We start from the raw sequence: 225,121 nt of genomic DNA on the forward strand, positions 1-225,121 counted from the left end.
GCCTAACTACACCCACACTGCATTCAGAAAACTCGCAGAGCCCTACTAGCTTATTCTTTATAGCTTATTATTTGAATTATGTTATGGCCTGAGCTGAGTCTTCAAGTTAATATAGCTAGAATTAGGATATTCAATAAATCATCAGCAGATTTTGACTGGTTGTGGGTAAGGATGTGTAAAATTGAAGTGTGGGTCCACGGTGCTATAGCTTCAAATACTAACATTTTTCAATGGAAATTGGGCCTAGTATAAAACATTCAATAGTAAAGTTTAAGAATTTATATTACCCACCTATTTATATCCACCTTCTCTGTTCTTTTCTCATGTGGAGTAACCAGTGCAGTCCCAGTCTTATCACATTTCAAATGGCCTTGCAGCTCTGACAGTGCAACCTGATAGTGCCGGTTAAGAGCCCAGAAGAGATTGTGATTGTGGGAAGTGGTTCAGAGACACTACCTGTGTTGTGGTGTCAACTGTGCAAATATAGATTATTGTAAATAGTAGTGGATGGGAAGAATGGTCCACATTGACATCAACTGAAACTAAGGGTTTAAAATGTGGTTTGGCACAGTGCACTGGACTCTCAGGTGAGGTCATTCGGGGTCTCAGCCCCTTCAGACTGACAGCTAAGGTGTACAAACATTCAGTCACCACTGGCAAACAACCAGAAAACAGCTTTATCTGGCTCGGGTCATCTGAGGATTAAAATGCTCCCTTGAATTCTTTGTAGGTCATATTATAGTAGGCTATAGGTGGCTCGTTTCCTCTGCCATCAGACTTATGAACACTTAATACCTACCATTCATTGCACTGTTCACTTTTTGCACTATTTTCGAACATCTGTATATTTTTGTGTAAATAGTTAGAAGTTTATTTTTATTTTATCAGTATTTCAGTAGTAATTCTTAATTTATGCATGCTCTATTTGCTCTACATGCTCTACCTTTTATTATTATTATTATATTAGTTTATATTTTTCTGTTTGCAACTTTTGTTCAATGACAATGGCAATAAATGTTTTCTGATTCAACTGCTATTCTTCATTCAAATTGTGGATTACTGTACAATTGACATAAATGTGCAAAAACTGTTCATCCTATGCCACAATAAAATGCCACAGATTTAATGCATGCCTATAGGCTATTCTGTAATTTCGGCCTTCATCTTTCCTACAGTTGGGTCTAATGTCACAGACAACAGGTCTATTGATAGACTGTGTGAAGACCAGAAGACTTAGGCTACATACGTCAGGATACAGTTTGATCATGTGCATTCCCCATGTTATGCAATCGCGTGCATGGTTTCAATTGCCATTCAATTTGCGTAAATTGATGAAAATAGTTTTAGTAAAAAAAAAAAAAAAAACATCTGAATAACCACTGCATGTATAGTGTGCAGTGTGCAGTGTGCAGTGTGCAGTGTGCAGTGTGCAGTGTGTAGTGTGCAGTGTGCAGTGTGTAGTGTATAGTGTATAGTGTGCAGTGTGCAGTGTATAGTGTGTAGTGTATAGTGTGTAGTGCATAGTGTGCAGTGTGTAGTGTGTAATATGTAGTGTGTAGTGTGCAGTGTGCAGTGTGTAGTGTGTAATATGTAGTGTGTAGTGTATAGTGTGCAGTGTGTAGTGTGTAATATGTAGTGTGTAGTGTATAGTTTGCAGTGTGTAGTGTGCAGTATGTAGTGTGTAGTGTATAGTGTATAGTGTATAGTATATAGTGTGTAGTGTGTAGTGTGTAGTGTGTAGTGTGTAGTGTGTATTGTGTAGTGTGCAGTGTGCAGTGTGTAGTGTGTAGTGTGCAGTGTGTAGTGTGTAGTGTATAGTATAGTGTATAGTGTGCAGTGTATAGTGTATAGTGTGTAGTGTGCAGTGTGTAGTGTATAGTGTGTAGTGTATAGTGTGCAGTGTGTAGTGTGTAGTGTGTAGTGTATAGTTTGCAGTGTGTAGTGTGCAGTGTGTAGTGTGTAGTGTATAGTGTGCAGTGTGTAGTGTATAGTATAGTGTATAGTGTATAGTGTGCAGTGTGTAGTGTGCAGTGTGTAGTGTGTAGTGTATAGTGTATAGTGTGTAGTGTGTAGTGTGTAGTGTATAGTGTGCAGTGTGTAGTGTGTAGTGTATAGTTTGCAGTGTGTAGTGTGTAGTGTGCAGTGTGTAGTGTGTAGTGTATAGTATAGTGTATAGTGTGCAGTGTGTAGTGTGAAGTGTGTAGTGTATAGTATAGTGTATAGTGTATAGTGTGCAGTGTGTAGTGTGTAGTGTGTAGTGTGTAGTGTGCAGTGTATAATGTGTAGTGTGTAGTGTGCAGTGTATAGTGTGTAGTGTGTAGTGTGCAGTGTATACTGTGTAGTGTGTAGTGTGCAGTGTATAATGTGTAGTGTGTAGTGTGCAGTGTATAGTGTATAGTGTGCAGTGTGTAGTGTATAGTATAGTGTATAGTGTGCAATGTGCAGTGTGTAGTGTGTAGTGTATAGTGTGCAGTGTGTAGTGTATAGTATAGTGTATAGTGTGCAATGTGCAGTGTGTAGTGTGTAGTGTATAGTGTGCAGTGTGTAGTGTATAGTATAGTGTATAGTGTGTAGTGTGCAGTGTATAGTGTGTAGTGTGTAGTGTATAGTGTGTAGTGTATAGTGTGCAGTGTGCAGTGTGCAGTGTATAGTATAGTGTATAGTGTATAGTGTATAGTGTATAGTGTGCAGTGTGCAGTGTGCAGTGTGCAGTGTGCAGTGTGCAGTGTGCAGTCAGAGTACAATAAGATAAGATCATATAGTTGGGGCTCTGGCAGGAGGGCGCGCGGTCGCCATCCCCGGTGCGTGCGTGCGTAACGGTGCGTAATTGTGACCGTATCGTATCGCGCAGCTGATATTGTGGAGCAGCAGTGGTACAGTAGCGGGAGCAGCAGAAGGCGGGGGCTTTGCCTGCAACAGCCACAGCGGACACACACAGCTCGTACGCGGGAATGACGCTTTGTTTGCCTCCTGCTCCTCACTCTCGGACTGACATCTCAAATGTTGGACGCGCTGTGGCCGATCCGTGTCACTCAGATTTCTTGTTGTTTGTAAGCTCCAAGGAAATGGGACCGTCCGCTTCGACTAAAATGGGATTTTAATGGTGCAAACCACGGACGCTGTGTACGTGTGCGCAGCCAGGGGACCGTACTGGTGATGTTCAAACACGGTGTGTAGCCGAAGGTGCAGACCCTCTCGTTTCCATGGACAACACGTCCATAATAACACAGGTTGCAAATCCGAAAGAGGAGGAGAGCAATTCTTCCAGCCCAGATAAAGGTAAGACATGCCAAAGCGACGCGTTTCCATCCAGATGTTTGTGGCTGGGGCTTGTTTGTGCTGCACAGTTGGCTCTGAGCTCAGAGGATCTGATACGGTTTTAGTGGGAAGACCTCCATTGTTCACATAAAGTACAAGCACAGGCTGTCTGTCTACGTTACGTACAAAATCATTTTTTATTTGATCCTCATTACTATAATTGGTTCTAGGGTCCATACAAGGCAACACCACACAGCTACCTCCATTTATAATGATGTTATTACTCATCCGCGGAGAATGGAATTTGTCATCCGTGGACTGCACGGGGTTTACTACAGGGGGCGGGAGCAGCCCCTTCTTCTGGCGACATCCCCATCACCATTTACACCAGTGACTCTTTAAATATGCTCCTGATATGTGCCACAACAGGCACATATCAGAGCTGTACTCAACAGCCTCACTGTAATGGAAGACCATACTCATTTTGGAGAACATAGGTCAGGACTGGAGGATTACTCTGATATAATACATGGATGCAGGATTCTGTTGGTTTGGGTTCATCTCAGTGTTTATCATACCAGACTAAATGTGTTGTACGTTTTAAACAAGCTAAATACAGACGTGTTAGATGTGATTGACTTGAATAGTTTTTAGCTTGTTTGCTGGTACCATGTCATTGATTAACCTATACTAAATCAATACGTGTATTGGGAATCATCAACTGTGACTCAATATATCAATAATGATTCAGTATACCAATATTGTGCAACTCCAATACTCCACTGCTGCCTGTAATAGGTGCCATTTCTCACACACTGAAACAGCAGCTGTTACTCAGATTAGGGCCTGACTGAGAGCACATTTTCAGTGTTTTTCAAAGCGTTACCACTTCACCTTTGCTGACACTAGTGACAGATCCTCTCCATGTGTCGGGGCTTTTCAGTCCTGATTAACACTGAGTGGACCTCCAGTGCCTGTGACGAGTTGGCCACTGTCCAGGATGTACCCCGCCTAAGGCCCGAAGTCACTGGGATAGGCTCCAGTCACCCGCGACCCCGAAAGGGAACAAGCGGTAGAAAATGGATGGATGGATGGATGGACCTCCAGTGCACAAACTGTACTGTGAGCTCCCGCTCAGCAAGGCTTCCCTTGCACTGCCAGAGGGTCCTTGAAGGCCACACAGACAGCACTCCCACAGACTGTGTCGTGTTAAAGGTCACCTTGGTGCATCACCCTCTGTTGGGCATCCCGACTCCCATTGACACTGAGTCTTCCAGTGACCTGTTGAGATATGGCATTATGGTTAGAAGTAATGGAGTGTCTTAGGAACTTCACTCTCAATTTATGGGTTTTTTAAATAATGACTGAACTGACAGCTGCCTTGGGATGAAAACAAACAATAGAAGTAACTCACTTTCCAACACATCAGATCTAGATTAGGTGTTGGACAAGACAACAATATCACAACACATTTACATTTTTTGAAGTTTAACATGTATATTTACATATTGCACTGAAAAAAGAAGTCAATCAATGTTTATTCAATCATGTTCTTTCTGTTCATGCCAAAATAGATACTTGACTTTTAGCATGTTTAGCATGTTTTAGACCTTTCAAGTATGTTTTGATCTTCAGATATTGAGTACAGTGGCTTGTAAAATGTCTACGCTTGTTGGTAGACCTTGTCTACTCAAATATTGTATTCAGCATAGTCTTGAATGCACTATAAACATCTGCACACTAAAGAGAAAAAACCTTTATTACGTTATATAAAGACTTAATCAAGTCTTTACATAATGTAAAGATCAATCCCCTCAGCATCAAGATTGTTATTATTGCAATGCAGAATTACAGGATCAAGCTGTTGTGGGTTCCTCTTATTCTATTCTTGAAAATGTCTACCACTTTATTTTCTATCACATATTTTAAATCCCTGTTGAGTAAAATGTGAAATCTGACATTTAATCTCTTTAAAGGTGCACTGTGCACCTGCTTAGAGATAGGATGTTCCACAATGTGGCATTAAATCTAACTATTTAGCATTTATTAATAGTAATAATAATTAAAAAAAGAAGAAATACCTTGCTGTGAGGGGTGACGCCTCTCCACAGATCAGACCTGTAACGTGGCCTGGTCGTGTCATCTGCTTGTCTCCGCCAAAATGATAGTTTAGTATAGTTGAAAGCTATTCTGTGGAACATTGCAAGCAAACAAGTAACATCTCCATGGAGACCAGCAGGTGTGTTGCTTTAAGATCAAACACAACTCACACATTGTCTCGAACATAACCGGGCTGACCACACACTGCATTTAGTTTAGTATAGAAAGTATAACAAAGTCGTAGTTCACTAGCTGTCTGATGTTTCATCTTTGTACAGAGCCTTATGCTAAATGGATAACTTCAAAGGAGAACAGGCTCGTGGTTAGTATTATTGATTTTTATTGACACATCATAAGCTTAACATTATGAACCATGAAAATACAAATATTTGTTTTGCTGTTGTGTGGGGTTTGTTAGACAACTGGGCATGTGGTCTGGATATTTTGAACCATCATGAAAGGGGAATAATATTGGCAAAGAATTACGATAGTCTCTCAAAAGCGACTAATCCAAGGAAGCAACTGGTGAAGCAGTCATGTTAAACAGACAGTATCTCAAAAAAAAAGAGTTTAAATACTCTTATATGTTTCTGTGAAGAGCAGACATTGCACTCTTTTCATTTGGCTGTGTTTATCTTTTGTATACGCGCAGATCTGATGAAATGCGTTGTAAGAAGAAAGGTTAAGAGCGTTTTGAAGAGCACTTCTTTGATATACTACATTACACGTCTTTAACCTTTAGACAGGTGTCAATGGAGAAGCCCGTCATTGTAATCGGATTAGTCATAATACAGATTTCTCTTGCCTCGCGCTGTGGCTGGAGTCAAACACAAATCAAAGCATCATAAACAATATAATAAAATAGACAATTACATGTGTAACACCAGCATTGAGAAGTGATTAGTTTCAACAAACCTCTCCAGAATTTATTAGTCCTCTTTAAGCCATGAACTCTGCTACTTTGTCTTGTCATTTAAATTAAGTTTGAATAATCACAGCAATTCATTATTTATTCATCTATTTGCGCCGGTTCCAAGGTCATAAACATGTTCTAAGAGACCAATTTGTTGCGGCTCTAAATTGGCCAATATTATTTGACATTATTGGCAACATTTTGTGGAGCAACATAAAATATGCATAAGCCTTTTGTCTTGTCCTTGGGTTTTCAAAGGGAATGTTTTAACTCAATGTTAAAGAGCTGAGGCATTTTAGGAATGTAAATACACTTTAGTTTCTCCATATTTCAAGGGATTTATCCAGTCATTCCTGACAGTGGGCATTAATAATAAAGTCTTATTATGGTTTGTTTGCTCTGGGGCGAGTGTGAGCTTCTTATTCTGCAGGTGGCCTCAGCACGGCCTCTGTCCCCACACTTTGGGGCTGCGCAGAGGAGCGTCTGGTCAGGCTGCAGGCAGAGAGGGGTGGAAAATACTGTAGGTAGGACAATTTAATTTATAAAAATACTTAAGAGTCAATAAAATGTATAAAGTTTGTTTTAATTGCATATTTGTGTCATTAGCCTTGTGTTTCCCTGCTTATGTTTTGCTGGCAAATGAACTTGTACACTAGCAAAGCACTTTTTTATTTCTAGTTTTAATCAGCTCTTTAGGTAGCATTGTTATTACTGTACACAAAATACAGTAATAATACCGTTATGCATAAGTGTGTTTTACCCCATATTTAAGTCACTCGGAAATAGACTATTAACGTTTTCCACTTGTCTTATTTCCTCAGCCCTAATGAAGATTTTTCCTATGACACAGAACCATTTTGTATTTCTGGGCTCCTCTTATTATTAAACTAGTTGCAATCCAAAAGGGGATCTCTCATTAACGAGGCGGGCTGTGCTCCTGTGGTTTGTGTTCCACTCTGAGTGAGATGTAACTGTATTGCAATCCATCCTCCCAAATGTGTGGGCTACTCCTTTCTTCCCTCCTCAGTGTCTCTCCGGGACAACTCCTGCTATCACTCAAGACGCCGTTTTAGAGAAAAGAGGAAGTTGTTTCTGCAGTTACAGGCCAAGTCACACTAGTTATGCGCAAGCTGTGCCCCACGGCTCACCCAGGAATTAAGCGTCTCTCTGTGCGGACTGAAGCCTTTTGTCAGTCTGCTCCAGGGTCCACAGCCCTGGCCTTTTCTCAAGCCTGTTAGGTGGGGGCAGGACAGGGTTGTGGGAACTTGTGCCCCTATGTGCTGACTATAGTTTTAAAATAACAACTTAAACACAGAACAAAATTAGGCAATTCATTGGATTTCAGTTGATATTCAGCTGATCCTCTGTCAGTAAAAGCATGTGGGTTGGAGCAGAGTTCAGACTTTGGATCAAGAAATTTGTCTATTTTTTTTTTTTTTTTTCAAGTTCATATATAATAGTGCTCTGTAATATTGACAAAAATTCATTAGGAGTATCCCAAAAACAATATGTTTTGGTTTCAATCCTTTAAATGGGTTGATTATCAGACAAAAATGAAATCTTTCACAAACAAAATGGCAGAAATATATCGATTGTTGATTGTCCTACACTAGGATTGGCAAACCACTGCTGCTGTTCTAAGGATAACTGAAAAGTCAGGGAGGGCATCTGATGTTCAACTGTTTGTGGTGGTCACCTTTTAATCCACATATTCCTCCTGTGCATACTTTATATTTTGTTTTCTTTCTATTTCTTAGTCTCCAAAAGCCGCTGTCCCATGAGATTAAGGCACCGCATGCTTCACAGCTGAGAACAAAAAGAGAACAAAAAGAAGAACAGAAAGAACTCAAAACACACACATTCTAGCTTTGGCCCAGGATAAGATTAATTGAACATCCGTTAAGCCATATCTCACCACAGCGTCAAAACAGATCAATCTTCCAGAGACACAGAGAGCAGAGGGTCAAGGTCGGTGCTTGGTGCTAAAAATGCGGACTATACTTTACCTGTCGTACCACATGTGGCATGATCATTCTGCTCTGTTATCTGTCTGGTGTTTGTCACAGGTATGCCCCATCTACTGAGGAGATCGTGTGGCGTCCGTAATGATTTTCTGTCTGCTCGATCTGAATAATGCCTTTTTAAAGACAAGAGCGGAATAGGCAAACAGTAGCGGGACACAAAGAGGCTTTCAGGGGCTCTCTGGAGTAAAGGTGAATTCTGTTTAACTGTGAATCTCCTGGGGTCAGGAAGTAGGACGTGATGTGTTCAGGAGTCATGGGAAACTGCAGCAGCAAGGCAGAACATTATACATCCATAAACAAATTGTATGTGACCTACATCCTGTCTCTGTTGTAGCAGGCACTGTTGGGATTTTGCTTTAGGAATTGCCATTGTCTGAGCTTGAAGTGCGGTTTTATGCCTGATGCCCATCCTGACTGACCACTCCTCTTCAAAAAAAAACAAAAAACATCAGCTTTCAATTATCTAATGAAATAGTAAGATACAACTGAAATGTGAGATCACTTAAAATATTCCTTAATCGATCTAGATTTTCTTTTTCTTTGTTAAGACCAAAATTTAAGCATGTTTTTTCATTTCGGTTGTTTTTATTGCTCTGAAAAACATGCGTCCTCAGTGTGAGCACGCTTGCACCTTCACAAACTTGACTCCTGCATGTTTCCATGGGAATGTCTCTAATATTCTAACAAAATAGATGTTTAGACGCTTCCATGAACTCTACATGGAGTATACATACTCTTACTTTAAAATTCATGTTCTTTCAAATGAATTTAAATGTATATAGACAGTATAGAATGGCAAATATGTTTTATCTTATCATTTCCTCACTATATTGTAGCGGAGTCCTTCTGAACATAGGGTCATAGGGTGTAATTCTTCAATTCCCTCTCTGGAGACGCCTTGAATAAAAGACCCCTGGATTTCCCATCTCATTCTGATCCTCCGGGCTTGAGCCTGTCAGCGCTGATCAGAATAGAGGAGGAGATATAAATACTTCTGTGCCACAGCACCAAACAACGTGGGCTATATTGCTGGCAGTTGCGTAACTCCTCAGCCAGATCTCCCTCATTATTTCTGTAGCCGAGCTCTCCGTTGGTTAATTCCCTCATGCTTGTCATCTTCTTCAGAGCATATCGAGAAGCAGCAGCAGCAGCAGCGAATTGATGAGAGTCATTCCCTGCAGCCTGACACCATCAAGACCACCCACGCCAATCAGGGGAAGGTGTTGGGAATATAAGGAACTGCAATTATACAACATGTGAAGCATCAATGCTGTTTGAATCTGGCATAAGTTCAAACGTGTTCACACAACAAATCCAGAAGTTGGAGTAGAACTTGCTGTTTAACTTTGCATAATGGAGGAAAATAGTTGGAACGTTTATTTAAGCTTCAAAACTACAATGAATGTATGAATTGTAAAATAATGATGTAAAATACTTTAGAAAGATGAGCATTTGAGAAACATATTAGATTTAATTCCAGTGTTTTGTCAGTCAAAGTGAAAAAGCAACTCTGTAAGGTAAACATGACTTTTTACTTTAAAACAGTATATTATGGAAAACAAGCAGTACAGTATCTATTCACATATGGAAATTCATTTTCTAGGATCATTTAAGGTTACTGCTCCTGGAAGTACCTTTGGAATTTGAAACATAGATTGGCTGGAGCAGAGTAAAGTTGTACGTGACAAGCATAGATATTTATGATTGCAGCACAATGATGAAGTCTCCTCACACGCTGCACGGCCAGAGCACACTACTTTGGACTGAAAGTACGTTTGAAATATCAATGGATGGCATCAGATAATAGAATACTTCAGTCTTTCTACTATTATTTGTGGAGTTACAGGAAATATGAGGAAAAAAGATAGAGCATATACCAATTCAAATTATACCATTTAGTTCACTTATTGTAAAACTTAAATGCTTTCTAGTAAAACTGAGTCCAAATCAAAAGATTCAAAATTTAACCAAGACCAGGACAGAAACAAAAAGTGACTAAAATTAGGATTAAAACTTGAAACTAATATTTGAAGATTCCACAAATGTGTTTATGTAATACAAATAAGAGCCCTCTCCTCTTCTTGTGATAGGAATATTACATCATCACTAATATTGCGATGATATAATTTGCGACAGATTGTGCCTCCACAGCAACAAGCAGGGTGTTACAACAAGATTTATTTTGGGTTTGGTGCGAAGGGGCATAGCTGTAAATATCAGCTGAAATGCTTGCTGATTATGCGGAAAAATAAAAGGCACAATTTAAAAAAAGATATAAATGGAACCACAAAGCTAAAGCACGTCTTGGCTGGCTGTGACCTGTGCGCGCTGGCGGTCTCTTACATAAGCTCGCTCATCACATTTATGATGTGTGTGCTAATGGTGTCAGGGTGGTGCAACAATAAAGGCACAAGGGCAGATGGGGGTCAGAGACATTATTTGGCAGAACTGAGTGCACCACCGTCCTTAATCGTCAAAAACCTGATCTGATCCATCCATCCATTCATTTTCTTCCGCTTATCCGGGGCTGGGTCGCGGGGGCAGCAGTCTAAGGGACTCCCAGACTTCCCTCTCCCCAGACACTTCTTCCAACTCGTCAGGGGGGATCCTGAGGCGTCCGCTGATCTGATATTCCTACTAATAGTCAAGTAAAATCCCAACGAGAGCTTTATAAATCAACAAAGTCAGTGCTGTTCTCTTCTCACATCCAGTGATTGCCATCCATGTGCTAAAATGTGTCATTATCCGAATGTGAAATGACTGTAAAATGACACTCATCAGTGCAGAAATATCACTTTACACCCTGTTTTGCAGGTTTACAACTTTGTCATTTTCATTTTGAATCAGCAGGATTATTTATAACTAACACATTTTGCATAACTTCAAAACAACATTCATGATATTGCCTAGCTCAATTTTGGGAACAGTGTTTGCTCAAGTTTATTTACACGTATCTGCCTACATTACGTTTTAACATAACCCAAAATGGAGCAGCAGCAGTAATTTGAATTGATAAAGTACTGCAGTACAGTAAAGTAGTGCCCTATTAATGGGTTTCAAAGTAATGAACAATTTGCACCGTTGCCAAAGAAATGAGCTTTTCAATACTTGAGCTGCAGCAAGTTAAATCAATTAATTGCAACTAATCGACTATTGAAATAATCATCAACAACTAATGTATAAATTGAATAATCATTGACTGGTTTATACCGGTTCCAAAACATGAGCAGAGAACGTTTTATGATTCACAGTTGCATGAAAATGTCTTATTTTATTGTAGTTGATGAAAACACTCAAATAGCTTAATCTTGGTCATTTTTTTGTCTCAGGAATTGTCCCTAGACTCATCAATTAGCTACATTATTGTTAGTTGCAGCCAAAACTAAACATTTATCTGTTGACTGGTCAAACATGCTCAAAATGACACAACCCAGAAAGCGTTTGTGAAATCCTTCTCTGATAATTTGTGCTGACACTGATTTATTAGAAATGTGACTTTGTTTTGGCATGAGCACATATATATATATAGTACTGTGGGACTTTGGGGGATTCCCTGACAGTTGTTTTGCTGACACTGTGCTCCAGATGGACTCTCTGCTCTCCTCTGTGTGATGGACAGACCCGTATACTCACTGTTTTTGTTGTCGACTCGTAACACTAGATCTCTGTCTCCGGGGGAACGGCACATTTCCTGTCAGTTTTCGTTGCACAATGGCATGTTATGTCGTTACTTAAATCTGCCTCCAAGTAAGTCAGCGTTATCTCATGTGTAGTTACATAAGCCGTAGACAGCTGGTCCTACTTTACATGCGCTCCGCTCCCATTCTCCGCAAAGGGTGGAGGCAAATAATCTGTGAAATGTGCCCACCGCCCGGACCAACTTCAGGCTGTGGATCGTCATTATGTGCAGAAGAATAACGCTGACCTCAGGCAGTCGTACTTGTAATGTGTTGTGTATTAAGTGCTCGGTCAAGCTCTTTAAACCAGCTCTGCTTTCCATCTGAATTATTAAAAGAGCACGTTCTCACATTCACCTGCACGCGCCCCCCCAGCAACTGTGCACTTTTACCTGCTCAGCCGCTCAGCCAACTGCCACTTAACAGGAACACAAAGCCCTTTCTCTACCGGGGTGCTGCAGGGTGGCCGAGGGTTAGGTTGCAGCACGTATGCATTCCTCCATCTTGCCTCGCTTACGATTCTTCAACCGTCTATTGCTGCTCCTTCCTCCGTTTAGGTCGCATGCTCAGTACACTACACCTTTACAGGCCCAAGTCTTTTAAAAGGATTCAAAACTCTTATTTTTTAGTTTTACTTTTGTTGTATAATGCTTCTATTTATATCAGTATTTCAGTGGCTTTGTCGGTAATTTTTGTGTTTTTTCACAGAGACAAAATCCAATATGACTGATCGATGTAAGCAAGTGATGTCATAGTTACTTATTTTTGCTACTAAAATAGTCCCGATTATTATTTGTGAGCTACTAATAATGAAATAACTGAGTAATCCTGACATCCCAAATGTCTCTGTGTTAATGTTCAGATGCTAGTTTGAGTGTAAGATTCTCGAGCAAAGCATTAAATGGTGATCATAGTTCTTTTGTCTGTTAAAACCCTCGTCTCACTGAGGGTACAACAGAACTACATTTTCCAATGAAATGTGTTCAACAAGCTTATGAAGACTTGGTAAACATGTAGGTAATGATTACATGACCCAATGTTAAATATTTACTCCTGATACTGTTATGAGCTAAATGTGCAGTGGTGGAAGAAGTTTAATTACTAAAGTTCAGATTTAGGAGATAAATAAAATTCAAGTAAAAGTAAAAGTATCACATAGAAGTGAAGTAAAGAGTAAGTATTTCACACAGATTTTACACAGTATTAAACTCTTAAATGTGGTGATTTTGATAAGAGTTGTGCTGATCTTTTTTTCAACAAAGGTCAATTCAATTGAATATATTTCTTAGTATCTCTAGTGAATTGTATATTTTTGTTTGCCAAAGCTCGGACTTGAACTCAAAACTTTTCTGTTTTCATGAACATTCAAAAATAGCCCCTCAACACATGAAACATACTTTTTACTTTTCAGTCCAGTTAAAATGTAGTGAAGTTGGAAGTACAATAAAAGTAAAAGCAAAAATAAAAGTGTGTTACTCAAGTAAAGTACAGACACCTAAAAAATCTCTGTACAGTACTTTGTTACTTTCCACCACTGCAAATGTGTTTGTCATTTCCAGTTGTGGACTAATCTTACCACTCTTTGCTCTAACTTTGGTTTAATGACCTGTATTATGCCTATGTTACATCCTTGCATTGTATAGCCACTGTATTATCCCATACTGCTTTTGCCTTGAAATGTCATAATGGGCCAGTGCACTATATTTAAACATTAGCCCCTTCTGTCCCTCTGTTTTGACTCTCTGTACTCCAAAGCACGGTCAAGGGGCCTTCCACAAACATCTCGAGCTGAAGAGCGGATCATATTCCCGCTCAGAGCATGGCATGGGTGCACGCTGCGTGTCATGGGGCGATTATCTCTTCCTGTCAGGAATGCAGAGAATTTCCTGCGTTTTTTTGCCTCTTCCGGCCTGGCTAGCTTGTGTCCTAACATGTGACAGAGAGGCAGGGCGAGGCGGCTATGATTGACGAGCTGTAGCTGTGACTTAACGTACAGTACAGCCGCGTAGAGGGAGAGCGGGGGAGAAGGGCTAATTTCACAGCGCTCAGATGAAGGGCGTTAATCAAGTGCACTGGTAAATAATGTAGAGCTGCCCCGGCTTCATGTCTCTGCGGAGCTTTTCTTAGAAGGCCACTTGCAAGTACCACTCTGTGTTCGGCGACGGTGAAAGAACTGCTGATCCTTTGCAGCTTGTTATGTGAAATTGTCTCTGGTTGTAGAAAACATTGCTTGTCGGTGACGCAGTGGGCCTAAACATATGCTGCCGAGTGTTGCTTTTGTTGGCAGTTGATTGAAAGGCCATGTTTTTGTAGCGAGGGTGGTGCTTTTGGTGTGTTGCAGGAGTCGATGAGCTGGAGCTGAACTTCTTAAAATGGGGGAAACCAAAGTGCATGATTGACAGCAGGGTTTATCCACAGAGAAGAAGAGAGTTCTGGGTCTGCGCCTGCGAACACAATGCCACCTGTTTAGTGCAGGTGGTGGAATATAATATACAGAGGAAATGACTTCAAATCAGAGTGTATTTATGCTTTCTTAGTGTCACCAATAGTGTTACGTGCTGTGGGCTTTTTTTTAATAGATCCTACATCATTCTGTGACTTGTAGGTTTAAGTTTCTCAATTATTAAAATCCATTTACCAATTTTACAGTGGATCATTTTCACTTTTATTTCAGTACATTTGAGAGCAGGAATCTGTACTTTCCAATTCAGGGAAATAGTTTCTGACCAAAAAACAGGACAGCTCTTCATCAAGATCACAATTTTAATACTTTAATAATCTCAAAATCTGTGTGAATTACTTTGACTATTACCGATGTTCTTTTATACTTTTAAGTTTTAATGTGATACTTTTATTTAATCTTTTGTTCGCTCCTTGAATCTATACTTTTGCTTACGTAAGTGACAAAATCTGTCCAATGTCTAATCCACCACTGATGAAACAAACTATTATTCCTGACCTTATTAGATGTTGTGAGCAAGGACTTGCCCGATATTTGCTCGACAGCAACTGTAAAACTAATTTTGTAAAAAAAAAGCAATAAAAGAACATAAACAATTAGTTATTACAACTTCATTTTTGAAGCTCAAATGTCAGCTGCTTTATTTGATAGGACATTGTAGCGTGCAATGGGGATGAGAGAGGGTAGGACATTCAGCAAGTAGTCAGAGCCTAATTTGAATTACGAATGGAGCCTGATTGGCCACCGAGCTGCACCATTATTGTGAATTTAAGCATAAAGACTTCTTAGTCTTCTTGATATTACTAACACACTTTTCAGAGCAGAGAAACCCTTATTACAAAGGATACAGAGAACAAAGCGGAGGAAGCGCCAGCCGCCTGTCAGATCTAGGGAACATCCTAAAGTAGTCTCCTATCAAGATGCCAAACCCCAAGTGATCCTAAGGACACTTCAAAGTCTGAAACTTTCCCAATTACCTCTGAAGAAATGAAGTGTCTGAATTTAAAATAACATTTGTGAGGAGTTAAATTTATCCTAATAGCAAAAGCCAATATGAAAATCCTCAACGCAATGCTTATGTCAGAGTATCTGAGAGAAAGTAGGACACTTGGGAGAGAGTGAAGAGGGATGATGTAAGCCTTTAGCAGGGACCTATATACAGTCGTTACGTATGCATGTTGTGTTCTCCCTTGAGCTCAGAGCACTCAGCCGTCCTGCGACACACGAGGTGGTGGCTTTGTCAGTCAAGAATAATGTGAATATTGTACAGAGAAGGTCGTCTGCTACTGATTGGTTTTCATTTCAACACTTTCTATTTAGATTTTAGACTATTCCCACATTCCAGAATTCTGTAATTGGACCAAATTGTTGTCAGAACTAACAGATAATGTGGTTTATGAGACATGCCCCACTGAACGTTTGGGCTTTCAGAGATGAGGAAGAAGGCAAACTGTGCTTAGTGAGAAGTTTCTATTTTGTCTGTACATATTTTATAAGAATTCTACGTACAGTTTTATAAATGAGACCACACTTATCCAGCTGATGGTCTAATATTGCATGATTTAAGCCTGACTAATGTTTTATTTATGTTTTAAGAATGCTTAGTTTATTTAAGAGGACTGGCATTCCTGCAGGGCATTTTGGAGTGTTATTTTTGTCCCTTGTACTTCCCAACAATGCTGTGAAATGCTAACACACAAGTCAACAATGCTTTTTTTTACCCAAATTAATCTTTTTGTTTTCCGATCTTTCTGCAGTGTCCCAGTCCAACAGCAGTCTCAAGAAGCATCGCAACCGGAGCATCTTCAGCCCTTTCTTCTGCTGCTTCCGTAACTACAATGACTATCACGCCGACCCGCCGTCTGCCAACAACAAGAACCTGTCGCTGCCGCCGCCCCCCGACGAGAATGGCAGTCCGCCGAAGGTGAAGCTCACGTCACACCTGGCCCGGATCCAAACCAGAGCTGCACAACACAACACACATTTATCACTGGATCTACGGATGGTGACAACATCCATCTATGCAGCGCAGCAAGGATATAAACACATATCAAGACTTTACAGTGTCTTCAGAGATGTTGTAGTTCTAACATTTGAGTTTTGTGTCTTGGATGAGCAGTAGATAGTTGAGGTTTAGTCCTAGTTCATGTCTTATCTAGTCTTTTAGTCTGGTTCAGGCTTGGTTTGGGGAGTCTAATCGGAGACTCCCTAAAAGTACTATTCCTTCCTAACCATAACCGTATAAGTGAAATAATATATTTTGTCAAAAAGAAACATTTACCATGAAAAAAAGCTAAGCTAAGCCGGAACAAAATGCCGAACCTTTAGGGACTCCCGGTCTACTTGTCTTTGTTTAGTCTTGCTAAAACTTAAAGATGCTGTAGGCCTACCTGTATTTGTGCCATGTATTTGAAAAATGGGGGAAAAACCCTGTTGTAAAGAGTTTAAGCTGAGCTATAGTTTTGTTTTCCACATTTTTTGGACAGTAAAAAATATGGTACAGTTTTAAGATGGATATTTGTCCCCAAAATGATTTAAATAATTCCAAGTTTCTTTAGCCACACATACTGTGCTAACATACCATGTACAACCACAGGGAAAAAATGCTTGTGGGATTTTGTAAATATTTAAAAGGTAGAAATCCGAGTTTGAGGCGAGAGATCCAGTAACGTTTGATTGGTGTTGTTACAATGAGCCCACTGAAGTTCTCCCTGGGTCTAAAGCTCCTCGCTCCCTTTCACCTCCCCTCTCTCTCTCTCTCTCTCTCTCGCTCTCACTCCCTTCTCTTTCTCTCTACACATTTTTCCAGCTGCCTCAAACCTGTTGAACCCCGGAGGTTGTTTACCATCCACTGCTCGAAAATATGGGCTCCTTTCCCATCTTGCATTCTTCGATATCGACCGACGCGCTCCGAACTCACGCTCAGAATCACACCCGCAGAGACGCTGAATGAGAGCCACATGTTCAGTCAAAGCAATGAGCAAAAGTCATGCCATCGACAACAAACAAACCACTACTATTCACTGTGTTTGTGTAGGTTCTGACCAAATGTAGTCCTGGTTTAGACTTCGTTTGGGTCAAATTTGTGTAGAACTGCTGGCATTTGGTTTAATTTTACATTCATTTCACTGTTTTGTTTGTTTTTTCTTGATCATTTCTAACAAAACATAATGTAAATAAAGCATAGGTTCAAACACAAAAACCCACCCATTGTAGTCATGCACAAACTAAAAACTGTGCCACTCTTCACGCTCAGTTGAGGAGTTACACATGTGGCCTGTCCTGACCCATTGCGAACCTCTTCTCAACAAATGGCAATAATTCAAAGTGAACCTGGCGAACCTGGCCATAAAAAGCCTTGTAAGAGCGAGCGCTTGTGCTGGTTTTGGAGCTGGACCGGCCTGGGTGCCTCCCTCGCTGCACAGTGTAATGTTGCAGGATTGCTGGCCCGCCATATTTGTTACTATGGCAGCCTTGTTTGTTTTTGACCGGCTCCAGTGTGTGTGTGAGTGTGTGTGTGTGTGTGTCCTCCACTCTTCTCTCTCCTTCTACGCTGATTCAAATATTGATGTTTTTCTTTCTCTCGCTGTTTTTGTGTTTCTGTCGTGGCACTCTCAGTCTTTCATTTTGTTGGTCTTTCTCTATTGTTTTCTGTCTTGCCCCGAAAGAAGCTATACTCCTTTCATAGCCAACCGTTTAATTTAGCCTCCCTAGAAATGTTTTTTTATTGTCGGAGAACAGGGCTGTTTTATATCTCCAGAAAAGCTAATCTAGGATACTTGATTTTCACTTTGCAAAAGGAGGAAGGATGTTTTTTAAATCTGTCTAACTTGCTCCCATTTCCCACAAACCCTTTCATATTCACATGCATTAATATTAGGATTTAGGATTAGCATTTTTCCGACGTTGAAGTGAAACTCAGGCGGTAAGAACAAAATGTACTGAAAAAGTCAGGTACCTCAGCTTTAAGGCAAGCATGTTCTATTACCTCTCTCTATAATATAGAGAAATGTAGCTTTTTCCAGTTTTATTACTCAAATGTGGCCCGATCAAAAGCAGGTTAAGCTGATCCTGAAAATCTTGTTGAGTTTGATCTCAAGACATGACCTTTATGTTGAAGCCCAAGAGTGTCCACCTGGGTTTTGACATCGTAACTAGCCTTTTTTTTGATTACCTCGCAAGTGTTCTGTAAATGCCAAAGCACCGCAGGGTCTCTCTCTCTGTGTAAATCTCATCCATCACGCTCGTAGCAGGGAGTCGCTCAGTGTCCTTGCTCCCAGGGACTTGTACCCCCGGCAGTTCCACCACAACGCATGATAAATACTGTCAACCAAGGACCTACCCTTGGCTGGCTGGAAAAAAGTGCACGTATACTGAAGCCACGGCAAAGTCCTTGTAATTCACCTCACGCGGCCTCTCGTGTGCTTGCTGTATTAGGCATGTATGTTATTGTCAGGGCGTTTTTTGTTTTTGTGGGGGGGGGAATGCCACAAAAGCATTAAAAACCACACCATCTGATTTTTGTTTTTTGAAATCCTTCCCTTTCATTCACAGTGTGTTATAGATTATGAAATGACACACTTTTTTGGAGTATAGACTAGATTAATATGACATAATCTAAACATCACTAGTGAAAAGTCTTGAGAGATACTCGGCGTTACATGGTCTTGCTGTTTCTCTTTGTGAACACAGATGCCCCTCCATTACACTTTAGGCCTATATTTAACATCGCCCGTCTATCACTTCACATGGGCAGTGGGCATACAGTGTGGGCATGTTTGTGTGCTTCCCATGGTCTCTCCATCTGCCCAGCGCCAGCCTGTAAACTCAGGACATTAGGCTGAGGACCAAGGACGAGCGAGTCTCCTTCTGACCCGCGAGCCGTAGATCTTTGACAACATAATGTCGTGCAAGAAGGAGCAGCGGGGTTTTCAATACTTTAACTAACTGCAATGCCTCCATTTCAAAATCGTAAAAAGATTAAACCTGTAATCGAACTGGAGACAGTCTAATAACTGCTTTGTTTGTATTGGATAAACAATCATCTTTATGGAGACGTCTGTGACTAGATTCCAAGACTGTGCATTTCATCAAACTCTATTCATTTACAAAAAGGTTGTAATAAAAAATGCAGAGATGATAAAACCTGGAGCAAAGCCACTCGTCGGCTCTACAGTGGCTTTGAACATTTAAGTATATTCGTCTATAGTTTCTCTTCAGGTTAATTGCAACAGTATAGAAGTAAACGTTTGAAATAATCAGACAAAAATCATGACTATTTTCTGATTGCAATGACATTTATGTTTTATGTTTTCATTCTGTTCAAAGCTCTAGTTCGGAACACATCCGAGAGCAATAACATGACTGAAACAGGAACTGCAAAACTAACACAAGATTCCCATGCGTTGCAGAACATGTGTCTAAACATGTGGGTTAGCAGTTTTACACATACGTAAAAAAAGGGAGGACATGATGTTTCTTTTTTGGTTCGATTGCGACACATTCTGCAGCTTTACTCCGTGCGGTACATCCTTGACACTGTCCAATGCACTTTACATTTCTCCTGGTTGTTACCTCGTCTCAACGCTGATACTTATGCGTGTTGTTGTTGTTTTTGCAGCCTCCAGCCAAGTTCCTTCTCCCTGAGGTCAGTATAGCAGACTATGGCAAGAACTGTGTGGTGATCGACCTGGACGAGACTCTGGTGCACTCCTCCTTTAAGGTATTTCACACTAACACAAGCTTACACTGTCTGCTCTTTTTGTGTCATGTTTTGCCTGGCTCTGTGGGGCTAATAGGATTACACAGAAGTAATGCCCAAGATGCTATTCTTTGTACTGAATGCGATGACAGCATGAAGCAAACAGCTCAAGAATGCGCTGTAGGCTTTTGTATATCAGGTGAAACAGGGCAGAAGAAAGCAAAAAGTGGTTTTAAGATCCTTCTGAGTTTATTGGATTTTAATGCATCCAAACAGAGCTTAAGACTTGGTATCGATACTTGAGCAATACCTGGTTTATCTACCTGAGCAATACTTTTTCTTGTATCTCAAATTCTTCTACTTACATTCGTCTTTGCACCACAAGTTCTGGCCAGAAATTGAATAAACGAGCGTAAGCAACCAATTAGTGAGCGCCCAAGAAATGCAGACAACTTTGGAAATCTCTTAAACGTTTAACTTCGTTTTAGGATCAAATTCTGCTTAATAATACAATGAACTGATCCGCTTTCCCATCCTAGACCTTATTACCTCCTGCTTGTCTGTCTGTCTGTAGTGTAAATAGAAAAGTCAGAAAACTGCACCAAACTGAACTAAAGCTGTATAGTCTCGTCCTGTCTAACACTTACGTAAGGCATTTGAAGAGTTAACTCCAAGCAGTGCAGAAACATTCCTGGTTTGCAATGGGAAGGGCATGAGGAATGAAAAATGTACACATGCTGATTGGGACCCACCCTTTGCAAGTTCCATGGCGGCGGGACGAGACCGCAAGCACAAGGGCGCGTCCCATGGACTCCGAGGCCTCAAATGACCGCGGGTGAAATTCACAGAAATCATGAATTGCTATGTACTCTGAAAGGAAAGAGTTTGGCACGTCTCAAACTCACCCGACAACTGCATTCCTTCTTTGAACGAGCGCGCACAGCGTTTTTAATCTTAGAATATGTTGCTTTGTACCGGTCTGAATCAGGACTAAAACAGGTTTAAAGCGGGATTAAATCAGATCTAATCTAATTCTAAATCAAGAGACAGGATACTAAGCAGTGTGATACGGAGAGCCAGGAACATTGAGGACCACAGCAGGAGTAATATTCAGGACTGAACCAAGACTGCATCCGGACTAAACCATGCAGGTCTAATTATCTCTAAATATTGAGTCGTGAAAGGGAGAAAGAGATAAATCCATACGCTGCCATTTCACTTCCCCGCCAACCCTGGGAGATCTTCAAATATGTAGCTGTTCAACAGGGGGAAAAGTCTGCAAACAACTAAATCAGAGCGGGATCATGTCGCACATTGCACAGATGCACGGGCAGAAAATAGCAGCATTACATAACGCATGACATCCTATGCTCTGTCTCTGCGATATGGATGAGAGGATCAACCCAGAGCCTGAAGGATTAGCTGCAGATTCTGTTAAAGTGGCTATAAACAACACTATGTACGGTAATAATAGCACTGGGACGGGGAAATCTGTGCTGTGACAAGCTTTACACGAAATGCGAGCGAGAAATGCAATTACGGGTGAACATATGAAATCAAGTATTGGTGTTTGTGAGTGACAGGCGTGTTAATTTGTGTCGATGTCGTGTAGACAGCTGTTTTTATTATTATTCCCCTCGCTCGCTCTGTGTCGTGTTCTTCTGTGTTCTTTTCTGTTCTATTTATATACATTTAAAAACGGGGGGAAATGTGAACCGGCAAATGAAACCGTCCCCACCAGCACAACTCCAAACCTCAGAACAGCACGCATCCTTCATCACGGTTTACTCCTTTGCTCCTTTTGTGTTTTTCCTCCCTCTCTCTCTCACGCACACAGCTCATTTCCCCCTCGCTCCTCCATCTCCATCTCCATCTCCATCCATATCCGAGCCCTTTCCAAACAGCTGCTCTACGCTCCGTCTTCGGATGATGGAGCGATTCGTCCTCCTCCATCTGTGACTCTCCTGCTCTCGATGTGCACGAGTCCGATCACAATGTTGTTCTGTTGGGCAAAGATTGTCGTGGATTGTCCCGTTTCCAGTGCGTTTCGAGACAGTCCGGGGTAATGAGGGCGAATGCAAATGTACAGAACTGTGGGAGACGATGCATGGACCAGAGGGAGTGTGGAGTATTCCTATGGCATACACCCCCTCTGCTGGATAGCACTGAACTAAACGCTTATTGTTGTTCCCAAATACATCAAAATGGAGTCTGCAAGTAGATTAAATGTAGTTAAAATTATAAAAACCTGTACAAAATGTGGTGTATTGGCCACTTCATGCAAAAATCTTCTTCCTTCAACCAGTCACAAGCCAGAACAATACACTTAGGGTTAGGGTTACTTTGATCTAGCACTTTACACATTGTTTTTTAAATATTTTTTGCTTATTTCACAATGTTAAAATGTTTCTCGGTGCAACTTGTGTTTTGTAACTTATGTCTATTGTTCGTTTATGTGAAATAAACAGCAAATGCGAACTGTGAATGACAAATAAATTGAACAAAACCTGTGTCAACCTGGAAAATGCTTTTTAAAAATCAATCCTACAGGTAAATATGAAGAAACAATATGCCACTGTTGATGCAGAATTGTTGTGTAAAGTTCATATTTTCTGAAATGTCCTTCTTAATGTATTTGTCCCATCGATTCACTCGGCTTTTGCAACAGCTGTAAGTTTTATCATCAAATTCGACCTTAGTTTCTCTGGCACCCGCATTACTTCTTTTTTTCCCATCCCGACATGTCACCTCTACCACCCACCTGCCCCTTTCATCCTGCTCTCGGCTGCTCCGTTCATTTCCCTTATCTCCTTAAAGATGACAAAAGCCTAACTCGGCGCTGCTGTGCTTCTGCTTCGTCTGTCATTCGGCTGCTGGCGTCTCCCTCGAGTCTTGCCAGGTTTTTATTTAACGCTGTGAAGCTAGAACTGGAGCCTGGAGGAACCACGGCGCTCATAACACATCCATAGTCTGCCCCGGGCCTTTTGATAGTACCTGCACATCACCTGAGCTGCACTGTAAGAGTAAATCTTTCCTTTCTCCGTTTTGTCCTTCGCAGCCCATCAGCAACGCAGACTTCATCGTTCCTGTGGAGATTGATGGCACTGTTCATCAGGTATTGGAAGGACTGTAGAACAATAGAAGTGCTTTATTGTGTGTTTGGCTCTGGAAATGTGAAAAGGCCTTTCAAGGTTTGATTTTTTTTTCAGGAGAGCACATTTTGAAGATGTCTGTAGCTGTGACCGGGTTCAAGTAATCCAGGATAGGCTGTGTATGTACTGTGTGGCCTGTTCTTGATTACTTGCACTTGGTGTCAGTGACTGTCAACAGATTCATTAATAACATCATTTTATTCTTTGTGGATTTTTCAGTGTTTTACCCTTGAAATTAAGACATTATTAACTAATAGGTTGCAGTAAAGACTTACAAATACTGTCCCTTTACAATTATGTCAATGAAACTAGAAAATTCAGCTGTATTTATTGTCGAGATAGGCAATATATGGAAAGCTGATATTGTGAATGTTGTTTTGAAGTTATGCATCATTTTAATTTAGATTTGATCGTTTATAGTAAGAGATGCTACAAAAAGAGCTGGTTTAAAACAAAAATGAAAAAGGTTACGTTATAAGGTGATATTTCTGCACTTTTGTGATAATTTTTTACAGATATTTCACATTTGTCAGATAATCCTACGAATCTCTACAAATGTTTGTCTGAAAATCTCACAGAAAAGAACTAAAAATCCATCAAGCTATTCCTATTTGTCAATTTCGCCCACCACTAATCCATTGCCTATTGATTCTCTGCGCGCAGCGAGAGAAAAATAAGTACAAGCAGCATAATTAACATTCAGAAATGGCCAACCTGTCATCTGTAACACTGCACAGCTACATTTCATTATACGGTTTGTATATTGAATCGCTCTTTAAACAAAGTGATGGGTTGTTCTTGCTCTTCAGGTGTATGTTCTGAAGCGACCGCACGTGGACGAGTTTTTGCAGAAGATGGGAGAGCTGTTTGAATGTGTGCTCTTCACCGCCAGCTTAGCCAAGGTTTGTGTTCCTCTCTCTCTCGCACCTCGCCTCTTCCGTGCAGCATTATTTACAGACCGTCTGCCTTGCTTTAGTACGCCGACCCCGTGGCCGACCTGCTGGACCAATGGGGTGTGTTCCGTGCCCGCCTCTTCAGGGAATCCTGTGTTTTCCACCGAGGGAACTATGTCAAAGACCTCAGCCGTCTGGGCCGAGAGCTCAGCAAAGTCATCATCGTAGACAACTCACCTGCCTCGTACATATTCCACCCGGAGAACGCCGTAAGTCAAGAACAGGCTCAAAATACCAAAATGCTACTGTATATAAATAAATATGATTCGTTTGAGTAGAGAATGAGTAATCCTATGTTCGCAGTAGTCGATGAATAACATGACAGGGAATCGTAGTGTATTTATTCATGTGCATTTTGAGGAATATGTATTTTAAAGGGTTTTTTTTTACATTTACATTATTTCCCTAAAGAAAAGTATTTTTTGTCCTTGCTGCAAAGCTGGTAACACGCTCTCGTCACAGTGGAAAAGGTAGCATCTGTTCCAAGAGTGGTAGTGAAGTAGTGGTAAAAGTATATGTAAAAAAATAAATAAAAGTAGTAATAGTTGTGACGTAGTGACACTAGAAATGGTTTGATTTCTCTGTTTTGTTGTGTTTTATAGACCTAAGAGTACTTTTACTACAATACATTTTAAATGCCTCCCTGTGTTCTCTGTACAATACTGATTTTTGCTCATGCCTTAGTTTTATTAACTTAATTAAAGGTGACATATTATGCAAAATAAACTTTAATAGAATTTAACATTGTTTCCACATCATTAGTATCCTCAGAGTTGTATTTTGATTCCTCCACGTTTGAGTAATGTATTATCCTGCAACTGAGGCTCTATTTGAAAAATTAAGACTCTGAGTGATTTGTGCTGGTTCTTAAATGTCACAGAGCCACTTTTCAACAATAAAAATATGTAAATTACAATATGCTGCTTGTTGCAGTGAAGTAAATGGACTCGTTTCTATTACAAAGCCATTTTACATCAAAATTGCGGTTTACAGTTAACAAAATATAAAATGATTGTATTACAGTTCAATAATACACATAATATATCTCCTTTAAACTATTCTTAGAGCTTCAAAGCCTCAAATAATGCATATTTATTGAATTATTTTATGTTGATTCAAAGCAAAAATATTTAAAATAAATACGTTAAATATATAGATACATGATATATTTAAATAGTGTAAATAGTTCAGTACTTCAGTGCAATTGTCTCTTTATCGCTTCATCCACATAATTTGCATTTGGAGTTTTTAATGAGATCCAGAACTTAATGTTAGTTCAGTCTTCAAAACATATTATTTGAAAATGACACTAATTACACTCCAGGTAGAATCTAATATTTTGTGAAAACGTTTCACTTTAAATTCATAAAGAGCTTTGAGCCTGGGGCATTGTTCATTTTATTAGATTTCTGCCACTCATCTTTTCCCCTTAATTCATTTCGGATGAATTATTCAAATTGTACAACTATGAGTGGTGCCATGAATGACACTTTTCCTCTTTATCCAAATAATGAGACCTCATTGTGCGTTTTCTAGGTCCCGGTGCAGTCGTGGTTTGATGACATGACGGACACGGAGCTCCTGGACCTTATTCCACTGTTCGAGGGTCTAAGTAAAGAAGAGGACGTTTATAGTTCATTACAAAGTCTGAGGAACAGGTAGCAAACGGACAACAAACTTCCTTTTGAACTCCAAGTCTGACGACACGTGTCCGACGAGCTTCTGTACAGAACTTCCACGCAAATATTACTTACTGTATGTATAGTATATGTTTCTAAGAACTTTTCTAACACAGGACGTTTTACAATACTACCCGAGATTATTTTAGTTACCAAGAACAATCAGTCTCACGTTTCATTGTTTTGCTTTAGTCCGTTTCTTTTGTGTTGAGCTGTGCTATGCAGGCTGGTGTTTCCCGTCTAACCTTTAGGTCCAAATAACTGTGACTTATTTATTTATTTTTTCCTTTTACAGAAAAAAGTGCCTTCTTTACTGAGCTGATTTGAATGGGGTGCACATTTTGTATGCTGTAATCTACTCTACAAAAAAGATCATCAATCTACACAAAATGGACAATAAAACAGATCTGGATCTTGTCTTTTTAATCTGGACCAAAAAAGGTTCTCGATTCAATGTGATCTGTGGCTGGCGAAGTTATTGTAAATTCTTTATAAAACATGAAATAATTAAATGTGATGAGCTTATTGTCCAACAGAAAATGTCCAGAGAAAAGTATATTGACTAGTTTAGGTTATATAATATTCTATTTATTGGGGCGAAGGGTGTTGGGTGTAACGGATGCTGTCAAAGTTGTACTGTACAACATGATTAAAGTTGCATTTTTGCACACTGTCACGTTTCACTGCGTCATGGATGGTGTTGTGTTGATTTTGTGAGTTTTTCATTTGAATACACTTCTTTTTGTGAAAGATCAGGGAAAATAAAATCAATACATAGAATACATAATTTTAACTGATTTGTCTGAAGATCTTTCCATGCAATATCTTCTATGTTTAACCAAACAGCTTTAAAAAAGACCTAAAGTGTTTGTGCAAGCGACTGGACCTTGAAATTAGCCAGAACATGGTACATTTATTCGAACAGTGTGCTTAAACCAGCTGGGGAGAAAAAAGTGAATTGTATGATCAGAAAATGTTAGAATATTTTCACTGCAATTTCCCATTTTTATCTATGAATTAATAAACAAATGTAAGAGATAAACGTTGGCTTTCCCTATTTAGAATGAATTACAAGAGGTCAATGAATTCCTTAAATCTATATCACATTTAACTGTTGGTAAGATAAAAGATTGAGCCTGCAATCTGGGCCAAGATAAAGCTGCATTAACGTGATATGGTCATAAAGTGTAACGTTTGCTTGCGCTGACGTTGCACGAGTGGATTAGGCATTGTATAGTGCTCATTCTTACAACCTGAAAATACCTCCCTTTTCACTTCCAGTCTCCCACTATGAGACCGAAGGCAGCAGACGTCATGTGTGAGTGAACTTGTGAATGTAAGACTACAATGGCATTCTTAAATGAAAACAGAAAACCATGGCAAAAGGTAAGAATATGCAGCCTTTTCCTGTGTTATGCAACAAGTGAAGTTTAAGCAGTATAAGGCTGATTCCAGAGGACTGGTGTACAAGAAGAAAGAAGAAAAATCAGCTGCTTTTTATATGTCATTTATGGGAAATACATTCTATTTTGGTAGTTAACAAGAAGTTTTAACAATTGTATTTGCTGAAGAAAGAATTGAACATCCTGTAATTCATTGAAATAAGTTTTTCCTGCAAGATACCTAAGTGGAAAGTATTATAACTACTTTTACTAGACCTACTTTAGCTGCTACTATTAGTATTACTGCTCTAGTAAAGCAGTTGTAGAGATAGTAATAGCCACATTTTTATTTCCTTACAATTATTACAGTATGACAACTTCTTACACTCATAATCCAAGTGTAAGAAAGTGTTTCTCACTCTTGTTTACGCAGTACAAACAGGTATAAACACAAACTGCCAGTGGGGGGCGTTCAAAGGCCTTCTCTGTAAAAGCCTCTGAAATGTCAAGTGTTTCAGCACCAGTCACACTGCATGAGCAGGATTTAGCCCGGGAACGCCTCTGATATGATTCCAATAGTACTCCAGAAATCTAATCCCCATCTGCTGTGCTAATGGCTGTCAAGTGGTTCATGTGACGCTCACTGCTCAGTCAGTCAGGTGGAAACAACAATGCAATTAGAATCAGCTTTTAAACGGTGTTGAGACGCGTGTGAATGGCTTTCATCAGAATGTTTATCCATAGTAAATCTTATGATCAGTGTTGAGTGCGTTTAGGCTTGAGTCATTCAAATTGAGCTTCTCCGAGTTTACTTTTCAGACATTATACTTTAACTCCACTTGAATAATTCATTGTATAGTGTAACAGTACTCTTATTTGAGTTAAAGTTTTGATTCCTCTTCCCACAGTGAGTAAGACTACATGTGAAAAAAGTTGACATGATGTGATATTGTTACTGCACTACTACTTCAGATATGATTTAGTGTTTCCTCATGTTTGTGGTCTACACTTTGAAAATACCAGATTTTGTGCATTATCTATTGTTTTGTCCTTCCAATTACATTGACTTAGAATTATAAAGCAGGTGTTATTTTCCCCAATGCATTTTACTTTTACTTGAATCATTTTCTGCACCACTACTCTAGTGTACTGGCCATTGGTACAGATTAAGATAAGATATTCCTTTATTGTCCCACATGGGGAAATTTCATTGGTGCAACGCAGGTAGATACAGAGGTAGATACAGAAGAACAGATCACTTATAGGAAGTCTGAAAAACACTTTCAGTAGAAGATCTCCTATAAATAAATAAAAACTCCCATAGACAATAAATAAATAAATAAATACCATTGCATGTGATCACGACAGTAATTGCACATGAATATGTGTCACGACAGCACATAGATTGCACATGAATTTCACAGTAATTGCACATGAATTGCACATGAATTCCAACAGCAATTGCACATACGACAGATACAAGATTGGCAGCCTTGCTTCTGTCAGTCTGCCCCAGCTGTTGCTACAATAGAAGCGTACCACCACAGCGGGTGGAGTGAATGAATAATGCACGGTAAAGCTCTTTGGGTGTCATGAATGGCACTATGTCACTCATTTTGGTACTTAAGTACAGTTGTAGGGTGAAAGCTAAAGTATAACATAAAATATGTGAAAATACCAATTTGAAAATGGGCTTTTAGAGTAAAAAAAAAAAGACTACAGTAATTGGAATCTTGGGAAATATTAAAGAGCCAAATGTGGAGATCTTTGAGATTTTGCTCAAAGGAAGCGACTGAATTAGCTTAATTCATCTGATCATTTTCACAGGAAAATAAGCCTTTTTTAAAGGCGTGTTACACCGAATATCAACATTTGTTTTGAATAGTTTCAATTACATTTCAATGTCTTTAGATGAAAAAGGTGTTGTTTTGAGCTCGATCGGACAAAAAACCTAGGACAAAAAGAAAGTCAAACGAGGCGGTGCCATTGTGTGAAAAACTCAACATTGTCTGATTTGTTTGAAACTCATGGGTTATATTCTCCTCGAGACGCGTTGAAAAAAGTGCATTACAGATATTGTGTATTTTTCACTATTGGCCAGCAGAGGCGCAATGAATGCCTTCACTTCCTCTTCCTCTTTTATTTTGATGGGACATTTCCTCCCATCAAATTATTCCTCTTGTGTCTTAGCATTAGCATTAGCCTTAGAATTATTATTCTTTAGACTTTATTCTTTAGGCTTTATTCTTTAGGCTTTATTCTTTAGACTTTATTCTTTAGACTTTATTCTTTTGACTTTATTCTTTAGACTTTATTCTTTAGACTTTATTCTTTAGACTTTATTCTTTTGACTTTATTCTTTAGACTTTATTCTTTAGACTTTATTCTTTTGACTTTATTCTTTCTGCCACAACTCGGGTGTTTTTGACCCCCTAAACATAAATGAAGCTCAGGTCTGCGTTCAGCACAATTTGTCAGGACAAACTACTATTTGAATCGCAGACTACGCAATCATCAACGGTGAATTACTGAGCGTCGTTTGGTATGCCGTAAAACGCAGCAGAAAACATGGACGGGCGGGAAAGCGGTCGCACGGGAGGCGGTCGCCATCATCGCCGCTACCGCTGCTTTAATTTTTATTATTGTTGTTGTTGTTGTATAGTGTGTATGTGTAGCTAGTAGTGTCAGATTCCAAATAAGAGTTCAATAGATGGTCCTTTGTTATATGTTTTTACACAGCCAATTACTTGTCTGTGTTATATGAGGTTGAGGGAATAGTAAATAAGAGGACAGGAGATTGCAGGTGTGTTTGCGCGTGGGTGTGGAGACAAACAAGCCCCGCCCACCTCTGCATACAGGAAGAGCATAGCATTATAACAGTACCTGCAGCGATCATCAGCACCATTGTCTACATCCTCTAATCCAGCTCCATCATCTGCAGGACGGCCGGCCTTCACTCAGAAGAACACATCAACATCAGGTAAGAGTTCAGCTCACTGGGCCTATCAAAGATGTGCCTTATTGCTATGGATTTATATAATATTCTTTCTTTGTTGTAATACTGAAACGTTAATAAAGTTAATTATTTATCTGTTTATTGCCTTCCATTGTGTTGCGTGTGATATGGCAGTTTTTGATATGAATCCCATTGTGCTGCTAATTGAACAGAAAACGGGGATAAATTATGTTTGACCAGTTTTTCCTGTCACAGTAATGAGCTTTTGTGTCTCTTCCTTTCACTCATTGTTTGCTCTGCTTTTATTGTGAAGGCTCGGATTGCAAATATGTTTTTCCCCTAGTTTTGTTCAAAACAGTGACATTTCTATCAAGTGGATTACATAATTCATTCTGTTTTAAAGATATTCACTAAATCAAGACAATATAATAAAACAGATAGGTCTAATAAGTGGTCGTAAATGTCTTCTTTCTGTTGTTCAGTGTACATTTTGTAAAGATGATTTTTAAAGTGTATTTAACTTTTACTTCAATGGATATTTGCTTAAATAGGTTCATATCTGTGTAAAAACTAAATAAGCCTTTATGGTTCCAAGTAAAGTATTAAATAAGTCAAATATTTAATCAACTTTTTGGGTGTGGCTTCCCTTGTATCAAGGACAAAAGTCACTATTGTTTAAATCACAAATACAGCACAATTCACTATTATACACACACAATTTCTCCATTCATTCGATATTGACATTGAATGAGTGTCACCATTTTTATGTGATTCATTACATGCATACAAAGTCCTTATAGCGGTTAATATTAAAGGAGTGCCAGGCCTGTACCTTCCACCATCAGATACAGCTTTATTGTTTTATTGAATTACAACACCTGCTCCAATCCCCCATCCATTGCCCGTGGAGGTGCACCTGCATCGTTTTCATATTAGACTGCGATGGCCATATTTCCCACAGCTTCCACACATATTTGCACTTTCAGGCCGGTGCTGGTGGTGCGGTGGGTGGTGCATGCGTGTATTTGCTTATCACCGCTGTTGTTCCCTACACAGAGCAATTCAGAGCGATGCAGAGCGGAGAGGCGGCTGATTGCAGGACTTGTATGTTGCAATGGCGCCGAGCTGATTCTCATTTGGGAATTGGAGATGTCACACACATTCAGTGGCTTCAAAAGGGCTCGCACGTGTTTTTAGACCCATCTGTTTCTCCCGAATGCATAGAAAAAAAAGCATGTAAACACCAGTGACAAGAGGCAGGATGCAGCAACAGAGCTGTCGTGAAGAAGCCTTGAGGAGAGATTGATAAACTGTTGCAGTGGATGTGTTTAGTGACATTTCATAGTATATATATATCTACTATAATGATAATTTGGCGTTTGATTATGAGTTGTATCACTTTGTATTGGTGCCAAGCCTGGACACATAGGAAAATGAGGAAAAGCTCAGTGTAATACATATATATTACATTGATATATCTGTTATTAAATTGTAATTGGATATAGCATTTTCATTAACATTAACAGTTATTTTGTTAATGGTATTCTTAGTTACAGTTTGGATGAGTGAATATGATTTGTTCTGCAGTTGATCCGAACAATGAGTGACAATAGTAAGGACATCGTTCGGAATGTCAACCAGAAGCCCGGGCTACAGATATGGACCATCAACGTGAGTCAAACCAAAAGCAACAGTGAGATTTACTCTAAATGCTGCACATGATTTCAGTAATTGTGCTGTTTTTGCTTCAGAACATGGAGATGGCCCCTGTTCCTGCTCAGGCGTACGGTAACTTCTTCGAGGGAGACTGTTACATCGTTTTAAATGTGAGTGCAATTACCACTGATTTCCCCAGAGGCTGCCCACATAGTTGTATAATGAAGATGTTGGTTGTGCGCATGTCTGTTGTTGATATGTGCCCACACAGACAAGCAAGAGCAAGGGGTCGGGGACGAGCTCAGACGTCCATTACTGGATTGGGAAGTCCTCCTCTCAGGACGAGCAGGGCGCAGCGGCCATCTACGTGACCCAGCTGGACGAGCATCTGGGGGGCAGTCCCGTCCAGCACAGGGAGGTGCAGGGCCACGAGTCGCCCCGCTTCAAGAGCTACTTCAAAAATGGGCTCATGTGAGTTCTGTGTTCTCTGCAAGAACTGTAACTATACATAGTCCAGCTTTCCTCTAAGAATATTATATATTTACTTTACAGTGCAGTATTAGTAAAGTATTATGATGAAAATGGCATGGCGACTGGAAAAAATACAGATAAAATAACCTGAAGTATGTAAGTTTCAGGTATAACTCCTCCCTCAGGGCAGGACTAATCTCGCTCAGGACAGTATCAATTCTGGTATCTTCAGATTGAAAGTGACATATAGGTTTTCACATGGAAACATCAAAATTTGTTTGTTATAATCTACTCCTACATTTTTGTATTATTTTAAGAAAAAACTGACATCAAGACTATCTCTGTCCATTTTTCATATTTAAATGTTCCATTTATGTACAAGTACATGATGAAAAACTCCACAAGAGGTTTCAAATGTATATCTTTATGCTTCTATGAAGATCCACCTACTAACAGCAGCTTTATTCTTATTTTTTCTACCAAAAAATTGAGTTTGAGACTGTTTTAACATTTAGAAACCTGCACTTAATATACATTACATGCCTCTATTTTATGAAAGACACATCACCGTTTTGACTCTGTTTTACTGAGATAATCATTAGTCTGCCAGATCCTGTTGTGTCCATCCCACCCCATGCCTAACCAAGCCCTGCTCATGTTTATTACTCTTGAACTTTGCTCCTTCTCACCTCTCTCTCTCTTTGCAGATACAAACAGGGCGGTGTGGCTTCAGGCTTTAACCACGTTGAGACAAACTCGTACGACGTCCTGCGCTTGCTGCACGTCAAAGGGAAGAAACATGTCACTGCCACTGAGGTAGGCCTGATGAAACAAGCATTTAGAGGAGATTAACACTGTCTCCTCATTACCTCCCACTAGTGCGATCACAAGCTTCACACAGCCGCACTGTGAGGGGTTCTGGCACTCCCTCCAAATGATGGTTCTGTTATTGCCATAGCTGTCAGGAGAGGTGTCAACTGTGTGATGCTATTATTGCGCTTCTAACATAGCATTTGTTTACGTCAGAAATATAATGGCTTTATGACCGTGTGTTTAACCTTGTGTCCAGGTGGAGGTCTCATGGAACAGCTTTAACAATGGAGACATATTCCTGTTGGACATGGGAAAGGCCATTGTGCAGTGGAACGGCCCAAAGAGCAACAGAGCAGAAAAGCTCAAGGTCATTCTTTATTACAGTTTTGTCGCACTCGCAATATATTATTTTACCATGAAATAATTGTCTTACTCCATACATTCATGTTTCACCTTATGCTCAATTAAAAGGTCCTTTATTGTTTTAATGAATCATGACATTATTTCGGAGAGTGTTTGTTAATGAACATTACATTGTAAATATGCAGATTATGTCGTTTGGCAGGTAACACAGAAGACAATTCCAAAAAATAAAAAAAAAACAAAAGAAAGAAAACAGACAACACAAAATGCTGTTGCTGTTCTGTTGCAGGCTGTCTTGTTGGCCCAGGACATCCGGGACAGAGAGCGAGGAGGACGGGCTCAGATTGGAGTGGTTGAAGGAGGAGACGAGGCGAGTTCTCCTGACCTGATGAAGATCATGACCTCTGTGCTGGGACAAAGAAAGGGAGCTCTGAAGGCCGCCGTCCCTGACGACAAGCCGGACCAGGCTCAGAAAAGCTTCGTGCGACTCTACCAGTAAGGGCAGCGGGATTGTTGTTTTTCATGTAGTTGATATAGTTTATTGATCTTTTTTCACTCGCGTAAACACTTTGTTTTAGTGTTTTTGAAGAAAGTGGGAATCTGGTCATTCGAGAGGTGGCCACCCAGCCTCTCACTCAAGATTTGCTTCTTTCCACTGTAAGGAGCAACTACAGGGCTCTAACATTTGAAGTTCTACACGGCTGACTTGTTTTTTCCCCCCTCACATTATTCTCTTGTTACAGGACTGCTACATTGCGGACCAGAATGGCTCTTGTGTGATGGTGTGGAAAGGCAAACAGGCCTCACCTGTCGAGCGTCAGGAGTCTTTGAACAGAGCTATGGTAAACGCTTTTACATGACAGAGTTGAGACTATTACAAAACGTGTTGAAGTCAATAAAAAGTGTTTTTCTTTTTTAGGGTTATATGAAGACCAAAAAATACCCAGCCCACACCAGTCTGGAGGTAATGAGTGAAGGAGGGGAAACTGCCATGTTCAAGCACCTATTTAAATCCTGGAGAGACAAAGGACTAACCCAGGGCTTTGGCACCACACACACCGTTGGCAAAATTGGTATTTTTCCAAACTCAGAACAGATTGTTATAAACTAGTTCTGGGGATAGTTTAATATTTGTTCTCTTCAGCCAAAGTGGAACAGGTGAAGTTTAATGTCATGGAGCTGCACGCACGTCCTGATCTGGCAGCGCAGCAACGCATGGTGGATGACGCTTCGGGGGAAGTGAAGGTAAAACACAACCGTAATAACATTGTGATTCCGCGATACGTTGTTGTAATATTTGAATTTGTGGCAGATATGGAGGGTTGAGGACTTAGAGCTGGCGGACGTTGATCCAAGCACATATGGACAGTTCTACGGAGGAGACTGCTACTTAGTGCTCTACACTTACATGAGATCAAACCAACCGCAGTACATTCTCTACATGTGGCAGGTAAAAAGGAACACCATTGACCAATTCCTGGACAAAATAAACTAACATACTTGAATTTGTCTTTTAGGGACGCCATGCAACTAAAGATGAGGTCACAGCGAGTGCCTTTCAAGCAGTTAACCTTGACAATAAATACAACGGTGCCCCAGTGCAGGTCAGAGTGGCCATGGGGAAGGAACCTCGACATTTTCTGGCTATTTTTAAAGGCAAACTTGTAATTTTTGAGGTACATGAACAAAAAAAAACATTCCAATCAATAGATCAATACACAATACGTTAAACCTTGTAAATATTGTGTTTTTCTTTCAGGGTGGCACAGGTCGTTCAGGTGAGAAAAACCCTGAAACTGGACCTAGACTCTTTCAAGTCAAAGGCACCAGTGAGTTCAATACCAAAGCCACTGAAGTCAAAGCCAGAGCATCATCCTTGAACTCTAATGATGTTTTCCTGCTGAAGACGGACAGTGCATGCTACCTGTGGTATGGAAAGGTACGGTCCTTACCCTTTTCTACTAGAATCTCCATAGAAATCAGCTCCCTAGCATAAAACAATTAACGTATTTTATACAATAAAAATGGAATTTCTGTAAATATTTTGTTTGCTGAACATGTTGCACACTTTGATACCATGTCATGCTGCAGGGTTGCAACGGCGATGAGCGTGAAATGGCCAAAGCAGTGGCCGATGTGCTGTCGAGACAGGACAAGAGAGTGGCAATGGAGGGGCAGGAGCCAGCGGAATTCTGGGTCGCTTTGGGAGGGAAAACACCCTACGCAAGTGATAAGAGGTAGACACTGATTTAGAACAATATTTAAGAATTTCAAGTACCAATAGTCACATAGACTTTTACCTTATGATTTTTGTGTGTAAAAGGTATGCTTAAAGTGCATATGTTTTTGTAATTATTACTTTGTTTGGTTGGGGGATAAATATCTATTATAGTTTTACATGTGTCAAGTGGCAGTTTGTCAAGAAAACATATAAGATAAGTAATTGAAAATTACAGTAAATTGTGCCTCTATTTATGTCATCAATAAGCGACATTCCATCAAAAATATAGGCACAATTTACACCCAATGGACACACTTTTCTGACAGTTTAAACCATAATTTAACAAAACAAAGGTGTTATCAGCTATAATTATTTGTCAGATTATAAGTATAGTGTAATTTATATCCATTCTGTTCCTTGTTTACGATATGGTCGCTAGGTAACAATAGTAGAATTTACACATGTCCAACCAGGAAGTAAAATCATAGTAGTCACCAACATTGTCAAACAGGGAAAAAACAGTCAACATTTTAAAATCGTTCATTTCGTCTTAGTGAATTGTGTAGTCGGACCTGTGACCTGATTATGTCATCAATACAATTCTGAATGATCTTCACAGTCTGAAGATGGAAGAACCCCCTCACCTCCCCAGACTTTTTGAATGCTCCAATCAGACAGGCCGCTTTCTCATGACAGAAGTTGGCGACTTTGCCCAGTGCGACTTGGATGAAGAAGATGTCATGTTGCTTGACACTTGGGAAGAGGTGAGTGCAATCTGAAAGTGTATATCATGTTGTATTTGTCCAATCTGATGAATTGTTGTTGTGTCTTAACTTCTACAGATCTTCGTTTGGGTTGGAAACTCAGCCAACAAGTATGAGAGCAAAGAGACCTGGAACAGCGCTCAGGAGTATCTGAGGACTCACCCTGCAGGTCGTGACCCGGACACACCCATTAGCTGTGTCAAACAGGGACATGAGCCTCTTACATTCACAGGATGGTTCAACGCATGGGATCCTCAAATGTGGAGTGTGGGTATATTAAAATGTCCATGATTCTGTTGAAGCAAATCACTAACTATATCACTAACACTAACTCTATATTTTTATATTTGAAGACCAGTGCATGCTTACTAATGTTCCTAGCTGATCTTCTCAACAGGGAGGAAGTAGCTATGAGCAGATGAAAAATAAGTTGTGCGATGAGACTTCAGTATCCCAGATTGCTGTAGTAAGTGATTGCATACAGTTAACATGTAATTATTATGTACTTTATTTTGTGCTAACACATTTACTAACATTGATTAAGTAGATAAATTTGCTTGAAATCAGAAAAAAATCAATTTGAATCCTATATATAATATTCCTTTTACCAGTGTATGCCTGATTCATTCACCCAACAAACTCTGATTGTAGGACCTGAGCGTCACGAACCTAAACAAGGGTCCTGGTGAGGGCGGGTACAGGGCTCCAGGAGGCCCTGTCACTTCCCTTCCAGCCTACAGAGTGCACGGTGGGGACCTGTCTTCTCCCACAAGCCCTGCCTCCCACAGGTCCTCCAGTACCTACTCCCCCTCTTTCACATCCAGTGGCAGCGGAGAGTTTTCTGTAGACCCTCAACTACTTATCAACAAGTCTGCAGATGAGCTGCCCCCGGGAGTGGACCCCAGCCTGAGAGAGGTACGCAGTGGATCGTGAACTTAAAGGTGCACTATGTAACGTTTACTGTGGATCATTCCAGGTTAAACAGTAGCATCTCCATGAAGACCCTCCACCCAGTTACATAGTGCACCTTCAACAATGCACTTACAGAGAACAGGCACTAGAGAGCAGTATGTTCATCTTCTGATCTGGTTTCAGGACTACCTCTCTGATGTGGATTTTGAGGCTGTACTTGGGACAAACCGGGCAGACTTCCAGCGGCTGCCGAAATGGAGGCAAAACGACATGAAAAAGAAGGCAGGCCTTTTCTAAGAAGTGGTTTTATGACATTTTCATACTAAAGTGGTCAAAACGGTTCTACTATAATACCAAAAAGTAACCCAGTATTTATTTCTTATGAAACACAGGGAAAGTGATTTGAATATATCATAAGTTTTAATACTGCTGCTTACCATTACAAAATGCCTGACAAATGTAAATCTATCTTTAACATTTTTAGTGAAATCAAAGTACACACACATTTCCGGCATTATATTTTATTTTGATTGTTTATTGAACAGTGATTGTCTTTTGCATGGTATTTAATAATAAATTATTATAAAATAATTGACATCTGCTTTTATTGCAATCTGGTGCGTAAGTAGATTAATAGACCAGGAGTTATGTTCACGACTTCAGTTAAACACCTGAAACATTATCTAACACAGTTGTATTAAAAATCAAACAGTTGATTCTACAGAAGCCATTTCTGCAGTAAACAAGACAAATATAACACAGTATAAAATTATATTTACACCTTTAAACAATTAGTTTTGATTTACAAACTTAATCTTTTCGCTCTAAGAAGTCTAATAATAAATTGTAACGTAATGTTGACACATTATGTACACAGCTATTTCAGGTATAACGGGATCAAAGAAAACATTTTGTTTGTTTGTTTGTTAAAAGAGTTGGTTGTACCTAAGTATTCTGAGCGTCAATGAGCATGAGATGAACAAAGATCCCAGCAGAGGAGATGACATCGCCCCTCTTTGTGAGTAATGGAACATGACGGTATCCTGAAAAAGAGGAAAGGACATTTAGCCTCGTCAGCATAATGTCACGTCCGCTGGACAAAGCAATGAAGTTATAATGTGACTTACCATTCTGCACGCTGGACAGGGGTAGACAGTACTGCCCCACCAGATCATTTTGGGATGTTGTGTCATAATCTTCCACCACAAACCGTACCATGGCCAGCTCTGGGACGTGAATGTCAAACTGGAATCTTTCATTCCACACTGGGTTGAATCCTGTAGAGAACATTAAGGTTACTTCTGCGCATTTTTTGCATTTAGAGTGGATTTAGGACTAATACAAACCATTATTTTCGATGTAACGCGTCTCTTTGCTGGCATTGTCAGCTGGGACACCAAAGATTTCCACTCGCACCAGAGGATCAACTATAGAGCTGTTTTTGTTCTTGTTGATTTTTGGCAACTGCTGGCCTGAAATCACCTGATGGATACTCATCGATTAATTACTTCTCATAAAGTCTATAAAATAATAAGATACAAACATTTGTATTTTTTTCTGTATAGCACACCATGATATGAAATGTTTTCCTCTTCAGCCAGGGCCCATTTGCGAGTGTGTTGGGGTCAAATTGTGAGGTCAGATCTCTCTGAAATTCAGGTTTCAACACATAGCCACAGAAACCATTGGGCAGAAAGCGTCCTTGGTTTAAATGCATCTCCTTAGAGGAGGTCTGGAAATTTAACGCCACTAAAATGTAAAAAATAGAAAGAAGTTACTCCATTTCTCTAAAATGAACCAAAACAATACTACAATACTACAATCTGATCAGTGGTCTTTCCAGGGCGCAGGAACATACCAATCTGGCAGCCCACATTCCACATGGGCACAGGGTTGTAGTTGGACGAATCAGTTCTAGACCCTGCAGGGTAAATCCTGCTTAACTTTTCCATGTTGTGATGCATAAAAGCGGTCCCTGTAAAATGTATCTTTAGAAAATGTTGTATTTTGCATGATAAATACAATATGATTTGGATTCTTGTTACCTGAGTTCTGGGCCAGACCGAAAGCTTTGCTCTCTTTCAATGAGGACATCTCATAAAAGGCCTGATTGTTCTTGGCATGTTCAAAGCCATTAAAATGAACACTCTTGCAGTAAATGACAATATCGGACAGCTCCTTGGCTAATTTCATTTTGGATTTCTGACAATGAGTACAAAAACGGTCAAACATACAGTGTATAACATATAATTGTACATTAATGGTGGTGTAAGACCTTGGACTTGGGCTTCTGCGGCTGCTCATTGTCCTTGACCTCTGCAGCCTCGTCCTCCTCAGACACTATGTCCTCTTCCACTGTGCTGCTGTTGGTGAAGACAGTGTCCAGTTTGTTCAAGCGCTTCCCTTTGATCAGGAACCTGCCCTTCAGCTCCTGCAGACACACACGACTCAACTCACAACATTGCAACATTGTGATTTCTAAGTCACAGCGGGGTGTTGTCAAGGCCGAGGTTACTCCTTCTCAGTGGTCAGTGCAGAATGGAAAGTCTTGTGTAAGTCAGGGCTATAATCTTCTGATACAATGCCAGGCACGATCAGCCTCTGGGCTGGGCAGAGCACAAATCATCAAACACATGTGTTTCATCGTTTTTTGGAACATTTCGTCTGCTTCTCAAGTGGTTTTCTGAGTTCATAGTAAACATTCAAGTTAACATTCTTATCAATGCTCCATCCTATTGAGTTATAGAGAGAAAGTTATCAAGAAAGTCCAAGGAAATGAATGCAACATGTGGAATTCATAAGGTGTGGCCTTTCTTTGGTAGGATGTTTGACCCCTTGTGGATGTAGTTCATCTGCATGGATTACCTCAGGCGAAGGAAAGTTAGCAGGCATTTTGTTGTCCAGGGGCGTTATGAGCAGTGCGTCCCCCAGAATAGAGATCATGTGATGGGCCATGAGCCTCTGCTGCTCCACAGTGCAGTGGTTTTCCAAAGACAGAATGACGGGGTACTCTGAGGTCTGAACACAAATACAACAGTCAGGGACAGCTCTGTGATAGCGCTCACGTAATAAACCCATGTCTTACTTTGAAGGCGTACTCTTTGATGGCCTTTATCACATCTTCGAAGAGCACTTTGGACGTGAGTGTGTAGCCGTGGTAAATGACTGGCTCTCCGTTTGGCCCATCCCAACAGTCCAACTCCACGCAACGGCAACTCTTCATCAAGGCTCTGCCACAAACCAAGAAGTTCCTCATATATATCTACTCGCTTGTAATGGTTGTACCTTTATTTCCGTGTCCATGTTATACTTCCTTTTTATATTAACATAGTAAATACAGCATTATAGTCATTGTATATACTAAATCCTACTTGATATAAGCCTCTGTGCTGCTGGGCCCTTTGAGTTGATCCTCCATCAGGTACGTGTTGTGAGAGGAGGAGATATAGTAATGGCTGAGGGGCTGGCTCATGTCCTGGTAAACTCCCTTATGTTTTTGGTTAAGAATAGAGCCCTCTTCGTGCTGAATGTACATCATGAAGCCGTCTTTGGTCATGTGCTTCTTCCCCTTTGCTAACGGACAAAACAAACAGAACATACACTACAATCACAAAACGACATTTATATATATACTGAGAGAGAGATATATATACTGCTTACCTGTGTCGTCCACCTCATATTTTTCGATGAGCTTCAGAGCATCTCGCATGGAGGCCTGTTCCCGTTGTTCATTCAGGAGGAAATTCAGCAGGTCTTTGGCACTCATCTGACCCTCTGTCTGGGCATGTTTTCCATAAATCTCATCAATTTCCTCCCGGTGTGTAAGCAAGTCATAAAAGTGCTTGATCTCCATGTCTTCCAGAGTGCCTGAATTGGATTTGTCACATTGCTAAATTTACAAAAAAAAAACAATTGATTAGACAAAGGTAATGACATAGATGTGACGTGAATCTATTCATTAGGTCAGGGGTGTCCAAACTTTTTTCACATAGGGCTGCATTTTGAAACTTATACGGAGCAGAGGGCCACAAACAATGTCGAATTTGTCCAATGCCAAAATGAATAATTTGAAATTTTGCATTTGACATAGTTTTGATGAGCCTCAACACCTTTAACAAGACTTGGAACACTAATATTAAGTTGGTATAACATAAAAATGCTTGAATTTTTCCAATTTTAAAGTAAAAGTACTATTTATTTTTGTTGTTGTATTTTTTGTTGTTTGGAGCAAGTTAGCAGGAAGCCGGAGGGCCAATAAAAATTGGTCTGAGGACCGCATTTGGCCCCCGGGCTGTAGTTTGGACATGCTTGCATTAGGTATTAATCAATGGCTGGAGAACAGTAGCAAATATAAATGCCAAAAAATGTGGGGGGGAAAAAAAGATGTAAGTCGTTATCACAATTTGGATTCGATCTTTTTAACCATAGACACAAGTATTAAAATGGGCAAGGAATAGGGGACAGCATTTCTAAATTACATCTCCTCCTGGTCTACAGAAAGTGATGCGGAGAGGAGAGCAAGATAATACAATGTCCACAAAAACTCCACATAATGAATGTTTAGACAGCTGGTCGCTTCATTGTTCAAGTCAAAATACACACCTTAAATAGATCTGTCGCGTAATTTTCAGCGACGTCCACGTTGATTTGCCTCAGAAAGTGCTTCACCTCTTTCAACGTCATCTTGTTGTCATTGTTTTTGTCAGCTTTATGCATGCACGCAATAAGCCAGCTGGATTTTACATGTAAGGATTTCCACTTTCAACCATTCACTCCTATTCAACAGTCAACAGTGCATGTCATCTGATACTGTGAGGTCTTTGTAAAGGATACTGTTCGCTCCTCTTTTGTCGACTGAGGTTGTGCAGATTGCTGATGACTTTCTCCAGGCCGTTCACCCACATTTTGGCCTGCTCTGGATCCGCGGCCATCAGGTCCAGGTTTTTCCTTTTGTTCTTGAAGATGATGGAGAAGCATCTGTCCTCCACATCGTGGTCTGTGTGCTTGTTTAAGCCTTCGGACTGCCGGCCACTTCTCACTGAGTCGATGTCATCAAGAGAGACTGCAGAGGAGTGTTCAATATTGTGAATATCATAAGCAAGCAATTTTACAGGAGGAGGGTGTTTTTCCGTGTTTTTGCTTTGCCTGGAATGTTCCAAAAAATGGCACTTTCTCCTGACAAAAAGCACGTTTTTTGGCAATAAAATCACTAAATAAATGAAAGATTGATAGAAGTTTACTGGTCACATTATTGAGACCAGCAGGAGATGCCCCCCACAGAAAACTCACATAGCACACATTTTAAAGATGAGATACCATCAGTTCTATGATCAAAATGTATTAATAACAGTATGTAATTTACCATTAAGTATAACTTGTTTACACTGTGTGCACTTTTTAATTTCTTCCTCCAGCCTATCAGTCGAAGAAACCACTTTTACTTTTACTTCTTATCAACAGGAAGCCTATTGTTTTTGTGGGAAGCTCCTATCTTTAGCCTGCAGCCACACGACAAAAAAGCCATAGTAAAACGTGACTGTCCTCTCTTGTCAAGGCTGTTTTATACTGATAAATAACCAAACAAACGCACAATAGATATTTTAAAATGTGTTTCTTATCGTCTTTCAATATGCAGAATGTATAATTTAGATATAATCATACTTCGCTGAACCCATGAACGTGTTTTTAAACCAGCTTTAGACACGAGAGTTTCTAAATCACAATCACCATCTATAGTAGATCATATCCTTTAGTCAGTCTGTGTATTTAGTGACATTGTGTTAACTGTACATCGGATGGTCTCGTTCCTCGACAGCAGAGAGCCAGCCATGCACAACCATGCGTGACATAATCTGTGTAAACGGCAACTGCAGCTTCTGTGTCTGACAATAAAGGCTCTGGGCTTAGCTGACGGGACATATGCTGAGCCTTGGTTACAAACACACCTTTTCTCCACTTCCCTTTGTACCAAGTTTAGTAGAGAGTCACAATCATTAACCTGTAAGACAGGACAGACAAACTACTGTGAATATGAACTCATTTCTAAGAATCCCAACTGAAGAATTTGCTCATGTACTTTCATGTCCTCTGTATCAAGCAGGCCGCTTCAAAACATTGGGAGAGGTTTGGTTTGTCATTTTCTTCTTCAAGAATGGCCATTTGTGATCCAATCTAGTCTTTGTATCATTGTAATCCATTTATTATGTCATTTAAAGTAAGTTTACATCAATATAGTCAACTCAAGTAAGAATAAAATGCTGTTAGTTACTGATATTTTTGTCACAAGTCCAAAAGTAACAATATGTAAACTCTACATATTCACTGTCCTTATCGAATGCAAAAATACAACCAATAGACATTGTGATTTTCATATTACCTTAGACGAGGTGTGCAATGCAAATGTGTGCAACCAACTGCTTTGACTGTGAACCATGAGAGTTTAAATAAGTGTTTAAAGTTACGAATCCAATTGTACGAAATACAGCTAACACTTACAGCTAACACTGAGAATTTAATCCAGAGGTATGAGATTATTAATAGCCCAAATTTTGCCATTTAAAGTAATTAAATTAATGATTAAATTCAATGTTAGGGTTGGTTGGATGGATAATGATACAATCAGTTCAATATCTCTGAAAATGCTTTTCCGTTCGTTCCAAGCTGTTATCTTCTCCTAACCCACAAAAGCCCACGGGAAGCCATAAAACTGAAGCTTTTTCAAGTAAACAGCAACTTGCCAGACACTGCACAATGTTGCACTTTATCGCAGAAGTAAGTTCCTCGTTTGTGATTTTTTTTTCAGTGACAATGACAATAAAACGTACATACATTCACACAAACTTACACCATATATCTATTATCATCAACTACGCTTTGACAACCTTTACTGGTCCACAAAGGGAATGACTTGGGCACAGTAGATAACACATTACAATATGATGCGTTTATGTAGTGAAAGCAAGAGGAAACAGCTGTGTAGGCACTTCTGTAAGGTCAAAGGTTATCAATGTCATAATGGTGGCAGCAGAGCATATATACACACACACAAACACACACACACACACACACACACACACACACAACTTGTGGTGAATCCATGCAGTAATTTTGCAATATTCCACAACTGGCCCCAGTAAATGTTTGAGTGTAAATTGATGTTGTTTGGGGGAAAAGCAACAATTAGGTCAGACACTTACAGGTTTGGCTTTGACTGAATACTTTCCGAGATTCGTGCTTCATTGTTTTGCAGTCTTCCTCCAGTTTGTAAAAGCGGGTCTTTTGCCATGAGTTAGAACGGATCTTCACAAGGGTCGCCCCAGAAAGAAGGAACTGCAGATCTGGATCTCCCTCCAAACCTGTAGAAAGATGAAGCGTTGTTATGGCACAAGGATTCGTCATTGTTGTGTTGCAAGCACAATAAAGGGAAGGGAATGATAGGAACAAGGTGAACAAATCCTCTGGAAAAGGTTATTCATTCATTAATTCATTCATTCATTCATTTTAAAGGTCACAATAACTAAAGGATGATAAAGAGTGGGCTTAATGTCAGAGGAACATCTGCAGATCTTTGAAACACCACTTACTAGTTACTACATGCTTACAGCCTACAGCTGCCTGCTTCCCACTGAAGACTTTGTTTGGGAATGTGGGCAGAACCACAACATTACAGACATTTTTTACCCAAATCTAAGTCCTACTGAGTTTGAGTTCCACCTCTACAGCTGACCATGCTTATTCGATTATTGTTGGTAATGGTCATATATTGTTTTGCAATCTAGTAATATGCTGCACTTAACTTATAAGTATGTAACAGTATGTCAGAAAAAGAGGATCCACAAAGATGTGTTCCTGGTCGTGGCTGTGAGTCATGATCCGAAGATCAATCGTCCATTTTTTGTCTTTTTCTTAATATAATTCAGATGGCTCAGGGGCGGGGACACGGTTTGTCCAAATACAGCTGAAGTGCTACGTTTTAATGGCTAAGGGGTAAATGTATGTTCTTTCAAACAGAGTATTTCCAGTATTTTTATAGGATGTTTGACAATCAGGAACTTTCTTGCACGTTAAAGCAGAATGCGATGAAAGCAATTATTTTATGCTAACTCAACAAAAGCCGCTCTTCTGAAGTGTCTACGTGTTGACAAAGTAGCCAGAGCCGGTCCCTTTACCTCGATCACCCCGGGACTTACCGAGCCGAATCCCGTTCTCCTGCGCTACTTTCCTCACGTGTTCCTGAAACGCTCGTTCTTCTGAGTGACTCCTTTTCGGACATTTGCGTAAACAAGACATTTTTTCTATAGAACAGTTAATACATCCGGCCAGATTTAACAGTGAAGTGCTGCGTGTATAACGCACAGCCCTCTACGGGGCGGGCCCAAAGCGCGCTCTGAGCGCAAAGCTGCGCAGCGCACACTCTGCAGGACTTCACCTGCACTTCACCTCCTGACTTCACCTGCACTTCACCTCCTGACTTCACCTGCACTTCACCTCCTGACTTCACCTGCACTTCACCTCCTGACTTCACCTGCACTTCACCTCCTGACTTCACCTGCACTTCACCTCCTGACTTCACCTGCACTTCACCTCCTGACTTCACCTGCACTTCACCTCCTGACTTCACCTGCACTTCACCTCCTGACTTCACCTGCACTTCACCTCCTGACTTCACCTGCACTTCACCTCCTGACTTCACCTGCACTTCACCTCCTGACTTCACCTGCACTTCACCTCCTGACTTCACCTGCACTTCACCTCCTGACTTCACCTGCACTTCACCTCCTGACTTCACCTGCACTTCACCTCCTGACTTCACCTGCACTTCACCTCCTGACTTCACCTGCACTTCACCTCCTGACTTCACCTGCACTTCACCTCCTGACTTCACCTGCACTTCACCTCCTGACTTCACCTGCACTTCACCTCCTGACTTCACCTGCACTTCACCTCCTGACTTCACCTGCACTTCACCTCCTGACTTCACCTGCACTTCACCTCCTGACTTCACCTGCACTTCACCTCCTGACTTCACCTGCACTTCACCTCCTGACTTCACCTGCACTTCACCTCCTGACTTCACCTGCACTTCACCTCCTGACTTCACCTGCACTTCACCTCCTGACTTCACCTGCACTTCACCTCCTGACTTCACCTGCACTTCACCTCCTGACTTCACCTGCACTTCACCTCCTGACTTCACCTGCACTTCACTTCCTGACTTCACCTGCACTTCACCTCCTGACTTCACCTGCACTTCATAGAAGGTCTCCGTAGAAATGTTTTCCTTCGCCCAGATTGTTACACAGTGTGGCATAAACCTTCTATTTCCATGGAGACGAGCAGGTAACTATGCCAAGTTACAGATCAGATCTGTGGTGGCCGCGCTCACAGTGAAATGCACGTTTACTTTAGCAAGAGATCAACAGTCATTGAAGAGTGAATCAGAATCAGATCTTAATTGTTGACTTATTCATGTTGATTCGAGCTACAATAAGCAACAATTACAATTAGATGTTAAAATAGACTATATTAGGCCTACTTTTTTGTTAATGACAAAGCCTGCATGTAATAATTTTTAAAGACTAAGCCGATTTTACAGCCTAATGCTTACGTTATGCCCAAATAGTACTTACTGTCTTTTACTCCAGTCCCATTCGTCGCCATCGTTTCCCTCTCTGGTGCCTGTGTGAGTGTGTTTTCCCCTCAGAGTCCTCCTTTAGTATTAGAATGACTTTCTCTGCTCTGTGGTGGAGTGACTAACACAGAGCGGGACAGAGTGAAGCTTCAGACTGTGTGAATCACACAAGTTCACAGTCTTTTATGCGCCCTCAGCGCACACCCACTGCACCGGTCTGACAAGTATGCCAGTGTTGGTGTTGTCATGGGTTTATTTAGCTCATGCCACTGAGTAGCCTCCACCTTTGGGTGGAGTTTCACTTTAAATACGGAAATAACAAACAAACCGGGGGGCTGTCTATATGAAACTTTATCAGTGACACAGTGTCAGTTTATCAGTGTCACTCAACACAATAATTCAAGATTGGAATAGCCTGATATAAAATATCACATGCAGTTAGATGGTGGTTTCTCTGACTGATTCTCTTGATGTCCGAAAATGTCATGTCCCCATGACAGTCCCATGACAATCTCACTGATATGATTTGTGACTTTGGACTCAACAGTAGCCAACATTGTCTGAAGCTGGCTTTGAGAACATATAACAACTTTGAATTATTTTGCTTTATTCAGATCACATTGAATCAGACATTTTAAAATCACCTTTTACCCAGAGCCAGAGAGGGCAGAGATAGGTCATGATGTGAGAATGTAATTTTGTGTGGACAGGCATATCGATTTAAGATGTGCAAAACATGATTTTGCAGTGAAGCTTGAAAAAGAAAGCAGCAAATAAATGCAAACAAACAAACAAACAAACAAACAAATAAAACAAACAAAAAAACAAACAAACAAACACGAGCATGTGCCCACATGTGAAATGAATGTGAATGACAGTTCACTGTGAGTGTGTGGCCCCTGTAAGAAAGAGCCTCAGCCTTCCCCTTGCGCATGCGCGCCACCAGGGGGGTTGTTATAGTAACCAAACTAAACACACTCGGCTGCCCTCCACAACTAGCCACCAAAAGGCTTGATTTTGGGCATTTAAATGAACTTTGCATATACGACCTTAACTGTATAGCTCGATCATCCGCGCTGCGTCAGGATGGCGCGTGCGTCCTGTTCAGAGCCGAGTGCGGACAGTCACGTGCCAGCCCCCGAAAAGTCTCAGGTACAAATAACACCTTAATACATTTGGATTGTCCACGTTTCACTTTTTTGTTTTCTTTACTAAAGCTTGATAAAGAATGAATTGAATTGAACATGCAGTAGCCTAACGTTAACAAACATGTCTTCAGGTTATTTCTCATATTTTGGAAAGCATTTTCAAAGAAACTTACACCAAAGACATACTTGGAGAAGATACTTTGACTAAACTCATTAAAACTAAAAGTGGCAAAAACAACTATCATGACAGATATGTTGAAGATCTTCAACAGGTAGAGTAACGGCTCTGTGGGCTGTAAAATAATTTAATAACTAAGATTCATGCAGCTTTTCATTGTTTTACAGGCTTGTGCAGAATTTAATGAATGTATACAGGACGTCGAGGTTCTGGAGGGTCATATTAGTCAGGCTCAAGATAGAGCAGCAGAGATCGAGGGCAAAGTGTGTGAGAAAATGAAGCAAAACTTTTGGGAAGGTTTTGATGAGAACAAAAGTGTTCACAGGATCACAGGTAAATAAACATGAAATTGTACGTGTACCAAATGTTATGTTTTATGAAATGTTATTTTTATTTTCCCAGTACAATCAGTCTTTCCACAATGTGTTGACAAAGACCTTCTTGAAATGAACAACCTCATCTCTCCATGGGACTACTTAAGTGCTCCAAGACCTAAACCATTTCTAGAGCCTCCAGAAAAAAGTAAGTGATTGACATCTTAAGGGACTATACACATACTAACTAATAATACTGCGTCTCCAGCCAAACCAGATCCAACAAGACTAACAGTCTCCTACTTGATGCACACATCTCGGACGCCACAGGATGATGGTTATACAACCATTCCACAAGATTTAGATGTCAGCGTTACAGTTGATCCAAGTTCAGATGAAGCTAACAACCAGACAAAGCCACAAAAGGTGAGCAATAACAAGACGCATCAGGCAGTACCACTATAGTGCACTCAGATTTACATTTTGTGTTTTAGAGGACAAAACTAGACAAACCCAAACCCAAATGGAAGGGTGGGCCAAGTGCCACAGAATGCATTGAAGGACAGAACACTCTTCAGAAAATGAAAGATCGACAAAACTTTCTACGCAATCCACGGTTCCTTCCCCCAAACGCTCAGTGTGGAGGAACTTTAATTTCCTCAGATATGGAGAGGAGGATGGGAGCAGGAAGAAAAGGGACAAACAAAAGGTTCTAGTGTTATTTATATATACGTCACGTCTGATTCACCACAACAGACCGCCTCCCATCAGTTCTGTTGTTATGAGACCACAAACTCTATATCACAACAGTTTTATAACTTACTGTAGTCTCTTCACTGGTCTAAGTAGTTTAAATATCACAACATTTCTAACTTAAACCACCAGCAAAAATATAACATGTACATGACCACAAATACCACTTCCTGCTCAGGTTGTGATTGAGCTCAACTCCTTTTCATTTGCAGTGACGATTGTCTTCAAGTCTTCCAGGCAAACCCCCCTGTGCTGGTTTTTATTGAGTACTCTGTTGGACAGGTTTATGAGGTATATGTAAAGAGAAAATGTACACTCACACTTATAATAGCAATAAACTTATTCAGAAGAAATACTTCTTCTTCTTCTTCTTGTTCCAGGCCACTCTGGAGTTGAAAAACATGACCTCTGCAAGTCGCCATGTTCGTGTCATTCCTCCAACCACTGCATATTTCTATATTGGTCTTGGTAAACTGAAGAATCAACTTAGTTAAATAAAACTGTATGAAAATACTACTAATAATTGAAAGGATATGTGACGGGTGTTTTTACAGGGAGATTCCCGGGTGAAGGTGGCGTCGTGGCTCCAGGCATGAGCTGTAAGTACAATGTTCGCTTTGCTCCGGACTCGCTGACGGATTTCCAGGATTTCATTGTGGTGGAATCTCTGTCTGAAGATCCGCTTGTTGTCCCGATTGAGGCCCGACGTCCCCCTCCAGTCTTAACGTGCAAGTAATCTAATCTAATTCCTCACACATATTGTAGGTAAGTTGAAATAATAGTGTTTTTCTTTATGCCACACCATATGCAGTACCAAGAGTTCTGGACTGTGGATATTGTCTGGTTGGAGGTGTTAAGTTTGTCGAGTTTTTATGCCAAAATGTTGGTCTAAGTCCCGGAACCTTCTGCCTAATTCCTAAACACCAGTGGCCTGCCTCTAATCTCAGGGTGAGATTTACTCAATTTAACATCTGATCTGCATTAAAACAATGTCAATGTGAAGCTCAGATCATTCTTGCTTTGGGAAAAACAATCTCACAATGTTTAAGGGTCATTTAGAATAATCCCTTCTTTGCATTATTGTGTGTTTGTACATACATCTAGTCCGTGTCCAAATCTCTCTTCACTGAGCATCCGCCCTTTGCAGTCAGCCCCTCGCTCTTCTCTCTTCAGCCGGGAGAGACCACTGCAGTTGAGGTGTGGGGCAATGTTATTGTACAATGTCAAGTTAAGTTCCTACAGCAATCCTCAGTTATTCTTTATTTTCTAGGCTGTTTTCTTCCCATCAGCTGTTGAAAAAATCTGTCAAGTCTACACCATTGTGTGTGATAACTGCCAGGTGAAAGACATTTGTGTACAAGGTTAGTATTACAGTATTTGTCTTCTTTTTACCTTCTCACTAACTGTAAGATGAGTTTATCTTTGTCGCCCTTCGAGGCAACCTCTGCTGTGATTTTGGGCAATATAAAATTGAATTGAGTTAAATCTTCAGGTGAAGGCCAGTTGATCGCGCTGGAGCTGTTATTGGTCCCTGACGAGCGAGATACTCCCACTGCAGGGGAGCAGCATGACCTCACAGCTGAGCACTTTGTGCGCTTTGGTCCTTGTAATCCTAACTCCCTGCAAAAGAAGAAGATTATTGTCAGGAACAATGTGTGAGAGACATATTTCAGTATATTTACAAATGTATTCAGGGACTTTATTTGTTTTCCATTAAAATGAGCAAGATGCAATTTAAATTGTACTTTAGGGGAATGCATCAGCAAAATGGACATCTGATCTCATTTTTCTCTTGGATTACAGCCACTTGGAGCTGCCTTTTCATTGGCAGATCGTCAAGCCCCATCTGCAGCCCCTCCTATTAGCAGGACACACTCAGTCCTCACATGAAGAGTTTGTCCAGGTCACAGACGACACTTTCCATGTTAGCCCTGAGTCTGGGCTGTTGGCCCCATGCCAGGATCATGAGTTTTTGGTCACATTCTGGCCTAAAGAGGTACTGTGCACTCCATACAGAAAATACTATGATTTATGCCTGAAATCTCAAATATATTCAGTTTACATTTTGATATTATAGGCCTGTAATGGTATTATTATTATGTCAATCCTTTTACTTTACAGCTGAAAGATTATCACAGTGTTTGTCATTTGATGCTCTCGGATGTTCCTCGGCTGCAGTCGGACTCGAGGTGCAGTTTTTGTTACATCAAGCCTGACTTCACATACTTGGTTTATTAAGCCAAACATTTGTGTTTATGAAATCTAGTGTCCAGGTCGTGTCCAATGAATCCAGTGATGTCATTGGGATGGAGGTAGAGGTCAAAGGGTCAACTGAGCCCTACCAGGTCCTGTTGGAGCCCTATGGCTTTGTGGTACCAGGGGAGCTTCTTATTTGTACCTCAACTCGCAAACAATTCAAGGTCATTAATTATGACATAATTACACAGTCTTTTGAACTTGTACTTGTACTTAAGCTGTATGTTTCCTTTTGTGTTATTCTGCAGATGTGGAATCACAGCAAAGCTTCAATCTCATTTCAATGGGAGAGAATAAACAGTGGCTTTCACATCATGGAAGTAGAGCCATCTAGTGGTCTCTTAGGTTTGTCACATCGTGCTCAATATGTGAACTATTGTTGTGGAATGATTAAAGCATACATGTTTGTTTGTTTGTTTGTTTGTTTGTTTGTTTGTTTTACAGAAGAAAATGAATGTATTGATTTTGCTCTAATTATGACTGGAGGGAAACCAGAAAAGGTAGTGACTAACATGATCTGCCACATTAAGCACCACTACGAACCAGTAACTCTGCCAGTGGAAGTCACCTTTAAGGTATGTTATGTTCACGTATTATTGCTCTGCATAATTAAAGTACTTTATACACTTTTGTTTCGTTTTTTGATTTCCTGGGAAGGGTCCCACTGTTACCATCTCTGTGCCGAGTCTTGACTTTGGGCTCCTGAGACTCGGGGAGCAGTGCCAAACAGCTCTGCTCCTTGAGAACAACACACAGGTCGAGGCGTCATGGCAACTGGCAGAGAAGTCATTACACCAGAAAGAGCCTTATGAGACTCAGGTAACTAACACTATACATTTCAGAATACCTAAGAGACTTTACAAACATAACAGAGTTATGTGTGTATGTGTGCTTAGATTTCTGTGGAGCCAAGCAGAGGAATCCTTCCCCCATTGAGCTCTGGTGTTGTGAACGTAGTGTTTAGACCTCACTTCTGTCAACAACTTCAAACTGAGCTGGAGCTGACTGTGGAGAATGGAACTGGATGGTGAGGATGTTCACATGATTTAAGTCCAGTGATTGAAGTGATCTGTGATCTGCAACACTTTCCCTTGTCTCTGCCAGTCACCTGTCAGTACAAGCCAGTGTGCAGTCGCCTCAAGTGTGCCTGCTGAACTGTGAGCTGCACCTCTCTCAACTTTACATGGGAGTTATTTCAGAGGCCACTGTGACGCTTTTCAACCAGACATTGTTAGCTTCAAACTTCAAGTGGCGGGTACAGTTGTATTTCCAAATAATCAGTTAAATAAATAAAAATACATTATAAATGTTATATCTTTTTATGTCAGCCACAACTTCAAGGAAAACAAGCATCGGTGTGTGAAGCTACATTGGAGCCAACGTGTGGTACTCTGGGGCCGAATGCCAGCGTGGATATTACACTTAGATTCATCTCGCACACAGAAGTACGTATAATACAACTACTAGACAATTGCAAAGTGGAATACATACTGTATACAGTAATATACAATGCTGAAAGAAGAGTGTACAAGAGCTGCTTTGAGATGATCTGAGTTGTTGTTGTAGTTGTAGTTGTTGTTGTTGTTGTTGTTGTTGTTGTTGTTGTTGTGTTACTTTTGATGGCGGTTGGAAGCCAACTGAAAAGGTGCATTTACCGCCACCTACTGCAGTTGTAGTCTTCAAAGTATGCGTTTTACGCTATTCTGTAAAGAAAAAAAATCAAAGGAGAGAGAGAAAGAGAGGGAAAACTTTGTGTGGTGTTTTATATATATATATATATATATATATATATATATATATATATGAGTTTTATATTCACTTTTTCAGCATGAGCTAACTGAGGTCGCAGCTCTTTGTGACATTGAGGATATGAAATCGCCGCTTGTTCTGAGACTCAAAGCCGCCAGAACAAAGACTCTGGCTGTATCTTACTCTTTGGACACTACCAAGTAAATCTGATCAAATTCAATCATTAGAAATACAAAAAGGAAATTAAAAAAAAATCTTTCATTGCAGTTTACCGTCTGATTGGAGCTCCTCAAAACTTTTACTTGACTTTGGAGATATTATTTTGAAGAAAGCTGTTACTAGACAGTTGAAAATAACCAACAAAACGGCAATTCCAGCCCCTTTCTTCATAGCACCTGAGTTTTTCAATGGCAATGCCACTGACGTGGATGGTCAGTCACAGAAAAGGTAATGCAGCTCCACTCTTGTCTCAATAATTAACTTCAGAGCAAACGTGTCTTGACGTACATTTTAATGACAGATCAGCTTATGTAATGAGGCCTCTTCACTCTGCCCAGGCCAAAAAAGTAGAAGAAAAAATACATACAGGTAATTATAGAGATTAGAGACAGAAATGACATTTTAAACAAAACAATGAACTGTTTTAATGCATTTGCAGATTTTGTGAGCAGCTTGCTCACTAATGGAAAAGGAGCAGCATTTTTTGTCACGCCTGATAATGGGATGTTGGGAGCATTTCAGACGCAGACTGTGGACGTGACTGTCTACACCGACATGTGGGGAGACTACACTGATAACCTCATATGCAAAGTCTGTCTTTCATTTTCATAAAGATTCAGAACAAGGAAAGATCAGCATGTATTTGACCATATTTGTCCACAGGTTGGAGAGCTTGAGCCCACACTTATTCCTATGCAGATGACAGTGAAAGGATGTCCTCTGTATTTCCAGTTGACTGGTCCACATGTACACAGCCAAAACAAAGGTCCAACCATCAGGTTTGTAGTCGTTGTTTGAGTTGGTCAATACATTAGGCATTTGCTTTAAATCTTTTATAACAACACTAAGGTAACAATACCTAATTACAGTAGGTATGTGACAAAATATTATCACGATATGCTACTTTTCCTTTTAAAATGCCTTGAAAAGCCTTTAGTGCTGTCCTCACTGTCATACTTAAAATGTGCTCTATGTAGTTCCTTCTTTTTTAGCAGCTGCAACAGAACAATTCACTCAAGTTAAGGATGTCACAATGTCAAATTTTAGCATTGCGATTATTGTAAGAAAAAACATCACGAATTTAACTGAGCAAAAAAAAGACTATTTCTCAAGTTTGTGACCAGCTTTATGAAATTGAACTGTCTGAATGACAAAATATTACGATTAGTTGTGTCTTGGATAATCACACACAAATCATTTTGAGCCTAATTCAAACAAAAAGCTTGATCTGATGTATTGCAACAACCAACAATATTTTTGTGTAATTTTTAACACTATGATGTCATAATATTTTGTTATTGTTACATGGATACTTATAACATGTTTACATGTTTGTGCTTTTGTAGATTTGGCACCCATGTATCTGGTGGTGACACAGTTTCTCGTTCTCTTCGCATTAATAATCCCACCACATTCGGTATGTGTGACAAAGTTTCAACTCCCTAATGTTTCTTCTCATTTACTAATTATCTTTATGTGTTTCCAGATATTCGCTTGGACTGGAAAACCTATAACGTAGATAAAAATGACGATAAGCTAGTGGATCTCGTGACTGTGTACGGAGAAGCCCTTCCTGTTAAAGATATAGACGGCAATGTGGTGTCTGTCAGAGCCAGAGGCTGGGAAAAGGATCAAACCTCAGACTCTGTAGTAACATCAAGCTCATCCCTCCAAAGCCTGATTGTGAGTGGATTTAACCACCACACAAACACAACATGACACTGAGTCATCTCATCATGGCGCTCCTCTGGGGGTTTCCAATGGCATCATAAAACAAATATATTTCACTCTACCACATGCTTCTTTTATCAGCCTCCGGGTTCAGAGGAAGGAGAATGTTTAGATGAGGAGGACACTGAGAGCGCGCCGGCCTGTTCACATCCATATCACAAGAAGAACTTAGTTTCTGTTCTAATCAGGCCTCATTTTGGGAATATTTCAGACTACCCATATTGCATCACACCCCAACAAATAGTATGTTAATTTGCTTTAAATGCATATTAAATATAAAAATAATAATATATCTTGTTATTGTTACTATATTGTCTTTGTCTGATTTCAGATCATTCCAGCCAAAGGAAGCAGCACACTTCATGTGTCTTTCACCCCACTGACACTCACAGGTTCTTCTGACTCTAAATGTGAGGGAAAGGCTCTGGGTTTTATAAGTCTAGACTCTGAGGTAATCTACTGAAAACCATACATTGTTATGACAAACATGCAGCCATTTCCTTTCTTGTCTTTGTATGTTTTAGACAGCTGTGTGTGTCCCGGGTAAAGTTGGTCGGATCCACGGTTTGGGCTTGGAACCCCTCAGAATGAATCTACAGGCAGTGGTTAAACCTGCCACGTAAGTAATTACACAAGTGCTGTTCATGTCCCCCAAACTCCCAACACAGTCCAAGTCATGTCAGATGAAGTCTGCCCAAAGGAGCTCAAATGTTTTCTGACTGAGTTGCAAATCTTCTCCCGTTGCTGCAGGATGTTAGTTCAAATGGATGAAGACGAGGAGATTTTGGAGTTTCGTGCCTCGGCCGGTGATTTAGTGAGACAAGAGTCAGATACAAAGGTGGGTCTTTTTAGCAATGGGTTCTTTGAATTATTTGAATAATTCACTCAATATATGGATTCATTTAAAAGGAACTTGATGATTCATTTTCAGAATCAGGAAAGGTTTCTTGCCATTGTCAATGAACCAAATTCACAAAAATAGGAACTAGCTTTTGTGATTTGGTGCAACATACAATGAGGAACAATAATAAAAACAACATATACAGAATCAAACAGAATATACAGAATCGGGCATACATTGAAGAAAAACAATTAAAATTTACTATAAGATAAAAATAGGCTTACTATGCGCTCAAAATGTACAGGTGAATTTACAGATGTAGTGCAGAAAGTGAACAGTGCAGTGAGTGAGTGATTAAATAATAGTTGTATTGATTAATTAAAGTGATAGTGTTTAGAAGTGTTCATGAGTCCAACAGCAGAGGGAAAGAAACTGTTCTTATGGCGGGAGGTTCTGGTCTGGATGGACCATTGCCTCTTGCCTGAGGGGAGTGGCCTCCTGCCTGAGGGGAGTGGCCTCCTACCTGAGGGGAGTGGCCTCCTGCCTGAGGGGAGTGGCCTCCTGCCAGAGGGGAGTGTCTCAAATAGTCCATGTCCAGGCTGAGAAGGGACCTGTTCGTCCCAGAGTCCTGGAGACGTTCAGGTCCTGCAGAGATGGAAGTCCACAGCCGATCACCTTCTCAGCAGAGCACACAATGCACTGTAGTCTCTGTTTGTCCCTGGCTGTGGCTCCAGCGTACCACATGGTGATGGAGGAGGTGAGGATGGCCTCAATGATGGTCGTGTAGAACTGCACCATCATCTCCGCTGGCAGCTTTGCTTTCCTCAGCTGGGTCTTCTTGATGAGGGAGCTGATGGTGGGCTCCAGGTTTTTACCGCTGCACCAGGACACCAGCCGGTCCACCTCCCTCTTGTAGATTTCGGCCACATAATTATTATAAGTAAATGTAATTATTATATTTCATTCAGAATTAACAACAAAATGCTATACTTTATCTTTGATTTTGTATTTCAAATATATAGTGTAAGTAACAGCTTTCTAAATATTGCCAGCACACTCACTGTAGAGGTAAGCAGAGTGTGAATGAAAAGCCCAAGGAGAACATGAGTCTAAAGGTTGTGAACCACTGAGGTGCTTTAGATGAGGTATCAATCCCAAAAGGCACAATCAGACAACTGTTTTTTTTCTTCCGCAGCTGCTGAAAACACAAGAATTTGACATAATGAAGAGTTTTAGGCTACTCAACACCTTAGAAATGCCTCTGCAATTTACATTAAAGACGCAGCCCCCATTTTTAGTCCTTACACCTCAACCCCCAACCCGCTCTAGTCCCTTCAGCAACACCTCGACGGGTGAGGGCAGCTCTCTGCGGTTGCAACCACAACGAAGTATGAAGGTAAAATAAGAAGTGGTTGTGCAATAGAGAGATTTGAATATGCAATTTATTTAGATTTTTCATTCAAGTTTTCTTCTTGTTGTCGAATAGGTGAAGGTTGCGTTCCACTGCTCCGATTTCCTCATGGGCTTTGCAGACTTAACAGATGATGAAATGCCAGACTCCATTAAAGTAATTCAGAATTCAAAAGGAGAAAGGAGGATGAGGTTTGAGCAAACACTAACGATTAACTACATCAATGGCAGCACACAGGTATGCTATATTTGTTCATTTTAATGAATGGATTAAAGGAGCACTATGTCATTTATCTGGTGGAGGGTCTGCCACCTGCTTGTCTCCATGGAGATGTTACTGCTTTGCCTGGAATGTTCCAGATGATCTTAAACTACAGATGTTTTAATCACCTTGAACAACATGCATTTGGACTGAGAAGAGTCTCCACAGTCCAGAGCTTTGTGGTGGAACCTCCATCAGAAAATGTCCTCTTGTCTGGACTGTAGGCCGTGCCTCTTGTGGCCTACCTGGATCTAGCTTCTCTCAGCTTGTCAAATGAAAGTCTCGACTTTGGTATCAGCTGTGTGGGAAAAACACAAATGAAGGATGTGAAATTATTCAATGTTGGGGCTAAGACGTTTTGGGAGTCTATCATAGGTAATTTGATCATAAAGTAAAGTTTTTGTGGCGCAAATATTCTAGTATTGATTTACATGTGTCTGCAGAGTCTGACAAAGAGGACTCACACACCTTTAGTGTAACACCTGAGTTTGGAGTCCTAAGATCCAAAGACCTCAACTGTCCACGGTTCTGCCAATATCTACAAATCAGCTTCACACCGAGGTAAACCCTTCACAAAGATGTTTTTATAAGCTTGTAATGTAATATGACTCAATATAAAATGTGTGTGTGTTTAGTGAGGTCAGAGAGTACAGAGCCAGGGTTGTTATCCACTCTCCACTTGTGAAGACGCCTCTCATCATCTGTTTGCAAGGAACTGGCTCCTTTAATGGATGTATGCCAGAGCAGCAATGATACGACAACAAACAAGACTTTTCAACTCTCCAAACCTCCTTTCCTGTATAAAGATGGATTCTATGTGAGCCACTAACCACTCCTTTGAGGACAGTGAGGTGAAGATTATAAGCAGGAGAAGATATGGCTTGAAAGAGTTTTTGTGAAAAAGAGAATCCCTCAATGAATGAAGATTTAAGGTCCAATTTACCGGTTGTATACAATAGTGTGTTGAAGCCATGGGGCGGGAGAAGCCCTGGCCATTCTGATGCTAATCAGGTACTCAGTGATGAGGGAGCGACAGTCAGTTTACAATAGGATTTTGATAGCCCATTACAGGGCTGTTAGGATACAAAGAAGAGTACTGGTGGTCTCAAGTGAAACTGTGAACAGGGGGTGGCTAAGGCCTACTCAGAGTAGAATAAAGAGAATCACTCTTGGAAACGAAAAAGTGTCCAGATGATTAGAGCTGAACATTTCTCTACAACGGAACACTCCTGGACGAATGAGGGATTACACCAGCTTTAAGAGCTATAACAATAATATCACAACAATATTATATTTAATTGAGTGATTAAAGGTCAAGTCAGAATGACTCAAAAGCTGCTTGCACAAGACCTTGAGCAAGTACTAGATGTATCTGGTCTCGGTAGCTGTCAGGATATGGGAGCACTTTTATGTTTACATTAGCCAGAAGCAAAATGAATACAACATTTCTTATAATTTCTTTTTTTGTTTCCTGTGGCGAACGCCTGTTAATTTGCAATGGGCCAAGAGCTCACAGAGGTGGATACACATCTGTCTGGAGTCCCTTTTAAGAAAGCCAACAAAAAAAAACCTCAAAAAGAATTTGCTTCTACTTACACATTTAATCAGTTGATACTTATCAGTAAAGAGACAGGCCGGGACATCCCTTCACTTCTCTGCTCTTTTTTCCACCTTTTCACCATTCTTGTTTTTTGTGTTTTGATTATGCAGTTACAATGTACAACTGTATCTCTTTTTCTCCATGAAAATAGGCCAGTCACATTTAGTGACATGCAGTCCATGCATTCTTTCACTGGGTGAAGTAACCACCACACGCCTGGTGGCGAGAAAGTATGTTCAGTTAGTTAGTATAATAGGCATTTCACATTGCACTGTTTGGTTGTTTTGGTAACAGGAGCCTGCAGTGTTCTGCACTGTTCAGCAGCACAGATAACTATCGTCGTTAAAAACTGCAAGGGAAATACAGAACTGCATTTAAATGCCTGGGGCTACTATACATATACATAAAGAATGTTTGAGCAGTCGTGTAGTTTAAGTACATTAACATAGCAAAATATATGTCTTAATCCAAGTCTCTGTACGTTAATCAAATAAGACCACAGCAATCCAAATGATGGTCACATGAATCAGAGGCATTAGATCCAGAGCTAGAGGAGGAGGAGCATGGGCCCTTGTGGCTCTTGTGTTCGGTCCTGATGGGAGAAATGGCAGCTTGTCCGGTGGAAACTGGACATCTGCGAAGAGCCTCACCACCACCCGTTACATGCAGCTCATCAGTCTGTCAGTATCTTACCTGAGGACAATCTTTTAACAAAATGTATTTAACATAATGTGATTTTTTATTTAAATCAATAAATGATTGCAGATACATTGTATGTGTAGGTGTGTTTGCTTCATGTTTCATTATATTGCGCCTTTCATCACACCCAAACTTTTCAGTGCATTATTCATTCACTCGACACACAGTGCTTGTAAACTACTATTGTAGCCATGGCTGCCCTGGGGCAGACAGACAGAAGTGAGGCTGCCAATCTGTGCCATAGTAGGTAGTGTTAGGGTAAATTGAAATAGTAATTAGTTACACATTACTAGTTCATTTTTATAAATGTAATGTTACATTACTTACTGTAATATTGTTTAAATTTATCAAATAGGTGATTTTATGTTATAAGTAACAATGCTGCTTCTGTTACATATATATATATATATATATATATATATATATATATATATATATATATATATATATATATATATATATATTATAGTCCCTGCAGCAGAGGTTGTGGAGACTTTTAACTTTGTCCTTGTTTATGCTGTTATGTATCAATCCATTTTGTCAGTCTTCTCCAGTGACTTGGACTTGTAATTGGAATTTCCCCATTGTGGGACAAAGGTCATCTTATCTTATCTTATCTTGTAGTTAAACCATCCGTTCACCAGAGGGCGCACTCCCCCCTCCTCGGCTCCGCTGCCTTGGAAGGGAGTGTCTACAGAGCCGCGGCGCGCGGCCGAAACTGCTAGGCTATTTTGTGCCGCGGCTCCTGAAACTGCTGGGCTATTTGACCGCGCCGGGTTAGGGTCAGGGTCAGGGTTAGGGTCAGGGTTAGGGTCAGGGTCAGGGTCAGGGTTAGGGTCAGGGTCAGGGTCAGGGTCAGGGTTAGGGTCAGGGTCAGGGTTAGGGTCAGGGTCAGGGTTAGGGTCAGGGTCAGGGTCAGGGTTAGGGTCAGGGTCAGGGTCAGGAGTTAGGGTCAGGGTTAGCCATGAGGCTCTGTAGCCCCGGCCGCCTTGGAAACGCACGGAGTTCTCACTTCTGTAGCGCGGGAGGAGGAAACGAACGAGCGCACGGTGAAAATATTATTCTCATAAAGTCCAGAGGGTCAAGCTTTTCTGCCAAATCAACATTGAGCTGTGGATTACGCACGTATCGCTCACACCTCCACCTTTTATGGAAGTCCATTGCACTTTACATATTGACTTTACATTTTTGTCTATAATAAGTCATGTTTATTATCCTGACTCAAAACATGCCACTTCCTGTGCCACCAAGAACCCTAATTATAAGTGTTGTTTGAAAAGCTTTAGAAAGAACAATCACACTTTTTGTTCCTGTCCCCCGCTGATTTGTGAGGGACCACTAAGTTCAAATATTTAGCATGTTTCATGTTTAATGTTTGATTCCTGGTTAAATAATCATTGATCTTTGTGAGGTTTTGTTTAACCACTGTGGGCAACCTGTCTGAACACTGGACAATGGGCGTGGTCACTTCTGCATAAAGAAATCTTTTCCTGCTGCATGGTAAAGATTTGTGTTTCTGTGTTTTGTTATTAATGCCAAAAGAGAAAATTATTGACTAGTATTGACTAGGAAACATTTCTCCCTGTTCTAATCACTTTTTTCAGTGTGTATAAGTGACATGTCTTCCTGTTATCTCCTCCACAGTTTCAAAGAAGTGGTCTGAAGCACAAGACATCAGATCATCCTCCCCAAATTCCTCCAGATCTAATTGGAAAGGATTTTTCACCGTGAGCTGTATCCTCTTCCACTCTGATTGAAGATGTCGGATGTGAAGGTAAATCCCATCATTCACTGGTCTAGGAGAGACCTGGTGTGACGGTAATTCCTCTTTTGCATCTGTTTCCCCAGGAGAGACTGGTAGTGCCTCAACTACTGGACCCAAACTCAAACTGGGTCTTGTTGAAGTTCCTTTGTTCTCCAGAGTAGTCCTCGTTTGACCTTTTGTATCACCCAGAGTCTTCATCTCCTCTCTTCGCGATTCGTTTGGCTCCTGTGGTGGCTGTTCTAAAATGATGACTGAACTCAGATCTTTTTCTGTATTTAAAAAAGTTCAAGAATCCTGCGTCTGACCGTCACCTCCGCAATCTCACCTCTGACCTTTACATCCTAAAAGTCTCACAAAACCCCCTATCTTTCTGTTTTACAATTGTTTCAAGCCCTAAATGTCACTAACATTTATGTCACAACTAAGTGTGTGTGTGTGTGTGTGTGAGTCCCCATATGGACCCTATGTAGAGCTGCACAAGGTGTATCAACCTGCGCCTGGACTACAATATGAATTAGAATTAGGACTATAATTGGTATTTTTGATAGGTGCCTCCGGTTGGGCAACACGATTTATTTCTCTCAGGATTGGAGTTTCGTTCTGAATTTTAGTTAAATTAATCTGGAGCCTATCTATTTTCTTGAGTCCCTGGGTGGTGGTGGAGCAAAAACATCTGACCAGGTATTATTCTGATGCCAGATGGGCTGTCTATCCACCGGCTCTATCTGATCATGCCAAAGTTTCTGAACACGATTCCCATGATTTCCTTTTTCCAATAATCCTAAAACATCTGTGATGATCTGATGACGTTCCTCCAGTGTAAATGGGACATTGTTTACCCATTGTTTTTGCAATGTCCTCCAGCCTTTGATGTGTTTCCCATGTAGTTGAAGCTGGTGAAATAAAGCTAGTGAGATCTTGTTGTATTGTTGCCTGTCAGCTACGTCCTATAGTAATTAATGAGCATTTAATATTGTAATGCATTAATATACCTTTCATTGTTATTGCATACTGGACACGCGCATGCACACACTGCACATTCTTGCTCTGTCTGCTTGTTTCTGTCTCTGCTCCCCTAACTTCTCTGTCTGGGTCAAGGGTCACATCTCACACCCATATTAGGATGTCCTGGAAGGCACAGCCTGGTACGGCTGGTGCCAGAGAAGATCCATCTTCTCTGCTGTCTGATGGGAACGTGAGGGACAGGACATGCATTTTTAATCTGTTAGTTTTGTAATCGTAGGGAATACATTCTTTTATATTAAAGACCAAATCTTGTCTTGTTATTCTCAGCAAATTAGAACCTAACAGTCCGTCTTTTAGATTATTCAAATGTGCTGAATAAAATCATATACATCTGGCGTGGTCCTACTGGTCCTTGGAACGCAACATTAGATTGTTGTTGTTTTTGTAATACATTCCTGCACGTTCCCTGGATCTAGAGCGCGACTGATCTGGGTCATTCCTATAATGAGGTTCGGTGTCCCACAAGGTTTGCCTGGATCCTCATTGTTGTGGCGGGACCCTTGGTGTTGCCCCTGGTATCTAACCTCTTGACTCAGCCTTGTTGTCCTGCAAGAACCTGGATTGGGGCCGTGAGCATACAACTCCTCAGCAAAACTGCTCGGGCTGTCTCCCATGGTCACCATGATCCATACAAGGGTCTGGCTGATTAGGATAAAAGGTTAGATCCCGTCCCCTGTCAACCACCGGTAATGCACTGGCTTCACCACGATCTGGATGCTCCAGAGAAGAGGCTGTGTTTAGAGGTGGCGCGAGTGCCAACGATGTGGGCCGGCAATCAACCCTCGTCCAACCAGTTTAAACATCCATGATTTAAGGTAGGGCTTGGATTAGATGCGTAGTTGATAGGTGTTTATGCAATGTGAGGTAATATTTTGGATACATTTACTCAAATAGAACCGTTTAGGTTAGGCTGTGCCTAACCGGGTCAGCCCTATGTTCCCCTTTGCCGGTGTTTCCTGGGGCCGCTATTCCCTGGTAACCGCTGTTCCCCTCACTTGTGAACGGTACCGATGTTCCCCCAGGCTGCAGGCTGCTGTGGCCCGTTCACAAAGACGATATGATTACGCACAGGTGATGTGGCTCTAGGTACGCTATTCCTGTGCCAACATCGCAACGACTCCATGGCGCACGGCTCCAACAGCGCTTGTAAACGTAAAAGTTTAAAAATATTATCAATAATTCTTCCACAACTTTAAATAGCAAATTTGGCAACGGATCCCAAATAATTTCTTCTTTGGTGTTTTATGGCGGTTGGTATCCAAGTGTTACTGCCACCTACTTTTTCTTTTTCTTACCGCCACCTGATTCCTGGAGTTACCTCCATTGTTGTCGTTGCTTTCAATGGACTTCAGACTTCTTATTCTTCTATTCTATCCCCCGTTCCCACCCTTCACCGCCACCTACTGTAATTTTACGTCTTAAACTTTAGACTTAACCCTTTAGACTTTATTCTTTAGACTTTATTCTTTAGACTCCTTCTTCTGCTTCGGTGTTTATGGCGGTTGGTATCCAAGTGTTACATTACCACCACCTACTGCAGCTGTACGTCTTAGTCTTCTTCTTCTTTAGTGTTTTATGGCGGTTGGTATTCAAGTATCACGCAGAAAACACATACTTTGTTTTCCATGTATTCTTGCATGAGAAGTCTAAAGAATAATGTCTAAAGTTTAAAGTCGAAGCTGTACAACTACAGTAGGTGACGGTAATGTAACACTTGGATACCAACCACCATAAAACACCAAATAAGAAGATAAAAATCGTGACCATCATGTCAGGATTCAATGTCATAAAAGCCAAGATTCTAGAACATCACTAGGTAGGCGGCGGTAATGCTGCTCAGACTCAAAGCAGAACTGAAAGGATCAGGATCATTGCTAAAGCTGCAGGGAGATTCCTTGGAACAAAGGAGCTTGATTGGGCAGATATAGAAAACAGGCTAAAGGCGCTAAATGGGAGTCGGAGTGATGGGGGTCTGCTTGTGGGGAGTCAGAGTGATCAGAGTGACGAGATGGGGGTGGGGGTGGTCTCCTGTCCTCGTCCAGTCTCGTAGACGCACGGCTACCAAGCAGCGACATCAGTGGACATATTAAAGCCTATAGAATGAAGCCTAAAGAATAAAGCTGTACGGTGGAAGCACCGAACGTCAAAGAAGGAGAGGAAGATGAAGAAGAGTCTCCCTGGAGTGAAGCCGGTTGGTCTCTGAAACAACAACTATTCTAGTCACAAAGACATATCATGACGAACACCAAAGCAATGGAAGGAGTACTTTTACGGACTACGACAGAGTCTGAGGACTACGACAAAGTCTGAGGAATAAAGTCTGGCGGTAATGCAACACTCGGATGTCAACCGCCATAAAACAACAACAACAACAACTTGGATACCAACTGCCATAAAACACCAAAGAAGAATTGACAAATCAATTGTCTTTTCTGCTTTTGTGAGCAGCGGAGTTTGTCTCAAAACTCAAGGGTAAGAAACTCTTTTCTTTAGACACAGACTAGGTTTATTGTGGCGTATGTTTTCAACCAAAATTACCTTTCTGGTCATGTCAAAAATGTCCCTGGTTTGATTCCAGGTGCCGTCAGCGCTAAAGCATTCCCTTTTTTTTGGTCGGGTTGGTCTCTTACAGTGGTGGAAGAAGTACTCAATATTGTTACGGAAGTAAAAGTACACATACAGAATTAAACAAATGCTCAACTGAAAGTAACAGCAATAAATAAAAATCTACTTCAGTAATTTTTTTTGAGGTACTGGTCTAATATGTACCTTTAAAGTATTTCATTCAGATTTTGAAGAATATTAAAGTGCCTCTGACAGGTTTTTACAATTTTCTAATTTTTACTTTATTTGGCATACCTGTTGTACATATTACTGACAATCGAATAAGTATTTGTGGAGAAAAGCTTTTTTTAAAAATCAGTAAAAACTAATATAAAGCTAGTCTCTTTCTTTTTGTCAAATTAAAAAAATCTGACATTAGATGAGATTTTGCTCAGTGTTTGCAGGGTAATTTCCTATGTTATGTCATCCATTACAAACAGAAAGTGAAAGTGTAAACCTAACAAAATTTGTTAGGTTTACACTTTCACTTTCTGTGTATAAGCTATTCAGGGATTTAATTTTTTTTTTTAATTTTTGCAAAATTTAAAATATATCAATCTTAACTGCGTTTTAGCTCAATGAGTCGTCCAACCGGTCATAGGCACTTTAAAGCATTCAAATGATTTTGACCATTTTTATTTTTTTTAAATCGATAACGTTAGATGCCTCACGAAAAGTCCATAGAAATTTGACGTGAGCAAAATAGCTAACTTTAAATGATCAATTCAAGATGGTGGCCATACGGTTAGTCAAGGGGCATGGCCAATTGCTTTTGTAGGTGGCGTTGTGGTGCCATTTTACCATGGATGTATTATAATATCTGGATAGGGTACGCCCCCTCTGCCTCTGGCTCCAAATTGAGTAGTGGCCACTTCGCAGAATGCAGCCTTTTGGTCGGACCATTTCAGGAGTTCGGCCTCTAAAATTACCAAACATGCTAAATTGTTTTTAGTCTAAAAATAAAATAGAAGGAATTTCACTCTTCAACTGTTTCTAAAATACTTAAAAAATACATTTTTAACCTTCCGGTGAGCGGTACGCGCACCGAGCGCGCACGTAACCCTCATGAACGAGCCTCGGGAGAACACGTGACGGAAACTAAACACAAGCAGAAGAATGTGACCAGACGAGACCACGATACTCGTAAGTTGTGTTTGTATGTCATTCCTCACGTTTCACACATCGTTCCATATGAAGTGTAAAACAACGATTACACAGTTAACACGAGTTAACACAAGTTAACACGAGCTAACGTAAGCTAAAGTTTAGCTACACAAAGATGCAATAACACGTCGTGATGGCTCGTGCTTCTGCAAATAAATAACTAATTATTTCTCTTACTAAATGTTCTATTAGACAAGAGGTTATGCACAGATCAAGGAAAACTAGAGAAAGAAGGGAAATAAAGTGATGTTTGTATTATGTGCTATAAAAAACAACCAATAATTCAAATATAACCTGCAATAATGGGTCATATCTTACATATATAAATGTAAAGGTGTTTAAAAGTGACAGTCCTGTACTTACAGGGGCCACATTTGAGGTTTTATTACATATTTCATAATGACGTGTGCTGTGTTTAAACAAAGCACACGCTTGTTTTGTTTCTAACTTCTAAGGTTTAAACTTATGCATAAATAAATGACTTTTGGTTCTAGCTTTAAAAATTAATGTGAAAAGAGGAACTTTTGTGTTACAGAGCGAAATGTAAATCTGTCAATAACATATTCCAGCTTTTCTCTGTTAAATGTGCAGAATATATCAATGTTCTAATGAGTATCTTTCTCATCTTCAGTGCTGACCAGTGAGTTTAGTCTGTCTGTGCTGTCCAGAGCTCTACAGGTCACTACAGGTCACTACAGGTCACTGCAGACACAGAGTCATCTCAAGTAAACTCCTGACGACTCCAAAGCAAAAGGTATTTTAATAATAACTTGTGCCTCGACTAAAAGTAAACAGTGTAGAATCAGTATTTTGAATTTATAAAATGTCTGTTTTGTTATGACCAAAAAAACTAAATGATAATTGTTCTTCAAAAGAGACACTCCTGTGTCACATGTGTCTGTGAAGCAGCTTCAGGACAAACATGTGAAGTGTATGTTCTATGACTTTTATAAATCTAAACATGTGAAGTGTATGTTCTATGACTTTTATAAATCTAAACATGTGAAGTGTATGTTCTATGACTTGTATAATCTAAACATATGAAGTGTATGTTATATGACTTGTATAATCTAAAGCTGTGACATGTTCTGTTTGTCCCTCAGTCATACGATGGAGCTGAACGGTGCAGTTACTGAAGTACAGAAGACTGCGTAGCCATGGAAACAAAGTCTTGTTAAATACTGAGATATTCAGTATTTAACGCAATAATGTCACATTCATGTGCATATAACTGATGTAAAAAGAGTGTTTATTTTACCATTATTATTAGTATTATTTTGTCTTACGCTGTTTTTTATTTTATCTTTATTTCCCCCTCCATTCTTTATTAAGGTATGAGAGGTTCTGTCTAGAGGAGTTTTTGTTTATAAGAGTTCATCTATTAAGATCGATCTATTAAGAGTGTTTTTTAAACTTCCTATAAGTTTTCTGTCCTTTTCCTCTGGATCTACTGTGTTGCAACAAAAAAATTTCCTCATGTGTGGACAATAAAGGAATATCTTATTTTATTCAGTTTGTTCTATTTGACTTATACAGGTTGTTTTATCATTGTTAATATTTTTATGTTGCACTGAATCACCAAAGCAAGTTCCACTGTTTGTGAATTCTGTTCTTTGACAATGGAATAAACCTTTTCTGATTATATTAATGATGATAATAATAATGAACATTACACAGACTCCAAAACCCCTTAATAAGGGACTCCCACATTGTAGTTTTAAAACTCATTGGAGCTTTAAAACTCAACTAAAACTGGCTAAAATTAATTTATCATTTGTAGTTATAATCAGATTTGCATTTATTGAACAAGTTCATTCATGTTCATTATTTGTATTAAATACATTAATAAACAAATGTGTTTTGTATTTATTAAAGATTGACATGATAAAAAAAAACGACACAAAAGGAAACTGAATATAATTAAATACTGCTTAACTCAATTATGTAACAGAATCGATGATTATATTTTATATTTCTTCTCATCTGATTTAAAAAAATGCATATTGGCCAAATTATATTATTTAAATAAATAACTGAAAAGTTAATAACAAAATAAATACCCAAACCAAAAACTACAGAAAATGATGAGGACGTTATTCCACCTCTAAATGTAATTCATTGTCATTAAACCAGACTTTTTATCTTAACACTTCTTTATAATTCTCTTAAATATCAGAGCTTTACAACATGATACATGTATATTTATAGATGGATATAACAATCCATCATTATACGTTACGTAAACAGAATATTTCAAGCCGAATTATTCCAAAAGTCCGTGTTGACTTCTCAGTCTTTCACGCTGCTGTGACGTGCGCGCTCCCGACGCCAAAGCCTCACGGCGATGACGTCACAAAAGTGGGAGGAGATATACCACTGTTCAGGAAGTAATGCGGAACTAAAAAACTTTTTTGGAACCATGCGCCAATGAGCAGCTCCATAGGCTTCAATGGCGGCCATCTTGGCTTCCGGGGGCTTGCATTTTACAAGCATTTTTAAGTGCTCTATAAAAAAAAAAGGTGAGGTGATTCTCAGAAATGTTTATGTTGGCCAGGCTAACGCCCTAGGAGGAGTTTGGAAAAGTGGAAATTTCAGAGATTTTGCGATTTTCACATTGGGGAACATGGAGGTTTCTGTCCTTGCTAAATCGATGCCGTAAGAAATTTGACATTGCTTCAAATTACTTTTTTCGATAAGGACACAAAAATAGAATTTTGTGCAAAATTTTTAACATTATTGTAATATTTTTTTTTCTCTCTTCCCATTTTTGTCCAGGCTTGAAATTTTGAAAGTTTTACGACGGATTCAATTGTTTAGCTAGAACACTATTGACTGCGCTGCACCAGGATGGAGCATGCGTCCTGTTCAGAGCCGGCAGCGAACAGTCACGGGGCAGCCCCCGAAAAGTCTCAGGTACAAAAAACTCATTGAGATAGTCGAACTTAAGCACACATTTTATTTTTTATTATTTTGTAAGTTAACCAGATTTGAAATAAATAATTAACTGATTTTAATTGAATATACAGTTACCTACATGTAGTAAGATCCTGTTTAACAAACATCTCTTCAGGTTATTTCTCATGTTTTGGAAAGCATTTTCAAAAAATATTACACCAAGGACATACTTGGAGAAGAAAATTTGACAAACGTCAAAAAACGCTATTATGACGGATTTGTTGAAGATCTTCAACAGGTAGGGTAACTGCTCCGAGGGCTGAAAAATGAAATGACTAAGATTCATTCAGATTTTCATTGTTTTACAGGCTTGTGCAGAATTTAATAAATGTATACAGGAATACGAGGTTCTGGAGAGTCATATTAGTCAGGCTCAAGATAAAACAGCAGAGATCGAGGGCAAAGAGTGTGAGAAAATTAAGCAAAACTTTGATGAGAACAAAAATATCATCACAGGTAACTAAACGTGAAATTGTACGTGTACCAAATGTTATGTTTCATGAAATGTTATTTTTATTTTCCCAGTACAATCAGTCTTTCCACAATGTGTTGACAAAGACCTTCTTGAAATGAACAACCTCATCTCTCCATGGGACTACTTAAGTGCTCCAAGACCTAAACCATTTCCAGAGCCTCCAGAAAAAGGTAAGTGATTGACATCTTAAGGGACTATACACATACTAACTAATAATACTGCGTCTCCAGCCAAACCAGATCCAACAAGACCAACAGTCTCCTACTTGATGCACACATCTCGGACGCCACAGGATGATGGTTATACAACCATTCCACAAGATTTAGATGTCAGCGTTACAGTTGATCCAAGTTCAGATGAAGCTAACAACCAGACAAAGCCACAAAAGGTGAGCAATAACAAGACGCATCAGGCAGTACCACTATAGTGCACTCAGATTTACATTTTGTGTTTTAGAGGACAAAACTAGACAAACCCAAACCCAAATGGAAGGGTGGGCCAAGTGCCACAGAATGCATTGAAGGACAGAACACTCTTCAGAAAATGAAAGATCGACAAAACTTTCTACGCAATCCACGGTTCCTTCCCCCAAACGCTCAGTGTGGAGGAACTTTAATTTCCTCAGATATGGAGAGGAGGAAGGGAGCAGGAAGAAAAGGGACAAACAAAAGGTTCTAGTGTTATTTATATATACGTCACGTCTGATTCACCACAACAGACCGCCTCCCATCAGTTCTGTTGTTATGAGACCACAAACTCTTTATCACAACAGTTTTATAACTTACTGTAGTCTCTTCACTGGTCTAAGTAGTTTAAATATCACAACATTTCTAACTTAAACCACCAGCAAAAATATAACATGTACATGACCACAAATACCACTTCCTGCTCAGGTTGTGATTGAGCTCAACTCCTTTTCATTTGCAGTGACGATTGTCTTCAAGTCTTCCAGGCAAACCCCCCTGTGCTGGTTTTTATTGAGTACTCTGTTGGACAGGTTTATGAGGTATATGTAAAGAGAAAATGTACACTCACACTTATAATAGCAATAAACTTATTCAGAAGAAATACTTCTTCTTCTTCTTCTTGTTCCAGGCCACTCTGGAGTTGAAAAACATGACCTCTGCAAGTCGCCATGTTCGTGTCATTCCTCCAACCACTGCATATTTCTATATTGGTCTTGGTAAACTGAAGAATCAACTTAGTTAAATAAAACTGTATGAAAATACTACTAATAATTGAAAGGATATGTGACGGGTGTTTTTACAGGGAGATTCCCGGGTGAAGGTGGCGTCGTGGCTCCAGGCATGAGCTGTAAGTACAATGTTCGCTTTGCTCCGGACTCGCTGACGGATTTCCAGGATTTCATTGTGGTGGAATCTCTGTCTGAAGATCCGCTTGTTGTCCCGATTGAGGCCCGACGTCCCCCTCCAGTCTTAACGTGCAAGTAATCTAATCTAATTCCTCACACATATTGTAGGTAAGTTGAAATAATAGTGTTTTTCTTTATGCCACACCATATGCAGTACCAAGAGTTCTGGACTGTGGATATTGTCTGGTTGGAGGTGTTAAGTTTGTCGAGTTTTTATGCCAAAATGTTGGTCTATGTCCCGGAACCTTCTGCCTAATTCCTAAACACCAGTGGCCACCCTCAAATCTCAGGGTGAGATTTACTCAATTTAACATCTGATCTGCATTAAAACAATGTCAATGTGAAGCTCAGATCATTCTTGCTTTGGGAAAAACAATCTCACAATGTTTAAGGGTCATTTAGAATAATCCCTTCTTTGCATTATTGTGTGTTTGTACATACATCTAGTCCGTGTCCAAATCTCTCTTCACTGAGCATCCGCCCTTTGCAGTCAGCCCCTCGCTCTTCTCTCTTCAGCCGGGAGAGACCACTGCAGTTGAGGTGTGGGGCAATGTTATTGTACAATGTCAAGTTAAGTTCCTACAGCAATCCTCAGTTATTCTTTATTTTCTAGGCTGTTTTCTTCCCATCAGCTGTTGAAAAAATCTGTCAAGTCTACACCATTGTGTGTGATAACTGCCAGGTGAAAGACATTTGTGTACAAGGTTAGTATTACAGTATTTGTCTTCTTTTTACCTTCTCACTAACTGTAAGATGAGTTTATCTTTGTCGCCCTTCGAGGCAACCTCTGCTGTGATTTTGGGCAATATAAAATTGAATTGAGTTAAATCTTCAGGTGAAGGCCAGTTGATCGCGCTGGAGCTGTTATTGGTCCCTGACGAGCGAGATACTCCCACTGCAGGGGAGCAGCATGACCTCACAGCTGAGCACTTTGTGCGCTTTGGTCCTTGTAATCCTAACTCCCTGCAAAAGAAGAAGATTATTGTCAGGAACAATGTGTGAGAGACATATTTCAGTATATTTACAAATGTATTCAGGGACTTTATTTGTTTTCCATTAAAATGAGCAAGATGCAATTTAAATTGTACTTTAGGGGAATGCATCAGCAAAATGGACATCTGATCTCATTTTTCTCTTGGATTACAGCCACTTGGAGCTGCCTTTTCATTGGCAGATCGTCAAGCCCCATCTGCAGCCCCTCCTATTAGCAGGACACACTCAGTCCTCACATGAAGAGTTTGTCCAGGTCACAGACGACACTTTCCATGTTAGCCCTGAGTCTGGGCTGTTGGCCCCATGCCAGGATCATGAGTTTTTGGTCACATTCTGGCCTAAAGAGGTACTGTGCACTCCATACAGAAAATACTATGATTTATGCCTGAAATCTCAAATATATTCAGTTTACATTTTGATATTATAGGCCTGTAATGGTATTATTATTATGTCAATCCTTTTACTTTACAGCTGAAAGATTATCACAGTGTTTGTCATTTGATGCTCTCGGATGTTCCTCGGCTGCAGTCGGACTCGAGGTGCAGTTTTTGTTACATCAAGCCTGACTTCACATACTTGGTTTATTAAGCCAAACATTTGTGTTTATGAAATCTAGTGTCCAGGTCGTGTCCAATGAATCCAGTGATGTCATTGGGATGGAGGTAGAGGTCAAAGGGTCAACTGAGCCCTACCAGGTCCTGTTGGAGCCCTATGGCTTTGTGGTACCAGGGGAGCTTCTTATTTGTACCTCAACTCGCAAACAATTCAAGGTCATTAATTATGACATAATTACACAGTCTTTTGAACTTGTACTTGTACTTAAGCTGTATGTTTCCTTTTGTGTTATTCTGCAGATGTGGAATCACAGCAAAGCTTCAATCTCATTTCAATGGGAGAGAATAAACAGTGGCTTTCACATCATGGAAGTAGAGCCATCTAGTGGTCTCTTAGGTTTGTCACATCGTGCTCAATATGTGAACTATTGTTGTGGAATGATTAAAGCATACATGTTTGTTTGTTTGTTTGTTTGTTTGTTTGTTTGTTTTACAGAAGAAAATGAATGTATTGATTTTGCTCTAATTATGACTGGAGGGAAACCAGAAAAGGTAGTGACTAACATGATCTGCCACATTAAGCACCACTACGAACCAGTAACTCTGCCAGTGGAAGTCACCTTTAAGGTATGTTATGTTCACGTATTATTGCTCTGCATAATTAAAGTACTTTATACACTTTTGTTTCGTTTTTTGATTTCCTGGGAAGGGTCCCACTGTTACCATCTCTGTGCCGAGTCTTGACTTTGGGCTCCTGAGACTCGGGGAGCAGTGCCAAACAGCTCTGCTCCTTGAGAACAACACACAGGTCGAGGCGTCATGGCAACTGGCAGAGAAGTCATTACACCAGAAAGAGCCTTATGAGACTCAGGTAACTAACACTATACATTTCAGAATACCTAAGAGACTTTACAAACATAACAGAGTTATGTGTGTATGTGTGCTTAGATTTCTGTGGAGCCAAGCAGAGGAATCCTTCCCCCATTGAGCTCTGGTGTTGTGAACGTAGTGTTTAGACCTCACTTCTGTCAACAACTTCAAACTGAGCTGGAGCTGACTGTGGAGAATGGAACTGGATGGTGAGGATGTTCACATGATTTAAGTCCAGTGATTGAAGTGATCTGTGATCTGCAACACTTTCCCTTGTCTCTGCCAGTCACCTGTCAGTACAAGCCAGTGTGCAGTCGCCTCAAGTGTGCCTGCTGAACTGTGAGCTGCACCTCTCTCAACTTTACATGGGAGTTATTTCAGAGGCCACTGTGACGCTTTTCAACCAGACATTGTTAGCTTCAAACTTCAAGTGGCGGGTACAGTTGTATTTCCAAATAATCAGTTAAATAAATAAAAATACATTATAAATGTTATATCTTTTTATGTCAGCCACAACTTCAAGGAAAACAAGCATCGGTGTGTGAAGCTACATTGGAGCCAACGTGTGGTACTCTGGGGCCGAATGCCAGCGTGGATATTACACTTAGATTCATCTCGCACACAGAAGTACGTATAATACAACTACTAGACAATTGCAAAGTGGAATACATACTGTATACAGTAATATACAATGCTGAAAGAAGAGTGTACAAGAGCTGCTTTGAGATGATCTGAGTTGTTGTTGTAGTTGTAGTTGTTGTTGTTGTTGTTGTTGTTGTTGTTGTTGTTGTGTTACTTTTGATGGCGGTTGGAAGCCAACTGAAAAGGTGCATTTACCGCCACCTACTGCAGTTGTAGTCTTCAAAGTATGCGTTTTACGCTATTCTGTAAAGAAAAAAAATCAAAGGAGAGAGAGAAAGAGAGGGAAAACTTTGTGTGGTGTTTTATATATATATATATATATATATATATATATATATATATATGAGTTTTATATTCACTTTTTCAGCATGAGCTAACTGAGGTCGCAGCTCTTTGTGACATTGAGGATATGAAATCGCCGCTTGTTCTGAGACTCAAAGCCGCCAGAACAAAGACTCTGGCTGTATCTTACTCTTTGGACACTACCAAGTAAATCTGATCAAATTCAATCATTAGAAATACAAAAAGGAAATTAAAAAAAAATCTTTCATTGCAGTTTACCGTCTGATTGGAGCTCCTCAAAACTTTTACTTGACTTTGGAGATATTATTTTGAAGAAAGCTGTTACTAGACAGTTGAAAATAACCAACAAAACGGCAATTCCAGCCCCTTTCTTCATAGCACCTGAGTTTTTCAATGGCAATGCCACTGACGTGGATGGTCAGTCACAGAAAAGGTAATGCAGCTCCACTCTTGTCTCAATAATTAACTTCAGAGCAAACGTGTCTTGACGTACATTTTAATGACAGATCAGCTTATGTAATGAGGCCTCTTCACTCTGCCCAGGCCAAAAAAGTAGAAGAAAAAATACATACAGGTAATTATAGAGATTAGAGACAGAAATGACATTTTAAACAAAACAATGAACTGTTTTAATGCATTTGCAGATTTTGTGAGCAGCTTGCTCACTAATGGAAAAGGAGCAGCATTTTTTGTCACGCCTGATAATGGGATGTTGGGAGCATTTCAGACGCAGACTGTGGACGTGACTGTCTACACCGACATGTGGGGAGACTACACTGATAACCTCATATGCAAAGTCTGTCTTTCATTTTCATAAAGATTCAGAACAAGGAAAGATCAGCATGTATTTGACCATATTTGTCCACAGGTTGGAGAGCTTGAGCCCACACTTATTCCTATGCAGATGACAGTGAAAGGATGTCCTCTGTATTTCCAGTTGACTGGTCCACATGTACACAGCCAAAACAAAGGTCCAACCATCAGGTTTGTAGTCGTTGTTTGAGTTGGTCAATACATTAGGCATTTGCTTTAAATCTTTTATAACAACACTAAGGTAACAATACCTAATTACAGTAGGTATGTGACAAAATATTATCACGATATGCTACTTTTCCTTTTAAAATGCCTTGAAAAGCCTTTAGTGCTGTCCTCACTGTCATACTTAAAATGTGCTCTATGTAGTTCCTTCTTTTTTAGCAGCTGCAACAGAACAATTCACTCAAGTTAAGGATGTCACAATGTCAAATTTTAGCGTTAAGATTATTGTAACTACTACTATTTCTCAATTTTGTGACCAGCTTTATGAAATTCAACTGTCTGAATGACAAAATATTTCAATGATGTTGTTACCTGAATAATGATGTCATTGATGTCATGGTTATTGTTACATTGTAGATTTGGCACCCATGTATCTGGTGGTGACACAGTTTCTCGTTCTCTTCGCATTAATAATCCCACCACATTCGGTATGTGTGACAAAGTTTCTACTCCCTAATGTTCAACTTCTTATTTATGAATTATCTTTATGTGTTTCCAGATATTCGCTTGGACTGGAAAATCTATTACTTAGATAAAAATGACGATAAGCTAGTGGATCTCGTGACTGTGTACGGAGAAGCCCTTCCTGTTAAAGATATAGACGGCAATGTGGTGTCTGTCAGAGCCAGAGGCTGGGAAAAGGATCAAACCTCAGACTCTGTAGTAACATCAAGCTCATCCCTCCAAAGCCTGATTGTGAGTGGATTTAACCACCACACAAACACAACATGACACTGAGTCATCTCATCATGGCGCTCCTCTGGGGGTTTCCAATGGCATCATAAAACGAATATAAAACATATATAAAAATACATTTCAGAAGAAGAATCAGAATCGAAAAGGATTTACATGTATAGCCATTGTCAATGAACAAAATTCACAAACATAGAAACTTGTCTTGGTGATTCGATGCAACATAAAACAATAAACAATACAAAGAATGAATAGGTCAAAAGAGGAACAATTCAAGTCTACTATGGGATCAAAATAACAATAATAAGATAAGATAAGATATTCCTTTATTGTCCCACATGGGGAAATTTCATTGATGCAACACAGGGTCTAATCTAAGAACAAAACTAAAAAATAGGCTTAATATGTACACAAATGTACAGTCGTACAAATATACATAGTGTAGGAAGTGAACAGCTCAGTGATTGATTAAATTATGGTTAAAGTGACAGTGTTTAGAAGTGTTCATGAGTCCAACAGCAGAGGGAAACAAACTGTTCTTGTGACGGGAGGTTCTGGTCCGTATGGACCGTAACCTCCTGCCTGAGGGGAGTGGCCTCCTGCCTGAGGGGAGTGGCCTCCTGCCTGAGGGGAGTGGCTCAAATAGTCCGTGTCCAGGGTGAGAGGGGGCGGGGATCCGACCTACACGTCCCAGAGTCCTGGAGACGTACAGGTCCTGCAGAGATGGAAGTCTGCAGTCGATCATCTTCTCAGCAGAGCACACAATGCGCTGTAGTCTCTGTTTGTCCCTGGCTGTGGCTCCAGCGTACCACACGGTGATAATTTTTTTTTCTTCTTCACTCTACCACATGTTTCTTTTATCAGCCTCCGGGTTCAGAGGAAGGAGAATGTTTAGATGAGGAGGACACTGAGAGCGCGCCGGCCTGTTCACATCCATATCACAAGAAGAACTTAGTTTCTGTTCTAATCAGGCCTCATTTTGGGAATATTTCAGACTACCCATATTGCATCACACCCCAACAAATAGTATGTTAATTTGCTTTAAATGCATATTAAATATAAAAATAATAATATATCTTGTTATTGTTACTATATTGTCTTTGTCTGATTTCAGATCATTCCAGCCAAAGGAAGCAGCACACTTCATGTGTCTTTCACCCCACTGACACTCACAGGTTCTTCTGACTCTAAATGTGAGGGAAAGGCTCTGGGTTTTATAAGTCTAGACTCTGAGGTAATCTACTGAAAACCATACATTGTTATGACAAACATGCAGCCATTTCCTTTCTTGTCTTTGTATGTTTTAGACAGCTGTGTGTGTCCCGGGTAAAGTTGGTCGGATCCACGGTTTGGGCTTGGAACCCCTCAGAATGAATCTACAGGCAGTGGTTAAACCTGCCACGTAAGTAATTACACAAGTGCTGTTCATGTCCCCCAAACTCCCAACACAGTCCAAGTCATGTCAGATGAAGTCTGCCCAAAGGAGCTCAAATGTTTTCTGACTGAGTTGCAAATCTTCTCCCGTTGCTGCAGGATGTTAGTTCAAATGGATGAAGACGAGGAGATTTTGGAGTTTCGTGCCTCGGCCGGTGATTTAGTGAGACAAGAGTCAGATACAAAGGTGGGTCTTTTTAGCAATGGGTTCTTTGAATTATTTGAATAATTCACTTCAATACATGGATTCATTTAAAAGGAACTTGATGATTCATTTTCAGAATCAGAAAAGGTTTCTTGCCATTGTCTATGAACAAAATTCCCCAAAATAGGAACTGGCTTTTGTGATTTGGTGCAACATACAATGAGGAACAATAATAAAAAACAATATATACAGAATCAAATCGGGCATACATTGTAGAAAAACGATTCAAATTTACTATAAGATAAAAAATAGGCTTACTATGCGCTCAAAATGTACAGGTGAATTTACAGATGTAGTGCAGAAAGTGAACAGTGCAGTGAGTGAATGATTAAATAATAGTTGTATTGATTAATTAAAGTGATAGTGTTTAGAAGTGTTCATGAGTCCAACAGCAGAGGGAAAGAAACTGTTCTTATGGCGGGAGGTTCTGGTCTGGATGGACCATTGCCTCTTGCCTGAGGGGAGTGGCCTCCTACCTGAGGGGAGTGGCCTCCTACCTGAGGGGAGTGGCCTCCTGCCTGAGGGGAGTGGCCTCCTGCCAGAGGGGAGTGGCCTCCTGCCTGAGGGGAGTGGCCTCCTGCCTGAGGGGAGTGGCCTCCTGCCAGAGGGGAGTGGCCTCCTGCCTGAGGGGAGTGGCCTCCTGCCAGAGGGGAGTGTCTCAAATAGTCCATGTCCAGGCTGAGAAGGGACCTGTTCGTCCCAGAGTCCTGGAGACGTTCAGGTCCTGCAGAGATGGAAGTCCACAGCCGATCACCTTCTCAGCAGAGCGCACAATGCACTGTAGTCTCTGTTTGTCCCTGGCTGTGGCTCCAGCGTACCACATGGTGATGGAGGAGGTGAGGATGGCCTCAATGATGGTCGTGTAGAACTGCACCATCATCTCCGCTGGCAGCTTTGCTTTCCTCAGCTGGGTCTTCTTGATGAGGGAGCTGATGGTGGGCTCCAGGTTTTTACCGCTGCACCAGGACACCAGCCGGTCCACCTCCCTCTTGTAGATTTCGGCCGCATAATTATTATAAGTAAATGTAATTATTATATTTCATTCAGAATTAACAACAAAATGCTATACTTTATCTTTGATTTTGTATTTCAAATATATAGTGTAAGTAACAGCTTTCTAAATATTGCCAGCACACTCACTGTAGAGGTAAGCAGAGTGTGAATGAAAAGCCCAAGGAGAACATGAGTCTAAAGGTTGTGAACCACTGAGGTGCTTTAGATGAGGTATCAATCCCAAAAGGCACAATCAGACAACTGTTTTTTTTCTTCCGCAGCTGCTGAAAACACAAGAATTTGACATAATGAAGAGTTTTAGGCTACTCAACACCTTAGAAATGCCTCTGCAATTTACATTAAAGACGCAGCCCCCATTTTTAGTCCTTACACCTCAACCCCCAACCCGCTCTAGTCCCTTCAGCAACACCTCGACGGGTGAGGGCAGCTCTCTGCGGTTGCAACCACAACGAAGTATGAAGGTAAAATAAGAAGTGGTTGTGCAATAGAGAGATTTGAATATGCAATTTATTTAGATTTTTCATTCAAGTTTTCTTCTTGTTGTCGAATAGGTGAAGGTTGCGTTCCACTGCTCCGATTTCCTCATGGGCTTTGCAGACTTAACAGATGATGAAATGCCAGACTCCATTAAAGTAATTCAGAATTCAAAAGGAGAAAGGAGGATGAGGTTTGAGCAAACACTAACGATTAACTACATCAATGGCAGCACACAGGTATGCTATATTTGTTCATTTTAATGAATGGATTAAAGGAGCACTATGTCATTTATCTGGTGGAGGGTCTGCCACCTGCTTGTCTCCATGGAGATGTTACTGCTTTGCCTGGAATGTTCCAGATGATCTTAAACTACAGATGTTTTAATCACCTTGAACAACATGCATTTGGACTGAGAAGAGTCTCCACAGTCCAGAGCTTTGTGGTGGAACCTCCATCAGAAAATGTCCCTGGTGCATCTTTGAGAATGTAGTGATTTCCTCTTGTCTGGACTGTAGGCCGTGCCTCTTGTGGCCTACCTGGATCTAGCTTCTCTCAGCTTGTCAAATGAAAGTCTCGACTTTGGTATCAGCTGTGTGGGAAAAACACAAATGAAGGATGTGAAATTATTCAATGTTGGGGCTAAGACGTTTTGGGAGTCTATCATAGGTAATTTGATCATAAAGTAAAGTTTTTGTGGCGCAAATATTCTAGTATTGATTTACATGTGTCTGCAGAGTCTGACAAAGAGGACTCACACACCTTTAGTGTAACACCTGAGTTTGGAGTCCTAAGATCCAAAGACCTCAACTGTCCACGGTTCTGCCAATATCTACAAATCAGCTTCACACCGAGGTAAACCCTTCACAAAGATGTTTTTATAAGCTTGTAATGTAATATGACTCAATATAAAATGTGTGTGTGTTTAGTGAGGTCAGAGAGTACAGAGCCAGGGTTGTTATCCACTCTCCACTTGTGAAGACGCCTCTCATCATCTGTTTGCAAGGAACTGGCTCCTTTAATGGATGTATGCCAGAGCAGCAATGATACGACAACAAACAAGACTTTTCAACTCTCATCCAAGAGTCATTCTCAATCTGCAGATCAAGTCTGAAAGCTCAGATAGTTATACTAATTTGATTAGGCCCTGTCCACCGGTGGAACCTTCTGATAATAGCTGTTTACTGTTTCATTTGAAACTGTTCTTCTTTGTATCCTAACAGCCCTGTAACATGCTTTCAAAAATATCATATATCATATATATCATATTTCAAACATCACTGAGTACCTGATTAGCATCAGAATGCTCCATGGCTTCAACACACTATTGTATACAACCAGTAAGTAGAGCGTTGAACCTCCATTCTTGGAGGGATTCTCTTTTTTTTTTAAACAAAAATGGCCTCCTCAACTCCTCTATCTAACCATATCCTCCTGCTTAGAATCTCCTCGCTGTCCTCAGGAGTGGTTTGTGGCTTTGAGATGCACGCCCTTCTGTGGTCCTGAATTTGCATACCTTTCAACTTGAAAACAAAGTTTTCACTGAAATGAATGGGAGTGAATCAGTGATAAACTTCAAATGAATGCCCCAAAACTATATTTAGGGATTTCTGTTGAATAACCAAAGACTAAAGAAACGCATAAGACCAGTATTTTTTTTGGCTTGAGACAATTCGCAGAGACAATGATAAACGTTTTTAAACTTGACTCAAAGTCAATCTTATATGCATGTATCAGATGCATGTATCTTCTCATCAAACGCCTGCTAATGTTTCAAGTTTTATGATAAATGAGCGGCAATCAATATAAAGTATTAATTCACGTTATGATTCGTGTTTTCTTATGAGCTTTTTTGGGGGGTAATTTTACCTGTAATATTTACTTTGTCATTTTATTTTTGGGGGTGATTTAAGTGCAGTATTTATTATGTTAGATTTTATATAGTTCTTTGTATTGTTTGATGTCTACTTTTTACAGTTTATTGGTTGAGTAACAAAGTATAAAACTATAACTGCATGTCTGTGAGTTAATTTATCACAAGCTACAGTTAGCAGGCTAACTTCTTTGTTTTCAACTGAAAAGGTGCATTTACCACCACCTACTGTAGTTGTACGTCTTCAAAGTATGTGTTTTAAGCTATACCGTTAAAAAAAGGAGTGAGAGGAAGAGGAAAAGAGTCAAGCAGGATAAGTGCTGCTTATTGCTAACACGTGAATAATGGAATACACTTTGGATTATTTAATCAAACACGCGGAACCTGGTTGAATATTTACATCATTTATAGTCACAAAGCAAATTAAATAGATGAATGGGTTTGTATTTCTAAATTACCGGCACTATTTGGAGACTTTCATTGACCAAAAGCAGAGGAAACCTAGCTTATCAGCTGCTGACGTTATTTCCTTAAAAATATAAGTTGGTGGCCGGTTGGTGGTGATTTCATACACCTATGGTCTCTGTTTCTTTGTGCAGAATGTTTTCACCCAAAAGTGGGCGGGACTCGATGTCGGGATACAACACCTCACTATGTGCCACTGTGTTGGGTCATTTTCCCGAAAGGATTCTGATAAGCTAAATAGACAACTCTTATTTCTCGCAGTTTTTTCTGATTGGATTTCTGGATTTGATTAAAACATTCATCAACTTCTCTGTCTATGGCTTGTGTGTTGCCAGTATCAATTGTTTGTTGTATTTTGGAGCAAATTGATAACATTTTAACAATTTGTATCGCCTGCCTACCTTCTAACACTGCTTTCACCCAAAAGGGGGCGTGGCCTTAGCGCTAGTCCAAAAGTACCCGTACTCCTTTTATTACACCTACTACCGATTCCGTGGTGCTATTGTGCCTTCTCTACTTTGCTTTACAAATAGGGGCATTATTGTGTATTTAAATTTTAAATATTTTGAGAAAAGTTTGCAACTGTTGCACAAAATCATAAAGATTTTGGGAAATTCTTGGCAAAATGTGCGGCTTTGCCACACACAGACTGTGACAATTAAAAAAAAGTATAACTTTTGATGGCCCACTCCTGAAGATGAGTCTCAGCAAATTTCAGATTAATCAGACTAACGTCCTTGGAGGAGTTTGTAAAACTATCAAGTGTAAGCATGTTTAAATTTTGGAGATTTGACAATTTTCCTATTGGAATAACATGGGAGGTTTCTGTCATCGCTATGGCTACGCCGTAACAAATATGACATGGGTCTCATTGACTTTTTTGATTGGCATGCCAAAATAGAATTTTGTGCAAAATTTGATACATTTTGGAATAACTAAATGTTGTGGTCCCTATTCAGAAGCAATTTTTTTTAAAGGGCCCATATCATGCAAAATCAACTTTTCAGACTTTTTAACCTTCTTACAGTGCTATTGGTACCTTGTATATGTGCCCTAAGTGTTTTTTTTTTAAAAAATTGGTTCCTGAAGTCTTTAGCCTCCCTGTTTCAGCCCATCCTCCAGAAAGCGCTCTGTACCTGTAACGTCATTGCTATGGCTACGTCGTACAAAATAGGACTTTGGCCCCCCATTAACATTTTTGATCAGGATGCCGAATTAGAATTTCGTGCAAAATTTCATGTCATTTGGAAAAACTAAATTGTTTATAGGCCGCTCTAAAGACAATATAATTCAAACTTTGGGAAAAGTTTGTGACTTTGCCACACATACACCGTAAAACATTTGATAATTTTTAATGCCCAAGTCCTGAAGATGATTCTCTCCAAATTTTAGGTTGGTCGGGTGATTTTGAGATTTTCCCATTGGATCACATTTGTGGATTCATCGCTACGGCTACGCCGTAGGGAATATGACACAGGTTGTATTTTTGATCGGGATGCCAAAGTTTCAATTTGTGGGTCAAATTTGCGGCTGTGCCGCACAGACACCATAAGACGTATCATAAAAATTCTGATACATTTTGATGCCCCACTCCTCAAAAGGATATTCCCCAAGTTTGAGCTCAATCGGGCGATTGCCCTCGGAAGAATTTGTTAAAATGTGAAGCGTAAAAATTTGGACATTTCAGAGATTTAGCAATTTTTAGCAATACAATTATTTTTTTCTGTCAAAGTAAAGTTAAATATCACTCTGTAGGTGGCACTATCGTGCATATATCGATGTTTTCACAATGAACAGGTTCAAGCTTGAAAGTTTAACATTTTTAAGGAACAACTAATTAGGCTCGGCCTTATCTAACGGTTTATTAAAAGGATTTTCCGGTGTAGGCACTTTCAGTGTAAGAGCACATAATAATACAGTGGTATAGATATAATAGGGCAACAACGCAACTTACTGTCTCCAGATCACTATGTTCAATTCATTTTGGGTTTCATCATTTGTAATATTGTTTAAGTTGATCAAATATGTGCTTTTATGTTAACAACGCTGCTGATCTCTGCTTCTGTTACATATATTCCCTGCAGCAGAGGTCGTGGGGACCTTTAACTTTTAGCAGATTGTCCTTGTTTATGCTGTTATTGTGTCTGTCTTCTCCAGTAACTTGTAGTTAAACCACGTGTCCACCAGAGGGCGCGCGCCCCCTCCTCGGCCCCGCTGCCTTGGAAACGCACGAGCGCGTCACCGTTTCCTGAATCTCACGTTGTTGTGACATCAGAGGCGAAGCTCCGGGGGAAAGTCGCAGCTCCTCACTTCTGTAGCGCGGGAGGAGGAGACGAACGAGCGCACGGCGAAAACTTTACTCTCAAACAAGTCCAGAGCGTCAAGCTTTTCTGCCAAATCAACATTGAGCTGTGGATTACGCACGTATCGCTGCTCGTGCTGCAGTTTCTTCCTCTGTTTCCTGAGAGCCCAGTGTTTTGGAAAGAATTGCTCCGCTGGGATTTTGCGTTCCTTTGTATTACATATATTTTGTGTTAAATTGCACTCCCAGAGAAGGCCTAATTCATCTTCATAAACCGTGCTGCCAGATCTGGGACATGGACAGACACAGATAACAAGGTAGGAGACTGTCCACTTCTCTGTTATTCTTAGTGTGTTTATTGCACCAGTGTTATTTCCTGTTTATAAAGCATTTGTTTGCATTTCTTTTCTCATGCAAAGACACTAAAATAACATATGTCTGCATACCATCACTGCTTTTTACACTTCAATTGTAACCAGGTGCCACATATTTTGACTACACGTTTATTTTATGTACTCAGCAGTAACGGTATTTGTAAAGTGTGATGTGTTTTTGCACATTCTTCCAGACAGTCATGATTCAAACTGGTCTCACTAATATTTTCCTCTTGTCCTCGAAAATCCTTCTTCATTCTTTCTTTTCCACTTTTCCTCACCAGCTGTTCATGGTTTTACTGGTCAAATGTGTAAAACAAAATCCCTTCCAATATTCGAAAAAGGATTATGATTTCATTTGTGTCTAAATAGTGGGAAATAAATCCATGTCAAGTGGAATTGAACTGCAGTTTCTCAGCACATTGGCGGCTGCTGTGAGGACTTTACAAACAGGCCCAAAGTGAGTCAAAACCAAGCCGCCCACTGATACGCCTGGTGTGCCTCAAACAACACAATATTGCTGATAACACCTCCACAGATTTCACTGTGGAAATGACCTTTTATGGAAGTCCATTGCACAACACATATTACAATTGACTTTACATTTTTGTCTGTAATAAGTTGTGTTTATGATCCTGACTCAAAACATGCCACTTCACTTCTGCTCTTCCCAGAAGTCCTCTGGTCATATGGTCGTGGGTCAAAAGTTGCAGCGACTCACAGCGGCAGCACATTTTTATTTTGTTTCACTTGCGTTGCCTGGTAACAGTTGAACACAGAGCAAGTTTTTCATGAGATCAAGTGCACAGACAAGGCTAACTGTTCAAACAAACCTTTAAGTCAGTGTTTGCATATAGACTGTGCTCAGAGTCAGAAGTGTCTCCATCTTGTCTGTAAATAATGTTTATTATAGAAGGGCCTGTCTCATCAAACATTCAACATTTGTCTTATTTTCCACAATTTATAACTATTGTTTATTTGCAAATGACTAGAATTCTCGGGATATGGCTGTACAATATGAAAACCGTATTCAAAAACTAACTAAAAGTTGAAAGCAATTTAATTTAAAGTGAAAAAAATATTGATTATAGAGTAGATACTAAACTATACTATGCAGAAAGTCTTTTAACCCGGATCATACTGTAGTCGGCTACTTTGCAGTAAAAGTAAAAGTTCCATCTCTCAGGGGGAAGTTAGGGCTGCACGATATTTTGCAAATTAATCGTAATGGCAGTTTGAGTCGGTGTAAATATCAAATAGCAAAGACTGCAATCATTTAGGTAGTAGATTGCCCACTTCCTAAAACATCACAAAACTACACGTGATCGCAGCACATTTATTTCTAACATCATGCAGCCGTTGTTCAAGTATCTTCAGTAACTAGTCTTGTACAGAAGCATAAACAGTAGGAGACAGAGCACACACAGTAACACATTTACTCCAAGTCAGAATACATTTAACCTGCAGCTGTCTTGGCCTCTTTTATTTATCGTCCGGAGTTGGTCTAGGTCGGCCCCCTTGTTTCCAGAGAGCCAGAGGAAGTGGTCCTGATTGAGCTTTGTCTGCACAGCCTGTCTGCCTGTGAGGCTCAAGGCTGTGTGGACGTCCGGAAACACAACATGCTCCCTGACTGGACAATAACACTCCGTATGTGTACTCTATGCAAACTGCCCTGACCCCCCCATGCGCCGGCGGCCATGTTGGTTTTCTCAATAAGGCAGAAAACCGAAACAGATAATTAGTTGCAACCACGAGAGCATGTGGACCGACATCGCCTTTTTGGAGTTTGGAAATATGAGATTCAAAACTGGTAACCCCGAGGAACTTGTGTATTTGTGAGTGAAATCCTTTGGTTGTGTACTCTTGTTGTTGTTTATGCGTTTTGCACTTTCTAGCATTGTCTATCGGCCTTAAAGTGGTTTTGACAGGCTGGACGACTCATTGAACTAAAATGCAGTTAAGATAAATAGATTTAAAATTTGATGTGATAAATGTGATTACAGAATAACAAATTTGTTTAGGTTTATAATTACACTTCCTGTTTGTAATTGATGACATCACACTAGGAAATTACACAGCAAAAACTGGGCAAAAACTCATCTAATATCACTTTCTTGATTTGACGAATAGAAATATATGAGAGTAGTTTTATTTTGTTGAATGAATGTTTAAAAGAGTCAAAAAAGTTGTTGTAGAGTATGCATAAACTTGGACTGGAATGAGTTTCTTAGTGTGATGTCACTTCCTGTAATTTTCTTCTTCTTTTTCAATGTTTTCTCCACAAATACCTACTCGATTGGTGTAAAACTATACTTTATATGTACAACAGGTATAAATACATGAAATAAAGTCAATATTTTAAAATTGTAAAAACCTGTCATAGGCACTTTAAATCCCGAGCACAAGCCAACATTTAGTTTTGGCTAAAGAATACCTGTCCAGTTTGTAGTAAAACAGGGCAGTGGGTTAGTTATAGTCAATTTAAATCACACAATTTGGCGAAAGTTATCAAAATCCGCCCCACAAATCTGTCCAGAAATATCGTCAGAGCTTATCAACCATCGGATTCTAAACAATCAGTCTCTGAAAGCAGTCAATCTCTAGTCGAAACATAACACGCTGCTCTGACAGTGTACGACTCTGGACTTGCTCTGCTGTGAACGGCTGCTGGACAAAGCCTCTGGTGAATTGTCTTGACGTCTGCTGGCTGTCGTTCCCCTGCGCAGTTTGGGTGGAGAAACAAGCGAGCGAATGTGATTATAATTTCATGTCATGGCATAATGGAAACTACAGCACAGTTTACAGATTGCACTTGGACGACTTTGTGAGGAGGCCCCCTGTGTCTGGAGACGTGCGGTTGTTTTTCACGGGGCTATTTTTAGCGAGGCCGGGGTGGTCGATGATGGCGGGAGACGGATCTACTTATCTCGTGAGTTAATAGAGACGTGGCTTTCATTAAGGGGGATCGTCTTACTCTGGAGTGTTTGGAGTGTGGATTGAGTCGTCCCTGTGTTCACTACTCTCAATTAATTCATTTATCGAGCGTCACAAAACTAGCATTTCAAACACAATTTTGATACTAGGGAAATGGTCGGACATTCGATGATAATAAAGGAGTTTCAAGACAAAAAAAAGTACTTTCTTTAATATTCAATGTCAATGTCTTTAATAAATAATTACTCGTTATGTTATAAATCAAGATGGGTTCAAGCACATTTTGTCCAGTATTGATACAAGTTCAAATAGTTTGAATACTAGTTTTAGTATCAATTTTTTTTTTTTTGGACAAAGCCTGCTATATTCTCATCTCATTTTGGCTTTGGTTTCAGTTGCTATGTGTGCGACGTGATGTGTATTATGTGGGTCTTTTTGCATGAGCTAAATGAAAAAATTTATAACAGTAAAATCCATTATATTCTGGCACAATGCAATTAACCGTTGAGTTTCACCTCTTTTGTTATGTCTTGTCCTGCAGTATTTTATTCCCTAATCAAATATATATACTTGTACTGTCAAGGTTTAAACATTTCAAATACACTCACCACTTTACAGAGTTTGAACCAACAATAATAGAACGAAAAACTGTATTTAAAAAAAGAAATAAAGTGCTAAACAACAACAATAAATACAATGTCTGGCATATTTAGATCCTTAAAACCATCAATATCAGAAGCCGATCGAAAGTGTAGATAGAGGGCTACAACAAACAATCATTTATTATATAATTAAGACTTTTTACATACATTATCAACCAAATAAAGGTTGAAATATGCAGACTGAAAGTGTCTAGATAGAGAATATTCACAAATAAAGTGTATTATAGATGAAAATCAGAAATTGTTTACTCTTTTTTACATTCAGATTTGATAACGCCGCTGTCTTTGTTACGTGTTTTGGAGTCTGTATGACCCAGATAGCAATTATGATTATTATCTTTTATCTAGTCACGATAGTCCGTTAATCATTGCAGCCTGGACTATCCTCCCTGCGCTTGACGATCATGACTCAAACGTGAAATGGACTCACGGTGATCATCTCGGTTACTTTCAAAACAGAACATGAGTGCATGAATAAGTCATGCACGTTATGAAATAATACGGAACAGCGTGACTTTTTTTGCCTGGACCTGAGAGCCCGGGTCCTGCTAAAAAGCCCGTTTGATGTACTGTCCCTGTGGAAGCGAGCCAGAGGAGGTTCCTGTGATAGATGGTCCAGGGCCCACATGCCTGCTGCTGCTGGCTGGCCCCCATAAGTCCTCAAAGCCTTTCCTCGTCACAAACGCCTCGGCCGGAGCTCAGTCTGCAGTGGGACGTCCCGTATTGTCTTTCTTCCCAGAAGCAGGTCCACGTGGCCACCCTGACTCACGAGGGCCGAGCTGGCGCACGTCCAGCAGACACAAAAGTCGCCCTCGCTAATCACTCTTCCATTCGTAATGTCCCAGTTTCTGCAGAGCGTCTGGGTGTTGTGGCTTCATCTAGGTGACAACAATTTGTGAGCTCATCCACCCCCAATTTGAGTTATTCTATTATGTTGAAAGCTTCAGTCTGCTTTTAGTCATCGCTGATTTTATTTTGTCGACAGGATTTTAAACTAAATATGAGCGGCATGTCTAAATCATCCAGACATTTTGAACATCTTAATAATCAGTTTGTCCATTAAGATATTCAAATGTGTTATGTAAATCTGTGCTCATAAAATATGTCTCTGAATTTTCTAATTAATTAACAATAAAAGGCTTCTCACATTCAATAGAAGTGAAACGTCTGACTGTGGAGATTTCCAATAAAGAAACTGAAAAATAAATAAATAAATCAAACGTTCCATATTGACGTGATGCTCTACAGCCTCTCAGCGTCTCGTCTGCTGCATCTCCTGATCCGGCTCTCTTCCTATTGGTCATCTGAGGTGGTTCTTGTTGATTGTGGTGATTTACTTTGGTGGAACTCCACAGAAGCGTTGCCAGACTGAGGTCACCCTCCTCTCAGTGTGAGTGCGAGGCCCACCGCCGCTACGCTGTTTACCCAAGGCCAGTGATGTCAGCGGCCTGAAAGAAGAGACTGTAAAAACGTCTGAACATGCACGGATGTGATTCCCACTCAAGTATTTCCAGTCAAACTAAATGTGACTTGTGTGAGAAAGGCAGCTCAGACAGTTTCTTACGAAAGGAAAGTCTTAATATAGTGACTCCTTTCCCTAAATAGTGATGTTACCCATTCAGAAAGCACCACATTAGAGACTTGGAGGGCTGTACGACATTTTAATTTGCCATTTCAAGAGTTAATAATATAGAAAACATGTAAGCCATAACATCGCAATATAGCTTTTGATATGATAGAAATTCCTTCTTTCAAAACAAAACCACATTTATTATACATTTAAAACACCTTTTGACAACGGTTTGCACACCACATTGTGACAAGGGATGACTTTAATGATTATTCATGATTATTGAACGATGATTTCATTTTCTTTCTCGTGGTGGTGTAACACGTCACTGTTAATTTGTCACCAGATTTATGAAATCAAACTTCCTGAAAGACAAAATAAAGTTAAATGTGACAAAAACAGCCAGATTAAAAACATTTAGGTATATTTTTGTTCACGATATATTGAAAGAAAAATACCATACTCCCTACAAGTATTATCGATTAACCGAATAATCCAATCATATTCTGGCTTTCCTTATCTTGTACTGGGCTGTCATTGCACCACAGCGAGACAGTGATATGATGGTTGATGTTTGCCATATCTGAGGTTGGATGCGGGGCTGGTCTCTCGAGTCTCTTCACAGCTCATCGTCGAGCGCTTGTTCTTTTCATGCTGGACGTGTGGCGCCGAGCAACACGATGAGGGGAGATTAGCATTTGATCTTCAGCTCTCTGGCCCGAGCCAAGAAGAGCGCAGTGAGGCGGGATGCCGATCGGTGGGCAGCGCGGGCCTGGCATCCCACTGAGTGAAGGGGCCAAACAGATGGGCCATCTGGTGAGAGGCTGGCTCGGGACAGGGGCCGCTCTGGACCACCTGTCTGCTAGCTGCTCTTCAGGCCTTTCATGTGCTCACTGGTCACACATATACTTACAGTGTTAAGGCTTTCCTGACAACAGAACTACTTTCTTCTGGAATAACGTCGTGGAAACATTTTTTGCTGTAGAATTAAAGGTGCACTAGGTAACCTTTCATCACTTCATTCCAAGGAGATGTCATTGCTTTCCTGGAATGTTCCACAGTATGGCATTTAACTTGTCTATCTTACATTCATTCATTTGATTTCATTTTCATTTAATTGCAAAAAAAATACCTTGGGAAACGTGCATTCTTACTGTAAATGGGTTCGCCTCTCCACAGATCTCACCTGTTACTTGGGCCTGGTGGCGTTACTTGCTTGTCTCCATGGCAATATACAACTTAAAAGCAATCCATGGAGGGCTGGAGAAAAATGTTTTGTAATTGTATGTGAGATAAGCCAAGGTTTTAATATTGACTATTGCAAAGCACAATAATAATAATTAATATTTAGTGAAGGACCAATACATATTTTTTGTCGGTTGGTATTAAAAGCTATAGAAGAACGCTTTGTGCCGTCTCCTTTTGAATTCTTTACCATTTCAGTGTAGAACCCTGGCCTTTGCTGAGCTCCGCAGTTTTTTTCAATTCATTCCAACACCCTTCCTTAGAAAAAAAAACGCTTATTCTTAAACATATTTACCCTGCGTGTAATCTTCTCCAGACACCCTGATTTTTGCACAAAAGAATGATGAATTAGGAAGTAGGTGGTATTTATTCATAAGCAGGATGTACTAGACTATTAGATTGGCCGTTCTTTGCTACGGCCAGTGATTCGCCCGGTAACGTTGTGTTATTTCTGTGTGTTGAACAAGCAGCAAGGAATTCCTCATTGTTGGATCATGACAGAGCGCTCAAAGTACTTCAAACATAAAGCTGTCTTTATGCACGAAACATGTACAAGGAGCGCCAGTCGCTGTGGAAGAGGTTCTGCTGACGGGCGGTGCGTGTCCACAGATGAAGGAACGCGAGGCCACTGAGCCCAGGGATTTGTTTGAAAATCATTTAGTCTGTGGCTTAATGAGATGTGGTTAGCTGAAGTCTCCCTGGACTAAAAACCAAGAGAAGTTTGAATGCACGACGTGTTTGTGTGCAGTACAAAACCCACAGATCGTGACGAGACAGAAGAGGTTTTGTGTTCATTTTGTCGACTGAAATATCATGACAATTTTGCTGATGTAAATACAATAAAAACTGTAAAAAACGTGATCATAATGGCTACCGGGATATGTCTAAAATTACATGCATTTTTTTATTGTTTTTGTCGACTAAAAGTTAAAAGTCCAGATTGTTCTGTCAATTTATAATAAACAAATTTAATGAATGAAAGGAACGAGTGGAGATTAGATCTGAGTTCCAGGAAGACATCTGTACAATCTGTACACGTCCCATGAGGCAATACTACACAATTATCATAGTAAAAACAAGCAGTATACAAACAAATATGATTTCTGGATTTATTCTACGAAAAGTCATTTTTGTGGACTAAAAGTATTATTACTATTATGGACTAAAAGTATTATGGACTAAAAGTATTATTACTATTATGGACTATTACTATTATGAACTAAAACTATTATTACTATTATGGACTATTACTATTATGGACTAAAAGTATTATTACTATTATGGACTAAAATGATTATTACTATTATGGACTATTACTATTATGAACTAAAACTATTATTACTATTATGGACTATTACTATTATGGACTAAAATTATTATTACTATTATGGACTATTACTATTATGAACTAAAACTATTATTACTATTATGGACTATTACTATTATGGACTAAAATTATTATTACTATTATGGACTATTACTATTATGAACTAAAACTATTATTACTATTATGGACTAAAATTATTATTACTATGTCTTAAACTAAATTCTCATTACTTGTCAAAATGAGCACTGCTTTAGATGATTTATGACATACATTGCATAAGAAACAATCTAACAATTTACTAAACATGTAATTATAATTCATGAAACTAATGTAATAATTGCCCTTTTCACCCTCACCGTCGCCACGGCTACAGAGAGTGTGATGTGTGTCAGAGGTCACAGAGGCCAACCAGTGCAATCACGCACAATAAGCTCCCTCTGCACCTCCAGTGAGCGACTGCACTTCAACACTACAAACAGCTACAAATACTACAAATACTACAACCAGCTACAAATACTAAAAATACTACAACACTACAACCAGCTACAAATACTACAAACTACAACCAGCCACAAATACTACAAACTACAACCAGCCACAAATACTACAACACTACAACCAGCCTCAAATACTACAAATACTACAAACTACAACCAGCTACAAATACTACAACCAGCTACAAATACTACAAATACTACAACACTACAACCAGCTACAAATACTACAAATACTACAACACTACAACCAGCTACAAATACTACAACACTACAACCAGCCACAAATACTACAAACTACAACCAGCCTCAAATACTACAAACTACAACCAGCTACAAATACTACAAACTACAACCAGCCACAAATACTACAAATACTACAAACTACAACCAGCTACAAATACTACAAATACTACAAACTACAACCAGCTACAAATACTACAACACTACAACCAGCCACAAATACTACAAACTACAACCAGCCACAAATACTACAAACTACAACCAGCCACAAATACTACAAACTACAACCAGCTACAAATTCTACAAACTACAACCAGCCACAAATACTACAAACTACAACCAGCCACAAATACTACAACACTACAACCAGCCACAAATACTACAAACTACAACCAGCCACAAATACTACAACACTACAACCAGCCACAAATACTACAAACTACAACCAGCCACAAATACTACAAACTACAACCAGCCACAAATACTACAAACTACAACCAGCCTCAAATACTACAAACTACAACCAGCTACAAATACTACAAACTACAACCAGCCACAAATACTACAAATACTACAAACTACAACCAGCTACAAATACTACAAATACTACAAACTACAACCAGCTAAAAATACTACAACACTACAACCAGCCACAAATACTACAACACTACAACCAGCTACAAATACTACAAACTACAACCAGCCACACATACTACAAACTACAACCAGCCACAAATACTACAACACTACATCCAGCTACAAATACTACAAACTACAACCAGCCACAAATACTACAAACTACAACCAGCCACAAATACTACAACACTACAACCAGCCACAAATACTACAAACTACAACCAGCCACAAATACTACAAACTACAACCAGCCACAAATACTACAAACTACAACCAGCCACAAATACTACAAACTACAAACAGCCACAAATACTACAAACTACAACCAGCCACAAATACTACAACACTACAAACAGCCACAAATACTACAAACTACAACCAGCCACAAATACCACAACACTACAAACAGCCACAAATACTACAAACTACAACCAGCCACAAATACTACAAACTACACAACCAGCTACAAATACTACAAACTACAACCACCTACAAATACTACAAACCACAACCAGCCACAAATACTACAAACTACAACACTACAACCAGCCACAAATACTAAAAACTTCAACCCTACAACCAGCCACAAATACTACAAACTACAACCAGCTACAAATACTACAACACTACAAACAGCCACAAATACTACAAACCACAACCAGCCACAAATACTACAAACTACAACACTACAACCAGCCACAAATACTAAAAACTTCAACCCTACAACCAGCCACAAATACTACAAACTACAACCAGCTACAAATACTACAACACTACAAACAGCCACAAATACTACAAACTACAACCAGCGACAATTACTACAAACTACAAACAGCTAAAAGTACTACAACACATGTTCTACCATTTGATAACTTTTTAACACATTTTCATTGTTTCCATGACATCACAGCAATTTGACTAAATACTACAACAAATATGTCTCATTTATTTGTAGGCTAACACATTTTAAAGCCTTGCCGTAGGATATGCCGACATAAGATTGCTCGGCTGAAAGTAATTAAACAGGAACAAGCTATTGTATTTCACTTCAAACCCAACCTCCTCTGGCAAAGTTTCACTCCTGCTTTTTCTTCTTGTCCATTATCAGAAATCACCTCATATGATCTACAGATTAGATCCATTTGTACTGTAAAACTAGTCGTTCTTGCATTTCACATACGACGGCACCACACACTAAGTATTACTTAAGTGTATTTAATATGTTCACCTCACGTTCCCAGCTAAAGGCACTGGGCAATCACGAGTGCTTTGCTGTTGTTGTTATGTTGAAGTGATAAAGCTCTTGCACTTCGGGCTTGTTAGAAGTCCAGCCAACACCAACTCTGTGGAAAGTTTGTGAAGCGCCTCCAGAGAAACCAGGGGAAAACCTCCCCAGATACTTTCTGTTGAGCGTCATTAACTGTCCCAGTCGTAACGCTGTTTCTGTTTGAAATCTGGATCAGTGTTTTAATATGTCCTTTTTCTTGCAGGGTGAAGATTTGTCTGGCTGAGAGAAGTTGGGCCGTGCGCTCAGGTTCAACAGGACCACCTCCCGATGATGACAGTAAACATGAGTGAGTATTTTCAACGCACAACCCTAGTGGAAAAGAACATGAAATAGCTGGTTAATGGCCATTTACCATAGCATTTTTCATGTTATTTTTCCAAAGAGAGGATGTTAATTAACCTTTCATGACCCTGAGGCCTGTCACAATAATTACTATATCGACTCATCGGTCAATAAATATTAGCCGGAACAGTATTTTTGGGTGAGACGAATTATAGATACTCACTAACGACAAAGATGTTTCATTCGGCTTTGTATTAGTTGCAGCTCATGTTTTTTTTTAGATACTATACATTTAGAAAATGGTTTATTGATTCTGTGACTTTAGAGCTGTCGGTGGCATAACGCAGTGTCAGTATAATCGTATATCGTGATGTCTTGTTTTTCGATGTCGACATTGGTTATCGTGACAGGCTTGCACGACCCGCTACTTTCTCGGTAGCACTTGTTTTTTACCCCTGTCATGGTAAAATGCTTGCTTGTCTCAATGAGTTTATTTATATGCTCACCTACCGGGCTGGAGGACACGTGCACACTCCTACTCTATGCAAAACTAGACTCCCACTCGCGCTGTTCTTCCATCCACAAATGGGTTCAGATGTCTTGGGATGTACTGCGTTACTGCACTTTGACACGTGCAGCTCGATTGGCCCAAATTTGTTATGCAGATAATGAACTCAAAGCCAATTAAAAGTTAGTGCATATCCATGGATAGAATTTCATATGAGCATTAACTAGCATTATATGAAGACATAAACATATTTCATTGCGTATTTCACTCTCTGTATCAAGAAGAATCCACTAAATGCTGTTATTTTCTGTGTGCAAATGTGATTATTGAGGATATGCACTGCTCTCTCACAGATGACGGTCTCCACATTAGACCTGGACTGCACAGGAACTCTCAAGGTAACACGCGTAAATACATATATATAGTCTTTTAAAAATAAACAGAACAAGACCAGTCTTTCATCTCCTTGGTATTATACATTCCACAAGTATTCGTCGATCATTTCCATTGTTGGTGTCGTACGTCCCAGATGCTGCAGAGCTTTTAAACCAAATGGATTGCCGACGTTGAGGACAGTCTGCAGTGCCTCATTCATGTCATGATAGTACTGTGCTATTTGGCAGCCCCAGTTTCTCCAGTATTTCGACTATTTCGCTGTGAGTAGTGTGCGTTTTGAAGGCAACAGATCTTGAATTCCCCCACTGTGCTGTCATTCATTCATTCTCCCATGTCAAATATGTCTGTCGCCGTCCCCACACGATCCTTTCTAATCACAGGCCGTACAGTGACGTGAAAATACCAGCTGAAAAGGGCCCGTCTCAGCCTCTTGGTTTGAATGGAAAGTTGTGTTTGTAGACGTCCAGTGAAAAGACATGGGCCCGGACTGCAGCTTGTGCAAACATTTATTGCACAACTATTGGAGCGCTCTCACAATAGGCTGCATTACATCAGAGCCTTTATCCCATTGAAAGGCTAACGACAAGAGTTTAAACATTACACCCATTTGGTGTTCAATTAGCTGAATCACAGTTTCGAGTAGAGCACTGGAGTGTGTATGTCTGTAGCCATGGTAAGAGTACCATTTATTTGTCAGGGGTGGAAAGTAACTAATACTCACGCTACTGTAATTGTGCAAATGTTTTGAGTAACTGTGCCTTTTTGGTAGATTTTGAAAGAGTTTAGCATGTAATTCTAATGAGTTGCTTTTAAAACCATGTTATTACCACAGCACATGCCCGGTTATCTCACTGCTGTATCTCATTGTTTCCACACCTATAAACCCTTATACTGCATTGCCTGATTAAATGAATAGAGCTCAGAGAATATGCAAATTGTGGTTTCAAACAACTTAATTCAGTTTAAACAATTTCATATTTCAAATTGAATCCGGCTCTTGACATTCGCTGCAGGTCATTCCCCAGTGTCATTCCCATTTCACGCTGCACTGTTGAATTGAGACTGCAGGCAAAAAAATATATAATACACCGTATTTGTCGGACTTTAAGACGCACCGGTTTATAAGTCACATTTTTGGGGGAAATTCATTTGATAAAATCCAGGATCAAGAACAGACATTTCATCTGAAAATGCAATTTAAGATAATAGCAGATTAGAGAACATGGTGAATAGGTGCACGTATGCTAACGTAGCACCTTCAGCTACATGAATGTCGTATGTGTTTGGTACTTTAACGTAACATATTAACAGTTATTCAGATAACTATAGCATAAAGCATATACCAAAGCATCAGTATTATTCCAAATCACTAAATCCATTGAATTCTTCTTCCTCTGTGTCACTTCTAAACAACTCCACTCCGGAGTATAAGTCGCACCCCGGCCAGAACTATGGAAAAAAAAACTATGGAAAATACGGAAGTATTATTTTGCCAGCAGTTCTAATCATTTAGTACATTGGCTCACTCTAAACTGAGTTCTTCACATGAATCTTTCTGGGAAGCTCTCACCGAAAGCTGCTGGAACGTAAAAAAAATGCTTCATGCTGATTGGTCGAAGCGTTACGATGTCTAATTTGTGTTAAATCCACAGTTCAGAAAAGCACAGTCATCTTTTTCATCCACAAACGTACAAAGCGTCATTTCTGCACATTTTTCTATCATTTTTCTATATCAAAATAGTCCATATTTCTCCTAAAATAGGCCGAAGTACGGGCGTCGATGCCGCCATGTTTGTTTTGGTTTGGTTGGTTTGACTTCTGCCCAAACCACAATGCTGCTCTGTGATTGGTTGTGATTGATCCACTGTTGTTGTTTTACCACTGGTGGAGACTGCAAACGAATCAGCAGGAGCCTAAGATGGATTCTCAAGAATTTGTGAACTCACACAAATTTCGAGAATTCTTGCTGGCAAGTTTAGTAAATCTTATCAAAAATGTTAAAGAATGTGTGTGGGAGTTGTAAATAGTTGACCCCTAAAATAAGAGAAACTGAAGCTCATGGGACAGTTTGGATTTATGAGATGACAGTTTTCCAATCCTTAATTGCGGAGCTATGGTTTGTCGTCACTGATAGGCTCGTTACTCGCTGCGTCTGCGGTGGAGGGCGTGTGAGCGGGCTGAGCGGGCTGTGCATCAGAGCAGGCCTGTGCTGCTGCAGCGCTGAGGACACGTTTGGCTCCAGCTGCTGGTCCGGCCGGATGCCTTTGCCATGATGTGTCTCTCTCTGTGCACCAGGAAATCCCCTCCATGTCTCCACTCAGCCAGACTCACCTCTAACACACTCTCTCTCTCTCTAACACACTCTCTCTCTCTAACACACTCTCTCTCTCTCTAACACACTCTCTCTATCTCTAACACACTCTCTCTCTCTAACACACTCTCTCTCTCTCTAACACACTCTCTCTCTCTCTAACACACTCTCTCTCTCTCTAACACACTCTCTCTCTCTCTAACACACTCTCTCTCTCTAACACACTCTCTCTCTCTAACACACTCTCTCTCTCTAACACACTCTCTCTCTCTAACACACTCTCTCTCTCTCTAACACACTCTCTCTCTCTAACACACTCTCTCTCTCTAACACACTCTCTCTCTCTCTAACACACTCCCTCTCTCTAACACACTCTCTCTCTCTCTAACACACTCTCTCTCTCTAACACACTCTCGCTCTCTCTAACACACTCTCTCTCTCTAACACACTCTCTCTCTCTCTAACACACTCTCTCTCTCTCTCTCTGTGTCGCTCTCTTTCTTTCTCTTTCTCTCTCTCTCTCTCTTTCTGTCTTTTTTTCTTTCTCTCTCTCTAACTCTCTGTCTCTAACTCCCCCCTCTCTCTTGCTCTCTCTCTCTGTCTCTCTCTTTCTGTCTCTCTCTCTCTCTCTCTCTTTCTGTCTTTCTCTTTCTTTCGCTCTCTGTCTCTCTCTCTCTCTGTCTCTCTCTTTCTGTCTCCCTCTCTCTCTCTCTGTCTTTCTCTTTCTTTCGCTTTCTGTCTCTCTCTCTCTGTCTCTCTCTTTCTGTCTCCCTCTCTCTCTCTCTGTCTTTCTCTTTCTTTCGCTCTCTGTCTCTCTCTTTCTGTCTCCCTCTCTCTCTCTCTGTCTTTCTCTTTCTTTCGCTCTCTGTCTCTCTCTTTCTGTCTCTCTCTCTCTCGCTCTCTCTGTCTCTTTCGCTCTCTCTCTCTCTGTCTCTCTCTCTTTCTCTCTCTGTTTCTTTCTCTCTTTCTCTCTCTCTCTGTCTCTCTTTCTCCCCTTTTCTATTTCTATTCCTTTTTTGAAAATTGTGTTTTACTTGATATTTAAATTCACATTTTAAGCTGGATTTATAGCTCAATGTTACTTTATAAACATGTACGTTGATAAAAAGCCCACCACTGTTTTCTCCATCTTATTTTCAGACTATGATAGAGATTCAGACTAAATGTGAGCAGTAGTTTTCATGATTACATTTGTATAACTACTATCTAATATAATGTGCCTGAAGTTAATTGGCTTGGACAGTAGTTCCTGTTCTCTGTAACTCTCTCATTTGCACATCAGCAGCAGCCTGAGTGAAAAAGATGCAATGCGGTGATGCAACGCACAGCAATCAGTCTCTATTGTGTAATGCGGCTCGCTTTTCTTGACTTCCTGGAGGAATTCCCCCCTTTTTCTAACGCCACTCGCATTTTCAAATCAAATCAAATCAAATCAAATCAATTTATTTTTGTAAGGCCCAAAATCACAACAACAGTTGCCTCTGAGGGCCACAGGGAGAAATGAATCAACAATGTCTGTGGTGGCGAGGGACGATGTCCCAGGGTCCTCTGTCCTTAGACTCTCCTTCTCGGCCAGGAAAAACTACAAAAAAAACCTCTTTGGGAAAAAAGCGTAGAAACCTGGAGGAGTTCCAGTGAAGGAGAGATCCGACTCTCACAGACGGACAAGAGGAGACTGGAGCTGGAGCCACTCTTCAGGCAGATGAGGGACCGTCTGAGTCGAGCTGGACCCACTCTTCAGGCACATTTACATTTACCGTTCTTAGTATAAACGGATTGGATAAACAATGGAGAATTCTCGAGCTGCAATTACATGTAACTTGAGCACTCGAACACTTGTAATTACATGTTATGGCAGGTTATCTTTCATAGGGTAAAATTTAAATGTGACCCAATAACTTTGTGTTATGTTGTGCAAACCAATTTGTGTTTATTTTGCGGTTGTTTTATTTCTTCGTTTGTTCCATTCGCGACAGTAAAGTTGTATCTAAGCTGCTCGCCGTGCTCTTTTGCGTTGGTCGGTTATCCTCGGCACGCCGTGTTCCGAGAGAAGTCAAATTTATAGAGCGCCATTAAAGCTGGTACTACGCGTTTCTCACACTCCCCCGGCCCCGTTATTCCCCTCACTCCTGCAGCCCACAGAGAGACACACACACACACACACACACACAGAGCTGTTTGTTTTGTATCCTTGACTGCGAGTGCAGAGGGTTTTGTTTAGGCAGATCTGCAAATGAGTTAATCAAGCTTTTAAAATGTTTTTGGTTAGTTTTTTGCCTTCAGAGTTTCTGGTATTGTTGAGATGAAAGTGCACACAGATGGCGGTTACAAACTGGCGATTGCAGATTATATTCCTGGTTTTTGATTAGCAGAATTATGTCTGAGCAAAATTGCCATTAAAAATTAATCATTAAACATTTTATTAAAAGAAATAAGGCTAAAAAAGTGCAGACCAGTGTATTGGACTTTCCTTTTTGTAAAGATAGAGATTCAAATAAATGGCTTTTAATTAAAAAAACAAGACTATTAACACCAAAAGTTGTCACATTTGTTCCTTTAAAACCTGAACTTTGCTCCATTCATACTTCCACAGGATGTTTAATAAATTAGATTTGAGGGGAAATTTTAAGTATCATATTGTCTTCTTGAATTTATTGTTAGCAAAAATAACCTCAACAATGGAAAATGTTGTGTTCATTTTCCATTCGTGATGATACTGAGGCCTTTGTTGTTCAATATTAAGTGTAAGTTGGACACTTTGAGGTATGAGGACCAGACCACTGCAGGAGCACATTTCACTAGCTTTGTTCAGTGTGCGTCCCCGTGGAGCTATAAAAGAAGATTCTCTTTTGCTCGATCAATAAATTCCTAACTCCAGTCGGATGAGGGAGCATTGTGGTTTTGTTTGGAGGAATGCAGCTTGTTTATTTTAGTGTGTAGGTGTAATACGCTTTCACTGTGTCAGTCTTATCTCAAAACTCCTGCAAAGTTGAAGATATTGAATAATTGAAGCTTGTCATCGTGATATACTATACTACATACTTTTCATATTTTAGGTTGCGCTTTCAGGGTGTTGCAGCTGATGTGGGTAGAATAGAGTAACCCAAGAAAAGTACACAAGTAACTAATTATTCAAGTAGGTGTACAAAGTATTTGGTAGAAATGCAAGCGAAGAATTGAACATTACACAGATTCTGATCATTCTTAAGAATAAACTGCACAATTTCTGAAAAAAAAAGTAATAATTTTGTCAACATTACTTAAACCTATGTCCCTTATATTGTTATTCACAGTTGGAAGGGATATTCAAAACTTAAAGTAAGATATGGTAACTGTAAATGTAGATATAAAACCATTGTGTCAAGTACAGCGTCTTGTAAAAGGTTACTGATCACTACAGACGTCTGCTTATCACTCACCTCTGTTTAATCGTTCTGTAAGTCCAGGGAGTGTACGCTGGCAGCTTAACAGGGACGTGAAGTATGACGTCCGTGCACATGCCTGCTCGGGTTTATGTGATTTACTCAGTGACTCAGAGGGAAAATGTCCTGAAAAGAGAAGAGGGGCTGGTCTGAGGCTAAACAGCTATATTTAACCAAAACAGAAAGGTTTCATTTAACTCTTGATATTGATTAGTGAGAGTGCCATTTCATTCAGTATTTATTTAAGATTATACATAGAGTTTGAAGTTGCATCTACTTGTCCACCTTAAAATAGGACGTCTTGTGTCAAATGGACTTTTATGAGCTTGTTGGTATAGTATAGTTTTCCCTCATCACAAGCTAACTTCAACATGTATTTAGATGTCCTGTTCTGTCCTGAACTTGCAGCTGGAGTGCTCTGCTTTGCTTTGTTCTTTATGTGATTATTCAGAAATATGGTGCATGTCATGTGGCCTTTTCGTAGTAATAAAATTAATGAAAATCCGCTGCTTGCTCCGGTGTATTTCACTTTCCTTTTATCCTTAGTCAGTAGATTGTGTCTCTAGTCGACTGATTATTTAATTAGGATTATAAGGATTTGTATGGAACACAGCAGAAAGGAGAAACATGTGTGAGTTTTGGAAGTGGACAGTATAATCTGCCTTTTCTCTGATTATTCTAATTAAGGCAAGGCATGTATTTGTAGAGCACAATTCATACACAAGGCAATTCAAAGTGCTTCACACAACAGGAGAAAAATGCATTAAAATCACAAACTACTACTACTACACAACTATTACCATAAAATATCTTTAGTCAACTACATCTCTACATCTCTATTTCACTGACATACTATCAACTACCAACATTTTAAACCATTTACATTACAAACGGGCAAATACAATGCAAATGACAATCTGAATACCACATCATTTGGTCAGAGGAACACAAATATTTGACATTGTAATACTATAAAATGTTTGAAATGCAGTGCTGGATAGAAGCTGAGTTAGTGATCAATTCCTTCTCTGCCCTGTTCACTTTGGGACGAGACACACGTGTTATGTTCTGCCTGAGTGTGTGATGTACCATGGAGGTGGGCGTGTACTCGGGAGTGTGAAATGAAAGGCTCCTCATGTAGATCTTTGAATCCGATAGCGGTACAACAGTGTGGATGGATGCAACTATGTTTTTTAATGAATATATCTCGTGTGCTTTTAAAGACCAGCGGGATGAAGCCAGAGGTTACACCACGGCTGACTACAAGGAACACGCATGCCCCCTCAGTTCCTCTTCTCATGTAATTCTATAGTTGTTTACTATAGATTATGAACTAAATGGATCTGAAACTCGATGTAAAAGCGCATTATGCTTTTCTGATACTCTCTTATCGAAACAGCTCTGGAGTTGTGTTTATTCTGATCCTTACTGCACTCAAATTTCATTCCCCAAAAAAATAAACGCACAGATTTTTTTGGCAGCTACTAATTTAGCCTAATTTCAACCACTTCTTTGTCAGATATCGGTTAACTTGTTGTCCGTAACCTACAAACACGTTCTAGGTCGACACACAGACCTGACCTGGTTTGAATTGTACTTGTGTGTGTTTTGAGAGGTGGCAGGAGGTCAGAGGTCAACCGTCCCCTCGTCATAATGGAGTCTATTAAAGTCCCTTGATATGGAGAGATCTGACATGTGTTTGATGGCTCTTTCTTTACACGTGAGAGTGTGAAGGGGAAGTGCAGAGCTGGTGAGAGGCGGAGCACTCCCCGCTTATTCCTTGTATTAATGAATCATACGGTTTTGATGAATGGATTTGATTTATTTTTGCAAAAGACTGAAATAGAGGTGTCTGAGGTGATTTAGGCTCAATTTATGAACATGTAAAACTATAGTCGAGCTTTTAGTTGGTGTAATCTTTAATTTGCTCAGGATTAAAACAAATAAATCCCGATGTTTTTTTTTCTATTAAATCTAGAGTCCATATTTTATACATTTACTTTACTGTTAAGTGAGACTTTAGGATGTCAAGATTATTCAGTTAAATGAAAGATTAGATTTCGATACACATTTTCTATTTTCTCTGTTTCCGCCCACTCCACACTTTCTTTTCTTTTTTTCTTTTTTTCTTTTTTTTCTCTTTTTTTTCTCTTTCTTTCTTTCTTTCTTTCTTTCTATTTATTTATTTTTTCTCTTCTTCTTTCTCTTTTTTTTCTCTTTTGACAATGTTACTGGACTGTATCTTTATTTACACACAAGTTTTGATTGGTCTGTGTTTATTTTTTCAATTTAAAAAAAACAAAAATAAAAAAACAAGAAAGATTAGATTTCATTGTAGTTTGGTTGTGGGATCTGTGAATTACTGCAAAAATCTTCCCATTGCACCGAACTTCTAGATCTTTAGAATTTGGCAGCAGGACCAAGTGTTACACCTGAAAAACCAGTTTGCGTGGGATTCTACTTTCTCATGAGCTCATGTGTTTTTCCAGTCGATGTCAGACTACAAGCACGCAAACAGGAAGTGTGTGACACAGATGCTGCGGCAGTGATTGACAGGTTAGGTGAACATGCATGAGTTATGTTCCCCCTGACATAGAGCTCACCTGACACGCTCACGATTAACTATATGAGGTCACCGTGTGGATTCACCGCATTAGACAAACCGCACTCATTTGTGTTTTCTCCCTCTCGCTGTTGTAGATGACGAGGAGGCGCTCAACTCCATCATGAAGGACCTGGCAGCACTGGGCCGCTGCTCCACGCAAAACAACAGCCACAAGCCCAAACCCAGGACTCTGCTGTACAAACAGGTATGGAGTCATCAGACGTGTTTTAACGACAGGAACAGAGTGAAAAGACAAGTATTGACTGTGCCTTATCAAAACTGTATGTGCTGCGGTTATGCTGACTGTTTCTCATCAGCAAAAGCAATTAAAGGTTAATTTAGCTACATTTTCTCATGATGAAGTGTCAGGTATTCCCCCGTTAAGAGTCATAGTTGCCTGGACAACCACATCCGCTAAAGAGTGGAAGTAAGTAAGCAGACTGGACGTATTCCTTAAAGAGTTTACAAAGTTTCAAGTCAATTTTAGATTTGAAAATGAGGTTATGGTCATTTATTTTCAAGTTTGGCTGCAACTGAAAGAGAATACAGACATTTTGAATATAATTTACACAGTCCTTTTTCATTTTCTCACTTGTGAGGATAAGTTATCATCAGATGAAACAACCTCCTGGCTAAAAGAAGGTTATTGCAGAATGATTAAAGGAGATGCAAGAATGATGCTATTACTTAGAAGTAGTGGAGTATCTTGATAACGATGTTCAGACAATATCATGTCAATCCAACAGAAATGGGTTCAAATATGCATTTAAACATATTAGTTCAAGTTTCATTATTAGATAAATGTAAAATGTCTGTCAAAGGAATCACAAAAGTGCAAAAAACATCACCTTTATTATAAGATTACAATGTTTTTTTCTTTTTCTTCTATTCAGCTCTTTTTGTGGCATGTTTCCTATAAACAATATACTCACTATTAACATTTTGCATACCTACAAAATTCATGATATGATCTAAGTTTCAATATATTGCAGTATTACATTTTTAAAACTTCAACGTTTACATTTAAAGACATGTTTTTATTTCTGTTGAATTAGTATAATACTGTTTGAATATTGTCATCGGAATATTAAAATCAGATGTATTGCCCACTCCTACTTTCTCTTGATGACCGACAGGCTAAACTGGCATATCTTTTCTGACACTTTTCTGTGGTAAACGTCCTCAGTCACCTTGTGCCACAAACCCAGCCGTATTTGTGTCTCTGCAGAATAGTAATTGGTAAATCCTCTTAAAGTGTTTATGACAGTATAAAACAGAGGAAGTGAGTTACCCAGTGTCCTCTGTGGGTGCAAAAGCGTGGCCTGATATGATGTCATCGCTTTCTCTGTTTCCCTGTGTGAAAGACGCACTGTAAAAACAGACTGATCAGATAATGCAGATTTAGTCACGTAGAAATACTTTCATAGTTTGAACATTGAGCCTTATATGCACGCTATTTGATTTTATTGCTTTAGATTATTTTCTATTTGGAGCAACTCACTCGTTAATCAGTCAAATGTGTCTAACGTGCAAAAAATCTGGCAAATCCTTATTTTTAACACTCATTTATGTTTTTTTAGGTATAGTTTTGCATGTGTATTTCACTTTGAATGGATCTACCACTGTTACCTTTACTAGACTGCACCTGTGCACTAAAAAATACAATCCACACACGAGCATGAATCATTTTCCTCCTCCATGAGTTCTCACTTTTGTTATTGTTCCTCTCAACAGGATCTCAGAGTCAAGCTGGAGCATGAGAGAGAGAAACGGTACGTTGGAAACCTCCGTATTATGTTTTCTGCCGGCCTGTTGTTTTTATGCGCTGCCTGGCCTTGTTCCTCCAACTCAGGACTGTTGGGAACATGGACAATGCTCTAAGCCGAAAAGAAAGGAAAGCAAACGTGTGCGCCAAGCAAGGTTCATTGTATTTGCCAGAAGTAATACCTTGATCTATTCAGGCCTCGTGCTCCTCACCATCTGCTCCTGTGACCTGATCATATTTACAGTTACAGTGACGGTGTGCAGACTCGGGGCCTGTTCGCTGCAGCGTTTATCAGCATCGCTCTATGGTCCAGACACACCTTATTTAGTCTTTAGATCCTTCCTTCTTCCTGTAAGCGTTTAGAGGTGGAATGCATCTAGATTTATGTACACAAATTGATTTATTGCAATCGAAATGTAGTTGTTGTATTTAGGTCATGATGTCAAGTTTTTGTGAGGAGAAACATTACTCTAACAATTATTCACAAATAAGGGATGTCACAAAATCAAATGTTAGCGTTGTAATTATTGTGAGTAGAAGCATCACGATATAACAATTATTCACATCATTTACACATAAAACAAAAGCGAAAACCTTTCATTCTGTCACATTACGGTTCCAAAAACATGTGACCAGCTTTATGAAATCAAACTTCCTGAATGCACAAGTAAAGTTATTATGATATAAACAGCTACATAAAAAGCACTATACATTGTAATTTAGCTTTCACTCTAATTAGTTTTTAGTTCTTATGATTATATTTGGACCTGAATAATCACGATTATCTATTAACTGAATAATCTTGAACACTGCACTATGACCAAACAGACATGTGACCAAATAAAATCACACTTTCTGAATGAACAAATAAAGTCCATGTTACATAAACATCTGATATTTTTACATTTAGATCAGTATAGACTGACTTTAAATGTCAGGAATATTGATTATATTGTAAGCTGAATAATCAAAACGATAGGTTAACCAAATATTCTTGTGACATGCCTTACTGTAGCAGCAGCAGAAGTAGAAAAAGATAAGTAACATTTTCTCAAGAGCAGTTTTATTTCACGGTCTAGAGAGTCCTCCATCCTCCTCTCTCAGCACCACATCCTGTTTGATCACTGAGGCAACCCTGGTCAGAGCCGAGGGATCTGACCACAAACCAGAGGAATCCCAGGAAAACAGAGCGGAGCTGACCAGAGCGTACAGGCTGGAACCATCCGATTCAGGACGCCGTGTGGAGCGGTGGAGCCGGCTCACAAAGGCGAGAGAAACATGATGTTCCCAGGCAGAACACGGACGCACACCGGGCCTCTTCTTCACAGCTCTAATTGGCTTCTGCACATGAACACGCCACACTTTCCTGTTCCTGTCTCGCCACATCTTTTCTGTGTCTCAGGCCTCTGCACCTTCTACTCCTTTGGTTTGGCAAGACGACTCGCAATGCACAGATTAGAACTGGGACGCAAAAGGGTCGTAAAAGACTCACTAAATAAATCAATACCCAGATACTTATCAATACTTAAACTATCAAAAGTAGATACTGATTTGAAGTAGGAATACAAATAAAAGAAGATGACAAAGTTAGACCTTTTCTGAATGGTCTGGGTCGATATCGGGATATTGCCTTGTACCTCACGATACCATACGTTTCCGAGAAGTACACAATGTTCTGCTGCTCTGATTACACAACTATTCTGTTATGAAGATAGAGCAGATTCAATTGTAAAGATTGTAAATTGTAATTGTAAAGTCTCCTTGGTGATATTTAAGTTAATGACTGTGGAACATTCCAGGCAAAAGAACAACCTCTTAAAGTTACATTTTGCACCTTTAAAAACCTCATTCATGATGTCTTCTAACTTAAAGCAAAAGATAATCAAAAGATATATTTTCATGGTTGGAAATCTCTTGTAGTGATAATCAAATGTAGACATGCATTAATCTTGCATTTGAACGTAACATACTCAAAAAAAAACAAACCACAAAAGAGTTACTACAACATTTTACTGGCCCATTGTCTCTCCCGCACAGCCAAGTCCCTGAGTCAGGAGAACAGTGGAATCTAATTGGCCGCGCTCTCTTTTGGTTGGCAAACGCTGAAGGTTGGGGCCAGGAAATCAGAGCTGTGTATCCCTCTTCCCCTCACTCAGCCTCAGGGGCCGCTGCCAAAGAGCAGAGCCGCACAGCCAGCCAACTTTTTCTCTTTTCCTCTGTAACATTGTGCGCAAGATGGGATGTGGAAGGATCGTATCTGCAGATCTATACTTTACATGCAGGAGAGGAAAGACTGCAGAAGAACTGACCATCTCCGCTATGCTATTGAGTGTATTCTAGGGTTATTATGCATCGAAACCTTTATTTACTTACAAATCAATTACTATGAATCTTAATTGTGTTAAATTACCGATGCAAACATGTGGAAGAGTATGTATTTTGGCCACTTGTTGTCTCAATTGATGTGATTAAACTAAAAATGAATTAGTAGTAAATAGTTCTAAAAGAGATCAGATCTACAGAGTTTCTCAATGTTTCTCAATTATTTTTGGATTTTTTTAAACAAGACAATGTTAAAAGAATCAGGCCTGATTCGTGAAAAACTGGTTAGCCGCAGGTTTCTGTTGCAATTCAGCAGTTCTGTGAGAAGTCGACAGGTGCAGCTGAAGTCTGAACGTCTTTTTGAAAGAATGTGCAGTGAAGTTGTCCTGAGTCTGGTGTAGAATTCATTCATGAAGTAAAACTAAAGCAATGTCCAAACATGTAAATTCATTTTCAAAAGGTTTGAAGAATGTAATTAATGTGACAAATCAATCTGTTGAACTATAATGCGTTATATTTTAAAGAATAAGACAAGATTGTGAATATCACTAGAATCATTATGAACATTTATAGTGGTAGGATCAAATATGTTTTACTTATTCAACTCCCTTTCAAACAGGTGTTGTTTATTGTGTACTTTGCTTATTTATACATTTTTATAACTGGATGTACAGTATGTCTTACTGTGCATCTGTCTACATAATAATACAAATATATAAATAAATAGATGCAGAAAAAAAGCGTTGTCCAAAAGCGTCCCTCAAGACAATTGCAGGTTCACGCTTTAAAACCCGATTAACATGCTCTTTATATAGTTCTCAGGTGTCAGTGCATTACATCTGGACATTGCAACCAATCAAGTTCTTATCAATAAGTTTAGTATTATTACAGGCAGTACGTGCATAATTCAAATTCTACTCAAATGCAAATCAAAATTACAAATGATTTCAAAACTATAGTCTATATGACGGTAACCTTTCTGCAGTGGGAGAAAATGCAGAATCCTTACTCTCCTTCCTCCTCTGCCCAGGCTCATTATCAACCACATCATCGGCGAGTCCAAACAGAATTTAAAGCATTGTGCTGCTTCCCTTTTCCTAGAATGCAATCTTCAAATGAGCGGACCCATTATTAAGATGACAAAGCTGATGAGGACATGGTGGCATTACAAATCCAAATACTATTCAAACGCATGTGGAGTACATGGTAGATGATAGAACTTTATTTTCTCAGCCTGTGCCTGGATATCTCTGTATCTGTCACTCTTTTGAACAAGGAGGGAAAGACACACATCCTGCTGCTTTTGCTGCCGCTCTGCATTTTTTTCCCCTTTTCCTCTCAGGAAGTTTCTCATCTGCCTTTGTGCCGGCGTTTGGCGAGTGGAGAGGCCCAGTGTGGTGTTGAAACAGTGGCCCGCGATTTGAAAAACTGATTGCGAAGCGAGCGCACTCGTGTACTTTTGAAAATATACACACGCAGCCCAAATGTGAAGTGACTGTACAGAGAGAAGAGCTGGTTGTACACATAAACACACAGCAGAGTTACACATCCACACTTCAGGCATCTCTTTCTCTTGCACCAATTCACGAGATTTCATTGAATGTTAAATGATGACCATACAGTGAGGCTGAGCTTGTGGTGGTATCAAATTATTCAAATATACTGGTATATATAGGCCTAATCATTTATCGTATGTGCCGTTATGTCTTTTTCCTGACTGAGATGGATAACAGCATATTCAGTCACTGGAGCCTCAGCTAGCTTCTTCCCTTGACCCGGCAGATAACCTGTCCCTTTTCAGTGCGTTGCCATAGAAACACTTTTGGAAAAATGGCCTTGAAAGCGATTTCTACTTGGTCATCTATGTAAAAACGGTGTAAAAGTGAATGCAGTGCATGTTGATGTCGAAGCATGAAGGTGAACCGCCTCTGACTCAACTGTGCATGTCTTTCTCGATAGAATCATCCCGTTTCAAAGGCCGCTGAAGATCAAGGAGCTGCAGCAGAAAGTGACTGAGGCCTTTGGACAGCAGATGGACATGTTCTTCATGGAGAAAGAGGTGTGAGAGGACACGATCTCAGCTAAAATTTCACCAAGACACATGAGCTGCTTCACTTTAAGACAAGATAAGAAAACTACAGGGGCTTTTTAGTGTCGCAACGCAAAGTATAAGAACAGCAGTAAAATAAAAGGTATTCAGAGTTCGGAGTAGTTAAAAAAGTGTTTTTCAAATGGTAACAAAGGCTATTACTGACCAAATACAGGCCTCTTCTAGCTTCAAGGTTCTGCCCACAACCACTGGCTCAAGGACACAAGAACATGTATGATTGTGACACTATTCAATACAGTCTTTTGGAATCACAGTCATGCACATGTGAACACAATGAGGGCTGAAAGATATCGTATTCTTTTCCTTTAGTTGCTGCCGCTGAAGACTCAAGAGGACCTGGACCAGGCCGTGTTGACTTTGGGGACCAATGGCCTGCTGCGAATACTCCTCAAGACCCCTAAGAACAACCATGTGAGCAGCTCTCAGCCTCATGCACCAGCTGTAGGCCTATCATGTGAATCTACAGCATTTTGAACTCGAACTAAAGCACGCACCAGTAAATCATGTTCATTTTCCAGACGAGTAACATTGCTGAACTTATTGCAAAACATTAGTAACCTATTGTTATCTACTCATTTTGTAAGAATTAACATAAAAAACTAAAGCTAAAAAAACACACATACTTTGTTGCATGATAAATATAAAGGGCAGCAACTGACCTCCACAGTAATATTGATATTTTTAGAAACAAAACAGTATCTCAGAAATGCACTCTGGAGCTGTGTCGATTCATTTCCGTGTGTGACATGATGTAAGGGGACAGTGATGTAATGCACTTCCTGCCCTTATCTTGTTCCTTAAATGGTCTGTTCTCACGTCTCTAACCCCCCCTCTTCTGTCCTATGCGCAGTATCTACAGGTGAACACCAGGGACAAACAGAGCGAGATGAGGTCATCGCGGTCACTGGGAGACCTCAAGGGCTCCATGCTCAAGGGCTCGGAGCGGGTGCGCAAACACTCCACAGGTGAGGGTCACAAAGTAAAACCAAATACACCAACACATGCACATTTTTCTTTTTTTTCTTGATCATCTAAATTGGTAACTAGGCCTTTAACGTGCTGTCTTAACTAAAATGTCTTATGTTAATATATAGAGTTGTGCGAAACAGCTTTTTCCTTATTAGGTCATCCTTACCCAAAGTGGGGGTCACGAGGCAGGAGTTGGGGTTGTTTTATAATTATGACACTGTTTTAATGTTTTTTTAATGTATAAGCCACTCAAATAAACCAAATTACACCTCATTTTAAATGTTTTTCCGCTTGAAATGATCACAGACGACAATTTAATTTAGTAATGTTGGTCCCGGATTGGTTGCACAGTTATTTTTGGGGCCTGAAAAGTTTGGGAAACCCTGATGAATTACACTAATTGACATTACATCCAAAAATTCTTGAATTATTTAACTGTATCTTACTATAGTTCGCAAATATTGTCGACTCCAGAATCTTATAAACTCAATGTACCATATTATAAGTTTGTCTGCTGATATACCGTCCACACAAAAGGGAAGATGTTGTTTCTGTCACCGAAGTTCTATCTTGTTATTCCGTTCCGATTTCAAGGTGGCTCGTCTCTGTCAGTTCATAAAGAAGAGTTGACTGTGTGGCAGCAGTGTTCATGGCAGGACGAGGAACATGCTTTGTCAGAGAATGGAATCACAGAGATGCTGTTAGGTGAAAGTGACGTGTCAGGTCAAAGCGAGGGCAAGCTGCGCTCCTCTTACCAAGCAGCTCCCAGCCTCACATGCATTACATAGCACAATCTGCACGGTTGTAAAGACATTTAAGATGATCATCCTACAGATTATTACTCAAAGTGGAGGGTACGCCGCCTGCTTGTCTCCACGGAGATGATATTGCTTTGCTTGGTTTTTTTTTATTTCCCGTTTACACAATCATAAGTGTTTCATTGTTCAAAAATCCCTTTGTAAACACGCATTCTTACAGCGGCTAAATCGCTCCACAGACCTGACCTGTAATGCGATCTGCTATCTCCATTGATACGTTTAATACCATTCAGTGGAACATTCCAGGCAAAGCAATAACAAAGAAGCAGGTGGCAGACCCAGAAAAGTCACAGATTATTATCAATACTCAATACATGTTAATTACCACTTCTTAATAGAGAAGCCTACGTCATGTTGGTGTTTTATAGTTGTTACTTTAGAGAGAAGTGGCACTATCCTCTGAAGGTGTAAAAAAAATAATATACAAACATCTCTATTTTGGAATTCTAGTGTAAATTTTTGCAAAGCTGAACCTCCCCGGGGTCCTTATCGCTTGTCAGGTAACGTAATAGTTTTCAAACACTTTTGCAAAATCCCCCCAAAAGGTCAATCTGTCGAGAACGCTTCAGCCCATAAACACAGAAGAGCGGGGGCTGCGTTTTAGGATTCTTGTCAGCGAAACCTCTCCCCCACAGAATCAGTGCTGTCACCAGCCCTGTATAAATTGTGTAGGATTACTCCGTCTCAAATTCCCTCACACAATGGACGGTTGAGTAACGCTCAGAGTACCTCCGTGACATGCGACCGCAGAGACTATAAATAAAGTCGCTAAGTCTTATAACACTTGGGTATTTTGAGCCTCGGGATGCTGCGTGCTCCTTGTCAGTTCAGTCACAGTTTGAGTCGCCTCTCTGTGTCAAGGACGATCGCCCCGTCTCGGCTGCAGCTTGGTTAGGGGAGCGTTTGTCACCATAATTGAGGGTAGAGGTGGCGTCAGCGTGGTTTTGTAAATCATTTCTCGCAGTCCTCGCACGCTTGAACTTATAACCACCAATAACACTGTTTCCCCCCCTCCCCTCTGCCCTTTTGCTTCTACCTCTTCATTTCTCCTCTATGTGTTACTTCCTCCGCCTTACATTTTCTATTCTGCTTCTATATTACTTTTCTGTTTCCTCGTGTGCTTGCTGGTGTCTGTGTCAGGCTCGCTGCACACGGGCAGGACGTCCCCTCCACCGGGCAGCGTCCCAGAGGAGCAGCAGCAGATCGCACGCCAGGGCAGTTACACCAGCATCCACAGCGAGGGAGAGTTCATCCCGGAGACACTGGACCCAAATGTAAGCAACCGAAGTCAGTCAGCACTATACAACAAGATATATGCCTCTTTTTTTTATCGTAATAGTTTCTTAGTAGTAAAGTCACATTGCTGCTGTCAATTATCGAAATAGGAGTTTATTATTGCTGTAATCAACAACATTTTGTCTGCAAAATTGTCTCTCAAGTCTCATAAAGTTTCTTGATAAAGTGTTCAAGTGTAAATTGTCCCTGTGATAGTCCTGATCCGTCTCTTGCTCTGTCAGATGCTGGATCCATTTGGAAGTGCAGACAACTCACTGTCGAGCAGCTGTCAATCAATAGACCAAGCACTGGACAGGTGGGTCACTCCAATCTTCTGTTATGGCCTTATATACTGACCTGACTGTCCTATATACTGCCATGAATATCCTTGCCTTTTTACGAGGCTGTACTAGTGTTTTTATGGCCAAATATTTTGTAACACTGTGGTCGTCCTTGGTTTAGAACTTCTGCAGCGCCTCAACAAAAGCAGCGAGGTGCATTCGTAAACAGTGCTAAAGGCCACTGCTCTGGTGTGACCCTGGAAATCTGGTCATGCTGCTGTTGCCATAGAGACTCATCAAGAGCCTGGATTCCTCAGTTATCACATTTTAGAGAGAAGTTGTAAAATAGCCTGATTCAAAGGTTATGGAAAATGTGTGGTGGTGGAGGAGAGCGCCAAGTGGAGAATGGAACAGAATGAATGAAAAGAGTAAGAAGAGTGAGGGAGAGTGAGCGGGGCGGAAACAGCTCTACCTGCACGAGGCTTATCGAGGCTCCAGGCGGCAGAACAATGGCAGGAAACCAGTGCATGGAACTTTTCCCTGCGAGCGGGCATTCATGCCCCTTTTCCAGGGTCTCGTGGCCCGATGCTGCCCCGCGGTCAGCAGAGACGTCATTCTCTGTCCACAGAACCGAGTGGGGATTAAGCTAATTACAAACTGAAACTTAAACGTAAACAAACTATGTCCAGTTAAATTATTTGAGGTGTAACAAGAGGTTTTCATTCCCGTTCTCGTTCTTCTTGCAAGACTTTTCTTTATATTGAGTCAACAGTGTGTATTGTCTTTTCTCATTCCAGCCCTCCATTCTCACAAAACAACCGTGACAATAATTACCTGAACCTCAATTACGAATACAAAGGTAAGGAATCATGCATAATGTGTGTATCACTGCTCCAGTGTGAAACAGCTTTTGACTGAGAAGCTCATTTTGGACCATACTTACGAGAAAAATAAGCATGAATAGCTTTCATTTCAATGACCTATAATCATTGAAAATAAAATAAAACATTGAATACTTCAATAGCCTACCACCATCACCACCTCCAAGTTCAAATTGAAACGAGCAGTTTATCTTCATACACATGGTATTGTGCACACTGAGCAATAGGTGTAATTGGTTTGTGTATGTCCTGTGTGTACGTGGGTGATGAAGGAGGTGATAAAGGAGGTGTGATAGCATCTTAATGTGTATCATACTGTTATGCCTCTGACGTGCTCGTTGTTGGTGCTTTCTCAGTCTTTAAGGATGTTTTCCTGTCTCTTCACAAGGACCTCCTTCTCTGTCCCCTCTCCGAGCCCCTCTGTCTGTCTGCTGTCTCCCTGGGGTGTCTGCCCCTTTTCCTTCAGAATACAGATCAAATGCAGCAGGACCACAGATAACGCCGCTCTAATCCCTGCAAACAGAGGCACAGTGGCAGTCCCTCCAATCTGCTCATTTTGGTCTCCAGCCCCATCCCTGTGCTGTAAATTAAAGAGAGACTCCAGCACACAGTGTACGGAACAGCCTTCCTATAGATCACTGCGATACTCGCTTGGACTCTTGCACATGCCTTCTCTGCTCTATGCTCTTTCCTTGCAGAGGACTTCACTGTTTGTTTACCTCTTCTCGATGAGCAGATTTTTCCTCTCTTGCTCCACAACCATACACAAAAAAATAACCTCTGTCTCCATGGGATACGGCTACAAAAACAACACAGGGGGAGGCAGTCGTCTGACAAAACAGCTGCTTTCAATTGCATGTGGCTCCACTGCTCCACATTGAGTGTGTGTGTGTCAATGCCCACATGCGTCAGCGCTCCTCTCCACCTGCTTTTAGTCACTGGTCCGCTGGGTTAAACTAGTACATGTGAGGTACTAAAAATATAATTAAATGATGCAGCTTAGTTGCGTTTTAGTATATTGAAGTATTTGTACAAATGCAATAGCCCATATACTAAACTCGAGGAGGGTTGTTACATGTTTGTCACAGTGAATCGATCAAAGTATCCTATAAAGTTTAAACTTATGATTACGTGGTCTTGAATCTGTTTCTCCAAACCTGGAGTTTGTAAAACGAAATCACCTATTTGATCACTTATCACTTAAGAAAATTAAGCCAATAGAATACATTTTAATGTGTAAAATGAGTGGTTGTTAATTGTGCTGTAACAAAACTATCCTCTTATTCAGGCCGGCATCGAAAAGGAGGCACTTTTCCACGACAGTTCCAGTTGCCTAATCCCAGCAAGGATTATGGAGATCGTAAGTAACCGACTCTTACTATAACACACTGGTAATAGAAGCATTTAGCAGTCAGAAACATGCAAATGTAAACACATATGTTATACTGAGTTTAAACTTTATATAGACTAGTTGAAGCTGCTTGCAATGGCTTATTTGGTCAACTTTGGCAGCAGTAATTTACTTTTCCCTGTGGTGATTTGTGATTGTATAAAAAACACTCCTGTACTTCCTGCCTGAGAGGAAGTTGAAGCTGGCTGGCCTATGGTTAGCCAAGAATGCCTTTTAAAATGACTAAAAAACAGTTGTATTAAAACAAAGATGCAGTGCTTCCCAGTAAACGTGTGTGTTCTTAGGTCGCCGGACACTTCCACGGAGCTTCATGCCTCAGGAGAACTTGTTCCAGCTGGTTCCCTCCAGTCGCTCTCGAAGCTACATCGGGGACAGCACACTCCAGTACACTGATTTACGCTCTCTGGGCCGTAGCACAGACAAAAGCTGTCAGAGAGGAACCAGCAAATGTGAGTCTGTGGAAAATGAAATATTACCCTGATTTAATAGTCATGCATTTAGTTTTTTAAATGTACTACAGTACGTAACAGATGTATAATAATAATGATAATAATAATAATGATAATGATGATAATGATAATAATGGAATAATGGGATGTCTAGAGAGAGCCTTCACTTATGTTTCCAAAGGCTGTGTCAGAGTAATTCCCATATCACATTTGTCTTTGTAAAGTCTGTCTCTTTGAGGCAACACAAACTTAGCACTCAGCACATTGTGGTGGAGATGCTTGTCTGGCCCCTCACCTCCTCCGCACAAACAAACTGTTAAACACAGCCTCTATGCAGCCCACTAGCTCTAACCCAAATCTCTGAGCCATGGTTGACTTTGCTGATTACTCTATTTTCTGTTGATGGAACAAAGTTTGACTCTGTTGTTTGGGGGTTTCCCGTGTCTGTATCGTTTGAGAAGGTCTGTGGTCAGAATAACTTAAAGACTCTGGGTCTTAACGTCTCGTCTTGCTTACTCCATATTTACAGTTGTTTTGTGGTCGATTCTGACGCATGGTTCAGAATTATTATTTGCTAAAATTAGAGGGGACTAAGGGGGCCCGATTCACTGTGAGGTGTTTTATCATCTCTCACAGCTCCTCGGGCACCAGTCAACTGGAGACAGGGGAAGCTCCTGGGACGTGGGGCCTTCGGGGAGGTCTATCTGTGCTACGACGCTGACACAGGCCGTGAGCTGGCAGCCAAGCAAGTGCCCTTTGACCCCGACTGTCAGGACACGAGCAAGGTAACAAGAAAAATCACATATTTTTAAAAGAAAACAAATCTTGTACTAAGTTCACATTAAATCAAAACAGAACCATGCACATTACTATATAAATCAATTTTGAAGCTAATTAAGACTAATGCAATTTAATTTAAACATTTTCAGTTGAGAATTGAGAATCATTGTTATGGCGATGTGCAACATACTGTATTGTGCCTATAATAAGCGCTGTTGCTCCTCTGTAGGAGGTGAACGCTCTGGAGTGTGAGATCCAGCTGCTGAAAAACCTGCACCATGATCGGATTGTTCAGTATTACGGCTGCCTGCGGGACCTGGAGCAGAGGAAACTCACCATTTTTGTGGAATACATGCCTGGGGTTAGTACTCTGCAAGCCAATTGCTCACCAAAGTTAAGCCTTTTAAAAGATCATTCTTTCTTCCATTTTGAGTATATAATTGTTGACAAATGTGACCAATTGTCAGCACAGGCGAACTTTGCTGTTTATGTCAGCAATCAGACTTTTTTATGGGAGTGTTTTCTCCTAAAATGGTCCACTTAATGAGCTGCTGTCGCCTACGCACACTTTGCCTGGAAGGTTCAACTGTTCATCTTAGATCTGTGTTGACGAGAAGAGAAAAAAACATTGATGACAAAGTCTGTGGCTGTCTGAAGCTTTGTGGTTAACCAATAAGAATAGAGCGGCTCCAGATCATTGTAATGCTATTGAAATATCTGATTTACTTTTAACATTGCTGAAGACAAAACATCACTTTCATATAACTTAATAAGATAATATAAAATGGCATGTAAACTAGATAGACAAACATCAATTTGAATGGATTGATTGACTTTGAACTGTTGTAGGTGCTTTCTTTTGATTCTTTCTTTTGTTGTAACTAGGGTTCTGTGAAGGACCAGCTTAAAGCCTATGGGGCTTTAACAGAGAAGGTAACAAGGAGATATGCCAGGCAGATCCTCCAAGGAGTCTCCTACCTGCACAGCAACATGATTGTACACCGAGACATCAAAGGTAATGGCATGAAAGAAAAGGTCAGGATTTTAATTGGATTTGGAACCAGCACCAGTCACAAGTTAAGCTGGAAAGGGAATTCAGTCGTTCATTTTTGTCAACAATTTTTCATTTAGTTATTCAGCTGGTGCTCAAGCTTGGAAAAATGTCCCATTTGAAACTCCCCCTGGAGCTATTTTTGGATCCTTGGTCAAATTGACTAGTCTAAAAATGTTCAACACTGGATGGAAAGACTTCAGTGTCACTGCTCACTGTCACTGCCTTATTCAACCACAGCCATGGGAATTGTACCATTTGGTGGGGGAAAAAAGATAGTATTGTTCACAAAAATCTGGGAGGAAAAGTGAGAGGGATTTTACACCTAGACACACTCCTGACACCATACAAGAGAGCCACTGTCTGCACTATAAGCAGCGTCAGCACACTGGTTCTGGGCAGCCTCGACAAAGACTGGTGTAAACCCAGGCAGTAAAATGCTGTTCAATTAGGAGGAATTTTATGTAAAAAAAAAATCTCATTGTGCCTATGGGTGTGGAGTGGCTGTGCACAGTCATTGATGTCATTACACTTCTGTGGACACTCAAACTGACCTAATGTCATCACGTGGACAATCTTAGTCCTCAGTAGACTCTTGCTCAGTTCAGTCTCCTTGTGCCAGGTGCCAACATCTTGGGGGACTCTTCAGGAAACGTAAAGCTGGGAGACTTCGGAGCCAGCAAAAGGATCCAGACCATCTGCATGTCTGGTACAGGAATCAAGTCTGTCACTGGCACCCCCTACTGGATGAGCCCAGAAGTCATTAATGGAGAGGGATATGGACGCAAAGCTGATGTTTGGTATGTCAGAAGCATCTTTAAATATAATACTATAATCTCCATGACCCTTAATCCGTATATTTATATATAATAATCATTCATTTCTGTTTTGTGGTTTTCTTCAGGAGTGTTGCCTGCACCGTTGTGGAAATGCTGACACAGAAACCTCCGTGGGCTGAGTACGAGGCCATGGCTGCCATTTTTAAAATAGCCACACAGCCGACGAAGCCTCTGCTTCCAGAGGGCGTGTCAGACTACTGCAGAGACTTCCTGCGGCAGGTCTTTGTGGAGGAAAAGTGGAGACCCACGGCAGAAGCTCTGCTCAGTCACCCATTCGTCCAGGGCAGTTTCTGAAGCTCCGTCTCTCCCTTCCCCTGCCTGTGAGGCCCCTATGGCCCCGGCACTCCCCTCCTCTGTGGCCCTCCCCGCACCTCAGGGCCTTCTGTCACCAGGCTCCAGGGTCCACTTCACCTCCACGCCCTGTCATCTATCACCAGTGTCTGCCTTGTCAGGACTGATGTCCCTGTACCATCACCACCTCCCTCAGTATGAGGGGTTTGCAGAAGGGCCAGGTCGACCACTGTCAGACCTCCTGAGAACTCCGCCACAGTGCGATCATTCCCTAAAGACGGGACTGACAAGAACGCAGCAGTCTGGCAAGCTCCAGACAGTTTTTATTCCACGACTAGGAAAGTGGATAGAGATGTGAAGCCTCAAACTGTGGAGGTCTCACTTATTGCACTCACCTTGTGCTAAGAATAGTCTCGCGAAGGCCAAGCCACGTGTAAGCGTGAGTGACAGGTGATCGTGCTAGTACTGTAAGTAACACACCCACAGGAGTTGGTAGTGAGTTGCACTGAGTATGAAATATTTTTATATTAAAGCCACATACAAAGTCATCCTCGCTGCTTCTCTGTTAAAACAAGTATTTTGTTAACGCCTTACAACTCTGTAAGTAAGAATTGTAGTACAGGGTCTTGTGGCCCTGAGGTTACACCGATCTGAACTCAACACTGCACTTTTGATTCCATGCATCTGAACACTCAAGCAAGATAATCAACAGAATATTTTTTTATATGTGGTTGTTTTTATATATTCTTATAATAAAGTTTTACTCAATGTCTAGAAATAAGAACCAAACTGACACATTGGTGTGCAATGTTTATCAAGCAATACCAACAATACTGTTGGACCTATCCTTTCCAGCTTCCCATGCAGTGAGCCTTGTGCCATTATAGACCTGTCCAAAGAGATGAAGAAGTCACAAAAGGGGATTTGCAGACAAGGTAACAGTATTACAGTAGTTCTGTTGGAGGTTTGTCACTTCACATATGCCTTGTTTATTATATGGCAGCTTTGTGCACTAATGCACGGACCAAATGCATCTTTACAATGTTAATTTCATGGTTTCATGTTGTTAATGTAATCACTCAAATGCCTTTTCACAAACTGCATGGACTTTGGTCACTTAATGGCCACTAAGAGCGATTTGAAGATTGGTGTGAGTCTAAAATGAAATGAAAATGCTGTATTGAAGATCAATCTTTATGTGAAGACTGGTGCTGTAGATGCAGTAATACAATGGCACTTGAAGGAAGGAATGATCAAATCTTTTTGTAACACTTGCCTGTGCCTTACCCAGAGATGGGGTAAACTTATGTTCACTGCCAAAGCACAAAGCGTCTCCAAGAGGTGAGCTGCTTTTCTGTTTTGAGCACAATCTGCTCAAGTTCTTTAAAGAATATACTGTAAATAATTGTCAGCACTTTTGTATGAAAATCATTGCATTATGGAAATGTATGTGATGGAACATAATAACAGGCTTAGATCAGAAACATGCTTTAGAGCTCTGTGGCAGCTTGGCAGAAAAAGCTGCCACTTATGACTGGGGGAATCTCTTTGACTTAAAGAGAAAGTCTGGAAAATGAAAAACATATTTTGTACATTTAACTTAATAAAGAAAAGTATACTCTGATCATGACTTTGTCTTGTTTTCTTGCAATGCATTTTGTTAACACATTCACAATTTAGTCGAATAAAATACATAAAATGCTAACATAATCACAAAATAGTAATGTATACACTAAAGCCATTATTGTCAGAAAGAAGGAAATACATTGACTCGCAGACATTTTATTTCGAAACGTTACCGGAAGTGTCACCTGGCTGATGTTAAATAACGTGGAGCCCGGGTTTGGTAACGCGACAGTTGTTTACTTAAGAGCAGCAGAAGTAAAGGAACTCCCTGCCTTGTCCACGTTGGATATACGACGTTTGAAAGATTACTTCGTCTTTAACCACAGAAGGTCATGTCTACCGCTCGTACTATAATATGTTTATTACGGAACGACTTACGCCTGCACGACAACGAGGTAAGAGAAACACTGGACAAATCAGGTATCTATAATTTAAGGTTAAGTTAGTAAGATAAGATAAGATAATCCTTTATCTTACTAACTTAACCTTAAATTATAGATACCTGATACATTCTCATTATGACTTTGCGAGGGAAAAATTAATTATGTTTTGTCAATAATCTCATTTCCGATGTTACCGTCTTCTAAAGCAGACTATTAAAGGTTGAATGTGCTGGTTGTTCAAGTGGTAAAGCAGAGAGCTAATGTTGTTCCACCACTTAACTTCCGGGTTCTGCTTTCAAAATAAGAGCAAAGTGTAAAATGTACCTAATAATAGTAATACAGTGTTATAATGGCTGGGTCTGCTATTGTAATTTAAAAAGTACATTATGGCTAAGTATAACTGTGATTTTTTCAGCTTTTCCATTGGGCCCAGAGACATGCAGAACACATCGTCCCCTTGTACTGCTTTGACCCCCGACATTATGAAGGAACTTACCACTACAACTTCCCAAAGACGGGGCCTTTCCGACTGCGATTTCTATTGGACAGTGTCAAAGACCTCAGAAACACATTAGTTAGCAAGGGCAGGTAAATTAATTACTTTTTATTGATTCCTTGTGCTGTTGTTGTTGTTGTTGTTGTTTTTTCATTATAATGCTACAAAAATAGCAAATTACAAATTTCCCTGGTCAAACTATTGAAAAAAGAAACCTGTATCCACAAGTAAATAACTATCAGTGATGATTTATTATTATTATTATTATTATTATTATTATTAATATTATTATTTCTCGCTTTCTCTCTCTCACTCTCTCTCTTTCTCTCACACATTCTCTCTCTCTCTCTCTCTCTCTCTTTCTCACACATTCTCGCTTTCTCTCTCTCACTCTCTCTCTTTCTCTCACATTCTCTCTCTCTCTCTTTCTCTCACACATTCTCTCTCTCTCACACATTCTCTCTCTCTTTCTCACACATTCTCTCTCTCTCTCTCACACATTCTCGCTTTCTCTCTCTCACTCTCTCTCTTTCTCTTCTCATTCTCTCTCTCTCTCTTTCTCTCACACATTCTCTCTCTCTCTCACATTCTCTCTCTCTCTCTCTCTCTCACACACACACATTCTCGCTTTCTCTCTCACTCTCTCTCTTTCTCTCACTCACTCTCTCTCTCTTTCTCTCACACATTCTCTCTCTTTCTCACACATTCTCTCTCTCTCTCTCACACATTCTCGCTTTCTCTCTCACTCTCTCTCTTTCTCTCACTCACTCTCTCTCTCTTTCTCTCACACATTCTCTCTCTCACTCTCTCTCTCACACACACACATTCTCGCTTTCTCTCTCACTCTCTCTCTTTCTCTCACTCACTCTCTCTCTCTTTCTCTCACACATTCTCTCTCTCACTCTCTCTCTCACACACACACATTCTCGCTTTCTCTCTCACTCTCTCTCTTTCTCTCACTCACTCTCTCTCTCTTTCTCTCACACATTCTCTCTCTCACTCTCTCACATTCTCTCACATTCTCTCTCTCTTTCTCACACATTCTCTCTCTCTCTCACACATTCTCGCTTTCTCTCTCTCACTCTCTCTCTTTCTCTCACATTCTCTCACTTTCTCTCTCTCTTTCTCTCACTCACTCTCTCTCTCTCTCTCTCTCCCTCACACATTCTCTCTCTCTTTCTCTCACACACTCTCTCTCTCTTTCTCTCACACATTCTCTCTCATTTTCTCTCTCACTCTCTCGCTTTCTCTCTCTTTCTCTTTCTCTCTCTCTCTCTTTTTTACGGTATAGCGTAAAACACATACTTTGAATACGTACAACTACAGTAGGTGGTGGTAAATGCACCTTTTCAGTCGGCTGCAAACGCCATTAAAAGTAACACAACAACATTATTACTATATTGATATATTATTCTTGCAGCAACCTCATAGTAAGACAAGGAAAACCAGAGGATGTAGTAGCAGACCTCATTAAGCAGCTGGGATCTGTCAGCACCGTGGCATTTCATGAAGAGGTAATTTAAATGTTTAATGCCCTTTTATATTGTCATATTTTCTATATTGACTTTTTGTTTGACCATCGGTGTGTTTCAGGTGACATCAGAAGAGCTAAATGTTGAGAAAAATGTCAAGTCGGTTTGTGCTCAGATGAAAGTCAAAGTTCAAAGCGTCTGGGGGTCCACTCTCTACCACCGAGACGATCTACCGTTTAATCACATTTCCAGGTGTCCAAACATTATATTCTTGGGGGGGAAATGTCTGAAAAGCTTCGAACTTGAGCTAATTCTGTGCTCTTTTAGGCTGCCGGATGTTTACACTCAGTTTAGGAAAGTAGTAGAGGGACAAAGTAGTGTGCGACCTGTCTTTCCAACGCCCAACAAACTTCAACCGGTTCCTCCAGGGCTCGAAGAAGGAGCGATCCCCACTGCAGAAGACCTCAAACTGACTGGTGAGGAGATTTTTTGTGTTTTGTTTTTTTAATATATAGACAACATTTATTTTATGTCCTCATTAAATCTATAATCATGTAGAAATTGTTCTGGAGATTGCTGTGGGCACACGGGAAATGCATCTAATACACTTATCGCCGCTGTGGGCATTTTATACTCCAATAAGCCAACCGCTGTGCATATATCTTTCTTATTAGGTGTCGGGCAATATATGTTAAGTGTTTTTTTGTGTTTTATGTGCAATTTATTTTATTGTAGATCCAATTGATGATCCTCGCTCAGCCTTTCCCTGTCGTGGTGGAGAAAATGAAGCGTTGGCCAGAATTAAACACTATTTTTGGGACACGGTGAGTTGGATGAGCCTAACAAAACCGTACAATGATTATATTAACGATGGGTTATATTGTTGATTTTTTTTTTAATAGAATGCTGTTGCAACGTACAAAGAAACCCGTAATGGTCTGATTGGTGTGGATTATTCTACCAAATTATCCCCATGGTAAGCATAATATGATAAAACAACATTGTGTGATTTAATATCGCATAATTCTTTATTCCTTCTGACATTTTCTAGGTTAGCATTAGGTTGCATTTCCCCTCGATACATTTATGATCAGATCAAGACGTATGAAGCACAAAGGACAGCCAATCACAGCACATACTGGTGAGTCTCTCTGCATGAATTGTACAAATATTATACACATCACTCCCGTTCTCCGCTCTCTCCACTGGCTCCCCATCAAGCAGCGCATCAACTTCAAAATACTCCTCCTCCTCACCTTCCTGTCTGTCTGACCTACCTGTCTGACCTCCTCATCCCCCACCGCCCCTCCCGAGCTCTCCAATCTTCCTCCTCTCTCACCCTGACTGCACCAACATCCCGACTAAAAACTTTTGGTGACAGAGCATTCTCCCGAACAGCACCCCGACTCTGGAACTCCCTCCCCCAACCTGTCCGCCACTCTCCCTCACTCACAACATTTAAATCCCGCCTAAAAACATACCTCTTCACCCAAGCCTATGACCTCCCCTACCCCTAGCCTCCTCTACCCCATTGCCTACTCTTCTACCCCCCGTTACATCCCCATCTTTTTCTCTCTACTTCTTCTGTCTTGTTCATTTTATCTGTATATTATTGTGTATTGTACGTGCTGTCCCCCCCGTCTGTAAATATCCCCCCTTTTTTGTATATGTTAAGCGTCTTTGGGTCACTGAAAAGCGCTATAAAAATAAAAGTTATTATTATTATTATAGTGTAACGTGTGTATGAAACGTCTAATATCTGTTGCAGGGTTATATTTGAACTTCTGTGGAGAGACTACTTTAAGTTTGTGGCTCTCAAGTATGGGAATCGAATGTTCCAGATCAACGGTATAATGCCCTATTGTTTATGTACTTTAATATTGAAAGCAAAAAATGAACTAGTATTTATTTCCAGGACTTCAAAACAAATCTGTCCCATGGAAAAGAGACATGAAGCTGCTTAATGCATGGAAAGGTTTGTTACATGAAACATTATATTCAAAGAGTGTAATGAAAACTACGACATGTGCAAATACTCTTTTTAAATACTTTTTGCCAGAGGGGCGCACAGGGGTGCCTTTTGTAGACGCAAACATGAGAGAACTGGCCCTGACCGGCTTCATGTCCAACAGAGGGCGGCAGAATGTGGCAAGTTTCCTCACCAAAGACCTGGGCCTGGACTGGAGGATGGGCGCGGAGTGGTTTGAGTATTTGCTGGTACAGAACTCTACATTTTTATGAGTTACACATGGCCTTTACAGTGATTGAGACGCTTTTATATTGTTCCAAAGATTGACCATGACGTCTGCAGCAATTACGGCAATTGGTTGTACAGCGCGGGACTAGGAAATGACCCCAGGGAAAACAGGAAGTTCAACATGATCAAGCAGGGCCTGGACTATGACAATAATGTAAGGTTATATATGTAATTAAGTTTGTCACGGCTCACATAGATCACCATTATGTCCATCTTTGAGGCTCTAATGCTCTGGACATGCTCCGTCAGGGTGATTTTGTCCGTCAGTGGGTCCCAGAGCTGCAGGCGGTGCGGGGGCCGGATGTTCACACGCCGTGGGCCCTCAGCGCGGCGGCCCTGTCACACGCTCGACTGTCCCTCGGCGACACGTACCCCGCGCCCATTGTCGTCGCGCCTGAATGGAGCAGACACGTCAACAAAAAACAGGTAGAAGAATCTCTCACGACTTCATAGCATCTCCGTTGTCAAGGGAAGTGTGTTTAATATGATGTCATGACGTGTCCCTTTGCAGCCTGGGGGGGCTTCAGGGTCTTCACATCGAGGAAAGAAGGGCCCATCGCATACTCCCAAACAACACCGGGACAGAGGCATCGATTTTTACTTCTCCAAAGGCAAAGGGTTTCCATAGGCCGAATGACATGTCTGAACTGTAACTTTATACTCAAACCACACGTGAATGAAACAGGATGTGAGATTTGGTGAAGCGTTTTTTCCTCATAAGCAAATGAAGCTTATCTTAGTTCTTCATTGTAACGGAACAGGAACTTCTGTACAGTTTGGTTTTATGTTGTCTTTTTATTTACTTTTTTATGCTCATGGATCATTTGTTACAAAATAAGAGTCTTAATGAATAATAAAAATGAGCATGAGTCTTTCTTGCAAACACGTTTATCATATTTAGACTTATTTTGAGCCATCTAAGCAACACATGGCTGTTCTTGCAACTGTTTTGGATAAACGTGACAGATCTTAAGCGTAATAAGAGTTAATAAAACGGCTTGATCGGTGTGTGCAGTTGATATTATAAAGGTAAAACAACCAAAACTTTACTATTGCTCAATCAAGAACGTCTCCTCCTCCTGACGCAGAGACTGAACCACCGCGCGTCACTTCCCATTTCACTCACAGTTCGTGGTGCGCCTTTCGTTTTCTAGAACAACATCGAAACTCTTAAGGAAACATTAAGGTTCTTTGACCATGGCGTCGGTGGATCGCAAGACAGATCTGTGGACAATCCCTCTCGTCGCGCTCAATGTGTCGGTCAGGAAAAGGTTGGCGCTTTACCTGAACCCCAAATGCACCACCGCCGCGGACTGGAGGACCGTGGCAGAGGAGATGGGCTTCTCATACCTGGAGATCACCAATTATGAGGATTTCAAGAGCCCCACGGACCAGATTTTAAAGAACTGGCAGGCGCAGAACTCAGACGCGTCGGTCGGAAAGTTGTTGTCCATTCTCACCAAAGTGGAGAGGACAGATGTGGTGGAGGAGCTTCGCCCTTTGATAGGTGAGGATCACGTGAACGAAGCTCTTTTACCCTTAAAAAACGGTCTAAAATAAGTTTATAATAGTATAGTTAATAAGTCACTCCTATTGGCGTAAACTGCGTTGTTACAATGTAATAACACTGTTGTGACTGTGTAATAGATGAAGACGTGAGGAAGCACATTGCGTCCATGAAGAAGCTGGAGGAGGCCCCTGTGCAGGTTCCTGTGGTGGACAGCTGCGTGCCCCGGACCCCTGAGAGACTTGGGATCACGTTGGCAGATGACCCTGACGGTTTGTACTGTGGTCTTCTTGACACGTGACAGTGGTGGGCCTTTGATAACTGACAGCACTGACACTGATGGTTCCACTGCAGGGGCCCCAGAACTGTTCGATGCATTCATCTGCTACTGCCAGAGCGACTTCACCTTCGTGCATGAGATGATCCGAGAACTGGAGCAGACGGAATACAAGCTCAAACTGTGTGTGTTTGATAGAGATGTTCTCCCAGGCGCCTGCGTCTGGACCATCACCAGTGAACTTATTGAAAGAAGGTGAGCTGGTGACACGCCTTTGTTTTTCATTTAGCTTGAGCACTTAGCATGTTACACTTTCTTAGTATGCTACAGCAGGCCTGAATATCATTCTTATGGTTCAGTGCATTGATATTATTTTTGGTGTATTTTTGACCATAAGTTAGAAAGGTGTGTGTCTGTATTGTTCTAATGCGGTTGCATCATTGCAGATGTAAAAGGATGGTAGTGGTGGTCTCTGACGATTACCTTGAGAGTGACGCCTGTGACTTTCAGACTAAATTTGCACTTAGCCTTTGTCCTGGTGAGTCAGTGCTGCAGTTTGAATAACAATTACATGTCCAATTGTTTTCTTTTTCTGTCTTACTGAATGCCTTTTTATTGCAGGTGCCCGAAGCAAACGTTTAATACCAGTGATTTACAAGCCGATGTCAAAAGGCTTTCCCAGTATTCTGCGTTTTCTGACAGTGTGTGACTACACACGTCCTTGTACTCAGTCCTGGTTTTGGGTACGACTGGCTAAAGCCCTTTCACTCCCATAAAGATGGAAAGATGCGAAGAGGGAAGTGTGTCTGGTGATATACCACTCAAACACATCAAAGTTACTACTGTAGATGACATGTATGACTTGCCATACATGGATCTCATGCCTTTTGCTGTTACAGGAAGGACATGACAATAATGCTGCCAAACAGCCTGTCCATATGCTCATGCTGTCATTTTATAAAATGCATTCTCAGGGGAGGTAACTGGGCCATTGCAAAGTCTTTATCTTGCAGTAGCCACTTCCTATGTTGAGTCAACTTCTAGATAAAGTTAAACCACAAAGGAAAATATTTTATGATAATGTTTGTTGTTTTTATGGTTGTGTACAGACTCCAGTGATAATTTAATTATCTTATAATGTGTTCCATTATCATTCTTGCATCATATTGTAATATGAAACGAACCCATTATGTATATTTTTCCAATAATGATGATAATAAAAATCTATTTTATCATGCGTCTAACTTATTTGTCCAGCAGGTGGCGCTGTTGCTGTCCAAACGCTTGCCACACGTTTCACTACAGTATTTTTTTTTGTCCAATCGAAAGATAGTAAAAGCAAACGTGTCCAATCAGAGCCCACCAAGCCCTCCCTGGAACGCCCGTGGGGGGCGCGGGACATGTGGAGAAATGTGGAGAAATGTGCGCACTCGAGAAATACGTGTTTTGAACATGGATCTATTATAGGTTTAGAGCTACAGAAAAACGCCATTTGCCAACACGGGCTTAATCTCTAAATACAGAGAGCAGCGGAGCCAGCCTCTGTGCCCCCTCACACATGTTTGCCTCTGTCCCTCCTCTGTCCTCCTCTGTCCCTCCTCTGTCCGTCCTCTGTCCGTCCTCTGTCCTCCTCTGTCCTCCTCTGTTCAGCCGCACGCGCTTGTCCTGGTTCCTTTCGCTCTCATCGAATTGATAAGATTTCGATTTTATTTTGGTAACTTCCTTTGTGACCGGAAGTAACAGGGAAGCGAAAATCTACTTGAGCGTCAAAGACGCAAAGTAAAGCTACGATTAACGGTGAAAACATGGTGAAAGTTACAAAAACCCAAAGATCAAGCTACAGTGGACAGGGAACAATTTTAAATGTTTATTTTACACAGTTATGCTAATGTAATGAGCTAGTAACTGATCATACGGAGAACATTTATAATTATTCTGTATTTGATCTCGCCTTGCTTTGACGTTGGTTGAATGACACGGAATGTTGTTGTTGTTGTTGTTGTTTTATGGCGGTTGGCATCCAAGTGTTGCATTACCGCCAGACTTTATTCCTCAGACTTTGTCGTAGTCCTCAGACTCTGTCGTAGTCCGTAAAAGTACTCCTTCCATTGCTTTGGTGTTACAAAGCCCATGAGGTCATGATATGTCTTTGTGACTAGAATAGTTGTTGTTGTTTCAGAGACCGACCGGCTTTATTCCAGGGAGACTCCTCATCATCTTCCTCTCCTTCCCCGACGTTCGGTGCTTCCACCGTACAGCTTCATTCTTTAGGCTTCACTCCATAGGCTTTAATATTTCCACTGATGTCGCCGCTTGGTAGCCGTGCGTCTACGAGACTGGGCGAGGACAGGAGACCACCCCCACCCCCATCTCGTCACTCTGATCACTCTGACTCCCCACAAGCAGACCCCCATCACTCCGACTCCCATTTAGCGCCTTTAGCCTGTTTTCTATATCTGCCCAATCAAGCTCCTTTGTTCCAAGGAATCTCCCTGCAGCTTTAGCAATGATCCTGATCCTTTCAGTTCTGCTTTGAGTCTGAGCAGCACAGTTTACAACATCCACCATAAAGAGTACAAAATCCTCTCTATCCACAACCAGGGTATTCTCATTAATTCTGGAACCTGCACACATGGGACCTCCACTCTTGAAACCTTCACACTTCTTGGGAGCCACGCTGGCCTTTCTCATTTCGCCCTGGCTGGGAGCAGCGCTGGCTCCCCTCTCTGTATTTACTCTAAACTCGTTACTTGAAACTTTCTTGACTGCATCTGCATAGGATATACCTTGAGAGACCTTTATTTTCTGCACCTCAGCAGCTCTTTTGCTAAACCTGCATCCCCCGAAGGCAGAGCTATGTTCTTCCCCACAGTTACAGCACTTCAGTTTTGCACCCACGTCACACTTCCCATACTCGTGATCTCCTGCACATTTACCACATCTTTGCCTCCCTCTACAGACCGCTGCAATATGCCCAAAGCGCTGGCACTTAAAGCAACGCAGGGGCGGCGGAACATATGGCCTGACGCTATAGCACATGTACCCAATGAACACCTTACTAGGCAGGCACCTCCCTTCAAGTGTTACCATTACCGACAAGCTGTCACATCTTACCCCAAACCGGGTCACCTTCAAACGCCTAGCGTCCACCACCGTAACTCCAGTCAAATTCTCCTTAACTTCATCCACAGACGTCGCCGTAGGGACACCTACGATAACCCCTCTGACCGTGTTTCTTTCAGCATCAGACACAAGAAAGTCCTTTCCACCCAGACGTTTAGTTCCAATCGCCTTCCGTTGCTGAGCCGCGTCCTTGCACACGACCAGCAGCGAGCCATCTCTAAGGACACTCGCACTCTTGATCACTCCCACAGCTACAGTTAGGCTCTTTGACAATGCCACTGAATTCCACTCCTTAAAGGATGCACTATCCTGTGCAAGCTTTATGATCACCTTACAGTCTCTGCTCTCACCCCGGATATCAATAGCTTCAGCCTCATCCTGCTGCTCATTCCCAGAACCCTCGGACGAGCTAAGGGACTTTTTACGTTTCCGGGCACGTGCAGCCAGAAAAGGCTGCTCCTCCACGCCGTCCAGAGCGTCTTCCATCCCCGATCCACTCTCCTCCGCCATCTCCCGTCTCTCCAGACCGGGTGTTGAGCAAGGTCTCCTCACAGTTTTAGTCCAGGGCTTGTTCTTCCTCAGACCCTTTGGTGTTTTGGTATGACACGGAATGGAAACAATCCAAAATAATTTAACCATTAGTTCTTATGACCTCAATTTGACACTCCCCTTTTAGAATCTTTTGAACGGTTGTTGTTGTTGTTGTTATGTTGCTTTTAATGACGGTTGGCAGTGTTAGTGTTTTATGCTAGACCGTATATACAAAGAGGAGAGAAAGGGAGAAACGAAAAGACAGATCTGCAAGAAAGTGTGTGCAATCGAGTCCTTTCTGCTTTGACCCTTTTGAAGACAATGAACCAGAACCACAGAAGTACGAGTCAGCACGGGCAGAAAGCAGTCTGTGTGACGGTCCTGGACCCGCAGTGGTCAAAATGATTTAAACGGCACATTTATTGCAGTGAAGCGCCTGTCCCAGTGGCTGTGGATACTTTTATCTCCCAAGGGGCCGCCAGGAAAAGTTTGAGAAGCTCTGGTTTAATATAAGACTTAAAAACTAAAACACCGAAGGTTTTAGTTTTTTCTTATGAATTGCCATGTATTTTTTGGCACGAGAACCAGCCTGACTAAAGTAAAATAGCTGTGCAACGAACAGACAAACGGTGATCAATAGACGATGGCCCCGCGGATGCCCCTGAGGAGAGTGTGAGCTCCAGGCTCTGGCTCCAGGCTGTGGCTCCAGGCTCTGGCTCCAGGCTCTGGCTCCAGGCTCTGGCTCCAGGCTGTGGCTCCTGGCTGTGGCTCCTGGCTGTGGCTCCAGGCTGAGGCTCTGGCTCCAGGCTGTGGCTCCTGGCTGTGGCTCTGGCTCCAGGCGGGGGCTCCTGGCTGTGGCTCTGGCTCCAGGCTGTGGCTCTGGCTCCTGGCTGTGGCTCCAGGCTCTGGCTCCAGGCTGTGGCTCCAGGCTCCTGGCTGTGGCTCTGGCTCCAGGCTGTGGCTCTGGCTCCTGGCTGTGGCTCCAGGCTCCAGGCTGTGGCTCTGGCTCCTGGCTGTGGCTCCAGGCTCCAGGCTGTGGCTCCAGCGGCTCCTGGCTGTGGCTCTGGCTCCTGGCTGTGGCTCTGGCTCCTGGCTGTGGCTCTGGCTCCTGGCTGTGGCTCCAGGCTGTGGCTCCAGCGGCTCCTGGCTGTGGCTCTGGCTCCTGGCTGTGGCTCCAGGCTCCTGGCTGTGGCTCCAGGCTCTGGCTCCAGGCTGTGGCTCCAGGCTCCTGGCTGTGGCTGTGGCTCCAGGCTGTGGCTCTGGCTCCTGGCTGTGGCTCCAGGCTCCAGGCTGTGGCTCTGGCTCCTGGCTGTGGCTCCAGGCTCCAGGCTGTGGCTCTGGCTCCTGGCTGTGGCTCCAGGCTCCAGGCTGTGGCTCCAGGCTCCAGGCTGTGGCTCCAGCGGCTCCAGGCTGTGGCTCCAGGCTCCAGGCTGTGGCTCCAGCGGCTCCAGGCTGTGGCTCCAGGCTCCAGGCTGTGGCTCCAGCGGCTCCAGGCTGTGGCTCCAGGCTCCAGGCTGTGGCTCCAGCGGCTCCTGGCTGTGGCTCCAGGCTCCAGGCTCCTGGCTGTGGCTCCAGGCTCCAGGCTGTGGCTCCAGCGGCTCCAGGCTGTGGCTCCAGGCTCCAGGCTGTGGCTCCAGCGGCTCCTGGCTGTGGCTCCAGGCTCCAGGCTGTGGCTCACATTCGCTCAGGCGGAAGGCGGTAGGCGGGGCTGCTAGGCTAGTGTCAAACTTTGGGAATGACAGGACTGCTGCAGGATCCGCAAAGAAGGGGAAGAGTCGCCCTTGTTGCTACTATTTGGATTACTTTGACCTCTTTCTGCGCTGCGTCTTTGGATTCACAAAGGTCTCGTCGATAGTCGGGTGTGAGTGGATTTCCCAGTCATGTCGGAGGACCTGAGCTCACAGCCGTGGACCATCAACAGAGATGATTATGAGCTGCACGAGGTGATTGGTATGTGGACCTTAGCATGTTGTTAGCTTGACTAGACCTACTTGTTACTCGACAGCATAAATGCGTTCTGTTCTGCCGCATTACTCGCTCTGATGGCTCATGCTGTGGTGTAAAAGCTGGAATATGGTGGTGACAGTGAATAAGTGTAGCGCACGTTTTCTTTCGTTAGCGCTGCTTCTTGTTTGGTGTGTGTGAGCTTGACAGCCCGCCCGGGCGGTGCTGGCGCTAACATGCCCCCAAAACCCCAGCGTTCCGTCCGCACGGGAGGCGCTGTAGTCGGGAAGGAATGTCACGTAGTTATATGTTACATCTGCCGAAAAAAGCAGCGTTTGCTCTACAAGGCGTTTATGTTGAGGATAAAAGCCAAGTGTGTTTACGGCCCCCAAAACGCTCTTGTTGTCGTGAGGTTTAGTTTGAACACTTTTAGGTTGCAGCATAAAGCCTAGATGCATTATGCCTTCTCCACGGCCCACAACTGCAGCGGTTGATTCATGAAATGCAACCACACGTTCTCATAGGTTGTAGTGCTGCATGTGTTATTTTCAATTTAATTCAGTTGTATGTGCATTTGTGAATACCTGTGTTGTACGTGATGGATTACTGTGTTATTTGAGTGACTCAGGACTCATGCATCTGTGCAGTGACAGCTCTTGTAAAAGTTGAAATGCCCCTCCCTCTCATGGCTGCTCCTGTGCTTCATACTCTGTTGGAAAGATAAGAAGTGTAAAATGTATAGGCAAGTATTGTTCTGGTAACGTTTATGGCTCTGACACACGTTTCCTCCACAGGGAATCTGTGTTTACAGTGGGTCAATTCTGCAAGGCCTAAACTGATATTTTGTATGTTTTCCAAAGCCCTGCATTTAACTAATTTCTACCTTTTCCTCGTGTAGTTACTTACAATTTTAACTGAATGCTCCTCACAGGAAAACACCCTATATTTTGCTCTGATACAGAAAGCTAATCAGATTGTGAGTGAATCAAATTCTCCACATAGTTTAGTAGACAGTGCCATAGACTGTGCCAGGAAGAGTAAGATTACTTGAGTGGCCAAAGGTTATCAAGTTGCACTTCACTATACTATTTATACATGATTAACAAGAAAAAAAAGAGAAGCATATGTTCCTTCCTACTGACAAATCAAGTTTCTTTAAAAACCTTTTCAACTTCAGACTTAAAAAAGACGAAAGATGAATTTTGTCGCATTTGCCCCACTAACGATTTATTGTTATGGCATTCGTGTCTTCAAAGTTCTTCGCGTGGTTGCTGTTCTCGTGTGATATTTCTCATTTAGGATTTCAATAGTGTGTGGAATGTCACTCGAGGTTATTAAAGAGGGGTGACGTGGTGGTGAACTGACCCGGAGATGGCAGGTCAACCGGGCTCCTGCTCCGATACAGGCAGGAGCTCACGGCGAAGGACGTTCTGACCGTGTCCCCCAGTGGTCCACTCCTTTAAGAGGCTAATTCAAGGCCACGCTAATCCGATAAGATATGACTGAGTGGGCTCTATGTGCTTTTTATGAGGAAACTTTGCGTGACTTTGCTCTGTCCGCTTTGACCAGATTTCCACCTGCTGATAGAGACCGGACTTGTGTCGTCACCCCTCAGAGAATGTTCTGTCAGCCCAATGTTTATCCAGTGATTACTTACAGTGCTATATATTAAACGTGACAGTCGTTCAAAAGTTTTCTTATGCGTTCACGGTGACGTCATACAGCCGGGACTTCCCCATAGCGGCCATTTTAAAAGGGGCACGCAATATATAAAAACCAACACGACTGCGTCCTTTTCTAGGGCATAATGAGCTACGAATACTTTGATTCTTTCGACGATAACGGCAAACTAAAGTACAGCTAAAGACAAAGCTATCATTTTTTGGTCAGTCAACACAGCAATGTCCTAACAGAACGCAGGTTTTTGGCATTTTGGCCTCATATTTCCTGGATTTTGTATGTAGTAGACGTGCTGTTGTGCCCCTTTCAAAACGGTGGACTCGGTTGCCACTGCACAAGTTCCCGGATGTGCGAACGCATGTATGGTCTGATTAATGTATTTACCTGTAGTGACCAAGCATTTTATTGGGTTGTTCCTCTGCTCTTTTTGTTTACTTTTTTAAATATTTCGAATGCATCTCTGTGTTTGATAATGTTTTTTGGCAAAGCTCATGCATCTGTTACTGAAGGTAGACTTAAATCTGTGCTTTATTTTACACAATCAGACCATAAAGAGCGGACTATATTACGATAAGTGATCTGATCATCATGATTTATAGTATTAGCCAAGTGTAGTTTTCTGTTAGTCACAAAAAACAACAACTTTACAAACATCTAAATGGGTCCACGGATTGATCATAAACTCTATCAAATGTGCAATTGTGTTTAAATTTTTTTCTCTTGTCAAATAATTCAAGAACTTCTGTAAATACCTTTCCTCATGCGTGAAGCGTGTTCCCCCCGGCCAAACACAAAGTTATGTCACCAAAGAATAGCATCTGATCGAGTGACGTGCCTCATGACTCATAGCAAGAAGGTTGTGGGTTTCATTCCCAGGCCCTCTCCCTATAAAGCCCCCAGTTGGTGACAGAATATGAATATTACTTGCAATTGTCATACTCTATTGCCATTGATACTGGATAAATTAATCAAAATTTACTCACCAGTTTGTTTTGAGGAAACATGCTTACAGACAACACTGGCTGTCTTTTCAAAGATCACTATTGTTTTGTCAATGCTTCGCACTGTAAACCAGAGCGTTCATGCTGTCTGCAAAATATCCCAAGTGTGCTGTCACTAATCAATATTAAAATGTAACAACAATTATATCAAAATGTACGTGAGAAGCAGATTCCAGTAGACTGCTGTGACCTATTCCTCTCCATGTTTGAGCTGACCGCTTGCTCGTCTCTATTGGATTTACACTAACCCAATATATTGATTTGATTTTGCTGTGCTTGCAAAACAACCTGAATCTAGTTTTGTGCCACTGAATATAGCTTGATCCTTTTCTTTTTATTGTTTGAAACTTGACTAGACATTGTGCTTTATATCAGGATAATGTCACAGTTGAGATGACGTAAGGCACAATTTCTTTTTGTAGGTAGTAAAAGCTGTGTGTTTATGTTTTATCATAAAGTTTGAATTGCCCTCTGTTGCAACATAACATAACTTTAATAATGAGGCTTTATACAATATAATATTCAATAATTAAATCAGCAGGTGCAGGTGATCTCCCAATGTTTCAGATTATTATTTTATTGCATAATACTTGTTCCTTTATCTTCTGATAAAGCAAAGTTTCTCTGACATTGTGTGTTCATACTCTCTTTACATAATAACTAACTAATACTATGTACAGACACTTGGGCAGAAGGTCACTGTTGCTTGTGAGTCTGTGTCACAAGTGCAGTGTGTGACTTTAAAATGACACATGTTTAATTGCCTAATGCCAATAATATCAATGTCAAAGTTTATTTATAAAGCACACTTCCAACTTTAAAAGCCCAAAGTGCTGTGCAGAAAAGTGCAATAATACATATATACAAAGAATTTAAATACACATGAAGCTAATTTAAATTATGACTTAGCTCAGTTCGTGTTAAAAGGCCAGAGAGAAAAGGTAAGTTTTTAACAAAGATTTAAACTGCTCTAGTGTCTCAGCGGCTCTCACATGCAGAGGCTGTTCCAGAGCCCGGGCCCCGCCTCAGAGAAGGCTCGGTCCCCTCTGCTTTAGCTTTGACCTGGGCACATCCAGGAGGAGCTAAGAGGAGGACCACATGGTACAGGCGGGAACATGGTGGGACAATAATTCCCGCAAATAACAGGGAGCCAGACAATTTAAAGATTTAAAAACCATGAGCAACATTTTAAATTGGATTCTGTGGATATCTGTAAGTCAGTGCAGTGATGCCAGGACAGGAGTCATGTGCTGGTGACGCCTTGTACCAGTGAGCAGCTGGGCCGCCGCATTCTGCACTAACTGCAAGCGTTTAAGAGGGGTTAGATTGAGACCAAAATAAAGAGATTTGCAGTAATCTAGGCGTGATGTAAGGAATGAGTAAATCACTCTTTCAAGGTCCTTTGCAGGTAAGTATGGTTTTACTTTAGCCAGTAACCTCAGCTGAAAAAAGCTGGTTTTGACCACTGCACTCGTTTGTCCAGCTTGAGATATGAATCCATCAGCACACCGAGTTCTCACAAATAGGAGGTTAAAGGAGACAGAGGACCAAGAACACTATCCACCCTCCTAATACAGCTGGATCACCAAAACACACTATTTCAGTTTTCTTCTCATTTAAATTTCAAAGCTAAAGAGTCATCCAGTCTTTAATGTCTCTAAGGCAGTGAACTCTGGGACTCAAATGATGAAGTATTTGACTGCAGGGGAATGTAAATGTGCACGTCATCAGCAAAGCAATGGAATGAGATAACCAAAGAGTGATCCTAATGGCAACAAATAAATGCCAAAGAGAACTGGACCTAGGATGGAACCCTGAGGTACACCACAGTTTTAGACTGATGTGGGCAGAGGTGAGCAGAGAAGTATGATCTGAACCGTTCTAAATGAGACGACAGAATACTGCGATCAACTGTGTCAAAAGCTGAGGACATATGTAAAAGCAGAAGAGCAGCAGGATTTCCAAAATCAACTGGAATCAAAAAGATAATTAAAAACACGTAAAATTGCAGTTTCTGTGCTATGCTGTCGCTTGAAGCCTGACTGAAATGTTCAATTATAGCATACAGTCTAAGTATGCTGCATTTATGTCTAGACTTCACTGTGATACACATTTCACTTGGGTTAGGGTTTGCTTATACCTCAGGTTAAAGTTAACTATCTTCATGATCTTTGGCCTCAATACGGCAAACCCGGGGGGCTTCCTGCTTTTTCTATGTGCACTTACTGTTTTGTTTGTTTACACGGGGCTGTGTACAAGGCAACCAGCTCCAAAAGGTGTGGCCTGGTTGGTTTGGGATTGGTGGTGGCAGTGGCTCAAGGATATATTTACCAGGGGAGGGCTGGGGTGGGGGCGATATTCTTAGAAAGTTATTGCTGCGTGCTGTTGTGCAAATGTATGTGTTCATAGTCCATCCATAGTGACAAGAACCAACACTAGCTCGAATATGTGACCAGCTTTGTGAAATCAAGCTGTCAGAGTGATGACGTAAAAGTGTATGTGCCCTAAACACCTCGTGAAATAAGCAATATCATTTTTTGTACCAGTAGTTTTGGTAATTGATACTGTGACAATTTTAAAAGCAAAAATATTTGTTTAGTTCTTAAAATTTTAGTGTACCCTGAATAATCTCAATAATCAATTAAGCTTAACATTGCTGCATAAGAGTTGCCAAGCAAACAAGGATAGCAAAATATATTTACTGATTGTTAGGAGAGTAATACAATCAAGATAATACTTTCTTTAGTTAATATTTATTGCCCATATACTGTTATTTCATGGATAAAGAAAAATATTTAGTTTAAAAAAAAAAAAATTACATTATAGTTAAACTCTCAATAAAAATTCAAGGAAATAGCAATTTTATGGAGAACTGAGAACAGTTAATCCCCAAATGTCACTATTAATAACTTTATGATGGTTTTATAGCCTTGAGTTATAATTATCCTGATTAAAACTGTTAAATAAGCCATGGCCACGTCCTTTGGGAAAGATTACCTTCTTAATTAAAATCACAATCCCAGTTCTAATATGTGACCACTTTAATCATAAAAACTCCAAACAATGAGCGCTTGGTTAATATTTTTGGCTAAGATGAGGGAGGGAGTGAGTTAGGAAAAGCTTGCAACACAGTGGATCTTTTTACTAGTCGCCAAAAACGGTGCGAGGGGCCAGAATTACCACAGCGTTCATTCATGTGTGTGTGTATGTGTATGTGTATGTGTGTGTGTGTGTGCGTGTATGTGGTAAAGAAGCATTGATGATAAAGGAACAACAGGCAGACCGTATCCCGGGGCGGGTTTTACAAGCTTGGACCCAGCATGTCGCACGATATTGAAAATGAAGTTTTAGCCCACTGCTGTATTAAAGATTTAATCAGATTGTGATCCCTGTTTGGTTTGTGTGTATGTCAAATTGTGTTTGAGAAAGAATACACTTGTTGAGATTTGTGGAGCTCACTGTGTCTTAGAATATCATTTTCGACATATTACCATGTGGTCTTATACAAGCGCAGGTAAATGTCAAAGCCATTAAAAAACTATTCTGGAAAGGTCTATTTTTGTATGTGTTGATCTTATTATTTTGCATCTAGTTTTGACACTAGTTTAATATTGATTAGGTGTCAATTTATTCTCAATTCATTCAGGTTATTTTCTCAAAATCTCAATGTTATGTATTTCCAGTGTATTCTTATGTTCTTTTCCTCCGTTTATTTCAGGTAGTGGGGCCACTGCGGTGGTTCAGGCTGCCTACTGTCTACCCCGAAAAGAGAAAGTGGCCATCAAACGAATCAACCTGGAGAAGTGCCAAACGAGTATGGATGAACTCTTGGTAAGACCCACACACACACACACACACAAACGGCTCTGACAGCTACGTGGGATCAAAGGCACACTTAAAACAGAAGGATTTCTAGTTTAGTCTCTGGTTAAAGTTAGTGTACCTCTGCTTTTCATTAGCACGGATCTCAACCCTCCTCCAATCATCCTGGTCACTTCAAACACTATCCGGTTTGTTCTTCCAAAGAGTGTCCACTTACTGCCAGGAAACTATTAGACCACCACAGGGACATCTTTTAAAGGCTGAATTGTATCGCGATGCCCTCAATGCAATTTTGCTCCACACGTCTTTTACTGCGCGAGGCATGGCTCACCTCAAGAGGGAAAAGGGTCTCATAAAACTCTCCAAGACATTTCTCGATGGTTGACTGCAGATGTGTTGTGGATGTCTATTTAAAATACAATCTAGATCCAATATAGAGGACCAACTTTAACTGTAGTGTTTTTCCACTGTAGTGTTTTTGGGGCAATATACGTTTGAATCTTGCTTTGTTGCATTAAGCTTAGATGATACTTAGATGATACTTAGATGATACTTCCTGCATGTAAATTCCGCGCAAAAATGAGAGGCGATGCGCAGAAGGCAACGGAGACGAGGCTGGCTGTATTTATAGTCTGCGCGGGGTTCATAAGGTGTCGACAGTAGAAATCTGAGCTAGCTGCTAGGAAATCCTCCTCATTTCCACGCAGAACCAGCGGCATAGTTACATTTTTACCTGACGCCTCTATATTATCAAGAAATAAAGTAACGCCAAGGCGGAAAATCAGGACGGCATGGACGACACGTAAAGGGGCGTCTGATGAAATGTATTGTGAGGAAATGTACTGTTTCAAAAAAGAACTACAATCACAACTGAACCTGGATTGCTAATTCCTTAGCCTGCGTTTAGAGAAGCAAAGGTCTCAGTGGACAGGCCATGCCTCATGTGAAGGATCAGAACCTCCAGAACTCACTTGCTCTGGAGGCTGAACTAACTCCAATGAATGATTTCAAGTGTCTAAATGCTTTTGTTAGTTATAACACATCTACATCGAGGAAGGAGACTGTTCAACAATTCTACATATAATAAGAATGATATTTTTCTAAATGAGATCTGCTTTATTAGCACTCTTGATTCTCTCATCGTTTTCATAATTTCACACTTTCAAGAAAATGTCACTATAGTACGATTTTGACCTAGAACCAATCTTAGAGCAGCAAAGCACAGCTGTTCCTCACAACACAAACAAAGCATGATCACAGCGGCTGCAGCCACTCGCCTTCATTGCAGATTCAGATGAATGTTACATGGTTATCATTGTTTTGCAAACAACAAAGCCTTAAACGTACGTGTCAAAGTGATGACACCATGTGGCTCACATTTAGTCAGAAAGAGTTAACATATAGCCACACACATAGTGGATGTTAATTATTTTTGTTTGCGTCTTATATATTAAATCTGCCCTCTTTTGTGGGTAGGACTCTGAGTTGTATAACTTAATTTTGTTTTTGAGGCGCAAATTTTAAGACGCACAGTATGAGTCCTCAAAAGCTTTACTCTTCGGCTGAAATATTCTTATGCCTCATTTTACTAGGCCCACACTGACGCTCTCATCCATCTATATAAATGTGCTATTGGCTGATAGAAGAGGACACGTCACGCATGGCAATAGCTCTTTGCCATTTTCACTTCAAAAATATAGATTTTTCGAAAATACGATTATGGACTGGACCGAATTGATTATGAAAAAAAAAAAGACTAATTGGGACAAATATTCCAGATCTTTTAAATTGGGACCAGTGAATGTTTAGTGTAGATTGTATGTTCTCTCTCTGTGTCATGTTTTTTGTTTTGTACTCATTATCTTTCAAAAAAAAAAAAAAAAAAAAAGTGTGCAATCAAATCTACAAAGTCATTTATGATCTCTTCACTATGGTCACTTCAAAATGGTCTTGTTCACCCAGTGAGGTGATTTAACTTGAATTCCCTGCGCATGATTCTGTTTATAGGAGATCTTCTACTGAAAGTGTTTTTCCTATAAGTGATCTGTTCTTCTGTATCTACCTCTGTATCTACCTGCGTTGCATCAATGAAATTTCCCCATGTGTGACAATAAAGGATTATCTTATCTTATCTTATTCTAACATAGTTTATTCCCATTGAGAAGTTCAGAATGTGTTTCTGCCGTGTACAGAGTGTAGTCCTTGTCAGTACAGACACGATTACACAGTCCACAGTAATCCTCTCACCTCCAGCTCTGTCCAGGGGAGGACCTGCCCCTCGACCTCTGCAGATGTACAGAGGCTCTGCTGCTCCGGTCACATGGACCACTCCACAGCTCGGATTTCCTGCCTGTGGTTTCCCCCGTAATTCCACAGCCTGCTGGGTACACACTATATAGCGGCGAGAAAGTATTAAATTGAACCCAGACGGGGCATGAATGTAAAAAGGGGCCCACAACTTGTAAAGGAACGCGGAGGTTACTCACGTGTTCTGTTAAGGTTTCAGCAGCAGTCAGACTTCAGTCATCGTTCATGCCTCGGTGGTATGTGCGAGTTATTCCTGGCACAGCCGTTTGATGGACAGATGCTCCGAGTGACGAGGGTGTTAACAGTTCATTTTATATCACATGCTTATTCTGTCATTGAGTGGTCAGTTTATTCAAAGTAATAAATAGCGGATTCCAGCTGTATTAAAGCAGGGATCAAACTATGTTCTATGATGTTTTGGCTCATTTTGGTTTGTCAGTCGGTTAGTTTGTACGCAAGAAAGAACACTCCCAGTTTTCCTTAGATTTATGAAGCCCTCACATAAAGGTCAAAAATGGGGCAAGGAGTACAAGGGCAGGAATGTTTTTGTTCTGTCACGACTAACTTCAATCATTTAAAAGCCGAAATAACACGTTTTTCTCTGTTTTTCCCAGTTTTAACATCTGAACTAGTGTAACCCCGAACTTAACTCTTTGTTGTTCTTATTAGAGTTGGTCTGTTTCTTGAAATGGTCCTTTTTTTTAGGAAGTTTTGTTTCCAGCGATTGCGAAGCAGCAGTTGCCTTTCTGTTCCGCTCAGTTGTGTGTTTGGTTGTGTGTTGCGTTGTTGGGAGATTGGGTCAGAGCGCATGAGGCTCTGAGTAACGCAGACTGAAGTAACATTGTTTCTATAGTGGCTCCACTGTCCGTCTGAAGTCACTGTGATTTCTGTGGCACCAGTTTGTGACAAAGGGGTATTTATACATTTTACTCAATGTCAGGGTCCTCAAATGGCGACAGGGCAAGAGGAGATGTGTTATAAAGCATTTCCTAGAAGGAAAACTACCTCTCCATAATTATGGTAATATTACCAACTGTACTGTTTGTATTGAAAAGCACATTGGTTTAACATGGGCAAGGCAAGTTTATTTGTAGAACATTTCACACATGAGGCAATTCAAAGTACTTAACACAACAGGAAAAAAATGCATTCAAATCATAATGAAATTACAGAAATCGCAAAACAGTTAAAGAAATAAAAAGTCCTTTCTGTCATATTGTCATGGAATTAGACATACACCAGATGCTATTCCATAACACATAGAGAACACAATTCAACTTAGAATATGAAACGACACAGAAATATCAGACATTTGTATGGCATGCATGGGAGAAAACGCGGGGACTGATCACGCAAGCTGTGGTACGCAGCCTGCGTGATCCTCCTGCGTCTCACCCCGTTTTTTCCCATGCTGGTTGGTTTTATTAGATATTCTGGAATAGGCGGGTCACATTTCTCATTGGTCAGCCTCACATCAAGGCACTTGGTGTTTTGCCGTAGAGATAAAGCCTGCAAGGGGGGGTGCAACTCCCCCCCTGGGGCAACATTCTTTGGCCCATCTTTATGAATCCTTCACAAACAAATGCAGTTTGTCACACACCCATTCTTCTCTTAGACTAATGATGCAGATAAAATATCACTATTATGCAGATAAAATACATCACAGAAATATACTCATATATTCACATTTTATCACATTTCCCTCCTGTTTATCAAAGCATTAGTCACTGTCTCACATGCCAAACATATTACTCTTTTCAGTTTTCAACATGTCTTTCAAATAGGTGTTAAAATGACACTTTTACACTCAAAAAGTAATGCACATTTCTCAACATTGAACACACTTCTTTTCTCTCGGCCCACAACATTTCTACTGCATTACTGTCCTAAATTTTGAGTCAGATTGGTCAATTTCTGTAATTTGACAGACAGACAATTTATCTTGTCTATAATTTTGTGCGGTGTGATGGGAAATATAGAAGTACAAGCGGAAAGCCCTTAAACCCGCTGCTCTCTGGTCAGTCAGTTTGACTCGTCAGGGACCTCTCTGGACACCCCAATAGAATCTAATACGTAGTATCAGGTGCTACTGGAACCAGATTGTCCACTAACCTCTCGACCTTGACCCTGCGGTATGGTTCTGGGTGATGCTTGTCTTTGTTCTGACCATGGCTGGCCACAAAATGGATACATAGGCACAACGTCCCACAAGTGTCCCCCATATCACCATCGTACCATCGTACCACCATATCACGTCCTCGCTTGGTTTCTTAAGAGACCTTCTTCCGCTGCTCGCTTCGGTCACACCTATGACACATATGAACTGGTACATTTCCCATCTCAATTCATAATCTCATTAACATTGCATGTAGTTATGTTGTAGCAGATAAAAAAAACTCTCTTAGTTAGTGCAAACAACTGTGGCTGTATAATATGCCATTGTGTTTCTTCAGCCTCTGTCATGTCAATTATACATTGTACATTTCACATTACACATTTCATAACCTTTCAGGTTGATCACTTATTTTCTTCCCTTTATTTTAGGTCTGTGTATGTTTCATTTCCCGGTATACACAGTTGTGTATGTTGATCGATTGTCCCGATTGTCCCGATTGTCCCGTGCATAATTCAGGTGTTCAGCACCCATATTATCGTCATCGCTGTGATGATGATAACTGTTGATTCTTTTTCCACAGAGTATGGTACTCTGCGCACCGTAGCCTCTGGCTCTCGTTCATCGTAGCAGAGTATAGTACTTTGCGTACTGTAGAATCTGTTTGTTGTCTCTGCATACAAAAACGAAGAATACAAACGAAGTCCTGCGTCTGCGATGTTATGGCTCTGCCGCTGTGTTGTCCAGACATTTCTCTCACTTTCCCATGAGAGCACCCATGTTCTCGTCCCTCCAATGGTCGGTGTGAGGACGACACGGTGTGGCTCCGTCCACTTGGCTCGTCCACTTGGCTCGTCCACTTGGCTCCGTCTCTGTAAACACCACATCTCCAACACGTTCTGCTGTGGTGATAAACAAAGTCTTTTCGACAGTTCAGTGTATTTCAAACAGTTTTCTTGTTTACAATTTTTTTTAGTAATTATTGATTCGGAATGTTTGTTTACACGTACATATCCCTCCTTTTGATAAATGGCCTTGCCCATTTCTCAAACTTCTACACTTAAACAAAATTCTATAATCCAGATAGTTTACAACGTTCACTAATCCAGGATGTAATCAAGGAAGAGATGGAATTGCGTCTGTCACTCCAACTCCGCAATGTAACCTCTTGACCTTTCACAGTTCAGTGGTCACATCCCTGGCTGAGCCCCCCCTTCCACGGCGCTGGGCCCCCACCCTGTGTGGGTCAATCAGTCTATGTGTGTAATCCGACACTGCCCAAACCTATCTGTTTTACCACCATTTGTTTCAAACTCCAAACGTTTCAAACTAAGTGTGTGTGTGTGTGTGTGTGTGTGTGATTCAAATACATCAAACACTAATAATTATCCCAATAATTCCCCCGTTGAGCTGACCATAAGGGTCAGTTCACAACTTAGAATATTAACATCAAATTTCACATCTCCTCTGTGGGTGTGGCCTGAATAAAGTCACCCATCTAATGTAATATGTTCTAATCTTCTAAATGTGCTTCAGGTGAGTTTCAAACTCAATCTCTCACACCTGCTCATGTGGTGCGTTACAAACATTGTGTATTAGTTTGTTCTAACAAGTCTATATGTGTATTAAAAATCAAAATGATTCTAAACCTTCCCCTTGTCCATAAGGCACATCATTTTATCAACTTGTTTTTCCCTTGTTGCCTACTTTCTTTGTCTCTCATCTTCCTCTCTGTCTTCCTCTCTGTCTTTGTCTCTGTCTTCCTCTTGTAACGGAGGAAACACCCATTTCCAAATTTCTAAACCTGCTTTTCTTTCTCTCTTTTCACTTACTCTTACCCTCACTTGTAACCTGCTTTTACTTTCTCATTGCTGCTGATATAACAACAGATGCTGCATCCCCTGGGATTCCCGTTAGTTATCTTTAAAATATCCCTGTCATTCTGCTTTTAAACTGATGTAAAGATTACCCATCCCCCTGTTTAGTTTTCACTATCTTCAGGTAATCTGCGGGTCTCATAAAATGTATTCTACTCCTGCATTACGCTGCTCTACACTCCTCCAGAGTCTTTGCCAGTCAATAGCCCCTTATCTCTGACTATCTTTATGACCCATATCCTCCCATGTCCCCCCACTTCTGCATCAATTGCCTTAGTTAATGACACATTCATGTCTTTCCTGGGAGGGCATTGGACGTCACTATTTAACTTATTCCCTCACTTACGTCTACATGCAATACAAGGTTTCCTCATGATAATACAAATAAACAAGTTACTGATATAACTTTTACAATCACTTTACTTACTGCCCGTTCTACTCCTATGTCCAAAAACATCAGTAGTCACCCATTTACCCATATTATCACTCCCCAGGCCCGTGCCTGTATTTGATTCTAAATTTAAAAACACTTCTGTCTTTTCGTCCTGTACTTTCATCTAGTCATGCATTATGGTTACATAATAAGTCCAAAAAGATAATTTCCGTCAAGTCCAAAAATAAAACAAAACAAAACGTAGCTTTGTTCTGTGCACACAAAAAACAAAACACAACTTTTGTCTTCTATGTCGGGGACAGGAAGTGTCCTGTCTTGTGATCACATTCCCCAAAATATTAGCCATCTATAAAAATCTGAAATCATCTTCATCTCTTATCAAGTTTAATAAAATCTTTATAATTGATTGTTGCCAATCAAAACAAAAACCCTAAATTTGTTCTACAGAGCTCTCATTAACTAAAATTTAAAACCAGCTGAATTTAGTTTTACTTATTCATTGCCGTTCAGAGCGTCCTCTGAGCTGCTTTCTTCCCATTCTCCTGCCTTGTTGACCCCCCTTATCTCCCCCTCTCTGCCACGTCATCTGAGCATACTGGAAGTCTCCCTCCAAAATCCTCTTATGACTTTTCCTTTGTCTTTGTACAGTTTGGGGTGATAATTCTGGCATTATGTGGTCTCGGTCGTCTGAGAGAAATGCTACTTGCTTTACAGTCACGGTCAATGTCAAGCTTCTAGAGAAAATTCCTTATTAGATTCCTCCGGACATAAACGTGATGTTTAAGGATTCACCCGTGACTGCAAATTTTAGATCTCTCAGAATAACGCCTTGTGACCCTTGTATGATTAATTGTGATTCACACTTGTTAGTTAATCACTATTAATCCTCATTCACACATTCACACTTCTCTCTTACTTACTTCGCTCGTGCACAGCGCTTACATTCACTCATCTTTATGTCAGTAACAACTCGGCATAAGGCTTCATTGCTTTCAGTGAGAAACTTAAATCGTGGTGAGCAATTTAAACTCCCTTATGTGAGAACCTTATCTACACAACGCCAACCAATATTTAATCAAACTCCTTGCTTATGTGAGAAACTTGTCTCGTCCATAAGCTTACAATATTTCCTCAGTAATATGAAACTGGGTATAAGAGCCTAAAATATTTCCTCAGTAATATTAAACTGGGTATTTCCTCAGTAAAACCTAACTGCGCATAAAAGCATACAAGATTTTTCCAGTAAATATCAAACTAAATGCATAAAACGTTTTATGGCTAACTCTTTCACACACAAAGTTTTGTCTGACCTTCTTCGTCGCCTGTGTTCTCCTGCTGCTTCGAAACGACGCGCTCTCCTCGCGGAGAATGAGGTGCGATGGGCGACCACGGGAAAAGTGAACTTCCTTTCTGCTGTGCACAGACTTCACCGATTCACCCGTCAATCTCCGCGAAGGGGCTGCTTGTCGTCCGGCTCGATAGGACCAGAAAATGTCCTGGGATGGAGACATACACCAGATGCTATTCCTTAACACATAGAGAACACAATTCAACCTAGAATATGAAACGACACAGAAATATCAGACATTTGTATGGCAAGCTTGGGAGAAAACGCGGGGACTGATCACGCAAGCTGTGGTAAGCAGCCTGCGTGATCCTCCTGCGTCTCACCCCGTTTTTTCCCATGCCGGTTGGTTTTATTAGATATTCTGGAATAGGCGGGTCACATTTCTCATTGGTCAGCCTCACATCAAGGCACTTGGTATTTTTCCGTAGAGATAAAGCCTGCAAGGGGGGTGCAACTCCCCCCCTGGGGCAACATTCTTTGGCCCGTCTTTATGATACCTTCACAAACAAATGCAGTTTGTCACGCACCCGTTTTTCTCTTAGACTAATGATGCAGATAAAATATCACTATTATGCAGATAAAATACATCACAGAAATATACTCATATATTCACATTTTATCACACATATGCACAGCTAAACTATTTTTTTTTAGCTTAGATTTGAACATTGTCAGACTAGAGGCCTGTCTCACATCTTCTCTGTTCCAGATTTTAGCTGCATAAAACTGAAACGCAGATTCCCCATGTTTAGTCCTGACTCTGGCACCAGCAGGAGGCCGGTCCATGTTTAATCCTGACTCTGGCACCAGCAGGAGGCCGGTCCATGTTTAGTCCTGACTCTGGCACCAGCAGGAGGCCGGTCCATGTTTAGTCCTGACTCTGGCACCAGCAGGAGGCCAGTCCATGTTTAGTCCTGACTCTGGCACCAGCAGGAGGCCGGTCCATGTTTAGTCCTGACTCTGGCACCTGCAGGAGGCCGGTCCATGTTTAGTCCTGACTCTGGCACCAGCAGGAGGCCGGTCCATGTTTAGTCCTGACTCTGGCACCAGCAGGAGGCCGGTCCATGTTTAGTCCTGACTCTGGCACCAGCAGGAGGCCGGTCCATGTTTAGTCCTGATTCTAGCACCAGCAGGAGGCCGGTCCCTGAGGTCCTCAGAGTCAGAGATGGTTCATATGGCACTAAGATGTCTGATATGTACTTTGGTGCTAGGCCATGGAGAAACTTGTATACAAGCAGAGCTGCTTTAAAGTCTTTTAAAGTATTTTAAACATGGTTATATTGGTAGGTGAAACTTTTTTACTGGTGCACTCATGCTTGTCTTTTTTCTGGAGTACTTTATTCAGAGATTGTGTTTTTCATCAGATACTACAAAGGCTGTAACTTGAGCTAAAACCTCTAACCAGTTTGTACCAAATCAAATGAGTTTTGTCCTCCCTGAAGCTCAATGGCTCCTTTGCAGGATTGTCTCTGCAGGATCCAACACATCTGGATTACTGAGGGTTGGTTATGTTTTTATATATGAAGTGTGTGCTATGAGAATATCTGAGGCACAGGCCTCTGTAGCAGCTGTGAGTCACACACAACACTATTGTGTAAACTCAAACATACCTGTACCTGACATGGTCTAGTGAGATTGCAGTCTGGTTACACCCTTATTATGACTCCCCTGTGATGGTCTTATGTCACCCACCTGCTCCTGTGGCTCCTGTGGCTGGGCTGAGGTGCACCCTGGGGGGCCAGAAGGTCACAGTCTTATACTGATGAGTCGACAGCACAGACGAACTGCTGCTGAAGCACTATATGTGAGTTAAGCACTTATGCTGATGGCACATCGGGCCTTGATTGCTTACAGTGTGACCCTCACGCATCTATTTATCGATCACTTTAACAAATACTCCCCTGTTATGGAAGTGAGCCTTGGCCTTGTTGAGCCAAGGAAGTGCTGTTTCTGCATTAACTGAACAGCTGTGTTAAAATGTGATTTGTGGTTTATTTTACAGCTTCTTGAGCAAAACATTAACACATTTCACTATTGACCTGCATTTACTACTGTATATTGGATGTTTTGTGTACTTGTGTTGTATTCATTTATTCAGTGTTTCAGATATGTATAGGGCTCTGACAAACTAGTGTCATACTAATTACACTATCCCGCTCCTCATTGCCTACAAAGCTCTTCACAGTCAGCCCCCCCTCACTGACCTCCTGCAGCGCCGCCTCCCCCCGCCGCCTCCCCCCGCCGCCTCCATTCACTACACTCAAACCTCCTCACTCTCATTGTCAAAACTAAGCACTGGACCTTGGGGGGCCTTTGCCTTCGCTGCCCCCACTCTCTAAAACTCACTCCTCCAAATCAGCAACTCAGACTTATTATTCCATCCATCCATCTTCTGCCGCTTTATCCGGGGCCGGGTCGCGGGGGCAGCAGTCTGAGCAGGGACTCCCAGACTTCCTTCTCCCCAGACACTTCCTCTAACTCCTCCGGGGGGATCCTGAGGCGTTCCCAGGCCAGCCGAGAGACAGTGTGTCCTGGGTCTTCCCCGGGGCCTCTTCCCGGTGGGACATGCCTGAAACACCTCCCCAGGAAGGCGCCCAGGAGGCATCCGGAACAGATGCCCGAGCCACCTCAGCTGGCTCCTCTCGATGTGGAGGAGCAGCGGCTCTACTCCGAGCTCCCCCCGTGTGGCCGAGCTCCTCACCCTATCTCTAAGGGAGCGCCCAGCCACACGGCGGAGGAAACTCATTTCGACCGCTTGTATCCGCGATCTTGTTCTTTCGGTCACTACCCAAAGCTCATGACCATAGGTGAGGGTAGGAACGTAGACCGACCGGTAAATCGAGAGCTTTGCCTTTCAGCTCAGCTCCCTCTTCACCACAACGGTCCGATGCAGCGACTGCATCACTGCGGCCGCTGCACCGATCCGCCTGTCAATCTCACGCTCCATCCTTCCCTCACTCGTGAACAAGACCCCGAGATACTTGAACTCCTCCACTTGGGGCAAGGACACCCCACCCACCTGGAGAGGGCAAGCCACCTTTTTCCGGTCGAGAACCATGGCCTCGGATTTGGAGGTGCTGATTCTCATCCCAGCCGCTTCACACTCGGCTGCAAAGACTTCAAGACTTATTATTATTACACCATAATAGTTTTGACTATTCGGTAGCTTTTACTGTGTCCTGTATTGAGTGAAACATCTGTGGACTTTTCCTGTAAATCTGTTAGTATTTAATGCTCACTGGTTCATTCAGTTTACAGTTTGCAGTTTACCAACAAAAGCAACACTTGCTGGCCTCACTGGGGTGTCGGGAGTGTAGCCAGCCCCTCTATCCTCAGATGACTGCAGACTGGTGCTGATGTGATGGATTGGACTGGTGTGCCAGCATTACCTCAGCTCCCCTGCTTTCCAAGCCCATTCTGACTAAAAGGGAGCTTTATTAAGCCCCATATTGACTCGGCTGTTTCTCTCAAGTGTGCCGTTTCAGTTTTGAATTCCCATAAAATTTTGATTAGCTTTTATCATTTTTATTAGCACTTGTACTTTACTCATTACCACCACAGTGTTGGGCTACATAGAGTGAAGCCCACACAGAGTAGAAAAGTCCTGTTTTATTAAAAATTCAAAAACTAAAATAACGATATGTGTATGTAACGACTCACTTGTGTAACATACATACTACTTAAAACAAAGTAATTGAGTGTGATGTGTGTCAGACCCAGAGCTCTGATTAGCTGCCATTTTCTGATTCTTTGTTTCTCTTCCGCAGAAAGAAATCCAGGCCATGAGCCAGTGCCACCATCCCAACATCGTGTCTTATTACACCTCGTTTGTGGTCAAGGATGAGCTGTGGCTGGTCATGAAGCTGCTCAGCGGGGGTAAGCTCACAGATCATTTCATTTCCAGTGCGTAAAAGGAAGATTTGTAGTATTGGTGGCGGTAATAAGGGCCAGTGTAGCGAGCGGGGCTACTTGAGTCTCTGATTGTGGGGAACGTGACAGCCCTGATCCCATTGTGCGACTGCAGCTCTTTCCGGGTTCAACTCACTCAGAGCAGAAGTTAATAACAGGCTGAGGTAATAACAGGCCACACTCGTAGCATCCGCATGGCACCGCTCCAATTAAGCAGTGAGTAGAGCACGACGAGGCCACCACTACTACATCACACTCATTTGGCCTGGAAAACATTCCCTGTCATGGACTCTATACTATCATAATTAAAAAGCTATATTTTTTTACTTGATTGGGCAATATGACAAATCACAATTTTCTATTGCATGTTTGTCTCATTAAATACAGACATAAGTGAGCTACAACATGAATTGCCTGAACATAAACAAGACAGACTTTTAATAATTGCCATTTAACATAAAAATAGTTTGTTATTTTTCTCCAAAGTCCGAACTCTGCTCCAAAACACATGATTTTACGAACAGGCTTTGGTCCGTTCGATTTAAAAAAGTCTGATCGTTGTACCTTTTATATTTTGTGTCTGTATCTGATTGTAATTCGACTCGAACAATGAATTCTAACAGATATGTAGACAAATCCCCTTTCTTTCTCCTCCATTAAACAAACACAAACGCACTTCCTCGCCCCTCCCTCCTCAGCTGCAGTGTTTCTTGTGTACACATCGGCCCGGTTGTGAATAGTGCCCAGGTGCCACGCTTTCTGAAACCCGCCCCGGCCCTTGAGCTGGTCGCCAGGCGCCCTGCAGCTGTGCCCTAGACTCTGTGCCCGCCACGCCACGCCCGCCACGCCGCAGCAGACGGCCAGTTTCACAGCAGGAACACGCCGCGCTTCAAGTGAGCGCTCTCATGCCCCTCATGCCTGTTAAACCAAGGCCTCTGATGCTGCATTTTATTGTGTCAGTAATTAAATGACGGCCCCGGCGATGCTTGCCATGGAGACGGAGCTCGGATAAGTCCGGCTTTATAGACCATCACTCCACAGGGCACAGCATACCAGCCGCAGGAAGGCCATTCTGCCCGTCTGCCGAGCTGATGGAGCGGAAGACGCCCTGCGACCTTTTCTGTGTGTGCTTTTGGTTTGAAGAACAACTGACAACTCTCTGTTTGTCAGACACAACCCAAGCTAACAGAAAAATACAATGAATACTGAACTAATATATTACTACTATATTACAAAACTGTCCCTGATTCTTTTCTTTATTAAAAATGTACCCAGATTATAATCAATACTTAATATAAAATCAAAACTTGATATTTATGAGTATTGTCGGTGTGGTCCCTCATTCGTCCAGGAGTGTTCCATTGTAACCAGATGACCATTGAGTCCAGATGACTACAACTGAACCTTTTTCTACAATACATTTATGAGTATTTAAACAAAAAAATTCAATGGCACAAATTTGACATTCTTTGGATGGTTTTAAAATGTTCTTGGGCAGAACAAAAATTAGGCTAAAAGGTGTTATATTACTATCTTTATCATCATTGAAAATAGTATTGCATATTAGGGCATATAAGAAAAAAATGTGTCTCAATATTGATGAATCTGGCAGTTGTGACGTTTACTCACACATTTCTACCACCAAGGTCTGAACTTTTACTAGCAGAGGATTAGATTATCTGTAGACCTTGATTTAAAACCCTTGATCTGGATAAAAATGAATATAATGAATATATTGCCCTGGTCTATTGAGTATAGCCTTTTCCTTAACCTCATACTGTAAATATACTATACCCAGTAAGAACGGCCTGTGCATTGTACTAATCACACGTCACTGGGGCTATATTTGCGAAACAAAAACTGTGGCTACTTTTCCATTTGCAAATTGTGAGAATGAGAGGATATGAGGAAATGGACAAAGTGTTGCTTTGCACGTCAGCTCAAAGCCAAACCTGCACAGCTGTAGGTAAACTGTCGACACAAGATATTCAGGAAATTCCTGTTCTGGTTGTAGCCTTTGATTCAACACCTGTTTGGAGCAGGGAATTATCTGTGAATGAGTGAGTTCACACTGAATGAAGAATACAGACAAAATCAATCTGTTTAATGATGTCAAACTTGTCAAAAATGTCAAACTAGCTGTTATAAACCATTCTGACCAGTGAAAATAATTGCACAATACAGTATAAATACATCAGTAAAGAGGTTTTACTACAGTCTTGCCGCACCACATCCTCCTAAACCCCGCCCCTTCTCCTTGGCTTTATCCACTGGCCTTTCGCACAGTTGGCATTTGCTTTCACGTTCCCCCTCTTTCTCGGCTCGCTCTTCTCCTCCGCCGCGCCGCAAAACTGAAAGATTACCAAGGTGCTCAAGGGTGTTTGAAGGATGAAATGGAGTTAGCTAAAGTTATTCTAAAGGGCTGACTTTTAGGCCATCAAAGTTTTTGCCAAAATCCTCTGAGATTCGGGTTAATCCTGCGTGAAAAGCAAATGATGACCAGACCTTTTCCCACTTTTTTCACGCTTTGCTTCCCGTGCATTTGTTAAAACTCGGTATATGTTTGTGATTCATATAAACTCCTCCAGGGCTTTGGTTGAACTGGCCCGACAGCTGTCATTTATCTTGGTGCACGCACTCTGCCCCAATGCAAATCTAATATGATCTAATATTGAAGCAGCTGGCGTTTACTATTTACCAGGGCTGCATGAAGTATGAAAATGATGCAATATTCACTGTGTGTCGAGTAATCCAATATTTAGACGTCATTTTTGAAACTCTTAAGTTCAAGGATTGAATTTACGTGTGAAAACTGTGTCGAAATATAAAGACATGTGATATTATATTTAAGTAATTCTAGCACTATTATTATCTATTACCTAGCAACCATACTGTAACAAGGGCCAAAGCTCGTCAAATTTGCAAAGTAGTTCTTTTTTTTGGTAAACATTCATGAAAACACCTTTATTTAGTTCAGTTAACGTTAAAATGGTCAACAAAAATGTATTTATGTTGCGTAAACTGTCCCTGCATGTTTTAGATGGAATTCTGTGTAGCATTTTCAAGAGCTTCCTTCATAACTCGGTCCTACTTACTGTATTTTTTCACATTTGTTTTGAACTTTTCTTCACAATTTGTCGCTCAACTGATGTAAAACTAGTATAAATACTCATGACAGGACAGATATTATCCCCATAACAAAGTAATAATGACAAAAACATGAAAACCAGGCAAATGCTCTTTAACAGAGACTAAACCAACATCAAAACAAGCTGAATTGGGACTAAATAAAGCTGAAATAAGGACTAACAAATTCAATAAGACTGAAGAAATCCGTCAGATAAATGCAATATACACTGTTCAGTTTCATGTGACAATATACCAGTGTATTTAGTACTTTTGCCATTAGATTTGGCTGAAGATGGATCAAACGTATGTCTTTGTAATATGGATGGGATACATGCATTTCCTCTAAATTGTTCCCTTGATCATATTAAAGTGGGAAAGACTCTCTTTACTGATTACCTTCAGAGCAGAGACCAGGCCGAGCTTCTTCTTTAGTCGCCGTTCTTCTCGTGTCCTCATTTCCCGGTTCATTAGGGCTACATCTCCTCGTCTCCTCAGTGTCACCTGTCACTGCACGTCTTTCCCCCGAGTCGCCCACACAAACAGCCAACTAGCAACAGAGAAAAGGAGAAAAATAACCAAGCGTTTTGTGTTTTTTCCCCCTCAATGAGCTTCACATCATGCACGCCTCACGATCTTAACCACATTCCCACATTTCTTTGAGTCTGTGGTCCTGGATTTATTCTTGATTCAGTTCATCTGTCTTCTCTTTCTACTTTCTGCAATATTAATCAGTGGGTAGAAAAGCCAAATGTACTGAAGCAAGACAAAATATTATCAAGTTGAAGTACTTTTGATTCTCATAATTTTACATTTAGCCAGGACAAAAAACCACTGGTCGCTTAAGTCCCGTGAGGCAAAAATTGTCATTGTTATAAATGATCGTGAATCATGAAATCTCATCTCGTCTCCGTCTCATGGACCCAGTTTCGTCTTGTCTTGTGGGAAATGAGTCGTCGTGCCAACCCGGGAACCAAATAATAGAGCTATCGCTGTGCAGTATATTGTCACACGCTCTTGTATCGTATTTCGCAACGCTTTAATCTTGTTTATAGTAAAGCTGTTAGAGCGATATGAATTCTGCAGGAGGAGAAAGTACAGCTGACTACTGGATCTACCAAACACTGGGAAATTTAGTAACATTCAGTTTTATTTTACATGTACATATATCGTGTAGCGCAATCTCTTGGGGTTCTCCTCCTCTCTCTTTTTCTCTCTCTCTCTCTGCTTTTTTAGCCTAAAACACAACAACAACAACAACAACAACAGCTATATATTGAAATCGCAACACATATTGTATCGGGCCTTGTGTATCGTTTTTTTTATTTTTATGTATTTATTTATTTAATATGGACATAGCATTGGACGAACCAGATGCAATGTTTTAAGTGTTATAGCAAAATAAGCTAATTTTCAACACCTGTCCTTTTAGAATTGAAGCAATACAAAATGTACAGATTATATACAATACATTTCATTTTATACATCACCATGTGCACAGTTCTGTCCTGACAGTATTGTATCGTGAAAAGCCCATCACCTCAACTCTACCAGCCAAATTACAAAAGTTTAAAAGTTATTGTCCAATATAGAGTAACTTCTGACATGTAATATCTGATTTATGATTTATCTATTATTAATGATGCTCGTTTTATGGACAAAACATTAAATTACAAACTTAAACAACAACATAGAAATAGTCTTTAAGTAGAAGTGAAAGAATTGCGCCGTAAAACCGCTCTTTAGCAATAGCATTTATTCTAGCAACTGATTACCTCCTTCTTTCTGATAAACGATATAATCTCAGGTGAATAATTATGGTAAGTATTTCATTATGGACTTTGTTGGAGGATAATGGAAAGGCCACTTCCAGCCTTTGTCTCAAACGCCGCTCGGATCTGTGAGTCTCGGGGCTTTTCTGAGCAGAGAGACAGCAGAACACGGCTCGTCTGGCAACTGCCTCTTCATCTTGATCCTCAGTCACCGACGGCGCCCAATTTTCTTCCTCACAGACTGCAAATACTTCATTTCCTGTCATTTTTACAGACTCTTTCTTGTTTCAAAAGTCAAACAACCTGCCTGGCCGTCCATTCAAAGTGTCGGTTTATTCAGCAGGAGACAAAACTCTGGGTTACCTCACTTTTGGCACGCAGTCGTCTTCTTTCCCACATTACCGTTCGATTTGAAAAAAAGAGAGAGAGATAAAACAGGCTGTTACCTCACACTTTTTTCAGCTTTACATCATTCAGAAAAGCAATTCAAGGGCCCGTACTTTTCTCTCTCTGTCTTTTAAGTTGCAGTCTCATCCATTAAAATGCCTTTTAAAGTACATTGTATGGAGCAAATGGCTTTTTCCTGAACCAGAAGGAAATAAAGGTCAGACACAGGCTCTTTAACGATTATTCATCCCATGCTGACCTTTTGTTTTGCTGTGGTCCAATTAAAGGCCAGTTGTAAGATTGATTTTTAAATGATTATTCTCGTCAAGACTGGATTGTTCTTGGTTGCCATGTGTTTTGTGCAATCCGATTACTCCAAACTGTAAAGATTGAAACACAAACGGCCCCTCTCAATATCTGCCAATCCAGCAGGAAGTAGTTGTTTTCATAAATAAGATTCACTTTGGAGACGCAAACGATCCGACGTAGCCCGAGGCGGCTTTCTCAGAGACGCAGGAACTTGTTTACCAGTTGGGAAATAAAAATACAATGGTTCAGAGCCAAACCTAGATTTCTTTTGATGGAGGTAGACAATTAAGTTGAAATAAAAGCAACATGTGTGCTTTTGTTGTTTTTAAAAGGCGCTGTTGTGCTTTCAGGTTCAGTGCTGGACGTGATCAAGCACATCATCTCACGAGGGGAGCACAAGACCGGAGTCCTGGATGAGTCCAGCATAGCCACGGTGCTGAAAGATGTTCTAGAGGGCTTAGAATACCTGCACAAGAACGGACAGATCCACAGGTAACCGTGCTAAAGGACACTTTCCAAAGCGTATCCAGTTTGGGGACAAGTGGAGGAACATTTCACCGTGAAACGCAACAAACGTGAAGTGAATAGAACAAGTTAGACTACTAATTTCACAAAATTGTTTGCAGAACTCATAATGTTATTGAATAGTTTGACAGTTTTGCTTTCGTTTGTACTAGTTTAACTTCCTGTTTGGACATGCGCAGCAAATATGACATAAGTAGTTAGATTTAGTTAGTAGTTTTAGACCACAGCACTAGCCTACTTCCTGTTATTATTAAAATACAAAAAATAATCAATCAAAAATCTCAACCCTCTGATAAATATTGACAACAGGCACCATCCCACCGACCGAAGTAATACTTACAGAAACATGAAAACCGCTAAACACAACTGGTTTGAGCTTAGATTTGAACATTGTCAGAGTAGAACCTGTCTCACATCTTCAGGAAGAATGTTCCAGATTTTAACTGCATAAAACTGAAACGCAGATTCCCCATGTTTAGTCCTGACTCTGGCACCAGCAGGAGGCCGGTCCATGTTTAATCCTGACTCTGGCACCAGCAGGAGGCCGGTCCATGTTTAGTCCTGACTCTGGCACCAGCAGGAGGCCGGTCCATGTTTAGTCCTGACTCTGGCACCAGCAGGAGGCCGGTCCATGTTTAGTCCTGACTCTGGCACCAGCAGGAGGCCGGTCCATGTTTAGTCCTGACTCTGGCACCAGCAGGAGGCCGGTCCATGTTTAGTCCAGACTCTGGCACCAGCAGGAGGCCGGTCCATGTTTAGTCCTGACTCTGGCACCAGCAGGAGGCCGGTCCATGTTTAGTCCTGACTCTGGGCACCAGCAGGAGGCCGGTCCATGTTTAGTCCTGACTCTGGCACCAACAGGAGGCCGGTCCATGTTTAGTCCTGACTCTGGCACCAGCAGGAGGCCGATCCATGTTTAGTCCTGACTCTGGCACCAGCAGGAGGCCGGTCCATGTTTAGTCCTGACTCTGGCACCAGCAGGAGGCCGGTCCATGTTTAGTCCTGACTTTGGCACCAGCAGGAGGCCGGTCCATGTTTAGTCTATTCTTCTTCTGTCTTGCGGCTCTTGTCTTGTCTTGGATTCCGAGAGTTCATTTGTAAATCTTGTTTGATGGTTTGTGTTCTGCACTTGGGGCAATGTAAAGGTCACGATCTATAGATCTTTGGTGCTGCACGACTGAACAAGGCTGCAGGTGATGTTCATGTTTTCACAGCTCCTACAACCAAACTGCACATTTAGACACATTTACACACATTTAGACACATTTACACACATTTAGACACATTTACACACATTTAGACACATTTACACACATTTAGCCTGTAAAGTTCACTTCTCTAAAAGCCCTGTAGCATTTGTAGGTTCAGACACTAAACGGTCTAGTATTCCTTGATAATCCCTAAGACGTCCTGCATGAATATGTATTAGTGGAATGTGTCAATGGCAGATTTGCGTGCCACTGGAAATGGGATCCTGAAAGCTGCCTTTAAGCTAGTTCAAGTCCAGGCTAAGTCCTTCTACGCCACCGGTCACAATGAACCCACTCATTGCAGAAAGTCACTACACAAGGCTTTGCTCCACCTCTGACCACTTTTACATATACTTGTTACAGAACCGCTAGTAATGAATGCTTTGCTCCAGAATTTAGATCTCAATTTAGTAAATTGCTTAAATTGTAGAAAAGTGAACTTAATTTGTGTACACACGCTCACAAAAGGGGATAAAAAGCCAATGGGAAAGTCATTCCCAATAAAAATAAGAGAAAATGAGAGAACAATATATAATTGAATAAAAATGGACCCAAATGAAGCTAAGATTTCTGCATGCCGACGGCACAAAGAAAGAATGAAACTGCTCATACATGTTGACACCTTCATTGACACACATGACTTCCCATAATGATGTCTTTAGCTCACAGTTCAGCACCACGCTGACATCTGTGTGTGCAGATCTGTGTGTGATGTAGGCCTAAGCATTGGCTGTGCATGTTCTCCCTGTGTAAGCTGGATCATATGAGCAGGAGCCTCAGGACTGAGGTGTTGGACACAGTCAAGCGGAGGGGGTTGAAGAGAGAAATGTCACATGATTTGTTCCATTCAGTCCAAAACAGGAGGAAAGCAATTAGAGTGTGTGTCCGGGACTGTAGGCCTGAGCAGAGACATTTACCACAAGACGGTAAAGTGCCCCCTCCCCGTTCACATCAGCCTGCAGAGTCTCCTATTTAGACGTGTCACTGATGAGTCTGTGCACATAGAATGTACACACGTTTGTATTTTGTAACAATAAAACATGTTTTATAATTTAAATGGCCTTATGTTGTGGTATCTCTGAGCAGGTTATGGCTAATCACTCTCTATGGAGCCATGTAATTGCTGCTCCAGCAGCCTCCCTCTGAGAGCGATGCAAAATATAACAGTCAGCACTAGTTCAGAGCAGATAGTCCGTTGTTTGAGAGGAACCATAGTAGAAGTACAGTATTTGTTAGTTTGTCACACAGCCGTGTGTGTTTTAGTGGCCTGTTAGGGCACTGTGAGCCAGCACCAGGATGTGATGTCATAGAGGTGACCCAGCTCCAGATGAGGAGGATAAATCTGCCTGACATTTTCATACCAGGACAGTCCCACCTGGCCTCCTCCAGCCACTATTTCAGAGGGTCATAAATGTGTTGTTGCCATCGCATTTGTTCTCTATTATGTTGTGTAACACCTATAACCAATGATACTTGTTTAAGATTCTGATTTGGGACACGATGACTTGTACTGCAATACTTGAAACTTTATCTTTTAGTTTTTATATCTACAGTTTTTCTTTGAACTTGCATGGTGCATTGTGTCACCACCTCCTCCTCCCTCCTTTTTCTGCTCTCCGGTGAATGTTAATGACTGTCTGCACTCTGCAGCCTTTTCTCACAGCGTTACGATCTGCTGCAGTCAGCCATATCTCCAGCAGCTGGAGAAGGCTACACAGGCTGCTTCTATAAGCAATACATGTATTTTATTCTGAATTCATATTTGGACTGGTTGGTTATTGGCTCCAGAGTTGTGATTGTTGGCAGTGCCATGAGCGGATGCTGTTATAGCTACAGTATAGTTACATAAGCAGTGTTACATGGACCACACTAAAGCCACTAACGGCAGCTGTCAGGTCGGGTCATCTAACCTGTTTCCCTGTATTCTCTCCAATGTGTAATATGTAATAGTTATCATTCCGATATCAGCATGTAGCAGTTAAAAAACCTTTCCTGGATGACAGAATGATATCATGAACAAGTGTTCTTTGTCAGTCATTGTGGTATGAAGAAAAAACGCTCACATTTAACACAGGCTGTCACCTTCCTTAGCTCGCTGATACGCCTCCCAGTTGTCACATTAAACATTATAGATGTTATACTCTTCTTATTGTGAAAGCCCTCAAACTTGATTCGAGTTTGTGACTCATTCAACATTAAGTATTAAACGTGCCTGAGGTCATGTTGGTGTGTTTGGCCTGAAGGAAATAACTGCTGATCTAACACTGATCCCAGTGCATTGATCAGACTTGTCGCAACAGATTTATTTAGTAGTTACATATACTAAAGAACTATTGCACTGTTCTTCCAGTTCAGTCATGCTCCTTTGTGCAAAGACTACTGCTGAAAATGGGAGCTTTAGTGGGAAGGTGTGCCATATCTCCTCTTTCAATAGGGGGCTATTTTTAAATTCATTGAGATTAATTTGGTTGCTAGAATAATCCAACTGAATAAATGTTATACTCGCCAATGAGCAATTGGCTGCAAGCTTCTACAATAATGCCCCCTTCTGGCCGAATGTGTAGCGTGCATTTTGTACAAATCTGTTATTTTCTCTATGACTCAAAGAAGTATTTCCATCTGTGTACAGGTACAAGGGGCAGTAGTGTCCAGCGTCATTGTCTCGTCTCTCATTCAGTTCATTCAGAACCAAAGGACTCTGTGACACCACAGTCTCCTTTACGTTTATTTTTCACCCTTTGTGTGACCTTTCGAATGTCTGTTGCTATGACGACTGTCTAGCTGCCGAGATGGCTGCAGTCGCTTAGTGAGATGGTTAAACTGTGTGGCAGTCGACGCCAGCGCACACATAAAGGCTTCCAGGCATTGACTCCTATCACCACCAGGGGAGGCTGTAAGAGGAATGAACTAATTAGTGGCTCGCTGTGCACCATTTATATCATCCTGACACTTTGATGCCTGGCTTTACTAAGAGGAAACAGAACAAGAACAACATTATTCTTTCTGATGTTTTTCACAGAGACCTAAAGGCTGGAAATATTCTCCTTGGTGATGATGGATCAGTGCAGATAGCAGGTACTTCAGTCCTGAGCATTTGTTTCATTTACAAGTTAGTAAACCAGCTTGAATTGGGGTTTTCTGAGCTTTATTTAGTTAAGTCATAATTAAGCTCATTGTCTTTAATAGCCAGGCAGTGCTTGGTACAGCTCACTCCTTTCTCTTTCCTCACAGACTTTGGAGTCAGTGCGTTTCTAGCCACGGGCGGCGACATGACCAGGAATAAAGTACGCAAGACGTTTGTGGGGACACCATGTTGGATGGCCCCAGAAGTCATGGAGCAGGTCAGTCTTCATTCAAGTAATGGAGCTGTGCAACGAATCTATGGTCTGCAGAAGTGCCACAATATCATATTATGGTTACAATTACTGTGTGAAGAGACATTAGTTATATTGTGACCTGAATGATGATAAATTATTGATAGACTGAATAATCTTGACATCCTTTGTGCCTTTTGATCTTTATTATTCAAGAGTAATTAGCTGCAAGAAACAACTCTGAACACAAACTACTAAATGCATTGTGTATTGCTGCATATTGTAAACTTTTTAGCTCCTCTTTGCAGCACTGTTGTTCAAGCTGAATATAAATGTGTGTTTTGACAGGTTAGGGGTTATGATTTTAAAGCTGATATCTGGAGCTTTGGGATCACGGCCATCGAGCTCGCCACAGGAGCCGCACCTTATCACAAATACCCTCCAATGAAGGCGAGTACAAAGCCCATATGGCCATGTAACTGTGTATTTGGATTATCTGTGTCTTACTTTTGCCCTGGTGAAATCGTCACGTTGTATTTTCTTGAATGCCGCAGGTTTTAATGCTGACGCTGCAGAACGACCCTCCCTCTTTGGAGACGGGCATCACAGACAAAGAGATGGTAAAAAAATATGGCAAATCGTTCCGGAAAATGATCTCCCTGTGTCTACAAAAAGACCCAGAGAAAAGGTCTCGACAACTTTGATAACGCGCTGTATCCTCCTCGTTCCATTAGTTATGATTATTTACGCCTTTGCTTTTCTTCTGTTAGGCCAACGTCGTCAGAGTTGTTGAAGAATAAATTTTTCCAAAAAGCAAAGGTAGGTACGAAGTCGATTCATCTTTTTTCCCTAAAGAGATGTCAGTCGTAGCTGGTATTATTATTCTCTTCTCATCCTCACTATTAAAATAAACCCTAAAGAAACCATTCTGGCAGCAGTGTTGTTCTTTATGTCTCCAGCAGGCGGCAGCAAAGCATACTCAGTCTTGGTTTGCTTGCACTGACTTGTAAAGGCGTTTTAAATTGTGTAACATTTGAGTGAATATAACTAAATGGATATAACGTGTTGATGTTATGTCTTTATTTTTCAGACTCATGAATATTTACATGACCGGTTACTAGAGAGGGCACCCACAATAACCGAGAGGTCGAAAAGGGTAAAGTTCAGAGTGTAGTTCAAGTTTAGTGACACACTTTGAGAACAACGTCGTGATAAATGGCGTGTTTCAGGTGCGCAGAGTGCCCGGCTCGAGCGGACGGCTGCACAAAACGGAAGACGGCGAATGGGAGTGGAGCGACGACGAGCTGGATGAAGAGAGCGAAGAGGGCAGAGCCGCCGTGGCAGCTTTACGGGTGAGAAACGGTGCTACGATCGTGGAAATATTTCTTTAAACGTGGCGAGATACTTAACCCTGTATGTGTCCCGTGTCTTAACCTCCCCCAGTCCACGTCAAAGTCCTGTCTTTAAATTCCTATGCACTGTTTTGACTGTTTAGTGGCATGCTTGTCTCTCCACTCAGTCTCTTTATGTGTATGTTCTGTCCAACGGCCAAGGAGGAGCAGGGGAAGTCATTTAGCGCCCCCAAACGACAAGTGCGCTTCGCCTACCCACTCGAGCTGCCTGCGTCCAGGGTTGTTCAACTGTCAGCACAATACACATGGCCTCCTCTAACAAGGAAGGGCTCTCCCTGACATATCTAGGTCTTAGTTCCCGTGTAACGAGAACAGACCTGTGGAGTGAGTGGAGATCTATCAAGCGATGCTTTCTTAGGTAGAGAAAAAACCTGCCTCTGAAAACTTTTGGATTCAAGCCGTAGTTTAAATCATTGTTTGCCCCTGACATAATATTGTCTTTATCTTAAATAAAGCCAAGGCAAGGAAGTGCTATAAACCTCGTGTAGTTTGCAGTGGTGTTGTTAAAAACGGGAGACAACTTCCTGGAAGCCATCTGTATTTCTATTATTATAATTTTTTTCTAAATCAAGATTTTACTGACAAAATTGGTTTGACATAATCTAAAGCAAATTACTTCTTTACCCTGATAGACTTCCTTTGTAATCCCTAATAACTTTCTATGTAAAATCACTGCTACTTCAGTTCTTGCCTTTTTGTGGACAAACGGACTCTAGTATTGTCCGTCTGTCTCCATTAGGGTCTGTATTATACCTTCTTTTCTTCACGTTCATTTCTAACTATACATCTATTAATTCATTTTCTCCTTCCTACACAGCTTTTCCAATCGCAAAACTAAAAAATAAATATATTCACTCGTTTACAACTCAAGTCTTAACAATAGAATGCATTAATTTTGTACAAATCATGTTCTTTACAAACTCCTGCTTGGCCAAATCTAGCTTTACTATTTGCTGACCAAACAAGCTTTCAAAATGTCTTTTTTTCCTTTTTTGGTCATTGTATTCACACATCACATCATCACAAACGGATCAGGCAGAGATTTTACATCCGCTTTACGTTTCTCTTGACTGGAGACGGGCAAACGGTACATAAACCTACAAAGATGAGACCGTAAACGAGTATGCTATTTTGTGCTGGTATTTCGTTTTTATTTGACTTTTTTTTTTGTTTTTCAAATCTGTGTGCATTCTGTGTGTTCTTTGCATCCAGTAGTGTGCGTTTTTTATTTCAGCCTCGTTCAAATAAACCTGAAGTATTTGTTGATGATCTTTGTTCTCTTTCAGTCGCCACGCGTGAAGGAGAACCCAGAGAATTCAGAGGTACGTTTCAATAATAATTCCGTCTGTGTTCTTACGTGACTCATTTGAGGTGGGTTTGTCAGATTTTTCAGACTCCTGACCCTTTAAGCACTCATCTCCAGCCCCCTGTGGTCCCTCTACATCAGGCCCCTCAGCCCGCTGCACCTCTCAGCCCCCTGACCAGTGTCCCAGCGGGCTCTCCTCCTGCTGTTGCTGTCCCAACACAGGTCAGACAGCTCATGTTTGTTCAGTGGTCGAAAAAAGTACCTGATATTTACCAGAAAACGTCATCTTGTCACAGGCTCCAGCTGCCTCAGGCGACATGAATGCTTCTATTAGTTTGGTATTAAGGTTAAGGTAAGTTATGTGTTTATTAAATCATATTATCATCAAATAATCTGGATTTAATTTGTTTTCTTAATGTTTTCTTGTCTTAGAAATTCAAAGAAGGAGCTGAATGATATCCGCTTTGATTTTATGCCAGGAAGAGGTAAATCGCTTATTCCCAGTTTGTCGGTTTAAAAAAGAGAGGCATTTATGGATAATTAAGAGAAATGGCCACTGAGTCATTTATTATTTCAAGTATGTCTCTGTTTCCTTCACAGACACCGCAGAGGGCGTGTCCCAGGAGCTGGTGTCTGCGGGCCTGGTCGATGGCAGGGATTTAGTTGTAGGTTAGTCATGTTCTGTCTCCTTGTTTAAAAAGAAATGTCTCAAATATGATCATCTGAAACATAAATCATTAAAACATTGTGTCCTATTCTCTTAGTTGCTGCAAACCTGCAAAAAATTGTTGATGCGCCTCCAGCAAATAGGAATGTAACTTTCAAACTGGTAAGAATTGTGTTTATATTGTATTTAAGTTTGACATGTTTGTTTATGACTTGTTTTCTGTTTGCTCCAGGCTTCAGGCATCGAAGGATCCGAACTCCCAGATGACATCAAACTCATGGGCTTTGCTCAGCTTAGCATTAATTAAAAACATTGTTCTACTTGGGACAGTAACATGACAAAATGTGAAAACAAAATAAAAATAAAATAGTTTATTGCATTTTTCTTTTCTTTTGATGGCTGTAAAGAAACCACCACTGCCAAAGAAAGAGCGTTCCTCGTCTGTTGGATGTCAGTGGCACGATGGCGCTGAACGGCTCACTAAACACTTGAGAGATGTTTACAGTGAAAACGATGGAAGGATGCAACTCTCTCACCATCAGCGTTCAGTGGTTTCCTTAGCAGCTTAGTTTCTTATCTAATTGTGATGCATTTGCACAATCTGAACGAATGCCCTTCAGCCTGAAGTGTAACAATGCCTTATATCCATTGGAACTACTGAGCGCTTGTCAACGTACCAGAATGACGTGGTCTGAAATGTGCACGCCGGGTTCCATGTTGTAGCCACATGTTTTGGAATTTGTTTCTCTTAAAATGAACTAAAGTGCATTTTGTTCATGTGAAAATATTAGTACTTGATTTAACATCTGGTCTGTAAATACGGACATGCGGCTTTCATCCGTTTTGATAAGTTTGTGTTTCACTCTAGGCCTTTTTTATGTCTTATGTTGGGTTATGTGAAGGAAGGTGACCATATGAACACACTATGAATATCCAAACTTTATGTCTAAAACTAATGTTTGTTTTTGCCTTCATAAATGTACTGTTCAATGGGACTGTAGCTAAATGCTTGGTCTTCCCATTATGTCCCAATCAGCCCCTGATTATTATTATTGATAGAAACAACACTTCCATTTAAACTTGCTTCTCAATCGCCTTTGTCACTTGTTTTACACAACTGTAAAAAACATTTGCTCTATTATGATTGTAAATGGAAAGGCACAACAGGATCTGTCAGCTATGCTTTAGGTGTTTGGGGTTTTTGCAATACTTAGTGAATGTTCATCTTGCAGTTGGCACACAACACCACCATGGGCGTCGACTCGAGTTTACTCCCATCATGTAAAATTCCCGCACCTTTTATTGTCAAAAGCACTTCTCGATGCCATATATTTTAAGGACAAATGTAGAGCGATGCCTAAGATGTAAACATTTTAGCCAGCCTTAAATCAAAAATGACCAAGTGTATTTTTCTGTCTTTAAAGACAAGTGTGTACGTGCAGTATTTGGTGCCATTCTCCTGGAGTGAGAACAGGATTGGTGTGAATGTCGATTACTTGTGAAGTGTGTAAATAAAAGGTGTGTGCGTCTGTTGCCAAAATGGAGCCCTGGTTTTAACAGAGGTGATCTTCTATTAACTGTTCGATATTTTCACATTTCTCATGTAACTGTTTTTTGTTAGGTTGACCAACTGTAGCAACTGAATATGTCCGGCAAAAAGACTTTGTTGTTAAATAATGCAATAACTCAAGGCTGTACAATATTTGGATTTTCAGTTTTTCATTCTTTTGTTTGTTTTGGATCACTCTTGATTTCAAAGCATGTTTCTCTTATTAATTTCAATCAATAAAAAATTAGCGTATCATTTTTTTGATTCTTTTTTTTTTTTAAACAAAGTCAAACAAACTTTTGACAAACAACAAATTCAAAACAAAGTATGCAACAAATATACAGTTAAGCCTAATAATATTTTGACAGTGACACGATTTGAAATGAAACGACTACAACGGAATTGAAGTGCAGACTTTAAGGTTTCATTCAAGGGGTTAAACAAAAATATATGATTAAATATGTAGGAATTGTCGCTATTTTTATACAAATGCGCCTCTTTTCAGGGGCTCAAAAGTAATTGGACAAATAAACATAACTCAAAGTAAAATGTTACTTTTCAATATTTAGTTGAGAATCCTTTGCAGTCAATGCTTTGCCCTTTAAAGTTGTGGCTTGCTGCTTGTTTTGAGTCTTTCTGTCTTACGTTTTGTCTTGAGCAAGTGAAATGCATGAGCGATTGGGTTGAGAGCTGGTGTGACCATTGCACAATATTCCACTTCTTTGCTTTAAAAAACTCTGTGTCATCCAATCAACTTTGCTGCATTTGGCTGAATCTGAGCAGAAAGTATATCCCTACACTCTTCAGAATTCACCCGGCTACTTCTGTCTTTTGTCACATCAGCAGTAAACACAAGTGACCCAGTGCCATTGGAAGCCTTACATGCCCATGGTGCTTGGATCATGGACTTTCTTCTTCCCATCATTCTGGTACAGGTTGATCTCAAGTCTTATCTGTCCAAAGAATGCTTTTCCAGAACTGGGCTGGCTTCTTCCGGTGTTTTTTCTATTTTTGAGACTGTTTAATGGTTTGCACCTTGTGGTGAATCCTTTGTATTTACTCTCATGAAGTCTTCTCTTTGTGGTAGACTTAGATACTGATACACCTACTACCTGGACTTTTCTTCACTGGAGTGGATGTTGTTGGATTCTGCAATCATTCACCTCTGTTGTCTTCAGTGGAAGTCCAGGCCTGTTGGAGTTCCAAGCTCACCAGTACTCTCTTTTTTCTCAGAATGTTTGATTTGGCCACTCCCAACATTTCTGCTCTTTCTGATGGATTTCTTCTTTTTCAGCCTCAGGATGGTTTCTTTCACCTCCATTGAGAGCAACTTTGACCACATGTTGTGTTCACAACAACTGCTTCCAAACGCAAACTCTACTCCTGGAATCAACTCCAGACCTTTTAACTGCTTAATCGATGGTCCCTTGAAAAAGAGGCGGCTACATATTAAAAGAGCTGTAATTTCCTAAACCCTTGCTCCAAATTTGATTTTAATACTCTCAAATGACAGCTGAGAGTCTGCAATTTATTATATATTTCTGGGCCTAACTGTATGTTGTTCAATTGCATAAGTCTTTATTGGAGCCAGGATTACCTTTTTCCCCAGAGTGAAAATGACTTCAACTTAATATACAAATATACTACTAATAATAATAATAATAAAGTTTGGTCCTGATCTTGGTCCTGTTCTAGTTCTAGCTTTATTCATGATCTAGTCAAGGTTAGTTGCAGGTTCAGAACCAATTTGTTGGTTGTCTTAATGTATCTTATTAGCTAAATCTGCTTTTTAAACAAGTCCTGCACAGAAGGTGAGAGGGGCTCAGTGATATGACTTGAAGAAAAAATAGAATCCAGTTGCTGATCAAAATTAAAGGTCTTTAAAGGTCTTTTGGCCCAAATCTGAGTCTCATTTCCTCGTGGCATGGACTGCCGATTAGTCCTGCCACGTATCAATCATAAAACGCACCTATCGCTCACGTGCAGCTGCGTGTGGTTCGTCCCCACGTTTCCGCGTGTCCAAGCGCATTGATCTATCATAGTATAGTTCCCTCAGTGTACGGGACAAAATGAAGACGGAGAAAGACAGTTCGAGCTGACGCAGAAGTGGACGGAAATCTACAGGAGACGAGAGAAGCGATGCGCTCCGTTGCGCTAATAAACAAACGCACGTGTGTGTTGTATCAGTCCGCACGGGGGAGTGCGCATGCGCACTTCCGCCTGCGTTCTCAAATCGCCAAAAAATCGTCCATTGTGTCTTTAGAGTCAAAGGCGCTGCGAGACCAAAACTACCTCCACTTGAGGAAAGAGAGGAATCCAAAATTACAAATAACTCACAGGATAAAGGCAAGAAGGCTCAAAACATGGTCCTCCATCGCAGACTGAAAACAGACTAACTGGCAGCAGCAGGATGGAGTTCAGAGGTTCAAATCACAAACTGATGAGGAACAAGTGGGCAGCAGCTCATCTGCAACTGACAGGGAGGAGCATCAAAAGACACAAGGGGGAATAACAGGAAGAGGGAGGAGCTGATCCAGGTTCCTCATGACAGTCAGCGGCTCATGTTAATCTCGCATTTAAACTTCAACCTGGAGAGCCTTGGTGTTCCATTCAAATTCAGCGAACAGGTGGTAGGACACATCACTAAACTCTTTAATAATCTTTCCCAGCGGGATTATATATCGAAAAAATGAGACAGGACCCAAAACAGAGCTCTGAGGAACTTCACACAACAAATCAGCTGAATCAGACATAATTTACAGCAACACTAAAACTCCGATCGGATAAATATAAGGAAAAAATATGAAAAAAGAACTGACACTGATTGTCCAATCAGGTCCCTCAATATTTTTAACAGTATATTATGGTCAACAGCGTTGAGTAGTGCACATTTATTATTAACCCGTTTGTAATTACTTGTAACTATTGACACCATGTTTAGCAGTAAAGTAGGCATTGACTCTACTTGTGTTTATATTTAGGCCCGCGCCCCAGCAGGGCGGAGGGCCTATTGCTTCGGCAGCGTTGCAACTGTCTGACTGTTTGGTACCCCGTCGCCCCTGGCAAGTACAGTGAACTAGCCCATGCCGAAGGCATGGATCATGCATACTTACTCCTGCTATGACAGAAATAGTCAACAATTAGTGAATGGGCGTAGCCCATTCACTAATTGTTGACAACAGCAGCGCAAAGCGCTGCATTCCTCCAAAAACCCTCCTGGCATCGTCCCGTACGCGAGAATCCATGCCGCAGGCATGGGCCATGCTTGTATCTGCTCAAATCAATGGAAGTCTATGGGGAGTGGGCGGGGCATCCCGACGGAATAGGGAGTGACGAGAGCGTAAGCGCTCGTAATGATGATTCCACCCCATGGCGGCATCGGGAAGGCTTAGAGCTTTCAAACGATGTATCATTTGTTGTTATAGTGGAAACGGCTATATTGTTTTTGCTAAAAATATTATTATTTTTATTTTTTTTATTTTTCTTCTTCTGCGCTTTGATCTCTAATTTGACCTCCTGAACATGCTCAAAAACTCACCAAACTTTGCCCAAAATTCAGAATCGGCGAAAAATTTGATTTTTTCTGGGCCATTTTTTTTTTCGTTAAAAAATGGCGCGACAGCGCCACCGACAAAAGTCAAAATACATTGCGCCTATGGGAGACGCCCCGAGGTCAACTTTGTCGTAGAGCTACGAAATTCAGGACACGCATTCCTCTCGTGAGGACAAAAAAAATATATCATTGTGGCCACGCCCCCAGACTTACCCTATGCCCGCCATCTTCCTTTGAAAATGAAAACAAGCTGAGTTAGCCATTTTGTTCACGTCAAACTTTGACGAACTCCTCCTAGGGCGTTTTGCCCACCAACTTCAAAATCGGCGTACGTCCTCTGGACAAGTGGGGCATCTAAAGTTATCCAAATTTTTGGTATACCTTTTACGCTCTGTGTGCGGCGCAGCCGCAAAGTTGGACCACTTATTGCTAATCTAAAAATTGCTCCCATTTGATCAAAACGAGTCCGATTAGGACCATATTTGAATCAGTTGTTAAACTTTCTAGTTTGGACCAGTTTATGATGACAAAATTGAAATGGGCGCGATAGCGCCCCCTACAGAGTGACCTTTAAATTAACATTGAAGGTCAAAAATTAGTTTTACCAAAATGTTCTAAACTTTACCCAAAATTCTATTTTGCCGTCCCGATCAAAAAAGCCAATCAGACAAATGCCTTAATTTTTACGGCGTAGTCGTAGCGATGACAGAAACCTCCCATGTTATCCCTATGGGAAAACCGCAAAATCTCTCAAATATCCACATTTTTATGTTTCACACTTTAACGAACTCCTCCTAGTGCGTTTTGCCCACCAACCTCAAAATCGGTGTACGTCTTCTAGACAAGTGGGGCATCTAAAGTTATCCAAATTTTAAGGATAGCTTTTACGGTCTCTGTGCGACGGAGCGGCAAACGTTTCCCAGAATTCTGACTATTTGGCCTTCAGAGTGGCCTATAAACAATAGAGTTTTTCCAAATGACATGATATTTTGAACAAAATTCTAATTTGCCATCCTGATCATTAAAGTATGAGAGCCAAAGTCATATTTTGTACGGCGTAACCGTAGCGATGACAGAAACATCCCATGTTATCCTTATGGGAAAATCGCAGAATCGCTCAAATCACCACATTTTTACGCTTCACACTTTAACGAACTCCTCCTAGGGCGATTGCCCGATCAAGTTCATATTTGGGGGAAATCATCTACACAAGCGGGGCATCAAAATTTATCCATATTTTGATTTTAAGTGGTACGGTCTCTGTGCCATGGAGCTGCAAATATACTGTCACAAATGGGGAAACGCCAAATCTTTGAAATGTTCACATTTACGCTTCACACTTTAACGAACTCCTCCGTGGGCAATAGCTCGATCAAGCTTTACTTTGGGAAATATCATCTACACAAGCGGGGCATCAAAAGTTATCCATATTTATATTCTAAGTGCTACGGTCTCTGTTCGGCGGCGCAGCAAATTTGACTGACACTTGTGTTCATTTGCACTGGATTGGCCATGTCCAATGTGTCGCCGTCTGTCAAGTTCTTTTTTAATTCAACACACAATAAGGGCGCCATCTTTATCAAGTCGAAAGCGCAGAGTCGGAAGGCCGGCGGCCCGCGAGGGCCGTTGGATGCCGCTTGCGGCTTTAATATTCTTTCTTCTTTCTTTCTTTCTTTCTTTCTTCTCGGGACCAACCCCCCTATTTTTCACAAAGTGAACATTGACGAAAAGTCACAACAATTTGCACACCTCTAAAAATCGTGCCTCTCTACATTCTGGCTATTTCCCTTTTCTAAAATAAAAAAATTGGCGCGTCAGCGCCCCCAAATGTACCAAAAATGCATTGAGAGATGGGAAATGACCCAAAAAAAATCTGATCGTAGAATCATGAAATTAGGCGCAGAGGTCGATAGTGACAAGAGAAGTAAAAAATATTATTACGGCAACGCCGTCCGCCCAACCAAATGTCGGCCATATTGCTTCAAAAATGGCTAAACATGACTTCGGAGTTTTTCCAAACGTCGTACTTTTACGAACTCCTCCCAGGGCGTTGGCCCTAAAAAGCTGAAATTTGGTGAAAATGCTACTGAGGAGTGGGACATCAAAAGTTATCCAAATTACATTGATACCTCTCACGGTCTCTGTGCGGCAAAGCCGCAAACTGTAGCAAGAATTTCAGAAATCTCCCAAATTTAACATTTCTGCCGTTTGCGCAGATAAAGTCCGAATTGCGTCAAATTAGAATCAGTTGTTAAACTCTTTGCCCTAAACCTACTTGAAGTGAAATAAATTAATTTGGAGCCACAGCGCCCCCTACAGATTTTATATGGAGGTTAAATATTTAGTTTTGCGAAATTATATGAAATTTGACACACAACTCAATTTTGGCATCCCCATCAAAAAAGTCAATGAGACCCATGTCATAATTGTTATGGCTTTGCCGTAACGATGACCGAAACCTTTCATGTTATTCCAATGGGGAAATCGCCAGAACATGTTTACACTTTAGACTTTCACAAACTCCTCTTAGGGCGTTAGACATATTAACCTGAAATTTGGTGAGACTCATCTTCAGGGGTGGACCATCAAAAGTTATCCACATTTTTATTCAAAGAGTCACGGTGTCTGTGCGGCAAAGCCGCACATTTTGCCAAGAATTCAAAATAAAATAGCTTTTTGATGGTAAAACAAAGGGGAGAAGATGTGACAGCGTCACAGATTCAGCAGTAGGCGTAATAAAAGGACAATTGGGGCGCGTTAGCGCCCCCTCCTCTTGCGGCGTGGCAGCGGCGGCGTGGCGAGGGCCGATCATTGCCGCTTGCGGCTATATTTTTTTTATTATTTTTCTTGTTCTTCTTCAGCGCTTTGATCTCTAATTTGACCCCCTGAACATGCTCAAAAACTCACCAAACTTTGCCCAAAATTCAGAATCTGCGAAAATTTTTATTTTTTCTGGGCCATTTTTTTTTTCGTTAAAAAATGGCGCGACAGCGCCACCGACAAAAGTCAAAATACATTGCGCCTATGGGAGACGCCCCGAGGTCAACTTTGTCGTAGAGCTACGAAATTCGGGACACGCATTCCTCTCGTGAGGACAAAAAAAAAATATTATAGTGGACTTACCCTATGGCCGCCATCTTCCTTTGAAAATGAAAACACGCTGTGTTAGCCATTTTGTTCACGTCAAACTTTGACGAACTCCTCCTAGGGCGTTTTGCCCACCAACTTCAAAATCGGCAGACGTCCTCTGGACAAGTGGGGCATCTAAAGTTATCCAATTTTTTGAGATACCTTTTACGGTCTGTGTGCGGCGCAGCCGCAAAGTTGGACAACTTATTTTGGAATATTGCAGATCTAAAAATTGCTCCCATTTGATCAAAACCAGTCCGATTAGGACCAAATTTGAATCAGTTGTTAAACTTTCTAGTTTGGACCAGTTTAGGCTGACAAAATTGAAATGGCCGCGATAGCGCCCCCTACAGAGTGACCTTTAAATTAACATTGAAGGTCAAAAATGAGTTTTACCAAAATTGTCTAAACTTTACCCAAAATTCTATTTTGCCGTTCCGATCACAAAAGCCAATCACTAAAATGCCTAAATTTTTACGGCGTAGTCGTAGCGATGACAGAAACCTCCCATGTTATCCCTATGGGAAAACCACAAAATCTCTCAAATTACCACATTTTTATGTTTTACACTTTAACGAAGTCCTCCTAGTGCGTTTTGCCCACCAACCTCAAAATCGGTGTACGTCCTCTAGACAAGTGGTGCATCTAAAGTTATCCAAATTTTAAGGATAACTTTTACGGTCTCTGTGCGACGGAGCCGCAAACGTTTCCCAGAATTCTGACTATTTGGCCTTCAGAGTGGCCTATAAACAATAGTTTTTCCAAATGACATGACATTTTGCACTAAATTCTAATTTGCCATCCTGATCATACAAGTATGAGAGCCAAAGTCATATTTTGTACGGCGTAACCGTAGAGATGACAGAAACATCCCATGTTATCCTTATGGGAAAATCGCAAAATCGCTCAAATCACCACATTTTTACGCTTCACACTTTAACAAACTCCTCCTAGGGCGATTGTCCGATCAAACTCATATTTGGGGAGAATCATCTACACAAGCGGAGCATCAAAAGTTATCCATATTTTGATTTTAAGTACTAGGGTCTCTGTGCAGTAGAGCCGCAAATATATGTCACAAATGGGAAAAACGCCAAATCCTTGAAATGTTCACATTTATGCTTCACACTTTAATGAACTCCTCTGTGGGCAATAGCTCGATCAAGCTCATATTTTGGGAAAATAATCTACACAAGCGGAGCATCAAAAGTTATCCATATTTTTATTCCAAGTGTCACGGTCTCTGTGCGCTGGAGCTGCACATTTGACCGACATTTGTGTTCATTTGCACTGGTTAAGCACAGCATTGTACATGTCCAATGCGTCGCTGTCTTAGTTCTTAGACAATTGCGTTAGCGCCATCTCTGTAAAATGCAGAGAGCAGAGTCGGAAGGCCGGCGGCCCGCGAGGGCCTTTGGATGCCGCTTGCGGCTTTAATTTCTATTCTTTCTCCCAGTTTGACCTGGTATGTGACTGGAGTACTCTAACTGAAACTTCTCAGTCCGTCTACATGTCGGGGCTGCTGATCGGAGCCCTGGTTTTGGGGCTTATGTCTGACAGGTAACAGACTGTATTCTGGTGGTTTATTTCAGAAACATGAAATACATGTTATTCATTTGGCTGATCATTGTGTCTGCTGCAGGTTTGGTCGCTGATTTGTGATCCTGCTGTGTCTCTTCCTCATGATGACTTTGGGGTCATGGGACACAACTCCAGTCCTGGATACAAGTTCCGAGATCACCCTCTCAAGAAACCCAGACTCTACCTCTTCATGGTTTTGTTCTTCACTCGCCGTTTCACCAACAGAACTTTCACCTCCAGCAACTCATCCACAATGTCTGAGATACTCTGCTGCACCTCGGCAACGTGTCCGCCGTTTCCTCTTGCCTTCAGGCGGGCCACATCGGCTTGCAGTCTGTCGAGCCGTGAGCTGTTCTCAGCTTTGATCTTAGCTCTCAATGACGCCAAGTCATGCTGCATTTCACATAACATACGGGCTGTTAAAGTTATGTCCTCTCCTCTGTCCACCCCACATGGACCTCAGGAGTCCATCTGTGTGGCAGGGGCATTCTCAGAAGCCGTTTGTGTGTCATGTTAGCCATGTTAGCCTCGTTAGCTTGTGAGGGGATCTGTTTTCCACCAAGGCTCTGGTCTGAGCCTACTATAGGCTCCTTGTTGGACAGGCTCCCTGCATCTGGACAAATAGTCTATGTCATTCAGTCCAAACTACCTGGTCAGGTCAGCGCCCTTCGGAGCACTTGATGTCCTACGCACTGGGTGTTTTGTCCTACGCACTGGGTGTTTTGTCCTACGCACTGGGTGTTTTGTCCTACGCACTGGGTGTTTTGTGTGTAATGGGAGCGGCACTGTAGTCAAACCTAGAACTTTCTGACCATTCAAGTTGTTGACTTTAGCATCTGCTGCTAATTTGGCATGGTTTTGTTTGTGTACAAATGCCAGTGAACTAAACAGTGCCAAAAGTGGAGACTATCCCATTGTCAGTGTTTAAAACTTACTACTGTGATACATAAGAACAAACTCAATATTTTAAGCTGTGACTTGCTGTGGGGTGTACAGTGGTAGTTAGTCCTAGGTTAAATGCTAAAGGGCATTTTTATCACTATTGTGGTTCTTTTTTTGCGCATTGCCTAAAAATATAACTTCAGATGAGGTCAAGGTGCCTTTATATTTACACTACTCTACACTGCGTTTGTTTTACGATCTCCAAAGGCTATTGGGGTACTCCAGACACTGCGGTCTAGTGTTTTTTCCCTTTGCTCGTGGTTGCTAAGCTGAACAAAGCGCAACAAGATTATTCATTGTAAATACAGTTCTTGATTCCTTTCAAATTCACACATACACACACACACACACACACCATAAAGATTCATTGCTATGAGTTTACTTTATGATACAAGTAGGAACTTGAAGACTCTCTATTTTATAATTGTTGACACAACGGTTACTCCCCACAGAGATTGGAAGTGCAGATGGTTTCAATACAGGGCTCAAAGCCTGTTTATCTAAGTCACAGTGACTTACGGTGCATCCGGGAAGTCACTTTTTCCACATTTCGTTATGTTACAGCCTTACGCCGTCTATACTTATATCTATATCTATAGAGAGAAAGACAGAGGTAGAAAAATAAATACGTTAGAGTTTGATTAAAGGTGGTATGGACGATTTTTTTTCAGCAATTTTTTTATCATATTTCCTTGTGGCGTGGATAAATCATTAGTCCTGCCACGTATCAATCATAAAACGCACCTATCGCTCACCTGCAGCTGGACAGAAATCTACGGGAGACGATGATGCGATGTGCTCCGTTGCGCTAATAAACAAATGCACGTGTGTTGTATCAGTCCGCACGGGGGAGTGCACATGCGCACTTCCGCCTGCGTTCTCAAATCGCCGAAAAATCGTCCATACCGCCTTTAATACAAAATTAGCCGGTCGGATTTCCTCATATTGAGTGAAGTCTGGGCATCTCTACTTTTCCAGAACACTGAGCAAGAAAAACACCAAGTAACAGAAGATGAAGATATCGACCATCGCTAATTAAGATGCTGATGTCACCATTCAGACCACAGGTTCTTTGCTTGTTCTGGACAATGTAAGTGGCTCAAATGCCGTTACTCTAGTCCAATTTACAGCCTCAACACACAAATAGAAACATTAAAAAAATATATAATGAGTCTTAATACTGTGTTAATAATGTATAAAATAAAGCATATTGTATCATTATAGAGCAAATGTGCATTGATGATTTTATTGTAGTTGATATAATCAACAAACAGTTTTTTTTTAACCGCAAATGATATAACAACAGTTAAGAGGTATGGCAACACTTTGTCTTTAGAGCAGGTTTGGATTGTAACTGTTCTCTTGTGCCATTTTATGTCTTTTAAATATGGAATTGCTGGTTTAATAAACGGGCTTCGAAAACTCTGTACAGTTTTTAATTTAATAATTGACTCAACCTAAGACAACTGGATGTGAGGCCTTTTTGAGTTCACGCAGCCAACAAATGTGTTATAGGTGAGAAAGTTCTTGACTCAACTCATTATTCTCTTTAACAAAACATTTGAATATAATTCCAATGAACGCCTTTTTTAAGTTCAGTGAAGTCATTCAGCAAATATCCTAAAAGTTGAGGGAACTCAAAAAGGCTTTGTGGCCGGTTGCCTCACTCAAACAGGCAGTATAAAGATGATTGTGTGTTTAACCATTAACTGATTACGGATCATGCACTGCAAACAGCTGCAGTGCTCAGATCTCTCGAATGATGAGTGACTTCAGGCTCATACTGAAGGAGATTGGGGAGTTCGGCTGGTTCCAGAAGAGGCTGGTGGCATTGCTGTGTCTGCCCACTATATTTTCCGCCTTCGATGTGATCGGACAGGTCTTTTTGGGCCGCTCGTTTCCACATCACTGTAACACTGACTGGATCCTGGAGATTGGGTAACCCTAACCCTAACCCTCTAACCTGACAGAAGACAGACAGTTGAATCTGACTTTGCCTGTGAACAAAGATGGCCAGTATGAAAGCTGTCTCATGTTCAAACCTGTTGCATTGGACTTGGAGACTATTGAAGCTTATGGACTCAATGACACAACAGCATGTGAAAATGGATTTGTTTTTGAGACTGTCAAAGGAGCCTCCAGCCTTGTGTCAGAGGTAAGTTCTCTGTGCACAACTCCAGCCTCTGGACAAACACAACACGCAGCACTAGTGCTATAATACACGTTTTTATTAACCAGTTTGTAATTACTTGTAACTATTGACACCATGTTTAGCAGTAATTTTCTATTCTTTCTCCCAGTTTGACCTGGTATGTGACCGGAGTACTCTAATTGAAACTTCTCAGTCCGTTTACATGTCGGGGCTGCTGATCGGAGCCCCGGTCTTGGGGTTTATGTCTGACAGGTAACAGATTGTATTCTGGTGGTTTATTTCAGAAACATTAAATACTTATTTGGCTGATCATTGTGTCTGCTGCAGGTTTGGTCGCCGATTTGTGATCCTGCTGTGTCTCTTCCTCATGATGACTTTTGGGGTTGCTTTGGCCTTCTCTCCAAATATTTATGTCTACATGGCGTTAAAAGTTGTCTGTGGCTTTTCTGTGTCAGGAATCTTTGCCAATGTCTATCTCATAGGTAGGTAGAACTATCACCTTTTTAAAAATCACGGTAAAGTTCCAAAAATTATAACATTTAAATGTTATGTAATCATATGTAACTCACAGATGGCTGCTTTCCTGTGAACAGGGAAGAGAGTCTATTCAACCAATCAAATATCACTGAAATTATTATTTTTTTCAGTTTCATCTTGCCTTTCTTCATGTTTTCTTTCATGCAAACCGGATAAGATTGTTTAGTGGGCCTGGTCTGGCCCTTGGGCTTTAAATGGAATAACCCTGCTCTAAACTGTTGGGACAACACTTAATTCTTTATGCTGTTAAGGATCAGGCACATTCAAGCCCCTAAGAACTTTAGGTTACTTTTGTAACCCCGGTTCTCTGAGTAGCATGAATGAGATGTCTCACTATGAAAGAGAACCAAGCTCTGCTGTCACAGGTCTCGTCTGACCTAGCTCCGTTGTTTAAAAGGCCCTATTGAAAGAGACTGTCATGCTGGCCCTTTAAGGGGCGGAGCCTAGACCACCGAAACCGAAAGGAGCAAGCTGCGTGAGGAGAGAGAGAGAGAGGAAAAGAGTTTGGAGACGGAGTTTGCCATCGCGGTTTATCAGAGTTTATAGTTGAATGCAATAGTTTGTTTGCATCCCAAGTTCAGTATTGTGTGCGTAACAGAAGTAAGTAAAGTTGGCAATGCATGTGTGTATTAAGTTTAGTGTTTTAGAGTTGTTTGCTGCTTAATTGATGCATGCCTCCATCACATGTACATCTTAAAGTGACGCTAATGTTGGTGCACTGTTTATATGTGTAAATGTGCTACTGTTACAGGGTAATCCTGTCAGTTTATAGTAGTAATAGCAGTGTTTGTGACTTTATATATTATATATATTAATATTTCATTGGTCTGTTTGTTTAGGACCACACACACACATACCACCTGTGCAATCAAACTGTAAAGAATAATTGAAGATATCAATAAACCACCCTCAAGTAAAGAGCGACTCTTCATTTGAGCTCTAACCGGGCTCACCACAGTGATTCGTCAGCCCACACCAGCACAATAATTTAAAACCTATCTTTTAATGGTCCTTCGAGCCGGACGGACGAATTGCTGTTTAAGATGCATAACCCAGAGTCAGAAGCAAGTGGCACGCGACCTAAAGAACATATTTCAGTGCCTTTTCACCTGGCAGATTTTGACCTCAGTGGATAAGGGGCTCAGAGTCTCTTAAAGGTACAGGTGACAGGGAAGTGGAGCATTCAGAGCGTTTCCCCATCAGATCCCCATCACCTCCTCTTAGTCAACATTTTGACATGACCATCATAGATGATTCAGAAGAGAGAAAGCCCAGTCAGCCTTCAATGCAAGCCACCAGGGGGCAGCAAACCTTCAACCAAGTCCCAGAGTTAAGTGCTACCCTCGCAGAGATGCGCCAAGAGAATGCGGAGCTTAGGAAGCAGTTTCAGAGTGTGATGGCTGCATTACAAGTCCAGTCCCAGCCTGCAGCCCACCAGCCTCTTCTTTCCCAGCTTCCTTCACCCCTCAGGGCTTACAGTGTTGGTTATGATGGACACTCACAACTTCCACTGAGACCACCAGTGTCTGTCCCAGCCCGCCAACAGCTGTATTATCCCACTCCCAGCTCCGCGGTCAACATGTCACAAGACCTCTCTCGACTTAGAGTGACAGGTATGCCCACCGACCTGCCCTACTATGCCACCACACCCCAGCAGAACACCCCTTGGGCAGATCAATACGGCCAAGGATATCAAACCCCCTCATTGCATGTTGGTGACCCGCAGTTTGGTGTTCCATACACAGGTAGAGACTCCTCATTCTCTCGGATGCCCTATGCTAATGCGCCACAGAAAGAGCTCACATATAGGGGACCAAAGCCCACAGTCCCGAGCCTCACTTCACCAGACCCAAGAGAATTTGCCCGTATGAAGATGGCATTGGAGAGTCTCTTACCGGAGGATGCCACTGAAAGGTACAAATATCAAATCCTCACAGATCACCTTAAGTGTGAAGAAGCTTCACTTGTGGCCGACTCCTATAGCAACTCCTGGCAGCCCTACACAGACATGATGCAAGCCCTCACTAAGATGTATGGGCAACCCCATAAGCTTGCTGTACAGCGGATTGCAGAGCTAATGGATGGTCCATATATCCGCAGTGGTGATGTGAGAAGCTTCCGTCTGTTTGCCCTCAATGTGCGTTCACTAGTCGGCATGTTACAGCAGCTGGGGCAGAGAGGCCAAGTAGAGTTGACTTGTGGCTCCCACATCTCAAGACTGTTGAGTAAACTTCCCTATGACCTCAACACCAGTTTTAAGAGATTTATCCATCCCCTCAGAGTCACTATTCCTACACTCATGGACTTTGCTGATTGGCTAGAATACGAGCTGGAAGTGCAGGAAGAGAATATCAAGCCCCCAAAGAGAGAGGAGTTATTTAACAAGAAGCCTGATGCCAAATGCACTCCTAAACCCCCAAATAAGTCTGCTACTATCTTCCTGGGCACAGGGAAAGCTCCAGGACCAAGGACAGTGGCCCCACCTGCACCTGACCATACAGCCAACCAGTTCAAGAGAGATGAGAAGGCGAAAGCTTATTGTCCCTACTGCGACAATGATAAACATTTTCTAAACAGCTGTGCCAACTTCAAGGACCTAAGCAAAGAGCAGAAGGTGACATGGATTAAGGTGAATAACAAATGCTGGCGATGTGATCGTAATCACCAGGCTGCAAAGTGCACACTCAAAGCCCCCTGTAAGACGTGCAGTAGGAGACATCTGTCTGTGCTGCATGAAGTGAATGAGAGGGGAGAAGAGGAGGAACCGTCGACAGCTCCATCCCCCGCAGAGAGTTGCCTCATCAACACCACCAACAAGGTCCTGTATGTCGACCGCCCAGTGTACAACTGTAAAGTGCTACTAAAGATTAGTAAAGTGTTCTTGAGGAATGGAGACAAGTGCCTGGAGACTTATGCCATCTTAGACGACGGATCTGAGCGGACAATACTTCTCCAATCTGCTGCTAAACAGTTGGGGCTCAGAGGCAGTAAAGAAGTGTTGACTCTCCGCACAGTCAGACAAGAGGTGGAGAAGCTTCATGGGGCGGCTGTGTCTTTCTCCATTTCTCCAACCGCCAATCCAGACAAGACCTACAGAATACAGAATGCTTTCACAGCCGGCCAACTGAGTTTAGCAGAGCACTCCCACCCAGTCGCTACTCTCCAACAGAAATATAAGCATCTATCTGGTTTGCCTCTCCCACCTTTGAACAAAGTCCATCCTATGCTGCTGATTGGTTCAGACTACACGCACCTCATTACACCTGTAGAGCCAGTCAGACTGGGACCTCCTGGTGGACCAGCAGCTGTGAAAACTCTTCTTGGATGGACACTGCAGGGACCAACTCAAGTCATCAAGTCTAGTCCTAACCTAAGTCACTGCCTTTTCACATCTGCACCCCCACCCTCAGAGTTGTTTTCTTGCGTGGAGAAGTTATGGACCATGGACGTGCTTCCTTATCGCAGTGATAAGATGGTAGTAAGATCAAAACAAGATCAAGAGGCAGTTAAGCTCCTACAAGAACAGACTGTGAGAGTCAGTGTAAATGGCATAGAACGTTATGCGACACCCCTCTTGCGAGTGAAGGATATGCCACTCCTCAAAGCCACTTCAGAAGCGGTGCTGCCACACCTGAGAGGCACAGAGAAACGCCTAACTAAAGCTCCGGAACAAGCTGCTGCCTTTCAGACGGAGATCGAGAAGCTGGTTGAGGCCGGCTATGCGGTGAAGTTGGCACCTCATCAAGTGGAGAGCAGTACAGAGTCTTGGTATATCCCCCACCATATGGTCCAACATAATGGAAAGAACTGGGTGGTGTACAACTGCTCCTTCCAGTACCAGGGTCACAACCTCAACCAGTACCTATTACCAGGTCCCACTCTCGGCCCTGCCTTGTTAGCTGTGCTGTTAAGATTCAGGGAGCATGCCATTGCCTTCAGCAGTGACATCCGTGGCATGTTTCATCATGTGAGGCTCCTGCCAGCAGACCGACCACTTCTGAGATTCTTATGGAGAGATATGAAGCGGGACAGTTCACCTGATGTCTATGAATGGCAAGTCCTCCCCTTTGGAACAACGTGTAGTCCTTGCTGTGCAACATTTGCACTGCAAAAACATGTCACTGATCACAGCCAGCCAGAAGAAGATGTTCATGTTGCCATTAACAAGTCCTTCTATGTGGACAATTGTTTACAGAGCCTCACAACTCCAGAGGCTGCCAAAACTCTGGTAGACAAGCTGCACCATCTACTGGCTGAAGGGGGATTCGAGCTGAGACAGTGGGCAAGCAATGATCCAAACGTCGTCAACCATCTCCCCCCAGAACTCAGGTCATCCAGCTGTGAGTTGTGGCTCAGTGAAGGTCAGTCTGACATCCAAGAGCCAGCTCTACGACTGCACTGGAACTGCAAGTCTGACACCCTGACCTACAAGCACAGACACACTGACAGCTCAGTGGCTACATTGAGGAACATCTACAGAGTTCTAGCCAGCCAATATGATCCTCTCGGTTTCATAGTTCCATTTACAACCCGAGCCAAAGTCATTGTGCGCCATCTGTGGGAGAAGAAGAGAGATTGGGATGACCCACAGCTCCCAGAGGAGCTCCTGGAGAAGTGGCATATGTGGGAAGCAGAGCTTGTACACCTACCTGAGATAACCCTGCCCAGGTGTTACACCACTACCTGCATGGACCAGTCCAGCAGCCTGCGTGACATCCATGTTTTCTGTGATGCCTCTGAACAGGCATATGGCTCGGTAGCATATCTGAGGACAGAGAACCAAGAGGGAAGGGCAGAAGTTGCCTTTCTTGCTGGCCGATCTCGTGTCGCCCCTAAGAAGCAGCAATCTGTTCCCCGCCTGGAGCTGTGTGCTGCTCTTACAGGTGCCCAGCTCTACAAAGTCATCAGCGCAGAGTTAACCTTTCCCATCCGCAGCTGCACTTTATGGTCCGACTCAGCCACCGTCCTGACCTGGCTGAGCTCAGAGTCCTGCCGGTATAAGGTCTTTGTGGGAACCCGTGTGGCAGAAATACAAGAGTTGACGGAATCAGCCACATGGAGGTATGTGCCCTCGCGGGAAAACCCGGCAGATGATATCACCCGTGGCCTCACCCTCCAGGCAATCAGCAGAGGCAACAGATGGACCGATGGGCCTTCGTTCCTGAAACTAGCACCTAGTGAATGGCCTGATTCACTACCTCCACCCCAGAAGGAACCTGAAGGTGAGCTAAAACGACATGTTGTTGTCTTAACCATGTCCACTACAAGTGTTCCAGATCAACTTCAGCACCAGACCCTGGACAGCTACCTGGAAGCCACCGCGCGTCAGCTACACGGGGCGGCTGATCCTGGTAACCCTTTGACTGCTGAATCCCACGCTGCTGCTGAACTTGAGGCTCTACGACATATCCAGAGAGAGTCATTCCCGGACGAAGTGAACCAGTTAAAGGCCAGTAAACCAGTATCCAAGTCCAGTCGTATTCTTCTTATTGCACCTGAGTTTGATGAGGAAACAGGGCTCATCAGAGTAGGAGGTTGCCTTCGCCGCAATCCTGAACTGGCAATAGAAGAAGTACACCCCATTGTTCTGGACCCCCGCCACCCAGTAACCCGTCTCATCATACAAGACTATGATGATAAGCTCCAGCATCCAGGGCCAGAAAGGGTGTTTGCTGAGATCAGAAGGAGATACTGGGTGCTACGTGGACGTGAGGCAGTGCGTCGCCACCAGAGAAACTGCGTTGAGTGCAAGAAGTGGAAAGGTCACCCACATCCACCTAGAATGGCCGAGCTTCCTCCAGCAAGACTACGCGTCTTCAAGCCAGTGTTCTACTCCACAGGCGTGGATTGTTTTGGGCCATACATCATCAAGATCGGACGCAGGAATGAGAAGAGGTGGGGAATACTGTTTAAGTGTTTGACTACTAGAGCAGTTCATCTGGATCTGATTCCCAGCATGGACACAGACTCATTCCTTATGGCCCTGAGACGCTTTGTAGCCAGACGAGGGAAGCCCAAAGAGCTTCTTTGTGACCAAGGAACAAACTTCCGTGGAGGAGAGCGTGAGCTGCAGGCAGCATTCCAACTTCTTCACCCCGGACTTAAAGAGCAACTAGCAAGCCAGCAGATCCAGTTTGCTTTCAACCCCCCTGGAGCACCTCATTTTGGGGGGTGCTGGGAACGTGAAATTCGTTCCCTCAAGACTGCTCTTCAAGTCACCATTGGAGCTCAGTCAGTCACTGAGGAGGTACTGCGTACAGTTCTGATTGAAATTGAGGGGATGCTCAACTCAAAACCTCTTGGCTACACATCATCGGACGTAGCAGACCCTGACCCTGTGACTCCCAACTGTCTCCTCATGGGGCGGTGGGACGCTTCGCTCCCACAAGTCGTCTATGAAGGCCCAGAGATTCTCGGGCGAAGAAGATGGAGGCACAGCCAAATCCTGGCTGACCATTTCTGGCAACATTTCCTGAAATACTACTTGCCAGGACTTCAAGCTCGCCAGAAGTGGCAGACCGAATCAGACAATTTACAAGTAGGAGACGTGGTCATGATTGTGGACAACCAGCTACCGTGGGCACAGTGGCCTGTAGGAAAGGTATCTCAAGTTTTTCCTGGTCCAGACAATCGGATCAGATCCGCCGAAGTCACGGTGAAAGAAAGAACCTTCGTTCGACCAGTGGTGCGGCTCATCAGTCTACTCGCCCTACCAAAAGACGATTGACTCTTTACCTGAGCCTTTTCCAGTTGTTCGTATTCACAGGTGAATACGGGGGCGGCTGTTAAAAAGGCCCTATTGAAAGAGACTGTCATGCTGGCCCTTTAAGGGGCGGAGCCTAGACCACCGAAACCGAAAGGAGCAAGCTGCGTGAGGAGAGAGAGAGAGAGAGGAAAAGAGTTTGGAGACGGAGTTTGCCATCGCGGTTTATCAGAGTTTATAGTTGAATGTAATAGTTTGTTTGCATCCCAAGTTCAGTATTGTGTGCGTGACAGAAGTAAGTAAAGTTGGCAATGCATGTGTGTATTAAGTTTAGTGTTTTAGAGTTGTTTGCTGCTTAATTGATGCATGCCTCCATCACATGTACATCTTAAAGTGACGCTAATGTTGGTGCACTGTTTATATGTGTAAATGTGCTACTGTTACAGCGTAATCCTGTCAGTTTATACTAGTAATAGCAGTGTTTGTGACTTTATATATTATATATATTAATATTTCATTGGTCTGTTTGTTTAGGACCACACACACACATACCACCTGTGCAATCAAACTGTAAAGAATAATTGAAGATATCAATAAACCACCCTCAAGTAAAGAGCGACTCTTCATTTGAGCTCTAACCGGGCTCACCACAGTGATTCGTCAGCCCACACCAGCACAATAATTTAAAACCTATCTTTTATCCGTCCTTCTCTGTGCATTAGTAGTGATGCTCGGGTTAGCTTTTTAGGAGCCATATGGAAAATTAAACAACACAGAAGCTTTATCCCTCATTCATGCCAGGTGTACACGAACGTGGTTCGGAACCAGCGCAGGTCCCTCCAAAGTTAGAAAATGCTTGAAATCAATGCGCCCTGTTACATTCCTTTTCCTCTCGGACTCATCACGGACGACGATGACGCGGAGTACAGAGGACTGGCGCAGGACTTTGTGGACTGGTGTCAGCGGAACCACCTCCTCATCAACGTGGGGAAGACCAAGGAGATGGTGGTGGATTTCCGCAGACGCCACCCCACTGCCCCCTCACCAGTGAACATCCAGGGATGGGACATTGAGAGAGTGGACTCATACAAGTACCTGGGTGTTCATCTGAACCACAAACTGGACTGGACTCATAACACAGACGCACTGTACAGGAAGAGCCAGAGTCGGCTCTACCTCCTGAGGAGACTCAGGTCTTTTGGAGTGACAGGGCCACTCCTGGAGACCTTCTACGACTCTGGGGTGGCATCGGCCCTCCTGTATGGTGTGGCCTGCTGGAGCAGCAGCATCACAGAGAGGGAGAGGAAGAGGCTGGACAGAGTCATCAAGAAGTCCAGCTCCGTCCTGGGCTGTGCTCTGGACTCGGCGCAGGAGGTGGGGGACAGAAGGGTCCTGGCTAGATTCACATCTATGCTGGACCATGAGTGTCACCCCCTGCAGGACACTCTCTCCGCTCTGGAGAGCAGCTTCAGTGAGAGACTGATCCACCCTCGATGTGTGAAGGAAAGGTTCCGTAGGTCTTTCCTTCCTGCTGCTGTCAGACTTTATAACAAAAACTGTTAGTACTGAACACTCGCAATACTGACCTAACCTAATACTGATGTGCAATTCTGTCATATGTGCAATTGCTGTTGGAATTCATGTGCAATTACTGTGAAATTCATGTGCAATCTATGTACTGTCGTGACACATATTCATGTGCAATTACTGTCGGGATCACATGCAATGGTATTTATTTATTTATTTGTCTATGGGAGTTTTTATTTATTTATAGGAGATCTTCTACTGAAAGTGTTTTTCATACTTCCTATAAGTGATCTGTTCTTCTGTATCTACCTCTGTATCTACCTGCGTTGCACCAATGAAATTTCCCCATGTGGGACAATAAAGGAATATCTTGTCTTATCTTATCTTATCTTATCTGCCAGTAAAGCCTGTACAGGAAACTACAGCATCACATCACTCTCAATATTTTTCCTTTGAGCTTTATATTCTGGGTCACACCAATCTTGAGATTGATTTATTCGTTTCATCAAACAGACGGTTGGGGATGGAAATAGAAACAAATATACTCAATTTTCTCTACTATTAAAATAAGGAAAGAAAAACGGAAGTTTGGGGGTGGAGAATCCCTGGGTTAAAGGCGTAATGGACGATTTTTTTGGCCCAAATCTGAGTCTTATTTCCTCGTGGCGTGGACGGCCGATTAGTCCTGCCACGTATCAACTCACCTACCGCACACCTGCAGCCGCGTGCGGCTTGTCCCCATGAGAGCAGCACGTTTCCGCGTGTCTAAGCGCATGGATCTATCATAATATAGTTCCCTCAGTGTACAGGACAAAATTAAGATGGAGAAAGACTGTTCAAGCTGTCTGTGAAGAGACGGAAATCTACGGGAGACGAGAGATGCGATGAGATCCGTCGCTCTAATAAACAAACGCACGTGTGTGTTGTATCAGTCCGCACGGGGGAGTGCGCATGCGCACTTCCGCCTGAGTTCTCAAATCGCCGAAAAATCATCCATAACGCCTTTAAATAGGTGCTTACGACCTGGAGGGACCAAATCAAAACATGCAAACCAAAGCTGTTAAAATCTTAAACAGGTTGGCTTATGATCAAAATGTTGCCCTTAACAGCACAGAGCTGATATTTAGGGTCTGGGCAACAAAAGAAATAAGAGGGGTATAATCTTTGATTGATATATTTATCAAATTTCCCACTGACCCAATCTTTTCCATTTAGCACAGATGAGTGCATGTAACTAGAAAGTATATGTAGTATATGTACAAAACAGCATGTATGTATGGAAAAATGGCAATTTTAAGAGGACCTGAGGAAGACAGTCTTTCTACCTCAATGTTTCTATTGATAATGTTGCAACATCATCAATTTAACCAATTGAATGTCAAATCTGTGTTCCTTCCAGGTGGTGAGTGGAGTGATGCCTCAAAGTTTGCTCTATGCTCTATCGCCTGCCAATCTTTCTTCCCTCTGGGTCTGATGATACTGTCTGGTCTGGCGTATTTGATTCAAAACTGGAGAATTTTACAACTTGTCCTGTTCGTCCCTTTTCTGCCCGTGTTTGGGTTGTTTTACTGGTCAGTAGTAGTAGTAGTTGGACTAGTGTCTACATGTAAAAGTATTGTTTATGGAAGTCCTTCTTTAAACAGAAATGGAGGGCTAAGGTTCAATCTTCCTGGTATCTATAATGGTATACTGAACCCCTGGAAAGGTAGAGGACAAGGACAAGGACATTTAGATGCTAATCAGGTACTCAGGGTGGTTGAGCCAGGGTCTCACAAAGAGAGGATTCTAATAGCCCATTCAAATTCTGAATAGGCTAGCACGGTAGATACAAGGGAGGAGTTTCTGTTGAAACAAACAACTCTTTCTACTTCAGGAAGGCTCCGCCCAATGGGCGGGTCTTACCACAGAACAGTATTAATATCGGAGTTCTCGATCTAAATTCTTTTTATTGACAATGACTCTTGGATGAGAGTCGAAACGTCTATTTTTTCAAACTGAGTCCAGATGACTACAACTGAAGCTTTTTCTACTATGGAACACGCCTGGACGAATGAGGGATTACACCGACAGTATTGTAGTGTTATTCATGTTTTCCCACTTATGAAAGATGGCGACATTCAAAGTGTCTGGGTATGAGTTTATTATAGTTATGAGGGGCATCAAACCTGGTTATGCATTCAACAATTCTATAATCAAATATCAAAATGAATCAATTCATTATGAACAGATAAATATGAATAGGGAATATGCAGCGAGTCGATAACAAATGGAGACACTCGATATGATTGTTCTAGATCTATATAATTGTGTTAGGTGTTGGTTGGTTTGGTGGCAATGTTCAACCAATCAGTACGTACGCTGAGTCAGAAAGATTTATGAGAGAAGAAGATCCGGAGTGTATCCAATGCGGCCATTGTCTGAACATTAGGCCACACAGTTACAAAGATAAAATTGTTCAAAAGAGGAGTCATAAAACAGTTAAATGAACATGCAGGACACATTAAGATTATGTAAAGGGAATTAATCTTGAGGACAACATCTGCCAACGTATGGCTGTTTACTGTAACCCCAGTCTTTAGCAGAGTTTTAGCTTTTGTCTACGGAGAGAAAAGGGCTCTAAGAGTTTACTGTAGTAGTGGTAGTGGTATTGAAAGTGGTAGTAGTGGTAGTGACAGTACACCAGTAGTTTAGCAATAGTTGTCTTCTAAGAATGCATTGTAACTTTGAGTCATTTATTGGCAGGATTCTTCCGGAGTCGGCACGCTGGCTCATCACCCAGGGAAAGAAAGAGCAGGCCATAAGTGAGATCCGTAAAGCAGCGAAAGTGAATAAGAAGAAGGCTCCTGAAGAACTGTTTGAAAAGGTGAGACCTGAATCATGCTGCAGCGAGATACAAAATATACAAAGCACTAACATCTTATCATTTCAGCTAAGTGCAGAGCCTCCAGGAAAAAGAAGCAACATGCTGGACCTTTTCAAAATCCCTTATCTAAGGAAACGTACACTCATCATGAGTTTTATCTGGTGAGTAAAAACGGTTAGACGTGATGAGTTTTATTTCACCCTGGAGAGACTCAGACGACACAGAAAGGACTGTTTAGCAAGCTTTATTACGTGGGTTATTTGACGCTCAGACCCCGGCGGAAGACATTGCGATCATGGGCACTCCATAATCTATTGTATTAGCTGTCTCCCCCCAGGGCCTGGAGACTGGTGGTGCTGGATATGGTGAGAGGGTAGATGATTAGGATGAGAGGGATGCAGAGGAGGAGGAGGGGAAGTGGTGGGTCGCAGTACGGTCTGAAGCAGCCGAGCCAACTGAGTGAGGGTTAATGTGGGACCGGCTGTGCGCTGATGGGAGCAGAGGTGCGACGTGCCACGGGGAGGAGTCACTTGGGTGATTGAAGATGGGGAGCAGGTGCGAGGGGCGATGTCCTGTCCTTAGACTCTCCTTCTCGGCCAGGAAAACTACAAAAACCTCCATGGGAAAGAGTAAAAACCTGGAGGAGTTCCGTGGTGAAGAAGGGATCTGAACTCTCACAGACGGACAGGCCGGACTGGGTGCGTTGGTTGAGCTGGGGAGCAGGTGGCCTTGATGTAGATGGGTGGAGTTAGGTCTTCCAGGCTGAATTTACGCAGGCTTCATTTAAGAAATACAAAATAAGAAATATTTGTAGAAATTGTTCTATAATATACTACTATTGATTCATTTTACTACATTTACTGTTTAGATACTTTCTGAATAAATAAATACATGTATTACCCTTATTTACAAAAATCTTATTTACAAATTAGAGAATTTGAGCAACATTTAATGTTTTGACAATCACATGAATTATTTATATTTCTACTTGAGCAGTATTATTTTACATGATTTGATATTATTTGAGGAAAAAAATGACCCACATCTGACGTGTTACAGGTTTGCTACTAGTCTGATGTACTATGGAATCAGCCTGAATGTGGGCAACTTCGGCCTGGACATTTACCTCACACAGTTCATCTTTGGTTTGGTGGAGCTCCCGGCCCGACTCGGCTCTTTACCACTGCTGCAGAGATTTGGACGGCGGAAATGTCAAACAGTGGTGCTGGTATTGGGAGGGACTGCGTGTCTAGTGATTATTGCCATACCTAAAGGTGAGATGTCATTCACAACAGTAGACTGCAGACGTTACATTTATAACATATTTTGAAAGTAAACTAGGGAAAAGGATGATTTATGGAGGTACGTCTAGATCGATTTGCCTATCAGGGGGGTCTAGCAGGGGCCCGCCTGCAGGCTACACTGCCACAATCATATCAGCAAATGATTTCATTAAAGGTTTTACCATCTCGCTCGTTTTCATCCTCAGACCTCCCTGTCATGGTCACAATCACAGCCGTACTGGTGAAATTTGCTGCTACTGCTTGTTTAACCATTATCTACATTTACGCTGCTGAGCTCTACCCTACAACACTTAGGTAAGGTTATGGTAATTAGCCTAATTACAATTGTTATGTGAAAGTCCTTACGATAATGTTCTCTAGACAGAATGGTGTGGGCCTAAATGCCATGTGTGCGCGAGTAGCAGGCATCCTGGCTCCTCTGATCCGACTTCTGGACGTGTACCAGTTCTTCCTGCCCATGCTGATATACGGCACTGTGCCTATCCTCGCGGGGGCACTGTGTCTGATGCTGCCCGAGACCCTCAATGTGGAACTTCAGGACCACACAGAGATATTGTGAGTATATGAAGAAGAATGATTAGTATCAGGCAATAAGAAATAATAATACGTCTTGTGTTACTTTGCAGAGGGCCAGATGAGGAGACTGACCTGAAGGACACAGAGAAAAGTACCAAGATGTAGTCTCAATTGTACTAAATTGTTGTGAGCTTTGTCAGGTTATGTTTGTTTAGTAATAATGATTTATTAATAATGTTACTGTGTCCAGGACAGGCTGGACTGCAGTGATTAGCATGGTTCATGTCTTTTTTAATTTTTTTTACAAATACAATATAAAGTGATCAAGAGCAAAAAGTGCGAGGAGGATCAAGGGCAGGTTTACTCCGACAGCAGTACAAAGAAATGGTGAACTCTGGCACCTTATATACTGCTGGTGCTGGGTAAAACCAAAACAGGTGTAAATATAATATTAGCATTTTAAAACCAAGTTAAAATCATAACCATACTAAAGTATCCAAGTAAAACTCAATACAAAAGATGAACCCTAAAACCAAACACCTAGTAAAAGGAACATGCTATTCCCCCACATGGCAGTAGTCTTGAGCTAGCCTGGAACATTCTTCACGGTGTTTGGTGAGTAAACACCTGGACCATTTAGCTGACATGCAAACACACCTAAGACACCACTCATCTAAAACACGGTACATATATTGGATGTTGCCAATCGTAATAGTTTGTGGTTTATGAAGGTTATTTTGTGTTTTTATTATCAAAGCTTTAATTTTACAGTAACATTATTTAATTTTTTGCATTTAAATTCTGTGAACTGATTTTTTTTCTCCATCCAATCAAGTAAAAATATTACTTGCATATGATGTTTACAAATACAATGTATTAAAAATCAATGGGAAATAAAACAATGCTTTAATATTCAGTTTACTTGCTATGCATGCTATGCTTGCTATTGCCATTGCCATTGCTATTATTGTTTCTTTTAAAGTTCAGTGTATTAGAATACAATGTTTTAAAATGTTGTGTAAAATATGTGTAAAAATTTTGTGTGTCTCAAAGTATTGGTCTAACTTCCAGTTAAATTCAGACTGAAGCAATGGAGCTCCTGTTTTCCATTAGCAGAGTACTTCTACTTCAGACCTTCTGCTTTGCTTTTGAAATCAGTAAAATAATACATGTTATAAAAAATAACCTTTTGAGTATGTGGTATATATTTTGTATTTAGGCTACCCCAAATAAATTGTCTGTTTGCTGTAACCCGAGTCAACATTTTTCAAGTGGATGGGGCGGTAGGCAAATTCTCATTTTTTTTTACTTTGAAGGCAAAAAAAAAGATCCAAACGTTGCCATTTTTTGAGTCGGAGTGACCACCAGGGGTCAGGCTTCAACAGTCCAGGGGTCAGGCTTCAACAGTCCAGGGGTCAGGCTTCAACAGTCCAGGGGTCAGGCTTCAACAGTCAATGACGGAAAACGTCTCTATCAACCCGATCAGGAGACTAAATCTCCCGATTTTAAGATATTTCAATCGACCTTTTGTACGCCGCTATCCTTTCTTTTGGTAGCGAAGGCGAGCGGGGGGAACATGCGGGGGACACGGGCGCCGCCATGTTTGTTGTGATGACGCTGCTGGGCGTGTTTCAATCCCAGAATGCATTGCGTAAGACACCCTGATAGAGCGTGGCATGTGTTATGAACAGTAAAGGCGCAACGACGACGATTTTTCGGCGATAAAACGATAAAAACAACAACAACAACAACCCATAAAACAACAGTCTGAGGAAGAACAAGCCCTGGACTAAAACTGTGAGGAGACCTTGCTCAACACCCGGTCTGGAGAGACGGGAGATGGCGGAGGAGAGTGGATCGGGGATGGAAGACGTTCTGGACGGCGTGGAGGAGCAGCCTTTTCTGCCTGCACGTGCCCGGAAACGTAAAAAGTCCCTTAGCTCGTCCGAGGGTTCTGGGAATGAGCAGCAGGATGAGGCTGAAGCTATTGATATCCGGGGTGAGAGCAGAGACTGTGGGAGTGATCAAGAGTGCGAGTGTCCTTAGAGATGGCTCGCTGCTGGTCGTGTGCAAGGACGCGGCTCAGCAACGGAAGGCGATTGGAACTAAACGTCTGGGTGGAAAGGACATTCTTGTGTCTGATGCTGAAAGAAACACGGTCAGAGGAGTTATCGTAGGTGTCCCTACGGCGACGTCTGTGGATGAAGCTAAGGAGAATTTGACTGGAGTTACGGTGGTGGACGCTAGGCGGTTGAAGGTGACCCGGTTTGGGGTAAGATGTGACAGCTTGTCGGTAATGGTAACACTTGAAGGGAGGTGCCTGCCTAGTAAGGTGTTCATTGGGTACATGTGCTATAGCGTCAGGCCATATGTTCCGCCGCCCCTGCGTTGCTTTAAGTGCCAGCGCTTTGGGCATATTGCAGCGGTCTGTAGAGGGAAGCAAAGATGTGGTAAATGTGCAGGAGACCACGAGTATGGGAAGTGTGACGTGGGTGCAAAACTGAAGTGCTGTAACTGTGGGGAAGAACATAGCTCTGCCTTCGGGGGATGCAGGTTTAGCAAAAGAGCTGCTGAGGTGCAGAAAATAAAGGTCTCTCAAGGTATATCCTATGCAGATGCAGTCAAGAAAGTTTCAAGTAACGAGTTTAGAGTAAATACAGAGAGGGGAGCCAGCGCTGCTCCCAGCCAGGGCGAAATGAGAAAGGCCAGCGTGGCTCCCAAGAAGTGTGAAGGTTTCAAGTGTGGAGGTCCCAAGTGTGCAGGTTCCAGCATTAATGAGAATACCCTGGTTGTGGATAGAGAGGATTTTGTACTCTTTATGGTGGATGTTGTAAACTGTGCTGCTCAGACTCAAAGCAGAACTGAAAGGATCAGGATCATTGCTAAAGCTGCAGGGAGATTCCTTGGAACAAAGGAGCTTGATTGGGCAGATATAGAAAACAGGCTAAAGGCGCTAAATGGGAGTCGGAGTGATGGGGGTCTGCTTTTGGGGAGTCAGAGTGATCAGAGTGACGAGATGGGGGTGGGGGTGGTCTCCTGTCCTCGTCCAGTCTCGTAGACGCACGGCTACCAAGCAGCGGCCTAGAAACGCCAAAGTGATGGAAGAAGGACTTCTAAAGGATAAAACGACAAAGACGTCCCATGACCTCATGGGCTTTGTAAAACAACAAAGATGTCCCATGATCTCATGGGCTTTGTACTTCCAAAGCACCGAACGTCAAAGAGGGCGAGGAAGGTGAAGAAGAATCTCCCTGGAATAAAGCCGGTTGGTCTCTGACACAACAACTATTCTAGTCACAAAAACACATCATGACCTCATGGGCTTTGTAACGCCAAAGCAATGGGAGGAGTACTTTTACGGACTACGACAGAGTCTGAGGACTACGAAACGTCTGAGGAATAAAGTCTGGCGGTAATGCAACACTCGGATGCCAACCGCCATAAAACAACAACAACAACAACAACAACAAAGTCTGGCGGTAATGCAACACTTGGATGCCAACCGCCATAAAACAACAACAACAACAACAACATTTTTCGGCGATTACAGAACGCAGGCGGAAGTGCGCATGCGCACTCCCCCGTGCGGACTGATACAACACACTCCCATAGATTTCCGTCTCTTATGAGTCAACTCGAACAGTCTATCTCCGTCCTAATTTTGTCCCGTACACTGAGGGAACTAAATTATGATAGATCAATGCACTTAGACACCGGAACCGTGCTGCTCTCGGGGGACGAGCCACACGCGGCTGGAGTTGAGCAGTAGGTGTGTTTTATGATTGATACGTGGCAGGACTAATCGGCAGTCCACGCCACGAGGAAATAAGACTAAAATTTGGGCCAAAAAAATCGTCCATTCAACCTTTACGTGGCGCTGACAGAGGCAAAAAATCTTGTAAAAGGCAAGTTAACGGCCCTGATGTGCGCTCTATTTTGTTACAGAAGTATATGGCGGACCCAATATGAAGACGCACTTGCGATTGCGCAGTGCGTTATTAGTCTTTGGGATGAAAAATAGGTTAACCAGCGCGATAAAAATATTCGACACGGCGGTTTAGGGCAGACCAGAACTAACTAACTAACTAACTCTCACCTCACCCGCCGTGGCAGTCTCTATTTCTCCCCCTTCAAGCTCAGGTCCGGCCTGGGAGCTTGAGGGTTCTTCAGTATCTTTGCTGTTCCTGCACTGCACTTTTCTGGGCCGAGATGTCTGGTGTTTTTCCTGGGATCTGCTCAAACCATTCCTCCAGTTTGGGGGTCACTGCCCCAAGTGCTCCGATAAATACGGGCACCACCGATACCTTCACGCTCCAGCTACTCTCTGAGGCCTTGGTATTTCTCTAGTTTCTCATGCTCCTTTTTCAGGATGTTTCCATCCCATGGCACTGCAATGGCTTCCTCTGCACCTTGTCAACCACCACTATGTCCAGTTGGTTCGCCATTACCATTCTGTCTATCTGTATCTGGAAGTCCCAAAGGACCTTGGCTCGGTCGTTCTCCACCACCTTTGGAGGTGTTTCCCACCTTGAAGGGTGGAGGAATGGCTGCCTTGGGCAGATCCCAGGAAAAACATCAGACATCTCATTCCAGAAAAGTGCAGTGCAGGAACAGTAAATATACTGCGCAGAACCCTCAAGCACCCAGGCCTCTGGTAGAGGACCTGAGCTTGAAGGGGCAGAAATAGAGACTGCCACGGAGGGTGAGGAGTTTTTTTTTTTTTTTATATATGTATAAAAAATAAGTTAAAAAAGAAAAGTTATTGATAGATTTAATACAAAGTATTAGTCTGATTTCCTAATATTCTTTCAAAATGCTATTTTATCAGCTGGTTTTACTTGGGTTTTCAAATTCAAATGTACATGCAACACATCCATCAAATAATAACTTATATAATTCCGAATCTGAAAAAGTCATTGTCAATGAACAACATTTACAAACACAGGAAATTGCTTTGGTGGTTCAGTGCAACATAAAACAATGAACAATGAATTATACAACAACATATATAAAATCAAAAAGGCATGCATTAAAGAAAAACTATTTTAATCTACTGTAGGATAAAAATAAAAATAGGTTTACCATGTACACAAACTTTACAGTTGAGTTTATGTATGTAGTGCAGAAAGTGAAAAGTGCAGTGATTGATTAAATTATGGTTAAAGTGTTTGAGAAGTGTTGTTCATGAGTCCAACGGCAGAGGGAAAGAAACTGTTCTAATGGTGGTAGGTTCTGGTCCGGATGGACCGTAGCCTCCTGCCTGAGGGGAGTGGCCTCCTGCCTGAGGGGAGTGGCCTCCTGCCTGAGGGGAGTGGCCAGTAGTCCATGTCCAGGGTGAGAAGAATCGGCTCTGATCCGACCTGCTCGTCCTAGAGCCCTGGAAACGTACAGGTCCTGCAGAGATGGAAGTCCACAGCCGATCACCTTCTCAGCAGAGCGCACAATGCGATGTGGTATCATTTAGTTATAATTAATGTAATTTATGGCCCATTTAGGCAAATTTAACTGGAAGCCCTCAACCAATTTGTTGCTCTTGAAGTATCCCTCTGCCCTAAAAACGATGGTGACACCTGACAGGCTTTTATACGGTTCAGGAGGATCCCTCATGTTATTGGAACAGGTGAATATTTTTTTCTCAGAGGTAGGCAGAGCCTAGGTGTGGACTACCCAATAGCGAAGTCCATAGAGGGGGTAGCACGACATAGAACTTGTGTAATTGTTTGCGAGCCATTGATGTGTTTACTAGGTACATTTGGATGATAAAGTTAAAGCTTAATGGCAAACTCTGAATTAGCTAAACCAGCTTTTTAAACAGATGAGGGGAGCCAGGTCTTAACATTGACCTCAGTGGTGGCTGGTCCATTAAGAGCGATGGGACGACGCCCCTCCTGTAAATCAGCCAATTATGTCAAATGGTATTCAACAATTTGTTATGTTATGTTATTTTATTATTAGTTTAAATATTGTAAAATAAATATGTATGGGATACTTTGTCAGTGGTCTACTGTGTGATGCGTACCGTGTTGGAAAATCGCTCATGAGTCTGGTAGAAAAGTAATGGGAATCTCTAGCCAATCAAACCCCAAGAAAAATGACTGTCACAATGAGAAAAGCCATAGTAAAACTGTTTAAACAGGGCGAGACACAGCGTAGCAGGTACTCGCACCTCACACGTGCTCATGGCAGCGTTAGGGAAAGTGACTGAACAAACTCTGCTTCTGAAGCATTTTGAAAGAAACAAATAAAGGAATTAAGGTCAGACAGTAGGTTAAAAAAGGCAAACGTGGATCTTCTTATACCAGAGGCTTTTGTCAGCTTGGTATTAAAGTAGCCGCTTGCGGCTTTAATTGGCTCAAGCCATGGAATGGATAAGGAGGGAATTTTATTTTGACATGACCGATGATTGTCTTAAGAATAAAGTCTAAAGAATAAAGTCTAAAGAATAAACACATGTAATACTTTTCCGCAAGAATGCAGACACTCCGGGCCCTTGACGCTGTTTCACGACTGACTCAACAGGGATTATATTAGATTCTAGACTAACATTTCCTTTGTTTGGAGTAAACCAGTTACAACTGAGATCCGGACATCATTTGGGAGACAGAAAAGTGAGACATGTTTTTTTCTCGTACATGTATGTGATTTTCGTTTTCAAATCCGAAATCAAACAACAAAGCTAATGTTTCCGTCCTATGACAATTGTGTGGTTATTTGGCTACGCAATGCTTGGTTTTGTTTTTATGTCGCTTACTCACATTTACAATTGTCGTTGGATCGACACAAACAGTAGATTATCAAGTGTTTACTTGATTTGTCAGCATAGACCACAACTTTCCTAACCTTAACCCATAGGACCAAATTTGCATCAGATGTTGATTTTTGATGTTAAAAAAAAATATTATTGTGTCCATGCCCCCAGACTAACCCTATGGCCGCCATCTTCCTTTGAAAATAAAACGACGCTGAGTCAGCAATTTTGTTCACGTCAAATTTAGGCAAGGCAAGGCAAGGCAAGTTTATTTGTAGAGCACATTTCATACACAAGGCAATTCAAAGTGCTTCACACAGCAGGAAAAATGCATTAAAATCACAAAGAAATTACAGAAATACAATAAAATTAACTAAATTAAAAATTATCAATCCAACTGATTGTCTAAACTAATAAAATCACAAACAAAAGAGAAGAGTGCAAAGAAAAAATCCTTTCAGTCATATGCGCAGCTAAACAAAACTGTTTTTAGCTTAGATTTGAACATTGTCAGAGTAGAAGCCTGTCACAAAAATCTTCAGGAAGAATGTTCCAGATTTTAGCTGCATAAAACTGAAACGCAGATTCCCCATGTTTTGTCCTGACTCTGGGCACCAGCAGGAGGCCGGCCCCTGAGGTCCTCAGAGTCCGAGATGGTTCATATGGCACTAACATATCCAAGATGTACTTTGGTGCTAGGCCATGGAGAGACTTGTACACAAGCAGAGCTGCTTTAAAGTCTAATCTCTGAGCCACAGGGGCCAGTGCAGAGACCTGAGAACTGGACTAATGTGATCGTACTTCCTGGTTCTAGTCAGGACCCGAGCAGCAGCGTTCTGGATGTACTGCAGCTGTTTTACAACTCGTTTGGAGAGGCCAGTGACCAGGCCGTTACAGTAGTCTAATCTACTGGAGACAAACGCATGGATAAGTCTCCAAATCTGGTTTTGACACTATATTTTTGATTTTGGCAATGTTTTTTAGATGACAAAAAGCTGCTGATGTTATTGATTTGATGTGGCTGTTAAAGTTCAAGTCTGAGTCCATTATTACCCCCAGATTTCTAATTTGGTTTGTAGGTTTTAGAGCGAGACTCTGGAGGTGACCGCTAACACTTTCTCTTTGTTTCTGTGGGCCAAAAACAATGATTTCAGTCTTGTCTGAGTTCAGCTGGAGAAAGTTGTTTTGCATCCACAAACTGATCTGTTGGATGCAGTGACAGAGTGAATCTACTGGTCCACAGTCACCTGCCGATAGTGAAACATAGATCTGAGTGTCGTCTGCATAATTGTGATAGGACACATTTTCACTGCGTATCAACTGACCTAACGGCAGCATGTAGAGGTTGAACAGAAGGGGACCCAGGACTGACCCTTGGGGCACTCCACAGGTCAGGATCATGTGGTCTGAGACACAGCTACCAATTTCAACAAAGTACTTCCTGTCTTCCAGATAGGACCTTAGCCAGTTTAGGGCAGTGCCAGTGATGCCCACCCAGTCCTCTAGTCTCTGTAAGAGGGTCCCATGATCGACAGTGTCAAAAGCAGCACTCAAATCTAACAGAATTAAGACTGAGGCTTGCCCGTGTCAGTGTTCAGGCGGATGTCATTTGTCACCTTGACAAGAGCAGTCTCAGTGCTGTGATGAGGTCTAAAACCTGACTGAAAAACATCAAATGAGTTGTTTATTAAGAGGAAATCTGTGAGCTGTTGGTAAACAACCTTTTCAAGGACTTTGCCCCAAAATGGCAGATTAGAGATGGGCCGGTAATTACTCAGTACTGCGGCATCAAGACTGCTCTTCTTTAGGAGAGGCTTTATGACCGCAGTTTTCAAAGACATTGGGAATGTTCCAGATTGAAGCGACATGTTAACTATGTGAGTGAATGGTGCTAACAAACTGTTCAGCACAGACTTTAGAAATCTGGTGGGTAACACATCGAGGCAGCATGTACATGTTACTGGTGCAAAGTGAGTTTGCTCTAAGTGTCTTGGTGGTTTTAGGGTAATTTTTTTTATTGTGGGATCTATAGCATTTTTAATGCCCTGAACTTTGTCATTAAAGAATAATGCAAACTCATTACACTTGGATGTGGAAATGAGTTCTAACGGCAGCTGAGCTGGTGGGTTTGTTAATCTGTTTACTGTGGCAAACAGGACATGCAAGTTGTTACTGCAGCTTCCAATGATTTCAGAAAAATATCTTTCCCTAGTTCTACATAAGATTAGGTTGTACATGTTCAGCTTCTCTTTGTAAATCTCTTTTTGAACCTGGAGCTTTGACTTGCGCCATTTCCGTTCGGCCCTGCGGCACTCCCTTTTCTGTGCCCTGACCGAATCATCATTTCTCCACGGAGCCTTCTGCTTATTTTTTAACTATTTTAGCCTTTATAGGGACGATGGTGTCCAGAACATTCAAAACACTAGATGTAACAGAGTTCAACACATCATTTACATTAGAACATGAGACATTTTCAAAGTTTATAATTTCCATAAACAGTGCACCTGTGCCATCACTTATGTGTCTCCTCTGAACAACTGCAGGACCAATCGGTGGTTTGGGAGAAACAGACAGGTCAAAGAAGACACAGAAATGATCAAACAGAGCAGCATCGACCACATTGACATTTGAAATATTTACCCCCTTTGTAATTATGAGATCTAGAGTGTGTCCTTTGCTGTGGGTGGGGCCACTCACATGCTGAGTAAGACCGAAGGTTTCAAGGACAGCATCAAGCTCTTTAGCGTTTCTGTCACAAATATTATCAACATGCACATTGAAATCACCTGTAATGACCAAACCATCAAAGTCTGTGCATATGACTGAAAGCATCTCAGTAAAATCATCAATAAAACTTTGGCAGTGCTGGGGAGGCTTGTATAAAACAATGAAGAGAATGGATGGAGACCGTTTTAGCTCCATTTTAAAGGATACGTACTCAAATGATGAAAACACCCCAAAAGACCACCTGCGGGTAATTATTTCATCTCTAAAGACAGCACAGACTCCACCCCCTTTTTTGTTTTCTCGTGTTTCAGATTCAAACTTAAAGTTGGGTGGAGCAGATTCTATCAGAACTACATTTCTTGTGTTTTTGTCAAGCCATGTTTCAGTTAAAAACATAAAATCAAGATTATAAGAAGAAATAAAATTATTAATTAAGAGAGATTTCTTACATAAGGATCTGACATTTAGCACAGCAAGTTTCAGACTAGTTTCAGTGGGACTGGGCTTTATCTTTACACAGGGAATATAAATCACATTTCTCAGATTGGGCCTGACTCGCATTTTGTTTTTCCATCTGTGTGATGATGTGACTACAGAAATAGCAATAGGGGGGGCTCTTTTTACATAGGGCCCCGGGTTGGTTTGATTTTTAATGTGACAATAAGTCCCGGCAACGCTGAGACCCAGCGCTGAGACCTTAAACTTAAACAAACTCCTCCTAGGGCGTTATGCCCTCTGGCCTCAAAATAGGTGTATGTCCTTTGGACAAGTATGGCCGTCGCCGCCGCTCGCGCTGCTTTACTTATCTCTTATGTTTCTTAAAGGTCCCATAACATGCAAAATCAACTTTTCAGAGCTTTTAACCTTCTTACATTGCTATTTGTGCTTAATATATGTACCCAGAGTATTTTTTTGATTGATTCCCGCAGTTTTTAGCTATATTACAGACTATCTCCTTTCCGCGAATCTCCAAACTGACGGGGGGTGGGTGCAAGACCGTGTCATAAGGGCAAGCACGCGTCACCATCCCCCCTCACCCTCCCCCCTCTCCATCCCCCTCCCGCCTCCCGCCCCCCGGCCCCTTCCCCCCGGCTCCGCGCTGGCTCCTCCAGGCTAACCCGTGTCTCCCCGAGTTTTCTGCTTCGATTTACGACGAAACACGGTTCAAAGAGGCCCAAAACTTCATTAATGATATCACACTCTTTACTATTATCACAATGGTGAAGTTTTATGTGGCAGTTGATGCAGCAAACGGGAAAATAAACGCAGAGAAGTTCTATCCGATACCGAAAAACCCGGAAATAAGAGCGCGATGGACATAGACTTTTATACACATATATATATATATATATATATATATATATATATATATATATAGATCTATAGATACATATCTGTTCTGCGCACGCTGTAGAATTAACATAACACCAGTTTTATTTAGGCTCAAAGTAGTGTTGATATGAAGTCCTATCTATTATCTATATATCTATATATTTCTTAACTATTGTGTTAAGGGTGTTGCACAAGCCTTATTATTATCAATTATACACTTAGGATAGACTACGAAACGTGAACAAAAGCATGTTATGGCACCTTTAATATAATAATTACTTTTATGCACTATAAGATACTGTATCACTGAGATTGTTGTTTTGCTCTGTACATTCTGATATTTCATGTGTAAAATGTCATTTTATTTCAAATGTATTTTCTCACAAATGGTATCTGCCATAGTAGGTCATAGTATTACCATTACCAAAAGTCGAAATGAAGTTTGTTTACTTCATTAATTCAGATGTAAACGTGTATTTAAAATGTGTGTTTATACAGTCATTGAAAAAAATTCACTTTTGGACATTTAAGACAAACAAACAGAAAACCTGGTAGCCCCATATTTTGCATCTCCAGTTGCCACTGATTTACCTGCACTGATGGACTTCAGCCTGGAGAATCCTGATGTTGCATTTAAGTCACGTGTGTTAACAAACAGGCTGTAAAAATATGATTGTGTGTTTAACCATTAACTGATTACGGATCATGCACTGCAAACAGCTGCAGTGCTCAGATCTCTCGAATGATGAGTGACTTCAGGCTCATACTGAAGGAGATTGGGGAGTTCGGCTGGTTCCAGAAGAGGCTGGTAGCATTGCTGTGTCTGCCCACTATATTTTCCGCCTTCGATGTGATCGGACAGGTCTTTTTGGGCCTCTCGTTTCCACATCACTGTAACACTGACTGGATCCTGGAGATTGGGTCTAACCTGACAGAAGACAGACAGTTGAATCTGACTTTGCCTGTGAACAAAGATGGCCAGTATGAAAGCTGTCTCATGTTCAAACCTGTTGCATTGGACTTGGAGACTATTGAAGCTTATGGACTCAATGACACAACAGCATGTGAAAATGGATTTGTTTTTGAGACTGTCAAAGGAGCCTCCAGCCTTGTGTCAGAGGTAAGTTCTCTGTGCACAACTCCAGCCTCTGGACAAACACAACACGCAGCACTAGTGCTATAATACACGTTTTTATTAACCAGTTTGTAATTACTTGTAACTATTGACACCATGTTTAGCAGTAAAGTAGGCATTGACTCTACTTGTGTTTATATTTTCTATTCTTTCTCCCAGTTTGACCTGGTATGTGACCAGAGTACTCTAACTGAAACTTCTCAGTCCGTCTACATGTCGGGGCTGCTGATCGGAGCCCTGGTTTTGGGGTTTATGTCTGACAGGTAACAGACTGTATTCTGGTGGTTTATTTCAGAAACATTAAATACTTATTTGGCTGATCATTGTGTCTGCTGCAGGTTTGGTCGCCGATTTGTGATCCTGCTGTGTCTCTTCCTCATGATGACTTTTGGGGTTGCTTTGGCCTTCTCTCCAAATATTTATGTCTACATGGCGATAAAGTTTATCTCTGGCTTTTCTGTGTCAGGAATCCTTGCCAACGTCTTTGTTATAGGTAGGTAGAACTATCACCTTTTAAAATCTTGCCTTTCTTCTAAGACTTGGTAAAAAAAGACTTTAACCAATCTTATTTGACACAATTGAAGAAATTGCTGGACTACCCAGAGACCTTCAGCTTTACTGTGGCACAGGCCTCTTCAATTAATTCAATGTTCAATGTTTTATTGTACATTTTTTTGGATGAATGAATCCAAATGACTTAAAATAGTCTACAGTAATAGGCTTTTACTTGTATTTTACACACAATCACTGGTGTCCATTCCTGGTGTCAGTGGTTCCCAGAGGAGCCCCAGCCCTTTGCTGCCTCCCTGTGCAGAGAGTGCAGGCACCGGGTCTGCAGATTTATGCTGATGTTAAGTTTGAGTGCAGACAAACAGTCTGCAGTTTCACAGGACTGTGGACAGAACCTGTAGAATCCAGGCAAAACTAAAAGCCTCAAACTGTAGTTAGGACTTCTCTCCTCACATGTTATGTTTCTTTCAACTTGTAATCCATGTGAAATGTTGAGAGAAATATGTCGCATGTCACAACAATATAACTGTTGGGTTCACACATGTTTTCTTTCATGGATTTTTACGTGATTATGAGACAGATTGTCAACAAGAAAAAGTGACTAAAAGTTGGACTTTGTAGAACATCTTAAAGGCGGTATGGACGATTTTTCAGCGATTTGAGAACGCAGGTGAAAGTGCGCATGCACACTCCCCCGTGCGGACCGATACAACACACATGTGCGTTTGTTTATTAGCGCAACGGAGCGCATCGCATCGCTCGTCTCCCGTAGATTTCTGTCCACTTCTGCGTCAGCTCGAACTGTCTTTCTCCGTCTTCATTTTGCCCCGTACACTGAGGGAACTGTATTATGATAGATCCATGCGCTTAGGCACGCGGAAACGTGGGGACGAGCCTGACGCGGCTGCAGGTGAGCGGTAAGTGCGTTTTATGATTGATACGTGGCAGGACAAATGATTTATCCACGCCACGAGGAAATATGATAAAAAATTTGCTGGAAAAAATCGTCCATACCACCTTTAATGGACGCTAAACCAGGGCTATTCAACTCAATTTTCCTGAGGGCCAGATTTCTCGAGGGGGCCTCTGAGCTGGACCTGTCATGTCATCATTGTTAACAAAATGAAAACAACACCAGAGTTGTTTCCATGATGGGAATATATCTACTGATGTAGAACAAATAAAATATAAACAACAACATTGATCTGCAAATTGGACATTCCAATACTAGAACTAAAGTAGGACAAGACTACCAGTAAAAAGGTAACTAATTAGAATCAGAATCAGAAAGGGTTTATTGCCAATGAACAGGATTCACAAACATAGGAATTTGTCTTTGTGATTTGGCGCAACATAAAACAATGAGCAATTAATAAGTCAAAACAGAAAGTATTTAAATCTACTATGGGATAAAATAACAATCCATGATCATCTCCACTGTCTTCTGGGCGTTGAACTCCAGGTTGTTACCGCTGCACCAGGACACCAGCCGGTCCACCTCCCTCCTGTAGACAGACTCATCCCCGTCCGAGATGAGCCTGATGAGGGTGGTGTTGTCCACAAACTTGATCAGTTTTACGAAGTGATGGCTGGAGGTGCAACAGTTTGTGTGCAGGGAGAAGAGCAGGGGAGAAAGTACACAGCCCTGTGGAGCTCCTCGGCTCGAACTAGGTATAAACCAGGTCCAAACCAGGTCTAAAGCCAGATTTAAATAAGGATTAAGCCAGCACCAAACCAGGTTAAATCTAGTACTAGCCCAAATAAAGAACATTTGGGAGATGGTTTTGGACCAGATCAGATTGTTTGGTGAGCCTGATCTGACTCCCGGGCTTTAAGTTGAATAACCCTACTGCTCCTACAGTACTTGTTTTCTTATTATATGCTGTTACATTCAGGCACATTCAGGCCCCTAAGAACCAGGCAATGTTCTCACAGGTCTCGTCTGTCCCAGCTCCTTCTGCCCTGTTCCATTGAGTTTCATATTCTGGGTCACACCAATCTTGAGATTGATTTATTCCCTTCATCAAACAGACTGTTGGAGATAGAAATAGGAAGAGTCTTTAGTCCTTTATAAAGATCTATGAAACATTTTGTAGAAAAAAAAACTATTAAAAAAGGAAATTCAATTTTAATCTGGGTAAAATCTGTGCCAACAACCTGCTGGAGGAAGCTAATCAAAACATGCAAACTATAGATGTTAAAATCTTAAACAGGTTGGCTTATGATCAAAGTTTTGCCCCTAACACAGAACACAGATCTGAGGTTTATGGTCTGGATAACAAAAGGAATAAAGATTTTCCACCAAGTTTGTGAATTTGTTCACCGACAATTCCAAAAACCTTTTCTGATTCTAATTCTATAAATCAGAACTTTCGAGTGGAATAATATTAAATTATATAAATGTATTAACAATTTGGACAACCACTCTACTAATTATATTAAAAATAAATAGAAAAGAGAAGGTCATTTTTATTTTGACCGATGAAGAGTAGGAAAATATATGTACATCTCAGTTGAGAACCACAAAATCAAATCAAATTTGAATCCAGACCTTGAACCAATATCATGACGAAAATGTATCACATTGTGTATGGAAATCTCTTTTGGTCAAATATAGGCATCATCTGCAACATCACTCACTTGTGGTGCACAATAATACACTTTCGAGCTAATTTAGCTGCGCAGTTGGAATTGAGACGGCATAGAGCATTGTTCTGGAACATTTGTTAATATGTGTTCCTACAGCATTGATGGAGACTCTAGTTTGCTGGGTTATCATTTGCTTGAGGCCACATGAAGTAGATATAAAGTGATTTTTTTTGTGAGAACCAGGAGCAAAAGATGAGTAAACACGAAAAAACAGGGGAGGTAATGCTTTTTGAGCTAATCAATCAAAGCTGACGGACTGTAGTCTTGGTGGAAGACGAACCATCTGACAAGCTAACAAGGCTAACAAAGCTAACATGGCTAACATTACCTGCACGGCTCCAGAGGGGGCACCCCCTCCACACAGATGAGCCCCGTCCCTGATGGGAACTCCCCAGGTCCACATGGGTCAGATGGAAGCAAGGACATAACTTTACAACAGCTGGTCCTTATGTTTCGTGAAATGCAGCGTTACATGGTATCATTGAAAGCTGAGATCAGGGCTGAGAACAGTGTCCGGCTCGACAGAGTGCAAGCTGATGTGGCGAGCCTGAAGGCAAGAGGAGACGGCTCTGAGGTGTGGCTGAGGCGCAGCAGCGTATCTCAGACATTATGGATGAGTTGCGGGAGCTGAAAGCCGAGGTAGTGAAACTGGCAGAGTCTGGATTTGGAGTCCAGATCCCGGAGAAACAATCTCAGACTCGTGGGAATTCCGGAGGGTGATGAGGAGGAAAACACTGAAGGTATCCTCGAGAGGCTGATCTCGGAACTTGTATCTGGGACTGAAGTTGCGGTCCCTCCCTTTACTATTAAAAGAGTACATTGCCTTGGCTAAAGAAATAATGTAGGTTTTGTGTGTAAAATTGCACTGAGGCTGAGTCAGCGGTGGTGGGTAAACTGTTATCAGCATGTTCTGTTAATTTGGTGGTCTTTTGAAGACAATACGAGGTTCAAAGGTACGAAGTTCATAGAAGTCTTTCAGTTAGGATCTGAATTAATTACGGTATATGCATTTGTTTTGATTAAGTAATGGCAATTTTTAAGAGGACCCCAGGAAGACGAGCGGCAGCTAAAGGGAATCCTAATAAACAAATATACCATTTCATTGATACATGTTTGTCTTTTTACCTCATTGTTTCTATAATGTTGTAACGTTATCAATTTAACCAATTGAATGTCAAATCTGTGTTCCTTCCAGGTGGTGAGTGGAGTGATGCCTCAAAGTTTGCTCTATGCACTATCGCCTGCCACTCTTTTTTCCCTCTGGGTCTGATGATACTCTCTGGTTTGGCATATTTGATTCGCAACTGGAGAATTTTACAACTTGTCCTGTTCGTCCCTCTTCTGCCCGTGTTTGGGTTGTTTTACTGGTCAGTAGTAGTAGTTGGACTGGTTGTGGTAGTACACCAGTAGTCTAGTATTAGTAGTAGTGTATTAATACATTGTAACTATGAGTCATTTATTGAATAGGATTCTTCCGGAGTCGGCACGCTGGCTCATCACCCAGGGAAAGAAAGAGCAGGCCATAAGTGAGATCCGTAAAGCAGCGAAAGTGAATAAGAAGAAGGCTCCTGAAGAACTGTTTGAAAAGGTGAGATCTGAATCATGCTGCAGCGAGATACAAAATATACAAAGCACTAACATCTTATCATTTCAGCTAAGTGCAGAGCCTCCAGGAAAAAGAAGCAACATGCTGGACCTTTTCAAAATCCCTTATCTAAGGAAACGTACACTCATCATGTGTTTTATCTGGTGAGTAAAAACGGTTAGAGTTATATCTAAGAAATACAAAATAAGAAGTATTTGAAGAAGTACCACTATGATATTCTACCAAGACTGATTGTAGAAAAAGATTCAGTTGTAGTTATCTGGACTCTGTTTTTATAGGAATCAATCTGAGATTGAGAATGACCCTCGGATGAGTGTCAAAACGTTTAGTTTTTTCCTAAAAAAACAGAGTCCAGATGACTACACCAAGACTTATTTGACCACATCTACTTTTTAGGTACTTTACAAATATATTTTAAAGTACTCTTACTTGAGAAAAAACCTTTGGTTTTAATTTTTTAGAACTTACAGAATTGGAGCAAATGTTTTGTCTGTCACATTACATTAATTCTAATTCTTCTAATCATCAGGTCAAATCAGATGTTTCTCATTACTTGAGTTGTGTTGATCACTTACTTTTAACTTTAGCATGTGATTTTCTTAATATTTCTACTTGCACAATATTACCTTCAGTTATTTGATATTATTATTAGAGAAAAAAGTGACCTACATCTGATAAGATCGATCAATTTGTGTGATAATTACACTATAATGTTTTATAATGGTCTTACAGGTTTGCTACTAGTCTGATGTACTATGGAATCAGCCTGAATGTGGGCAACTTCGGCCTGGACATTTACCTCACACAGTTCATCTTTGGTTTGGTGGAGCTCCCGGCCCGACTCGGCTCTTTACCACTGCTGCAGAGATTTGGACGGCGGAAATGTCAAACAGTGGTGCTGGTATTGGGAGGGACTGCGTGTCTAGTGATTATTGCCATACCTAAAGGTGAGATGTCATTCACAATAGTAAACTGCAGCCACTATCTGTAACATTCAGGGAATCCTCCCTAAAATTCTCCACCAGAAAATGAACACACTGCACCTTTAACACTATTGACAACATAACTTTACTTATGACTGTAATGCTACATTGTCAACATTGTTACATTGTTGTTTTAATTATATCAAATAATATCAGCAAATGATTTCATTAAAGGTTTTACCATCTCTTGTTTAAATGCTCGCTGGTTTTCATCCTCAGACCTCCCTGTCATGGTCACAATCACAGCCGTACTAGGGAAATTTGCTGCTACTGCTTGTTTTTCCACTGTCTACATTTATGCCGCTGAGCTCTACCCTACAACACTTAGGTAAGGTTATGGTAATTAGCCTAATATACAATTGTTATGTGAAAGTCCTTACGATAATGTTCTCTAGACAGAATGGTGTGGGCCTAAATGCCATGTGTGCGCGAGTAGCAGGCATCCTTGCTCCTCTGATCCGACTTCTGGACGTGTACCAGTTCTTCCTGCCCATGCTGATATACGGCACTGTGCCTATCCTCGCGGGGGCACTGTGTCTGATGCTGCCCGAGACCCTCAATGTGGAACTTCAGGACCACACAGAGATATTGTGAGTATATGAAGAAGAATGATTAGTATCAGGCAATAAGAAATAATAATACGTCTTGTGTTACTTTGCAGAGGGCCAGATGAGGAGACTGACCTGAAGGACACAGAGAAAAGTACCAAGATGTAGTTGTGTTTATTATTAATGACAACATTTTACATAAATCATTTCTCATTTTCATTGATACAGTTGTTAGTCATATTGTTATTTTAAATTAACATGTTTTGCTCAATATGATGTATAATTCTCACATTTGGAAATGAACCCCAGCTGCATCACTTGGTTTAATTTTGCAATGTTGAAATACATAAAAGTGTTATTTATTTAGTTTTCTTTTAATGAGTTTTATTGGAATACTGTTTTGCAATGTATTTTTATCCATCATTGTAAATAAACATGTTCTTGATATTTCCTTTGCCCCTACAAACCATTAAGATTAATTGATAGTATACATTATAATACTTTAAAGTTGATATTGTTATTTAGGACTAAACATGAAGACTATTGTATTACTGTTGACACAGAAAAAGTGACGATTACTATTTAGTACAGATGGCATCAAACAGGCCTCAAAGCCCCTTTATTTAAGTCCCAGTGTTTATGCAATAGAAAAAACAGCAATTAAACATAAAATGCCACTGTCAAAATGCTTGTACCATTAGCCTAACTTTGGACAACAAAGAAAATTAAAATCAGACTGCAGTGGACTTGTGATGTGTAGAGCTGCAACGACCAACACACAGTTTTACGGCGTCTCCGCAGGGCCCGGCTGCCTCACACGGCCCTTGTGATGGCTGAATCTACTTCATCATAATTCCCCTTTGTCTGGAACTGCTGCTTGTAGTGAAAAGTGCAGTACAAGTCTCCACGCCAGGAGGCGTAGTTTAGCATGCTGAAGATAAGAACAAGTGTTATTGTTTGCGAGCATCAATGTTCACTTAAAATTGGTGAAACTAGGCAGCTGTTAGCTACGGCAAACCTGGTCGGCACATAGGCCTGTGCAGTGTGCAAACTGTGCAAACTAACTAAACTAAGTTTGTCAAACATACAGGCCTAGTCTACGTTCATTATTTCAGACAGTAGTTCTATTAGTATACAGGTGCAGAACGTTAAAACTTTTTTTCAAATTCAGATGAATGGGAGCAGCTTTAAAAAGCAAGGGCTATTGTCTAGTGTCTAGGCTATTTCGTGCCTCGGCTCCTGAAACTGCTGGGCTATTTGACCGCGCCGCGGCTCTGTAGCCACGGCCAACAAAAAAAATTAAGTTAGCATAAGCGTTAACTAATTTAGCCAAGCTAAAATGTGCACGAAGAGAGCAGTCATGCAGTGACGTCTGTTCTCTCACCTTAACTTCTTCTTGCAGTGTTTACAGCAAAAGCAGCTTTTGTGAAAACTGTCTTTATCTGTGGAAACTCTTTCCATAGAGTAAACAGACTGGAAACATGCTGAGCACTTCTCCTGAGACAATGGCTGAAACTGTTGGGAAAAGGTAAGGCCTGAGTTGTGTTCTGCATAAAAATGATAATTGAAAGGATGAATGACTCTCTTCACGGATGAAATTGAGTTTTATTTTCATAAAAAACTGGTACAAACACAGAGATACACAGGTAAAAGAAAGAAACAACAACAAACCACACAATATCATTTCGGCAAGTTATGTTTACAGTAATTACATGCATTGTCACTATTTGGTACAAGATTTCTTCAGTCTAACTTCAGGATGTGTGAGGACCTGGTTTCCCCCCGGGACTGACCGCTGCATGGACAGGACCTGATGCCAGTGTTTGTGGCTCAGTCGTGAGTACAGTTGAAGCTTTGGTTGAGTAAAACGTGTTACCAAAGTTATCAGTCATCTCATCATTTTCCGTGACGGTCTTTGTACCGCCAGTGCTTTCCTTTGTCCCTTTGGGGTTAAGTCTGTACGTTTAGCACACTAACCTCCCTTTTTGGTTTGGGTGAACACGGTTTCTGCCCTCCATGTCTAGGGTCCATTTCCTCATCTGGTGCGGGACTGTGGCACTTGGTTGTTGTAAATTCGTCAGGTTTCGGGTACTGCTGACTTGATGGACAAAATGCAGTCTCAGGGGGGCTGTCTGTTTTTACAGCCGACATCGAGATGAACGCAGATGAAGACATTGGATTGGATTGGAAGTCTTTAGTTCTTGTTCGACTTGACTCGATGCTAATTGAGCTGATGTTGCCTGAAGATGGTGTTGGCACTGCTCCCAACGACTCTTTAAATAAACCTGATAATCCAGCTATGTCTGAATCGGATTTCAGATTAGAGACGGAGGAAAGCGCCTTTTTGATTGATTCCTCTATGTCCAAAAGTCTAGCTAAAGTCTGCTCCTTCACGTGTATAATTTCTTCACTCGCTCGTGCCAAGTCTCCAAAAACATGTGTCATCGGAGACATCGTGCCAGAGTTGGATTTCACTACATTTGGTCTCTTCTCTTTGTGTTGCCCTCCTTCGATTGCACTTCTCTTTGTGTCGGAGCTCACAACCCAGTCGGGCACATCTTGGAATACTTTCTTCAAAGACTTGGCATCACTGGTGTCCTCAATTTCTTCTACTCGAATGAGGATGTTCTCCAGCTCTTCCCGCTTTCTCAAGTTATCATAGATTTCCATGGCAGCTGTGGTGTTGCCTCTCACGATCTCATCCATATGAACTGACAACCGCTGCCTTCGCTCATCCTCGGTTTCTTTTTGCCCTTTCTTTTCTCTCGTCACTTTCACCTCTCCTTCACTCCCTCGTTCGCCATCGTTGGTACGTGATGTTGGAGTTACTGAATCGGATTGTTCTCGGCTTTTGGAATGAGCCATTTTCCCTCTTTTAGGCTTCACTGGTGCGGTTTTAGCTGTTTTTTTACCCCCAAATATTTGACACGCCTCATGGAAGTTTACGTGGCTCTCAAGGGGTTCTTCTTTTTCCATCGTTTGCTCGGCGATGACATTTTCAATTTGTTTATCGATGAAATCTTTTCCTGTGTTTCTGGACTGACTTTGGACTGTGCCTTGATTTTCCTTGGGATCATTAATCTCTGTCACAACTTCCTTGTTATTCCCAGGTGAAGCATTTTGTATTTGAGGTTTTTCCGCATTCTGGAGTTGAACATTAGCTACTGGGCCCTTTGGTTTGGCTTTTAAATGTTCAGGTTTTGGCGGAAGAGCTGGTTTGGGTCCAAGTGGTTTTCTGATTTTCTCCATTACTGGTTCATTTTGACTTGCAGTTTCTTGACCTGCACTGCCACTTTTTTGCTCTGCTGGACCTTGAGTTGACTCAGAAAAAAAGCCTGTTTGTTGTGTGCGTTTTTCACAAGATGTTTCTTTGACAGATGAAGAATTCTTGATTGACTTTTTGTGTATCATTGCTGCTTCAAAGCCTCCACAATTGACATTAACATTAGATCTCTCCAGGGCTTGTAAAGCAGCTTGAAATCTGCCCTCAAAAACAACACCCTCATCTTCTGCAATAGTCTCTGAATCATGTACCTGGACAGTAGAGATTTCTTTCACGAATGCCGTTTTCTCCAAATTGTCATTTGTCTTCAAAGGTGATGTAATTGCGCTCGTTTCCAAAGCAGTTTGATCCCCACGATGCTTGTCATTAAAGCCCCTTGCTGCTGATTTCATTACACCGCTGTTTAGTTTAGCGATTTCTTTTGGAAACGTTTCACTTTTTCCTGCCACTTGTTCAGCAACTTCAACATCCTCTGCAGTTGCTTTTTGTACGACGCTGTAACTTTTGAGGTCTTCCTTGTTGTCATAACGGTACAGAGAGTAGACACTGACCTGGGCACGTTGCTCAACTTCGTCCTGGATAAGCACCCCTTTTTGCAGAGAGTTGTCCTGGGTAAGTATGTCTTCAATAAGCTGCACCACATTGACAGTTTTAAACTCATTAATGTCTGAATGGTTTTGGTGGACACAAACGTTCACTTCTGTAATGTTCAATGCACCATCTCCGTCCTCTTTTAGGTATTTGATGTGTGGCTCGACATTGGCCCGGGGCAAGAGGTGCAGTATGATGTTCTGCGCTCCTCCCTCTGCCACAGTGTCGCGAATAATCTCTGGCCCCTTTTCGGTTAAAATGAATTTCACTTTTGTAGCGTTCATTCTTTCTTGGACTTTAATGATTGAGCCTTTTGTTTGAAGGACATTGGCAGAGTAGAGTAAGTGTAATGTTTCCTTGATGTTCTCCAAAATCATGTCCATGTCGTCTTTGTTCTGCTGCCTGATCTTGTCAAAGGGCGTTGATTCAAAAAGATGTTTTCTCGTCTTTACTTTCGGAAGGTTGCCTTCAAGGATATTTTCTTTTGTACTTTGAAAAGAATGCTCCTTTTCTACATTGACTGTAAGAAATGGGTTTGGACGGAAGAACTCAAGAGACGTTTTAAATGCGTCTCCAAATGTTTCTGGCTCTGGGACGCTAGTAAAATCTTCGTCTCGAACTTCAGGAGGAACTGACAGATCCGTAGACTGAAGGTTGCCGAGTTTGTATTGACTTTCTTCTTGATTTTTCATCAGCTTTTTTAAAATCTGCTCAGGCGTAGCTTTATCTGCATTGTAAACATTAGCTGGAAACGTGTGTTGATATGACATCGACGGCTCCTCAAAGATCTTCCTTGTGGATTGAACATAGATTCTTTCCTCATCTATCAGCTCTTTCTTCTGCTCTTTGTGCGTCTCATGCTCCTCGAACACGCTTGGTGTCACAATTTGGTCTGTTCCCTGTGCCACGTTGGCGATGTTGGAAGATCCATTTGGACTTGTGGGGTTCTCAAATATCAAGCATTTTGAGAAGACTTCTCCCTCATATCCGCTTTCAGCAACTGCTTCCTCAGTTTCGGACTTAAACACTGAGGCCAGCTCCTTGTCTACCACTCGATCTAACATTGTGATTCCTGGATGACAGTGCTTCAGGAGCCTTTTCATCTCACTTTTGCGACGCCGCTCTTGCATTGATTCTACGGCGGCTTTGTATTCTGCGTCATCAGCCATCTTAAGAGAACAAAAAAAATGCTCTAATTATTGTGCTCTTGAATTTGTGAGGAACTCCGTGCAGATGTTACTTTCCAAAATCATGCGAGATGCCTCAACATGCCAGGTATCAGTGGGTTAGAAAACGCCAACAGCACTGTAGAGCAGAGCTTCTCAAAAGTCTTCTAGGAGCAGGATTGGCGCTTCACTGTGGTAAATACGGCGTTTCAAGGAAAATACACACTTGCCTTAATTTTTTGTCGCTGTGGATCACTTTCGCCACTGCGGGTCCACGATCGTCACACACAGACTGTTGTTGTGGTTGTTATTGTTGCTTTTTATGGCGGTTGGCAGTCAACTGAAAAGGTGCATATAGTTCGTATTCTTCCTCCTTCTTCTTTGGGGTCTTATGGCGTGATTACTGTTGTTGTTGTTGTTTTATGGCGGTTGGCATCCAATTGTTGTTGTTGTTGTTGTTGTTGTTGTTGTTGTTGTTTTATGGCGGTTGGCATCCAATTGTTGCATTACCGCCAGACTTTATTCCTCAGACTTTTCGTTGCATTACCGCCAGACTTTATTCCTCAGACTTTTCCCGCTGCTTTTATACTACATTGTCTTCAAAGTGGAAAAGAATCCAAAACACACTCTCGCACATGCTGTATGACGTCACATGACCGGTCAAAACGGAAAGCAATCGAACGCACACACATTCTTTTTGCATTTGCTTTATACTGTCACGTGACCGGTCAGTAGCGGTCCTTCTTTTTCTTCTTTGGTGTTTTATGGCGGTTGGTATCCAAGTGTTACATTACCGCCACCTAGTGTTGTTGTACGTCTTCAAAATATGTGTTTTACGCTATACTGTTAAAAAATAAACTGCATCACCATCGCTACACTAAAGAAGAAGAAAAGTCTAAAGAATAAAGAAAAACTACAGCGCAGGTGGTGGTCTAAAGAATAAAGTCTGAAGAATAAAGTCTAGAGAATAAAGTCTAAAGAATAAAGTCTAAAGATTAAGTCTGAACAATAAAGTCTAAAGAATAAAGCTGTGCGCCAAAGAAGTATAAAGAATAAAGTCTAAAGTATAAAGTGGTGGTAATGACCTCATGGGCTTTGTAACACCAAAGCAATGGAAGGAGTACTTTTACGGACTATGACAGAGTCTGAGGACAAAGCACTGGAAGTCAAGGCACTGGAAGAAGAACTTTTAGGACTACGACAAAGTCTAAGGAATAAAGTCTGGCGGTAATGCAACACTCGGATGTCAACCGCCATAAAACAACAACAACAACAACAACAACAACAACAACAACAACAACAACAACAACAACAACAACAACAACACTTGGATTCTAGCCGCCATAAAACACCAAAGATGAAGACGAATGTAACACCACCATAAATTGAGAAGCCCAGAACTAATGATTAAATGAGTTTTTAGTGTTTCCATTCCGTGTCATTCAAACGATGGTATAGCCAGGCATGAATAAATAAAGAATAGTTCATATTTGGCCGTATGATCACTGTTACCAGCTCACTACATTAGCATAACTGTTTTCCATACATTAGTCAAATAAACATTTATAATTGCTAAATAATACATTAGTTCATATTATAAACCTTGTTCCCCTGTAGCTTGATCTTTGGGTTTTTATCACTTTTACCATGTTTTTCCATGTTTTCACAGTTAACTGTAGCTTACTTTACTTTGCGTCTTTTATTTGACTCTCAAAATAGGAAGTTACAAATTAATAAAAGCGATATCATAAATTTACCTTTATAGAGAGGGAGACAAGCGCAAAGGGAACCAGGAGGGACAGAGAAGGGACAGAGGAGAGACAAAGGAGGGGCAGAGGAGAGACAAAGGCGGGACAGAGGAGAGACAAAGGAGGGACAGAGGAGAGACAGAGGAGAGACAGAGGAGGGACAGAAGAGGGACAGAGGAGGGACAGAGGAGAGACAGGAGGGACAGAAGATGGACAGAAGAGAGACAGAGGAGGGACAGAGGGGAGAGATGAGAGACAGAGGAGAGGCTGTGGAGGGACAGAGGAGGGACAGAAGAGGGAGATGAGAGAGAGAGGAGGGACAGAAGAGGGACAGAGGGGAGAGATGAGAGACAGAGGAGAGACAGAGAAGAGGCTGTGGAGAGACAGAGGAAGGACAGAAGAGGGAGATGAGAGAGAGATGAGAGCGAGAGGAGGGACAGAGGATAGACTGAGGATGACAGAAGAGAGACAGAGGAGAGACAGGGGAGGGACAGAAGAGGGACAGAGGATAGACAAAGGATAGACAGAGGAGAGACAGGGGAGAGACGGAGGAGAGACAGAGGAAGGACAGAGGAGGGACAGAGCACATTTCTCGAAATTTGGCCCAATGTCTCGCCCCCTTGACACGGCTCTGTGCCCCCCCGAACAGGCGCGCCCCACACTTTGAGAAGCTCTGCTGTAGAGCCTTTCTCTTTGTTATGAAACAACATGCAGTTGTTAAAGATAAATGTCTCGTCCAAAAGGATAAATGATTGTGTTTGTAACAATGCAAACATCATTTTACAGTCGCTCCAAACAGATAAATGATTGAAATCACCATGCATTACAGCTAAAGACCTACTTTACCTTTGTGAGCCTTGTTCTCTTTCCCAATTCAGATGATGACACCTGAATTTAAAAAAAGAAACATTAGAATAAAAAGCAGACAATTGTGTTTCCATTTATGCTAAAAAAAAGTACTGACTCGCAGCAAAAACAATGTTTTTCTTTTATTTATAGCATTTCAGTTATGTCGTCAGTATGTAAGTATAACAAACTGATTTACCAGAGTCTTTGGTCCCTGCGGGCCGAGCTTTGACAGATACAGAGCAGATATGGCCTTCACAGACACAGACAGCTTCTCAGAGCTGTCTCTGAAGTCTGCAACGGACCTTCTCTTCTCCTCTGACAAAGCAAAAGAGGCAAATCCTGAGTATCATCTCCTTTCTGCCGAATTTAACATAACACAAATGCTGAATATAGACATTTACAGATGTGGTCCAACTCTCGGGCAGTTCCTGAACAGTAAACACTCTCCTAACAGGTGTCATGTGGTCGGGACGAATATAGCTCTGAGAGAGACAGCCATCTGACTCCACTGACACACATACTGAGCCACTACAGCGAAAGGTGACTAAGCACTGACCGAAAACATAAACACGGCCAACATAGATGATTAATGATATTATATTAGCTCTGTCTATGTCATACTATTCACACAGAGTACAACCTAAGAAAATATGTGGCCTACGACAGAACAATTCCCTGTCTAAATACGACTGAACCAGTTCTAAGATCAGTCTAAACAACTAAATCCAAATTTGACTTTTTTAGACCTGCAGAGGAATCCATGTACCGGTTACACCCTTACACCAGTTTGAGAACCACTGTCTTAGATGACATAGTTTAGCATTAGCTTTATAGCGATGTTAACCGACGTCTAGCACATTCATTCAAGTACTCATGATTGAAATACAAACACAAATACAAAAAGTACTCACTCAAACAGTTAAACAGCGCCCTTATCTCTATCTGTGGTCCAGTTTTCCCCTGAATCCTTCCCGTCCCAGTCTTGCCCCAGTGACAGCTGACCCTCGCACCCTCGCACCCTCGCACCCTCCTACACGTACTCAGGCCTACACTGCGCCTGCTATTTCTGTCCCATGTTGGAGAGGTCTGCTCTGAACCAAGTCAATTATGGTTCTGCACACTCACGAGTAATCTCTACTCGTGAATCTACTTTTTACTGCTTTGGGTTACAGATCAGGAAGTAGCTTTCCATGAAGGGCACCTACTATCTTAAATCCCATAAAGATGTGTTTTATTAAGCTGTGTACCTACCAGCTTGGGACGCTGCAAGTGTTTCAAAATCTATTCCTCCAATAGTTTTTCTTCTCTGAATGTTGGTGTTATTTTTCACCTGTAAATGAGATGTATTAGAGAGTACGCATACATAAAAGAACCAGGCCTTTTTGAGCTATTTCAATTACCTTTGCATTCGAACCAGTTTGTTTTGCCACCGTTGCAATCTCTTTCACTGGAGCCTCAACTGAAATGCTTCGAACATATTCAGTAATCTTTCTTCTCTCTCCGTTCGACACGTCGACATTGGCAGATTTTCTCGGAGAGGACGTGAACGTTTCCTGTTTGACCGAAGCCACAGATCTGGGTTCAAACTTGGACTTCAGCGCGTCGATGTTGTGGAGACTTCCGAGAGACTTGCTGCGAGACAAACTGGTCGGACTTTTAGACTGGAGCCCTGTGTCGTTGCTCCCGGTTACGGATCCATCAGTACTACAAACGCTGTCGCTCTTTTGAAGATGAGGGCGCCATACCTGACAGTTGCAAAAAACAAACACAAATAAATCAGTTAGTCTTCTATCATGGTGTATTGGCACTGATATTTGACTCTATATTACTTGACATAATAAAAGTATTAATAGTAATTCTGTCTTTTAAATTAAGCTAAAAGCAGTACATTTAGACATCAAAGTTGGGTAGTAGTAAGAAATGCTTTGCAGTGAAGTCGAGTGTATGGACTTTAAAAACATGCAGAAGACCATCGGATAACATACAGCAGTTTGTGTTTTCGTTTATTTACCTGTTTGAAGTCTTCTTTTGAGTTCTCCTCAATGTCGATTCTTGTAGTTTGTATTTGTTGACTGACTCCCACCTGATACCTGACACAGTATCGCCTCGTTTTATTACAACACACTGTATGTTATCATGTCGTTAGGCGAGTAGTTTTACCTAGCGACGAGCTGCGACACAGATATCTTCTTGTCCCGCAGGCTTCCATCTGTCCAGACGGACTTGTCCCCAGTCAGAGCCGTCAGAGACTGGCTGTGCTTCAGGCTGCTTCTCCACTCCATGTCCAAACTGCAGGAAGAAGATCATTACCAAGATGCGGTTGACTCATTTTTTGCACGAGTTTGCGACTAAACAAATTGTGAAACAGGCAACAAAACATATTGGAGTGTAACAGAGTGAAGAAAATAAATGTGAAAAGTGTTACCTGGCAGGTGACAGCCGTGCTCGTTCCTACGGCGACTGAAGCACTTCCACGACATCACAAGACCAGCACACAGTGAGCAAAGTCCTTCTTCCTCATTACCTCGCTATAACATCATTTATTACAGATCTATTATCTATCGTGTTTAGTGCGCGTTAAAAAGGGGGCAATGTACCAGTGTTGAAACGTAGAATACAATAAATATACGCTAACATTATTGGAAAGATGTATAAAGAAATACATGTGTACAAAAATGCTGACATGAGCGCCAGTGCAATGAGGTGAGTATTGTACACAGTTTGGTGGTCTGGATCGGTTTAATGCGGCTCCCAGAAGTGATTGATTAGTGTCTTACTCAGCAGCACTTCGGGGGCCCAGGTGTCGGAGCAGAATGCTAATGCGGCGTGCTCAAAAGAAAAGGCCAATGACGTGCTCGCCGGTGGTGCAGTGGCGCAAGTCGTAAACGCATTATGGGTTCACTTCCTGGCCTTGAACGTTTGCAGAATGTCTCTACCTTCTCTCCCCATTCCGCAACTCAGCTGGACAAGAAAAAAATAAAATAATCACCCACATCTTTGTCTGGGTTATTTTTGCTACACTCTAGAGTTTTATCTCCAAGACAGCTGGATCTGCATAGACACTGTTGCTCTGCACTTTGTGTGAAGTTCACTGACCACACAAGAGGTCAAGTGAAAACGCTAACTAGCATGCTTGGGAGTCTTTGAAATCTAGTACTAGGTGGTCGAGTGGTTAGGCGGCAACACACATGCCAGGCTCCATGTGCAGCTGGTCGCAGTGTCGTGAGTTTAAATTCCGGCTCTAAAAATTGACCTAATGTCCTCCCTTCTCTCTCATCCCCATTTCATTCAAAAATGCCCTGTCTGTTAAAGCCTATGGGCCAAGCAAAAGGGTTTAATATTTTTATTTTATTCTTATTGTTCTTTTGAGTTATAGTTTTTTTCTAATAAGTGCAAAATGAAATGGCATTGGAATGGAAGTTATGCAGAAATTGAAGTTGGTTATTATTTCCATCTTGTGGTGAACTTGTTTCACTACAGTGGATTCACTTTTCACCTGAAATACTACTACACATACTGTGGTGGAAGAGTTAACAACAACACATTACTAATTGCTACTCAATACTTTTCACAAATATTGAGTTCAGCTAGTTACATATGGAATACAAAAGTGTATCATTATATAGTTGCCCAGAGTATGTTTGTGCCTCCATAATTATACTCCACACACTAAAAACTGATCTCTTGTTGTACATCATTGAATCGTTTAACCTCCTTAAGTATGTGTGAGTGTTTCTATAACCTGGACTTCCCCCTGTTTCCTCCCACAACTCGCAGGCTGCAGAGATCTGAAACAGCACTAGCCTTTGTCAGCACAACACAATTCATATGCACCGTCTTTAGTGCTGCACTGTGTTAATCATTCTTCAGACAAAGAGAGAGCAACAGCGGCGGCACACAGCCCTGGGGCAGAACCAGATCCTGCGCCTGGCTGTCTCCCCCTCCTCTCTCCCCCTCCTCTGACTCCCGGCCTCATCCCTGGCAAGAGGCAGATGAAAGAGAATATGCAATGCACCGCCTTTTGACTGTGAACTCAACAGTGTTATTAAAGCAAGTTTACAGCTCTTGTCCCGTTCTTTACACAGACCAGACAGCTTTGTAGGGCCCATGCATGTGCCCAGTTAGTTGATGCTTGTCCCATAAAGCTTTGATCGACACACATAGTCACACTACAAAATATAGTCCAGAAATCTATATACTGCCTTTTCTTTGTCTCCAGCACTTCTCTAGCCTCAGATGACCCCCCAAAACACAGCACTAGTTTATCATAATGCACCTTGGACAGAACAGTACGTGTTTTGTCCTGAAGGTGGCAGGAAAGACCATTCCAAAGCAGCCTGCACTCCTCTCTCCATCTTGGGTTATGTGAGAGCAATACACTGAGGCTATTCAAGGCCAAACTAGGATGTGTCTGTAAACTAAAATAACCCAGAACATACAGCAGAGAGGAGCCAGAGCAGCAGACAGTGTAGAAAAGATAAGTTTTTAGCAGCTGATTATCTTAGTAGTAATAGATAAATTAACATCAGTAAAAAGTCAACCATGTGCAATCACCTTTTAGGCTGTTTCACTCATATGTATTCATTTATTTAAGTGTAGTGGTGTCAATTTTTGTGTTAGAGTTCAGTCCAGCCAGTGCTAATATTGTGGTCTAAACAAAAGTAGAACAAGTGTGGTGGAAGTGACACAAGCTAATGCAGCAGACGTCTCACATGGCCCAGCAGTCATGGGTTATTTGGAATGGACAGTATGCAGTGTGACACACCGTGACCGCGCACTCTGTCTGTCTCATGACGGGGCAGAGATTTCATATTTGTTCAGGCGACTATGCTCTGATAAGTATGTAGATGTGTTTGGGTTTAGTGCCTTTGTTAACACTGATCCCTCTAGTTTTTTTCCACTTGCTTTGGTTTTCACATGGCTCACGTATTAAACTATACCTGTGTTTTTCATTGAGATTAGTGTTGTTGGGTTGACATAGTGCAATATATTAGGACTGGGAATGATTGTTTGCACATTGATAGACACAATCATTAATGTATTTAAGTATGATATAAGTAATCAGGGTTTTTTTAAACATAACTCATTAATATTATAAATATGGGAAACATTTACAAATGCCACAAGTAAACAAAAGTGCTGAAAGATTTGTTGAGTAACAAAACAAAGAAGTGTTTCTGTCGTCTGTTCCTGGAAAGTCCAAAAGGAATCTTTGTTTGAGTGGGAAAGTGTTTAGTTTCCAGTACAGAAAATAAAAAGTTAAGGAACACAACCCAACACATGGCAATGATTAGTTGAGCGCTCCCTCCCTCTGGCTGAGGAACATGAGCAGTGTGTGTATCATATCACTGTGTGTTGCATGTTACTGTGCAGGTGTGTGATCTGGGCTCTAAACGTGCTCTGTACAGCTGAGGGGGCTGGCGCTGACCCAGACCCTCCTCTTTGTCCATATGAAGCAGAAGAAGCCCCGCCTCCTCCCTGTGTGCAGCCACTGCATGTGTCAGTGCCAGTGCAGCACACACACGTGTGAGCGGCGTGAAGGCTCTAAGCTGCTTTGTGAGGCTTAGGAGGGCAGCCACTCTGTGGCTACTCAGAGCTAGTGTTCGCTACATGCCTGCAGAGGCTGACGGCATAGCTGAGCACTGGAGCATGGTGCCCAGGGTTTCAGATAACAATGCTGGGACTGGGGTATCCCACAGAGGTTCACCACTGAACTGTGTGTGATCCCAAATACACTCAAACAAAGTGACAACATCAGCCACTTCAGGAAACTCAACTTTCTTTCTCTAATCCAGCAAGTCCTTTTCATATTTGTCTTTGGTTTTGCCCAAATTTGATGAAGCTAAATACTCTGCAGTAGATAAAGTGTGTTGGCTCATTAGTGCAGCTCATTTGAAAAGTGATTAATGGTGGAGCAGATGCCGAGCCCACACTGCACAGCCTGGAATCTGTCCTGCAGGTTCTGAGTCCTGCAGGGCATGAGTCCTCTGCTGAATACGACACACAGGAGCTCCCTGAGGTCCAGTCCATGTCAGAGCAGAAGATCAGGTTTCCTGTCTGTGTGTACAGCCTGTGCTCACAGCCTCACCTTTGTTCCTCCTCCGTCAGCACAGCTCTGTGCTCTCACAGGAAAGACACTGTGTCACACTGGCACCATGGGTTGCTAAGGCACTATTTTTTTGGGACTTGAAACACTTCTTCTTTTTTGAGCTCACTGGTAGCACCTAGTGTAAAGTAAAGTGTAGATATTTCTTGTCTATTCTGTTTCATTTGTGTGTGTATATGTGGTTCCTTTGTGACGTTTTTACTCAAAAATGTAGTTTTTGTTTCTACACATTGAGCTCTGCTGCAGGACCCTGGGTGACCCTGCAGTGGCGCCAGCAGAGGCTGGGCTCAGAGGAGGAGGAAGGGGAGGAGAGCAGACACTGGAGTGAACAATATAACATATATTAGAGCACATTAATGAGCCACAGAGAGGAAAACAGCTAGTAAAGTCTGCTGCTACATTAGAGGGGAAGAACACTCTGTCCGTAATGTGGACCCTGATTCTTTTGGTCCGTAAGAGGAACATTGTCTTTATCTAATACACTTCCCTTGAAGTCAAAGCTTGCATGTAACCAGCTGAACCAGGAAAGGGCTGTGGTTTGACCGTGGGCCAAAAGAGCTGTGCCTGTAGAAATGTGATCCTGTGTAAGAGACGTCACACAGCAGCTCCTGGAATGTCCTGCAGAGACAGAACAAACTCCAC

General features: G+C 41.5%; 12 protein-coding genes and 1 long non-coding RNA gene across 16 annotated transcripts; 11 read left to right on the forward strand and 2 right to left on the reverse strand.

Annotated features, from left to right (window-relative positions):
* Positions 1-2,863: 2,863 nt before the first annotated feature.
* Positions 2,864-26,591, forward strand: ctdspla (CTD (carboxy-terminal domain, RNA polymerase II, polypeptide A) small phosphatase-like a). Its single transcript, XM_072450884.1, has 7 exons — positions 2,864-3,279; positions 16,191-16,357; positions 20,054-20,155; positions 23,193-23,249; positions 24,096-24,188; positions 24,263-24,448; positions 25,776-26,591. Exons 1-7 carry the CDS (start codon positions 3,204-3,206, stop codon positions 25,899-25,901), a joined length of 807 nt encoding a protein of 268 aa, XP_072306985.1. The 5' UTR covers positions 2,864-3,203; the 3' UTR covers positions 25,902-26,591.
* Positions 26,592-27,122: 531 nt separating this feature from the next.
* Positions 27,123-37,932, forward strand: vill (villin-like). The gene is made up of 21 exons (XM_072450885.1): positions 27,123-27,304; positions 30,242-30,280; positions 31,844-31,927; positions 32,008-32,082; positions 32,184-32,383; positions 33,091-33,199; positions 33,453-33,563; positions 33,849-34,054; positions 34,138-34,216; positions 34,303-34,401; positions 34,479-34,632; positions 34,704-34,804; positions 34,872-35,009; positions 35,077-35,235; positions 35,319-35,498; positions 35,651-35,796; positions 36,400-36,544; positions 36,623-36,811; positions 36,942-37,010; positions 37,196-37,459; positions 37,640-37,932. Exons 1-21 carry the CDS (start codon positions 27,266-27,268, stop codon positions 37,751-37,753), a joined length of 2,700 nt encoding a protein of 899 aa, XP_072306986.1. The 5' UTR covers positions 27,123-27,265; the 3' UTR covers positions 37,754-37,932.
* A 412-nt stretch (positions 37,933-38,344) lies between these two features.
* plcd1a (phospholipase C, delta 1a) lies at positions 38,345-47,191 on the reverse strand. 2 transcript variants are annotated; one of them, XM_072450887.1, is made up of 15 exons: positions 45,646-45,813; positions 44,653-44,811; positions 42,290-42,518; positions 42,059-42,188; positions 41,117-41,345; positions 40,828-41,029; positions 40,542-40,686; positions 40,322-40,474; positions 39,732-39,887; positions 39,502-39,658; positions 39,315-39,431; positions 39,027-39,205; positions 38,803-38,938; positions 38,584-38,733; positions 38,345-38,499 (listed from the first exon to the last, which is right to left on the reverse strand). In XM_072450887.1, exons 1-15 carry the CDS (start codon positions 45,743-45,745, stop codon positions 38,402-38,404), a joined length of 2,340 nt encoding a protein of 779 aa, XP_072306988.1. In that variant the 5' UTR covers positions 45,746-45,813; the 3' UTR covers positions 38,345-38,401. The 2 variants fall into 2 exon arrangements, with proteins under 2 accessions (XP_072306988.1, XP_072306989.1); XM_072450888.1 differs by lacking the exon at positions 45,646-45,813 and adding an exon at positions 47,086-47,191 and having other exon boundaries at positions 38,346-38,499.
* A 968-nt stretch (positions 47,192-48,159) lies between these two features.
* On the forward strand, positions 48,160-58,744 carry dlec1 (DLEC1 cilia and flagella associated protein). Its single transcript, XM_072450428.1, has 39 exons — positions 48,160-48,239; positions 48,367-48,507; positions 48,581-48,746; positions 48,816-48,935; positions 48,996-49,153; positions 49,222-49,436; positions 49,556-49,566; positions 49,671-49,771; positions 49,861-49,948; positions 50,035-50,208; positions 50,292-50,428; positions 50,585-50,677; positions 50,751-50,841; positions 50,973-51,135; positions 51,284-51,476; positions 51,602-51,669; positions 51,747-51,900; positions 51,985-52,081; positions 52,181-52,311; positions 52,394-52,555; positions 52,633-52,763; positions 52,841-52,991; positions 53,065-53,181; positions 53,564-53,685; positions 53,753-53,932; positions 54,006-54,073; positions 54,144-54,295; positions 54,368-54,483; positions 55,051-55,121; positions 55,191-55,387; positions 55,517-55,678; positions 55,767-55,886; positions 55,960-56,054; positions 56,186-56,273; positions 57,472-57,672; positions 57,763-57,924; positions 58,173-58,323; positions 58,392-58,509; positions 58,584-58,744. Exons 1-39 carry the CDS (start codon positions 48,174-48,176, stop codon positions 58,699-58,701), a joined length of 5,049 nt encoding a protein of 1,682 aa, XP_072306529.1. The 5' UTR covers positions 48,160-48,173; the 3' UTR covers positions 58,702-58,744.
* Positions 58,745-66,717: 7,973 nt separating this feature from the next.
* LOC140364987 (uncharacterized) lies at positions 66,718-68,534 on the forward strand. Its single transcript, XR_011927749.1, has 3 exons — positions 66,718-66,785; positions 67,438-67,560; positions 67,910-68,534. It is a non-coding gene; the product is annotated as an uncharacterized lncRNA (long non-coding RNA).
* A 1,057-nt stretch (positions 68,535-69,591) lies between these two features.
* On the forward strand, positions 69,592-80,980 carry LOC140364331 (deleted in lung and esophageal cancer protein 1-like). Its single transcript, XM_072450429.1, has 38 exons — positions 69,592-69,719; positions 69,877-69,999; positions 70,070-70,217; positions 70,275-70,406; positions 70,467-70,624; positions 70,693-70,907; positions 71,164-71,242; positions 71,332-71,419; positions 71,506-71,679; positions 71,763-71,899; positions 72,056-72,148; positions 72,222-72,312; positions 72,444-72,606; positions 72,755-72,947; positions 73,073-73,140; positions 73,218-73,371; positions 73,456-73,552; positions 73,652-73,782; positions 73,865-74,026; positions 74,104-74,234; positions 74,312-74,462; positions 74,536-74,652; positions 75,035-75,156; positions 75,224-75,403; positions 75,477-75,544; positions 75,615-75,766; positions 75,839-75,954; positions 76,366-76,436; positions 76,508-76,704; positions 77,566-77,727; positions 77,816-77,935; positions 78,009-78,103; positions 78,235-78,322; positions 79,615-79,815; positions 79,906-80,067; positions 80,347-80,497; positions 80,566-80,683; positions 80,758-80,980. The coding sequence occupies exons 1-38, from the start codon at positions 69,654-69,656 to the stop codon at positions 80,873-80,875; spliced, it is 4,992 nt and encodes a 1,663-aa protein (XP_072306530.1). The 5' UTR covers positions 69,592-69,653; the 3' UTR covers positions 80,876-80,980.
* Positions 80,981-84,435: 3,455 nt separating this feature from the next.
* Positions 84,436-120,907, forward strand: map3k22 (mitogen-activated protein kinase kinase kinase 22). The gene is made up of 18 exons (XM_072450889.1): positions 84,436-84,785; positions 95,444-95,527; positions 96,385-96,429; positions 104,861-104,970; positions 106,500-106,537; positions 110,812-110,911; positions 111,272-111,373; positions 111,813-111,927; positions 113,890-114,023; positions 114,267-114,340; positions 115,103-115,164; positions 116,475-116,546; positions 116,882-117,046; positions 117,683-117,831; positions 118,056-118,187; positions 118,712-118,841; positions 119,500-119,677; positions 119,782-120,907. The coding sequence occupies exons 2-18, from the start codon at positions 95,509-95,511 to the stop codon at positions 120,008-120,010; spliced, it is 1,854 nt and encodes a 617-aa protein (XP_072306990.1). The 5' UTR covers positions 84,436-84,785; positions 95,444-95,508; the 3' UTR covers positions 120,011-120,907.
* A 922-nt stretch (positions 120,908-121,829) lies between these two features.
* On the forward strand, positions 121,830-127,248 carry cry-dash (cryptochrome DASH). Its single transcript, XM_072450890.1, has 14 exons — positions 121,830-122,028; positions 122,432-122,604; positions 123,933-124,026; positions 124,106-124,236; positions 124,312-124,460; positions 124,720-124,808; positions 124,887-124,960; positions 125,036-125,125; positions 125,753-125,832; positions 125,900-125,959; positions 126,044-126,201; positions 126,276-126,395; positions 126,491-126,667; positions 126,753-127,248. The coding sequence occupies exons 1-14, from the start codon at positions 121,966-121,968 to the stop codon at positions 126,867-126,869; spliced, it is 1,575 nt and encodes a 524-aa protein (XP_072306991.1). The 5' UTR covers positions 121,830-121,965; the 3' UTR covers positions 126,870-127,248.
* Positions 127,249-127,423: 175 nt separating this feature from the next.
* On the forward strand, positions 127,424-129,256 carry myd88 (MYD88 innate immune signal transduction adaptor). The gene is made up of 5 exons (XM_072450891.1): positions 127,424-127,748; positions 127,889-128,020; positions 128,103-128,280; positions 128,472-128,563; positions 128,647-129,256. Exons 1-5 carry the CDS (start codon positions 127,439-127,441, stop codon positions 128,799-128,801), a joined length of 867 nt encoding a protein of 288 aa, XP_072306992.1. The 5' UTR covers positions 127,424-127,438; the 3' UTR covers positions 128,802-129,256.
* A 4,094-nt stretch (positions 129,257-133,350) lies between these two features.
* oxsr1b (oxidative stress responsive kinase 1b) lies at positions 133,351-167,946 on the forward strand. Of its 2 annotated transcripts, XM_072450908.1 has the most exons (19): positions 133,351-133,629; positions 140,023-140,135; positions 151,933-152,041; positions 158,019-158,160; positions 162,463-162,518; positions 162,675-162,784; positions 163,106-163,207; positions 163,312-163,445; positions 163,528-163,576; positions 163,848-163,913; positions 163,987-164,109; positions 164,311-164,388; positions 165,456-165,491; positions 165,554-165,697; positions 165,772-165,827; positions 165,908-165,960; positions 166,076-166,144; positions 166,240-166,304; positions 166,375-167,946. In XM_072450908.1, the coding sequence occupies exons 1-19, from the start codon at positions 133,560-133,562 to the stop codon at positions 166,447-166,449; spliced, it is 1,650 nt and encodes a 549-aa protein (XP_072307009.1). In that variant the 5' UTR covers positions 133,351-133,559; the 3' UTR covers positions 166,450-167,946. The 2 variants fall into 2 exon arrangements, with proteins under 2 accessions (XP_072307009.1, XP_072307010.1); XM_072450909.1 differs by lacking the exon at positions 164,311-164,388.
* A 10,644-nt stretch (positions 167,947-178,590) lies between these two features.
* On the forward strand, positions 178,591-192,723 carry LOC140364639 (solute carrier family 22 member 13-like). The gene is given in 10 exon segments (XM_072450892.1): positions 178,591-179,051; positions 179,197-179,300; positions 179,376-179,530; positions 189,215-189,386; positions 190,558-190,678; positions 190,745-190,839; positions 191,738-191,952; positions 192,168-192,276; positions 192,343-192,537; positions 192,609-192,723. Coding segments are annotated over 10 exon segments (1,617 nt in total). The 5' UTR covers positions 178,591-178,655; the 3' UTR covers positions 192,664-192,723.
* An 11,265-nt stretch (positions 192,724-203,988) lies between these two features.
* On the forward strand, positions 203,989-210,904 carry LOC140364640 (solute carrier family 22 member 13-like). Of its 2 annotated transcripts, XM_072450893.1 has the most exons (10): positions 203,989-204,425; positions 204,600-204,703; positions 204,779-204,933; positions 208,795-208,966; positions 209,067-209,187; positions 209,254-209,348; positions 209,938-210,152; positions 210,408-210,516; positions 210,584-210,778; positions 210,850-210,904. In XM_072450893.1, exons 1-10 carry the CDS (start codon positions 204,048-204,050, stop codon positions 210,902-210,904), a joined length of 1,599 nt encoding a protein of 532 aa, XP_072306994.1. In that variant the 5' UTR covers positions 203,989-204,047. The 2 variants fall into 2 exon arrangements, with proteins under 2 accessions (XP_072306994.1, XP_072306995.1); XM_072450894.1 differs by lacking the exon at positions 210,850-210,904 and having other exon boundaries at positions 210,588-210,750.
* A 1,376-nt stretch (positions 210,905-212,280) lies between these two features.
* On the reverse strand, positions 212,281-220,907 carry LOC140364332 (uncharacterized). Its single transcript, XM_072450430.1, has 8 exons — positions 220,799-220,907; positions 220,534-220,662; positions 220,385-220,463; positions 219,774-220,118; positions 219,625-219,703; positions 218,570-218,688; positions 218,371-218,412; positions 212,281-215,779 (listed from the first exon to the last, which is right to left on the reverse strand). The coding sequence occupies exons 2-8, from the start codon at positions 220,653-220,655 to the stop codon at positions 212,687-212,689; spliced, it is 3,879 nt and encodes a 1,292-aa protein (XP_072306531.1). The 5' UTR covers positions 220,656-220,662; positions 220,799-220,907; the 3' UTR covers positions 212,281-212,686.
* Between the last annotated feature and the right edge of the window lie 4,214 nt (positions 220,908-225,121).

This window comes from Eucyclogobius newberryi, unplaced genomic scaffold (genome assembly GCF_026437365.1).
Source record: "Eucyclogobius newberryi isolate DKJ021-1_F unplaced genomic scaffold, fEucNew1.0.hap1 SCAF_18, whole genome shotgun sequence".
In the NCBI taxonomy this organism is placed as follows: domain Eukaryota; kingdom Metazoa; phylum Chordata; class Actinopteri; order Gobiiformes; family Gobiidae; genus Eucyclogobius; species Eucyclogobius newberryi.

Excerpts from the sequence above, each read along its gene's own strand:
- LOC140364331 (XM_072450429.1), top strand. The coding sequence starts at position 69,654 with ATGGAGCATGCGTCCTGTTCAGAGCCGGCAGCGAACAGTCACGGGGCA. Across the intron at positions 74,463-74,535 it reads CTTCAAACTTCAAGTGGCGG|CCACAACTTCAAGGAAAACA; the intron begins GTACAGTTGTAT and ends TTTTTATGTCAG. Across the intron at positions 75,404-75,476 it reads GATGGTCAGTCACAGAAAAG|ATCAGCTTATGTAATGAGGC; the intron begins GTAATGCAGCTC and ends TTTTAATGACAG.
- LOC140364640 (XM_072450893.1), top strand. The coding sequence starts at position 204,048 with ATGATGAGTGACTTCAGGCTCATACTGAAGGAGATTGGGGAGTTCGGC. Across the intron at positions 208,967-209,066 it reads GTGTTTGGGTTGTTTTACTG|GATTCTTCCGGAGTCGGCAC; the intron begins GTCAGTAGTAGT and ends TTTATTGAATAG. Across the intron at positions 210,779-210,849 it reads CAGGACCACACAGAGATATT|AGGGCCAGATGAGGAGACTG; the intron begins GTGAGTATATGA and ends GTTACTTTGCAG.
- oxsr1b (XM_072450908.1), top strand. The coding sequence starts at position 133,560 with ATGTCGGAGGACCTGAGCTCACAGCCGTGGACCATCAACAGAGATGAT. Across the intron at positions 162,519-162,674 it reads TGGATCAGTGCAGATAGCAG|ACTTTGGAGTCAGTGCGTTT; the intron begins GTACTTCAGTCC and ends CTTTCCTCACAG. Across the intron at positions 165,961-166,075 it reads TGATTTTATGCCAGGAAGAG|ACACCGCAGAGGGCGTGTCC; the intron begins GTAAATCGCTTA and ends TTTCCTTCACAG.
- map3k22 (XM_072450889.1), top strand. Across the intron at positions 110,912-111,271 it reads TGTTCTTCATGGAGAAAGAG|TTGCTGCCGCTGAAGACTCA; the intron begins GTGTGAGAGGAC and ends CTTTTCCTTTAG. Across the intron at positions 119,678-119,781 it reads GGACGCAAAGCTGATGTTTG|GAGTGTTGCCTGCACCGTTG; the intron begins GTATGTCAGAAG and ends GGTTTTCTTCAG.
- dlec1 (XM_072450428.1), top strand. The coding sequence starts at position 48,174 with ATGGCGCGTGCGTCCTGTTCAGAGCCGAGTGCGGACAGTCACGTGCCA. Across the intron at positions 55,122-55,190 it reads TAATAATCCCACCACATTCG|ATATTCGCTTGGACTGGAAA; the intron begins GTATGTGTGACA and ends ATGTGTTTCCAG. Across the intron at positions 58,324-58,391 it reads GTTTTGGGAGTCTATCATAG|AGTCTGACAAAGAGGACTCA; the intron begins GTAATTTGATCA and ends ATGTGTCTGCAG.
- plcd1a (XM_072450887.1), bottom strand. The coding sequence starts at position 45,745 with ATGTCTTGTTTACGCAAATGTCCGAAAAGGAGTCACTCAGAAGAACGA. Across the intron at positions 41,030-41,116 it reads ATATGAGGTGGACGACACAG|CAAAGGGGAAGAAGCACATG; the intron begins GTAAGCAGTATA and ends TTTGTCCGTTAG. Across the intron at positions 39,432-39,501 it reads CGGTCTGGCCCAGAACTCAG|GGACCGCTTTTATGCATCAC; the intron begins GTAACAAGAATC and ends TACATTTTACAG.
- LOC140364332 (XM_072450430.1), bottom strand. The coding sequence starts at position 220,655 with ATGGAGTGGAGAAGCAGCCTGAAGCACAGCCAGTCTCTGACGGCTCTG. Across the intron at positions 219,704-219,773 it reads AAACTGGTTCGAATGCAAAG|GTGAAAAATAACACCAACAT; the intron begins GTAATTGAAATA and ends TCTCATTTACAG. Across the intron at positions 218,689-219,624 it reads ACTTGCAGCGTCCCAAGCTG|AGGAGAAGAGAAGGTCCGTT; the intron begins GTAGGTACACAG and ends TTGCTTTGTCAG.
- vill (XM_072450885.1), top strand. The coding sequence starts at position 27,266 with ATGGCATTCTTAAATGAAAACAGAAAACCATGGCAAAAG. Across the intron at positions 34,055-34,137 it reads AGCTTCGTGCGACTCTACCA|TGTTTTTGAAGAAAGTGGGA; the intron begins GTAAGGGCAGCG and ends ACTTTGTTTTAG. Across the intron at positions 37,460-37,639 it reads TGGACCCCAGCCTGAGAGAG|GACTACCTCTCTGATGTGGA; the intron begins GTACGCAGTGGA and ends ATCTGGTTTCAG.
- ctdspla (XM_072450884.1), top strand. The coding sequence starts at position 3,204 with ATGGACAACACGTCCATAATAACACAGGTTGCAAATCCGAAAGAGGAG. Across the intron at positions 3,280-16,190 it reads TTCTTCCAGCCCAGATAAAG|TGTCCCAGTCCAACAGCAGT; the intron begins GTAAGACATGCC and ends ATCTTTCTGCAG. Across the intron at positions 24,449-25,775 it reads TATTCCACCCGGAGAACGCC|GTCCCGGTGCAGTCGTGGTT; the intron begins GTAAGTCAAGAA and ends TGCGTTTTCTAG.
- cry-dash (XM_072450890.1), top strand. The coding sequence starts at position 121,966 with ATGTCTACCGCTCGTACTATAATATGTTTATTACGGAACGACTTACGC. Across the intron at positions 124,027-124,105 it reads CCGTGGCATTTCATGAAGAG|GTGACATCAGAAGAGCTAAA; the intron begins GTAATTTAAATG and ends GGTGTGTTTCAG. Across the intron at positions 126,396-126,490 it reads GCCTGGACTATGACAATAAT|GGTGATTTTGTCCGTCAGTG; the intron begins GTAAGGTTATAT and ends ATGCTCCGTCAG.
- myd88 (XM_072450891.1), top strand. The coding sequence starts at position 127,439 with ATGGCGTCGGTGGATCGCAAGACAGATCTGTGGACAATCCCTCTCGTC. Across the intron at positions 127,749-127,888 it reads GGAGCTTCGCCCTTTGATAG|ATGAAGACGTGAGGAAGCAC; the intron begins GTGAGGATCACG and ends ACTGTGTAATAG. Across the intron at positions 128,021-128,102 it reads GTTGGCAGATGACCCTGACG|GGGCCCCAGAACTGTTCGAT; the intron begins GTTTGTACTGTG and ends GTTCCACTGCAG.